This window comes from Thunnus maccoyii, chromosome 2, assembly GCF_910596095.1.
Source record: "Thunnus maccoyii chromosome 2, fThuMac1.1, whole genome shotgun sequence".
Taxonomy (NCBI): Eukaryota; Metazoa; Chordata; class Actinopteri; order Scombriformes; family Scombridae; genus Thunnus; species Thunnus maccoyii.
This window is the reverse complement of record NC_056534.1, coordinates 7,644,853-7,931,989: the sequence shown is the minus strand read 5'-3', so window position 1 is coordinate 7,931,989 and position 287,137 is coordinate 7,644,853. Positions and strand designations below refer to the sequence as shown.

The 287,137-nt window shown below is 39.9% G+C and overlaps 11 protein-coding genes, 2 long non-coding RNA genes and 4 other non-coding genes across 35 annotated transcripts; 8 read left to right on the top strand and 9 right to left on the bottom strand.

Annotated features, from left to right (window-relative positions):
- Positions 1-977: 977 nt before the first annotated feature.
- Positions 978-6,048, bottom strand: atf4a (activating transcription factor 4a). Of its 2 annotated transcripts, none has more exons than XM_042398179.1 (4): positions 5,873-6,048; positions 4,448-4,624; positions 3,716-4,036; positions 978-2,832 (listed from the first exon to the last, which is right to left on the bottom strand). In XM_042398179.1, exons 2-4 carry the CDS (start codon positions 4,491-4,493, stop codon positions 1,826-1,828), a joined length of 1,374 nt encoding a protein of 457 aa, XP_042254113.1. In that variant the 5' UTR covers positions 4,494-4,624; positions 5,873-6,048; the 3' UTR covers positions 978-1,825. The 2 variants fall into 2 exon arrangements, with proteins under 2 accessions (XP_042254113.1, XP_042254121.1); XM_042398187.1 differs by having other exon boundaries at positions 978-2,829.
- A 2,528-nt stretch (positions 6,049-8,576) lies between these two features.
- Positions 8,577-14,466, bottom strand: LOC121913369 (apolipoprotein L3-like). The gene is made up of 8 exons (XM_042436079.1): positions 13,974-14,466; positions 11,871-12,011; positions 11,218-11,325; positions 11,080-11,119; positions 10,946-10,997; positions 10,571-10,700; positions 10,240-10,428; positions 8,577-9,509 (listed from the first exon to the last, which is right to left on the bottom strand). Exons 1-8 carry the CDS (start codon positions 13,980-13,982, stop codon positions 9,084-9,086), a joined length of 1,095 nt encoding a protein of 364 aa, XP_042292013.1. The 5' UTR covers positions 13,983-14,466; the 3' UTR covers positions 8,577-9,083.
- Positions 14,467-14,564: 98 nt separating this feature from the next.
- rps19bp1 (ribosomal protein S19 binding protein 1) lies at positions 14,565-17,905 on the bottom strand. The gene is made up of 4 exons (XM_042436099.1): positions 17,711-17,905; positions 17,178-17,354; positions 15,804-15,901; positions 14,565-15,296 (listed from the first exon to the last, which is right to left on the bottom strand). Exons 1-4 carry the CDS (start codon positions 17,763-17,765, stop codon positions 15,147-15,149), a joined length of 480 nt encoding a protein of 159 aa, XP_042292033.1. The 5' UTR covers positions 17,766-17,905; the 3' UTR covers positions 14,565-15,146.
- A 757-nt stretch (positions 17,906-18,662) lies between these two features.
- LOC121913377 (3-mercaptopyruvate sulfurtransferase-like) lies at positions 18,663-26,749 on the top strand. Its single transcript, XM_042436090.1, has 2 exons — positions 18,663-19,621; positions 25,191-26,749. The coding sequence occupies exons 1-2, from the start codon at positions 19,042-19,044 to the stop codon at positions 25,487-25,489; spliced, it is 879 nt and encodes a 292-aa protein (XP_042292024.1). The 5' UTR covers positions 18,663-19,041; the 3' UTR covers positions 25,490-26,749.
- A 551-nt stretch (positions 26,750-27,300) lies between these two features.
- LOC121913355 (cytokine receptor common subunit beta-like) lies at positions 27,301-48,824 on the top strand. Of its 3 annotated transcripts, none has more exons than XM_042436070.1 (11): positions 27,301-27,377; positions 39,462-39,575; positions 41,696-41,892; positions 42,076-42,196; positions 42,329-42,416; positions 43,238-43,325; positions 43,428-43,558; positions 43,732-43,930; positions 44,778-44,874; positions 45,005-45,083; positions 47,634-48,824. In XM_042436070.1, the coding sequence occupies exons 3-11, from the start codon at positions 41,793-41,795 to the stop codon at positions 48,630-48,632; spliced, it is 1,902 nt and encodes a 633-aa protein (XP_042292004.1). In that variant the 5' UTR covers positions 27,301-27,377; positions 39,462-39,575; positions 41,696-41,792; the 3' UTR covers positions 48,633-48,824. The 3 variants fall into 3 exon arrangements, with proteins under 3 accessions (XP_042292004.1, XP_042291986.1, XP_042291994.1); XM_042436052.1 differs by having other exon boundaries at positions 42,323-42,416; XM_042436060.1 differs by lacking the exon at positions 27,301-27,377 and adding an exon at positions 30,292-31,621 and having other exon boundaries at positions 42,323-42,416.
- Positions 48,825-51,213: 2,389 nt separating this feature from the next.
- Positions 51,214-69,496, top strand: LOC121883467 (transmembrane protease serine 6). The gene is made up of 18 exons (XM_042391750.1): positions 51,214-51,288; positions 52,889-53,021; positions 53,108-53,250; positions 53,448-53,515; positions 55,414-55,601; positions 55,749-55,790; positions 56,469-56,673; positions 56,873-57,009; positions 59,345-59,457; positions 60,150-60,259; positions 62,439-62,581; positions 62,698-62,796; positions 63,991-64,104; positions 64,231-64,347; positions 64,671-64,839; positions 65,547-65,824; positions 67,832-67,968; positions 68,932-69,496. The coding sequence occupies exons 1-18, from the start codon at positions 51,214-51,216 to the stop codon at positions 69,094-69,096; spliced, it is 2,436 nt and encodes an 811-aa protein (XP_042247684.1). The 3' UTR covers positions 69,097-69,496.
- trnac-gca lies at positions 53,709-53,780 on the top strand. Its single transcript has one exon. It is a non-coding gene; the product is annotated as a tRNA-Cys (tRNA).
- On the top strand, positions 54,430-54,501 carry trnac-gca. Its single transcript has one exon. It is a non-coding gene; the product is annotated as a tRNA-Cys (tRNA).
- Positions 69,497-74,555: 5,059 nt separating the features above from the next.
- trnar-ccg lies at positions 74,556-74,628 on the bottom strand. The gene has a single exon. It is a non-coding gene; the product is annotated as a tRNA-Arg (tRNA).
- An 870-nt stretch (positions 74,629-75,498) lies between these two features.
- Positions 75,499-75,570, bottom strand: trnac-gca. The gene has a single exon. It is a non-coding gene; the product is annotated as a tRNA-Cys (tRNA).
- Positions 75,571-93,478: 17,908 nt separating this feature from the next.
- c1qtnf6b (C1q and TNF related 6b) lies at positions 93,479-112,888 on the top strand. 4 transcript variants are annotated; one of them, XM_042399110.1, is made up of 3 exons: positions 93,479-93,537; positions 100,862-101,054; positions 107,904-112,888. In XM_042399110.1, the coding sequence occupies exons 2-3, from the start codon at positions 100,874-100,876 to the stop codon at positions 108,449-108,451; spliced, it is 729 nt and encodes a 242-aa protein (XP_042255044.1). In that variant the 5' UTR covers positions 93,479-93,537; positions 100,862-100,873; the 3' UTR covers positions 108,452-112,888. The 4 variants fall into 4 exon arrangements, with proteins under 4 accessions (XP_042255044.1, XP_042255054.1, XP_042255036.1 ...); XM_042399120.1 differs by lacking the exon at positions 93,479-93,537 and adding an exon at positions 93,596-93,617; XM_042399102.1 differs by lacking the exon at positions 93,479-93,537 and adding an exon at positions 94,287-94,372.
- Positions 112,889-112,892: 4 nt separating this feature from the next.
- Positions 112,893-116,118, bottom strand: LOC121887946. Of its 2 annotated transcripts, none has more exons than XR_006093093.1 (3): positions 116,013-116,118; positions 113,378-113,485; positions 112,893-113,194 (listed from the first exon to the last, which is right to left on the bottom strand). It is a non-coding gene; the product is annotated as an uncharacterized LOC121887946 (long non-coding RNA). The 2 variants fall into 2 exon arrangements; XR_006093091.1 differs by lacking the exon at positions 116,013-116,118 and adding an exon at positions 115,681-115,891.
- Positions 116,119-132,779: 16,661 nt separating this feature from the next.
- On the top strand, positions 132,780-134,509 carry LOC121910092. Its single transcript, XR_006099587.1, has 2 exons — positions 132,780-133,176; positions 134,002-134,509. It is a non-coding gene; the product is annotated as an uncharacterized LOC121910092 (long non-coding RNA).
- Positions 134,510-138,631: 4,122 nt separating this feature from the next.
- mgat3b (beta-1,4-mannosyl-glycoprotein 4-beta-N-acetylglucosaminyltransferase b) lies at positions 138,632-207,882 on the bottom strand. 8 transcript variants are annotated; one of them, XM_042431078.1, is made up of 7 exons: positions 206,989-207,882; positions 193,005-193,181; positions 191,314-191,411; positions 146,736-147,189; positions 144,509-145,176; positions 143,102-143,384; positions 138,632-142,893 (listed from the first exon to the last, which is right to left on the bottom strand). In XM_042431078.1, the coding sequence occupies exons 4-7, from the start codon at positions 147,186-147,188 to the stop codon at positions 142,396-142,398; spliced, it is 1,902 nt and encodes a 633-aa protein (XP_042287012.1). In that variant the 5' UTR covers position 147,189; positions 191,314-191,411; positions 193,005-193,181; positions 206,989-207,882; the 3' UTR covers positions 138,632-142,395. The 8 variants fall into 8 exon arrangements, with proteins under 8 accessions (XP_042287012.1, XP_042286977.1, XP_042287002.1 ...); XM_042431043.1 differs by lacking the exon at positions 191,314-191,411 and adding an exon at positions 153,553-153,713; XM_042431068.1 differs by lacking the exons at positions 191,314-191,411; positions 193,005-193,181 and adding an exon at positions 199,097-199,183.
- A 16,126-nt stretch (positions 207,883-224,008) lies between these two features.
- Positions 224,009-242,557, bottom strand: tab1 (TGF-beta activated kinase 1/MAP3K7 binding protein 1). Of its 3 annotated transcripts, none has more exons than XM_042428745.1 (11): positions 242,462-242,557; positions 240,665-240,795; positions 240,256-240,409; positions 238,769-238,867; positions 237,833-237,980; positions 234,070-234,186; positions 232,429-232,540; positions 229,994-230,138; positions 229,377-229,590; positions 227,609-227,762; positions 224,009-224,763 (listed from the first exon to the last, which is right to left on the bottom strand). In XM_042428745.1, exons 1-11 carry the CDS (start codon positions 242,492-242,494, stop codon positions 224,538-224,540), a joined length of 1,533 nt encoding a protein of 510 aa, XP_042284679.1. In that variant the 5' UTR covers positions 242,495-242,557; the 3' UTR covers positions 224,009-224,537. The 3 variants fall into 3 exon arrangements, with proteins under 3 accessions (XP_042284679.1, XP_042284689.1, XP_042284698.1); XM_042428755.1 differs by having other exon boundaries at positions 224,009-224,760; XM_042428764.1 differs by having other exon boundaries at positions 237,833-237,944.
- A 1,548-nt stretch (positions 242,558-244,105) lies between these two features.
- On the bottom strand, positions 244,106-269,007 carry LOC121908604 (synaptogyrin-1-like). 3 transcript variants are annotated; one of them, XR_006099278.1, is made up of 5 exons: positions 268,380-269,006; positions 252,478-252,715; positions 248,994-249,139; positions 248,464-248,683; positions 245,928-246,015 (listed from the first exon to the last, which is right to left on the bottom strand). XR_006099278.1 is itself a non-coding variant. In XM_042428775.1 (4 exons), exons 1-4 carry the CDS (start codon positions 268,479-268,481, stop codon positions 245,800-245,802), a joined length of 702 nt encoding a protein of 233 aa, XP_042284709.1. In that variant the 5' UTR covers positions 268,482-269,007; the 3' UTR covers positions 244,106-245,799. The 3 variants fall into 3 exon arrangements, 2 of the variants coding, with proteins under 2 accessions (XP_042284709.1, XP_042284716.1); XM_042428775.1 differs by lacking the exon at positions 248,464-248,683 and having other exon boundaries at positions 244,106-246,015; positions 268,380-269,007; XM_042428782.1 differs by lacking the exon at positions 245,928-246,015 and having other exon boundaries at positions 248,005-248,683.
- Positions 269,008-270,010: 1,003 nt separating this feature from the next.
- On the top strand, positions 270,011-278,637 carry ift27 (intraflagellar transport 27 homolog (Chlamydomonas)). The gene is made up of 7 exons (XM_042428796.1): positions 270,011-270,200; positions 271,026-271,105; positions 275,827-275,886; positions 276,205-276,264; positions 276,501-276,618; positions 278,058-278,167; positions 278,302-278,637. Exons 1-7 carry the CDS (start codon positions 270,167-270,169, stop codon positions 278,404-278,406), a joined length of 567 nt encoding a protein of 188 aa, XP_042284730.1. The 5' UTR covers positions 270,011-270,166; the 3' UTR covers positions 278,407-278,637.
- The last annotated feature ends 8,500 nt before the right edge of the window (positions 278,638-287,137 follow it).

Sequence of the window (287,137 nt, the reverse complement as noted above, 5' to 3'; positions counted from 1 at the left end):
ATTTCAAATATTTTGCATTTACCAGCTTTGTTTTCTTTTTTCTTCTGAGTGTAATCCTCAACGTTCACACGCCTCTCCTGCCGCCAGCAAATTATATTTTACTTATTACTTTGAAATACCAGATGACGCCCTAGCAACAGGAACTTTATGACTCACACATGGAACATGTTAATATTTGTAAGGTACATGGAAACAGCACGGCATGATTTTCCCACATTTAGCTCATTAACATGTCATTTTTTAATCAATCAATCTTCAAACAATCTTTTTCCATAGCTGAGTCATAGATTAACAGATTGACTTTCAGATTAGATGTGAGCTGCTTTTTGTATTCCTTTGTTATTGTTTTGTTTATCTACTTTTGTCTTTAACTGAGCCGTGTCAAAATGTAATTTGTTATTATGTGACTGACAAAGGTTCTTGAATCTTGAATTACATTTGACAATATAGACCTGTTTAACAGGTGAGTGGGCAACTTTGTTGAAATTAACTTTTTATTGCCTTTTAGTATTGACATTATTTGTTGGGAGCTGAAACAATTTATTTTAATTTAAACAGGATATTAATCTGTAACTGTTTAGATAATTAGTCATAATAGTGATTTTTCAGTGGTTCTTGTGTTTAAATGTGAAGATCTGCAGCCTCTCTCTGGTTTATATTGTAGTAAACTGAATACTTTTGAGTTTTAGACATTTGAAGTCACCTTTGACTCATTAAAAAAAGTTTATCACTTGTCAAAGTAGGAAAAGAAAAAGTGTTTGACAAAGGTTGTGTTGTATGAGTGAGCCTGTACCAACACTAGAAAAATGATTAAACCATTATCAATCTCATTATTTACACCTGTGCTTTTCCTACTGACAATTATTAGCAGATTAATTGAATATAATTATTTTTACTTGTGGCTCTGATCGCTGCTCTTCTGGTGTTTTTCTAGAGAAGTTCTATTAAAATTAGAAAAAGCACATCACACACATCACTTGGAGTACTGACATATTTATTAGAAAAAGAGAAACAAAGCATTTGTACAGGCCAAAACAGCTGCGCTAAGAGACTCTGATCTAGTCAAGACATGGTCAGGTTTTTAAATCCAGCATTAAATAAAAGCCACGATCTGCAAGCAAAAAGACAAAACTATATACACACACGAAAAAGAAACATGTTGACAGTGTTACATCCAGGAATTGATAAATAGATTGAGGCCCCTTTCTGGACTTGAAGCTGTTTAGAGGAAGGTCTGAATGGGGGTGACACTGGGTTAAAAAGGAGTGGGTAACAAGGTAGAAGTGGTGTCTCACTTTACTGACATGGGAGTGATTTTATTGACGCGGAGCTGAGGTCTGGCTAATGACTGATGATGCTGGGAGTGTGGTCATACTCTGAGGGAATATCTCATCGAGGGTTAACAAGTCTACAACACTACCGGGAGCTACGGTGACTCATGTTTTGCATGCCTAGTCTACAAAGACAAATATACACCCTGCCTATTTGCACATCTACTAGTAAGGCAGAGAGTACACATGGGGATCTAACAGGGGACTGAGAGACAAGCATGTACAGATGCTTCACCTGACTACCTCCCAGCCCCCTGCTCTACACTAATCTCATCAACTTACAGAGGCTTTCCACTTCGCATCCAGCCATTCCCTCTTTTCTGTTCAGTGGCAAGTTTCATACATCCACCCTCACATGCCATTCGTTTTTAATCTCTTCAAAACATATTTCTTTATGCCAAAATTAATCTCTCTGTGATGGCATGTGAGTGTTGGAGTAGAAACGACCCTGTCCCTACACTGCAACAGCGGACTGTGCCGCATCACTCTGGTTTCTAAGCCACTGAGCTCGTCTTGCTGCGGCGGTGCTTACGAACTTCCTCCATCAGATCTTTAAGGTACTGGATCTCTCTGCTGATGGACTCCGCCTTCTCCACCAACTCCCGGTTCCTCTTCTCCAGCTCTGTGCACTCGTCGTTCAGGAGCTCCTGCTCGACCCTCTTCTTCTGTCGGTAGCGAGTGGCTGCTGTCTTGTTCTGCTCCATCTTCTTTAGTTTCTTCTCCACCACTTTGGGAGCGCCAGACACTGATTTGACCCTGGAGGCCTTGGCTGAGGGGGAGGGAGCGGAAGTGGGCTCCGATTTGGAGTAGGGTTTGGTCCTGGAGGAACCAGCTGCAGGAGAGGGGGTGGCAGGAGGAGAAGGGAGGTGAGGCGGTGAATCGGCAACGGACTCAATGCCGGAGTCGCTGTCACTATCGCTTGATGTAGAGGCTTTAATGGACTGGTCAGGGAGAGATACAACAGAGGACTCATCTTTGTTGGTGAGGACCACCACGAAGTGGGCAGAGGTGGGAAGGGAGAGCAGAATGGGGTTGGTGGTCTGAATGCTTCCAGTGGGATCTGGGATGATGGTAGCAGTGAGGGATGTGGCGGTTTTCTCGGCATCCAGGACATCAACTTCACTCCCCAGCTCCAATGTGTAAGCTGGAGAGGGGGGAGACTGAGAGGGAGCTGGGGATGGAGGCTCAGACTTCAGAACGACATCCTGATCGGGAGCCACCTCTGTCTTGGTCTCAGCTGCCGCGGGAAGAGGGAGCTCCAGAGGGACAAAGGGCATGCTGGGCAGCGACAGACTCAGCTCCAGGCTGTCATGCGGGGCGGGGACGGCTGCGTCGAATGAGTCGAGATCCAGATCCATGTGGGAGTCGAGAGATGCCAGGAGATCCTCGGGGGAGCTGGGAGACTCATCGGATGAGCAGGAGCCAATGAGGGAATCCAAATCAAATTCACTCAGGTCGATTTTCTCTGACATCCAGTCCATGCCCGCAAAAGCATCATCTGCTGACAGAGGATTTATTTATTAGTACTTAAATAATATTGGCTGAATAGAAACTAGGACACAAGCAAATAATTACTTCAGTCACTGCTCTTTAGTGATTGTATTTGACCTCATTCTCAAAATAATCTTTCCAGCTCCCGCCCTGTTTTATCATTTTATGACTAAACACCAGGAAACTCTCACTTCTAAAATGATGCCAAGAGTACAATGGCCTGATACCAGTAAATGAGGATCCTGCAACAAAGGGATACACATCATTGTGAAATAACAAAACTGGTTTGAGCCGGTCTCAACTACACACTTAAAGCCACACCTGCCAGTGAATGAATGTTTATTGTTGCCAACGACACCTACTCATTACGCTTTCTGCCTCTAATTTACAGTGTACAGTGTCATGCAAAGCACATTCACACTACATCCAGCACTGATCAACACATTAAGTCCTACATGTTTCAACAACTTTTAGTTAACCTCCACATTGTTTTCATGTTAGACTGTAGGATTATGGTATTAATGTGTCTTTGAAAGGAAAATGTCACTTAACACGTTGCCTGCAGGGTTTTTTACTCCAACAAAACCACCTACACAAAATAAACAGCTTGCCCATAGTCACATCTAACAATAGCGGTGGAAACATTTTCAGCTGTTAATTTTTTCCCTCCATGACATTGCGTGACTCAAGAAATGTTCTTTTCACTGTTCAAGCCTGTAATTTTCTTGTGTTCATCAGCTTATTTTTAGTTCTTGATTTTCTGGCCTTACATTTTCACGGGGCTTTTGTGATCACACCCAACTGAGCTTCCAATCTCTTGTTCCTCATTTAGACCGTTTTAAAGAATTACGTATTGAAACTCTTAACATATGGGAATTTTAAGTCACTCTCACCTTTGCCATCTTCTGCTCTCACGTGGGCTTCGAGCAGGTCAGTGGCAGCCAGCCAGGGGAGGGACAGCGAGTCCGCTCCGGCCTTGGTTCCCAGGAACGAGGAGGGATAGTTTGGAGGAGGAGGAGAGGGAGGAGGGGAGGTAGAGGAGAGCGGGGAGGACGACATAGTCTGATAGGGAGACAGAGAGGATGCATAGGAGGAGAAAGAGAGGGGGGGCGAAGCTGGCGCCTTCCCCTCTAGAGAGGAGGAGGGAGAAAGAGCTTCTTCTTCATCTTGGTCCAGAAGGGGCCCCATCGGGTCAGCCATCAGAAACGAGGGCCCTGTGAACAAGGACTTCCTCAATTAGTATCAAGTATCATTTTCTGCACTAATAAGTAACTTATTTTTATTATTTTTATTGATATTATCAATTGATAAGCAACTGATAAGCAAAAAACTAGCCAACTGAAACCACAATCAAACAATCCAGACACATAAAATCCTCAATCAGGCATTTATTTGGTGAACTTTAGGGTGACATCACAAAAATAAACAAACATAAATATCTATTTTACATGAACTACATGAACCCATACTTAAAATGTCCTTTTATTCTGGAAGTCAGGTAAACGCCCAGGAAACTTAACTCTGTAATTTGCCACCCTTATCACCTCCCTATCAAATAGTGTGTGCTGTAGTGATAGTAATGTTTGTGGTTGTGCTTTGGGAGCATTTGTTGTTACAATACCAACCTAAGTACAGGGCCTCCACGTCCTCCAAGGCAAGGGAGAGTGTCATGGCTGCTGCTGATCAGTGGTAGCCGTGAACGGGTGAATGAAAACACAGGGGAGTCTGGTGACGTTAACAAGTCGAGGGGTTCCGTACTGCTGTCGACGGCAGCAAAGCTGAGGGTGATTGCCGAGAGAGACCTGAGGAAAAAAGGAGATGCAAACATAGTCTTAAGTTTTGGTTTATTATGGTGATTATGGGCAAGACCACCAGACCATAAAACATTAAAAAGACCAAAAGAAAGAGCCATGTTTATTTGTAAGAAAAGGGCGCGAGGGGGTTGAGGGACGAATGCATTCAAATCATATGAACATGTGCTTGTGTGTATTATATTGAAGTTTTATCTCTTGACTCTATTTTTAGTTATTCTATATATTTTTTTATATTTGAATTAGTCTATTTAGTTATTGTATATCATTTACCCTTACAATGTATTTGTTTCTTTTACCTACCTCATTGTTTTCTGTATTTTGATTTTTTTTTTTTCTGTAACACTTTAATTTCTCTTTGGGATCAATCAAGTACTCTATTAAAATATTATGCCACGTGGCTGACGCTTGGGTGAACCTTATAACCATATCTGAAAAATTACCCATAGTGTCTGCACTTCCTGGAAACAACTTCACATTTCCCGATCAAAACAATCTTGAAGCAAGCATTACAACTTCACAACTTTCGTATTGGTTTGCACTCGGTCGCTCAGACCGCTAACGTCTGTCAGATGGGGGAGGGGAGGCTAATTTCGGCTAATCCGTTCCATTGAAGTGTCAAAGCGGCATTGATGGGTAAACACCCCGCCTTCAACCGGGGGATAACATTTCCTAATTTGGTCATGCTTTGGCCAGTAGTCCCGCCCTCCCCCTGTGAGTCACCGCGCGGAGATGTGGGAGGAGGGCAACCGCCATTTTCACAACAGAGACATCTGAGTGAAGGCTGAGTGCAAAAAGATAGTGCGCGCCATTTTGGACACGCCACGTTGTCAGTATCCAATATACACAAACACTGCCCACGTTGAAGTACACTTAAGAGCCGCTATTAAATTAATGAGACATTTCGATAAGGGGTTTAAAAAGTCTTCGCCGGCCACCGAAACAACCGTTAACACGCCTCAACGTAACACAAGCTGTCGCCAGCTGGAACTAAATTACCCCAACTGACAGTCTGTTATTTGACACTGACAACTTCCAATCAGGAAATGTAACGTTAAATCTTTAGGTAAATTTTCACTTATTTTTTTTAGTAATAAATGTTTTTCAGTGCGTATAGCCGTACTCAACTCAACAGGTCTGTTAACTTTATCAACATCGGTAACGTTAGGGTTGTCTTTGTGACGCCCCAAGCTAGAGACAATCAAGAGAAGGGGAAAATGTACATAAAAAAATACTTACGCCATTTTGCCAGAAATAGCCAGTGCACTTAGCCGTTGCACTGCCGAGTTGTTGCCGCTGCAAGATAGCCGCCGCACGCCTTCAAACTGCCATTTTAGCGCGGGAGAGCTTTCACCGAGGTATCAATATTGTGTTTGCTTGTTATGGGGGCGAAGAACGCGGTGTGTACCGTCACCGTAGTATATAAAGAGCCGAGGCACCGCTGACTGTGCTCCTCCGCTGTGTCACTCCCCGAGGGCGTTTGAATCATTCTCATTGGCAGCGCGGATGAGCGGAGTCTCTGTTTCAGGGAGTGGATTTACAAGCAATAACCTTCCAACGGGGCGTGATAATAACACAAACACGCATACCGCTTTGATTACTCCGCTCGCGTCTTGTTTGTGATTGGTTACATGCGATTATCTATACAGCTGACAGAATAGATCCATATGAAGCCTTCCGCTGTGCGTCAAATGTAGGTCAAATGCAAAACGTAAACATTGAAGAAGGAAACGCATTTGTGGGTCTTTTACAAATGTCAACGACTGATAAAGTAAAATACATGATTACCAGCATAGGCCACAACATAAATTACGTAATACATACTTCAAGATGTTTTGTCATTTGTTAAAAAAAAATATTATAACTTTAGGGTGACCACACATCCCGAAAAAGTCTTGACAGTCCCGAATTACGAGCAGTTGTCCCGAATCCCGAATCCTGTCCCGTTTGTTCCGAAAATCAACCGTTAAGATAATAACAATAATAGATAATGTGAACAAGATAAAAACGAGAGCTGTCTGTATGCTGCGAGACTCGACTTGACTTGAAACTTAAAAGCTAAAATGCTTCACTGAATATATTGTGTCTTTCAGAGCTCTGCCAAATTGTCATGAATAATTAATAACATAACGGAGATACACGCAACAAGCTGCTGCTTTCCCCTGACTAAGACATAGTAGACTCTACATTTAAATGAGAGAAGCCTTTCATTAAATTATCAATTAGGCTAGTCTACATGAATAGTAGCTTGGTTTTTTTTCTCTTTTTTTACTCCCTGAAACCGTGAAAATGTTCTGATCAAATCCCTATAATTATTGCTTTTAGTTATTAAAAAATCGTTTTTGTGAAATATGTCAGAGTATTATTTATGTGTTTTCACTTGCATTGATTAGGCTATCATAAATAACGGATTGTTGATGTCATTCGACGTGTTTTAAAGCAGATGATCGAGAGTGCAGTCCACTGTGGGAGGAATTTGTGATAAGAATAAGTAAAAAAAAAAAAAAAAAAAAAAAAAAAAGTGTTCGTAAACTCCTACAGCTTAATGGCAATCTCAGCTGCTAAAAAAGACGTTTAAAATGACTGTAACATACCTGTAACCTGTGCGTAATGGTTCATGCATCTTGTAAAGACAGCCAGGACACTGCGCTTCATATCACCCTCAGAGCCAATCTGACCAATCTATCTCTCTATTTTATCCATCTGTGCGAACTGATCTTCATAATATTAATAACAAATGATCAGAATTAGACCCTGATGTTACTCTACATTATTCTGTCCATTTCAATCCTTCTGATATTTAATATTAAGCCACCCTTTTGAGTCATTGGCTCAGTTGTTTCAATATAAATGATAAACATCGTGAGTTAACTGAATTCAGGAATAATAGATTTGTTTCCAGTGAGGTATTATTGAGCTTATATAGTGACTTTCTGAGGTAAAAAAATTACTATCGCTGCTTTGGAAACTATATGTAGTTATTTCTGGAATATATATGACTTGTAATCCTTTTTAAACATGAAACACAAGCTGCAGGCAGCTATGGAGTAGTGAATGAGTTTTGACTTTCACGTGTTTCACTGTCGGTCGAAGTGAATGTAATGTACTGGAGTTCACGCCCACTCTGACCACACCTACCCCGACTCCTCTGTCCTTAATTTCACCCACCCAACTGTAAACGTTTTATCAGACTATCATTGAATAAGTTCCACAGTCCGTGTATTTAGGCGTATCTTAAAATAAATATAATTAAAACCAATTGATTAAGCTCGTATTCACGTGTTACTGATAATGATCTTGCATCCAGTGCCCCGTTTAAAATGTTGTTTTTTATAACTATGTATCTCTTTTAAGCATGTTGTCGATGGCGCGATGATCTTAAACTCGTCATTTTAGGTTGTTTATAGCAGCATTATAATTAAGTCTTTATTAAAACACTTTTTTACACTGTGTGGAACTTTCCCAACTAACTTTAAGAGGAGGAAGAAACGTTCAGATCTGTTTATTCTACCGTTTGTCGGTTATATTTCCAGCCTCTGACTTTTTTATGGGCTCTAACTGCACCGAATATTGTATCCCTGTATTAGTTGTTGATATGTCTCGCATTAGAAACATACAGTCTAAGAATTCATTGCAGCTGGTGGTTAAACTTCATGAACTTGACTTGAGTTCACAAGGCTTCGGCTGGACTGCCCCCTAGTGGTTAAATGCACATCTTGAAAATTTATATATCTACAAGTTTACCACCCATTGAATTGAATGATAGTACAGATGATGAATAGAACATTTAGGCTAGTGTGTGGATTGAAAACACTTTATTTAGGTTAAATACTTCAATTCAAAACGCAGCTCAGCGAGAACATAAAAGTAACTAAGGACACCAAATAATTAAAAACAGAGAGGTAAGACCAGGAAAGGTTTATTTGTATTGGACGTTTCGTACACAAAGCCGATCCAAGGTGCTTTTACATAATGCATTAAAAACTTTAAAAAGAAATTCAGCTCCAAAGGAAGAAGACTCCAAAAAAAATATAGGATACAGGAACATGAAAAAGAGAACACAAACCCCCAAATTATATACAATATTATATACAGGCTAGTTCAACTTCAAGACCAGCTTCAGGGTCAGTCTGAAGCAGCACATCCTGAAGGTGCAACATACTGTAAGCCATGTCGTATGCTTTTTCCAAAAAGGAAAAAAAAGATTAGCAGAGAATCAGCTCTTTAATCCTTAAGCCTACATGTTTTCAACCTTGACTGATCAGCATATAGATGTATAGACCTGTAATCCCTCAAATCACTTGGGACTGGGAAGTTTTGTTTGAGTTTGTTCCCCATTTATTTAACTCAAAAATATCAAGTATAATACCATAACCTACATATATAGATGTGTAAATACAAAAGTATGTGGTAAAATCAGGTAGGAGAAGGTTCAGCAGATAAAAACCTTTCACTGCTCTGGAAAATGCTCACTGAACGAGTTCTTGATCTCCATGTGTTCCTCCAATCCATTATTCAGCTCTTCTGCTAGCGTGCGGATTTTCTTCGCGAACTTTGACTCAAGGCCCTTCTTCAGCTTCTGGCCATCCTTTCCTTGGGTGAAATAGAAATCCATACAGAGGCCGAAGCCTTGTATCAGCCCAGACGCCTTACTGTTCACCTCTATGACCCTGGCACTCTCCCCTCCCGTAGCAACCAGCTCTCTCACTACCCTCACCGAATCAATCCTGGATTCACCCATAATGGACAGATCGTGCTTCTTTAGCTGCCCCATACCCTCGTTGATGAATTTCAAGCAGGCCTGAATTTTCTCCATAAGTTCTTTATAGTCCCCGAGGGTCTTGTCGATTTTCTTTTGGTCCTGTGTGGTGTTCACCTGGAAGAACAGATTTTATTGGCTGTTAAACAACTTTAAAGATTTAGATCCAGAATAGTGCAACCAAGGAATACAAGTTAAAGCCACTTTGTGAAGAATTTTTTTGATATGATCATAGCATCTTTTTAATGTTTCTGATGGCATTACACAATTCTTATGGAAACGGGTATAGTGTACGTGTAGCTTTGAGCCTGTTCAACCTGTGTTTTGCTGTTTGCTACAGTGTGTTTTTGTGATACTACTACTTTGGGCTGCCAGAGTTGAAAAAAATTTAACTCTTTTTTTATGAAGGAAGGCTTAAGGTATATTTTTCTGAAATACTTAACATTTAAAAACCTTCAAGGGACACTAAATTTAGATTTTTTGTGTCTTTTATTCATTCTTTTGCTGCACCTGAAGGAAAGTGTCAGCTGAGAAAGATCCGTCGAATCTTGGTACCGTTACATTTTGTTGCTATGCAACTTAGGGCAAGGCAGTTCAATGTATATAGTGCCTTTCATTACAGGAAAACTCAATGTGCTTTACACTGACATCACTATAGCAACAAGTAACATGTGCATCAGAACACAATAAATAAAATACAGAAAATGCAATAGAAAAAAAGAGTAAAGAAAGAAAAACAAACCCAGAAAAGAAAACCCCACCTTCCAGATTCATAAACGCTGCATCCACACAAGGCACAAACAAAGACATACTTCAAATCAATAAAGTTTCTTTCATGTCTGGTCACCTTGTGGGCGATGGCAGCTGATGCACCAGTGACGCCGCCAGCAGCAGCAACGCCCACCCCAACTACAGTCAGGGCCAGCGAGGCGCCCAGAGTGAACGGAGATAGTATCACTCCGGCAGCTGCTGCCACTCCTCCCGCTACAGATGTCGCTCCTCCGGTTATGCCAGCAATCTTTGTCCCCTTAGAAAACTTAAGATTAAAGGGAATTGATTTGATTAGACAGGCGATGATCATATCCAGAGCAGGTTATGATGATGACAGAACTCACATATGTCAGCAAACTCATCTGTAAATGTCTTACATTTGGATTTAAATCATCATGTCTTGTTACCTTGTCTAAGTTGTCAGCGATGCAGAGCAGATCGTCAATGTGCTGCTTTAGGGTGCCGCTATTTTCAGACAGCAGGTTCATGTAATACTTGATAGCATTACAGAGATGTTGAGCTTTGACTTTGATGATCCTTGAATGTACAGTGTTATGAGAATATTTGATCAGATTATTAAAGTTCATCGATTTAATGATGTACACATCCTTAAGAAACGTCAGTAATAAGATGTATCGTCCATCAAGCTTCACCAATATCTTTTATGGTTGTGGTGTGCTAGTAAAATGGCCTTTCAGGTCTAAACGTTTGACATTATCTGTCTTATAATTTGAAGCACCAGCACACAGTTGATTAGGAAATAAACTCTACTATTTTCTTACTTTGTTTCTCTCTCACCCCTCAGACTGAGATCCTTGCAGAGACAACTCCAGGCTGTAAATCAATAAAACTGTAGTTCAGCAAACACATTAAGAACCTCAAACAGAAATCTTTTCAAGCTAGTTTTCTCACTCACGTGTCGCTACCTTCCACCAAACCTTCAGAGAGTTGTCATCCTGGTGGAAAATGAGAGGTTATTTACAGCTGAGCTCAAACACTACGATCGCTTCCCTTGTTTTTGTTATAGTAAAATGCTTTTCATGGTTGTAATTACCAGGATTTCATTTTCATTTTCGTCGTCAGACTTTTCCTTCCGAGGCTTGGCTGGCATCAGAGGAGGGTGTGCTTTACAGGCATCATTAGCGAATTGTTTGGCCAACATCTGAGAAAATAAGGGATAATCTATTCAGTGAATGTACAAATAACGAGTTAGATCTGAGTGTTTTTACAATCTCACATGGTGGTGATTTTAACCACAGAGGTAGTCTGATGGTTTATTTCCATTCGTATCAGTTGTCCGTGTCATCCTCTGACATGACACATTTAGTATCTGCTGCCCTCAGAATTTTTCAGGACTTTTTTTATACATATTGTACAAATCTATAGAATCTCGTTCAACCAGACATTTAAGGAATCAGCTGGTTTCCCTGTGAATCGATGCTGTTCTACCTACATGTTGTCATCTTTTACTAAATCTAAATACAGGATCTTTATTTTTTGATGAAATATTCCTTTGTGTGATTTGAGTTTGGTGATTTTTATTGGTTTGTATAATAGTGTTAATTCTTATACTTTAATGAGAAAACAATAATTCTCTCTTAATTCCAAAAAGAAACTTGTAAGTATTGGATTAACTTTAACTTCTTTTGCTATATGAGTAGATTTTGTTCCACATCATATTTGAAATAAAACATAAAACAACATCACCTTTACTGTTCCCAGTCTGACATTTCCAGTGTCGCTTCCTTCTGAACTCCTTCTAACATTCCACTTATTTGGTGGCTTGTCATCCACTGTATTGTCTGGATGGGAAAACTGTCTCCTTGGCTGAGGAACTGGAGGCTTTGGCTACAGAAAGAGAGGAAGCGTAATTCAACCGCTTGCATACATTTAAAGATTTAAGCTGCTCGGAGTATCTGATGAAACATTCTGTAACATATTGCAAGTTTAGCTAATCGCAGGAATTAATTAGAAACGTGTAGGAGAGAATCTACACACAATATTTTTGTGAGAATTTGAATTTTCTGAATTATTCATTTAACTGACCTTTATCCAATTATAAAACTGTATTTTACAACTTTACCACAAATGAATGAATCACTTAATACAGTATCTAATTAAACATGGTCCTAACTGAACCACGACCTAATTCTATCAGTGCAGTGATCTACCTATCCCTGCAGAAGAATTCACATCAGGAAAAAAGTTTCAATGTAATGACCATGTAGATTCTTATCCAATTCACTGTAAGTAAAGTGTAAATATGGTCAAGACAAAACATTGTTAATCTGCATTCCTAATCTGATGACCCATTTCTACGATTTATCAACGTAGAAACGGTCTGTTAAGGTTTAATTCAAGACAACTGAACTGTTCATTGTTCCCTTAAAACACGCCAAACGAGATCGATTACATCTTCGTTGGCACTTTTACTTTCGCTCTAAACAAGAATCTTGATTGTTGTTAAATTCTCTACTTTGGCAAACTGGATATGAGCTAAAATAATGTGATGATGATGTGCAAAGGGCCAAGTACAAATGTAAATCATTTAATCCATTTGTTCAAACAATAAAAGCAGTTACAATCGATATTTAAGCTCATAACAGTGTACAGTTGACTTAATTTAAGTAAAAAAGAAACAGACTAATTAAGTGTTATTTGCAATAATGAGAAGTTGGTTGGTGGTGGCTAGCCCCACTGGCTTGATAGGCAGTTTAATTTGAATGCCATCACTCACTCAGTAGTCCAGCTGCCATCCCCGCTTCTCTAGCTCCACTAGTCTTGCAAATAGCTACGAGTAATATTCGAGATTTCTCTGACCTAATGCACCGTCTTTGACCCTCGCCCAAGCAAAGAGCAAATACCGTTTAACTGGGCCTCTTTTCTACAGTATATATGTTTAGGCTGAGCTACAATTTGTTGCAGTGTCATCAGAATGCCGTTACAAGTCTAGGAACCATTCCTGTTTATGTAGTTCAACTAGTCTTAACAATAGCCAAACATTAGCAACCCTTCATGTAAGAGAAACATTTCCATGCATGAATCATGTCCCTTAACCAGGAAGATGGTTTCATTTTCATGTGTGTAAGAGTGCAGGTATGTCTACAGGTTACAACAGTGTGTCAACAGTATCATTGGCTTGTTGCTCCATTAATATATCTATGAGACAATGAATAGTTTCATTTAGGCTCTAAAGTTTGTTTTGCAAATATAATTGAAATGACAAATTTCACCACAAAAATATGCAAAAGACGTCTGTGACACCAACTGAGAAAAAGGCAACATGTCAACGTCTGTTACTCTTATAAACTAATTAGACATTTGATGCTCTGGAACTCAGAGAGATGAAGTTAAAAGATTTCTCGCCTATCTCTAGTGGTATCTAACCATGCAGATCATTCTGGTTTTATGCGCCATCATTTTGATAAATCCATATCTAAAACCTCTGCCGTCATGGACATAAATATCTATTTGTTTGTTGTGATCAAAGCATCTCAGAATTATATTTGAACAACTCAACAGTAACATTTATTTATTTACAGAAGTCTCTGTCTCTTGGGAAAAAAAAGCTCAGTTCAATTTTTAAATACCAGTTCATAAAGCATCACTGATTAAATTCACCTTCACTGTATTGGATCTGATGAAGCAGAAATATGAAAATACTATTTGTGATTTGGAAGAAATTAAGCTTTAAATCTGCATTGATGAAAATGAATCTGCTCAGCTATATTTGTGTAAACAATAATGTGGTTAAATACTTGTATATACTCTAAAAAAACAAAGTCAATCTCCAGTTATCTTATTTCTTACCTTTGACATTGTGCAACTGTTCCTGCTGTGTTTGAGTGGCTCTGCGATCCCTCTCCTTTGCTGCACTCACGCTGACTTTCACTATCAAGGACTGAATGATGATCACTGAATCTCAACCGGTTAAACTTGAAAATGATTGATATCTGAAGTGTTCATACACTTACACACCTGTTAAAGGATATCCTGCTTGAAAAATGAAAAATATTGACTGTGCTACAGATAAAGCTGGCAGCTACACAGCAAATATGCAAGATCTCATCCGTACATGATAATATGATGATCATTCACTATCGTCTAAATTGTTAAAGCTGCATTATGCAACTTTGCATTACTGCAACGCCAAACAGCAGGGAGGAGTAACTTAAGAATTTTAATGACACCCTAAAACTTCTTTGTCTTCATACACAGAACTGAATATTCATACGAGTTGATTTAACAGTTAAAGTTTCTGTTAAGAGTCTAATAAGCATAGATCATGGCTTAACTCATACAAAGTCATCCATTGTGAAAAGCTTTTTGCATGTTCACATATTTTTTTATTACAACCTAAATGAAAACATGAATAACAAAGTAAACTTGTGACTCTTGATATTGAAAACAAAAATATGTTTTAATTTCCGCTCAAACATAAAGTTTAATTCAATAACGTTCTACTAGTGAGTGGACTGTTTGGAATTGTGACGGGAGAGGTTCAACATATTCAATCACAACTTGTCTTGACAAATTTTCAATCTGCAACTTGTGAAAACAAAGTGACTGAAAAGAGGCGACATATATGACGCATATGAAAGGTTTCATTACAATATGAGGGTCCGTAACTTACATTTGCATAACTCATAAAATGACTACTGGTTGCATTTAACTGACAACTGTTATGAGTCAGTCTGTCGTACACGTTTTGGAATGATGTTAAAAATCCAACATCTGCATGTGATCCTGTTATGAGTCAGGCACAAAACAAAAACTCTGGTTCCTTGAATGTGACGATATGTGTATGCAGTCATAACACTGGTACAGATTCAGCTTGTCATTTCTCCTCAAAGTTTCATCTTCCACTGTTGAGCCAAATGAACACAGTCTGGTCCAGAAATCCACTTTCACTCTTCAGATCAACAAAGAGCAGCCCCGGTGTTTCCTTCTGAGACTGCAGTGTCTTTTTATTCGGGGTGACCTTTATTTCTTCTCCTCTACAGTCCTGCCAAAGTATTCCTTCTGGAACTGCTGGAACTCTTCCTCCGTGAACAGGGACTGCGGCTCCTTGGTCTTCTTGGCGGGTCTGTCGGGGCGGTTCCTGGACTGTCTCCCTGTATTGTGGTTCTGGATCTGATTTGAGACAGAGAGAGAAAATCAATACTGTAAAGGACGAACTCGAGTGAATATGTAGACGGTAGAGAGAAACAAGCAATGAGGCCCTGTAGGATGTTCAAGACAACAAACTGCACAAAATATCGAATCCTTTACTGAATCTATACCTGTTAATTTATTATCAATCAATCAAGAGTGTCAACAAACCACCTCAAACATAAAAATTACATATCTTTGTTTTTATATTCTGTACAAAAATATGAAGAAAATCCAAATGATACAAATATGGATCACAAATGATTTATTGTGTCTCTGTAGTTTAAGACTTTTAACTAACAGACAAGCATTTTAAAGATCCGTAAAGTACAAAAATCAGATTTATTTAAGAACTGGTGAAATCTGTCCTTATTTGTTTTATTTAATAACCTGATATAAAATGACACTGCTTTAATGGCAAAGTATTATAGTTGAACATAACGAAAAAGGTGACTGACAGCAGCTGAGTGGATCTGGAGCCTTTCTTACCTTCATGCTGTCAGAATCTGTTGCTTTGCAGCTGGTTTCCATGAAGTACTTCAGGTTAGTACTCATCTGGCTCTTCCCCTGCTTCTTCCTGAACTCCTCTATAATTAACACCAAAGAAGAAAAGGAAGATTGTAATATAAAAATAAACACCAGAGGGCCACTGCTACTTCAATCATGTTAACTATCACTATCAAGTTGTAAATTGTATGTTAAGTATGGCAATGTTTTCCTGTGCTCATTTATTGCAACACATAAGAAAGATTCTGATTGTGACAGAAGAGTTATTTAAATTGCAGATTTGGTTGTTATTCCAGTCTGCTGCTGAAAGGTTGTTCACTTTTTTATTGGATGTTTAAACATGTTGCATAGCTGATGGTCTGCATCTGTGTGTGCGTTCTCAAAGTTAGAAAAAAGCTTCTACTGCAGCCATCTACTGGTATTCACATGTGCCTACACTTAAAAGGACAGGTTGACAGTTTTTCCAAGTCTGTCTTAAAACAACAGTCAGGTGTCCATATGAACAGTGAAAGAAGTTTTCCTCGCTGTAATCATTCCTCCTGTTCATACCGGCTGTTAAAAGATCCCCTTCAAATGTGCTTTCAATGTAAGTGATGGGGGACAAAATCCACAGTGTGTCCACACAGTCATTTTGTTCAAAAATGCATTTAAAGTTTATGTGAAGCTTATATGAGGCTTCAGCAGTCTGAGTTAGTCATATCAAGTGGATATCTGCCACATTTACAGTCTTTTTAGCATCAAATTCCTTCTTTGTGTTTCCTCAGTGTTTCCCTGTTGAGCTGCAGTGGAAGTAAAGTAACAAAAAGAGGAACTTTGGCACTAAAAACACTGTAACATTGAAAGATGTCTACTTGATTTGACTCATTTGGATGACTGAAGCTTCATATTAGCTTCAGATAAACTTTTAAATACATTTTGCATAGAAGGAGTGCATTATGAAGGGATCTTCTAATGGTCAGTATGAACAGGAGGAATGATTGTGGCAAGAAAACCTATTTCAATGTTCATTTGGGCACCTGACTGTTGTTTTAAGACAGACTTGAAAAATTGTGAACTCATCCTTTAAAAATGACGGGGCAAGGACAAACAGGCAGCTCTTCTATTATGTTGTGCAGTATTCAGAATGATGCCTATGTTGTTTTGTACAGCTTGTGTTCCCCATTAGTTCTCCCACAGTATGGTCAATATCTGCAAATATATATGAGTTGATCTCACAATTCACAAATTTAAGTCACAGATTCAAACTGAGCTGCACAAAATCACCCAATTAACATATGTGACTTCTAATTTAGAGTGTGTTTTCTCCTGAATGATGGTTGTGGCTCTGATACTGTGCAGGACAACAGGCGGACTGACCCACGGCAGACTTGATCCTCTTGTCTTTGACAGTAGCTTTGCTCTTGCCGGGACCCAGACGACCCTGCAGCCTTTTGACCTGCTTGGTGACTCCCTGACGCTTCGTGCTCACAAGCTCCATCACGGTGGCCGAGCTGGGTGTCTGCTGCTGCTTCTTCTTCTTCACTTTACTCACATCTGGCAGGATGTACAGGACAAGGGGAGAAACATTAGATGAGAATGATGTGTCCATTGATTACCAAATGCACTGAAACTCTGAATTTGCCATTGCAGTTACACAAAACAACTATTTTTTATGGTGGTTTCAACGTCATATAACTTATGCTGAAGATAGTTTGCTTTTTTCTGTTTCATATCACTAATAATTGGGCTTCCTGGTGTCAGTAATGTGTATTTTTAAAATGACATAATGGAAAATAATAACTGCTGCCTTACAGTGCAGTAAAGTTATCACTGTCATTAGCAAACTGAAGCGTTGTACTGATGTCCAATGCTAACGTTAGCCGACTAGCGAGCTAAAAGGCTAAACTTACTTTTAATATCATCGCTCAGCAGCTCCAGTCCTCTCCTGATCAACGACGCCGACATCCTGGTTTATATTTCGATGTTTTGTTAAATAATCTACACGCTACATCGATAAGAATGTGCCTTCACTTTAACACATGTGAATCCATCAACATCCGGTGAGCTCCCCGTGAGCACCAATTAAAAGCAGCCGACTGGAAAACAAACCCGAGGACGTGCAAAGTTCCTAGTTCTTCTTTTTCTTTGGTAAACCCGATTATCAGCGCGTTACCGCCATCCACTATACTGGAAAAAACAAACAAAAATACATTTTCTCTATCATGTTACTTTTAGGTGATTAATTAGAAGATACCTGTTGCAATCTATCAGTACATGTTTTCAGTTTATTACAATGTGTATGTATCCAAAGTTCCTACCTGGCAACATCACGTTTGATGCAAACAAAAAGGGTCACTTGGCTACTGCTGTATATTGTAACTACAACTACTACTATCATCATCATCATCATCATCATCATCATCATCATCATCATCATCATTATTATTATTATTATTATCATCAGTATTATTATATTAAATTAGTGAGAGCTGTAAGTTGGTACTAACGTGTCCTGCAAAAAGACAGAAACAGAATGGGATGACACTAGTGTAGATTTCATTGCCTTCATATATATATATGTATAAATAACAACCTCCACACTAGAAAATGTGTAGTGAAAATGAAAAGTAAAAAAATGCAGTATTAAGAGGTGTGCAAATTATCAGCAGTTTTAGCATATAGGGCAGAAAAAGTGTTTTATGAGCCGTCAAAATTAGCCAAAGGCTACATAGGTCGACAGAGGGATATACTAAAGTCATGACGATCGCCTAATTAAATTGTCCAGAGAGGTGTCATACTAGTAATAATTACACTAAGTCCTAATAGTGTATTCTGAATGTGATTGTTACAGTGAATAGCCTACTTTTTCTATTTAATTGTTTTAATTTTTTCTTAATTTATCTTGTTTTTGTTGCCTTATGTAACACTTTGTAACGGTTGTCTTGTGCTATAGCCTATAAATACTTATTATTATTATTATTATTATTATTGTTATTATTATTATTATTATTACAGTTTCTCGTTACAAAGTAATCACAATACTGTCCAACTATGTCACCGCCTCCAGTCACTTCCAGCTGTTGCATGCTGAGCTGGGGGCGTGTTGTTTGTTGTGCGGTGTCTCTCTCCACGATTGATGTCTTTGCTCTCTCGACTACTCTCAACCTTTGGCACAGGATTAAGTCGATACAGTTAAACTACAGTAAAGTTTTGAAGCCTGTCTACCTCTTTAGAGCTGATCATGACGCTTCAAGCAAGAGCTCTGGTCACCTCTAAATGGCTTGCGGAGGCAATGAAGGTCCAGGGGAAAATGCGCATCTTGGACACTTCGTGGTATTTGCCCAAACTACGGCGCAGCGCCAAGAGTGAGTTCAAGAAGAGACACATCACGGGCGCAGCTTTCTTTGACATAGACCAATGTTGTGATAAAACCTCTCCTCTGGACCACATGTTGCCGTCAGAGAAATTTTTTGCAGACTATGTCGGGAATTTGGGAATAGAGAGCGACACGCACGTCGTTGTGTACGATACCAGCGACTTCGGTGCGTTCTCGGCGCCCCGTGTATGGTGGATGTTCCGGGTGTTCGGGCACAGCTCGGTCTCGTTGCTCAACGGGGGGCTCAGAAACTGGGAGCTGGAGGAGCGACCGGTAAGTGACCAATACGTCAGACCCACATCGACTGAGTTCAAGGCTTCCGTAAACCGCTCCTGGATCAAGACCTATCAGGATATCCTGGATAATTTGTACACCAAGAAGTTCCAGGTGGTGGATGCCAGACCAGCAGGCAGGTTCAGAGGACTGGACCCTGAACCCAGAGACAGTGAGTAGTCTGCAAGTCCTTAGGACAATGGTTCTCAAACTTTTTCACGTCAAACTGACACAAATTAGACCCCAATTTGTTAAGATTTTGTCCCAAGGTCTCCCATCTGATAAAAGTTTTTCTTTATTACAGAAAGTATGAAACCCATGACCAAAATAGTCAATAAAAATTCTGTCAATACTTACCTGTCCAACAACCCCTGGGGGTCCCTGGGCCCCACTTTGAGAACCACTGCCTTATAATGATACAAGTGTCTTGCAGCCTGGAGTTAATTAAACAATAATAACTAAATTGAAAGCCCCAGTGTTGCAGCTATAAACGACTGTAAGGGTGTGCATCTATTTGGTGATCAATTAGACTATAAGACATTCCTAATTACGTAAAAGTGGTGCAAGTCATCCCATCTTCAAAATCTGTCGATGAAAATCTTTTGGTTGGCACAGAAAATACTTTTAATCCTGCTGGTTCTACTTTATCATTTACTGTACGCTTTAGGAAATGGTATTTAAGGTAATTAGAAAAATGGTGTTTCCATCCTTAGAACTTAATCAAGTAAAAAAAAAAATGATAGAAGTCTAAGAACCAAAGAAATAATTTTATTCTTTTAAGTTAAAGGTCAGGCAGTGTGAGTCTTCTCTAGTCAATGGACATTTTCTTCTGTGTAACTGTCTCTAAACAGAAAAGGTCAGTGTGCAACAAAAATGTTTTTTGTCCGGACTTCATAATGATAAAAGGCTTAAACATAAATATTTGCTCACTGTATTAGCGGATGGGGCCCTCAGTGTGGGGACCTTGATGTACAAAGGCCCTGAGGATGATGAAGAGTAGGTCTTTTTTTCCATCAGTGTTGGGGAAGAGAGTGTGACACTGAAATCTGTCAAGGTTTGAGGTTTGTTTCATGCAGGTTTGGCACTTTAAAACTGTCAAAATATTGAGGATCGCAACCAAATCAGCCCATTTAGTTATGTGGTTATGTGATGATTTGAGCAAAAACATGCTGAGTTGAAATTTCCAAAAAGTACCTTGGTTGTCATACTGAGGACCAAGTTTCCACTGAGTTTCCTGTAATAACCACTTACATGGTAAATCTATTTAGAGAGATGATTATGTAAATTGTAATTATATGGAAGATACAGTAGTTTTTATGCCACATATTTTATAATCTTTACTTGCCTGTGTGTACCGATAGAAAACACACTCTAGTTATTTAGCGGTCGGCCAAAGTAGAATAATTGCATCAATCTATTAGGTTGGTTTAAGCCTCAATGTTCAAACACAGGCCTGCATATATTCACTGAGCCAGTCAGGAGAAGTGATATGAGAGCAGATATGCTGATGAGTCTCCGTCATTAGACAGTGGAAAAATCAACAGACACATTAGTCTGATGGCTTTTTGTTCCACACAAACACTACAGCAGCTGAATTCCTGATGCTGTTGATCAGTAAATCATGTTTGTCAAAGGACAAACATGATTGTAAGAGCTTGCCCACCTGGAAAATGGTTTAAATCAATATCATGACATTTAAGACTACAACTGAAGTTATTTTTTTGATTAATCATTTTGTCTAACATCAGCTTGTCAAAATTTTCTAAACTGTCTAAATTCCTCAAAATTGATGTCATCAAATGGCTCGTTTTGTCCAACATTCAAAAAACAGAAATATATTCAGTTCACTGTCACATAAGACAAAGATAAGCAGCACATCCGCACAGCTGACAAACTCTAATTAGGGGATGTTTGGCATTTTTGCTAGAAAAAAAGTGATTGATTATGGAAAATAGCAGCTGTCTTCTGTCCATCAACTTTCCCCTCTGGTGATATCTATAAGAATATATTCTCTAATATTGAGCTATACTGTATATGATATCATAATATTACAAATGTGTGTTAAATCTCATAAGATAATCAAATTGATCAATCGTCTCATTGTTGCATTACGTCACACAAAACCCCTCACAACAAAAACTTAAATAACACATTTTGTTCGTTTTTAATTGCTATTCGCTTCACATAATTTATTAAAAAGATAAAGTAACAAGAGATAATTATATCATCACAGTGAGTCCAATGAAAGTTGATAAAAATAGATTTGTCACCCAGCTGCGACACCAAACAAGACGTCTCCCACAAAGGAGTCATCATGTGGACATTTTAGACTGTTTATTCAAACATGAATTTGCAGAATAGGCGACAAGACTGGTTATTACAATTCATTCCGAAAATGAAAAGAGAATATTAAGTTGCATGATTTAAATTTTGAGTCAGATTCATTCAGTGGTGTCTGATATAACACACACGTGGAAGACTGATGGACTGTTTTGACAAACAAATAAATGGAACAATTGGACCCCATAAAAAAATCTAAAGAAAAACATGTCATTCTGTGACAGTATGGGCTCAGCGTGTCACAGGCATACAGTGGAAAAACCATGACGGTCCAATGAGTCCATGCATGACTTTCTTGTATGGAGGCGTTTCGCATAGTTGACTCTAGACAAACACAGGCAGTGAGCAGGCTTCATGGGCCTAAATGACTGAACAACTCAAACATAGAGGAAGAGCAAGCAGGAAGGTCATGCTCGCATAACCCTGGATTTTATCTCCAGTCAACCATGTACTCACTCTCTCTCTCTCTCTCTCTCTCTCAACCACACACACACACACACACACACACACACACACACACACACTGCAGAAGGACAGTAGCAGGTAGACTGAATAGACTAGAATTCATATATTGTCGATCTTTACAGATAACGGCCTGTATACAGTGACCAGGAACCTTTAGTATGTGCCTTATCTTATCCCATAGACTTCTCACACTCACACATGCACACACACACATACATACATACATATATACTGTACACACACAATAACGCACATAGAAAAAGTCTATGATGTGCTGTTACGGTGCCCGTTTACAGGTGAAGCTCCACTGGTGAAAACAGTTTCAGCAGTGCACTTTGACCTCAGGCAAATTGACTGTTGCCATGGAGAAGAGACGTTTTCATACAACATGCTGTTCAGGGATTGATGACAGGGACTAGTATCCCTCTTTTTCTCAACTCGAGCTAATTTTGGCTGAATTCTCTGTACTTGGTTATGAAGCATTTTTGAATAGAGCTGTTTATTTTTGTATCTTTTCCATAAGAAATAGGGAAATAAGTAGCCTGCTTGTTAAGAGTCATAGACTAACTGAAGCCAATTGAATTGTTGATTTGTTTATCACCTCTAGATAACATTCATATTTATATATTTACCTTACTTTGAGCTAGATATTATTATTATTATTATTAATGTGAAATCACACAAGAAATCACACAATTTTACAACATCGATATCTTCAAACGGCTCATTTTGTCAGACCAAAAATCAAAAAACAGAAAAAGTTAATTAGTATGGCATTCTGGCATTTTTGCTACTAAAAAATGACATCAAAAATAGTTGCCTTTTCATTTTCTGTCCATCTACTAATCAATTAATCAACTCATCCTTTCACCTCTAATGATATTTATTAATATTTTCTCTAATATCGAGCTATATATATTTATAATAATATGGCAAATGTATGTAAAATTACATAAGATAAACAAATTGATGTATAATCTTTGTCCTGCAGTTGCATTACATCCTGCAAAACTCCTCACATGTGTAAAACAAAAACATAAATAACTAAGTGTTGGTTTTTAATTGCTTTTAATAACTAGTTTTGGCAACAGAATTTCTTAAACAGATGCAGTAGTATGATATGATCATATCATGACAATGATCCCGATGAAAGTCGATAAGATGTGTCCGACAAATAAGTCATCATTCGGACTGTATTAGGCCGTATTTTGCTTAGATAAAGTTCTTGTATGGCTGCTGGTGTTAAGGCAACCTTACCAAAACCCACCCACTCTATTCATACGTATACATGTACAGTATATTCTCCGAGATGACAAAGTAATACATTAACAACTCATGTAAGATGTTCTGTCTCTCCCAATAAGTAAGTGTATCTCACTGGCCAACCTTTGAAACAGCCGTCCTGCTGATATAAGATTTTTTTGAGAAAGGTGGGGAAAGTAAAGTGTGTAAACTATTCTCTGTCTGCCTGGTTAAATGTTAAAAAGTTCTTCTTGCAGCTCAGAGATTACAAGCTCAACCTCCTCAACGGCTGACATGCTAACTGCTTAATGATCACAATGATGCTCTGCTCAACATTTATGCACTTCCTTTATCTTTCTCTTATGAGTAAAGTTGAGTACCCTTTTCTTTTGGTTAAATAAAGTTCAGTAGTTGACAGTAGGGTACAGCTGGAATGATGTAACGCTTCTTCTCTAGGGATCCTCTGGCCCCTCACTTCCTCTCATACATACAGTGCTCACAGCTGCAGATTGTTTTTGCCACGAGTCTGTTGCCAAATCAGAATATGTGAAGTGAGATAATAATCTACTCTAAGAGACACTTCTGGAAAGAAAATATGGTGGAAAAAAGCAAACCAGTCCCAATACACTGGCCATGTTGAGGGTCGGCTGCAACTATCTGAGATTTTTGTAACAGCAGGCATTTTGACTTGTAGTAGGGAAAAAAAGTGTTACTAATAACATTAATATAGTCAGGAAGAAGTTAGGTGGAGCTATGCTGGGAATTATGTGATGTCCGTATTAACTATATGAACTGATATGAATGATAAAGGTGTAAATTGTCCCACCCTAACCAGTGCAACAAATCAAACAGGAGAGTCAGGAAGATGTCAATTAAGCACAGATTATTTATACATAGTCCTGAGAAGAGGTCGAATCAGGCATTATAGGTGAAAACACCTGTGTGTGTGTGGGGGGGGTGGGGGGGTAGGGGTGAAACTTGTCAGCATATCAGAGATGACACCAGTGAGTTGATTAAACTTTAAAAAGTGAAAAAAATTTAATTTTTGCTGACTGAATTTTTTTTGCAACATTATTGCAAAAGGAAAAAAATTTTTCTTTTCTCACTTCCTTCTTTTTTCTGTTTTTTTAACGATAAATAAAAATCACAAAATGGATAGAAAAGAGGAACAGTGCACACAAATAATTAAATAATTAACTGAGATGACACTGACAACAGTTATTAGCTTAATGTTGCACTAATCAATAATTTTATATTGACAGTGGAAAAAAACGCCTTTGTGTCACCTGAAAGCGTTCGCTCGTAGTGACAAAACCACAGAGAACGATCAGTTCTCCTTCAGCTCTATGATGCATTTTAACATCTTTCAGCTCAAAAACTCTGATAAAACCACTGTACGCTACCTGCCCAGCACCAAATGCAAATGCAAGGTGTAACTGCTGACAAGTGGAGCGTTTAGCAGCTACAGAGCAAGATATTTCCCTCAGAAGTTGGTGGAGACCAAAACAGAGCTAAAAGGAGAGTGAAAGACGTTCATCAGGTGGGAACAAACACATCTCGAAATGAATGCTAATGTGGCTTTGTGTCTGTACGTTAAGAGCTTCTCCAAAATGCTATGTGGTGCAGGACTGTTAATCTGTAAGTTATTGAGAATTGTTAATAGTTGAACTCTTTTTTCTTTCTCTGATTGACAGACACAGAGCCAGGCCACATCCCCGGCTCCATCAGCATGCCCTTCCACTCCTTTCTGTCCGAGTCAGGTCACTTCCTGCCCAAGGAGGAACTCCAGGGTTTGTTCGCCCGGGCCGGGGTGGACCTCAGCCGCCCTATTTGTGTCTCGTGCGGTTCAGCCGTGACCGCGTGTCACGTGGCACTGGCAGCCCATGAATGCGGGCACCCGGGGGTGTCGGTGTACGACGGCGGGTGGTCGGAGTGGTTCACCCGTGCCGTGCCCGAGCATGTCATATCTGAAGGAAGAGGGAAACATTTGTGATTGGCTTAAAAGTAGCCTACAGGAGGTGTTTTTGATGGATCAGACTGGGACTTGGTGACAAGGAAAGAAGAATGATGTCCATTGCCTGTTTTTGAGGGAAAGTGTGCTAAGGTTTAAAGGTATAGGTTGACATTCTGGGAAATACACTTATTTGCTTCCTTGATGAAAGCTAGAGGAGACACTTTTGCTAAATAAAGCTACAGCCAGCAGCCAGTTAGCTTAGTTTAGCCTGGCTCTGTCCAAAGTTTAACAAACCCACCAACCAGCACCTCTACATTTTACTAATTAACAGGTTACATCCTGTTTGTTTAATCCGTGAAATGTGAAAACGACAACTACTATGAGGCTAGCTAATTGCCTGTTGGCTAGACTTATTATTCATATTCAGTGTACATACATGAGGGTCTTATCAATCTTCTTATCTAATTCTTGGTGGGAAAAAATGTCAAAATGTTCCTTTAACATTCAACAACAATAGATGAATAAGGGACATTTTTTTCATTCCAAACATTGATAGACATGAATAGATGACCAAAGCCTGCAATATGTGAACACTAAACCTGATTGTTTAATCAGTTTTGAAACTGGAAAATATTTGTTTACAGCTATAATATATATGTTGGAATAAAATAGAGCTGCACTTTCAATCACAACGAGCCGAGAGTTTTTCAAATCTCATGTGCATGTACTCCTCGAGTGAAGTGGACAGTAAACTGACCAGAGAGCAGGCTGGTAGAAAAGTGCACTTTGAGTTTGACTGTTGCACTTTTTTAACCTTTGAGCTCAGAATTCAAAATGCTGATTAGACAGTTACACACGCACACACACACGCAGACGCAGACGCAGACGCAGATGCAGACTGCCTTAGGAGTATCGATGCAGTAAAGTGTTCCCAATGTGTAACAACATTTTTTGTAGTTTTTAGATGACAACTTTTTACAGACTTCTCTTAAATATTAGACATTGAATACATTTCAAATACACATTTGATCCATCAAATAGTCATATAGCAATTAACTTGGACTATTCTGACAGCTCATTCTTTCTTTATCTCCCATTTGAAATGGTTAAAATGTTTAAATGGCTCCCGGGCAATGTCATTGGTCACAAATAATATTACTTTTTATATATAACAAATTAGTAACTCAACATGTTAGTATTCCACCTCTCATAATTCACTTTAGCTTCTTCTTAGTGAGGTTGCAGATTGCAACCAACTGAATACCCCTCCCCTTCCCTTTCCTCGTGTGTAGGAGAACCTACAGTGGCCGTGAAACTCACAAAAAACACAAAAGGCCCTCTCTATAACCAGTGTTTGGTTTGTCCGTTCTGGGCTACTGTAGAAACATGGCGGTGCAACATGGCGGCCTCCGTGGAAGAGGACCCACTCTTTATGTAGATATAAAGGGCTCATTCTAAGCTAACGAAAATACAGAGATTCTTAGTTTCAAGGGATTATACACTAATTAAAACATACTTATGAGTATTATATTACATTTCTACCAAGTCCGTTCCACTAGATGCCACTTGCTAGGACATTTTTTGACATATTAACACATAGGTACTCATACAGGTACATACATACAACTCTCTATTACTTAGAGTAAATAAGAGTAAATATGCTGCAGTAAATAACTCTAAGGTGTCAAGTTAAGTTAAAAAACTTCCAAAGCTGTTCCCAAATGCAAACATGGTAACCATGTGGCTTAAAATAAAGAAGAAATGAAACCCCTCGCCTTCCTCTTTTTGTTTCAAGTTGATATAAGGTTAAGGTCACCATTGTCTACTTATTCTCTCTTATTGATGTACCATGAAAAGGAGTCAACCGAGCTCTTCTACTCTGCTGTTCGAGCCTGAGGGAGTAGTCGTCTCGTCCTGGCCCTAACTGGTGAGTGTGTTGATCTGATAAGGAAACTACTACTTCTATCTTGCTGTAAACATGAGTTTCACTGGCACAGTGTTAGAGATAGATTGACCTACAGTGGAACTGCACTGCCAGTTTTATATATATATATATGTAATATATCCAGTTTTGGTGTTGACTCTTAAAATGTTATTTTCTTAAAGCAACTGTAAAAATATCAAAAATCTTTTTTTTTTATGCCAGTGAAGTCTGATTTCAAGATTGACATGATATGTTAGACAATTAGTAACATGTGTACTTTAATGACTTGAATGATTGAAGGCAGCAAAGCCTCATGAGATTTTACTTAAAGCACAGAGTACAACTGTAGTATGGAGTCAGATGACACAAAACTTCATGGTGTTATTGTTGTGCCTGTTTTGAAAAAGCATTTTAATTCAAATGGCATTCGGTTAGATAGAAAGCCATCCTCTGTTTGTTATTCTGGCTGTGTTCACTGGTGTCCTCCTCACTGATGAACAAATGTTTTGCTGAGTTTTTATATCAAGAAATAATGTTGAATCAAAGCAACTGTGAATATGAATCAGGGTGTTATGGAATATTTTAAACACCTGAAGGAGGAGGACCGCACACAGACTTGCTTGTTTCATCAACTTCTTCTTTATTCAGACAGACATTGTGCTGAATCAAAGCACAATGTTTCAGCTTTCGCCTTCATCACTGGCCAGACGGGACGGGGCTTTGATTCAGCACAATGCAGTTTGAATAAACAAGACGTTCATGAAACGAGAAAGTCTTTGTGCGGTTGTCTTCCTTTAAGAGTTTTTAGGCACCAGCATGAATTTGATGGGGTTGAGGTGCTTCTTCATTTGAATATTTAAACACAGAAATTAATGACTTTGGATGTGCTTACTCCATACACAACAAAGACAAATGTCCAGCTGCTAATTGCTTACCTGATGATGTGTGACATAATCAAATCTGGAAAACAAATTATCTATAAACATGGGTGTACAGTAGCTTAACAAGCTAATTTAGTGATCTTTATTTAAATAAATGACAGTTCATGGTGGTCAGTCTGGATAACAGCTAAATTACATTTTATTATTACACAAATTACAAATTATTAATACAGCTAAAAGTGTTTGTTTTGGTATTGGTATTTTTACTGTGGACTGATGCTGTGAAGGGTAACTGTTAATTTTGCAAAAGCAACTTGAACATTTTGTTTGGCACCATTAGCAGTGTTTGTTGCCGTCTGACACCGTGTCATTGACCACTAGGGAGCACCAAAGTCAAATAATTTCAAATTCAGCTGTGTCCCCCTTCTTCCAGTCTTTATGCTAGGCAACCGGCTTAATATTTACTGTACAAACATGAGAGTGGTATTGATCTTTTCATCTAACTCTCAGCAAGAAAGAGAAAAAAACATATTTCACAACATTTCAAACTATTTCTTTAAAGTAGACTCAAAAATCCTAATGTATCCTTTGAGTAAGGAGAAATGGAAGCATGAAATTAAGTGTCCTTGAGTTTGAAGGGTGTGTCTGGGGTATTTTAAAGTTCCTCTCCTGACGAGACATAAAATATTCTGTCTTGACCAATATTGTTCCTGATATGGTTTTTCCACAAAAAGTCCCATCACCTCATTATAAATCTGTGAAACGCCTCATTCTCTCATGTTGAAAAGCCCAGAATAAACAAATGCAAATGTTTTTCATTTCAAAAGTTTAACTGCTGGACACAAGATGTCTCCTGCTTTATTGAGAGGTCCATTCTCAGTGTTTGTATTCGGGAGGCCCCTCCTGTGTAAGTTGTGAACCGGACTGCAATTGGCTACAAACTAGTTGTGATGTCATAAATCCTGCCTGTAGGTACACCACTTGAACTCAGATTAAAGGTGAGTACAGAGACACTTTCCCCCTTCAGCAGATTAATGTGAAAACAAACTGACATTAATCATTCATTTAGACATCATTCTGCACAGTGAAGCTCAAACATCCAACTGAAGAAACAAGAAGAAAAACACATTTTTCGCTGGACCGGCCACTGACCAGCCCTATAACCCGGATGTCTGTCACTGACTGACTGATTCACTCACTGAGTGGTGAAGTTACACCATTGGTCGGGCAGTCCAGTGTTAAGAGTTTCCCCACTGCCTGTTGCTCTTTCAAAATGAATTGGTGTGAACAATTTCATTACATCTTCAGGGGGCATTTACAGTGGAGCCCCGAGGGCTGTCCCAAAATAAGACTGAAAAACACACATTTACCAACTGAAGCGTCTCACACAGAAGCTCTGACACTGACAGCACCAACCCCAAAGAGACAAGACCACTGACTGTATATAAATATGGATGACACGTCTTCACTTGCCTCACTTCACTTCCATGCAAAAGTGAGGCCAAAATATCTCCTTTTTGGGAGCTGCCACCTTGCTTGTGTGACGTTATTTGAGGCCAGAGTCTGGATAGAAGAGTGGGAAGCAGTGGGATGATAGCCTGCGGGACACGCCCTCTCAGCCATCCTGCCGCCTGATGAAGGTTTGAGAGTTGCTGTCACAGTCAAACCCTCTTTTTATATCATCAAATAACGAAGGTTATGATATTATAACCTCAGTTCTGTAAGCACAGGCGGAGCCCTCTACTGGACACTCTCTTCCTATCATATGCATGCAATCGCTCACTTAAATTTGCAGGTATGTAACCAGCCAGTCAGGATGCGCCTACCAATTACGTGTGTTTTGCACACTATATATGCAGCGTCTCACTGCTGCTCACTATCTGAAACCACTTCAGTGGACAGCGAAGGAGAAGCAGAGTCCATAGGTTGAAGGCTCCACCTGTGCTTATAGAACTAGGGTTACAATATCATAACCTTTGTTCTATCTCACACAGGCTCGGCCCTCTACTGGACTCTGAATGTTCGCCTGTCCACAACATGTCATCAACCTGCCTCACTGAGCCCAACCGGCTACAAGTTAGTTGCTGCGGCCCTCCCACTACTTTATAATCCCAGCCACTTAAGTGGAGTAGTAGGGGGCCCAACCCAGTCCAGTTAAAATGGACCTGAGCTGGGTGAAAACATGGCCCAACCTTGCAGGGGTCATAGGTCATACAGCAAACACCCTGCAGACCCCATTTTCCAAGTCATCTTGGATCAAAGGAGAATGCAGGCATATAATGATGTACCACAGACACTCACACCACCTGTGCACCTGTGAGTACAGACCTTCAAAGGATCATGTCCAAGAGTTAGAACCTTATGAACAGACAAGATGTAGACCAGGAAGCCACGATGCGTATGTCGTCGACACTCACCCCACTGAACAAGGCTGTAGATGCTGCCACGCCACATGTGGAATGCGCTTAGACCACAGTGGAGAGGTCCTTACCTGTCTGCCGGTAAGCTTGGGAAATGCACTCACAAAGCCAACTAGCTTGGTGCTCCCTCTCCATACCACACAAAAAGCTGTTCAGTGCACCGAAAGGGGGCTGTGCATTCAGGAACTGGGCACAAGAGGTGCAGTTTTGCCTCCCTGCCTCCCGCTCTCACTGGATAGTCTACATGACCCGTGTGGGCAGTCCAGCCCTCATCAGCCTATCCCTCTCCAAGGATCCAAGCCCGGAGAGGTTGGCCTAACGTGGGCAGGGTGCCTATCACCTATCGAGCCCGCCTCCTGGGATGGCGCACCAGGACTATGAAGGGATAACTGACAACCATTCTTGTCTCACTCTCTCCAGCAGCAGGGAATTGAGACAAAGAGGGGGAAAGGCGTAAAGCAGCCTTCTTGGCCATGGCGCATGTGCAAACACAGTATGAAGTAACATCTGTTATGCCATACTTGTTACTTAAATACATATATACAACAATTACATTTTAAACAACAACTAACTGAAACTCTGAAGTGAGAAAACAGAACAAGAAGAAGAACGGCAGCATGATGGAAACGGCAAGTGAAAAAAGCTGGCCAGTAAGAAAAAGAGGAAACTCTGAGGGGTATCTACCTCTTGTTTCATACTTCTCAAAAATGAATGCTTATCATGATTGTAAGGGAAACCACAGTTGCCACGAAGCTTTTTTTTTCTTTACCCGGAAACCTCTCACGTCACTATCCTGAGACAAGAGCTCCTGTGTTTGAAGCGACGCTTTAGAGCACAGTCTGAATGAGTCTACAGGCGTGGAAACAACTGATCAATCATTTTGAATTTTAGTTATAAGAAACAGTCACGAAAGGGGAAGGTTCCTCCACTGAACGACACAGGACAGGTAAGTTTTTATAGACATTTTTTTAATCAAGAGCCATTTTCTGATGTAGGTCAAACTTCTTTTTCAGAGTAATGAATGAATGAATGAATGGGAAATGATGCACAAAAAGTGAATAATGATGATGGAGAGGATGGTAGGGTCAAGTTTGGTTTGTTCAGGAGGCGCTTTGAGGCCAGATTAGAAATGGTTTTAGTTTGGATCTGTGTGTGAGTGACGATGATGATGATGATGATGATGATGATGATAATGACACAGCAAGTTGTTGTTGATAAAACTTGAATTTAAACATTTTTTATTTCAAAGCAAGAAAAGTCATTACAATGACGTGTGACAAAATAATCTGAATTCAAGGTCCATTTACTTGCTTATGGTCTTCTAATGAAACATGACAGTGACAGCAAATGTTTGGTGTTTGGATATGTAATAGAAGTCCCGAATTTAGTGAACAGTGTCCCTACACACAGATATATTATTGTGGAACATTTTAGCCCTATCATAATGAATAATATAATGAAAAATGATGAAAATCCTTTGCATGGTGTCTGTATCAAAGTAAGGAACTAGGCTTTGTAATACCCTCAGACAAACCATGACATCCTGACATATATACACACTAAGTATTCTTACAAGAAGACAGAGATGTTAGCAAGAATATAAAGAGAAACACAGATATGTGGGGGCAGAAAGAGTGTTTGAGAGCGAGAAATGGTGTATGTGTTGGATGGTGAGAGGAAGTGGAGGAAGTGAGAGACAGAGGGAAAATCAAACAGTGTGTGGGAGGTGTGGGAGGGAGGACAGAGAGAGAGAGAGAGAGAGAGAGAGAAGGGACCCAAGTAAATAGTAATAGTGATGGTGTATGAAAAAGGCCACATCAATAGTCTTACATCTATTTTTTAGCCTATTAAAGCATCTGTTCACCTAATTCAAACGGAAGTCTACAAGCTGCTCTGCGAGGCTGAACTTTGAATTATATTCTAGCAACATGCTTACAGTGACAACGCTGATGTCAAACAAAAAGTATTGACCTGACGATGGCGCTACACAACAGTTTAGGTTATCAGTAAAAGGACTGTAATCCATTCTGTTTCATGACAACATATCACATTATTTCATTAAAAAAAAAAAAAAATGTTGGCCTGCTGGTGGTTATGGAAAGAAAAAATCAGGGGATCACCAAGGTCTGCGGTTCTACACTCTGCTGATCAGTCATGCTGGTGCTGCTGTTTCAGATTATGCTTCTAACTCCTACATGCTACATGATGCTGCTGCGGGTCATGCTAATCTCTCTCTCCCACCATCATCCGGTTATAACTTTATTACAATTGTCCGTTATGTATATTCTATATTCAATTGAAGTAAATCATTACTATTATTAATATTGAGATTGTGCGGCGCCATCTAGCATTATGCACCATATTAAAGTGCAGTAACAATGGTCCGTAACCAACAATGGCTATCTCATTGATTTTTTTTTCATGAATCAGTTAAATGGAGCCAGTTTGCCACTGTCTACCTGTCTTATCTTATAGCAGGAGAGATGCAACATCAAGACAAGTTAATGTGTAATACCCATACTTCCTCTTCACAGTTGTTTACACACTGAAAAAAAAAAGGAAAAATATGTTTCTGTAAGCAACCACAGCCAACTCATTTTGCGACAGTTGAGTCAAAAATCCCCTACCAAACAAGGTAACACTTTAGTTTAATTCACCCGTTTGGCATTTACAATCAGTTCAGTCAATACATGGTTTATAGTAAACTATAATGTAGTTGTAAGCAGATATAAATGTTCATTAATAAATCTGTCAGCAATAAGCACTCCTCTTGTTGGCACCCATTAGTGGAGGTTGATGTATAAACCATTATAATGAATGATGATACAGTAAAATACAGTTGTAATGATATAAAATCTGTCTTCGTCAGAGAAGTTATAATTGCTGACAAATACTGTACATTAATGAACACTTAAAAATGCCCTGATATCTGCTTATAGCATGTTATCGACCATTCATTAAATGTTTATATACTGCTTATGAATGCTAAATAGGGTTGTTTAAGGTTAAGTGTTTCAAAAACAACAACTAAGGTTAATTTACTCTAATTGATACAAGCACTGCAACCTGCTACAGGCTGTATTTGACCATAGCAAGGCTTGAGTGACAAAAACATTGGACAATCCCTTATTTCAGCAGAGGTTCATTTGTAAAAGGATGAGTAATGACATCTTGTGCACAATAAACCCTGAATCATAATATTTCATCAAAAATGGAACATCCTGAATGGCCTTTATTTCCCACACTGTTGTACTACATGTTCTACTCTAAAGAAAGGAGTTGACTGAAATGTTCTCACCACATGAGAAACTAGCTACCTCAGCTAGCATGCTAACAAGACTGAGATAGGTTGTTTCATGCCTGCCTGTATGGCATCTCATAGAGGCTGTGACATTAGTAGTCTTTACACTAGTATCATGAAGAAAATTCTGTATGTGAGAGTGCAAGGAAGAAAGAACAGATGTGGTGGATACAAGTGACTTGATTTTCTTTTCTTAGTGGAAACAACAGTAGCTTGCTGGGAAAATAAGATGGTTAGGAAGTGGTTTGTGTGTGTTTTATGTACGTGTGTAGTTTGTGGGGGGTTTTCTGCACTTGTGTCTCTGTGAAACAAAGAAGAAAGACGAAAGAGAAAAAAAAAAGAGAGAGAAGAGTGTCAGCTGTTTCATTTCACTGTTGGAGCAGGTTAGGGGAAGTCCAAATGTCAAAAGAAGACCGATATAAGCAGAGCAATAAAAGTCCTTTAAGAAAGGGGTGAGAAGGAGGTTGACTGTCGAGCAGACGGCGGCTGATGAAGAGAGACTCGAAAAAGATCTTGATTTGTTCATGTGATTGTGACCAGTGCTGCTTCCCCAGACAGCTTCCCCAGCCACATCTCACACACAATGAACCACTGACAATGGCTCATTGTGAGATGTGGTTGACTGAACTGAGTCGCTTGAATTTCCCACGTTCATTTGGGAAATGCTGGATAAGTTCAGAGCATCAGTTGGGAGAGTTGGTGGACAGTACAGCAGCTGAGGACAGAGTTTCTATTGTCAGGGATTTTGGAATATCAAGTTATTAAATAAAGTTGAACTTTCTTACTTCAGGTCATATGACTGATCTCTTTGTCATTATCTAATGACTTCAGACATGATCTAATGACTTTAGCCTGGAAGACTTGACTTAAATACCAGTGAACTGCGGCTAGTATTGGAAATGAGTCATATACTGAGTCAGACTTAAAAGATTTGAAAAGCAGAAGATCAGATGCAGAAGTCAGCAGCGATTGCACACTACTAATTTTACACTGAACCAGTCTTGTCAGTCCAATAATGTTGAGCTTACGAGCCGTATCCACCTGCAAATTAGCATTCAAAATCAGAGCACAGAAAGTGTCCTCAAACAGGGATCTGCCACTTTAGAATAGACTGCATATAGCTAAAGATGGATGTAGCGAGGCATGACGTCACCCTTTGGTTTGCACTGGAACCGGTTTGAAGCCCAGAGTTGCTGTGTGCACTTGGGTTAACGTTAGCTGTTTTAGAGAAATTGTGCAATTCTGCACATAGGGACATACATGGCATAAAATAAACACAGTAAATACACATAGTGGGACACAATATAGTAAATATATAGTAATATAATATAGTAAAACTAAGAAAAATATCAACATATGTACAAACTTATTATTATTATTATTATTATTATTAAATATGAGGTAGTATATATATGAAGTATATGTATTAGATATGTGCAAATGGCATCATAAACATGGTAATAGTGCAAAAGTCATGTGCAGAAACGGGGGAGAGATAAGAGTGTGAATGTTGGTAGGTGAGAGAACAGGGAGGGGTGTGTATGTGTGTGTGTGTGTGTGTGTGTGTGTGTGTAGGGTTCGGGGGGCTCACCTTGGAGGGTAGTTTGATCTTTCTATTTTTACAGTTAATGCACCTACGTATTACATATAATTCAAGTTGTATAGATTATTCAAAGTAAAATCCCTGTTGCCCAAACTGAGGAGTAGTAGTGGATTACAATTATCAGGTTGGTGTAACACAAAGCAAATGTAAGTAGACTGTAGATACGTTTTTGTCATCAGATCAGTGTGATCTCATTACATTTATTATTAATGAGGTGGAGTTATGCAATCTACTTCGTCTCTTGTGACGACAATTTGGCGACAATGAGCCTCACTGTTCTTGGCAACATGTTGTGCCTCACCCCAAGTTAAAGGATAGCTTCACAGTTTTATAATTCTGTCCTAAAACAACAGTCAGGTGCCTAAATGTACATCTACACAAGATTTTCTTGCTGTAATCATTCCTCCTGTTCATACTGGCCATTAAAAGATCCCCTCATACTGCACTTACAATGTAAGTGATGGGGGACAAAATCCCCAACTCTCCTTACTTGAAGCTAATATGAGGCTTCAGTCATCCAAATTAGTCAAATGAAGTCAATATCTTTCAAAGTTACTGTCTTTTTAGAGCCACATTATCTTTTTGTTACTGTCCTTCCACTGCAGCTGAAAGGGAAAACACGCTTTAAATTGTAACTGTAACTGTGACTAACTCATAAGGCTGAAGCCTCATATTAGCTTCAGATAAACTTTCAAATACATTTTCTGCTCAAGATGATGGCTGTGGATTTTGTACCCTATCACTTACATTGTAAACACATTTGGAGGGGATCTACTAATGGTCAGTATGAGCAGGAGGAATGATTACAACAAGAAAAAAAAACCTGTTTCAGTGTTCATATGGGCACATGACTATTTAAGACAGACCTGTCATTTAAGTTCCTCTTGGCTAGATCATCTATCATAGTTCTACATCCGGTCATTTTTGGTCTCCCAGGTTTACTTTTGACTGGAAGAGTCTATCTTAAAGCAATCTTTGGGATGAAATCTTCCTCTATTTGAAGCTTCTGCCTTATTTTAGTGATGATGTTTTTGCTTATGTTTATTTCTGTACAATTTCAGGTTTGTGATCTTGTTAGGTCAGAAACCATATAACCTTCTCAGGCATCCATTGACAAATCTCTCAGTCCTTTTCATATGTGCTTTGATATCCTGAATCGTATGTTACAGAAACTACAAACAACAAAAATTTGTCACTGATACTACTATTCTACACTAGGTTTAAACCACAGAGCAGTATGAATGTGATACTTAAAATGGCATACTATGACTTTAAGAGGATCTTGCAGTTCAACCACCTTTTTCTCACCTTTTTTTCAACGAGTGAGAACTTGTTTTTTAGACATTCAGAAATAGTAGAGGTGTGAGTGATACATACAGTGCTGCTTGACAGTTTGTGAAACCTTTAGAATTATCTCTACTTCTGCATAAATATGACTTAAAACATGATTAGATTTCCATACAAGTCCTAAAACTAGATAAAGAGACATTAAATAACCAAATGAGACAAAAACCTTACACATGTTTATTTATTGAGAAAAATGACCCAATGTTACTCAAGTGTGAGTCTGGGAGGCACTGCCTTATTTAAAGAGAAATCTCTTCACTATCAAACTCAAACCATTTCTAAATAGTTTGGACTCCACCAGTCGACTGTCAGGCAGATCGTGTACAAATGGAGGACATCCAACACCACTGTTACCCTCCGCAGGAGTGGTTGACCAACAAAGATCACAACAAGATCAAGATGTGTAATAGTCTGGGAGGCCACAAGCGACTCCAGCGTAACATCTAGGAAACTAAAGGTCTCTCTTGCAGTGGCTACAGTCAATGTGCAAACCATCAGGAGAACACTGAACATCAGTGGTGTGCATGGCAGAGTTGCAAGGAAAAACTACTTCTCTCTTCCACTTATCTCCAAAAAGAACATTGCTGCTGTCTATGGTTTGCTCAAGACCACGTGGATAAGAAAGCAATTGGATGAGACCAAAATTGAACTTTTGAGCTTGAATGACAAGCGTTATGTTTGGCAATGAGCAAACATTGCATTCCAGCATAAGAACCTTATCCCATCTGTGAAACAAGGTAGTAGTATCATGGTTTGGGCTGCTTTGCTGCCTCTGAACCAGGACAGCTTGCAGTCATTGATGGAGCTACAAGTTCTGAGTTGAACCAGCAAATTCTACAGGAAAATGTCAAGGTATCCATCTGTGAACTGAAGCTCAACAGGAAATGGGTCATGCAGCAAGACAACGACCCTAAACAAACAGATCACTCTACCAAAGAATGGTTAGAGCAGAAGAAAGTTAATGTTTCGAAATGGCAGAGTCAAAGTGCACATGCTGTGGGAGGACCTGAAGTGGGCATTTCATGCGAAGAAGCCCACCAACATCCCCGAGTTGAGACCGTTCTGTAATAAGGAAAGGGCTAAAATTCCTCCAAGCCAATGTGCAGGGCTGATAAAACAGTTACTGAAAACGTCTGGTTGAAGTTATTGCTGCAAAAGGGGGTCACACCAGTTACTGAAAGCAAGGATTCATACTTTTGCCCCACACAAATATGTAAGATTGGATAATTTTCCTCAATAAATAAATAAAAAAGTTTAGTGTTTTTGTCTCATTTGTTTAATTAGGTTCCCTTTATCTAGTTTTAGGATGTGTGGGTCATATTATATTTAGGTCATATTTATGCAGAAATAGAGAAAATTCTAAAGGGTTCACAAACTTTCAAGCAGCACTGTATGTGTTCTTCCTGATTACTGCTATCATTAACTGTTTCTTATAAAGCACAGATGTGGGAACGACCACTACAGCTGTTTACGTCTTTTATGGTTAAGATGAGTAAAATGATCATCATTTCTGAGGTCATGAACTAAAATCTGATTAAAGTTGTTTTAAGAACAGGAGGTGTGCTTGACAGGAAGCGTACCTATCAGAATACTGGAACATTTCGTTCTTAGAAAAAACACCCTGACCTTTATTAAACCACGTAAACATTTGACCGGGGAGTCAGCAAGAACCTGTTCCTTCCCCTATTCATGGAAATGAAAAAATACATGATATATTTTGTTTGTTATGTGCATACTGCACATACTGCAAAAAAAGGGAAGCTTGCTTAAACAGACATTTTTTTATGAATATAAAATGTTTAAAAAAGTATAACAGTGTGAAAAAGAATATAGGACATTGCACTGTTGTTGTTGCTGTGCAGAGTAAAAGTTAGTTTCTGTATGTGGGGTTGTGGGTGTTTGGGTCGTCTGACAGTGGGATAACCATACCACAAATTCTACCTGAAACACAGGCTTAAAGAACATGCACACATTCATCTATTTTTCATCCTGTTTACACCAGAGTTTAAATGTCAATGTGGTTCACTTTTCAATATGTATCAAATGACGGTTTGCCACAAAAGGGCAAATGTGCAAAAAAAGAGAAGAGACATATCAAATTTATGATATAAAATGACAGGCTGTGGGGAGGTAAATGAAGATAAACAATTAACCTGTATGGGGGATAAAAACTATAGCATCAAGGTGAGTTAACTAGTATCCACATGCATTAGGACAGTGTTGTGTATTTTTTGCTTTAGTATTAGATTAATACTAATAGAAAAAGGTGCACCACAAGTATTGCTATTAGAATGAGCAGTTTTTTATTAGTCAAAGGAAGACAGAGGAAGAAACTGCTCTGAAGTGTTAAGCCACAAAAAAAAAGTGAAAATTACTTCAGTTTTCACACCTTGCAAGGTGTAGGGGTGGTGGTTAGGAGTTGGGGCGGATTAAAACCGAAAAGACACGAAAAGCTGATCTTGACTCGTGATCAAGTTTCTCAGTAGTGACCTTTATAGAAAGCAAACATTATCTACAATCTTCTCTCTTTGCAAGGTGACGGTTTCTCATTTCCTGAGAGGAAAAACTTTATGTCTGACGCTCTTTCACAAGATGGAAATGGACTGAAACCAGCGCTTTGAAGCAGATCCTGTGCAGCTTCACCAACAGGTAAGACACTAAAGCTAAGCCTATATTAAGTTGTTTTTTTTTTTTATGTTTATTTCCTATATTAGGTCTGTTGATGTCTAACTTATAAAAATTGGAATACATATCACTAAGTGTCATCAGGTGATTAAAAGAGGATGTCATACCTGACAGGCAAACAGCTGAAACAGCTTAAATGTTGGGGTATTATGAAAAGTTAGTAAAATGACTGACTGAACTATATATAAGCCAGATTATCAAAGATGTTTTACTGAAGGTTGTTCAGTTTCACCATAAATTATTTGGTTTGCAGAGCACAACACCCACATCTAATGAATCAGGTTGTTTGTGGTTTATTAACAGTGGGACTATTCATGTACCAACTGGCAGTACTGCTGTCAGTAACGCTTTTTTAGTAGTAGTTTATTTGACTACTATTTGACTAGTATTATTTGAGAAATAGGACATTAAATCACCAACAGCTACAAAGATGTCAAGATGTCACAATAAAGTCCAACACCAATACTGCATCATCAATACGATCCCTCTTACACTATCACTATTCTGATTCCTGGCACCACAGACCCTAAAGGAACAAGTATCCATGTTGGTTTAAAACATCGGCACGAGCACGAGTCAACAACACTGCAGTAGCTGGGCATGAGCAGGAAGACAAACCTGATTCTGACTTTGAATTAGAGAATTTAAATATTGAATGTCACTGTGACATAACAGTGAGACGTGGTTCAAAAGAAAAATTTAAATGAAGTTCCACTTTCGCAGGACTTAAATAGAATGTCAAGGGGGAAAGATTCGCCTCAAAACTTGACAATTCATGTTCATTTTAAAGGAACTTAGAGCTGGTGACACAGCTTTATGTCCCTCCGGCGATGGTATAACCCCCTAAAAACATTATGCCATCATCAATGTATGCCAAAAATCATGTAATTACATAAAAAAAATGTAAATATTCAGTAGCAAAATAATCTTAAAAGTTGACAAACTGGCTTTCAGAGCTTTCAGCCATATCTTGTGGTCTTTACAACTGCCCCAAATAATTAGGGGTCCGAGAAGCTCCAGTTTCACTACATCTTTAATAAAGGTTTAAGTTACCCCTAAATAATAATATAATGAATGAACTAAACTGGGTCCTCCTGTGGCCCTGTCTTGTGAAGGCGTCCTGTGTCAAAATCTAGATGGAAGAGTAATCCTATCACCAGACAAGAATGTAGATATCGGCCAATTCTGCAAAACCACCAAATTACATTCACTGACCACATTTTTAAAATTCTCGCTTCTTACAATATCTGTGCATGGAAGCTAAAGCAGGGAAAGATAATTGTTTTGGCAAAATGTTTAAGATTAGATGACTAAAACTCTTGGTTAAGGTTAGGAAAGAATTGTAGTTACAGTTAATAAAGATTTGATTGTTAATAGCAGGTCTGTGATGGGACACAAACTCCAGTGTCCTGCATAAAAGTCAGACCATGTGTCTGACTTTTACTTGTACATGCCAATACACCCTTACTTTCTGCCTTGCTGCATAAAGGGCACACTACTTCCTCAGTTGGTGTTGAATGTTGGCATTTGACATAAATAATGATGTGCAGAATCATCCAATATGGAGGTAACTGCTACTGATACTGGGCCGGTTGTTGAGCAGGACGCTAAATCCCATTGGGATAATTTAAATCAATCAATCAATCAGTTTGTTTTCTTTATTTCACATTTATAAAACAAAGATAAATTAGATAAAACACAAAAATTGAAGAGATAAAATTAAATGTGGGGCTGTTCATGACCTTTAAAACCTGAGTTAACAGGGAATTTCATTACAAAGTATCAAATTATTGCTGGTTGGGTATTTTTTACATTTTGCAAAAAAAAAAACCTGGTCAAACAGGTGTTTTGTCCAAACTGTGTAAGTGGAACCAGAATAGAATCTGAAACATTTGTATTTCTGTTTTTCGATCACCTGTTGATATCACAACTTTTTCTTGGTGTGTTTGTGGTCAGGTTTTTTTGGGTGTGTGCGTGTGTGTGACCCCATGCACAAATAAACTGCCAAATACCACAAAGTAGAGCATCATATGTGCCATAGGCCTCTGCCACTTGTCAGCAGCTGCATCTTTCCATCTGTGCAGGATGAGAAGAAGGAGGAAACAGTGAGTTACACCTTGAAGCAAGTATCACACCACATCTCCCAGTCTGACAGCTTTGAGAACCCTAATGACCCACTAAATGGAGAGAAATAAGAAAACCCTTCTGCCTCAAACTCTGCTGCTCACTCTGCATCTGGTCTGTGCCGTCAGAACGGAGGGCTGTCCCCGCCAACATGACAGTTAGTAACGTTTTGATAACTTGATTTATTATTGTAATTGTCTTTAATTTCACAATATTTTGTTACACAAGATTGAACACAAAATAACAACAACAAAAAACATTTCTTGAAAATGATAAAGTCACATACTGTCACAGTTCTCAGACGACACTCTTGGCTTCTCGTTTGCATTATTTCTCACAGATCTCACCTGCTACAATGACTACAATTGTACCATCACTTGTGTGTGGAACAGCACAGATGTGTCTGACCTCGCAGGCACCATGTGCACAATACACGCTGAAAGGGTGTTTAAAGGAATGGGGTAAGGACAGCAGTTACAAAGGAAAAAGTGGATAGTCATGTACTTACAGTAGAAGCAAATATATGTAACCAAATAAGATTAAGATCTTAAGTGCAGCAAAATTAAATTAGATGTATTCTCTCTAAGAAATAGATACAGCAGTTCCTGTGACCTGGAGCCCATTGACGTCTCCACACCAGCACTGAAGAAATGCTCCCTGGTCTTCGATAGAAAGAAGCGAGTAAGTCTGAGAAGCTCAGTAACCAAACATTATTATTACTACCGTAGCCCCCTTCCTAAAAATATTTTTAATATCGGTGCATATCAATTTAGAGAAGAATGAATCGCTGGATATTGAAGGAATAGTTCGACATTTTAGGAAATTTGCTTATTGGCTTTCTTTTCCAGTCTCATACATGTCCGTTAAATATGGAACTACAGCCAGCAAACAGTTAGCTTAGCTTAGCATAAAGACTGAAAACAGGAGAAAACAGCTAGCCTGGGTCTGTCCAAAGGTAACAAAATCCACCTCTTTAAAGTGTAACACATTATATCTTGTTTGTTTAATCTTTATAAAAAAACTTATGTGCTGGTTTTCCTCTCGGTCATGACAAGACTCTGACCAAGAAATAGTCTAACATAACCCCCCTGTTAAATTTTCACACTTAGGTTTTTGTACAGATTAAACAAATGAAATATAACCTGTTAATTGGTGACCTATAGAAGTGTTTGTAGTCTTATTTTTCTCCATATTTGGTCAGAACGAGGCTAGCTGTTTCCCCCAGTTTCCAGTCTTTATGCTAAGCTAGCTGACTGTAGCCTTAGGCAATATTTACCATGCAGACACAACAGTGATATCAATCTTCTCATCTAGCACAACAGCATTTACATAAATGGCTATCAGCTGGGGATCTTAAACAGAGCATCTTGAGTGCAACTGTCCAGCAGATTATCACCTTTACTACTGAATGTAAAACACTAATTTCAATCTTATTTTGTTTTGTATTGTTGTCTTATCAATTTGTTCTAAGAGCAATATTTTTTTTTTCAAAATGTTCTCAGTTTCAGTCCAACCATGTGTTGTCCTTTAATCTGAGGTGTAACCCTGTGGGGCCAGGTTTGAACATGTCCTACAAGCCATCTTGTCACAGTGAGTACAATGGATAATACAGTATATTGCCTCTTTGTGACCTTACCTTGTGAGCTATTCATGATGACTAGAAATATTCTCTGTGTGTTTGTGATATTGCAGTAAAGCTGAATCCTCCAGGAAAACCAGAAATAAACTTTACCACCATTTCCTGGTCACCCAATGCTATAAAGGGACATCTCCAATCTTTCGCTTCCCAACTGCAGTGGAAACGAGAGGATCAGCCATGGAGTGTGTGTATATATTTTGTGTTTGTGTCAGTATGTGAATGCATAAATGTTATTTGTCAGAGATGAGTGTTGGAGAGATTATTTTGAGAGTAAATTTGGAATGATTTGTAGAAATGATCCATGAGATCAGTGTGAATGAACATTTAACATCCATGTATTTGTTTTCACCCTATCAGGAGGCTATCACGCTGAAAAAGCAAAATGATTGGGACTTTGAGGCTGAGCTAGACGAAGACGAGCTGATCGAAGGGGAGACGTATGAGGCACGCGTTAGAGTGCATCCCGCTGTAGAAGGCCTTGAGTCAACCTGGAGTGACTGGAGCCCCACTGCATCATGGGTTTCACCCATAGGAAAACCCAAACCACAACCACCAGGTAAAGGTTACCACATTTAAACAAAGCTAATTGGTTTAGTTAAAAAATGTAAAAAAAAAAAATGTTTAAATGTAGTCAGAGACAAGCAACAGCTGCTATGTTCAACTGTAACCCTGCAGAGAGAAATGGTGCATATTTTTAATTTTTGCCCCTTGTGCTCAATGTAATAAGGTGGAAAGTAAAGGTGTGGAGGTCAGGAGCTGTTGGGTTTGTTGTACACCAGACTTACAAGAAAGATATCAGAGTGTATGTCTTGTGACAGACCTGCAATTAGCCTTTGCTTTTTATTTACTGTAACCTTACCTGTGTTTTAGTTGCCTAACAATGACCATAACTTATTTGCCATAGCCAATGGCAAATCCCTAACCTTACCCATACATTGTAGTTGCAATGTTGCAGATATTATTCGTTGAACATAATCCAAGGTTTTACAGAATCATCCAATATTGACATTCTTGTCTGCCAGTAGGGTTGTTCCCTTAGAGAGGCTGTGCCCATCATTACTTTAGATCAGAGGTTCACAACCTTGTTGGCTAGTGACCCCCTACAATGATGCAATGTTTTCCCTATGACTCATAATCACAGGTTATTACCTTGGTGTGGACATAATTGGTGGGCAGTTTAATGAGAGTGATTTTTCCTTCTCAGATTGTTTCATTTGAATGATATTTTAAGATTTAGCACATTATATACGTCTATATACGGATGACTAAATGCTCAAAATATCAAATGTGAAAAAGAGAGAATTGGGAGAATTGCATGAAAACATATTTGTTCTTCACACTGGGATAAATTCAGTATGCTTACCCCTTGGCTAACATGACATGCTCTAACTTGTCTTTGTCAGATGTTTTCTGGAATGGCTTGGGTGTGACTGTCATAGGTGCAGCAGCATTCACCATGTTTCTGGCCATCGTACTTTTTAAGACTGACAGAACCACCTGGTAAGAAACCACAAAGTCGTTTTCCAAGATATTCAGTTTTGATGCTAAACTGTGTTCAATTCTACCTTTCTGTGTTCAAGAGCAGTATATTGACAACTCTGTTTTAACATGATATTGTTTTGTCTTTTAGGATTTACATGGTAAAGAGGATCAGAGGTCCACCTGTACCGAACCCAGCAAAATCCTTCCTGCAGGATGTAAATTTCCAGGTAAGTTGAAATCTTTTTTGTTCTTAGGGTTTGTTGCATCTTGTTAAGGACAGAGAATTTACTTTACTTTCTGTTTTACAGTGGGGACTTTTTTCAGTTGTTTCAAGTTTTGCAATACAGTGGAAACTGCTTATAGTGATCATGTCTGTCTGGGTCAAATTGATCACTATAAGTGGATGATTATTATAACTGAATTTTTTTGTTTTTCTTTATTTTTTATGCAGATTACTATCTAATTGACATTTGTATATTTATTACATGAATATAAAGTGATGAAATGGGCGGCTTCGGTATTTACTGAATTTTATTGACTGTTTCAGAATACAGCACAGCTGTTTCAAAGGCTTGTTGTTTTGCTGCTGCATCTCATAGGATTGTTTTTGGCAGTTTGTCATAAGCTTCAATGAAACTATGTTTTTCATTGAGAGACTTTCTTTTCCCATCATGATTTCACTGCACACGCAACACCAGCCTCAGGTAGCCAGCTGGAAGCAGACGAGTTGTGCATTTAGGCTGCAGGGGTGGGGGTGGAGAAACGCAACTCGTGATGCTGTGGTGGCCAACCACAGCTGGTGATCAGACTGATTAGGGCTGCAAACTTGCCGTGAGGGAGGACAAAAACATTACTAAGAAGAGAGGATGACATTTCGTTTGATAATGTTAAAAGTAAAGTTAGGCTTTGATGTCGTCTTCCTGACTCATTTTAAAAAAGACAAGAGAAAGAGATAGAGAGAGAGAGAGATAAGCAGTGGTCGTGAGACACCCACATTTTTTCCTCATGTTTTCATGTATGAACAGACCAAAAATGAACACTGTAAGCAGACTACTTGATTACCATATGCAAATTATTTAAACAGCATTTGTATTGGAATGATTCTGTCCTGAGCTTTTCGATCAATATAAGCAGTTGATCACCGTAACTGTGATCACTTTGTTTCCGCTGTATTTACTTCCCTCTAAAATTGTTTATTGTGCACCATAAAAAGTGTTACAAGATTGCACAACATATTAAAGCTGCACTAAATACTTTTTGCCACTTGGGGCAGCAGAACAAGCTCTAAACACAGCATTGATGTTATTTTTATGGTGAATGTGTTAGCAGATAATTGTCTATCTACATGTTTGGCATGTATATGCAACAAGTCCTCCAAATTAAACGACCACATAGGTTGTTGGACCATGCACTCCAGAATAGCAACGTTTTCTAGTCTGGTGCCCCTATCAGCAGTAATCGCCAGGACAACATCATTTGTCTGTGCTTTCCAAAACCGTTACACATCACTGTTAAAATATAATGATGTTTTATGATGTGACAATTCTGTGATTAAAGTTTGGTGAGGTTTAGGCACAAAAACCACTTGGTTAGGTTTAGGGAAAGATCATGGTTTGGGTTAAAATGATCAATTGAAATGTGGTGTGTATTAAAGTTACTACTTACTTAAAGTTAGGAAACCTTCGTTGTTATGGCAACAGTAAACACCACGACAATCGTAGTTACATTTTTTTAAAAACTGTCCCGACTAGCAATTGGAAATGAGACACTTGCGTTAGGAAGCAGGAAGTGAACAGCGGTCTCCTGCAAAAAAGTCCACTCTTTGCAAGTTAGGATCTAACCAGCCTTCCAACTTGCCACCTCCAAATATAGAAATATGTCACCTTATACAGACATCACCTGAACTGCGTCTCTTCTCACGGTCATATTTACTGTGGCTGCTAGATGGCATCTGTCAGTAAAACATAACTATAGGTCATTTTTGGCGACTGACATTACGACCTATTGTGTTGTTTTTCTTAGAAGGACAGTCTCTGTATATGGGGTAGTGTTTCTGACCACCATATGCATTTAAGTCCAATATTCACTTTTCTTTTTGCTCTATTTTGGTGTCCACCAAGCTCAGAAAAAATATCTGTCTCTTTAAATACTGGATGTTTACCTTTGTTCACCAGCTAGTTGCAAACTTTGTCTGTCAGCTGTTTGGTGCTGGGAAGGTAGCTTACAGTGGGTTAATCAAAGCTTTTTTTTTTTTAAAATGAGAACAGTTGCTCGCTACCCTAAATTTGCCAGCCCACCAACCACAACAATGAGCTGAAAGATGCTGAAAAAGCTTAGAGGAACTGCAGAGTTGTATCATCATTTTCTGTGGCTTTGTCACTATCAGCAACCCCTTTCATATTACCTGTACTCATTTGATCCATTGTCAATATAATAATATTGATTAGTGCAGCTTTAAAGAAAGAAAGAACAACAACATGACATGAAACAGCAAGTTTACAGCCCACATAGGCTCTGAAACCAGACAGAAAAAATTACTCATCAGTCAAGTGACAGACATATTACTTTTCTGCTGACATATTACTTGATCCAAAAGGTTTCATCTGTGTCATTGTAGGAGTGATGGATGAAAACAAAAACACCATAAACACTCCGTATATGCCTATTTACAGAATGGAAGATCAACTCTAGTTCTAGTGCAGATTTCATTTATTCTGTATTTTCAACCTTTCCAATTCCTCCTCTCACTCCTCAACCTTTGACCCTCTATCCTCCAGAGCTGGCTGAGCCCTCACTTCACCAACGAATTTCAATCCTTCTTGAAACCAGTTGAATTCGTCTCAGTTGAGTTAACCTGCAATGTGGATGGTGTTGCACCCTACGGACCAGAGATGGCACTGCAAGAGAAGATGAAAAGCGAAAGCAGCCACGATTCAACCAATTCCAGCTTCTCCAACCCCAGTTACTCCCACCTGGATCCTCCTCCTCCCGTCACCTCGCTCACTGCAGGGAATCTGGAGCCCTGCCCTGCTGATACACCTTATGGGCCTGTTGGTAGTCAAGGTGAAGCTAAAACCACAGAACAGGATAGGAATGTAGAAGGAAGAGGGAAAGAAATGGAGATCCTGCAGTTGCTTTCCAAAGGCAGCAGCAACAGGGAGATGATGCAAGTCATTTTAGACTATAATAAGGTTGAGAAGCTCCAGGTTGAACGCGGCAGGCTCCAGAGTCTAGATTCAGGTGTGTGCAGCGGAGAAGAGGTCAGTCAAGAGAGCCTGGAGGCAGATAGCATCAATGTGACTGATAGTCATGATGAGGAGCCACAAGGCAAGGAGGAGAGGGAAGGTGAGAATGGAAAAGATGTAGATTTTCGGAAGTTATTTGGTAACATCAGCGGTGGAGGTATTTTTAGCAAAGGGTCCATCCAGATTTGTTCCGATTACGAACGTGTTCAGAAGCTGCAGACTGACAGCAATGAGCTCTTTAGCCTGGATTCAGGCGTTAGCAGCGGGGGTGAGGAGCAAGTGAGTCAAGAGGAGAGCTTGGAGGACATTGACAAGTCCACTGAATCTACAAGCTTCCTGTTTCCTCCTTCACTCTCTAGTGCTTTACCCTGCTCCCTGCCCTTTCTTGCACCACTGCCTTTTAGCTTCTCTGGGCCAGGTTTGAGTCCAGCTCAGCAACCATGTCACATGCTGGGGAGGATTGCTCAAATGTCCAGGTCAATGGAGCCCTCTGGAGATGGATATATGCCAGTGACACAGGAACAGAACTAAAAACAGACAGAAATCTAATTAAAGCTGCAAGCAGCTTTGAACGGGCCCTTTTTAGAAACATACAGACTTTTAACCCACATGACCTAGTCAAATATTGATTGTCACGAGACTTTCACCTACAAATCTTGAATTTACATGGTTTTTCTATCTTTTACTGTTTTTGAGATATCAGAGTGTGAGTTTTCAAGTATTTTCTTGCTCCTCCTGTGATTGTATAATGAGTGTGTATTGCAAAATGTGTCACAGCACTGAGGGAGTGACATAACGAGGAGCAGTTGGAGAGGAGGATTTTAGAGTACCTCATAAATCCCATTACTTTGGCCAAATCTTACATTAAAAATCATATTTTAGTAGGATATTCCGGCAAATCCATTGATACAGGTTTGGAAGTGGTCAGATGTCAGAAGCCTCTGTTTGACACAAAGTCCATGTCTCCCCCATTGTTTTACATTGTAAGGGGTACATTTGATGTGATGTGGCACTGAAACTTTCAGGGCTTATAAAATCCAAACCGTTCGAGTTATTACAAAGTTTTTAACAACTTTTTTTCAGCACAGTGTCATAAGTCATCTATTAAAGTTTGAAGTTACATGGGTGGCGCTAGAGAGCACATTTTGGCACTTTGAGGGTTAATTTTTACATTTTATTAAATTTTTCACCAGACCTGGTGTGCGTGCCAAATTTGCCGAGTTTTCAAGCATGTTTAGAGGGTCAAATTTAGGGCTCAAGTGGCGTAATAATAAAGAAACAAACAAACAAACACATGAAATACAATAGGGCCTTCGCTCCTTTAGGGCTCAGACCCTAAAAATTTTTGTGGCCACCGTAGGTTCTCCTACATGCTTGGAAGGGGAGGGGTATTCATTTGGTTGCAATCTGCAACCTCACCGCTAGATGCAACTAAATTCTACACACTGGTCCTTTAACTGAAATGTTGACTTCTGACAAATATCAACCTTGTCAGTGGCCAGTATAACCATTAGCTAATAGAAATAAAATGATTGTATCTGATGCTGAAACCTACACTGTATAATACGGAACCTAAAAACAAAATTTATTTAACATTTTTCTGTTTATTTGGTGTCATTTGTTCTTTTAGTTAAAGCCTCAGAGAGTAGACTTTTTAAATGTTTGATGCATTCTTATACTGAGTATTTTATGTTTTTACAATGGAGTTGTAAACAGTTTTCATTGTAACAGGTTTATTTATATTCAGCATTCCTCACTTAAAAAGACTGTGTTTGTCCTGAAAGCCTATTGAATGTATTTCCTACCTCATATAACATTTCCAAAGCTTTTATTTTTAACCTTCTTCTTTTCGTCTTTTTTTGCTTCATTGCCACTTTGCCTTTTATGTCAGTGTGTTTTATATATCCTGTGTTTGTAAAACATCCAAATATCACTCTAGAACATCACTAGTGGTCAAAACTCCACAGGATACATTCACTAGTATTGTCTGTCGTTTGTTGCTCAGTTCATCAGTATCAGTTCAGCATGATAATAATTTATATTTCTATGGCAGCTACATTAAAAATGATGCACAATGGAAACTATATTAAGACATATACCTTTTTTTCAATTGTATTTGCAAGTCACTTGCCATGTTACTCTTCTTTTCTTTATATACTGTATACATTGATGTAATATCTAAAATATATGCAGTTTTCTAATAAGTCATGAAATTTCCATGAAATACATTACAAAAATAAAGATTTATTATAAAGTTGTAGTTTTTCTTCCCATATTTTACATTTCATATTCTTTTCATTCATTTTTTTTTTTTTGGTTAATTCTTTTCAGAACATAATACTGAAAAGAGGCAACTTTGTTGATGTAACCTATATAATCTGTTGTTTTTTAAGAGAGACTGTGTTTTTGATAGACATGAAAATAAAATATAAACATGTTTATCAACCCCCTATTTGGAAAAAAGTTATTGAATCTACCAAATATTTCGCTTGCCTCATAAACTAAAATACACAATCCTGGTATTACACAAATGTCTGCTGGCACCTCAGACTTCCTCACTATGTGCTTACTTTACGGCCCATTGGGGTTTCTTGTTTGCATGGAAAGTGAAATGAGCTCTGGAGGAATGAGTTGAGTGCGTAAATAGTCTATGCTTCATTCCCATCAGATTTACCAGTGCAAGGGGAGGTAACTAGGAGCATCACTGTTGCTAGGTGAGGATTATTGACATCAGCATACTTGCTGCCTACCTACCTGACTCACTGCTGTGCTCTACAACCTGTGTGATCAGTTATGATTAAGCTACCAGTTAGGACTTTGTGAATGTTTTTTTGGTTTTATTCCACTGTCATCCAGAGCATTGATATACCTCAGCCTATCTCTAAGAAATGGGCAGATCCAAACGAGCTTTGGGAAATATTGATTGACATGTTTTTACCTTTGGACTTACAAACAGAGAGGGAGCCATTCTCTGTCTGCCGGAGCAACATGTCTGGTTATGTACTTACCAGAGATACTTAGTAAAAGCTGTTAAATTGGAAATTCAGACATCGACGAGCCTGCATAGACCGTGAGATGGTTTCTAAAGAAACAAGGGATGTGGAGTGATGCAATGGCGCTCGGACACGGGTCTAAGAAGTCAATTTCATGTGACCAGGGTGTCACACCTGCTTCTCTGAACAATGGGGTCAGTAATGCAAACGCTGAAATACATATATATGTAGTCTGAGGTTTATCAGTCAGTATGTTCAGATCAATTTGTCAAACCTGTGGAGTTGTTAGAGTAGACCATTAATTAACAAAATGCCAGATTTGATTGATTGTTTGGTTTTAGGCTTAGACAGAAATCTCCACAACATTTAGAAGTTGCATTCATATGTTCTTGGGTTCGTGACTCCTTCACACACTGAGTGGCAAATTAATCCAGACACAAAAACAAACCATACCTCAATAAACTTAAAGTTATTGTATCTAGACTGGATTCAAACTGAAGAACTTTAGCTCAAGGCTAAAAGCCACAAGTGAAAGATGTCTGGCTTCCTGCATTTAAAGGAATAGTTCAACATTTAGATGAGAGGATTAATACTACTCTCTTTCTGAGAACTCAGTGCTTATTTCTCAAAAATATTCCATTAAAATCTGTCCTTGTGAGTCCTTTAGTGGACAAGCCTCCCTTGGTTGAGTCTATTTCAGAACATCTCACCATAAGGATAGGGTTAAATATACAATTCTTAAACAAAGATTTGCTCCTTTACAGTAACTGTATGCATATTTTAATTGTAAAACATTTTAAATTTTCAGTGTTTTTAATTCATGATGGAACTATCTACAATAGATGTAGTATAGATATGATTACAGTTGCACATGTTGAATATATTACACCAGTTATTAGTATCTCTAATCATGATCATGTCTCAATAAAGCTAGAAAATATTAGATCACTGTGGGACACTAGCACTGTCCACTCAGACCAGGACAAATAAAAATGTTTTCAGGTTAGCATTTTGCACTATTCTACACTATTTGAAACTCTGGCATATATAAACTATTACTGAGAAATTAACAGAAATTTATTTAGCTTTAAAAATATGTTCTGGTTTTGACTTTTGACCATGATAAGTTGTTGCTTACATGCATGTAGAGGATGGTAAAGTCACCCACCTTTTCACACATCACTGCAAAGATACAATTCATCATCAATGTTCGTAGAAGACTATCATGGTTGTAATGAAAAGCTTAGTATAAAGAAAAATTAATTTTGTCCCCACATGTTGTTTTTTGCACATATAAAATGTAAATGATTACAGATTCAGTATAGCAGCAACAAATCAGGAGTAGATTTTACAGTGAATCATCATTAGTCATTAAAACTGCATATAAGAAGAAAAAAAAACTAGAAGAATATAACTCATGTGGATAAGAATACAACTGATTCACCAATTGCTAAATGTAAAGTTATTTTTATTTTCCTAAAATCTAAATGTAATGTTGGCTGCTTAGATCATGTTGTTTTTTAAGAGGACAGATTTCCCCTGAGGAGATGAAAGGAAAGTACCTAACAACCCAGTGGCTAAATATAATCCACTGGGAAACATCCCAGTGCTCAGTGTGTGCTCTGTTGTACAATCACTTTTCAGTTTTGTTTTTAACATTGCAGATTTTATATTTGTAACCATGAAGAAAGTCACAAATTAGTTTAACTAAAGCCCAGGTTCAGGAACTTAAATGTCTTGATTGAGGCATAAATTCCTTGTAGGCCACGGTGAGTTAGTGTCTTATCTACACAGGTAGTGGCTGGTGCACAAACTGTGGCTCCAACCATCAGGAAGACTCGCTTCTGCAAGTGTCTCCTGGTCTTTCTCATCATCCTCATCATCATCCTCATAGTTGCAGGAGCCAGTCTAGCCTGGTACTTCCTGGGTAAGCATTTTTTTTCTCTTTTTTTTTTGTATGTATTTACACATTTATTCATGCTGTATTGATCTTCACACCTTTCTCTCAAACAGAGTACAGGGTTTGGGTGTTGGAGCCTCGTGTCCAGCAGCAGTACACGGCATACCTGTCCATCCTTAACAGGAACTTCTCTGCTGATCTGTCCTCTCACAGAAGCCATGCATTCAAGAAAGAGGCCAAGGGAGTACAGAGCATGGTGAGCAGGGACCGTTAATTCCTGTGATACTGATGTACACCTGAATAACTTGGCTCACAACCCAAAGGAGCTCAGAGGTGCAGGTTTTCTAAGTAGTTTTGAAGTTAAACTACCTGTCAGAAAGGAAACTAGCAATATATAGATGTGGTTCAACACACTCATGTAAAAAGGTGATATTTTCTTTCTCTGTCTTTCAGGTAGAGAAGATAATGAGGAGCTCTTGCCTTTCTCGATACTTCAACTACACCACTGTGTTTGCTTTTGGGTACTTGGATCAAACTTTTTTACTTAGAAGTACTAAAATATTTGGGAAAATACTGACTAGATAGAATTGACAGAACTCACAGTAAATATGCTTTTTGCTCACAGGGAGACAAATAAGAAACACTTTCATTCATTCACTCATTCATCAGTATGCCTATAATCAACATTTTGAGTGTGCTAATCCTCTTACAAGAGGGGGTATAGCTCAGTGGTAGAGTATTTGACTGCAGATCAAGAGGTCCTCAGTTCAAATCTGAGTGCCCCCTACATGAATCTCTTTCTGATTATTATTCTCAGTTAACTTTTAATAAGCGTCAACTTTGATGTCAAAATTCAAGCATGGGCTTTGAACCAATTTGTATTATGTAATTCAAAAATGTGCGCTTGAAAATTGAGTTTTATAAGCTTTTATATTTAGCTCTGTGCTTGCAGGCTTAATTTTCGTGTCTACACAAATACAATGATCTCAACTTACTGTAATGGTGCTCCAAACAGACCGTAGGCATATACAGTACATGGACCATCAGTTAAAGTCAAATGGCAGGGTGAAAACAAAAGCCATTTTGTGGTACCAAATAGCATCAACAAGACACTTGAAAATGTGAGTGCTTGTACTCCTTCATGCAAATAGTAATGCAGTTTGCTAAGACTAAGAATCTATAAGAAACACAAAGGTTTTACCCAAAAGAGTGTTATACATGTAGGAGATGAACGCTGCCTTTTAATCCCCAAAATGCATCAAATAATTTGATATTATTTTGGTTATTAGTTATATCCAAATACACACTTGAAGTGAATATGCTTTTGCCCAGAGGGAGACGAACAAGAAACACTTTTTTTTTACTTTCATCCATTCGTTCAGTTCATCAACAGGCCTATAGTCAATATTTTGAGTGTGCTAATCCTCTTACAAGAGGGGGTATAGCTCAGTGGTAGAGCATTTGACTGCAGATCAAGAGGTCCTCAGTTCAAGTCTGGGTGCCCCCTGCTTTAGTGTTGTTTGCAGTTTTTCACTTTTAATAAGTGCTAGCTCTCAAAGCACCCAAAGTTCAAGCATGGATTTGAACTGATTTGTATGTAATATTATGTAATTCAAAAATGTGCACTTGAAAATTGAGTTTTGCACCACCTGTAAGCTCTCTCCAAACAGACCATAGGCATATACAGTACATGAAGGATTAATACCTTCATTTAAAGGATATTTCCAGTGTATTTCAACCGATGTATTTTCCATAAATGTGGCCACTGTGGCTCTATGGGTCATGCTAACTTTGCACTCACCAGCTCCAATATTGAGATCTGGGGAAACAAGAACTCGCTCAAAACAACATACATTAGGGCAAACTGTATGAACCTCCTACAGCTTTCCAAATGATTTTTACATGAATCATTTCAAACATTTATCTCTGAGACTGAACGAAAGTTAATATAGAAACTGCATAAGGATCAACATCCGGGGCAGCTTGCACAGAAAATAAGAATGAAGAGGTGTGTGGGGCAGGAAGGCATTTATCGATGTATGAAAGGAAGAGGAGTGTTTCAGGTATGGTACTGCTCCACAACCTCTGCAAATGTTATCTCCAGTTTCAGAGTGATACATAAGTATGAGGGAGAACCGCACTGACTTTTGATAGTCTAAATGCTTCAAATACCTGAAAAAAAGTATCAAACATACACTTGAATGTATGATGGGTTCGTGAACTCTGCACACCGTCTCCTTTACTGCTGGTTTATTTATTTAATACAGCATTTTGGGTTAAACGCCCTTCATCAGATGTATGATTGCCAAAATTGTTGTAATTTCCATAACAAAACAAACAGAGAGCAAGCCACATTCTAACTTAATGTTTTCATATCTCTTAACCACCACAAATTTTGCTCTCTGCTTTGTTTCTGCAGGGAGGGGAGTGTTGTGGCTCACTTCTGGATAGCGCTGTCCATCCCCAGCAGCCATGTTGGAATGGTCACACTGAGCAAGGTCACCAGGAGCCTGGAGGAGGGCCTGAGAGGGTCCTGGGGGTCAGAGGTGGAGGAGACGGCCAGCTTCGATGGATACCTCCTTCACCTCCCCTCGCTGTCCATCAGTGGTGAGAGAAAGAGAGGAGGGGAGGCGCAGAGAGAGAGAGAGAGAGAGACTGTGTGTATATGTAAAGATGAAGCAATGAGACACAGGGATGATAAGTACATTTTTTTCCTTTATTTTCTCGTCTGTCTTTTTGTTCTTTTCCCTACAGAAACCGACTCCAAAGTTATAGAACTTCTCAAAGCCTCATTTGGTATAATGATGCATTTTCATTTCCTTATTCATAATCGCAATTATGGTTTCATTCAATGCATTTTGATTGATCTGTGAGCATGCAGCACAACATTAATTTGCATGCACATGAATTTTATGCACGCAAACAACTGCAGTGTTATACATGGTTGTTCCCACATGTAACTCCAACACTGATAAAATTATTTAAGTTATTTAAGCTTTTAGTTTTATATTTAAATAAAACTAAAAAGCCACATTAGGCAGTCTTATCATTTACTATAATATGACACATTTAAAGCCTTTATCTTGACAAAATAGTAGTATTTTGTCATCAATTAGAGAAGAGCTTAATTTCAAATTGAAATATCTGTTATTGGTGTTTTTCCACCAAGAACATTAAGGATTTTATTAAAGTTAAGTCCATTGCAGTAGTTGACTAATCATTGAAGTTGGCATATTGAGATTTTTATGTTTTCGGGGGATGGATTCATCTATGATTTTGAAATATTGACCAAGGACTTCATAATGTTGGATAATAGATAAAACCATTTGTTAAGGATTAGGGTTGTTAATGTTGATGTTGTCATTCATCTCCTACAGTAACTACTGAAACACAAATCTTAGTCAAATTTACTCCCACACAAAGACAGTTTAGTTCTAACTCACCTTGTTTGTTTTTTTGTTTTCTTCTTTCAAGACTGTTACCGTTATCAAAAGTTGGAATCAAGCGGTCCTGTGGCTCTCCGTGGCCCCGACACGCAGCGTTCTTCCTGCATGTGGCACCTCCAGGCTGCCCCCAACTCCCAGCTGGAGCTCCACATGGAGTGGCTGCTGCCAGAGTGCCGGGACAGGCTGGTGGTGTACGACTCCCTCACCCCCACCGATATTCACCTCATCACCTCGTGAGTTTCATCCGCAAACAAGTGTACAATTAGACAGATATATATTAACCCTCTGTTGAACGCCTGATATCGGTCGGTCACTGTCTGTCAACACCTTCCAAAGTCGGTGCATAATTTGAGATTTTGATTTTTTCACTAACTTTCACTAATTATCTTTCCCTCCAACTCCCTCTGTCCATCTTTCTCTCTGTCCTTCCAGTGTTTATGGCTGCAGCAGACATGAACGTGTAGTCCGCGTCCTGTCGTCAGGCGAGTGGATGACGGTGGTTTGGAAACAGGGTCTGTACAACTACAAGGACCCCTTTTCTCTGTCTGCACAGGCCTGGGACCATCGGGGTAAGACCACCTAAATGTTCAGATCTTCTTTACTACAAATGTTACATACACAGACTGAAAGGAACAGGATGAATTCAAGTACACTGAAATATGAATGATTTGCTCTGCAATTCAGCCTCAGTGACATTACCATCAGTCTCAGCTGATTTTGCAAATATTTGGTCATAAACCAAAGTATGATCTGATGATGGCACTAGAGTAAAAGTGTTAAAAGCTCCACCATAAGTTGCCGAGACAAACTCCCCTCAAACCTACCTCTAACAAAATCTATCTATATCTATAATTGATGATAAATTGATAAAATTAGTACACAAAAACATGACTTATACTGTTTATGCTGAATCATGACTGGTCTGTCATGTAATATGCAAACAGTTACGTAGGAAATACGTGGTTTCCTGAAAATTGTTGCACCACATTCGTAAATAATATATCAGTTAACAGAGTTCCACGAATTGTGTTGTAACTGACAAACAAACTGTCATTGTTTTGTGTACTGTCAGGAAATATCAGTCAGCAACTTGTCGATGCCTTGGCGGATGAATGTATATGGGTGTTGGAATGTAAGAAGAGACAGATGTTTTAAAATAAAAGGGAAGGTGAGGACAGCCTTGGGGGCTTCTGTTGGTGTTCGGGGGGTTGTTTTGCCAGTTGGCCTTTTTGTCTTTTTGCTTCTAAGGCTTTTTTGACTTCTTTAAGTCCTAGAGAGGGTTTTTCTTCTTTTTAACTTTTACATTCAAGTTTTTGTATTTTACTTTTTATATTTTGTGATACTCATTTTTGTAAAAACTAAATAAAAATGGTTTGTATTTTTATACACTCCAAACAAAGCTCCTGACTTGTGCTCATCTCTGAGGTCTTCTGGTAGACCTAAGGTAAGCAAAAGACGTTAGGGCCAGGGCATTGAAGCCATCCTATAAAAGCAGGCGAGTGCCCTCAATTGACAGAGTGGGCCTCCTCCAGAGGTAGCCTGTTAAAGGGCCATCTTGGAGTACTTTCAAACCTCCAACACCTATTTGCACCCACACATTTTCATTGTGACTTGGCTGTCAGGCGTTCCTGACTAAATAGGCCTGTTTAGAGTGGTTCAATGACAGCTGGTGGTTATAGAAACCAGGCTGAATTTTGGTTTCCTAAGCAGGCTGAGATGGTCTCGTGTGTCGATTTTGAGAACCTGTTTGATACCTTGGTCAGAAGTAGAGAACAGCCATCTGCCGGTGCCTTATCCACATCAGCAGGGGGTATCGGTTTTCTAGGGCAGAAACCACCACAAAGGGATCACCAAAATATCCCAATGCTTCTTGAAAGAGACTTAATGGCAGTCTGTCCATTAGTTGAGAGGACTTTTAACTGAAAATCACAAAAATGTCAACCTCATGGTGGTTTTTGAGTAAAAATTAGGTGATTTTGATGGTTCTTGACAGACCTATTCTTTGACTTCCTCTTGCAAACACAGTATACCATTAAATGTTAATTCCTTTTTTTTGTCTGTTTACCTGCTGATCTTTTCTTATGTCAGTTGATTTGTTTGTTTGTTCTTGGTGGGCTATCTATGCTATATTGACTGGTTTGGTTCACTATACTACTATTGTGCAAGCACTTCCTATATACACTGTGGACATAAGTGCAATATTAATATGTATATGCTTTGCTGTCAGTGTTCAACTGGCTTATAAAATCATTTTAAAAAGATACATAATCTGGGAAACAAGAATATCCAAAGAACAGGAAAAAAACAAAGTTGTGGTTATTCTGCAGCTACACACCCACTTACATTTAGCTAGAATTATAAATGATGTTATTTCTGCCTCTAGGGAAAGTCCAAAAACACAGTGGAGTGAGTCATCACCAACTTAGCTAAATTATAACCAGTTTGGACCTGATTTGGCCAGGTTGTATCAAAACTTGCAGACAATGATGGAAATCTGAACCCAGAATGATAGGTGCCACAGAATTCAGGATTAACTTTTTATTATGCATTGGAATATTTCTTGGCTGTGGCTCAGGAGGTAGAGCAGGTCATCCATTAATCAGAAGGTTGGTGGTTCGATTCTCAGCTCCTCCAGTCTGCATGTCAATGTGTCCTTGGGCAAGACACTTAACCCCAAATTGCTCCTGATGGATGTGCCATCAGTGTGTGAATGTGTGTGAATGATTAGATTTCCTCTGATGGGCAGGTTTGGACCTTGCATGGTAGCTCCTGCAGCCATTCACTGTATGAATGTGGGTGAATGTGATTCATAGTGTAAAAGTGCTTTGAGTGGTTGGAAGACTAGACAGGTGCTATACAAGTACAGTCCATTTACCTTTCTCTCGCTGTCTGTCACTTTTTCAGACTGTAATTACACTATAGAGCTGAAGGCAGTATCAGGGATCCAGGGGGCGCTGAAGACACCCTTCTTTCCCAGCTACTACCCCCCCGACACCAACTGTACCTGGAGCTTTACTGTGAGATACCCATGTCTTTCGTTGATTTGTTCATTTATTCATCAATCTATTCTGTCATTCACTCAATTGCATACATCACTTAACCCTTACAGGTCAAATTTGACACATTTTGACATAGCAGAGGAATAAAAAGCCCCTTAAACACCATTCTTTTCGCCTGAAATTGTATGACTTTCCCCAAAGTGACCTAGAATATACAAAAATAGGACATATTTCAACTTTTTAAAAAAAAAATTGTGCAGCTGATATTTGACCAATATTTAATTTAAAAAAAAAAATCAAAAATCACCTCTCAAAAATGTTGTTGCATTCTTCACATTCAATAACATTCATTAAAACCATGATGGCTGTTATGTTACTCCTATTTATAGTGTGACCATGAATGTTTTTGCTCAATAAACAGATAGTGAAAAACCTAAAGAATACACTTTCTGCTCTCTGAGAGTTTCATTAACGATTAATGACCCATTTATTAATGAGTAATGAAAAATAGTGTTGTGGTTCAGAAATTTGGTGTAGAGACTAATTATGATGGTATACTGTTGAGGGTCAGAATATGGTAGTGTGTAGGGTACAATATGTGAGGGTTGAAGCTCTGAATCATCTCATATCACAATGTTATATACATTTTATAGGAGTTATATGTCTGCAATTGTGTTTTTGTATTTTTTTGTGTGTGTGTGTGTGTTCAGATGCCCAATGTAGGGATGGGCTTGTCTCTGGCATTTGAGGGCTATGAGCTAAGCAGAGCCAGCTACAACCAGGCCTGTACCCAGGGAGCGTGGATCATCCAGAACCGCAGGTAGTCCGTGCCACAGTGAGTCCAGCTCGCCTGTAGGAACCGAGGGTGACTCGGCCTCAATGGTCAGATTAACCTGCAGTATGAACTAGAAATACCGCCTCGCAGTCGTATGCCTCCGTCAACCAGTCAAGTTGCAGTTTACATCCATGTCTGTCCAGACTCATTTAATATTTGTAGCAAAGGAATTTAATACAATGTATTAAGTGTATTTTCCTTGTATGTGTTCACATGCTTGGCCAATAAAGCTGATTCTGATAGAACACAAAGTTGTAGTCATAACAGTAGGCGAAGCTTCAGATATGGATGTTGCTGCAGAGAAGCTACAAATTCTAAACGTGGATGATTCACACACATCTTCAACCGGGCAGCACAGAAGATCTATACAATCACCACAGTTTAAAGGTGGGAACCCAAGATTAGTGTCACCAATTCAGTATCTGACAAAATGTGAAATATGGTCACAGTCACCCCTTCTATTTTCTGAGTTATGGCGTCAAATAATGGCCAGAAAAGTGTTTTTGCAGAACATTTTGATGTCACAGTGAAGTTGACCTTTGACCTTTTGGATATAAAATGTCATCACTTCATCATTTGTGTGAAACATTGTCATAATTAGCACATGAATTCTTCAGTTAAGGCCAAAAAACAAAAAAAAAAACAAAATCTTATCAGTTCATCCTTGAGTCCAAGTGGACGTCTGTGCCAAATTTGAAAAAAAATCCCTCAAGGTGTTCCTGAGATATCGCGTCCATGAGAATGGAACGGACGTAATGCCTCTGGCTATGGCTGTTGCTGGCTCAGACGCATAAACATGCCCATCATAAGTTCTGAGAGCTCAGTGTCATCATTTTTTTGTTTTGTCTGACCAAAACTGTCCAAAACCCATAGATGTTCAATTTAGAATGATATAAAAAAGAAACAAAACAACAAATCATCACATTTAAGAAGCTGGAATCAATGAATATTTGGCAAATTTGGTTGATAAAACAGCTGAAACAATGAACCAATACAAATTCTGGCTGATTAATTTTCTGTCAATTGACTTTTATAACACGGTAGGATACGTGCCTAGATCAACCACCATAAATGTGAACTCTCCTAATAACTAATTATTACTAATTAGCGGTGTGACTCATGCTAGACGATTTCTCTTTTAATCTATGTAGCGCACAGGTGTTTGACCTTCAAATGAGAACAACTGGAAAGTCTGCACACCACAACTTACGTATATAAAAATTTTTAATACGCACAGGTTTTTCAGGTCGAGTCTTACGTTTTCTATAGCCTGCTTCTTCTCACACAAACCACATATAGGGGATAACAATAAAAGACATTATAAGTGCAGAGACATCATGTAAAACTGTGCATATTTCCAGCTAATTAGTCCATCTATTTTTAACTGTCACCTGTGTGTGGTTTGGTATTTGACATGAAGTTTCTGTGCATGTCAAAGTTTTCCATGCAAGTCGCGACGTGCAGACTATTCAGTTGTTTTCATTCATGATTTAAACAGTAAATGATAAAACCAATGCAAACTGCTTGTGTTAAATGGGCAGAATTATTACACTGTATAAATGTTCTATGTCATCATATTTTCCTGAACTGAACAACAGGGGGCGACAGTCTCCCATATGAGCTCAATATCCTATAGATATCAACATAACTTTTCATGTTGTTACACTTTTTACTTTAATTTAGAGGCGTTTTTGGACAAGATGAGAGTCAAATACCTTTCCTGAAGTTACTTTATAGTCATTTAAACACTCCTCAACCTGTAGTTTTCCACCACAATCTGCAGTGTATGTCTATTGTTTGCTGCAGGGAAACATAGTTGGCTTTCAAGTCAAGTCCAGTCAATTTTCATTTATATAGCCCAGTATCACAAATCACAAATTTAGCTCAGGGTTTGCTTTACAATCTGTGAAGGAATTCAACATCCTCAAGCCTTAGACCCTCAATTTGTATAAGACAAACCTCAGGAAGAGCAACAGAGGAGGGATCCACCCAATAGATGTTGTGTGTACAGAATAGACCAAGATAACAAAATATACAGTATATTACATAGCAACTTCCAGGTGCTGCCAAACAGATAGGACCTGAGGCATATGACCTCCTCTCACCATACTCCCTTTGAGTTCCTTTTGTTTTTAGCATCTCTGTCTTTTTTGTCTTTCCTCAGACTCTGTGGCACCAGGGGCCTGCAGCCATACAGCGAACGTCTCTTCCTGCTCTCTTTGACAGCCACTGTTGTCATGACATCAGAGGTGTCACTCACAGGTCCGGGCCTCCAGCTGCAATACAGTATCTTCAACCTATCAGATCGTAAGTTGTGAATGCAGGAGAGACAGGCAGTACATTTGGATAAAAGAATTGCTAATTAAAATGTTACTGTTTTTGAACAGATTTTATGTGTTTGCATGTGTTTGTGTGTTTTATAGCTTGCCCAGGTCAGTTTCTGTGCACTGTGAACGGCCTGTGTGTTCCTGCCTGTGATGGAATCAAGGACTGTCCCAGTGGGCTTGATGAGAGGAACTGTGGTATATGTTTGGTTTTTAATTTATGAATTCACACATCCTGTACAGTAGTTCCCGTCGAAACTGAAAATGTGTACAGAATTGAATGTTATGCCACTTTTGAAGATAAGAAGTTGCCAGTTTTGTATCATAAAAACTGCTAAGGGCAGGATTGCTCAAGCATCTCTAACATGAGCTTTGTGAGCTTGTTTCTCATGAAAGCAAGCCGACTTCAAAATCTGAGAGTGATGCTGATCTGATCTGATGGGCCTTCTTCTCTTTTCTGTCTCTGAATCTACTCGGATGGCAGACAGTATCTGGCAATGTGAAAACTTGTGAGATTTGGCAGCTTGTCATGCTACAACGTTATAATCAGTTTGACTTTTTGATAGAAGTTCGTGTGTCGTAGCAACACCATGCAACCAAGAGATCATAGACATGTAATAAGGCAATGTAAAGTGAAATTCAAGTTGCTGTGACTTCATCAAAATGATGATATTATGAGTACAAAACTGCCTATGCCGATCAGATAACTGCTTGTGCCTTCTGGTTTAAGTATTTACAATAATTACAGTATGTACAAAACAACCCCACAAGATAAATAGCTCAATAAAAGAACAATTTCCAAACTTACAAAACTGTGCACAAAAAAATGTAATTTGTGCAGATAAAAACAATGTAAAAGATAAATAAATATATAGATGCAGGAGTGCAATTTTTGTAAGTGGTGTTCAATAAGCAAGGTAATATAATTTATAGATAGTATATAAAATGCAAATGATGCAGATGGTGCAAAGATTGAATAGGGAGTAAAAGCATTTATCATGTGATATAAACACATTGGAAAGTATATTAATATATTAATATTTAAGTTTTGTTGTATGCTTTGCTAATTAGTTGTATGATATGATATGGAGAATTTCTGTTGCATAAAAGATGATCAAATGTGTCAACATGTGCATCAGTTGTCCATTTATGTACCCCAATATTCTTTAAAACAATGTGAATGAAGAGTATCAACACACAGCAGAATATCACCTTTGTTGCTTCATGTTAATGCTAAAGTGTTTCTGTTATAATGTCTTTCTGTTGTCATTCAGTGACCCAACGACTCACCATAGTTCATATGACAGCCTTTTACTGCATGTCTGCAGTCTGCTGCGTATACACACATGTGAGCTGATACATTACCTTGTGTGTGTGTGTGTGTTTTTTAAGTGTGTGTGGCACAGTACCAGTGCCCAGAGGACAGTCAGTGCGTGGACTACTACAAGGTGTGCGACGACCACCCAGACTGCCCCGAAGCCACAGATGAGATGAACTGTAGTGATGGTAACACAGTCAAATCTACACATGGACGCAGACATTCACACAACATTTCAAAGTGTTCCATGGCCTTTTGCAAAATGAAGTACCCTTAATTCTAATCTGTGTGAAATTGTGTGTGTGTGTGTCCAGGTGTGCATTGTACAGATATGACCTATGTGTGCGCTGATGGAACGTGTCTGAAGAAGCCAAACCCAGAGTGTGACTTCATCTCTGACTGCCCTGACGCCTCCGATGAGAAACAGTGTGGTGAGAAGCTTTTCTATTTTTATTTGACCTCAATTCAACTTCGATTGTATTTTTGTCCTGTGGGCACTGGGAAGATTTAAACTTACTGAGTGAAAACAACTTGCCAAATATGTATATATATATATATATATATATATATGTGTGTGTGTGTGTGTGTGTGTGTGTGTGTATATTATGCACAGACATTTCACAATGCACATTTTTAACAGTATCTTTCTTAAACAGGCATTTTCTCTCTTATAAAGACATCATGTCAAAGCTTTTTTCAACACAAACCATACATACATCTGTGTTCACATCTTTGTATTTCTGTGTGCACACAGACTGCGGTCTGAGGCAGTTTTCCAGCCGTATTGTGGGGGGGACCAATGCCACAGAGGGGGAGTGGCCATGGCAGGCGAGCTTGCAGGTGCGAGGTACCCACATCTGTGGGGGTGCGCTAATCTCCAACCAGTGGGTGGTGTCTGCCGCCCACTGTTTCTATGACGACCGGTAAGTGCAGGAAGAGAGCGGAGGGGAAGTGGTGTGTGGTTTGAGGTGTTAGAAAGTTCTTTTAAAACAAAAAGCAACCTGAAACACTTTGTTGAGTTAAAATTAAAAGCTTTTACTTATCTTCAGCAAAAGATATTTATGCACTTGAATGATGACTTTATGATGAAGCATTCTGTAACATTTTAGCACCTTTTTATGTTTTTTATGCACTTTCTAAGCTCTGTTTCCTCCAAACTTCCTTTATGTTCAGACATGCTGTTGTGTCTTTACTATACAAGGTTCAGTTGTGATGTCTGACACAGCCATGAGAATTTACTGTATGTATTTATTTTGTATGTATCTTTCAAAGCCAGCATCAGCTGGCTGGATCACAGCCAAAACTGTGGCTGCCTGCAACATCCTGTAAAGGATAATGCAGGCAAAGGATAAATCTCATAATGTTTCTTGTATGGTGATTAAAAGCTTGTGCAGCTTTCAGAGAGTTTTGAAATTTTAGTGGATGAGGAAGATTTTGTTCTCAAGTAGAAAGTAAGTTTTGAAAGACAGGAATAGTCTCTTAAGTATTTGTTGGCAACAGTCAACAACTGAAACTACTTATAAAATCATTGAGGTATGTTATTTTAACTTGTGCTATAGGGAGAAGAAAAAAATCTTACTTACTGCCCCTGTAATACATAACAACTCTTTCTTTCCTCCTCTTCCTCTAGTCTCTACTCCCCCTCGGTGTGGACGGTCTATCTGGGAAAACTCCTGCTCAGCCGCAGCAGCCCCACTGAAGAAGTGGCGCGAGTTCAACGGATCCACCTTCACCAATACTACGACGATGAGTCCCACGACTATGACCTGGCCCTGCTGAAGCTGGACCGGCCCGCCTCCATGCTGCTGGCTGGACACGCTCGCCCCGCCTGCCTGCCTCCACCCACGCACCAGCTGGAGCCGGGCCTGCTCTGCTGGGTCACCGGCTGGGGGGCGCTCCGTGAGGGAGGTGAGGAGGGGAAGAGGGAAATGGGATGGGTTTGGGATATAGAGAGAGGACAGAGGGTGAAAGGTTGGTCGTGGAAGTAGCGTGGTTGGTAAACGATGGGTTTAACTGGCAAAAACAGAGTATAGCAGTGGTTCCCAACTTTTTTTTGCTTGTGACCTCTCAAAAGGAAGCAACCCCTCATGAAAGGTTGCAGATTTACAACTTGTGGGAAGGCATAATGAGTTTATGTTAACCTAACCTATGCTATTTGGTAATTCAGTTATTGCTATCATGTTTTGTAATTTTAAGCATGTTGTGTTATTTTGTGAAACCATATTAAGCAGAACAATTTTTCTTTTTTCTTTCCTATCAGATGGGAAATCTTGCAGCTGCTCAGATTTATCTTCGGACCCCTTGAACGGGTCCCAGCCCCACATTGGTTCCCCCATTGCCCTTGAGTAACTGCAACAGTTAGTGCCCAGGACAGTTACTCCAAACAAGTTTGTTGAGTTCATTCACAATAATGAATTCAACAAATCCCCAAACTATTGGCAAGCCACTTGCATTGTTACAAAACTGCCATTCTTACAAAATATATCTCAGAACTGAAGTTAGAGGAATTAGTTTTCCTGCATCTTGCACAATAGGAAGTTCCATTGAACTCTTTGGTTTAAGATAACACAATATCATGACTCATAGAGAGTTTTAAATTAAACTATGTAGTTTCATAAGCATGAACCGTTTTATGATGCTCTTTTATTTGGTGCTTTAGACTTGAAGGTTTGTTTTATAAAGACAGGCGTCCAAGCACACTTTTTTGTTTTGTTGTAAATTTGTTTAGTTTCTGTTAGATGCTGACCACTAAACTTTTTCCACTGCCTTATGCAATGCAGTATTCTCACAGGAAGCGGTTTGATATGTCTTACGCGGTCTTCGAAAGCCCAATTCTTCTGGGGCACTTTGAAATGAGAGGAGAGAGATGTGGTGAGTGTTTGTGGTGACATGAAGGAAAGTGGGTCATGCTCTCATGACAGTAGAGGAAACATACACGTAGTAAGACTAAAGAGCAATGTAGCATTTAGATTAAAGAACTAGGAGCAGATAGAGTGTAGATAATAATAACCCGATGTATATAGAGCTTTTCAACATGTGCAAAGTGCTCCACGGAGACATAAAACCAAAAAATATCAGATCAAAGTGGAATAAAAATAATTAAATAAGATGGAAAATAACATATTACACAAAAACTTATTTGCACTAAAACAAAGGAAAAACAAAAAACAGCTCAACAGAATGCAATTCTAAAATAATGTGTTTTAAAGAAGGGTTTTAAACAAAGAAACAGTTTAATCTTTGAGTAATGTGGGTGGAAGTTTGTGGGTTGTGGTTTCTGGTATCACGATGAATTAAATGAGGGAGGTTCAGCCTGTTTGAACAGGAGATCTTCACACGCAGTTTCACAGAAATTCAAAGATTTACAGTGTTTTGCAACTTGTGAGAGAAAAAGCTTAGCTAGATTTCTAGACATTAAAGTGCGGTTACACCACTATATTTCCAGTGAAGTGGTTTCTTTTCACTGTTAAGATCAAAAATTTAGTAGATCTTATGCTGGTGAGTAACTGAACACATAAAAAAGTACAACTACAGCCATGTAAGACATTTTCAGACTGGTTATTGTAGAGCGTTAAACACAAATACGTTTAATGATTGATTTTACAAGCTGAGTTCTGCTGAAGCTGAGGGATCTGTGTGACTGCAGTTTGTGACCTATTTCACTGTGGGTTTGTGTGGTTTGTAGTTTGCTCATATAAAGTGATCTGCAGCCTCTATAATTCACCTCCCACGGTGAAAATCTTAGTTTCAGTTCTCTGCAGACACGCTATTAGGAGGAGGGGGAGATTAATGCAGACTTTTGGATTTATTATGAGAGTTTATGCATTGTCTCAAGTGTATAAACAGGAAAAGGATGAAAAGAGGATTCATTTTTTGGCCTTCACTGGCTGACCTTTGCCCGCTGACCTCTTCCAGGCAGTGCCAGTAATGTGCTACAGAAGGTGGATGTTCGCCTCGTCAGTGAGGAGGCCTGTGTTCGCACCTACGGCCACCTGGTGACTCCCAGAATGCTTTGTGCTGGTTATCGCAGTGGAGAGAAAGATGCCTGTCAGGTACACAGAAACACATACATAGATATAACTATTCCCACTTAATTACATGATCCAGTTTGAATTTAAAGCTGCTCTAATCAATATTTTTATGGATGAAATGAAACTTTGTATTTCCTCCCGGATCTTTGCAGTTCTTTAGCATCTTTAAATCCTTTATTTTGTTTTTACAGCCCACAACTTTACTATTTGGTTCACTTTCATCAGTCTGATTAACCTTGTTTTTAGCTGCAGCAGGCAGCTAGTTTCAGTGAAAAAACTCTGATAAACCCACTGAAAAGAAAAAGTTAGCGACTAGTTGGTTAACATAGTGGACCGTTTAGCAGATGTGTTCCTCAGGAGTTGATGGAGAGTAAAAAAGAGGTAAAAAGAGAGTGAATATTGGACTTAAAAGTAGTCAAATCAATGATAATGTTGCCGGATGTGCAAAAGGACAACTGTTAGCACATTTGCCACATCGTTATAAAGCAGATTTTTAGAGTCTTTATAATTGGCACTACATATAGTTTTCTTATATCCAGTAATGTTTCTGTAATATTTTATAATTTTATACACTGAAATGTAAATTTTGGTATGTATGAATTGGGTCATGGTATATTTAGTCTCTCTCTTTCTCTGTTTGGATTTATATCTGCCAGAGGGCAAAGAAGTGGAACTGATTTAATGAAAAAATAAAAATTGCATGTCCTCCAAACAAACCCTGCTAGCTATTGCAGCTCAGTGTAAATACAGATAGGCCTATGTCGGGTGCAACTTGAAAATCCCCTGAGAAAATATCCCCCAGCCCCCATAAATTGGCCATAAAATGGGTCTTAAAAGCTGGACATGCATGCAATGAGTGATGTCATAGTTGAGTCACTGGTATTGATCATCAGCGCTGAGCTGTCAATTATTATGGTCATTTTTTTGTTGTAGAGCCATTCAAATCTTACACCCTGCCCCTTTAACATTGCCTGTCTCTGTCAGGGAGACTCTGGCGGTCCCTTGGTTTGCCAGGAGCCGTCAGGTCGCTGGTTCCTGGCCGGGGTGGTGAGCTGGGGCAAAGGCTGCGGGCGTCCAGACTACTACGGCGTCTACACTCGCATCACCAGGCTCAACGACTGGATCAAGCAGGTCATCAGCAACTTCTGAGTCATTGGGGACCTTCATCATTTTTACATCAATATCCTCATCAGGTGAAGCTAGGTGAAAATTAAAACATTAAACCCATGAGCTCAAAAAAGTGTCAGATTATTTGAGATTTCTTCACTGCCAAAAAGCAAAGTGGTGAAGTTTGAGAAGGCTTTATTCTAAAATCAGGAAGAAATAAAGCTAAAAATATTCATGTGGCACATTTCAGAAGAGATGTGTGACCAACCAACCAGCACACAGGAAAATGAGTCACGCCAAAAAATAGCAACAACAGCAAGGGGAAATGAGTATGAATGAAAAGCAGTTTTCAGAAGTGATAGTGTACAGAGGAAGTACTTTCTAAAGATGTTTGATCATGTACCCTCTTACAGACTGACTCCATGTCAACATGTTGAACATGTTCCCCGTAATAAAACATATTTCAGTTTTGTAATCAAGTTTGCAAGTACTGATTTACTGTGTGTGTTTGCATGAACGAATGCGATTCTACAGCCATGCTAGCAGCAATGTGAGCTAAATGCTAATGTGAGCATGCTAACAACGACAATGCTAACATGCTGATGTTCAGCAGGCAGTTTACTGTGTTTACCATCTTAGTTTAGCATATTAGCACGCTAACATTTGCTACTGCATTGTAAACCAAAGTACTGTACAAATTATAATTTTGAAATGATGTAAAGTCACAGGGTCACCAAGGTCCTTACAATCCATCCTGAGGGGACGTTAATTTCATGGTAACCCATTCAATGGTTAAGAATTTTCACTTAAAACCACATATGTCAGCCTCATGGTGGCTCTAGTGGAAAGGGCAGGGGATCACCAAAATCAGCAGGTTACATAATCTGGGCACTGTGGATATCTGCACCAAAATTCATATTTCAAGATACATGGAAACTTCGATCTGCTGGTAGTCAGGGAATCCAATAATTGTTGAGATATTTGAGTGTGGACCAAAGTGGTGAACAGACTGACAGACCAACTTTTCCATCCTCAGAGCCAGTGTATGATTATGTGACTGATACCTCCCTCTTTTGGAAATACATGGAACTGCAGCCGAGGTAATACTTAATCCTATGACATCTGAATTCACACGATACAGCATGCAGGTGTAAGGTTTAATGTTTCTCTCACAAGCTGCTTTTCACAGTGCAAGTGGTTATTTTCGGGGTCTATGAATCACTGCATCCGAAGAGAGGCAATTTTTTTTTTTTTATCTTTTCAGCTGATTTTATTTTCAACAACAATATTCTCAAAGGGATTGGGAGCAGGTGCCAGAGCTTGCCTTCGCTCCCTGTGGCTGGATGCTTATGAGTCACTGTGGTTTGTAAACAAAATTGGGGCAAAGAGCGTTTGTCCTCAGAAGTCTGATTGGATTCTGGTGAATGACAGAAAAAGAATATCGTCAGGAGACAGAGAAACACACCAATCTGTCTATTTATCTATCTATCTATAGTCTTCTTCTTCTTTTTCACCCAATACCTTTCTAATATTCCTCCCTCTCTCCTCGTACGTCTCCTCTGTGTCTCATTAACCTCTCCCCTCTTTCGCACATCTTTTTTTCCACTCTGGAAATGAGCCCTAATCCTTGGGGGATATTTCAATATTTGGAAGTTCCCATTTTCAGTGTAATTGGTATTTTATTAGGCTGTAAACCATAATGACAGTTCTGCTCTATGAAGCATAACTACAGTGCTCAAACTGGCCTCTGGGGGCCACAGAAACCATCTATCATGGCAGTTGCCTTTACAGTAATGGTCAGTGCTTATAAATGACCTTCATCATTTGCTATGAAGCATGATTTTCACTGACATTTACACCTAAAATAGAAGATATGTTTCTTAAACCTTCAAAGGATTTTTTTTTTTCAATGTTATTTGTTAATGACATCAGGATTTCTGGGTCATGAAGTTCAAAAAGTTTTCAAGCTCTTGCCTCTGGCCACCATTAGAGGACGCCATTGAACAAAATTCCCTCATGTGCATTACAGTTTTTTTATTTGAAACACTGATGCAGTTCTCAAAACATCAAGAGTGTTCCCAACAACAATCTATTCATCCAGCAAACATTTAAGTCATGTATCAAAGGTCAATAAATTCATCAACGAGTGCGTCACTGCCAATAAACCAAGTCCCTTCATCCATGCTCCATCAAATGTCTCAGTAACTGTGTCAGCATGACAGAGTTTCTTTATGTAAAATAATGTCAAATGAGTGAATGAGCTCATGTCATACATACACCAGTCTCAAGAGTCTATACACATCTCTCTCACTATAAATGTTCACCTTTCCGGTCTGGCCTCCTGAAAAACCAACAATTTAAATCAGTCTATCTGACCGCAGCATTCGGTGTGACATTTTCCCTTAAATGTGCACATATCTCTGTTATAATGTCCTCACAGGCAGCGTGTAAACTCTGTCCTCTGTGTCTCCTCCTCGGGGGCCATCTCTCTCTCTCTTTCTCTCTCTCTCTCTCTCTCTCTCTCTCTGACCGAGCACATCACATACTGTGTATACTTTCCTGTTGACACTCTGTGATGTCTGCCTGGTCCAAAAACTCAGGTTCTCCTGTGTTGTGCAAATGATAGCTGAGGAGTTGTGCTTGTAAACTACGTTTGACAACATCTGATAAACTGTGAAGCAGAGTGCTGACTGTAGCCACAGTCACCGGCTGAGAACACAGCACTAGTGAGCAGTCCTTTTGCTGTGGTTATGACTAAAAGCGCAAAACACAGTATAATGTAATTGACGAAAAATTGTTTAGTTGGCTTGTTGTTTTGTCTTCTGAATTTTATGGCAATTGGTGAATTTTGTTGATGTAAACTACAGATGCTATTGTCTAAAGCAATCACAACTTTTCCAAAACACATAGATTGGATAAATCTTAGGTTGTTCAACATCTTGTCAAGGACAATTTACCACACAGACTGTTCAAGCCTTAGACTGACCTACTGCAGGGGGCACCCAGAACTGAACTCTGACCTCTTGATTTGCAGTCAAATGCTCTAAAACTGCACTATACCCCCTTGTTCTCTGAACACAAGGCCCACTATTTTTGTACATTTGGTGAAATGTGAGCTACTGTGGCTGGACATGATTTAAGCTGTCTGCTTCAGACCCTGAGAGCTGTGTAGCATGCTTGTTTGAATGTGTAACCGTGTTCAGTATGAATTATAGCAAAACCTCTCATAATGACCCCTTCCTCTAAAGAAACAGTCCTGGGTTGAGATTGTATGAAAAGGCCCTAAAACAGTATTAAAGTATTCCACAATTCCTATGGCTAATGGCTATTGGTGTAGCTAAATGATTATTGCTGTGGCTGTAATGTTAGCTATAGCTGCAATTGTGACTGGCTGGCTACTCTTTACAGCATCTAAGACATCAGCCAGCAATACAGTGTGCAATAGTAAAGCCAGAAACTCTGGAAACCTGGTCGTGTTACACATACACCACTAAGAGTTCAGGAATAGCTCCACCTCAACAATCAACCAACTCAAACTAAGCAATGCAGTAAAATCTGAGAATAAATGTGTTACTACTGCAATTGAATTACTCCGTTATCATTCTTTTTATGACATTTCCAGATTACAGAAACATTTGAATCATTTTATGTTTGAAGAGTTATATCAGTTGTAATATTTGGCATGTGAGGATTTACACAATGAACATTTTGAGTAATATAAACCATCAGAAAGGCCCGATGTATTTGAGGATATTTGTACCTATACGATTTCTGTGTAAAAAACAACAAAAAACTGCATATACTGTTGTGAGAGAGTGAATTACAGTATGGTTTTGAGAATTGCACATATTGTTTTGAGTAATTTGAAATTAAGCTGAAAAGCAATGGATAAATTGTAAGATAGCACTTGGTTACATAACAGGGATTTTTCTATTCACAAGGTGACTTTTTGTCATCAACAGATATCATATGATACCACATGACCCAGTGGGGGAACTTGAACCTACAATCCCCAGCCACAGAGGCCGATGCCTGATCCATTAGGCCAAAGAAAACATAATGTAGAACTAGGAAACAGATACGGAGAGGCTGACAGACGGGAAATTGCCACAGGACAAAATAAAACTGTTTTAAGTGGTTTTTAACTGTGATTCAATTTCAGTTGTTGGTGCTAGTTTAGAGAAGTCTTCCAAACTGGGCCACTGAGCTGAAGTTGTAACAAACAAACACAAAAAAAAACACCTCCAAACTTCCTTTCTGAGCCTTCCAGATAACATCACACACATATCCCCAGAGGTCTCAAAAACACGGTTCTGGTGTGTGTTTACCCTCTAAAAATATGATGCGTGTCTTAAAATATGTGTCATTATAAGCAATGCAAGATCATAATTGTTATTTCCCTGGGAGGTAAAAGGAAACTGCAGTTTTTTGCATAATGAGTTGTTTCCCACTCAGACACTGCAGAGTTTAGGCTTTTCAGGTCATTGATTGACAGCATGTAACGGTGCACAGGAGGTGATGATTGAGGTGAAAGAGGTGTCCTGAAGCTCCTTTGAACTCATGTATTCAGACAACTGAGCAATTCATCCATATATACAGATCAACCAAACAATCAGTATGGTTATCAGGAAGGCCTAAGCATATAAATGAATGCAGCCCAAAGTAGAAGAGTGGTTACAAAACTTGTGCAGAGGAGAGAGCCAGAAGGAGGAGGCCAGCAGACTTGGCGTGGGATGTTGATTAAATTATGGACATCAGCCATCTTGCTGCTCTTATGTTTTGCTTTGACTATGACAACAGTTAAGAAGACAGATGGAGCTGATTTGATTCCAACCAACAGGACAGCATAATGTATATTGCTTTTCAAATTTTTACTAGACAGTGACCACAATATTTACATTTACAGGCTGTATGAACAAACAAAGATGCGAGATTCATGACACGTGTAATAGAAAAGCCATATTTCCCCAAAGTTTTATGTGTTTTATAATGGCTATGATACTGTTACAGTCACAAATCAAGAAGCAATAATCAAGCAGAAAATCCCAAAAATGGACAGAATGATTGTTTTTGAGATGTTTATTTCTGTAATCTTTTTTTTTTTTTTTTTTTTTAAGTAGAGGCAACCTTGGAAGCTTTTGAATGGCTGGAAACAACTTCTCTTCCATTTTAAGCTGGCAGAACTTTTGTTTTTGAAAGAAAGAAATTCATATTGGGAAGGAAATAAGGGAAAGCAGAGATGATTATGAGGAAAAACAACAAGCTGCGGCCAACCCTGTTGACTGTCGACACGTTCCTCTGGTCACTCAGCTGTTTGTGAAATAAATAGATATCCGGTGACTCTATGGTGTCAGCTTGAATTTGGTGTAAACGATATGTTCTTTCTTCTGAAAGGATATTTATTTTACATTTGAAACTGGAAATCACTGTGACAAATTCAATTTACAATTCCACATTTCCTTCAAATGTGGAATTATTCCTTAAGACATATTTCCACTTGACGACCCAGGTGGGACTTGAACCCACAATCCCCAGCTCCGGAGGCTGATGCCTTATCCATTAGGCCACTGGGCCACTGACAACTAGAAATAAAATAGGAAAATAGACAAATAGGGATTGACAGACGGTATCAGTTGATGATGATGTTGCTTTTCCAACAGCTTTCTGGCGTCAGTATCGAGGATCTGTGTCCCACAATTTCTGCAACATTCCGAAAGTGACAATCCAACATTCACACCCACTTGGACAAAACTAAGCAAGATTTAGTTTTTATTCATTCATTACGTAACTATTTCTGTCACTTCTTATTTAAAGACTATAGCAGAAATGCCTTGCAGGAGAGATTGCCGAAAAGTGTGCACCGTTATCACCATATTTAAACTGTTATCCCGTCTACCCCCTCTTTCAACGTGGTCGGACAACACATCTTACGTACTAGGTCTTTTCTAACATAACTTGGCTCTAATTCAAACTTTGTGTTCAACAAGCATCTAAGGATGTCAACACGATCAGCAGCGGTATCAGTTTTTGCATGAGTCATTGTTTTTCCAAAAGGAAGAAAGCGAAGACGCTGAACCGTGTGTAACTATAGATGTTGCTTGAATTTTATGCCTCACTAATGTGTTGAGTAAGTTAAGTCATTTTCACAATTGAGCTTTTTTGTCTTTTGCCTTTCAATGTACAACCAAAGACATCTGTCTGTGACATAACCTGTTCCAGGTTAAACTGCAGAATACTGTATACAGTAATTGACAAAAGTTGTTAACAAGGATTATTGTTTTGTCTTTTGAATTTTCTGGCAACTGGCAAATGCTGTTGATGTAAACCAACACTGCAGATGCTATTGTGTTAAGCAATTAAATGTAACACACAGATTATTCAATGTCTTGTTGAGGACAATTTTGAACTATTCATGCCTTGGACTGAACCACAACACCCTAACAAAGGGGGCACCCAGAATTGAACTGGGGACCTCTTGATCTGCAGTCAAATGCTCTACCACTGAGCTATACCCCCTTGTTCTCCAAAATCCACTATTTTGCTACATTTGGTGACACATGAAAGCTGTCACTGAATTTGGTCGCTGTCCAGAAAAAAAGGGGTCTTATTTTTATCTAAAAATGCTTGATTTAATTCAAGCTGTCCTCTTCAGACCCCGAGAACTGTATAACGTGCTTGTGTAACCATATTCTGTGTGATTCATAGCAGCCAGGAAGGGGATGACTGAATATTAACTTCAGTTCAGAATAAGAACAAACCTATTATAATGACCCTTTATTCCAAAGAAATAGTCATGGGTTGAGATTCAAGTATCTAGGTCAAATATGAAAACGCCCTTAGACAGTATTAAAGTATTCCGCAACTCCAAACAGCCTCTCTGACCTCAAAAAATCGACCAAGTAGGTCTCACTCGCTGAGACATATTTTACATTGCACAACTAAACAGCCATATTAAACTTTGAACAGCTGGTTTAAGTACACAAAAACACTGCGTTGCGGTAGGGGATTCAGATCAACCGATAATCTATTTAATTGAACATTCACACAAAATATTCACCCTTGCTCTGTGATATTGCATGCATGAACAGAGTGCTGACTTTTACTGGATCAATAAATGAGCATGTGTGGAGGTTTTTATATCTTGCAACCTTGGACATGTTCAGAAACTTATACTGTTAGACGTTAACACATCTCATACATCTTCATAAACGTGGCCAAACCACAAAATAAATCCTGCTCAATGATGCTGTTGCTATAGTCAAAACTTGTGTGAGTGTTTGTGAGTGTGTGTGTGGTAATAACTTTGTCCACAGCAACATGAAATCCACTTAATCAACATTCAGTAGTTTACTTGCTGTTTTCAGGGCTACTAGATTAAAACATCTTCACTGCACTCACTGAACCATGAATACTGGCCTTGCAGTAGTGTCCTCGCACACAATAGGATCAACAAACCAATTTTTCACTGTTACGGAACAACTGAGTACATACCATGGATGCAGGCTAAGATGCAGTGTATCTATCATCATAACTAAAAGAAAAACACAGAAGGATGAAGGGAAGCTGCTGTTTTCTTGACAAGGACTACAGACTAGGGAGAAAGTGGCTGCATTCACTGCTAAATTATTCAGGGGATCTTGTCTTTACAAGTAACTTATGACCTTTACTGACCTCTGTCAGCAACAAATAGAAACTACAACAGCATGATCCTGGGTGTAAAGTGTTTAGGCCAAATGTGGCTTCACACAAAAATTTAAGTTAATTTCTTAAAGATTTTCTTAGAAACAAAAGAATAGAAACACAGCAGAGACATAACTGAAAAGACACAGCATACAGTTACCAATTATTCAGGAACCCACAAACAATTTAATACAATCCAATACAACAGCAGTGCAATAAATCTCATCTTTGCCAATTTTATAATGCCCAGCTTTTGCTGACACTATCAATAAGGAGATTTTCAAATACTAAACTTAGTTATCTACGGAGCCCCCAAAGTCCTGAAAGGTGATGTTTTTTTTTTTTTGTTGCCTTGTCTGCACAAGTTATTATCTTGTGGGAACAAGTCATTATCTTGTTTGCGCAAGACAATAACTTGTTCACACAAGATATAGATCTAAAAAAAATCACCTTTCGGGACTTTAGGGGCTCTGTAGGCATCCCACCATCAAAACCCCAATTAATTTCAACTAACACGCTCAACTGATGCTCTGTGGACATGAATTGGAAATTTCCCCATAGGTGTTTGTGAATGGTTTTGTCTATCCATTTAGCCGTGTAATAGACTGGTAAACTGTCCGTGTTTTTTTTCCGGCCCTGTTGGAAAAAAGGATCACCAATGCATTAGGATACACTCTCTGGGTAGAATGTGTTAAACAAATTTCATGGCAATCCATGCTTGCGATGATTTAATACTCAGGACAAAAGAGTTCGACAAACATGGACAGACTGACATTGCCAACAGATGGATTGGATAAAAACAGCCTGCACACTTAATTTTCTGTGGACTGATGAAGGTTAATAGCCCTCTCCAAAGCTGACAGCTGTGACTCTCCAGTGGAGGGATATTATTCTGCCTTATTCTGGTTTTTAGGGTGTTTTTTTTTAATAAAATCCAACAACTCAGTCAGCTCTGACAAATGAAAACATTGTTCAAGATCGATACTGTACACAAGCAATTCAATTCATGGAACAAAAGCAACCTAATGGGTCACCTTTGACGGCAGTGGAAAGATAAACACCAGCACGCAAGGACTGACCTGGTCGGCCTTTTATTTCAAAATATCAAGTTAATATGAAGTGTATTTTATCGTACTAATTAAAAGGTCCAAATGAAATCATTGTATTGTATTATAAATAATTTTTATTACTGTGTTTGATTGACAGCAGGTAGCAGGCTGAGCTCAACTAGAGACAAAGTAAACAAACTTGCGCTGTAGCTTACAAGTCATGGGCAGACAGTGTGTTGTTAGTAGTGGTATAATGGCGACAGCATCTAAACAGACCAAAGTGACATTTCCAGGTGTGTTTACAGATGTTTAGTGTGCTGCAGCTAAGTGGATAATTAGCTATCGAGCCTAACTGATGTTAACGGTGTGCTTTTGCCTGCTGAATGTTTGTTTGGTTGCTTGTTCAAGGAGCTGAAGTGGAGGATAAGACATGTTTATAAGTTAGAGAAGAAGAAGATTTAAGCAGGAAAGCTAATGTGAGTTGTTGTTCAAAGTCTGTGACTCTTGTGTTGTGTAGCAGGATGCTATCAGGCATTTAGCCAGCGTGACTTTCTGCCTGTGATACTGAACAGTGACTGCTTTAACTGCTTTATGGAAATATGGTTTCAAAGTGCATTGATTGGCTGTGTGGGAACAAATTCTCTTTCTAAGCAGGGGGTGTCATCATGAAACTGAAAAATATAAAATATAAATGTATCCCTTTTGGTTTCTGTTTTGTGAAAAAAACAGAAACTAACATGAAGTTTATTTAGAGTAAGACAGAAAGTGATGAATGTTTTTAATTTACAATAATTTTGAATCAAACTTTTACCAGCTGTAACCTTCGTGTCACATGATGGTTTAAAGTTGTTGTTGACCAACCTGGCTTTTGACTCACAGCTATGGTGTGAGTCAAAAGCCAGTTGTTGTTGTGCTGCCATGATGACAAAGCCAGCCAAGTAACTTTTTTCTATAGTTCAAAGAATACTTCTCTGCTTCATTTTTTTCATCCTTCTCCACCTTCTCCATTGCTCCCCTGGGCTCCTCTCCCTCTCGCTCTTTGCAACGATGGGTTAAACAGCTGAAGGCTGTGTGTGTTTTCATTGTGGTTGAGATTTATCTTGGGAGCAGTGGTTAGACTGGGAGCGAGGGAGCATGTGGGAGGAGGGTGTTGGGAGTATGCAGAGGTCCAGCAGGAAATGTTCAGGGAGAAGGAGGGACAAAAGAACAGATGGATACAGACACAATGTAAATTTTCATGTAGGCACTATTTGAAAAAAAAAAAGATATCCCAAATCTGAAACTCTAATTTCTTGCCTTAAAGTCTCAAAACTGAATTTTGCTGAATTAATAACAGTGATAAAATAAAAACTAATTCATTTGAGAGTCTGGCTTAGATCCTGATTGCAGCAGGTTGATGCAGTCAGTCCCAAGGCATCCTCAGTAAGATGGGTGGAACAAGAACACGTCTGGTCATCTGGACAGTTCTTATGGTGAGTTCAAGACAACTCTGAACTTTAAAATTCTTGACCTCATATTCAAGCTACAACTGGGAAATTAAGGCCCAATTTCATGCGCAAAACCCATGACCATGGAGGTTAACACTGTGAATGGTAAGTTCTCAACTTAAGGCCATATAATCATTTCCCCTGCCTAGAACTTGCACCTCTTTCAGTTGTGTCCTACCAAATTTGAACAAGGCAGTAATTTAGAGAAGCCTTTAGGATGGGACAACCCTGTCAAGACACATTCAGCCTTGAAATGGAGACTCTGAAGGAGGTAGCTTAGCCTCTGAAATGGGACACAGCTTGCGTATATTCGTCCAGGTTAATGGGGATCAGGTGTGTCTCATTTTCCAGCTGGAGTGTTCATGGTTCTCTCTGCTTACTGACTGGAACTGGATCCCTATTTCTTGGATTTTTTTTTTTTTTTTTTTAAAGAAAAAGGGACAAAAAGGGGAAAAACCAGAGCATAGCAGTACCAACTTTAATAACATAGCATGTGTGTCATGATAATGTATACATACCACATCAAAAGTGAAAAAGGAAAGCAGGCTTGCTGAAAAAAAAAAAAAACAGGAAGGAATGGATGCTTTACTTGAGCGTCTTGAAGTGCTTGTGTGGGTTTTTGCCCTGAGCAAAAGCAAAACACAGACACGCACTCGAAATCAAATACATAACCAAAACATGTGAGTGGAAAATCTCATGCACATGGGTGAGTCACCAGAAAGAGAATACTGTACATTTGTTTGTGTGCAGTCGTGAAAGATATACAAAAAACATGTTTTATACTGTTTTTATTTAGGGAAGCAATACGAAAGCAATGAAATGATGATAAGAGAGAAAGAGTGAGAGATAATAGGAGACAGGCAGAGATAGAGAAACCTCATTATACTGTATTTTCTGGCTTTCTGGTTGAATGCATTAAAGTGATGAGTCTGACCCACGTCCAATCCCTTTGGTACTGAAATAGGGCTGCAGCTTACAGCAGCTTGCCACAGTTTACCACTGACAAGAAGAGGTTAGCTGCAGAGGAGGAGCGGGACTCAGAATCTTAATTAGAAAATGTTGTTTACATGACAGACATTTTCCATTCAATGTAGTATTTTCAAGTTGTTTTCTATCCAAGCACTTAAAGGCAGACAAAAATAGAATGAGACAGATTAAACAGGACAATAAAAGTTACAATGCAGTGAAAGATGAATAAATGGTCGACTAGTGTTTGCTGGTTAAAGATTCTTAGAAATGGATCCCTTCACAATCAGACACACTGACATGGCAACCAAACAGAATTAACTCTTATAATGAGCTACAATGTAAAACATGAACAAAAACATAATTCATACTGGGCTTTTAAATACACAGTTCATTCATACTGGAATAGAGATACTGTTACAATAAGTGTACTGAAAGTTGTCTGTATGTGCACACTAAATTAGCTTGATAGATTTTTTTACGTGTAGCGTGGAAGGATGCTGTTTTCCCACAATCCAATCCACAACGAAAAAGAGAAAAACTGCTGGAAATGATCAAAAATCAGTTGTGGACCACAGGCAGTGCTGGGTTGGGGCTAGATGGGGCCCCACCAAGAAATTACTAAATGTTTGATAAATAAACTCTTGCCTGATTTGCTTTTTTGGCTGCTTTTTTCTTATATTCAAGTTACCATAGCAACCTCCTCTGTACAGAAATCACATGCTTCAGTTAGTTGCTCACGTCACGCAACATGTATTCGGTGAAGTAACACTAAACTGTTTAGTTTGCTTTGGTACGCTGGCAGCGTGATGGAAATATGTTGTTTCATCATGAAACAACCTTGTCAGAGGAACCAGAAACTAGTGAAAATGACAAAGTGGAGGCAGGCAGAGAGAAAGCATTAAAACAGCCGGGTGACACCACCATTGACAGGTAGTAGTTCCTCCGGTGCTGCAGCCTGAGGGACCCTGTCACCCAGCCTTGATGATGTACCCCCCCAAAAAAAAACTCCAAAACCAGAAGCAGAGTGTTATTGATAGCTGGTAGGAGCAAGACTCCTGACTAGAATATTCTGTCACTTCAGATGTAGCTATCTGTTGGCATTTTCTGCACTTTTTGTTTGTTGCTTTTTCCCCTTTCTAAATGTGAGCTGTTATTCTGGCTGTACTTTTTCAGGCAGTTTCCTGAGTTTACAACAGTATTCGGACATCTGCTCGCCTTCTGTCTGCACGTGCCTCTTAAAGTTCTGAACATTGTTATTATCATCTTAAAGAGAAAGCTGTAATTGTTATTGTGTGTAGTATGTTTAAAAGCATATGATTCATGAAATTAACTTTCAAATGCTACAAGTTTGCCTTGTGTATTCACATAAACATTACAAACTCCACAGCTCCACCAGTGAATGACACAGCCCCCAACTAAACCCAGCAACCAAAAACCTCTGGCACCACCATGTTGTGGACAATGGTGAGATAGCTAAAGCCATGTTTCCACCACAAGGGACTAAGAACCTTTGGAGGAACTCAGTTCTTTTACCCGCATTTCCACTGGAGGAACCAGGGTCTAAATGAAATTTCAGGGAGATTGTTTTACCGTCCAAGGGAGAGAGGGGTTAATAATACTTTCCGAAAGTACAGGAACTTTGGGGGTGGAGAGTGTAGGGCTGACCATCGCTGATTGGTCAAACACAGATACTGCAGCTGCTTCAACTTGTGTGCTGCTTGATTCAAAGTAAAGTTAGGCTTTTGTTATAAGACTTAAAACTTAGCTGCACTAGTGGCTCATTAACATGCATACAGTTAGCTATTAGCATGCTAACATTTGGCATGTTAGCATGCACAGTTAGTATGGTGTGTTGGTCCTGGCAATAGTTGTTGAGTTATTTCACTCTGGACCAAAGTGTCGACCAACATACAGATGGACTGACCAGCTGACATCTCTATAGCCATCCAACTAGCCAGGCAAATAATATAAAGTATGGCTTCTTTTTAAAACATTTTAAAAAATAAATTACAAATTTTACTTTGAAAAATCAAATAGTTTTTAACTTTCCAAATTATACATTAGCAGAAGGTATTGAAACTCACACTTTGACAGTTTGGAGGTATTTTTTTGCATATAAATGCTAAAAGAATATACTATGAAAATGAGTATAATAGTGAAATACTTTTGGTATCAGTATAGTATGGAATTGGGTCACGAAAGAATATAAGTGCAGGCAAAGTACAGAAAGAGGGTCGTATAGGAGCTGAAGGAACAGTAATATGAGTCGGAAAAAGACATTTAAGATGAGGAGGTGACAGCACAGCAAACGGGGGAAAGTAGATAGGGAGGCAAAAAAAAAAAAAAAAAAGAGGAAAAGGAAGAAAATCCGAAAGAAAGAGGAGAAAGAGGGTGAGCAAGAGGAAAAGGCATCAAAGCTCCTTTGAAAAAAAAAAAAAAAAGATGAGAAATGAGGAATATCGGAGGAGGACATGGGAATGAAACAGACAGTCAGAGAAAATGACCCAAAGCCACAGGATGGGGAAAACTCCATAAAGGCGAGCTCCAATCAAATAGACAGCGTGACCGGCAGATGAAAAGAACTAAACGATGTGAGGGAGCGAGCGGGACAGGAGATGACAGAAGGAAGGAAGAGGAGAAAATTGGATTGAGAGAGTGAGAGAGATGTTAGAGTGAAAAAGAGATGGAAGAAGGAAAATTGGTGGGCGGAAAATTAAAAAAAAGAGAGATGGAGAGAAAGAGAGAGAAACCGAATAAGAGGGTGTTACACACTGCAGTGTTCAGTGAAATCTCAAACTAGTCAGATACAAGAAAAAAGTCTGTTTTATTTTGCAACATGTCTTATTTCCATATTTTCGGCCATTATTCTTGTCAGTTAGGATACTGATTTCATGTTTACCCTGCTGTTTATACTATCCGAAATTACTTCTAGCCTGTAGTCGCTCCGTGCTACTTATACCGTACTTCAAAAATGAGAATTGTTCAGGGTGCATCTTCTTTTTTCTATTACTGTTACATCATGCGATTAAGTAGGAAAGACTGACTAGGTATATCATTATTCAGGTCACATCATCTTTCCACTTTGATTTGTACACATCTATGCAGACGTCAGTGACTCGTCTAATGTTCCATTAGTCTTTTTTGTTCTTAAAAAGAGCGAATGTTTCTATTCTTTGAAGCCATCCTTTTTGTGAACAAGGCATTACTAGATAATTTGTTTAAAGGAAATATTTCTTTGATTTCAGTGGTGCCCAGGTGCCCAAATGAAAACTGACACGTTTTTCTTGCTGTAATCGTTCCTTCCTGCGGGTTAATTAAAATTAAAGTGAAAAGGTAAAATTGTGACACAGTGTATCAGACTTTTAAGTTTGTGTGTATCCAAATTTGGCTTGATATAATTGATATAAAGTTTTAGCAGAGCAGTGAGTTTTATGTGTCTGACTCGTAAACGCAGTTATTTGAGACAGGGGTGCAACAAAACATTTCCCTTTACTCAGAGCATGTTACAGTAAATGAAATAGAGACTATTGTTGTGCAAAAATAGTAATACAAAGGAAATGGCCAGACGTACGTCAACACATATTCTTGGAAAACCAGTGAGAGAGAAAATGGAAGCCAGAAATGAATGTAAATACACTTATTTTCGAGCTACAATTCATGAAAAAAACTTTCAAGGTTCAAGCTTCGAGGTTTATTTTAATTGCTCTTATACAATGCAGGCTTGTACAATGAAGTTCAGTTTCAGCCCCCTCCACGCTACACACACAATGTATTAACAAATATTAAAACATTTTAAATTAGAATAGATTGCAATGTTATATACCCACAACTGTTTATAATGTGTGCATAATAAATGTAATATGCAAGTTATGGTGCAAAGAAAGCTTGAAGTAGTGGTGGGAATGCGGGTAGTGCAAAGGTAATGGTATGTGGTTTGTTTAAAGCATGATGAACACATTTCTGCCTTCACAAATTATGAATGAAGGCCAAAGAAAATGCGTAACAAAAAAAATCATGAATATTTCAAGTAGATTTCGTCTTTATTTCATGCTCTGATCCAATGCAACAGTTAGTTTTCATGCAGTTCTATCAGACTTATACAGTACATGTACACAGAGATCAGCAGGTTTGGCATATCTGGTCATGGTGGACAGATTTCATCCTGGCCAAAACCATTTTTCTTGGTTTATAATCTGTAAAACAAATGCATTTGTTTATGAGTTTTGTTGAAACACTAGCAGAAAGCTACATGTATGCAAGCCTGTAAAGAAGATGAATGGACATAAACAGACAGTACTCAAATTGGAATTCAGAGTCAGAGACGAGTAAACTAAACAAAAGTGCACAGAAAGAAAACTCAGTGTATACACTGAGGGCCAGAGCAGTAAATCAGTCTTATTCAGTCTCATGGTCAGTGACTGAAGCTCTGCTGTGGTTATGAAACTATGTGTTCAAGGGACAATTTCAGGGACAAAGGAAGACACGAAAATTCGAAGGGCTGCAGCCTTACCTTATGCAACCCTATTACCACACATAACTTTGACATTGGATGGTTCTGCAGAAGCCGGTTTACGCTCGGCGAAAATGCTTTTGAACATTCAGAAGAGATGACGAGAGGAAAGAAATAGAGGGAGAGGTATATAAACAGAAGAGAGGAGACAGAAAGAGAATAAAAAGAAATGCATAACGACTATAAAGCAAGAAACTGAATAAGAGCATGTACTGTAGATGGGTGGGTGTTATCCATTACTGATCCTCTAAATCTTCTGGCTTTATGTGTTATGTGTCATATTAAAACATTGCTCATGAAACCGTTCAGTTCACTTCTATAGAAAGCTCAAGCTTAGAAGCTCGAGAAGAATCTATATTCTACTAAATGTAACACAAACATAGATATACCATTTTACAGCGAATCGGTCTGACGTTAAGTGGAAAACAAAAGAAGTGTGTGTTTGTATGCGTCTATGGATATACGTGTGTTAGATCTATAACTTCACTCTAACATGTGCTGCTCATCTGTAAGAAGCCTTCCAGTTCATAGATCTTAGCTTTTAAATAATTTACTACTCTCAATCATGCACATATTCTCTCTCCCCCACACATACACCCACACACACACACACACACTGTATACACAAACACATGCAAACATACAAGAAACTTTAAAAAGATACAGTAAGATAGAGAGAGACAGCTGCAGGGCTCCTGCTAAATTACATTCATCCCACACAGGCACACATACAAACACCGTTAACTCCCCCAGTCTCTCCCACCATCTGTCTCATCTTCTTCCATGTTGAGTTTCCACAGATTCCAAAGGTGTCACGCAGAGCCAGGAGATGATACGACTCCTTGATTAAAAAAGAAAAGCTGGTAAGGATGTCGAGAGACAAAGAGGAGCAGAGAGACATAAACAAAACAAAAGACAATGTGACAGAGAGACAGGCGCTATTATAAAGGTTTACAGTAAAGTACCAGATGGATCGGGAATACTTTTGACATGTGGAGTTGCTTGGAGGAACACGGATTCAGCCGCGCTTATATTGCTCTATAATATTTCTCCATAAAGATTTTTACTATCGTCAGCTGACCGCTGATTTAGACAAGACATAAAAGGAAAAATACAGGTTTTTATCAACCAAAATTGGTGGATTTCAATTCATATTAACGTTAAACCTATTATTACCTACTATTTTGTTGCATCAAATCTTTCAAAACTAAACTGGATGCATATTAAACCTTTTTTTCTCATCTCATTTCTTCAGTACAGTACAGGGTTAAAAAATAGTTATATTTTTTATGTACAGGAGCTGAAGCAGTATAATTGAGGTCCCGAAAGACAAGTAATGAAAGAAAACCCAATTAAATTTTATGATTCAGAGTTTTAAAAGTCAGAATAAATGTAAACTGATGAATGGAAGATTTGGAAGCAGCACATAGGAGCTATAAACACAACACTGACAAAATATCACCATATAAAGTTATGTCTGCCTTGTTAGCAATCAGTGCTAATTTATACATCCAGCAGATATGGAGAAATGTTAGAATTTATTGGAGTTGTGTCACTGGACACCTGATGAATGTAAGTTTAGTATCTGCACTCCCTTTAGCTCTGGTTTGCTCTTCACCAACTTTAGATGAACTTTAGATGCTAAATGATTCATTATGTTCACCAGCTAATCACTAACAGTGTCTGTGTGCTGTTGCTAGGCAGGGGGTGTCCAAAGGATTTTTAGAGCTTTCTCACTGAAAACCAATAAGTCCTCCAAACTAAGCGACAAAATACGTCATTGGTCCTTGCGCTCAGTATGACACACAAGCATTGATCTGATGTCCCTATCAGCTTGGTTAGGTTTAGGAGAAGACAATGATAAGGTTAGAGAAACATCATGGTTTGGGTTAATATGACTATTTCCTCAAGGTTAGGCAACCTCCATCGTCATGGTACAACAATAACTACATGGTTAAGGGTAGGGAAGGGTGGTGGTCATGGTTTTAAAAAAACAATGTTGACTCACAGCTGGAAACAGAAAATGAACACCGGTCTCTTGTGTTAAAGTCTGAAGTTTCCATTGAAGTCCAATGTTTTGTTGACCCATTTATCCACACTGACCTCCTCCCTACAGACTTTATCGCTACATAATAACATAATCTGATTTCCTCCTTTGCTCCCGTCATAACTACACGGCTGCTAGAGGGCCTCTGTCACTTGTGAATAAATATATGTTGTTTTGGGACACTTGCATAAATGACTGATCCTGTCATTTTTCTTGGGAGGACAGTCTCCTGACAACAGCTGCCTGTTGTGGCTGGAGATGACGCTGATGAGAGCGGTGAGACTGAACCTAAACAGTAAAGCTGCTAGCTGTGAAACCAAAACAATGAGCTGAAAGATACATAAATGCTCTGTAAGGCTGTGGGAAACCGCAGACTTGGATGATATCTCTACGAGCAATCCCAGATACATATAGTTATTTTATCTATTACCAATATAAAAATGTTGATTATAGCACCTTTAAGTCCTTGTTGATGCAGCACATCATGAATAATCCGGCTCCAATTGTGAATATCTGTTGTATCCATTATATCTACTAGATTGACCAGACGAAACTCTGGTGTCATTATGTAGACTTCCCCATCCACAAGAAGTGACAAATCCCAACTTGACAGACCCTCAGATTTACTCCCCTCTCTGCTTTGTAATGAATTGATAAGCCCAACAAACTCTGGCTGCAGATGAACAAAGACGTCACATCTGCAGTCAAGTCATGCAACACATTGATCCTGCTTGGCCTGCTGTTAATGATAAATATGCATACATACACAGTATGGCTGGAAGCCCATAAGTGGAGGGGGAACTGGGAGGAAGTGTATGCTAACTTAGAACATATGGAGGCCAAAAGCAGTAAAGACCAATGACTGCACACTTAGATGAAATGAAGAGCATTTCGTGCCAAACAGGAATCTTCTGTTTGGAAAATGTAATACCTGCTTTGAAGTTTGCAAGATTGCAGGTTTGAGTCCCCAGCCCGCTAGCTAAATCAGGGCTGGAGTGAATAAGTGATACCTCTCTTCCCTTGACAATCAGCAGTGAGTTGCTTTTAAGCAATGCATTAAACAGTGTGTTCTCATTTTTCATTCTTTTTAGTATGTCTTGTCATTTTGAATCATCCTCAATAGAGTCATAGCACACAATAAAGCCTCTGAAGTTCACAGAGTATGGAAACTTTTGAATCGCTGTCAGAGCTGAAAAGCCTTCTTTGCGTTAAGAATTTTTAGAGGTTTTTTCCATTTTTCTTCCATTCTTCATCCCTAAACTCATTTTTTAGCCACAGTAGCAACGTGATTCTATGGCTTTGCCAGTCTGACGGTCGGCCCACCACTTTGATCCAGACTGAAATACCTCAACAACTGTGTTTAGATGTTTATGTTCCCCAGAGGATGAATCCTAATGACTTTGGTGGTCTCCTGACTTCCCCCGTAGCTCCACCAAGAGGTTGACATTTTTGGCGTTTACGAAGATATCTCAACGCATGGATTACTCTAAAATTTGGTACAGATATCCAAGGTTCTAAGAGGATATATCCTAACAAATTTGGTGATCCTCTGACTTCTCCCTCTAGTGCTACCAGCTGGTCAAAGTCTTCACTAGTCACACCTGTGAAATATCTCAATATATGAATTGGCTCAAAGTTTTGTACAGTTATACTGACTTTGATGAGCCCCTGACTTCTCCTTTAGTGCCCACATGAGGTTCACATGTGTGGTTTAGAGTGAAATGCCTCCACAACTATTAGATTGCTGTGAAAGTTGGTACAGATATTCATGCCCTTCCCAGGAGTATTATAAAAACTTTTTATCTAGCACCATCATAAGGTCAAATTTGTATTTCGTCCAGTACCTAAACTAATAACATTCCTATCATCCTGAACTGCATTTCACTTTGTATTTAGTGCTATTAGCAAATGTTAGCATGCAAACACTCTAAAATGTATATATGAAGTGTTAACATCTGCTTAACATCAGCATCTTAACATTGTCATTGTGAACATGTTAGCGTTATGACATTAGCATTCAGCTCAAAGCATCACTGTGACTAAGTGCATCCTCACAGAGCTGCTAGCACTGGCAGACTGTTTGTCCCCCATAAACCATTCATCAGAGTTTCCTCTTTTGTTCTTTTAATAACAGAAGATGAAAATTACTTGCTAATAGATCCATTGAGGATGCTATAAACCTGGCTCTTCTCTTCACTCTGCAACACCTGGAATCAACCAACACCTACGTATGCATCCTGTTCATAGATTTTAGCTCGGCTTTCAACACAATTAATCCTCTCGCACTCTTCACCAGGCTTCAAGACATGAACATCAACACAGCTCTGTGTTACTGGATACTGGACTTTCTTAGAAACAAAATTCAATCTGTCAAGGTTAACAACGCCCTCCCTCCATCTACACTAACAATCTTAGATCTCACCACAGCTCAGTCAAAATATTCAAGTACTCAGACGACACCACTATCATTGGACTTATCAGTAACAATGACGAGACTCAACGGGAACAACAACTTTGCTCAAATACCTCAATAATACCTCAAAAACAATGGAAACAGCTGTAGACTTCAGGAGGAGGTCAAACATCAAAGCCCTGGTTCATGGGTTCAACCCATAACATTGACAGACTCCTTCAGATTCCTTGGCACCTATATCAGTAACGCCGACTGTACTTCCTCAGACAACTGAATAAGTATCATGTTAAAAAACACCTGTTGGTTCACTTCCATAAAGCCATCATAGAGAGCATCCTCACATCATCTCTTACTGTCCAGCATGGGAGTTCAGACAGTCAGACCAAGAGTGTATTGTCATTAAAGCCTCCAACAATAATTGGTTGTGACCTTCCCCCAGTCAACTCACTGTGTATAAAGCACACCTTCAACCGGGCAGCTAAAATAACCAGCGACCCCTCCCACCCAGCCCACCATGTCTTCCAGCTTCTCCCCTCTGGAAGGTGGTACAAGTCCATATTAACCAATACCACTCAATTCAAAAACAGCTTCTTTCCTACAGCAGTCAGAATGCTTAACACCTCTTGCTAGTCCCCCCTTGCTATAAGATCCCATATAATGACCTGAATGCTCTGTATGCATCGGATTGAACTCAGACTAGAGTTGGTGCACTGGTACATCAATCATTGTTCTTTTTGACTGTTGGGCTACTTGATATTCTGGGGAACTGAACTGTACATATCATATATATTCACTGTACATACTCTCACATTCATGTGTCTCCTTTTTGTGTGTGTTGTTGTAATGGTTTATGGTCCCTGTTGGCTTGTTTTGTTCTTTCTTTTGCACTGGAACTGAGCTACCATGCTGCACCAAACAATTACCACCAACACTGTTGCATGGAAATAATAAAGTATCTATCTAAATTCAAAATATTCATCATCTGTTTGCCAGCGGGGCTGAGGATCACCCAGAGTACTAAATTATACTGTCTGTCAATACATGGTCCACCATAATGAATTTCTTTTCTCTGTCAAACCCTGATGCTGTGAATGCTGCAGAGCCCCAAAGTACAGCAGTACAGCTGCTCAGAGCAGCAGCTGAAGACTGTGGTTATAAAGTGTGAATGTAACTATGAAGATGAATCAGCCCTGACAAAGAGAGTGTTTATATGTAAAGAAGTACTGCCAAAGTCCAGATTGTCTCCTCATTCACCTCTTGTAGGGAAAAGCTGAGTCATTCCCTTCACATCTCAGGTTTGGGCAACCACAAGCTAAAACAAATAGCACAGAAATCACATTTCCAAGTGCTGCAAATCTGCTCAGCAGTGACAGAAAGACCCTCCACCTCATGGTCAGGTGTTTTTGATTGGTTTTCTGCACTTGACGTTGCTGGTTTGATGTATCTAAATGCATTTATTTATTGTGATTGATTTTAAGATTTTCTTAATATGAATATGCTTTAGGTTTTATGCCTTTCTGCGCCCAAGTTTCCAGTCTGGCACATAAAATAAAAAGAATTTAAACTTTTGAACTGTGCTCAGCAAAGCAGACAAAATAAATATGTCTAAATAAAGATGAATACTTTTCCAATGGAATTCAACTGACATTCCAACAACTGCTTTACATGCAGTCGGTGCTTGTGTGAAATTTTGCAAATTGATGTCAAATTGATAATTATATTATGTTTTATATTTCATGTAAGAAAATAAGTTAGTCTGTTAATGACTTCAGTGATCTGATTACTTTATAGCACCCCTGGCACTTATTAAACAATTTGACACCAATTGATGGATTGGTGCAAAATTTGGTACAGAACTTCATGGTACCCTGATGATGAATCCTTCATCCAGCATGATGACAAGTCCAAAACTGAAATGACTTGCCAAGTGAAAAAACATAATTTGCCAGTTCCTTAGATAAACTAACCTGAGCAAACAAACTGCCAAATATGATTAATGAATCAAAACCCCACCTATTAAAGCTTCACAGCGTCAAAAGAAATATGAGCCAGAGCAAAAAGCCATTGTGTCAGCTCAAATTGTGTTTGGGAAAACGATCCGGCTCCTCCCTGCATCAGTATGTTAGGCACGTACTGTAATAATACATATCGCTCAAAACTCTAATTATACAGTGTCACTTTAAAAAGGCTGCACAAATGTAGGCCCTTAAATCTAAAGGGTTCATAATAGCATAGTTAATACATTGGCTTATATCATAGTTTATTTGATTCTGCTGCATTAATATAATAAGTAATTTATAGGAATTGTAAATAAGGGCTCTAGGCCATCAAGGACTCTGGATGGTTATGGCGCCTCAGGGCAGTTTCTCCTACATTAATCCTTAAAAGCAGTGAGGAACAGTAAGACAAATAGGTTTTCCCCATCTGTCAAGCTTTGTTAGGACATTCTGTCTTCACAAGGATAGAAATACATGCAGCTCCTACATCACACATAGAGATTTCCTTCTTCTTCTTCTTCTTCTTCGTCATGTGCTTGCTCTACTTTGTCTTTTCACCCCTGTGGCATCTGGTTGACTGACTGCTCTCCAAGTTGAGCAGGCCGGCCGACAGGAAACAGAACAAGCAGAACACAGCCAAGACCCTGAGTGAAAGGAGGAAAGTCTGGGTGATGGATAGCAGAGGCAGAGGAGAGGGAGGGCTGTGAAAGTAGGGTAAAGATAGATCATGGGAAATTGCAGAGATGAAATATGAATAGACGCACACTAAGATAAGATTAACCAAAAATATATTGGTGTGAAGAAAATGTTATTGTTTTCTTCCTGTCATTTCTAGACTGGACCAGAATAGAAATCTCAACAGTGTCAACAGCACAGTCCCTCTTCATACACTGAGAGCACAGTACAGAAATTCACTAAGGCAGCGAGTCAGAAAAAAGTACAGTTGGTACCAAATGATCTTTACGAGGCAGCACAGGGTGTACTTGCTGTATAATTAACTGTTTTTACCATCACAGTAATCCTTCCATGTGGGTCTCAAGCAATGAGAGCTCTAAATGCAAGTGGGCTCCAGGCCAAGGCCACTAAAAAGGAGCGAGTGACTTTGTTCCAGTTTGACTTAGATCACAGCAGTCTGTTTATCAAACGGAATTTCCCCCCTCAGTTGATCTTACTGTACACTATAATATATCATCAGGAGATATTTATGATGGCAGTGGTGGTGGGTTTTCTTACTGCATTTTCCAGATTGCCTTTCAGCAAACCTCAGAGATTGTCAAAGGAAGCTATTCCCTTCATCTGAATCTTTTTGTATATGTTCACGTTATACGGGATTGATGGGAGAGATTGGTTGTGTGAGAATAGAAATATTGTCCATCAACATTTAAGTCTGATTATACTGAATAATGATCATAAGCTGATGTGAGGCATCCATATTTGTTTTGTTTCCAGTCAGACATATCAGAGCTTTCAGAAAACTCGGAGTTTCCAAGTCATATTTGCAACTTGAATGCTGACAAAAACACTTTTTACAGGTCAGAAACCTGTAATTACAATAACTCATTTCAATTCAATTAGTCCAGTGAAAGTTTCTCAGTAGGTGCATACACATAAAAAGTTTTTGAGGCTTTTGTAGACCAATTGAGCATGCAGGCTAGATGCTTCTTCTGGCAGCACTAGTTCACTTTGCGGCTATAATGCTAGCAGAGAAACAGCCAGTCTCTTCCTGTGTTTAATCCCAAAGGGCCATAAACATGCAGTTTGTTACAGGAAGTGCATGCTTCATGACCCTCCTCTTTGTATGGCCCTGTTAATCAATCAGTTAAACACAGCTGTCATTTTATCAAAGTTTTGTTTTCATTTTAGTACGCCAATAAAAACATACATGCTGAGTGTGCTCTGTGCTGCTGGTTTTATATTTCACAGCAACTGCATTTTACCAAGTAATGATTATTTTCTCTGTGCACATGCGAGGTCCACGTCTGACGGATACAGTGCAAGTATTTCATTGCAAGTTACAGTAAGTGAAACTTTTGATTCAGAAATTCTGTGTGAGAGAAACCAAAGTAAGTTTTGTGATCTGGGTGTGATAAATTGTATCTTTGTTGCTCTACAAGCACATTATTCTTATGCTTTAGTAAAGCCAACTTTATCTATAGAGCAGCCAATCACAACAGAAGTTATCTCAGAGCACTTTTCACATAAAGCAGGTCTAGACTGTACTCTTTAATTTACAGAGACCCAACATTCCCCCCATGAGCGAGCACTTGGCGACAGCAACAAGGAAAAACTCCACTTTAACGGGAAGAAGTCTCGAGCAGAACCGGATTCTAGGTGGGCGGCCATATGAGTTGACCGGTTGGGCTGAAAGAGAGAAAGAAGGAGTGGGAGAGAGGAGAGAGAAACACAGAGAAGTATAACAATAATAACAACAATATCAAATAATCATGACATAACAACGGAGTCTTTCACCCACAGAGAGATAACGAATCAGCTGAGAGTGGAGAAAAGAGGACAGGTCTAATGATAGAGAAGAAGCTCCTACAGCGTGATTTAAGTACAACAGTGGGAGTTTATAAGAGGTGACATAATGAAGTTATTTTTGGCATGCAGAATAGGAAAGCACAGGACAAATGAAAGGAAAAGGCATTATTGCTATCCAGGATCTGAGTCATGGACACTGTAAAGTAAAATTCAGACAGAGAAGAGACAAAGGGAGACTCGACCTACATTCCTGTTTGGGTGGTGACAGTTCCTTTCGTGCCACATTTGGCTCTCTGTTTTGAAACTTGTGGATAAAGGTAGAGCGGTCTTGACTCCCTTAAGTAAGAATGATGGATGTGGAGTATGTGGAGGGGGGGAGAACAGGAGGTGATCACAGGAGATGAGGGGACATAATTGGGGTACGAGGGAGAAAGACTTACTTTTGATGTTCTTTGATGAGGGAAGGTGGGTGTAAAGGTGTGTGTGTCCTGTGTGTGTGTGTGTGTGTGTGTGTAGAGAGAGAGAGAGAGAGAGAGAGGGAGGGAGAGAGAGTGTGTGTATGGGAGAGAGAGAGAGAGAGAGAGAGAGAGAGTGAATGAGAGAGCTTGCTCCTCAGTAGTTCCTCCTCTCACTCTTGACACCAGCACTCCGTTTTTCCTCCTCTGCTGTAGTGAAACTTCACCAGGTAAGAAAAGCAACCAGACACTCAGACATGATGTGACAACGACTTTATGACAGTCTGTCTCACGACTCTGCAAAATAATCCTCCGGAGTTTTAAAAAAAAAAGAAGACGAAGAAGAAATACCCGGCGGCGCGTTTGCGTGCGTGCAGAGACGTGCAGGATTGAAGAAGTTACTCACAAGTCGCCAACTCAGCAGCAGTGTTTTTTTTTTTTTTTTTTAAGAAGTTACCTCGGCGTGCACGTTCTCACACGCGGCACGCGGTGTGTGTGTGCGTGCGTGTGTATGTGTGTGTGTATGTGTGTGTGTGATTTATCCGGAGTGCAGTTGCATGCCAAACTGATGCTCTGGCGTTGTAGACGTGGCTTCCTAAATGATTTCATTATGGCTGTTGCATATGTGTTGTGGTTGGGCTAATGTCAGCAGTGTGTGTTCAGATCATTAGTGGTGTGTAACTGGGTGCAAACTGTGCACACATCTCTGAGGGGGTGCCCAGTGGTCTCTGGGGGGGGAGGAGAGAGGAGGTGAAATCAGGCTATGATGTAATGGATTTAATTAGACTAACTTAGTTTCTGTCATACAAATACGTGAGGAAATTTCCTGAAACTGCAAGTTATTAAGCCGCTCATGAAAATGTGTCAAATGTTTTAAGCTTTTCTGTTTTTGTGCTTGCACAATTTATAGGATGTTTGTTTATTTCATTGGTATTCAAATCAGTAGCTTTCTTTTTTTTTCTTCTTCTTCTTTCTTGCACAAGTAGCCATGCATCCAGCAAATGCATTTAATCAGAGAGCATGTGCATGGACAATGATGGTGTGGGAAGTACAGTACCAGCACTGTATATACAGACAGGTGACAAATTAAAGGAAAACCGATACAAATCTGAATGCTAGACCCCCACAGTGAGGGGATCTGGTGGGGGGTATTTTGCTGGCATGGTTTCGGTCCACTTGTCCCCTTAGAGGGAAGGGTCACTGCAAATCAATACAAAGTTGTTCTGAGTCATCACTTTTATCCTATGATGAAACTTTTCTATCCTGATGGGAGTGGCCTCCTCCAGAATGACAATGCCCCAATTCACAGGACACAAGGGGTCACTGAATGGTTTGCTGAGTATGAAAATGATGTGAATCATATGCCATGGCCTTTGCAGTCACCAGATCTCAACCAAATTGAACAGCTATGGGAGATTTTGGGCTGACGTGTTAGACAGCGCTCTCCACCACCATCATCAAAACACCAAATGAGGGAATATCTTTGGGGCATTGTCATTCTGGAGGAGACCACTCCCATCAGGATAGAAATGTTTCATCATAGGATAAAGCTGATGACTCAGAACAACTTTGTATTGATTTGCAGTAACCCTTCCCTCTAGGGGTCAAGCATTCAGGCCTGTACCAGTTTTTTTTTTTTTTAATTTGTTACCTGTCTGTATATTAACCAGTAGTTTAATGGATTATATTATTGCACATCCATATTATTTAGCATCAAGCACTGCGAACAGGTCCAACAGAGTGGACAGATGTCAAGAAATCAATGTTGTGGCAGCACTTTGAAGTATACATCGATATGGGGAAAAAAAAACCTCAGCGCAAAATATTTCTGAGGATCATGGCTTCAAGGCATGAAACATAAATATGCAGAATCTTTTTGCAGGTTTTGCAAAAATCCCCTGCACTCCTATGCTATATTTTTAACAATAACTATTAACTAGTGTTATTTATATAATGGTAATTTCAGCAAATTGGTGCCTTTTCTGTCTCCAGGACATAACATGCGTATATATGCATGAAAAGTATCTGTATAATACATTATATTATCAAGCAAACCGTCCTGTACATTGTCCTAATTGCAATTTGAATGTATATAATGTAAAACCTTAATAAAAACTGTCTAGAACACTGAAAAAATAACATTTTAGCCCATCCCCACTCCCTAACACTACACTTCACCATGAAATATAATGATCAGAATCCTTCAGAAATCTTTTTATTTTTAATGATTTTGTGATTGTATTTCCCATTTAGACATAAAATACATTTTCTCATCAGAAAATTCATAATATGTTAGTTAAAATACACATTTTTAGTCGTATCCCCAGGTTTTCCCTCAGTCCTGTTACCGTGACACATTCCCCCCTCTAAAAATTGCGGACACTCCACAAGTCACATGATCAATAGAAAGCAGCATCATTTGAGTCTCCTGAAGGCCATGGGAAGAACAAAAGTAAGTTCTCTCACTCTGTTTTCTGTATTTTTGATCATATTGTAAGTATGACTGAAAATGTCATTCTCAACATTCAGTCCTGTTACCTAAATTATTTCTCAATGTTATGTTGTTTTTTTTAAATATAGTTTTGATAAACCACTTGAAGTTGTTAAGGGTCCTCATGCTATTAGCATTGATGCAATGTAACTACATTTCATGTATTTGCTAATGCTATGCTAAAAAGTCAGTCCTGTTACTTTCAGTCCTGTTACTCATATGAAGTATTTGTCATTTAGAAACCTTGTAAAAATAAATAAAATGGCCTGAGATTGACCATTACACATTTTGAATATTTAAACATTACACAAGACGCGTGTTATCAGATACAGTGCTAAAAAAAGATGAAGAAGTTGCAAATGGCACCAATTCGGCAGAATGACTCATAACCTACCTGCTGCTACCTGCTCATTTTGCACTACTGTATATTGTATATTTTGTATGTTTTTACTTGTGTGTAGCGCTATGCATAGTGTATGTATTTTGCTGTACTTTGGGAGCAGTCCAAGACAAATTTCCATCGAGGTGGACAATAAAGTCAATCAATCAATCAATGAATCAAAAAAAAGAAAGAAAAAAAAAGGAAAAGACAGAAAAAGCCATGATGTAGGACCCTCATGCTACATATTACTGCAGTCCCAGATGGGGAGTTGAGTGAAGCATATCATTTCTGCCATTTAATGCTCATGTTCATACCAACACACCAGATGGAGGTGCAGCAGTTGAAGAGATTTCATACATAGAGTATATGAGGTGTAAACACAACCTACACCAATGGAGTGTGATTTACACGTAAGTCAATAAAAATCTAATTTCTTTCATTTCACCCATTGTTGGCCACTGGGGGCCAAAAATATAGAAGCAGTCTTCCCTCCTACATCATTATTGTTGTAATACAACTTTGTTCAACAAAAGTGGTTGATGTTGATTGGTTTCTGATTTTTGCTGACAGCAGTTTACCTTTTCCACCTTACAATGTTGAGCTTTTCTCAGTAACAAGTAGCGTAATGGATTAAAATTTAAAATTCAGTAATTACATCATGGTTACTAATCCCAGTAATGATCTCTTAATTAAACATTTTGTGGGTCGACTTGTTTGCAGTCTTGCAGGGAGTTTGATGGAGGGCTATTAACAGTAACTACTGTAATTACTTTTACTGCTGAGCAATGAATAAAGTAATGCAATTACATTTCAATGAGTAATATGTAACAAGTAATTGATTACCTTTTTCAACTAACTTTCCCAACATGGTTTAGTCATCTGTGAATCCCTGTTTACATCCTCTCACCTCAGTGCACCCATCAAAACCCATATGTTGCATTCAAGTGATGTAGGATTTACTGTAAAAATAAACCCCCACAGGGGAAAACAGAGGCAACTAGAAGTAGTCAGGTTTTGTTTTGATGATTTAAAGCTTACAATATCTCCTCCCTATAGTTTCAAATACTGTTGACAGCTGTCCAAAATGATAAAAATATGTTATACTTATCCACACCAGTGCAAGAAACTCTCCTTGTTTTAACAACAAGATGCCATATTATCCTTCTTCCTACATGATATCAATGTCCTATTAGCTCTTGTTATTTTGATGGTTTGTAATGTTGACACCAAAGGAATTTGAGTTATCATTGCAAACCTGAAAAAAAAGAGTTTTACACATTCGGAAATGTATCCTCTGACATCTGACTGGCTGAGATAGTGAAGCGTATTCTGATAATAGCTGTTCAGATCATATTTTATAATCAGACACATAAAAATATTGAGGCAGAGTTCCAGTCATTTCATTTTTTTCACAGTCATGCTCCATCCATCATCTCAAATCCTGTTAAAATTCACCCATCACTGTAAAAAAAAAAAAAACCTCTGGGAATATCTCTGTTATCTCTCTCATGCGCCTCTTCTCGTTTTATTTTTTCACTCTCATCTTTCTCATATTTTTGTTTTCTCCTCTCCGTCTTACTTTTCAGAGGATTACTGCTACGGTTGTGAACTTCAGAGGCTTATGATGAAGATGGATGACAAAATATAGAGGGGTACAGAGAGAAATCAGGAATAGATAGAAAGAAGGAAAGTGAGATGTACTGTAGACGGAGAAAGACAGACAGTAGAAAGATGCAATAGAAAAAGAAGGAGAGGACAGGATCGACAAGTCACACGACTGTTAATTTATCTGGTGATTGTTTTAGTTCAGTGTTTTGGTCGTCCTCAAACTCCACTCTCATCAACCTTGTTTCCCACAACAACCCGCAGCTGTTTTTCAGGAAATAAGCTCCGATAAATCCACTGTATGCTACCTGCCCAGCACCAAACAGCAGACGCACAAAGTTAGAGAATAGCTGGCAAACATAGTGAAACATCTGGCAGCTGAAGACCTCGGTATTTTTCTCAGGAGTTGGTGAAAACCAGAATAGAGATAAAAGGAAAGAATACTGGATTTATATTTGTCAGGTGACCAGAAATTTGAAGTAATGCCAACAGGATCTTTAAATAGGCAACTGTTTCCTAATATGTTATTCTTAAAAACTTTATAATAGAGAAATATGTCAGAACTGTTGTCTGTCATCTTCTTGGAGTTCCTCTGCCCCCATGTGGACAAAAGAAATCATATAAAGCAGCTTTAATGATTTGATTTGGATGTTGTCCATTGTTTGTTATTGTATTAAAAGAACTGTCAGTCAATTTGGGAGAGATAAAAAAGTTTTGTAGTGGAGTTTTAGTTTGCATTTGGCTCAAAATACTGTATACAGTTATTATATACATTAAAATTGCACATGTAACTTCTTACATGGCAAATTATATACATTTAGTATCGGATGTATGCTTAAAGAAATACTAAGACATATTTAATTATTTTTTAACCAGCTGGGTTTAATGCCACATCATGGTCTTGTGTGATCCAGAGCTGGGAGTTCCATCCCCCTCCTGGATTATACATCCTAGAAACATGTGCACTCAGTTTACCATAAGGCTCTCTGGATCAGAGCATCAACTGAGCACCATATGTTTTGTGTTATGTAATGTTATGCTATGTGACACAGAAGGACGGACTAAAAAGCTTTCTGTAACTATGGATTTTCACTCGACCGAGTTTCATTATCGCTAAATACAATTAAAAGCTCTCAGGGTAGTCAAATGACTACATTAAAAGTAAAAAAAAAGATATTTTGTACTTCTATATGCAATGTTATTTAAGAAATTTTATTCAGAGGGAACAACAAGACACAATTAGTGTGTGTGCGTGCTGCACAGAAGAAGTGTGCCAAGAGTAACAGGTTCAGCAGCACATGTTGCCCTTGGAAATGTGTGTGTGAAAGTGTTTCTTGCTCTGAGCTCATGCAGAGAATATCAAAAGCTGCTGATGTTTTCATATCAAGTCAAGTCTATGTGTGTGTGTGTGTGTGTGTGTGTGTGTGTGTTGATGAGGAGCCACATACTTTTAAACCAACAGTTTTTTCTCCAGGGCTTATATTTCTTAATCCAAAACCTCTGGATCCTATATGAAAAATGAAGTTGTCTTCAAGATGCTGTATTTTCAGAAAGTTACTCGACATTGAAGTGTTGTAATTTCTTTCCTTTTCCCCCTTTTGCTTGTTTGATGTATCCCATTTTTTATTTTTTCTTGTGGAAACCTTTCAAAAAACGTCACATAATTGTTGTGAGGATGAGCACATTGATCCCTAGGTAACTACTTCACTGAGACATTTCCATGACTTCCACTGCACTCGTTATTCAAACCACAATATATCTTGGCTGCATTGCATTATGGTCTATTAAGCCAACTGTCATTTGAGAAATTGGTATGTCTACTACTTTTTTTTACAATGGATTTTTCTTTCTATGTTTTTCCCGTTGCACACAAAATAATGAGTCTATAGAGAAAACCAACGACAACCAACAAAAAAGAGGATTATTGTCACTGTTTTCAACCTTTGAGAATTATTTTACCATCAAAATAGCATAGAAATATTTTGAATTGCTGTCATGTCATCTATGATTGAACTTGAAATACACCACCAAACAACTAAATTGGCCCAAACTGTTTCAGTTTTTTCAGGACTTTTTTCTGGAGAAACTTAAAACTTGTATTTAATGTGTGTTAAAATGGATTTTAGAGTCACATAGAGCCAATGAAATCATGATTCTGCCCTTGCTTTATTTGAACAAACATTTAACTTCACCCCTATAACTTTTTAACTCCTCTTACTTTTTCTCCCATTCCACTCGTAGGTTGTGACAGCCATGTTGGCAGTGTGTTTGAGGCTGCTTTTGCTCCTCCCCCTGGTTTGCTGTGTCCCCCCCCTCTCCAGACCTCCTTCCAGACTCTGCAGACGTTGCTGCGATCACTCTGAGCCTTCAGCAGCTGCGGCCCAATACCAGATGCCAGAGGTCCGCACTGTCATCAACATGACCATCCTCAAAGGTACCAGAGCCTTGATTAGCTTCTGTCAGCTACTGAGTACTGCTCACTTCAACCTGTGTGCAGTTTAAGAAGCACCACTTTAAGTTAAGCTGTACATCCTGTCTGTTTGGCAAGTCGTCAGTTTTTCGGTTTCCACGTTCTTCCTCTGTTTCTTGCAGAATACAGTAGAATATGGAAAGTCAGCCTTTATCATTGATTTGTATGTCTGCATTTAGCAAAGAATACAGTCTTTGTTGAAAAGGTTGCATGTTCATTCACCAAAAACAATACATCCTAGAGTATTTGCGTCACTGTCTCCCAGTTACATTCCCTTAATCGTGTCACCGCTTCCGCTTTTCCAGATGGTTGTGTGTCTGGCAAGGCTACTGTTAAATCAGAAGAGTAATCAAGCTGTATATGTTATAATGGAAAAGTGTTGCTGAAGTGTTACCATGCGTTGATGGTTAAGTAGGAATGAGACAAAGTATAAAAGCGAGACTCCTTTGAAAAGGAAATTAGACACTCCACCGAAAGAAAAAACCTGGAACCACTTTAAAAATCAACCTCTATTCAACAGACAGAAACAGACTGCCAAGTATGAACAACTTTTACAGATTATGACAGCGTCTGTCATAGAAAATGCATATCAACATCTGAATTTTTGTAAGCCATGCAGTGAAGAAATTTAACTAGTCATGGAGAATAGCTTTCATTTTATTTGGCAAATTCTAGAAAACACATCCCTTCTATCTTAATGCATACAGCGGAAACTGAGTACAAAAAATAAACCACCTTCACCTTCAATTCATTTGTTTGTAGTCTGTCGAATATCATCTGCATATCCCCATGCCTGTATCAACACAACAAAGATAAAGGGAAGTAGCAGAATGGGTAGTAGAGGTAGATGTAGAGGTCTTCAAGGGTCCACATTTTTGGATCTGATCCGAAATGGACCTAAAGAGTTTCCTGAACCCAACGTATATGAATTCATTTTTTAAAAAAGGGATCCAATCACCCAAACCCAGTCCAAAAAAGAAGATATGATGAGTAAAAACTACCAAATACCAAATACAGAAAGAACACCAACATTGGCAGCACCATGATGCATCAGGACAATGGCTGGATTAGCAATCCAACCCATGTGTGGTTACTGTTAGTTTATTATCAATAACTTAGTGGTAATGTGATTAACTGTGAATTTGTTTTGTAATAACATTATATACAATATAAACTCGGATTTAAAGAGCCTTAAGGTGGCCGCGACCTAATCTTGAGGCTCTATGTTAAAGGTGACATATCATGCTTTATGTGATTGTATGTTATTTTTATATTGTTATGATGTCGGATGTCTATGTTATATATGGTCAAAGGTCCAAAACTTGAGGTGAACGTATTTAAAAATTTTCCCTGCAAGTCAAAAGTCAGGGCTTCAGCCTGCCCTGAATGCTCCGTTTGAAATGTCGCCTCTACTTCCTCCTCGTGATGACATCAGATTGTTCGTGTGTGCCCACAAACGGTCGTCTGTTGGTAGCCTTTGTTGCTATGGTTGTTCCACAATGTCCTCTCGCATATTTTTGGATTGAATTCTGGCAACAATCCTACTATTACTGTTTGTTTAGCCAAGGGGCAGCTTCTGAGAGCTAACCAATTAAAACAGAGTGGGCTCATCGGGAGGGGCGCCTTAAAGAGACAGGAGCTAAAATAGCCTGTGTCAGAAAGAGGCTGAACTGAGGGACTGCATAAAGAACCAGTATAAGATAAATAAGGAGTTTTTTAAACTGTAAATCATGTAAAGATATTCCAATAGAGCCCCAGAATATAAATATAGACCTGGAAATGTGCATGATCTTAAATATTTCGTGATGTTATGCTCAGCTGGTGTGTATTTCTAAATAAATTTGTGTTAAATCAAATAATCACAAACAACAGCAAACCCAGAGCTGGATGTTCAGGCGTAGGAATACTGGCTGGTTTGTAGTAAAACATCTGATTTTTTCTCAAACTTTTGGTTTTGCCTGAAACAACAAATTTTTTTCCTGTGGTTATTTTTACTCACTTCATGATCAGAGTTGATCCAAGTTGATACTCAATCAGGTATCAAACCTATTAACACACTCTGAGCCAAGACACACAGTCAAGTTTTTGACAGCTTATATGAATTAGTGTTTTGTAAATCAGTGAGGAAGTCCAATTGGGAAAACAATTGTGTCTAGTTGAGTGTGTGTGTGTGTGTGTGTGTGTGTGTGTCTGTGTGACTTTATTTGTTTGTGCAAGTGTGTGTTTAAACAGAGAAATAGTGATAGAAAAATGTGATGAAAGAAAGAGATTAAGAATACAAGGATTTTATATCCAGGAGTCACGCCATCACAGCTGGAGAGGGTTTCGTGAGAACATACAATAATTAATACCGAAGTCTTAGTGGCCAACTTGAAAAGAGTGGTCCAAACAATGTGTCATCACTCTGTTGTTTTATGTGCCGGTCCTTTGATAGCTGGACATTCCAGGTCTGTTCTGACCCACGATCAACCCCCAAACCAGTCCAACCGCTGAACCAAGAAAAGGAAAAAAATCTCATTTTTCTCTCTCACTCTCTCTCACACAGGCATGCAAACACAATGCATGCACGCACATATTTTTAGGTAATTAAGGCCCTTTACTGCAGAACTCAGGAACTTTTCCATGGAAGGGACCAAAGTCCAATTTTGAGTTCTTGGACACAAATCAAAAGCCAAAAAGTCTCTGCGGCTGAAGTAGAACTTTCCACATGGCCATAAACTAACTGGACTCTGCAGTATCAAAAAAAATGATGGGTGATGATGGTGATTGACACAATTTAGACACACATATGGACCAAGATGTATGCAGCCCTAAGAGCCTGCACACCAAAACTCAGTTTAAACCTTTACTGAAAATTGAATGATTAAATTCATGGTTTGTCAAAATGATATTATTTGACACTCGGAAGCCAGTGAGAGATCAAGCAAACGCAAAATATACTCTAGGAACTATTGCAGTTATTTATTTTTTTCAAGGTCCTTGATTACTTCAAAGGAAAAGGGTCTTTGTTTCAGAAGAAATAGGATAAAACCGATCTGTTTCTGAGAGCTGTCAACCCCTGAGGCTGCATTTTGTCCCACATTGTTGATTCAAATGAAGCAATAAAACAGAAGTGTTGCTGAATCGCAGCTGTGCAATGATGGAGGTCTCGAAAGGCGCTCATGTAAGATGTCAGTGTGAAGTCAAAGTTTTATATGTTGTGTCAACTCCTTCTCTTATCATCTCTTATCTTATCTTATCCATGGCTTATGGTGCAGACACACAGACTCCGACGATGACGGATCTGGATGCACCGGTCCACTGAACTCTGTGGCCAGTGGGTGATGTGGTGGGTGACGTATTGCGAGTTCGGCAGTGTTTGCTTTTTGCTCTGCCATTGTCAATATGGTGGCTGCATTACAAACGATGTCATTTTACAGCTAAATAGTAATTTAAAGTATGTTTCTGAAACATTTGAGGCAAGAAACAGGCAATGCAGTAATATATTGATTCATAATTGATCAGCATGGCCTAGCATGACAGTTTGATCTGAGTTTCATGAGCCGGCCACGTTGCGCTGGACGGACCTCATTTGCATAAAGTTGAGGTCGAGTTGTGACTATGCAAATTCAGATATAGTTGTTGGTCCGTCAACATGCTGTGCAGTATCCATCATGCACCATCATACACAGCCAGATCTCCTGCTCTCCATAGAAAATGACTGGGATCCGTTGACTTGACATCCATCAATGGATTCGGTGTGTCTGCACCTTTAGGGGTCATCCCAAGATCTGAGTGTGGAACTTCAGTGACGTGATGCCAAATGGTCACGTATGGTGGGGTGATGGTTACCTCTGTCTACATTCAAAGATGGTTTTAATCTTTCTCTGAACTTGCTTTGACTCCTGATCAATGACGAGGCAATGTCTGTTTTTAGTGTGTTGATCACAGACAGCTGATGTTGCCTGTTTCTGGTCCAGAGTCCGTGCTGTTTCACAGATGTAGGTTCAGTCTTAAGGGTATACCAGTAGAGTTTGTATGCTGTATGTACAATTTTGTTCATTTTTTTAATAATCAGAATAGACTGATATATTTTTAGAGGCTTTTGGCAAAACAGTTTGTTGGTTATATTACTGTGATACATGAGTTTACAAACAGCTTCAATCATCATCATGATGCTTTGTCTTTTTAAAAAGTGAGATCCAAAATAGCGCCAGATCTTGGATTTAAACTTGACAGATGTTTCTTGTGTTCCTGCTTTTTCCGTTTTTTTCCATCTGTACACAAGTGTGAGATGTTTTAGTCCAGAACCTTTAGCACTTTGACACTTCAACTAACTATTGGCAACGTAACTTCCATATCTGGAACCATTTTGTTGTTTTACAGCATATTTGTCTTGTCCTTTCAATGCAAATAACAGATCCAATAAAGACAACGTGATGTCACATTTAAATTAAACAGAATGTCAGGTTTTAATCCAAAGAGCCAGCGCTTTTCTCTAGCCTTTTTTTGTTTCACTCATGCAGAGTGGAATCAATGATGGATGAAATAGATATGCAATTTTCACTGTCTCAACATGTACATTTGCAGTGTAGCCATGGGGCATATTGGGTATTTTGAATAATATTGTGAATAACCAGCCCAGTTAGAAGAAATGAGGCATGTTGATGGTAAGGGACTGAACCAGAAAATAAGCATTAGTTGTTTCAAATGTGCTCCAGGAATTTATTGGACATCACAAAGTGGTATCTAACACTGTATGAAGGTGGTTATTGCTCTTGTAAACACTAAGAAATAAAAAAGAAAATGCAGAATGTAAAGTTGACACATCAGTCCCATATATGGTCATCAAGCGTAGAGGTGGTGCTAAGCTGTTGTTTGTGGAAACTACTATAACTGTCCTCTTTCTGTGGACACTGGTCACAGCTGGACAGATCGTTGTGGATCTGTAGAGAGGGATCACTGGTGTTTACCTCAGGTCTGCAGGAAGTGTTGGTCACGCTGTGGAGCAGACAGCGAGGGCAATGCTGTGGCTTCTTCCTCTGTGGTTTAACCAACCAAGAAGTGTTTAACTCATGACCACATTAGGACCTGCCTGAAGGGATCTAAGTAAAACAACATCCCGGAGACAACATAGCAAGACTTTTTGAAGTCAAGTCTGTTGGCTGCGTCGCTTCTGTTTGAATTTACCCAGATGATTCGGGTTAAAGATGTTATGTTATGCCTCAACTGCAAATCACTAAAACTGTCTTACTTTTAATACAACACTTTCAAAAGGCTGTTTTACTTCTTAGTTTATTTGCTTCTGTTTATTATTAAGGGGATGTTTGCTTAGCTCCCAGGCCTTTTTTGTACAGCTGCTTCATAGTGATATGGATAATGAAGTTTATAAAAGCCTGTAAGCATTGTCACTGGATTTCATAGCACAGCACTGGCAACAACAGCAACACTCCAAACATTCACTTAAACAGAGATGTTTCACTTAGGAGTGGTAAGAGAGGCTTATTAATCATTTTTAGAGCTTGCCGTCAAGTCTCTTATAATTTTAAAATCCGGAGATGTTAGGTTGTTGTGGCGGAAAACTGCCACATGTCACAGAAGCAGGATATAAACTGTAAACATGAGCTGAAAAAAGGAATAGTTCAGCATTTTGGGAAATGCAGTTATTCACTGTGTGTTAGATGAGAAGATTCATATCACTCTATGGAGCTAGAGCTGGGAGTTGATCATCTTAGCTTAGCATAAAGACTAGAAGCAGAGGGAAACAGCTATCTCTGTCCAAAGTATAGCATATGTGAGGTAGACTGTAGAAAGTAAATGAATGGAAATGCCTGAGTAAATAAGCAGAGAGACGTTATGAATGCAGATGCTTCTGTACGGGGCATGCAGGGTCACTGAATGGTGAGATGAGGATGAAAATAGTGGTGCTTATCTTGATTACATGTGCTACAGTGTTCCAATCTGTTGAACTCAGAGTTTATCATCTGTATGAAATTGCTGTTTTGACGCTTAAAGTGTATAATTTTGAAACCAGACTATAATTCTCCCGTATGAGATTTGTTTTTGTTTTTCAGCCAAGTGCTTTCAGCCAGGAGATTTCTAACTTTCAAAACTCACCTTTTATCCTTTTCTCTCTCTCTCTCTCTCTCTCTTTTTCTCTCTCCACATTTTGGCATTACATAATCTTTCCTGAAGACTTTAGAAGAATTAAATTACATCACTGTTATTGCGGTTCCTAGTGCTCCACAGTTGAGCTCAATAAAGGTCACAGATTATTTAAATGATTCAGCATTTAAAATTCCTAGCACTTGAATACAACTCACATTTTTCAGCAGACCCTCCTTACAAACTTCTTTTAGAACATCTTGTGTTACAGTCCAAGAGAGGCTTAAAATTAAGATAAATACAAGTTTAGATTTATAAGCAGGATTTAGAGTTTCAGATGTGAAGGTCTTGCAGCATGTTGTTGCCAATTCTGGATTTGAAACCATCATAAAAGAAAAAAGCTTAATGGTATTGTGTGACAAAACGATCTGTCCTGCACTAAAAGCCCGGATAAAGGCTTTGACCTGTTTTCTTTGTAAGAGCTGCACTCGACTAAATGGCAAGATCACCTCTGTAAATCTGCAGTGTTCTTCATGTTCTTAGAAATTTGAAGTTACAGCCGCTCTGGCCAATCATGTAGTCTGGACCATTCTTGAAAAAAAAGACATATTAAGTGCTGAAATATTTAAATTTCCTTTATACACCCAAGTTAAATAAGATAAAATAAATCCAGATTAAGTGGATGTTTCCGCCTGCGCTGCTAACCTGGCTTTCCTCTCATCCCTGCAGGTGATAAAGGGGACAAAGGGGATAAAGGTACACCCGGAAAACCAGGTCTGGAGGGACCCCACGGGCACCGGGGACCCATGGGCCCTAAAGGCAGCAAAGGCCAGGCAGGAGCCCCGGGAGACGCCTGCAAGATACCTCACTCTTCCTTCTCAGTGGGACGTCGCAAGTCCCTGCACAGCGTGGACTACTACCAGGCTCTGGTGTTCGACACGGTGTTCGTCAACCTCCACGAGCACTTCAACATGTTCAAGGGCAAGTTCTACTGCTACGTGCCGGGGATCTACTTCTTCAACGTCAACATCCATACCTGGAACTTTAAGGAGACCTACCTCCATCTGATGCACAACGATAAGGAGCAGGTGATCCTGTACGCTCAGCCCAGCGAGAGGTCCATCATGCAGAGTCAAAGCGTCATGCTGGATCTGGCTCTTAATGACGAGGTCTGGGTCCGACTCTACAAGAGGGAGAGGGAGAACGCCGTTTACAGCGATGACGTGGATGTTTACATCACCTTCAACGGGTACCTGGTGGCACCTAGCGTCCAGTGAAAATGGACGGGATGAGGGATGAGTGGAGTGGCAAAATCTCTGTGTCGGATTATTTCGTCTTTTTTGCCGTGGATACTGCTTTATGCCAAGAGAGGAGAACTAATACATGACATTACAAGTTTGGTGCTTATTAAATATTCATTCCATCCGGGAGAGGAACATGCTGTGTTTTCTTAAATGAGGACTTCCCTTAAAAAATCTTAAAACTAAAAGGAACCATAATATAGTGAAAGGTAGCACAGCACATAATTAGGAAAGAAAGTCATTACTTCCTTTGCACTAGAAAAAACTGTTGTACAAAGTAAATCATTTTTCCTACTCCTGTGCTGTGCTAGTTTTCCCTCTTGGATTACTCCTTTCAGGGACTTTGTGTAAAAACACAAGTTAAATCATTTATCAGGAATCATAAATCTGTGTAATTACTTTATATATCTGTACTATGACGGTTCTAAACGTGCATAGAGTTTCTGTCAGATTAAAATGTGTTCAGACAGATTGCTGTCTTTAACAAATGTTTCCTTTGTGCCTCTCAGAAGAACACTTAGCTTTAAAGGGTTTGTTCCCCTAAATTGCAAAAACACATTCTCCCACTAACCCCTAATGGTGCAGATAGTTTCAGTTTTATTTGCTGAAGCGTTGCTGAAATTTTTCCCACCACCTTGATATAATAGTGCCACACAGCGAAACATTAAAATACTGCAGGAAATTTGAAACCATGCCCAAAACCTCAGAGCACGGCCCTGCATGTTTCAAGTTTGATGTGAGGATGTTCCTATTGGTCCCACATGAGTGTAGGAGTAAGGATGTTGTCTTATCCTGTTTCGCTGACCTGGAGGAAGTGGTTTCACTCACCGTCCGTCAAACGCCCAGCAATAGTGACTGTTTCAGGAAGGCCTCTTCTGGCATAGGCCTGCTTTTCTCTGGAGCTTCTCTTCTCAGTTCAGGTTTTGTTTTATGGTTCAAGACATAGATGGTAAAACATTAAACTGATACATAGTCTAAAACATTTAATCAAACACTTCATTCTCTCTGTATTATCTCAACATTGCACACCTCAACATCTCTACCGTTGCTGATGTCTTCGAGGTGTGTGGTGGCTAATTACAAGTCAGACCCTTCTTTTCATGTGCAGCGTTAATTCCAACTTTTGAATCTCTTCCTACACACACCCTAATCTACTAAACTAAAGGACTCAATTATAGAGATGAAACGAAATTTTGTTTGGGGTGCTGAAAAAAAAAAGCTAATCTCTTTCCGTGATGTGGTTACTCTGGAAAATCTGCACCGTCAACAGTTTTTATTGGAACTATTTTCCACTGAAGAAATAGTCTCAATGAAAACTGTGTTGAATCTCTAAACACCAAAAATATCTGCATAGGTAGGTTTAGGTGGAAAACATAACACTTTTTTGTGATTTGGGTGAACTGATTCTTTAAACATGAACATTTCCCAACATATTACAATGAAATTTTAAGGTGCTTTATGACAAAATGCAGGAATGCATTAGGATTTAAAGATTTCATATTATGTAGTCTTACAGAGACTCCAAACTGCAGAGCAGTTTATGTAAATAGCTGTATAATAACTGTCTTTATAGCTTAAATCTGTGCTTCCGCTCATGCTGTTGGGACTGGACTATACTGTATATGTTTGTGTGTGTTTGTATATGTTAACAATATTCCCTCCTTTAAAGCATTGCTAACCAAATCTGTCTTTGTTCTGTTTGTTCTGTAACCTAAAAGTTTTCATATATTTCACAAAATCATGAGCCTTTACAAAAAGGTCACTTGTTTAGCCACAAAGCACTTGCACATTGTCATTTCTGCAGGAGAATTTTCTCTACCCTTCTAATTCTTTACAAATTACACCATGCAGCATAGGACTTGGCTCACAAATAAACCGCTCAGTCCTATGAGGACATGGTATTTGAGATTTAACCCCCAAAATTGGCTAACTCTCTAAAACAAACAAACAAACTAGAAAACAAAAAACCCAGCTCAAACTGTCAGAGACAGAGATGGGTCTGCAGCATGCCAGCTCCATCTGTTTGGCCATATCTCTCCCATTAGCTGTAATACCGTCCCCAGGGAGGTTTTGCTAGAGGAAAAGCAGACTGCAGTGTTGTAAATACTTTAAGCCTTGAGTGGAGTTCTGAAAAGCTCTATTGGGAAACAAAGCAGGACATCTGAAGAGTTTCCTGAATTGCCAGCCCAGACTGGTGGAGGCTGTTCCAGCATGGACAGTAGACAAGCTCTTAGTTTGAATAAGAACTGGTTGAACCAGCATTTCACTTGACCTAGTTTAGGTTTGTCTTAGTTTTATCATTAAAAACTTGACAAGTGAAGTGAGCAAACATGAATCAACAGATTTGTGCAGGTGATAAAAAACCACTCCACCTCAAAAACAATGAAATGCAACATTAGAGTGCAAAGTGGTAGAAAACAACGACAAAAAATGCATCAAGGGAACCAAATGAATTGAAACCAAACATGACAAAAATCAACCCTTAAAAATAAAATAATAATAATAAATCATTGTAAAACAAGTGTATGTCCAAATCTTTTAAACATATTTGTGCTCTCTTTGTTGCTCATTGAAAATAACAAGTGCACTTTCACAGTCAGCTTCGACGATCAGCCTAATTAACTCAACTTTTACAAGACTGCTGAAAACAACCAGCCAGGTTCAGGCTGTTTCACTTGTTCTTATTAAACAATAAACAAGTGGCAAGTGCTAAATTCACTTTCAATTATCCCTGCTGGGTGTAAAACACTGGCTAACAAAGAGAATAGAAGGATTATTGGTACAGTCGTTGTCTCCCATCAACGCTCAGCCTGTGCACAGGGATGCACAGATATTAAAGGATGGGTTCACAAGTCTATCTTAAAACAATAGACAGGTGTCCGTAGGAACATTGATACAGGTTTTTCTTGCTGTAATCATTCCTCCTGCTCACACTGACCATCAAAAGATAACTTCCTAATGTACCTTCGATGTATGTGATGACAAAATTCAGTCTTCGTTTTGTGCAAAAATGTATTCTGAAGTTTTTCTGAGGCTAATATGAAGCTTCATCCATCTGGATTAGTAAAATCAAGGGGATATCTTCCAAAGTTACAGTCTTTAAATACCAATCTCCCTTTTTGTTACTATCCCGTCACTGCCACTTAACAGGAAACACTGTCCAAAGAAACCCAAATGGGGAATTCTATACCAAAAACTTTGGAAGATTTGCATTTGATTTGACTAATTTGGGTGACTGAAGCAGATCTGTAAAAATCAGATTTTGGCAGATGCTATTACCCAAAGCAACTTAACATAAGAACTTTCAAACTTAACATGAACAAGAGCTATTGCAAGAGGTATCGCAGCTCTCCCAAACACTACACTTCAGCACATGTTGTTTGTTAGAAATGAGAAGTACTTGTCTTGTAAATGAAAATGACAGTATTAATCCTATTTTAACTATGAGTTTCCTGCCAACTGCCTGTCCTTGGAGAAACATACTAGAAATCTGACAACTGCGGGGCCAGTGCTCTTTACTTTTCTTGTCTTTTGATGCCTTTGAGCAAAGCAATCCCTGTTCACAACCCTTAGTTAAACTGGTAAATGATATTCTTCTCTGAGGTCACATAGAATGAATTATCCAATTAGGCTTCGATCAACTTTACAATACTACAAGTTATATTACATGTTTGTAGCAGTATTATGTTTATTTTCCTGTCAGGTTAATCACTTTCTCAGCTGCCCAAAATGATTCTCAGAACACCTTGAGGGTCTTTCCAAACCTCTTCCTGGGTGTCCTCTCACTCCCACATTCACCAGTGAGCAATTTTGATGAAGGATCTTTGTGTTTGGACAGGTTGTAGGCAATGCCAGAGGCTTCAACTGCATCTGTGCTGTGGTCTCATGGTTAAACACACAGTTAAACACATCATACTTTTACACTGCTTTGGTATTATGTCATTTTGATGGCGACTAAATGGGTACTGTTAACTGGAAAATAATGAAATTACCATTTTTACCAACAAGGGAAAATGCAATGCAATAAAATAAAAACTTACAACAAATGAATTGTTAAAAATGTAGTTCTTCAACTAAAAGTTTAAAAGAAGTGGGCCTTAAATCACTGTAATTAAATCCACATTCATTTTGCACATGTTCATGATATAAAATGTGGAGATTAAAGGAATAGTTGGACAATTTGTAAAACATGCTTTTTCACTTTCTTGCCTATAGACTTAGATAAGAAGATCAATTCAGACTATTCTGACTATTGCCTAGACAATTTTTTGGCACTTAAGCCCATGAAACACCATAACTTCAGATTTAATATGTATTAATGAGTTTAAGAGGTGCTGGAAGGCAGATTTTGTTACCGTTTCCCCCTGTTTCCAGTCTTTTTGCTAAGCTAAGTTAGCTGACTGCTGGTGGTAGTTTCATATTTAATATGAGCAATCTTTTCATTCTTGGCAAGAAAGCAAATAAGCATATTTCCTAAAATGTCAAACTTCTCCTTAAAGGAAGCATAAAATTCAGATTGGAAGCTAAACTATGACCGTCTCTTCTTAGCCACAAAACTTGAACCGACGACCCTGTTCCCTCTTATCAATAAATACTCTTCTCCTGACTTGTTGATCACAGGACTGAAGTGAAGCCCGCTTTATACTGCCTGACTCACTGGAAAGGAAGACTGAAGGCTGGAGAATTTCCCAAAGAATAAACCTGGATAACAAGAGCCACCTGTAAAGGAAAGTAAAGCAACTTCAAAACAGACCAGAAGATATTGGACATGGCAAAAAAAGGAAAATCTGGATTATAACCTATGATCCTGTCTAATGATCCAAACTAACACATTCCTCTGTAAAAAAAAAAAAAAAAAAAAAATAATGGATCTGATCTCAAGATTTACAACTCAGTAGATACCTTGCTGATAAACGCAGTATCATTGCTGTGAGGCCTCTGGCATTCCAGCGTCTCTCTAGTTCTGCAGTTATGTAAGTGATCAAGTGGAGGGAAAATTGGAGGGTGGACCTGGAGTAGTGTGGGGAAGGTTGTGATAAATGTTATGAGACTATGAAGACAGGTTAAAGACAGTTTTATTTAGGTTGGGGAGTTTGAAGGCTGAGCCCCGAGGATAACAGCTGTTTTCAGGGATGACTGAACCGAAGCCCGTTTTCTCATACATCAGAAACAGGAAGCAGGGCAGAGTGCCGAGGCAGCGCTCTCCTAATTACAACCACATGACCTCTGACCACACTCATCTGTCAGAGGGAGACAGGATTGAGGTGTAGATGGAGAAAAAAAAAGAGGAAGGGGGGGGGGGGTAATGGAGAGAAAAACAGGTAGGAGCAAATGAGCGGCTGGGAGGTTTATGGAAAGAAAAAATAATGAAATTGGAAGTTGAATGAAAATGCTGCATGTTTGGCAAATCAAAGGTCGCAACTTGAAACACTTGAAATCACAAATTACAACTCTTTAAAACAGAACACCCCAAGATATATGATATAAATCTCCAAAATCTACAGTTACTACTCAATCTACCACCGCTATATAAATAGAGCAGACAGGAAGGCCTGCTGAGGGAGAGATCCAAAGTAAGCAACATAATTTCTGAGGGTTGGAGAGTTATACTCCTTTCAGATGAAGTGGACTTGCTGCAGTGCGTATGTGTGTTAGCTAATGGAGACTGAGACATTGAGGTCATTTGGCTACTTTCTTTGCTACACTGTTGAAGGTGAGTGACGTTTTCTTGGCATGTTTGATGGCAGTCGAGGATTTTCTCTACAATCAGTTAGCAAATGTAGAAATAGAGAAAGTGTCACAAGCACTGTATATTTAAATGGGTGCATGAAAATAAAGCGCAAAAATATGTGTGTGTGTGTTCAGGGCAGAATGTTAAAAATGATTAAAGTTAAATTAAATGGAGACATTGATTAATGGACAAATTTGGATCATCAACGTTGTTACAAATCATCCTCTTGGTAAATGTCTGGACCGAATTTCATGGCAATCCATCCAATAGTTGTTGAGAGATTTCCTTAAAACCACAAATGTCAAACTCAACTCAACTTTTTAATCTTCAAATTTCATGGCGATCCATCCAACAGTTGTTGAGATTTCTGCCTGGACCAAAGTGGTGGAGCGACCTGCCAGCTGACAACATCGCTATTAATAAAGTCATGCTGCTAGTGTGACTAAAAGGTTATAGCTGACATATTGCTAATTACTTGTTAAATGTGGAAATATTGCATTATTTGGAAACTTTTTCTATGTATTCCATATGTATCATGTGTTATACAGTGTATACCCACATAACACATTATAAAAGTTGCTGTAAGTCATCATAATGCATCAACAGTCACATAAGTATGATTATGACACTTAACAAGGACAAGCACACGCTCTCTGGTTAACCATCTTGTTATTCAAAGCCATAATGACTTCAAGTCAGAGTGTATTGGTATCACAGTGTCATAGTGAGACAGAGGAAGAACATAACAGACATAACAGACATAGCATATGCTGATCGTAACGCCAGAGTCCACATTCAGAGCCTTAACCCATTAAACGACACTGTCTCACCCATGGGACATTTTAGCCTCTGTAACTTTGGTTCAGGATCGTTTATACACATTCTGACCTTTTGGTTGTAAAATTTAAAGAGTTGCCTTTCAAATGAGACCACAGTTATGAACCGTAACCTTTTTTATTTTGGGTACATTATTTTCGGGCTTCTGCAGAAAAATGGGGTTGCATAATAAGAGGTTAAAAGATCAGAGCACTGAAAGTGGAACCTTGGCAGCTCAAGCATCACAATGTTTAAAACACCTTATAACCTCTTATGTAAAATAAATTTAAAAAACGATGTGATACCTGAGCTTAGAGTTTCCGAATATCTTCAGTGTATTATATATGTTTTATAATATATGCATAATACAATCTAATTATCTATCAGTATAGATTACTACATGACTAATGACTATATGATTGACTATTGAATACGTCTGGCTTTGTCCATCTAAAACACAGTTATAAGTGGAAGAAACAACTGAAATGTAATCCATCATAGAAACAGAAACTAAGATTGAAAATGAATTTTCATAAAATCACAGTAATTAAGGTGCTTTTCATCCTTTAAAACGAGACCCTAAATAGTTCAGGATCCAACTACTGTACCTATCTTTTTTCACATTTTCCATCTTAGTGTCTCTTTGTTTAGCACTCACCCCTCTCTGTTTCTCCTGTAAAAGCTTCACTACCTAATAATTGGGTAATGGCTCCTAGGAGAGAATTGCCAGAGTGCTGCCGGATGAGTCAGATACGAGGGAGAGTGGGAGGTATGTGGCACTGCCAGACACTGCTCCACGCTCTGTTGGCTTTATTTTATCTTGCAGTGAAGGTCATAAGTTGAGTCAAGAGAAGCAGATTCAGGTCTGTGCAAATGAGGTAAAAATCTTGTCTAGAGCCAACGGAGCGGGCCGGTCAGTGGAGGACAGAGGCAATGACTTGTTCAGAGCATGATTTACACTTTTAACGACAAAATCTAGCATCTACTTACGGTCAGTTTGACTGCTGCAAAGTTGAAGTTTTTTGGTCCATGTTTTAGAGATGTAGATATCTTATTTCTGAGGAACGCAGTGTTGGCATCTCTAGATTTAAATAGGTCCAACCAATCAATCAGTCAGTCAGCAAGTCAGTCAATCAATCAGGTTCTCTCTTCTTCTTAGGATTTTCTGTTGATGACATCAGGGTTTCTGTAAATTTCCATATTCTGAGATACGAAGGGTCCCATCAGGAAACTACAGTACAAGGGCTTAATAGGATATGTACTCGGTATCTCATAGGAATTATATCCATATTGGATGATTTACATCTAATACCAATGTCAGTGCCAGTGCAGGAAGTAGTGTACATGCTCTTTTTGTGGCGAGGCGGAAATTTATGGAGCGTTCACACATATGGCTACAAAGTAAGAGGCAATCTCTGGCCTCTCTTGAATCTGTTGCCCTGTGGTTATGTTGCGTTGAGTAATTTACATATTCTGCTGCAAATGGTACCAACAACACCAATAAACAACAACAATAATTTGTTTCCACGTGCTGTTGTTCTTTTTTAATTCCCATTGAGCTTTTCTTAACTCTCTCTTGTAGTAACTGGGCACCTTGTAAGTCTATAGGGTGGCAGGCTGCAATGCAAGGTCCCAGTCATAGTTTTTGAGTTCATATATGCGAATAGTGCAGTGGTTTATATAAGTGTTTAGTTGTCTAACCCCACCAAATCTTAACCATAATTCATTTGCTTTGCACAGATATGGTAGAAAGCAGGAATTTTCAAAAACATTAGCATTGGATGTAAAACAATGTTGTTACTGAATGGTGCAGTTTTGCAGAATCATCCAATAGTGGCATTCTTGTCTGGCGATAGTGTTGATACTTGAAATGTCGACTTATACAGGCATTAGACTGCATGTTGTCTGCACAAAATGGCACAATCTAACTCACAAGTGGCATAAGGAATGTAAATAACAACACAGAAATAGTTGTTTTCTTCCGTGTAGTGTGTCATAGTGAGAGACAGTCGACTCTGTGTCCTGAGGCCCAGATAGGAGGACTTGCATGTCAGAATGTTTTTACTTTATCTTGCAGAGTCTGACTACATCTACAAAATTATTCTATGGTTGTTAACATTCCTGATCCCAGAAAATTGGCCCTTCCTCTGCAATCACATAAGCATGTCATGCAGTTTTTGAAACGCCGCAAGCAAATTCTCCGTCAGGGTCGCATCAGGACCATCACCGTATCTGACATAGTGACCATCTGAAAAGACATAAATGTCGTGTAGTCTGATCCTGCCATTGGTGTACCATGATTAAATCATAACTGATTGACCTGTTGCATCTACCACACAACATCGCACTGCCAGTATTTCTGTAAAATCCCTTTTTAAACTGCAGTGAAAGCAAGGCCAAGGTTTTCTGGAGGACATACATTGGCAGATGTACAGCCAGAAAAAAACGCTTATCTCTCTATCTGAGGCTAATTCAGTCGTTTAGTTTTCTGAGCCAGAGGAGGCAGCTGACAGGGCAATCCTCGAGGAGACGGATAAGGTTTCTCTTCTGATCCAGGCCCTGATCTGCCCCGATGCTCTCTGTGGGCTGAAGAACAAATGCCGACTCCTAAAACACACGCCCCAGGTCAGAGCTCTTATCAGCTCCCTGCACAGTGTGCGGTGTCGAGCTGGGAAGGAGTAAGCTGATTCTCTGGTCGATACTTGAAGACATTTTGTATATCGGAGTCTGCATGCTGGGGTGTATGTGTGAGCTGCCAAAGTGCTACAGTATATGCAGATAATATGAGTGTAATTTATGCGTGAACAAACTAGAGTCTCATTTGTCAAACTCCAAAAGACTATTTTGCTCAGGATGTTCTTACACAGTGTCCTGTGATTTGAATTACTTGAAAAACTCATTTTTGCTTTTAATCTTGTGTGAATCTGGTGTCTCTGTAACCTGTAAAATGAAAGTTCCACAGCAAATTACCTACCTGAAGTACTCTGTTGAGGGTCCTGATTTCTTCTTAAAATTTCAGATCGAGCATAATAGTAGCTGCAGTGGAAATTCACAAGGCTCATCCAGGCACACGGCATGAAAACACATCCATTTTCCATCACCTATCCAGCTCTGGGTCACGGTGCCAACATGCTAAACTTGGTAACCCAGAAGCCCTTCTCCACAATCATATCTTTTTATTCGTCCTGGGGCATCCCAGGCCAGATGGGATATATAACCCCTCCAGCATGCTCTGAGTCTGCCTCAGGTCTCCTCTCAGTTGAACGTGACCTGATTACCTCCACATGGAGGCATCCAGGGGGCATTATGATCAAATGAGTGAAACACCACAACAGGCTCCTTTCAGCAGGAGGAAGCAGCAGTTATACTTGTGGAGCTCTTCACTCTAGCTTAAATCAATGAATTAGTACACATATGCTTTTGTTTGTCCCACAAATGTGATGTATAAATCACAGCTGTGTAGGGTAAATTCTTAAATCATGTCAAGTCCTCATGTAAAAGTCAACCGCAAACAAGGCTTATAATAAACTACTCAGAAAGTAGACAATTCAACCAGAAGTTGCGAACGCTGTATTTAAAATACAGGCCAATCGGGTCACGTCCATTCTTGACCTTAGAAACAGTTGTTGAGAAAACATTATCACCACAAGGTCCGTTTAGTAGCGTGGATGTCTGGATGGAGGATGGGCAAGTAGAGCATCAGATTTTCATACAGGAGACCAGAGTTTGAGTCCTGACCTGTGATTATAACCAACGTTTTATCAACCGTCATTGTCATATGATTATCAGTCAATGTTCAAATTTCTATTTAATGAATGCATTAATCCACTAAGTGTATGTGAAAGGATAAAAAGTTCACATACAGCTACGGTATGCAGCTTTTCTCCCCCCAGGCAGCTCAATGAGCTTTATCTGGTGAAAAGCCATCCAGGTCTTGGGGCTATGACTCCCCTTCATTTGGATGAAGTCAAACTTTGCTAGATGTCTCTCATGGCAAGGCAATCTACAACCATGACAGAAACTATCACCCTGTGCTATTGCTGAAGGGTTAAAAAGTGGTAATGAATACAACAACACACAGCTTGGAATGAATATTTTATTTTGAAAGTGCCGGGAGGCAAAGCAATTTTCTCTCAGAAGGCCCAGAGTTTGTTGCTGTTTATAAGCATGTAGACTCATGTAGTTTTGTATCCCAGGTCCTGCAACTGGGTTAATAAGAGACAGTTTAAGTCTGTGTCACACTTGCATAGTTTTGTTCTGGTCAATTACAGGAGCAGAACCAAACATTATACAGTATATATGCAATAAAAAGTTAAAACCTTGGTGGCTACAATGTAATTAGATGTGCTAGTTTTAAGGTCTTGGTATTGTGGATGCTGGCTCCCTGCCATGGCTTACTGGAACACTTAATTTGAATGAGGTCATCTTTAATGCTATTAGTAACAGCTATGCTTGTGTGAGCAAAGTAAAGAATACATTTTACACAAAGTTAAGTGGTTTTATCCTTCAAATTATTGTATAAGCACAACAAAATCTCACTGTGCAAGTTACCACATTTGGAAATTTTGTAGTGACTGATTGAAAAACAGCAATTTTGATGTGATTTGAACTTTTGACCATTTCAGTTACTTGCTGCTACAGAGTTCAACAGCCTGCAGAGTTACAGGTTTCAGTTTTAAATCACTGCTGTATCATCAGGATTTTGTCTTGTTGGGAGTTTGGAGATGGTTCCTGCTGGTGTGTGTCTCAAAGCGCCTCAATGGATCCTAACTATTAAATATCTTTGGAATTCTGAATGAATCAGCAACATTTTCCTGCAAACTGAAGTAAAAACTAAAAAAACAAGGGACTGGATCAACCTTGTCGAAAGGGATTGAATTTTGGCAAGTGTTTATTTGCTGTAAGCTGCTATCTCTGCTTTGTCATGACACCTGAGGAGAGCGCAAACAATCCCTCAGACGAAACCATCTCCGTGGCACAGGTGCATGAACTGCTACATCAACAAAAGTATTTGTATAAGACACCGCTGCATCAGCAGGAGTGAAACTTTAAATCTTGTGTTGAAATCTTTGTTGATTCCTCCTTCAAGAAGATGGATGAGTTGTTAAAGGAAGAACGTGATCTCAGAGTGAGTGTGGAGTTCACCCAGAGGAAATTTGATGATTCAAAGCTGATACCAGTAAAAATATCAAGAACGATGATGAAACAAGCTGCAAACGTTTTTTCTCTTCGCTCAGTGACAAAATGGAATATCCCGACGGCCAGACAAGACAATGGGAACACTGATGGCATTCAGGAATTTGTCAGCGAAAAGTGGTTTGATACAGAAGACAAAGTGAGAAAGCAGCTGTCCGAGAAGCTACGAACTGACTCCCGGAAAACTGAGCTGGAGATGGATGCCAAGCCCCGGTCTATTAATGTCAAGTTTCTTCGTAACAAAGATAACTGGACATACGACTAACAGTAATAAAACCAAATTCCTGAAAGGCTCACGTGTTTTCATCAGTGAGTACTAACCAGAGTGTGTCCGCCAAAAGTGAAAGGAATTTTTACCAACTATCATCATCCAGCTACAAGGACTACAATAGACTTGAGGCCACAGTGCCCTCAGTTGCAATGTAACTTTGTATTTAAATTTTGGTTCTCATAAGGGAGTCATGAACTTATCCAGACCAACTTTGCATCAACAACCCTCGGTCAGTCTGTCTGACTTCCGGTCTCTCCTCCATCTCTTGGGCAGCAGCAGCTCCGTCTGCTCTGTTTGTGGTGTAGACAGCCAACTACAGCTACGCTTTGCTGCCCAAATGTCCTGCTAATAGTTACAGAAGCTGAATCACTCACAACAATGTTTGTATCTGCAATAAACAACAACACACAGGTCAAAATACACGCATATACCCACTCACATACACTGCAGGCACTCATTTGGTCATGCACACACGCACACACGTGCATACAAAATGATGTGCTGTCTGGCTTCGTTTTTGTGGTTGCAAATTACAGAGTGGCTCACCCTGGTTAGCCTGACCCGGGCTTTACTGAGAAGAAGCTTGACTCAAATACACACACACACACATACACACACACATATGCACACACACAGCAACGTGCAATACAGGAGCAATACCCATCTATTCAGCCCGAGGCCTTCTGTAATCTCTGCCATCCAGCTCTGCCGCAGCTATCCAGAGTTTTCCATCTGCAGTAGGTTTATATGAGTTATTGTCATTAACATTGGCACAGGCCTCTGGCTCTCCCCAACCTGATTTCTCTTTCATTTTTGTGTCATTTCTACTCAGTTTGATAGGAAACTGTGAAGAGTGGCAGGAATGTACTGTAGGAAAGAGGAAACTTAATCATTTTAATCATTTAGAAACCTAATAGACAGTTAGTGTACGCTGTGTGGAATGTGTTCAAAGTTTGCCTTTATTCATTTTCTGAGGGACGAAAGTGTTTTGCTTCTCAAGGGATTGTGGAATAGCAGGCAGAGTGAGATTCACCAGCACTGCAAGAAAAATGAGAGGTCAAAGGTTGACGAGTGAAATTTGACTTGAAGCTTGTAGTAGTTTGGCACAAAGTTGCCTTCTCAGCTCTCCTTAACATCAGGTTAAAAATTTCCAGTGTGAAGAATAAATGCTTGAATGAAGCATTCGCTTGTGTGAGATATATTCCATTTCCAAATAACAACAATATTCAATAATAGTCAATATTTTTTATAATAACAATGTATCAAATAACAATGTGTAATGTCAGAGGCATTGCTCATAGTGATGAACCTGCAGAGAATTATCACCCGATTCTTCAGATCATTTTTCAGAGTTTTAGTTCATTGTTCAGCTGTCTGGCTGCAACTTTACTGTTTTGGTTCACTCTCAGCACTCTCATAGCATTGTTTTCGGCTGCAGCAGCATTTTCAGAGAAAAATCTCTAAAAACCCACAGTACACTACCTGCTCAGCACCCGACCCAGTGGGTTGGAAAGGAATGGGCCCCCCCCCAAAAAAAGTTTAAGAGTGGGCTTAAAACTTTCCTTTATGATAAAGCTTGTAGTTAGGGCCGGCCAGGCTCACCTTGGACCAGCCTTTAGTTATGATGCTATAGGCCTAGACTGCCAGGGGACCTCCCATGATGCACTGAGCTCCTCTCTACTCCTCCCCCTCTCCATCTGTATGCATTCATGTACAATTAATGCATTTTACTAACTTGGCTTCTTCCCTGGAGTTTTTGTGCTTTCTTGTTTCACAGGAAAATCAAGAGTTCAAGTTGTGGGCCTTGGCTGCGGGGGTGATGGCTATTATTGCTATTAGTATTATAAGTCATATCTCTATTATTATTATCGTTGTTATCATTATTATTGTTGTTATTATGCTTCTCTGTGTCTCTCTCCCCCCTCCCCCTCTCCCTCCTTCTTTCTCTCTCAACCCAACCTGTCAAGGCAGATGGCCGCCCACCTAGAGCCGGGTTCTACTCGAGGTTTCTTCCCGTTAAAGGGGAGTTTTTCCTTGCTGCTGTTGCCAAGTGCTTGCTCATGAGGGAATTGTCGGGTCTCTGTAAATTAAAGAGTACGGTCTAGACGTGCTGTATGTGAAAAGTGCCCTGAGATAACTTTTGTTATGCTATATAGATAAAATTGAATTGAATTGGAGGCAGCTCACAATTTTAGAGCCATTATTGTGAAACTAACACGTTTTGTACTGTGGACCAATGTAGCTATTACACATTTTGATGTGTGTGACTGGGTTGCAGTACCAAATGGCAAACAGATCAAGTCAGAGACTAGTTGGTGAACACTGTGGAGCATTTAGCAGCCAAAGGGTCACACTAAGCTAGCTAAAGGAGACTGAACATTGGACAGACACATGACTCCAAATGAATAATCATGTTGCACCGTAGCTGCTGGATGTGGAAATAAGCTTTTTGCTAACAAGCTCAACTTATCAAAAGGTGATGATATGTCAGTGTTGTGTTCACTACTTGTTTCTGCTGCTCCCGATGGGCCCAAAAAAAAAAAAGAAATCAGTTACTGCAGGTTTAAATTTATTTCTTGGAACAATCATAGAAGAACTCCAAATGGAAACATATGACAGCTTTTCCATGTTGTTGCCTGGTATATTCCCTCCTGACTACGATGCTTCCAAATGCAGCTCATGTTTCCATCATATTAAAGGGGCCGTATTATACCCCTTTTCCACAAGTTAACGCAGTTCCCTTGGGTCTATAATAAAGTGTCTCTGACATGCTTTGGTCAAAATACCACAAGGATCAAACACCACAGCAGCCTTCTCATCCTGTCTGAACAGCCCCGTTCAGAACGGCCGGTTTGGGTGTAAATAAACTTAGATTGTGCTGTGATTTAAATCAATAAACAGATCAAAAGGATGCCGAAATAACTACATCATGATGTCGATTTGTAAAAAGTCTGAACTCATCCTTTGCCAGGTCTGTCCGCCAGACGACAAGAAAACAACTTTTAAAATGCTTGTTTTCTTAATAGAGTTCCAATTGATCAGAGCTATGCTAACACTGTAGCTGCTCCAGCCACGCTCAGAATAACGTCATCTAAAGGCATGAATATGGCAGCGATGTTATTGTTTATACACATAGATATCTACATACTGTGTAACTTTATATATATATATATATATTAACTATAGTAAAACTTTATATTGAAACTGTGTATTGTGTAAAACTCACCGGCATTTAAGATGTTTTTTATTGATGACAGTAGCTGAGGTAGAGTGTGACTCCGGTGTTAGCTCCAGCTAGATTGAGAAGTGAGATTAAAGATAAATCCACTTAATCCCGAAAGTTTAAAATACAAACTCCTCCTGCTGGTAAACTGCTCCAGATCAGAACAGAATCGGGTGTTTATTCCTCCAGAAGACAAGACAGCAGCAGCGACGCACAACTCTTCGGCTCTGCTTCTCAGCCGGTTCTCTCCTGTGGAGCTTGCCGGCGCTCAGCAGCTGTTTATCGGCAAGCAGCAGCTCTGTCCTCCGTTCCAGCCCCGCGATGCGTGCAAATTATTTGCCCTTAGCGTAATTTAGCTCAAATCTGAATGGCTTGTTGAATCACAAGAGTAAAGAGCAAGTCATCCCACACCAAATGGACTGGGTGGTCTTATTTCACAGTTTGTGTGTTAGTAGGCACATCAGTGCACAAGCACTGAAAAAGTGAGTTTTCCTCAATATGGCTACTTTAAGAAACCGGGTGACAGATTTTTTAATGCTACAAAAAGTAAAATTGACTTTTCCAATGGAAGAAGCATCTGATTTCACATATGCTTGTTAACTGTATGTTGCATGTAGTTTGTGCCTAAAGTACAACAAATATAAAGTTCATTCATCCCTCAACAATTGTGTCTCATATATATGAATGAAGTTGGACAAAACACCTGCACTGTTAACTGCATTCTTACGTCTTCCTCTTACTTTCAAGACAGTATCAATGTTCTCTTAGATATTATCTTTACATTACATTATATTATACAGTATTAACCATAAACGGTGTAACAGGAACATTGTATACTGTACCTCTCTGATCTACCAGACAGCCCATCATCTTCCTGCAGGGATAAATTATGTGTCTGTTTCTTTGCCAGTCATTTCCTTCCTCAAAATCAATTTTGCCAATGTAGTACATTTAATTTTCTGTTCTGTTCCCAACACATCACTTGTAATTTTGGAGAAAAGTTTTTAATTGAATGATCATTAGCTGCAGAGATAGTGGTGTAAATCATCAGCAATTAGGAGAATCACAAAGAGGATATTGCAAGTTGATGAGATTACCTTTATTGATTGATGCTGATTCAAAAGTGATGGCATTAGGCCAACAAAGAATACAGATGTTAACTGCTTAATAAAGACGTAGGAGAATGAAAGGATAGTATTGGGATATACCTGAAAGAAAGTATTAATTATGTTGATGTATAGTGAGGAAAATGTTCTTTATACCTAACGAAAATGGATTTTTTTTATGGTACAATTCATAGTCCAAACTAAAAAGCATCAGGCTGTACCAATTTCCATCAAAAGATACATTTTTATTTGATGTTATGGAGAAGAAACAATATGGACAAGGTATAAAAATATGCCTTGACTGTCAGTTCTGTCCTGTAACAATCTGTGAATTATGACTCAAATATCAGCTTTAATAATACGCTGCTGTTGCTGTCTGCAATTATTCAAATGCTACCAGTGAAGGAACTTCCTGCCAAAGTTATTCCCTGAAAGGAAACGCTAAGTCTCAACAAACTAGGCAACCCTGCTGACTGCTGCATGTTGGATTATAGCATTGGACTGATGAGGATGTCTGTCTGTCAGCAGTGTGTTTGATTGAGCTCTGATGGAGCTTTTCAAACAGAACAGGGCTCCTGAGAGGTAGAGAAAGTAATGCGATGTTTGATTTATACAGTACAACTCATGACACGTTGTACAAACAGGTATCTGTTAAGAGGTGTGTAAGTAAAGGGAGAACTTGACAGTGGTGCTGCTGTTTTAGTTGAAAACACTGGAAACTGGCTGCAGCAGGAGGTGAGATCATACAGTATGTCTGCTGATTTGACTGGTTATAACTCTGATCATGTAACTATAACAAACCTTTAATCAAGGGGATTGTGGGTCACATTCAGCACTGAACATGAAACATTAATTTTATTCATCTACAGCAAGGTAAATTATTTACTTGTAGACTTAGTAGCTAAGTCCACTATATCCACTCAATATATAAAGACAAGAGAAGAAAAATGAGTAGAAAAAAAATATAGGCTACTTGATTACACTGTATATATTTTTTAACACTTCAAGGGGGCTAACATGCTTTTTGAGATTAATTTATTCATTTATTTACTATTATGTTGTTGGATGTCTATGTTAAACAAGGTCAAAGTTCAGACACTTAAGGTGAACTTATGTAAAAATGCTCCCTGAAAGTCAAACACTAGGCCTCAGCCTCTTCAAAACACTCCATTTGCACAGTTACCTCTGCTGAACTGACGTCAGGCTGTTTGTGCATACCCACAAACGGCCATCCGTTACGTAGCCTTTGTCACTCAAGTTGTTGCTAAAGTTGTTCCATGTGTTGTTCGAGTTGTCCACTCGCATATCGGATTCAGGCTCCAACACGTATGGATGTATTTGAGAAGTTGACGTGATGCAACTGTTTGTTTCCGAAAACTGGCCAATCAGAACAGAGTGGGCTTATCAGGGGGAGGGCCTTAAAGAGACAGGAGCCTGTTTCAGACAGAGGCTGTAAGTAATGCAAAGATGTTCCAGTAGAGAACATAAATATAGATCTTGAAATGTGCGTGATACGTCCCCTTTAAACAAAAAATAAATGTTTGATTCTAATGCTTTACGATGGGGAAACATTACTATGCCGAGTAGTGACCAGAAACAAGTCTTTTAAAGGGAAATACTGACATCATAATAATCTTGGGGGTCACCAAAATTATTGGAGAGTATCCTCTGGCAACCACAAACATAATGATAATATGGCCAGTAGTTAATTTTTAGAAATTTAATTTCTTTTGCATTGTGTTTAATACCATCCAGTGTTAATACATTTGCTTCTGTCTTTGTGCATATTCATGCATCTTGCTGCCTGTCTGCCTTTATGCATATTTTATATCTGTATTGTGCGTGCACTCTACGTGTGAGTGTCTTCAGGTATTTTAAGGCCATTGTTCAAGGGTCACTGCCCACCTCAGACTCAGAAAAACAACAGCAGTACATTCCTGTGTGTGTGTGGCTGGGACGGGTGCTGTTACACCCTTGTCCGTTGTGGCCGATCTGGCACTTCAACTGGACATTAACTGGATGTTTAGACTCACAGTCGTTCCTTCTTCCCAGCTGAATGTCACCGTGGTGTCATGGCCTCAAATTACCCTTTTGTTGTCCCTTGTGTATCCCAAACATGGACCGCTGCTGTTGAATTTGTAGATATTTTAGGATGTTTTATATTTAGTTTGTTTTTCACAGTGCACGTGTTGTATTTTTGTATGACGTCTATATAGGCACAGTTATTGCCTCCTGTTTTTAGCGCAGTGTTTTGTTGTGTCAGTAATTTGGTGGTGAAGTTATCAGTAATCTTGCAGATGAGTGCCTTGATGTATGATAATTATAATAGTTCAACAATCATTTTGCCCTCTGTATGATGTATGATCAATAATGCTAAAAGGTCCAATAATGTACAATAATTTGATCATTTTGTGACAGTATCATGCATCTCTTCTCACATGATGTCTTTCCAGCCAATCTGGACACTTGCAGATTTTGGAGCAGCCTGTTTGAAGATTGCACAGCGGTGGGCTTCAGCTGATCAGGTGAGCGTGTAGATGCTACAACTTGTTTTGTTAGAGTTTACTATTATAGCCTTTAGTTTATTGAACAGCTGTGCTTTTGCTTCAATGTTGACATTTTTATTTGAGTGAAAGATTACGCCCTTCCACCTATCATATAACTACGTCAGCAATTTTTTATTTATTCTTTTTAAACAATGTGACTGGATCTGTAGGTGGTTCATCTCAGTAAATACCAGTTTTCTGAAATGACACATTTAAGCTTATTTATTCTCTTGGCTATGACTTGCGTACGATAATTTTCCTCAAAATCAGATAATTGTAAGTCTCTGGTACGACAATTTGGTAATAAGTATCAATCTTGAGATCAGTTTTACAGTCACCTTAGCTGACTTTTTTAATTTCAGTGATTAGAAGCATGGCTGGATTACTAATTAAGGGTGGGAAACAGGTACCCAAGACCCCCAGAAAGCCCAGATTCACCTCATGCTACTTGGTTTTGGTAATTTAATCAACTCCAAATTTGTAAGGGAATTTGCACCACTTAAAAGAATAGTTCAACATTTTGGGAAATGTGCTTGTTTGCTTTGTTGCTGAGAGTTAGATGAGAAGATTGATACCGATCTCCAAAAACAAAATGTCAAACTATTGTTTTAAGTACAATATCTGTACTGCACTATTACTTAAATTTGAGGTCCAACTTGTGGAAGGGCACTGTGTCAAAATCTAGTTTTAAGACCTTATTCACTAGCTGAGACCATGCCAAGAACATTAGATTTCAAATAGTTTAATAGAGATAATAAAGAGAGCTGATATGTTGATGGATGGGTTGGAGAACCTGATGAAGGATTAGGGACAGAGGGATGAAGTGATGGGGGGAGGAAAGGGGTGAGGTGTGAGAGTTGAGGAACACAGAATGGAGAGTTGAGGGTCGATGATGGATGTACGGTATGTCGACTGGACGACGACTGCCGACGGTGGAAAGGTAGGAGGGAGACGGTTGAGACTCTGAGTGGGGAAACTGTCTCTCCAGTCCATCGCCTGGATAGAGCCCCCTGTTCCCGTGTTAAAACGGTTGATGAAAAGAGAGGGGTTAGGGTGGGAGGGACTTGCAACTGAGACGAGGGGAGAAGAACTGATGGGGTATGCCTAAATACTCCGTTGTGCGGAAGTGGGATGTGTACTTGACGTGGTCTCTGTTCCTGAACTTTGTTTATAAATCTATAAACTTCAGTTATAGTTTACATTTTGCTCACGTGGTGCATATTATTAAAAAGAAGTCGTTTAATCAAATTGCATTGCAACTAATTGACACTCTATGACCAATTAGTTTTATTGTAGCATATGAGGAACTTAGAGATGACAGGGTACGGTACATACACAAAGAGTGGGAGGGGGGTCAATAGGGGCCTAACCTGTAATAGTTTAATCCAACCATGATTAGAACTTGTGTTTCTAGCCTGGTCAAAATGACTGACAGTTTACCAATGTTGAATTTGTGATCAGTTTCCAGGTATTAAGAGCATGTTGAGTTTGTAATTTAGAGGTATGTTTTGTTTTTTTGTAATTAAGCACAGGATGTATAATTTAGTGTAACAAAAGACTCCTGGACATTAAAAGTCTGCTGTTAAAATGAATCCAAAGCAATACAAAGTGTGCATAGTGATGCATCCTAATGAGCTGTAACAATGTGTGCTGCAGTGCTGCCCTCTAGTGAGACGACGGCTGGATGATGCAAATCACAGCAATCTAGCAAAACTGCATCTGCACACACACACACACACACACACACACACACACACACACACACACACACACACAGAGTTCAGCATCCAAACCTCAACAAAAGCCTGGAAGTCAGAAACAAACAAGACAGCGTTGTTAAAATTTTAAAATTAATTTATTATATGTCTTTGTCATAGAACTCATTACTTTTTGTTCATGGTTAACATACAGCCATTCATATAGAGAACAAATGAGCTTTTTTTTTTTATTCATCATTTTCAATTAACTTAAGAAATTTACACTCTTCTTTGAGACCCCGCAGAGGAGAAAAATATCCTTTTTTCAAAAGTATCTTTTCTCATTTGTGTTTTTTTTCCCCCTGAGGGAAAAAGGCCCTCTGCCTCCTCCTTCTCCTCCTCCTCTTCCTCCTCCCGTTCTCTCTCTCTCTTTCTCTTCCATTTGGATGAACGGATGTAGAGGCAAGGGAACACCTGAACACACTGGCACAATGATGAACACAGGCAAAGGGCTGATGCGCATCGGGAGCCCAACACCGAGCCACTGAACGACACACCCGATCCCGCTTTCTTTTACTCTCTCTCTCACACACATTCAGTAAGCTACAGTACGTACACACTCTCCCGCACACACCGATTACAGAGCGACAGACCCATCGATCCAATTCATAATAACAGCACAAAATTAATCAAACAATCCCAGAAACAAAACGAAGCCCCAATAATGATATAAAAAATAAAACTATGCGACCATATACAATCATTATCAGTGCATGGGGACAGAGGGAGGCAGGGCGTACAGGTTATGTTGATGTACAATGTCACAATATGTAATAGGGTATGCTCATATGTAGCTGTTGATAGAAAAAAAAAAAAAGTGATTTCTTTGCTTTGTCCTCTGCTGATAGCAAACGTTGCTTCATATTCTTGAGAAGCTCCTGGTTTTCGAGTTTTAACACGTGGACGTGGTTGTAAGCTGCTCAGGTAGGAGTGTCTGTGTACGTTGGGCTTTTGTATTGTTGGACAAAGATAAACAAGAATTACAGGCTTCACCAGTTTTCTAGTGATCTCTCCAGTTTCATGTAGGTCAACTAAAAAAGTGCAGACAAAGCGCTGCAACACGCTCGCTTAAACCAGGATTTTATCCAATAAAAAAAAAAAAACACCCAAACCGAGTCATCTAACCTACTTTCATTATCCCTCTCTAATTGTAAACCCCTTTTTTTTTTTTTTTTTTTAAACACAATAAAGTCTGTTTAAAAAAGTAGAGGGGTAAAATCTGGCAACCTGGCAGGAGGGTGGAGAGGATTAGATGGATATGGACCTGGCAACCGGCCCTATTGGTTAATTGGCTGCAGACAGCACTCTGCCCCGGGGACATGAGACCGGGTGGCAGCGCCATGCCTGCTGCCAGTCATCTGCCAAGACCGTATTGTTGATGTGTGTGTGTGTGTGTGCGTGTGTGTGAAAATCTGTATGAATCAAAACAATGTGGTGTCTTTTTTCAGCTTGTCCTTTTTCCAAGGACAAGATGGACGGAAGGAAATGTGAAACGTGTGTGTATGTGTGTGATATGTGAGAGGACGAGCAGGACGCCTCCTAGTGGTCACTGTATGAGGACAGGCCAGTGTGTGTTTGTTTGTGTGTGTGTGTGTGTGTGTGTGTGTGTGTGTGTGTGTGTGTGGGCAAGGCTCCACTAAGCAGCAGCAGTTAGCCAGGCAGTTACACTTGTCTTTATCACAGAATCATTCTGTCTGTACCAACAAAGAAAACCTGTTTATGCTGCATGTGTGTAGAGAGGATTTAAGTTCATGATCAGCTCTCTGCCAGGGTGTTTGTTATTATATTACTCACTATGAGGCATCTTGGATTAACACAATATTAAGTTCTAAGGTAACACATATCTCATTTTGGATTACATTTGTATATTATGACTCGATTCGAACCTTAGTTTTGAGGTGTGTGTTACCTTAAAGTCTAGTTTTATGAAGATCTTTACTAGTGTCTCCATTTTTTGGATATGTGTTGGACTTTTTTTTGCATGCTCACCAGCCTCTGGCTTATTTTCTGATGCTGCTTAATGAAGCTGTCCCAAAACAAACACCAGTGACTGCATCAATTAAAATGAAACCTTGCATTAATAAGCATTAAAAAAATAAAACCCGGTTTAAGATACATCGCCTGACAAGCTAACAGTTATGTCTTTTATCAAAATTTAAAACAAATAAACAATATACATATATATATATATATATATATATATATATATATATATATATATATATTTGTGTATGCATTAAAAAAAATAAACAAAATCAAAACCACATCCCTCCAATAAGGTGCAATTCATAGATTTATAGGCAGAAGTACTATCTGCTTTTCAGCATGCAACTCAAATAAAAAAAGCTTTTTTCCAAATGAGATCATCATCTCTTTGTTTTTGTTTTTTTTTTCTGTTTTTTTGACATCGTTGTCTATTTGGAGGGGAAAAAACACACAGAGGATATCAGTGATAAAAAAGAGGAAAAATAAAGTAGAACACAAAAAGCATCAAACCAACATCACACTGCTGTGTGACAAACATAGAACATTAAACAAAAAGCTGAGGACAAAAATGGCAGAGTTCTTTTTTTTTTTTTCTGTATCCTGGGTTCTTCTTGTGTCGGGACTCCGGCCCAAACCGGTTCTGAGTGGCTGAGCGACGACAAAAATGGTTTTTTGGTCACACAATGGCGAGCCTTCATAGCGATCACATAACAGCGAGGGCATAAACAGAGCGGCTACAGTAGTCTGACTGTTTGACCAAGCAGTGGACACGGCCACAATCAGAGCACAGTAAAAAAAAAACAGAGGCTGTATTATGTGTGTGTGTGTATGTATATATATATATATATATGTGTGTGTGTGTGTGTGTGCTGTGTTTGAATCTGTATATATGCTGCCATGTGTGAATAAGAAGGAAAGTTAATTGAATAAAACCATAAAAGAAGAACAACATAAAAAAAAACATAAAAAAAACACCATAAATCAAGTGGTTATGTGATGCTGTTAAGGTCACAAAGAAAACATGATGTCATCAAAACAACTGGCGACAAAAAAAAAAAAAAAGTCACAGAAAGCAAGATGGCCGCCACAGTATATGACGCCCCTTTTAGCGGCATCGAAGGAGGTAAAAGATCAGTGAGGTGGAGTAGAAGTCTATACTAGCAGTAGGCTGAGACAGTGCATATGAGCTTACACACACAATCACACACACACACACACACACACATACACACACACACACACACACACATCGCCTTAAAAAGACATTAAATATCAAGCTGCCAAGTGGATGAAGTTACAAAAAAAAAAAAAAAACGTACAAAAACAAAGTTAAATAGAAAAACAGAAGGCCGGAGACACACTTAGCCCCTCCCTGTCTGTTTCCCAGGAGTTCCACCAAAAACAATATTAAAACAATACCCCCAGAAAGAAAGACACATCGATTGACTTCACACAAAAGTGCAAAAACAAAACCAAAAGTAAAAAAAAAAAAACGGGGGGGAAACTCTAAATGTGGAAAGTCTGTGATTGTAAGGAATCGGTCACTCCCTCTTTTCCGTCTGTTTCTGATTGCGGGGAATTCAAACCCCCTCTGGAGGCTCGCTCTCGCCCTCTTTCCCCTCGCTCTCCCCCCCCTCTCCCCCATTCTCTTCTCTACTCTTCATTTGCCTTTCTGTAACCCCCCGTCACCCTCTCCCTCTCTCCCTCTCTCACCCCTCTCTGTCTGTCTCGGTTCAGGCCGGGGCTGCTGAGGGAGAGCGACTTTCTGAGAATTGCAGGTAGGCTCGAGTTACACACACACACACACACACACACACACAAAGGCATAAACACATACTGTACATGTCCAAAAGACACCTGAATGAAAGACCTGTGTGTGTGTGATTGTTGTAAATGTCATTCTAACAATGGGCATTGATATGAAACTATTACAGCCTCCATTCTTCTGGAAAGGCTTTATGCAATATTTTGGAACCTGGCTGCAGGAATTTGCTCCCGTTGGCCCCTGATGTTGAGTGATAAAGCCTGGCTCGCAATCAGCATTCCCAAAGGTGCTGGATGAGGTCGAGGTCAGTTAACTTCTTCCACATCAAACTGGCAAAACTCTTTATTGGCTTGGCTACGGGCACTCAGGCATTGTCATGTTCAAACAGGAAAGAGCCTGTTAACACAAAGTCAGAAGCGGTTTAAAATATCTCTGCTGCATTAAAGGCCTTGAAAACTATTTTTTACCCTAATCAGCTTCTTCCTATGAGTGACGGAATGCTGCGTGAACACACTGTTTTCAGTCAAAGGTAGAGCAGTTTTCTCTGTGCTCCTCTCAGTTAGAAAAAAAGGTGATGTCATGTACATCTGTGTACCGATGAGGGTTTATCAGAATCTAATGTGGGTTGTTTAGTTACTGCCCATTAAATCTGATCAAACCACATCCACACGGGCCTGATAAAGCAGATAAACTTCAGTCGAAATCCTTTAAAAAACTGACCCGAGGATGTTGTTTTCTAACTTTGATAGAATACCGATTACTCACTGTAAGAGTAATTACATTACTTTTGATACTCAGCTGCCAGCTTCGTCCAAGTCGCCTTTAAACAACTCAAAATCGTGGAACACTAAACTGTGAAAAACACTCCCGGACCACAACAGCATAAAAGTGGGTTGGAAGGGGTGTCCAAATACTTTCGGCCATATAGAGTAGCCTCACACACACACACAAAAAAAAGAGAGAGAGAGATCCCTTCCCTCCAGTTTCTGATGGCATTTGAAACGCAGCCAAGCGTCGGCCCTGTCTGCGCGCCTGACTTTTTTTTTTTTTTTTTGCGCACGTCGTATGTGTCATTGCGTCCATCTGTCTCTGCAGCGTTACTCTGACTTTCATCTTTTTTGATCTGCAGTGTCACAACATATGGACTCCCGGACCAGACTCGTCCCACACCCGCCCCGCAGCCAACAATCTGCCCTGGAACACATTCAGACGTGTTATGAGCCCTGACTTACCAACATATGCTCTCGCACACCTCTCCTGTTTTGCTGTCATGCATACCAGACGCATTCATCAGTTCGAAATGTGAAATGGAGGAGGAGTTTCCCGCTCATCATTATAAATTTTCCATTATTTCATTTCGACACTGCTTCGAAACTGCTGCTTGATTTGATGCCTTTTTTTTTTTTTTTTGCTGAACTGAAGCACAGTTCAATGTGTGATAGAGGAAATTATACACCAGTGCTTTTCTGTACAGAACTGGACCCGATTGATTTACTCATTAAAAAGAGCCATAAACAATAAGAGGCTTCTAGCTCTCAGTGGGAGAATACAACATTTTGAGGCTTGTTGTTAAATTACCAACACTTCTTAATGCTTTAAATGGTCTGTTTACCCAAATAAAATTAAACTTTTCTAAGGCTCCCGAGTTCATTCTCGACTGTGGAAACATCAGCTGAGAAAAAAACACCACAAGGTCTATTTAGCACCTGTTCTGATCTCTCAGACGCGTAGGGGTTAAAATTTCCCCTTTTTCTCTGAACTCTTCAAGAACTCGAGGTACTTCTCTGCCATGTTAAAAGCTGAAAATAACATTTTTACTCAGCTCTAGAGATTTGTATCTATCTATGCAGATACTTGTGGTTTTATTTGCCCTCTCTGATTTCTGCCTCCGCTCCAACAGTAACAGTAACAGAATGGAATTTTGTTTGTGGTGCTCAAAGCGTTGCAACTTGAAACTTGTATGACAAAAATTGAACAGCTTCTCCCTGTTACTACGCATAATCAGCAGAACACCCAGTCGACAGCTTTCAGACTTGACTATTTCCTGGGTAGAAGGGAGTTCAAATGAGAGAGCTGTAAACACATTCACCTCCATTACCAGAAAGGAATTTTTAGGTTTTTGGATATTGCAAAATCTGGACAGATGAAACCAAAACTATTTGAATGGCTGGATACTGTGGAATTACAAGGAAGTGGAAAAATATGTCTCTTTTTTGTGTAATTTGGGTGACCTACCCTTGAATACCATTTGTAGGTTATCAGGAATCGGTCTAATACGAACAAATCTAACCCTGACGTCCAACTGAGCACAGAAAAGTAGGTTGAAGACTTGCACTTATGGGGCGATGCTTGTGTGTAGTAGGGCCGACCGCTTTCCAATCAGTGGTGACACATCGCTGCAGCTGTCAGAGTTAATGTGATCGCTCAGCTCGGGGAATGTGAATGCTTTCCGTTGCTTAAGTGAAGAGAATAACAACATTTTTATTGCCAACAAACGGCAGCAGTGTTCTGTTTCTGCGGCTTGATGGAAGGCGTGTGCTGGTTTCCATTTCGAAATCCCATTTTACAGAACTTAATTTCTTTGATTTGATTTGAAGTATGATTTACAGTAGTGGTAGCGATGTTACATTAATGAGGACTGTTCTTCAGAGCTATAAACATCAGGCGTTTTGAGATGACGGGTTGAAATCAAGGGAAAAAAAGTAGTCTTTAACGTAGCAGCATGCTACATTAGCACTTTTTCATAAAGAGTTTGGTCATTTAAAGAGTTTAGAAACTCTACCAAAAGTACCAGTCTTTTTCCACACTTTCCAGACCTGCACTGAAACCCTGCAGACAGAAAGAAAAAGGAACGACAACAAAGTCAAAAAGGGACCCTAGTAAAATGACCCTCTATTCTCTGCACCCCCACACCCTCCTCCTTGATTTCCTGCCTGCCTGCCGCTAATGTTTCTTGGAAAAGATCAATCGGTGGAAGCCACAGAGCTGGCGGGGGGCCAGAGCCGTGAAGGCATGTAAGCCCCTGTAGACAAGCAGCCAGTCAGCCGCTTTGCAAGCACAACAACAGATGGGTGGTGATGGCGGCGGTGGGGCAACACAGCCCTGCGGACACACATCTGTATGGGATACGCGCACACACGTGCTGAACGCTGCAAACATGTGTTGATGGTTAGTGTGTGTGGTGAGAAGAGGGCCGGACCAGTACTGGTGTTTTTGAAAGCTGATACTGATTATTTCAGACTGACAGTGATTTTTTTGTGATGACATTCTGTATCTTCAAAGTTGTCTTTAGGATATATAAGAGGTGCAATCCACTGATTTTACACCAAATATCAGTTCACTAGTCATGGCTAGTTCTACCAAGCCTTTAAAAACAATTGTATGTCTTCTGTGTCTCTGAAGTAGAGGACTTCAGTGAGATTAAATCATGCTGGAGAGGATGGTTTTAACTCTGCTGTGGGCGGACAAAAAATAAACTGCGGGTCCCAGGATTTAGCTAGCGCTAACCAGAAGGATGAAGTCAACAAATGAAGTTGAAAAGAAGATCAAAGCAGGTCACTATGACACAAAAGCAAAGCAAGGCAAGTCTGACATTTGGACAAATTTCTCAGTTGTTAAAGACAAAGGTGGAAATAAACAAATGTGCAAAAGTATTGATCTAAAATGGGCACAAATCTGGCACCTCTGGGCTGAGGTGACATACCTGCTCTGTTCTCCTGGGTCAAAGTAAGGTCTCCTTCAGAGATAAAGCACTTCTTCCTGCACATATTAAACAAGATACTGTTGATATGTGTTGATAAAATAATAAGTAAAAAAAATAAATGCAATGTGATTTTACCCTAGATTAGGTGTACTTATTGCACTAGAATAACTGTAATTATTGCACTAGTATGAACTAGAACGTAATCTCGCTACGTTGTTACCGACAAGTATGCATCTCTTTATTAATACTAACACAGTAAAATAATGTGTTTTCCCTGCAGGATGGAAGAATACACAAAATCCATGGAGCTCTATTATGTGGGTGTGAATGGAGCGGACACACACATTGCGGAAAGAGGTGGTAATGGTCAGAAATCAAGCAAGAGAGGCCGGGAGAGGGATTAAGAAAACAGTCCCGTGCAGGGTTCTACTCTGGAGGATTTGCTTTGTCAAGTCTGGGAAAAAAACTCCCAGATGATGTCATAGTGATGCCATCAGGGTTGGAGACAAACTTCAAATTCAAAACAGAAAGCCTGCGTTATAAGGCGGTGACATAAGACTTTGTAAGATGTGAACATTTCATCAGATAGGAAAGGCCCTAATGAAAAGATGCTACCAAGTTGCATTATGGGAAATGTAGGATCCAGTGTTTTAAACTGATCATCTAAATATTAGGATATCTCAGCCTCTGATGCACCAATCCAATTTTTATCACTGTTTTAAGCCCCTTTAAGCTTTTAGGTACATAAATTACATGCAAAAACATTTCTACTCAACTAAATTGATACTTTAGGCAAAGAAAATATGTTGTGTGGTTTATAAACTATTTAAACCAGAGAGGAACTGACTGATTCTGAACAGTTACCAAACAAAAGACACTAGTCTGTTGGATACAGGCCTGCAGTAATATGCCAAAGTATACAGCAGCAAAGCTCCACATACGGAACAATGTCAATATGTCTTTCTCTGACAGCGCTTACATCCTCACTTTAAACCACAAACATTAACCTTCCAAATGGGTCCCAGTTTATCTCCTATTGCTAATATCAATAACTGTAAGGAAATACAGACGGCGCAGAGCTGTTTCCTAGCAACGCAAGTCCAAAACCCCCCCCCCATCTGCAGTTGTATCACTGCGTCTCATTTACAGTTTTGCATTTTACACTTAATTTATTCCCTCAGTTCCAATCACCTGAAGCAAGCAGCCATGTTTATTGCAGATTAGTTGTTGGTGGAGAGAGAAGACAACCTGATCAAACTAATAGTCAGAGCTTGTATCTTCGGTTGGTGTTTGTAAAAATGTTGAAAATGCTGCGAATAAGCTATAACACCCTCAAGGTCAGGCTGTGTTGTGGTTACTGGCTGCAGCTCTTTTCTATCCCATATGTTATTATTTTGTTGACTTTATGATTGTCACGATTGGACGTGACAAAAGTGGCAGCAGGCGTTGAGCCAGAGCAGCGATTAGACAGACTGTCCGCTGACGCAAATGTCACAGGTTTTGTTTAAGCGTTTATAACAGGCCACAATCTGCTGAAGTGTCCTTGAGCAAGATGCACTCCTCCCCCCCTTTCCCCCACCACCACCACTACCTACCCCCACAATTTGGATAACACTTTGAATCCATTACACGCCCATTCAGGCGGCACAAACACCGCTCAAATCTTTCAACATCACAGCCTCGTTTCCACTTTAACTGTCACTAGTTTATAGATTTCCTTTTACAGGGATGATGAGCTGCTCCCTTCATTTGGACGCTTTTCATTTCATCGCCGCGATGACTTTCTCTCATCAAAGTGAAAAATCAAAGCTGTTCGGTCAAGCTTATTACCTCCCTCCTCTCCCCGTGTCATAATCACGCTTCATCCAATAAGACTGTCACTGGGAACGGCGGCGGAAGGATTATTTCTCAAATGTCTCTTTTTTGGATTTGAGTCTCCATTCATCATGGCTTGGCTTTGTTTGCAACAGGACACACTCTCTCTCTCTCTCTCTCTCTCTCTCTTTGCTCGGTCCAAAAAAAAAAAAAAAAAATCACATTCATGTTTTATTCCTGGCTTATGATAAATAAAAAAAAAAAACGTGTTTATGCTATCTACCTTTTCTGTTCCTCATGCAAATCATCTACTTTCTGTGATGAGTCAGTCAAATCAATGCAGAACACAAACAAATTGGAGGGTGTGTGCTGGTTAATTGTGTACACAGCATGTATCTGTTACTATTCTCAGCTCTGCAGTGCTGTGACATTTATTGAAAGCAACGGAGCGATGAAAGATTTTGCATTTTTTACTGTTTTATAAGCGTGCGTAGCCGAATGGGATCGATAGCAGTTTTAGGATTTCTCAAATCATCTCCCCGCTGCTCTCCCTCACCTCTTATTCTACTGGGCCGCTATCTCGTTGATGACCTCAGGCAGTTAGGGATCTCAGGAATTCATCAAGAGGATCGTTGCTATGGTGATAACAGGGCAACAGGCCGAGCGAAGTAACCCTGGCTTCCTTTTCAGCCAGGCCAGACACCCTTATCTAGCATGACTCACTCTAGTCTTTCACACACAAATGATATTAAAAGTGCACAGCATACTTACAGATATCCAAACAAGTGCACGCACAGTTCACCAGATGTGCAGCCTGATGGCAGCACACTCAGAGTTGGGAGTTAACTCTGGTTAAACGCCTCTTGGCAAGAGCTTAAATACAAACACACACCCCAACCCACAATGGGATTGAACTGACACCCCTGCGGTCACATTTCTGAGATGATGTTAAGCCATAAAGTGCAAACGTCTTGTTTTTGCATGTTTGTTTGCATCTAAAAGATCCACTATGTTAAATTCCCAGGACTCAAGTTACCTAATTTCCTTTCAAGCCTATCATCAGCCTCAATCATTGTGAGGAAACACCCTTAGTTTCCTCACTTTGATAAGGCAGAAAATCTAATTTGGTAACAAAAAAGCTTCGGTATTGTTGTAGATTCTTGTGTCGTCTAATGTCAAATCCTATTTAAAGCTTGTTTCTCTCCGCAGCCCCTCTGGGGTTGGATGGGAGGTTTGGCTCTCAACACCAACACCAAACCCCGAACAGCTGCCACCGCAGACCACGCTGCCATCGAGGCAGCAGCACAGACCCAACACAACTGTCAGCAGCTAATCTGCTTTTCCCACCAGGAGCTCACAGCCATGAAGGGCCTGAGTGGTGGTGGACATCGGGACGGAAATGTTTAACCGGTTTTGCTAAATCACTGTTCATCCGCTGATCCAATAAATGGACCGAGGCTTTTTATATCAAACCCGGAGCATTTTTTTAGATTTCAATATATGCCTTAGGGTTTTACTGTGGCTGGTAATATTGTACAAAGGAATATATGATGAGTGAGGAGGTTCAAACTCTTACTCAGGACAGTTGAATCTAAAATCAGAAAAAGTATGAGGTGAAGCTGAGCTGGAAATCAAGGCCTTCTATATTGAGATGATAATTAAGGCTACAATATGGAACGTTTGCCTTCTCCTTCCCAAAACTTGTTATTCTTTTTGAGGAGCTGTTCACCTGGAAACAGCTTCTATCCTGAAGCTCAGGTATCTGTAAAACCCAGACAGGCGTTGAAGAAGCAGATGCTGGATGCAGTCGATCTGCAATTAAAAGAAAAATCAATCTCTTTTCTGATCGGTACTTGTCTGCTGCATGTTTAGCTTCCTTAGCTGCAATCTAGCATTGTAAATATTGCTGCTATCATTTCCTCGTCCTTGACAAGAGCGCTAGCAACCTGCTACCCTCAGCCCACATCATGCACACCCGCAGGGAAAAATATGCGTGCCAAATCTTCCACAATGTCACCGGAGTTCAGCCAAACAAACAATGTTTTTGGGGGGTGGGGCAAAAGGCAAAAGACAAAAATGAGCACTCATGCCTAAATGTTCAGATGACAGTGATCTGTGGGCAGAGGGAAGGCATCGCCATGGTGATGGCTGCCCTGTCCTATAGGGACACGGGGAGAGAAATGAGGCACAGAGAAGATAAATACACCATTTACCCCATTATTGAAATTGGGCGTTTTTGTGAGGATTAAAAGGAAATAGACGCACACCCAAAATGGAGTGTGTGTGTGGGCGGGAGAGGGAGAGTTAGACAAAGAGTTGGAGACACTTCAGAATGTTTGACAGAGAGGGAAATGTGTAGAGAAAGAGAGAATAATAATGGAGTCGAGGAGAGGAAAAAATATGCTTTGTTAATGAGGATTAAGAGGAAACAAGTACCAAAGACAGAAAAAGACACTTAGCAGCGTAAAAAAGAGAAAGAAAGAAGACAGGAGAAAGACAGAAATGCTTCCAAGAGTAAGTGGGCGATTGACAGCTGAGAAGAAAGAGGAATATTTAACCCGTGGGACCTACAGTCAGCGTTGACCTCGTCTGAACGCTGCAGCTCCTCGCCTGATGTGAACCCACCCACTCATCTTAACAACACCCATCCCGTCTCCTCTTTCACATACTTTTGTTTCCAAGGAAACAAAGTCATCTCAGCTGTTGGATAGACAGAGAGATGACTGATGAGCGATCTCTCCCCAACTGGTCTCCATTGTTCTCATTGGACAAACAATAACGGCGAGTTTCGTCCGTCTCTGATGCCATTGACAGGACATGATTTATTCAGAGCTGTCTGTAAGCTCTGGGGGACACACACACGTTCACACATGCAGTTTCTGCACACTCATCCCTGCAACTCTCGTGCGTCAGCAGACGCTGTGGGGAAGGGAGCGTCGAGAGAGCCTCCTTTTTTTTTTTCTCCTTTTCATCACCGCTCTCTTCCTCCCTCATTATCCTCCTTTCTTTCCTGCCTTCTGTCTCGTTCGTGCTGTTTTCCCATCTCGCTGTCTCTCTTCACATTCCTTCCGTTGTGCTCCCTCACCCCCCCCCCGATGTTTCTTTCTGGCCTTCTGTTTCCTCTCGCTGATCTTGTCCCCCTTTCACAGCCCAACACTCCACTTCAATATGCTGCAAAGACAGGCCACACACACACATACGCACACACGCACACACACAAACACAAACACACAGACATAAAAAGGTCTAAGGTGCGTGTGGGATGAGTGTGAGTACATGAATGAGCTGAAACATCTCCGCTGAGTCGTTCCTTTTAATTTCGTGGTGGGTACTCCAGCGGGGTTTAAATAGGATTTAGAATTTTCCACTGACACCCAAGAAAAGCGTAATATATGAATGTGTGTTGTGGCTGCATTTCAGGAAAGAGGTCACCAAATATGACAGGAAGACATTTGATGGTGGAGGGGTGGATCAGGAACATCAGCCGGTTCGTAAACTTTAGTAAACACAGACAGAAACAAAAAAAAAAACGAAACAATCCTTCATTTCCAAGTTTTCTCATCCCCACAGGTTTCACACGCCTGCGAAATATCCCTCGCTTTGCTTCGAAGCGGCTGCCCTCTCTCGGATAGCATGTCGAATCGGGTCGGGTGAAGAAAAGGGAGGACAGGGGCGGGCTGACGAATGGAGAGATAGCTTGGCACCTCCCCCAAAAAGGGAGGAATGAGGAAATCAATGACTTTGTTTATCCAGTGGTTGTGTCCTCTCAACGCGTTCTCCGTAAATCCATGGTGGATGTGATTCAGTGTTCCCTTTGAACCCCAAAAGAATGATTTTTAAGAGATTTTAAATCCCTGCAACATCAGTGCTGCCTGGTGGAGATACATTTAGTATCGCTCCAATGAGAGATGTAGTTCGTCAGTACCATACTGCCCCCCCAAAACTCTGCTGAGGCCTCACTTGGGCCTTGTTAGTTAGTTCACGTATTTATTCCCCGCTGTACTCTTAGCCGTCACTTTGTCTGGACACTTTGCTATAAGGGTTCTCCAGGAGGTAGTGGTACCTGTTGAAGTGCTCCAGCATGTACTTGGGGGCGTACATGTGCTCTTTGGGGTCCACAGGGGGATATTCCTGCAAGGAGCCATCGAACCAACCCCCCGTCCGGATCAGATCGCGGATGTAGTTGAGGTCTCGCTTGTCCTCGTAGTCGCCCCAGCGTGGGAAGTCTCCGTTCTGCGCTGACACCAGCTTCAAGTAGATTCCCTCTGGCGTGAAACACCAGGAGCAGTGCCAGCCAGCGAAGTGGAAGGGGCTTCCCACCGACCACTGCACCAGGATGTGGCCTGTGTCGTTCTCGTACTTGCGGAAACCTGGCATGGTGTAGTATTCGCGACGACGCAGTTTGATACCGTCACCATCGTAGACATCGCGGAGCATCCCCACCGTGCAGCCCGATACCACCTCGAGAGAGCCAAACTGCTTCCAGAAAAATCCATACAGTGACTGGATATGGAGAGATACAGTAACAGAAAAAATTTAATTATAAACAGCACAGAATGCAGTTCATTAGTTGTTGTCCACATAATCTTAATGGATTTGTAGACAAGTGATTCAAATGGAGATCAACTTCATGCATAACACACCCATCTGCAGTTCGACTGACCACACATTCATATTCATAAACACAAACAAGCTAACATATCGCTGCTACCTTGCGCATGTGGATGGCGAAGGGCTCTGTCCAGCCATCAAACAACTTGAGGAATAGGAGGCCCTCATGCGCTGGGATTTCATCAGCGTCGTTGATGACGAAGACGTCGTCTGACCTGATGCCTACCACCCTGGACATGCCGTTGCGTGTCAGGAAGGTACGCAAGTAGTCATCAGCGATCCAGCCGTCCTGCCGACCGCCGTCTGGGAAGTGGTCGAGGAACACGTACAGGATCTTGTGACGTATGTAGTCATATGTACCATTAAGGAGGAGCTGCAGGAAACTGAGGAGGAGATTGCAGACGTTATAAATGTTGTTTCGTTGATTCTTTAATTGAAGTGCAAAGAGATTGTGCTATATAGGATTGTTATAAAGACCATGACAGTGGTTTTGCAGGTTTTTGCTGATTTACTACAAATCACCTTACATTGTAGCTAATCCTCATAAAAACACTGCTGTTGTGTTTTAGATATATAGATGCATTTTTCCTACCATTAGTTGGAAAAATGGTTCCTACCATTTGGACTGAAAATCAATTAGCAATGAATGAGCATCAAGTCTGCATTATTTTTGTCGTAAAAGACAAAAATGTGAAGTACACAATGAAGACCAACAGGTGATAAAGGTCCATGTTTGATAAATGATGCCTTTTAGCAGAGAAAATCCGCTGTCAGTACAGCAAACTCACTGAAAGAACAAGTCAATTAACCTGTTGATATGCATAGCGAAAGACACTGTTCACTGAATGTAGCCACTTTCATGCAGTGTCACATCCCATGATTGAACACACCAATCTCTCCCTCCAAGGCCGCGTGTAGAGTCAATCATGTCGCTCTTGTCATAATCTGCTGTAAAATTGCTCCCAAGGCATTTCATGTTGTTGCCAAAGGAACTTCACTGTAATTGTTATTCAGCACACTGATACTCAAGAAGCACGAAGGTTGGCTGCAAACAAAGACTGTAAGATGCAAACAGCAATGCAATGCACCATCAAAGTATCACAGTTTGGCCAAAATTTGCAATTGTTAGGATTTTGTGTGTTTGAATTCTACACTGATGAATATTACAAAAACCAGAGCATAAATTAGGTGTCTCCAGTGTACAGTAGGACCTCGACTGAACTCTTTTATCTATATTAAGACATGAGTATGACATGACCCTAGTTTTATAAAATATATACTACTCTCATGACTGGACTGCAATAAAAGTCCTTTACCTTTTTTAAATCCATCTTAAAGTTTGCTGAGCATGCATGCCATACAATGCAATGCTCAGGCACAAAGAGTCATCTACTGTTGGCTACAAAGCAGCTCAGTTGAGGATTACACATTTTGCTTAAATACACATTGACCTCAAGGGCATGGCTCTTCATATCTCCACATGGTAATCCAGAAGACAGTGTCTCACCTCAGAGTCCGTTTCTCTCCATAGGCAGTAAAGTTGGATTCACAAACGAGGAACAGATCAACGGCTTGGGAGAGCTCATGAAAGCGTACGTGCAGCAGGTCAAACTCGTGGTTAACATTGATGGCGTTGATCACCCTCCTCGGAGTCTCTCTTGGCGTCAGCCGCTCCTTGGTGGGCAGATTAGAGTGGTACACCATGGTGGGAACTCCACAGTAAGGTCCGTGCCATCCCGGCCGACACACACACTTGACTAGTCGCTTCCCGTTGCCCCTAGCCCTCGCCTTGGCCTTTGGAGGGATGGAGGGCTGCTGCTGGACCTCCAGAGGTTTCCGTTGCCCAACAGCCCCTGCCCGACCACCTTCCCCAGCTCCATTGGCTGCAGCTCCCCCTGATTTCCCAGAGTACTCCTTTGGGGTCGCCACCTCGGTCCCCTGCCTGAAACAGAGGGCTCCAGCTTTGGTTCGGACAAAGTAAGGTGTTTTGTCATCTTGAAGCTGGTGAGTGCGGGTGTGGAGGTCTCCCATGGATTCTATAGAGTCTAGTACTTGATCCTTGACCACCCGGTGCTCTTTTCCCACTAATGGGACCTCCGGGAGGTCTGGTCCAGCAGGTTGGGCTGGATGGCTGGGGTTCCGAGGTTTCAGGTGGTCAGGAGGTTCAGCTCTCTCCTGAAAAGGACGATGAAGAAGAGAAAAGAGGGCAAAGGCAACTTTCATTTAAAAGAAATACCCAACATCTGTACATCTCATTGTCATTAATTTAACAAATCGCACACAAAGAAACAGCTTGAAGTTTAGGTCGATAAGAAGTGCACACCTGAGAGATATTGATACAAAAGGAGGGATGTGGTGACAATTTTGAAACCTAATTACATCTGAATGAATATACATGATAAAACATAATATTATAATATAAAATGTAATAATGTAACAGAAGTTTACATGAAGCTTGCAAACAATTTGAAAGATGAGTGAATGATGATAGTACACAATGAATGACACACTTCAAGTTTCTGACTTATACCAGTTTTGCCCATTTTTAAAACTTAAGGAGATCTGAAGTTGGTGGTTTGTCAGGTCGTAACCCAACTACTTCTCTCTGTGGATTTTTTCGCTCAATAACAACGTCACAATACTTCTTCCTTTGCTCCAGAGGGACAAAACTAATAATTACTGCAGCCGCTAGAAGGCTTTGTCACATGAATGTAAACATATGCTTTTTTTGGACATTTGTTTAGACATCTGAAGCTATTGTTTATTGTGGGAGGACAGTCTCAGAGAAACATGTGTGCACAATTCTTGAAATGTATGAAGAACACAGGTTTATTTGAACAGCAAAGACAGTCAATAGCTAAAGGCCGTCAGGTCAGCTATTTAAAATACACTGGTTCTCAACATTGGAGCTTTGAGAAGCTGGTGAGGACATTTGTTATACTTTATCTTTGAAAGAGCCACAACTACATATGTGTTCACCTCACTGTGGAGCATTGACAGGTTACTAGGCAACCTTGTCAGTGACATTAAACAAACTAAAATGGGATTGAATGAAATGAGGGCAGTTAATGTTTACATAAAATCAATAATGCGTGAGGTAACATACAATTACCTCAAGAGGGTTAAGAAAATATCTCTACTCAAAGGGAACACCATTGTTAATTTCTATTCCTTACTTACATTATCTCCTTTAATTTGAAAATGTGTACTGTATGAAACTATATTGTTGTTGTGTTTATCAGCCTCACTCAGCCTCCTGTATTAGGTTAATGCTAATGCAATCCAAATGCTGCTTGTTCACATTTAAATTTTGAGGCTGATACCAACACGTAATGACATATCTGCTTCTTGTCATTTATCAGATGACACACAGTATAAACAGATAAGATATATCTGCAATAAGCTAATATTGGCCTTTTTATCATGACAGCGATCATTCATAAAAAACGCATCTACAAAACAAGACATCTGTCATTTTTTGCAGGCTGTGTGTCTTGGACCTGTAGTGTTAAATTGTACTTGTTGTTAAACCAGTAATGTCAGTCGTCGCCAAATCAGTTAGGACCAAAATCTTAGTCAACGCGGATATAACTGAAGTCGGTCTCAACAAACACTGAACATTTTGAGAAAGGTGGCAGGGTTGTTGTATTGCACTGTATTACACGGTACAGGTGTTTCTATTTTTCTGATCACTCTGAGTATATAGGGTGATAGTAAATGTTTAATCATCTTACCTCATTTGGAGCGTCTCCCCGCTGGTTCTCCTCTGGTTTCTCCCAAGGGTGAGGAGGCGCTGGCTCCTCCCTGAGCCTCATCTCTAGCCCTGCACTCCCAATGATTCCGGCACCACCAACCACAACACCCCCAATCCCCAAATCCATCCCTCCGCCCCCTCCTCCTCCTCCTCCCGCAGCACCCGCCACACCTCTAGCTTTGGTGTCCGATGGGCGGAGAACAGGTAGGGGAGGTGCCTCTTCAGGGGAGGCGGGGCTGAGCGGGGTCGCGGCCGCACCCTTCTCCCTCCAGAAGAAGCCGGTGACCATGATGAAGGACTTGATGTTGGGGTACGGGGCTGAGAGCTCACGCAGCAGGGAGACGTAGTGGAGGGCCTTGTAGTAGTGGAGGAAGGAGATGACACACAGGCCCACCGTGCACAGCAAGAACACCCTGTGCCGCCGCATTTTCATCCTGGAAAGAGAAGGAGGGAGGGGGCGGGTGGGGAAGGAGAGAAATGAAGAAACATGAGTCCGACTAATAACATCAAAAAACAATTTCCGTTTCCAAATAATCTCTTTATTCCTATCTGTACTATTTACCTCTGTGGGTGAAACACAATTAACTTAAGAGTAATTTCCTCAAGGGTTGTTAAAAAAAAGACACACAAAAAAAAAAATCAATCACCACCCTTTGGATTTGGTAAAAGCACAGTCCAACTAACAGAAGGAAGGTGATAGCCTCAAGCGCTAACCAATTAGATAAAAAATGTTCACTATTTCTCCACTCAGACTGATGTTTTCTCCCCTGGTTACAGGAAAGTAGCTAAACTGGGGTAAAAAACTTGTTGAAATGAAAAGCAGGCTGGAATTATGAAACTTTTAACTGATTTTTACATGCAAGGCCCCTCATGGCTAATTGTTCTTTAATGTGGACAACTGACTGAGCTTGATTTGATTGTGTATCATGAATGAGCCATGAGCCTGAATTTTTCAGCTTTACAGATGGATCTCTGTTGACAAACAGAGAAACAAGTAGAAGTGCTGATTTATTCACAATTTTGTTCCAAAACAAACTCTAATCTAAAACACTGAAAAATGAATTGTTATTATGTATGAGTTGTGTAGAGATATACAGAGAAAAGAAGAAACAGTGAAAAGAGTAAGAGTAAACTAAATGCTAGCATGCTTATGCTAAAGAGGTATAATGTTTACCACATGCACCATCTTAGTTAAGCGTAATAGCATGCAATGTCATTAGTTGTTTTGCAGGTATTGATGACCAAAGTATGTGACAAACAGAAACTCCTGATGATGGTGGTAGAGGCAGAGTTAAGGGATCACCAAAGTGATTACAATTCACCCTGAGGAGGACAGGAACGTCTGAACCCAATTTTGCTTAGATGACAATCTATCTGATAGTTGTTGAGGCATTTCATTGAAAACCTCTTACGTCAACCTCACAATGGTGCTAGAGGAGAAGTGAGGGAATAACTGAAGTCAGTAGGATTCACCCTCTTGGTACAATGATTGTCTGTACAATATTGAGTGGTAATTCAGTGGTAGACAACCACTTTGGTCCAGATTGAGATATTTCAGCCTGGACCAAAGTGGTGGTCTGACTATTCGATAGACCCACATTGCCATCCATAGAGCAATGCCGCTCACATGGCTAATGAATAACACAGTGTTCAATATCACAAGGTGACACTGATCAACCACAGATCATCCTAATTTAATCCTGTGCATTCACCTCACATTTCCTCTCTGTTACAGTAAAAAGGGATTGAAATAGAGCACAAAAGTGGACTCGAGGCATCTGAAAAGGAACGCCTGTCTTGACTTTTGAGTGGGATTTCCTTTCTCGCCAGGCACAGGCAGTACGGTCAAGGAACGGGGACACTCAGTGCTTACGCAGCAAGATTTATTCTGGTACTCTAATCCATCTTCAAAAAATGTCGGACATCTGAACACATTAAGCATACAATGTGCAGGGGAATAAAAAAAACAAAACACTAAGGTAAAGAAAAGTGCCAGTGACCTCCCAGCGATGCATTGCATGAATCTGAAGTAGCTTGTTCAGCACAGCCCCCCCGCCCTCGAGGGTCTCAACTACTGGATATGAAGAGAAAGGTGTAGAGAGAAGATGTGTGTAAAGAAGGGCAGGGGAAGAGAGATGTCTGGCTGAAGATGGGGGAGGAGAAAGAGGAGAGAGGAGGTGGTTGCGAGGAAGCATGGAGAGATGTGGTCCAGTGGAGGGAGGAGAGGAATGAATGAGGCATGAGCGGGAACCGAGAGGAGTGAACATGAAGGGAGCAGAGATGAAAAGAGAGAGAGAGGGGGAGAGTCCTCTGTGAGAATACAACATTTCACAAGAATGTGCAGTGTTAACAAGACAACCACAAGTTCAAAAAGGTTACCAGCTTAAAAAAATCAGATCTGGAACTGTGAACACTGATTTCAAGCAAAACTATCATTATCATACTGGTGTCAGTTCATACCTAATTTTTTATACTGATACCAAAAAGATTTGTAATTTTTGCTTCCTCACTTTGTGGAATAACATTTACAAAACAAACAAAAGTTCGCAAACATAGCACACAACTTTGGCTCAATAAAACACTATAAACTGACAAGGTTATGACTGAAAAGTAGCTATAATCAATATTTCAATATTGACAATGGATCTCATTTCAACTGGTATGTAGAAGGGGTTGCTTGTAGTGACAAACACAATGATCGTCTAACTCTGCAGTTTCCCACAGTTCTGCTTCACTGTTTCGGTTTACTCTCACCGCTTGCATAGCAAAATTTACCGCTACAGTAGAGGTGTCAAAGCTCTAAAAAACCCCCACTGTATACTACGTGCCGAAAACACCAAGCAGCATACAGGTGAATAGCAGGTGAGCATAGTGGAGCATTTAGCAGCTAAAGAACCAGATATTTCTCTCAGGTGGGGGAGGGTCCGAAAACAGAGCTAAAGGTGGCTAGAAACTCAAAATGAATGCTAATGTTGCTACTTATCTGCTGTATGAGTAACTGTCAGCTGAAATGGTTACAGTAATGTCAGCTTGTTTCTGCTGTCCCCAAGTTCACATCAGGAAATATGTGATCTTAGAGAAAGTGAACAAGACCTGACAAAGAATTATAGGCTAATTTTCATGTAATTCTCTCTCACGCACTCAGAGCTAACTAATAAGCTAACTAATAGCTTGTAATTGCAGAAGTTTATGAACAACAACAATCCGCACCTGGACCTCAATATGAACTAAAAGCGAATCACTTGTTCCTTGACCTATATGATAGGAGGTTGTTGAGACATCAACACAGACAAACCAGAAATTGATTGACAGAGGTGAGGTAATAATTCATAGCTGACAAATCTTATCAAATGGAGATTTAATACAAATGTCGCCAGAAGTGATGGACCTTTACATGAAAGGTTTGGGAAGTTTAGGTTAAAATTCATCTTTAAAACACATTACTCCATCAACCAAAGAGGTTGCCACTTTTTTATTTTTTTATTTTTACCTACACCGTATTTTTTGGGGAAAAAAAAAAAAAGACATAAGCATCCCTAAAGGAGATAGTGATGCTATTTTCAATTTGTGGGAAGAATTCCCATGCTTCCTTTGTTTTCAGTCAGACAGAAATGAACAACCGTATACTGATAGAGATATGTGTTGTTGTATAACTGCTGCATCTCCTAACGGAAAGAGTATATTGCCTTTTTAAAGTATTCATTAAACATAGTCAATTCCTCTGTTGCTAGGAACACAATCATACATTAAAGGGAAGAAAGGAGAAATTGAAGGATTTAGAGGAGGTGGTGTTAACAGGAGGGAGGGAAGAAGTCAAAGGAAATGAGAAGAGGTGGAAGCTGGTGGTGTTTGGTGTATTAGTGAAGCACAGCGCCACCTCATCTCGCACTGCCACATCCTCTCTTCAAGTCTCTCAATTCCCCACTATTATCTGTCATCTCCAATTCCCCTTCACTCGCTCCCTTATTCACTCCACTCTCCTCTGTCTCCCACACAGCTTGCCATAAAAGGACAAAGAGGAAGTGAGGGGTGAATAAAAGACTCATCTCTTTTTACCCCCTCCCCTAATATGCAGAGAAATCACAAGAAACAGTGACAGTGACGCAATGATACTCATGCCTGTTCACAGACACTAAATATTTTCTTACAAGTGGTGGGAAACAGCAATGTTCAATGTTCATTTGCGCACCTAACTATTGTTTTAAGACAGACTTGAACCCATCTTTTAAAGAAATTGTTCTATTTATAGCTTACTTGCTGATAGTTGGATGAGAAGATTGACATCACTCTTATGTCTGTATGCTAAATGTGAATCAAGAGCCTGGATACACTTAGCTTAGCTTAGCAAAAAGACTGGAGGCAAGTGGAAACAGTTAGCTCTATCTAATAAAGATATTTTTAGATTTTGGTTTTTGTATGGATAACACAAACAAGACATACTGTGTTAATTTGTGAGCTTTAGGGGTGCTGGTAGGTGGCATTTTTTTTTACCTGTGGACAAAACCAGGCTGGGGAGAGCAGCAGGTGAGCTAACTGTCAATCACAGCTGTCAATCAACACCCACAAGGCAGACATCAACGCTACAAGTCAAATCTTATTAACGGAGCAAAAATTCTCAAAATGACCACCAGTACACTTATTAGAGGGCCCAAATTTAGTGATTAAGACCATAATGACCATAATGGGTATTTCTAGAGAGAGGTTGATGCTTTTTGAATGGGAGTCAGTTGGAGCCAGGGATTTCTTGGAGCCAGCTGGCCATTGGTGACATTACACTTTGACCTACTTCCACATTGGCTTCAGGCTCAAGTTATCTCTAGTTGTCGCTTGGTATTTACTGAAATGTCATACTAGTCCTTTAAGGAAATAAAACACAGTGTATCTTGCTCTCCAGTTCATTGTAAATGTAGCAACAGAACTGTGTTGTCTTTTATGTCTAAATCTCTAGCACCCCGGGAAAGGGTTAACTTGCATCACAATAATGTTATTTCAATGAAGAAAACTTTCAGTTTGGCTTGTTGCTAATACTTTAGTATTGTTGATAGTAGATACAGGGTAGCATCTGAACATCCACCTTTTTTTGGAATTTCCACCCATTTGGCATACACAAGTGGAAAGGTTATAACAGAGGAACTAAAAGGCCAAAATGTATGTATTAGGTTTAATTTGAAAAGTAATAGTTTGTAGTTTGGCTCAAAAAAGTGTTTTGGTTCTTGTTTATAATGAGTCATATTTAAATAACAATGCTTAAAATAAGCAGAAGTTACCAATATCGGTCACTTGTATTAATGGAGTTATCACTACAATTAAATTTCATCCTCAAAAAAAGTTTTGGCCATTTGGCATAACCTTTTTATAACGTTGTGATCTTGGTGATGTTAATACATCCAGCAAAAACATTAGCTTTTATTTCAGCCTGTCCCCACAAGAAAAACGACAGTATAGGTCTAAAATTAAGGCCAACAAAAACGACCTATAGTTATGTTATGCAATCATTGAGTGAACTGGGGTTATTGATGATTGTAGAGGCGTAGTAAACATTTGCCTTCTGCTCATGTGTCTGAACTATTTTGTTTTACTGGCAGCTCAAAAGAAATACTCAGTAACTAAGGTGGGTAGCCATTAAAAGCTGGTCTTGGACTATACTTAATAGCTACATATTTTTATACTTTGTTATGCAAGTGGTTTTCCAATGGGGGTGTGGAAGCACTAGGGCTTCACTGATCTGACATTTAGTGAAAGGTTACTTGGTGTAAAGCAGTACCTTCAACAGCTTAAGGACTCTTTCATGGTGAAAAACACCTTTTTTTCTTTTTTTCCTGCCAGGGAATCTTGCACAGCGGACAGTTTATCCAACCTGAATTGAAGTTGATCATTGTAAATATTATTCAGAACTGATACAAAGGATCATTAGAGAGTCCAACTGTCTTTTCTTTAAACGTACTGTATGTTGTCTGACTGAGAAAATGTCAATGTAAAATAATTTTGGCACTTTTATTTTTATTTTGTTGGCAACAAAGGCTGATTAATGTGCAATGTCTTATCTGTTAATGCACTTGACTCATTATGTTACAAACACTGCAAGCAATTTCATGGAGAACATTTTAATAAAAAGTTGCTGTGTATAAAATGTCTGTTATGTGATGTGTACTATCCCTAAATTAGACAGTTTTGTTGACAAAAAAAGTAAATTATTAATACTGCACAAATTAAGAACCGGTGCTGTGAAAGGAAGTTTGAATAATATGCAATGTTACCCAAATGATGCAAAAAATAGAAATTAGGTCCAGCCAGTTAAAAGCTTTGAAACACAACAACAAGTATTTTTTTTAAAGTAATTTGTGGTAAATGCAATGGTAGTCTGAATAAAATTTACTGGTGAAGAATGAGTAAAATTTACTTATGGAAACAGAAATTTTGCTAGTAAACTTTACAAGTATTTCTTGGTTAAACTTAATGCTTATTGGTATGTAGACTTTGCTGAGAATACCTTCTGTTAAATTTACTAGGAACTTCTGTGTGGAAATCTTTGCCAAGGTTTTTCTACGTAAATCTTACTCCACAATTTTTTTTTCAGTGTAAAATACTAACAACTAACTACCTTAAAAAATACATAAAAGGTTAGTATTTTTGACAAACCTTTTCATTTACTGCTGAAAAGGTTTTGAATATAAGAGAGGAATCACAGAAAGGGCAATAACTTATCCCCATAAGTTACTACAAAATTTACTTAAAAAACGACTAAGCCCATCACCATTTTATACAGCCCATCACCATCCATATTCAAAAGCACTTACAAACAGAGTATCTGCAGGCATCGTGTGGGTTTTTTCTGTTGATTCAGGGATGCCCAGGTACCTCTAAGCCAAGACATCACTGTAGAAATTATTCCAATGTGCTCATGTCACCAGTCGTTGTAAGTGTATTGCTGCAAACCTCCTCTCCCCTGCGATGCTGCCTGTCAGATAATGCACAGGGTGGAGTTGTCAAAGTCACAAATAGCTGACAATGTCGGCATACCTGTTGCTCAGACAAATTAAAATGGGTGGAGCAAAATATTGTTGACAGTAACTTTTGTTTGCTCTGGTTTTCATAGGCTGACATATGACAAAGATTATATGCAAATGTCAATTTGATGCAAGAGTGATTTGTTGAAGCACCTTCCTGGTTTCCACAGTGTTGTCACACCTGTACTGTACTGTATATATTGACCTCCTGTCACTAGTTTATTTCCAGGCCTTATGAAATGCACTCACTCAATTTGCAAATCTGAACCAACCAATCTGAACCTCAAGCAATATCATTCATAAATGTTATAACTATCCTTCAGTTTCCACTGTACTTACATCTTATAACACAGGTAACATGCAATGTTAATACTGTAGAGCGACACTGACAGAAAAAGACGACAACAATTATTAACCTATTTCTACAAAGAGAAAAAATAAATAAAACAAAATAAAAAGGGTGGTACTTTTCCACTGGTGCCCATGTTTCAGTGTATTCTCTCTTATTATTTTGCGGTCTTAAAGCTTCCTTTTCTGACTTAATCATTTCTATTGCTTCAGTGATACATTCACTCCCGGTTGTACAGTATGTTTCCTGTAATACAAATGAGCTCAAGCTGATAATCATCAGAGTATGTCAGACTTTAGAAACCTCCTTCAGAGGCACAGGAAACACTATAGAGCTGGTTTAACCGGCTGAGTAGCACCTGCACTGAAATGTTTTCAGTCCTAGTAGGACTCCCAGTAGGACTGAGTATGCCTCACTGGGAGGGTGCAGGTCTAGATCGGTCCCTGTCACAGGTGGTGTTTTGCATGGATCAGTTCTCGGCCTCCTCCTGTTTACCCTCTATGTAGCCCCCTTTGGACACGTCAACAGCAGACATAGGATGTCTTTTCATTGCTATGATGATGATACCCAGCTGTACATCAAAACTCACCAAACCCCTCTGCAGCCATGTCATACCTCAGCCAGATTCAGTCATCCCTTATACCTCATCTCACCTTTGACAGCCAAGATATCCCCATTTCCTTCTCAGTCACTAGGTTTGACCCTCAGCTGACTTTTGATGACCACATAAAATATCCAGTGTTTCCCCTATAATAGTACAGGCCTCCAGGGCCCCCAGGCCAAGGAGAACCCCCACCAGGCCAAAAAAATATTTCTTTTACTGCCAAAAATAACGCCAAATACCCATTAATTCCGCAATCAATAGCTTTTGGGAGTCTGTGCAGCGCTGTACAGAAACGTGAGTTAACCTCTGTACCGTTGCCTGGGAAACTCCTGGTAGCGTAGCTTCTTCAAGGAATGGGGAAGTGCGTAATGTGTGTGTATAGCGAGTGAGTGGTTGAGTGAGTGAGCGGGTGGAATGCCAGCAGAGCAGAGGAAAAGGTTAGCAGTAAGTTGGTCAACCTGACAGTAAATGTACAGTACAGACTACAGCGTTTCAGTTAATAAATGCTGCAGCTTCTCAAGACCAAGAAAAGTCACATCTGTTGTTTCCCCAACTGCTGGAAAAGTGAAGGGGGTTAGCTCCAAAGGGTTAGCCTAACCTGATGATGCTAAACAGAGAAATGGAGTAAAGTATGGCTGCTGAGCTCCCCCCGCCCCGCCAGGACAAAACAGTCAACGTAGTGGAAACACTGATATCTATGCAAAACCTCTTAGCGCCATCACAAAAACATCTCTAAACTCTGCCTCTCTCTCACCCAGTCAGATGGAGAGAAACTTGCCCATGCCTTTATCAACTCAAGACTGGACTACTGCAATAATGTGCTCTTCACAGGGAACCCCTGGCAGGAACACCCAGAAGCTCCAGCACATTCAGAACCAGCGCTGCCAGGATCCTGATGAGAGTGTGAAAACACAAACATACAACACCAATTCTGTTTTTATTGCACTGGCTCCCTGTCTCCTTCAGGACTGACTACAAAGCTCTGCTAAAACTTGGATTTTTTTTTCTCCTGTGTTGTAATTGTTTTAACATTGACTTCTTTGTTGAATGATCTACTGCAACAACAAAGCATCAAACCCCAATATAACACATTCCTTCATGTTATTACTCCTGTGTAGAGCTGCGGTTATTTTTATTATTGAGTAATCTGATAGTTTTCTTGATTAATCCGTTGGTCCATAAAATAGTAGAAAATAGTAAAAAAATGAATAAATAAATAAAAATCACAATTTCCCTGAGCCTAAGATAACATATTCATATTGCAAACCCAAAGATATTGAGTTCAATATCATAGAAAACTAAGAAAATCTTCCTGATTCATTTCCAGGCAATAAACTAATCAATCAATCACCCAATCATTTCAGCTCTACTCCTACATGTATTGTTTTTAATTTCTTATATAGTTTAACTTCTATGTTTTGCATGTCTTATCATGATTTCAGTTTATTTCTTTGTGTCATAGTTCTATATGTAGTTTTACAGAGCTTTATCTATAACTGTGGTTTTGACAGGTACTAAACTATCATTACACACTATTATCACACTTGGACACTTGGACAGAATTGAGCACACACACACACACACACACACACACACACACACACACACACACACACACACACTGAAGCTATGGCCTCATCATAACACCTTTTTCTTTCGTAATCTTTGTTTTTAATCTAAATTTACATTCCTGTCCGTGGTTAAAAAAGCACTTTTGGACAAACCTATCTAGTGAAAGCACTTTAAAATCCTGCCAACCAATGGGCAACACCCAGCAGCTATCTCTACGTTGATAAGCCAGCCAATCAAAACTGGGCATGTGTTCAGGACTGGAATGCACTGAATTGAGGGAAGAGGGTATTTTCAGAAAACTGCTTTTTGTGTTATTAATTCCGGCTGGGTTGAGTTCCTGTGTTTATACAACTGAAAGCTCTTATTTGTGATATCAGAGGAGGCAGGGAGTGGAGAAATGGCTGATCTTCTCCTACAACACTGTTAGTTTATCTTGTCAAACAGGTCTTACTTGTAGATTTCACACCTAAACCTTACCTACCTTATCTCCAAAACAAAACTCATTTTGCTCTCAGCTCTGCCTCTGTGGGAATTTTTTTGAAAACTTGTGGGAGTGCACTTGTACCCCTGGAGAGTTTAGAAAAGCCCCAACCACACAGCCCAAACATTTGGTTTGGAGAGGCGGATGCCGATTCAAGTGATAAACAATCACAGAGAGAAAGAGAAAGAGAGTACGTGCCGAGAGGAGGAGTTCTCCCAGTTAACTGCTCCTAATTTCATCAGTCTGGCTGTGTGGGTGTGTGTGTGTGTGTGTTGTGTGTTGTGTGTTGTGTGTTGTGTGTGTGTGTGTGTGTGTGCACTGCTACAGCTGACCTGTTGAACCAGTTTCACATTGAACTTTGTCTGTCTTAGATTTTGGGGCTGGCGGGCAGAGGCGGGGGTGGGGGCGGAGGGGGGGATCTGTCTGTTGTCATGGCTGCAGTGGGAGGAGGTGGGAGGTGCATTAGGAGGTGCTGAACAAATGAACAAGAGGGGAAACTGCATTGTTATTTATAATTTTCAGCTTGTATTCTCAATAAACAACATATCTGTGAATTTATCTTTATTTAAAATTGTAAAGCAAACTCTCAGTAGTCGCTTTATTCTGGATTTCTTTTTTCTTTTTTTTACTTTCTTAAGAGGAAATCTGGTGTAGGGCAGGGTGATATGGCAAAAAATATGATCACAATAATTTTTTCCATATTGATCAATATCAATATTTATCATGATATATATACATTTGATAATGCTGCCATTATATCCTGATAATGACTGAAGCAACCAGAGGGTTCATTAGTTAAACTTTACAGTAGTTTATTAACATTAAAAAATAGAATAACATAATGTAAACATTTAACTGTGCAAACATGCTTCATCTGCCGTAACAAAACAATACAAGTTAGCTTGCCTTGTAACTTATTGAAATAATGTAAATAAAACTAAAATCTGTGATTACTATCACGTCAGATTCCTTTGGCAGACATCTCAAATGTTTGCAGAGATACAACCATGACAAATAAAGTAAACAAGTGGATCACAAAGACCCTGGCACATTCATACACTCAACTGTAAGATACAATAGTAGTAGTAGTTTTAAATTTCTCAAATGTTTTAGAGGTAGAAATCTGAATAAAAAGTGCAAAATTGTAATCCAGTCATTATGCTACATCTTTTATATATATATACAGTATATATTCTGCTGTAACCTCTTCATTTATCTTACTGACTACATTATTTTCTGTGCTTAGTTCACATATCATTAGAGTCACTAGTTTTCTTTATGAAACAACACTAGTGTTGGTGGCTAACTAGCATTTCATTGCTACTCTGTTTACTAGCTTTGAGCTTAGCCTAGCTTAGCAGTTAGCTTTTGGCATTCACAGTCAAAGCAGCCTCGTTAAAACGATGGCATGTGATGACTGTTGCAGACTCTACTAGAGAAACCTGTCTGTGAATTAGAGCAGCATTTTTCCGCTTACGTTACTTCAGACGTGACGAGCACAGAGAGTCATAGCCCTACTAATCATAGCACTAGCGTAGCCTCGTCAGCTGCAGTAGGAAACGGGCGTGTACTTTGACGTGCAGGCCAAAAACTGCAGACTGACTGGCTGTTGTCACATTTATTTCTGCTGTGTGACAGGCTGTTAGATCAAGTAAAAATGTCCAAAGTTTATCATGGTTATCGACATACATTTTACTGCAACCCTGTATCGAGATCGTTTTATCAACCAGCCCTAATCTGGTGCATAATCATTTGCATTTTACTTCACGTTTCACTCTTCACTTTACAAAACCAAAAGCATGTTTTGAGCCGTCAATGTCAAAAGAGGATCTCATTTCCTGTAAATTACCATGATCAGTCTCCTCTTGAAACAGGAAATGTTTTGGGACGTGAGTGCATAAAATCAGGGTGATAATAGGTTAGGACCAAACAGCTCTTTTTAAAAAAAAATATGGGTATTTTCAGTTAAAATTTGTAAAAAACAGACAATGAGCTTTACGTACAGTCAACACAACAACTTAACATTTTCTCAAGGACGCTTCCCCTGTACACGCATATGAAAAAGCGTTTGTTTATTTTTTCCATTCATCAAAATAAGCCAAACTTTTCATGAGAATTGGCATTTAATGTTGTCTTAAAACAGTGTTACAAAACCTTTATCCAAATAAAATGAAGTATAAAATTGTCATTGTCAAAGTCATTCAATATCCGATCGAAGAATAAATCAACATTTAATGTCAACTTTAGGTTCTGAATAGTTTTCAATACTTGGGTATTAAATGTCTAAAATGTGTCAGTACAGGAATATTCAACCCTGCACTACAGTTATGCAACCGGAATATGTGCATATGTGTAAACCTTTACGCACACACAGGGTGACAGGCTTCAACACATACACAACCTCACACTTGGTGGTTTGTAGCTTTAAAAATTTTTGCCTCATCAGCAAAACAGCTTCATAGGTGGAATGATAAATGATGCACTGCCTCTCCAAAGTGCTTAAAGGCCTTTGTTTTATAAGGACTCAGGGCAGTAAAGCTCTGCTCAGTGTGTGTTTGTGTGTGTGTGTGTGTGGATGCTCTATGAGAAGAGAGCCGCCACATCTAAATCCCCTTTTCTTCTTTTTCAGCACAAAGTAAACTCACAAACATCTTTCCACATGGGAGAGGCTTTGGTATCGTCTCATCTGAACTACAAAGTGTCTTTTGGCTCATTCGGTACCACCCACAGTCTCTGACCAGTCTGTTGACCTCACCTAACAAGCACCCAGGGGGGATATCGAAACAAAACAAAGCACCTTGGGTGCAGCAGTTAGTGAGACCAACTTCCAACCAGACGCTCACAAGCTCTGCCCAATCAGAGTGTCCTTATTTAAGGCCGTGAACTCCTCTCCGGCAGACAAAAGAAATAAACTCTTAATTGCGCCGTGTGCAAAAAGACGACTGACCTTATCAAACTTCAAATGAGTCACAAACTTGAGTCACCATACTTTAACTGCTATAACCAGGCCACCTATTGTTCATGCTAACAAATCATGTTAACTAATTCTAAAATACAGGACAGCGTGGGGATTCCCCATCTACTGTATATTTTAAGCAAAAATCCATTGTCTTACTGTCAAAAAAGAGAATAGAGAAGTATCAGTATCGGGCATGGGTTGACTTGGACACAAAAGGGCCGTAAACATTCACAACCACAGCTCGTAATCTCATATCCCTTTACATGCTGAAGGTCAGAAACAGAATAGCACGGTCTGTAATGGAAAACCGACAGTATATAAAGGTGTCGGGTTGAAGCAGATGGGGCCACGGTTTAACACATGGAGTCCATCTCCTCCACCTGATCCTCAGGACAAAACACAGATGAAATCCATTAAAAAAAAATGTTGAAAAGTAAAAGTGTCCATTTTGGAAGCATCTACTTTTGAGAAATACTTTTGTTTGTCACTGAAGCACCAGTGATCCTCAGCTTTGTAACCAGACCATTAGCGAGAACTGAAAAGACTGAAAAAAAGTCAGTTTTCCAAACACATGGAGGCAATTGACTGGAAATAAATCAATGGTATTTTATCAAAAAAACAAAATAAACTGTGCCGATTTGATTTCCTTTCCTTTTTTTTGTCTTATCCCTTTCTTCATCTCATTGTGAAGTTATTATATTTGGATTTTTGACTATTGGTCAGTCAAAATGCATTTGCAGCCATCATGGTGGACTCTAGGACCCTGTGTTGGGCATGTTAAATTACTTAAATAAAGAAATAATGGAATAAACCAACCTAAATACTCCTAATTTTCTGATGTAAATTAACTAAATTAAACCTAAAATCCCATTAACACGCAACTCCTAATCTGATAAACAAGCACTGGCATGAAATTGAAACTTACCGAATATGAAAAAAACATACTTTTTTATCTAAAATCTTGAACATAAGGCGACAACTTCTTCTCAAGATGGATGTGTTTCAGAATGAAATGCTTCAGCCATAAAGTTTTATGAGCCTGATCCTTCCACTGCCAGAGTATAAAAGTAAATCTCTCACCATGCATCACTGACCGCAGTTTCCCCTCTTGTTACTGATTTTAATGCCTGCCCAGCTCCCTTTCTTATGCTGTAGGTGGTTCCTCCTTTAGCGTGTTTCAACAAACAGACTGTGAGAAGATGACTCTTCACCAAGGCAGTCACCAACACCTCACCAGCCTTTTCTGACTGAATTTCCTGCTCTCCCTCATTTAAAAATCCCCATTCCTTCCCCAAACGTGTCAAATGCAAATGCGGCCACATACTTTGCCAAGCCTTTGACGAAACTCATCTTAAGTTTCCATTCATGCTGTGTGTGTCACTCTACAGTCATATCTACATCTAGCAACAAAAGCCTCCACTGTACACTTGCTGGCTTTTCTGCTTATTCTTGTCCCTTTAGAATGCATGACTGTAAAAAAAAAGTCATATTTTCCTGTCACTGAACCACCTTTTTCCTCTTCTGCCCTTCCATTAAAAGTTAAGCTAAAGTTAGCAGCACAAGCTAACAAACAGCCACAATGGGTGTGTTTCCAGAGCGTGAAAAGCAACACCTCCCACTCCTTATTTGGAAGACTACAAACTGAAAAGTTGGCGTCCACCATAAGCTGCGACTCTGGGGTTCAAACCAGCTCCAAACCAATGGGTGACGTCACACCTAGCTACGTCCATCTTATACCAAAAACTACATTTTAGTGCTTGGTGTATGAGTTTTGGAGTTTTTAAGAATATTTTCAATTGAAGCTGTGACCAGCATGTGTGTATTAATCACCGCATCAAAACATGGCGGCCCATTCATGCCAATGAAAGCTAGAGCATGTGGTCAACATCGTTGTCTTGCTTCAATACCCATAATGCCAGTGCATTAATGTCTGGTCTCCACTGGTCCAACTGCCATACTTGATTGGTGGCTTTTAAGTTATATTGGGCCTACAGTATCAGTTCAAGTTGTGATGAGTTTTTTTGCAATGTATTTGACATTTTGAGCTGTTATTTTTGCCTTTCTGGTTTATATTTCCAGACTTGGTAGTTCCTTCTTTTGCCTTGTCGCTGTGGTACTCGAAATACAGTCAGAATAAATAGATTCTGAGTGGACTTCTCCCATTTCACCAGTAACAGTATCATAAGCAGCAGTTCTCTCCCTTGTTTCCTTCCAGCTGCGCTATCAAAGAATGGCTCTTCCTTTCTTGTCCATCTCTAACAGTAGCACATCAGAGAGCAGAACTTCTTCTCTCATCTCTTTTGCAGCAGAATCAGAAAATTCAGCTCTTCTTCTCCGAGCTTACGGTCACTGGTTCGGTGAGTCAGATGTCAGGAGAAAGCCAGCGTGCTAAGTGAGTTTCAATAATGCAGGAACGTTGAGGGCCTCCGAAAGTGTATGTGTGAGTGTGAAACGGTGTGTATTTTGAGATAGAACCAGGGTTTAGGTGTACATGAATATTGGGAAGTGAAAGGCTGGAACCGCAGTGAGAATGTGCGCTGACTCTGAGAGACTTGGTGCGTGCAAGGAATATTGTTTGGGTGTAGTAGGCATGATTCGGTGTGTCTGTATGTGTGTGTGTGTGTGTGTGTGTGTGTGTGTGTAGATTGAGGTGGGAGGATGGGAAAAGCCGGCAGAGTGCCTCCATTCCTCCGACCTCATCTATAATTCAGCTCGGTAGCGGTCCGTGAGGTCTCCCTCTCGTTCCCCCCGTTTGCTCTCTGCACTGAAGGTGGAGACAAGTGTTGCACGGTACATTTCACGGTCTCTCCCCATCTATCCATCCCCATCTACCGCTACCTCTCCAGAGGCGGAGCAGCTGTGAACAGCAGCTCAGTGAACTCTAGTGAATGAAGAAGTTTTGAATGTATAGAACAAATGGATGATATAAGACTTGGCCTGACTTTGACTACCTTTGAAACCAGGTTAAAAACATATGTTCTCTGACCCTTATGAGGTTCTACTGTGAAGTTAACTACCTGCTACTTATTTGTTTTAATGTCCTATGTTGTATTTTCATTTTAATATTGCATATGAAATCTGTTACGTAACTTGCCTTGACGACTATGGTTTGATTCTTTGGTCAAAAATCATTGCATAGGTTTGTAATGAAAGCAAATAAAGCACATTACCACTTTGCTCTGGCATCATTGAAAATGATAATGTCTGGCCCACAGGGGGTGCCACAATTACAGGCCAATACAGTTGGATTTTTTGATATTGCCTCGTCCACAGGGACCTGTAACTATTACCTTTACACTGTTTTGTTTTTTGTTTTTTAAATTCCAATTAGTTGTAATCAGGATAAAGCAACAAAACTCTCCTTGTAGTTAATATGAATATATACACTCAGAATAAGAAATGTGTTAAAAGGATACTTCAGGGGTTTAGTATTGCACTTCCATAAAGTTGGAGTCAAATCGATCAATAGCAAAGCAAGAGATATCCTGAATCTTAGACCTTTATATGGATGAAGCTCCAAAAACCCTGGATCCTACACTTCCCATAATGCAACTCTATCATCTTTTGTTAAGTTGCTGCTTGATAAAAGCCCATATCTTGAAAGCACATTGTCCCTAATTTATAATGTATGCTTTCTGTTAAAAGCTTGTAGCCCCCCCCATCCCAAATTACTGAAGTGGTGTCACTCGAGTAATTTTACAGGTTTGACACAGTTCCTCCAGAGTTACAGAAGATATTATACAACTGTTTTCACAGGATGAGTATTAGCCATGACTGGTGAAGTGACTTTGACATGTAAAATTTGTGGACTTTACCTTTATCAGCAACAATCTCCACCTATTTGGACAATATTGTGAGTCCCTTTATCGGCAATGGCCTCCACCTATTTAGACAATATTGTGACTACATCAAACACAGTCTTATCTTTAATAGTAGTAATAATAGAAGCAGCAGCGACTGTGCTAATGGGTTGAATTGTAGCTTTAGCAGAACACATATTTCAACGGTTATAATTTTGCATCTGTGTTTTGGTTTTATGCACTTGTATATTTTTGTTGTGTGTAACTGTGAAAGCTGCACAGTCATTGTACCTCGGGGACAATAAAGCCTCGCTCAACTGAACGCTCTCTTTTCCTCTATCGCAGCTGATTCAGCCATTCTCTCCCTATTCATTTTCTTCCTTCCTTCCTTTCAATTCCAACTTTCTCTCGTTCCAACACCAGCGGTTCACAGAGGAAACGAAGACGTGTTCAGATCCTGAGCTTCCTGACACCATTTTCTCTGTTATTAGTTTTTTGCTCCGCAGTGTGTCGGAGGTGGCTTTTTAATGGCGCACGGCCCTCTCTTCCCTTCCATCACTCCGCTTCCACTTAAATGTCACACGTTCCTGAAGATTGCTATGATTTCCCTTCTGCTGAACCCTTCGTGCGCTGTTCAAAAAAGCTGTCGAGTGTGATTGCTATGATTTATTATTAAGCTTTCTATTTTAGTGGCAGTGAGAGCAGTTACTGGGGTGGTACTTCAGGCAGAGGAGATGTTTTGTCGTCCAGGTGATGGTGTTACTGGTTTGAGTGTACGGGTCCATTTGGTGCATTTTTAAAGATCCCTTGATCTTGAGCTTGACAGTTCCTTCTTGATCTGACAAAACAATTTCCACTCAAGGTCCACTTAACTTCCTGAAGCTCAACTTTAAGTCAGCTTTGATGAGTGCTCAGAATCATGCTAAGTTTGAACATCTGCAGTTCCATGACAACCAAGTCAAAGACTGTGATATAGGGGAAATCTGGAAAGCAGACCTTGAGCTGAGGTCATTTTGTCAACTGCTTCACTCTAAAATTTCATTCTGCCACATAAAATCAATATCGCACAAATACAAAAAGGATCACAGACTAACCAATGTGAGAAAACTGTGTGTGATGATGTCTGACTGGTTTGTAGAGAAGTAGAGCATTTTGTTCAGTCCTAATTCATATGGTACTCGTAGATATAGAAACAGGCAGGTTTACTGCTCTCCCTGAAGAGAAGAGACTGTTCGTTGCGTCATATAGGTGAGACTGAAGAGGAAGTCCACTTTATGTTTTATCGTTGATGATTTAAGGGCGCCATATATTTAAATATCCATAGTTTCTGATGACTGACTCTAAAAAGACTGAGCTGTGTTACAGGAAGGGAACCTTTTGTGTGGCTGATTTTATTTGTAGAGCTTGGTAGAGAAGACAGAGTTCTTTGTTTGTCATGTAATGCGAGATGTTTTATTCTAGTCTACGTTTGACATGGTGTCACCGCTGCAACTGTATTTTGATGTCTTTTAAGTCCATATGTGCTGCGCACTTTTATGTGGATGACACAATGACTAACAAAGTAAGTAAGTAAAGGAGTCAATCATAAGACCTGCAAATCATTCTCACAATTCAAAAGTGAACAATTTGAATTTTTTTTTGACCATATAAATGACAAGTTTATTTACACCTGTACAGTAAACTGAAAAGTTCAACCTCACTTACGCTGTATATGTTTTTAACCTGCTCATAATTGAAAATTTTGATGTAAACAAACCTTTAACAGCCTTAACTTTGAATGCTTTAATAAACTTTCTCTTTAACTGAGAAAACTCCATTCGCTGCTCTGGAAAACTCTAGTTTAAACCCTTTGTGTTTGGATTATTTTGTCAAACTACTAATTCCAGAGTCAAGAATGAATTTTCATCCTCTAACTTTTAACTGTATGTATGTAGACAATCTAAATCTGAGTCTTATCTAGTCTAGTCAGATCAGGCTTCATACGTGTGCTCTGAATCTGAAATACAGTGTAACACTAAATAACACTTCCCATAATTGACAGTCTTATCAGCCATGATGTTACATAAGATATGTTACATATTTGATGAAGTCGGTCATGATTGAAAAGCCGAGCAATGAAGTCTTATTTTTCAGGGATAAAGAACGTCAGCAAAAGGCCTCATGAGTCCAGATTTTTTGTGATAAAGACTGAATTGCGCTGTGCAGTGAAATTCCTCCCTGATTGCCGACCTTCATCATCCATGTTCCACTGGAGGAATCTTTTTCCCGATCTGGGTTCCCTCCCCTTAAAGCCTCCAGAATATTCTTTGTCCTGAAAAGTCAATTAAAACTCCCCGTAGCTCGCTGATCTCGGCCAGTTCAAGCCTTCTTGACTGAAAACCAAATTAAAAAGGTAAGCCAATATTACATCTGTGGCCTACGGGAAAACTTCCCTCCACTAGAACGGCTTAAAGTGATCTTTCCAATTTCCTACAATCTCCCCACGCCGTGCATCACTGTGCAGCTCTGATAATGAACACGGCTCTCTTAAAAAGCAATTTTATACCGCGGTGATTCACTCCTTTAGTCATCCGCTGCATCCATCCTCCCGTTTTTTGCCACGCCCACTCACTACTCTATCACAAGCTAAGAGGCTACTCGTCCGCTACCGTTAGCTCGTTACCACGCCGCATCGTGATTGCACGGCGGACCGCGGCGATGAGCGTTTGCATAACATCGGTAGTGATGACAGGGCTCGGCGGATCATCTCGACTGTAAACAAAGATGCTCTCCTCTTTGCAATCCCTTCCCCAGGTGTGTCATTATTTTCAAGACAGGATGAAAATACCAATTCTGTTTTTTCTATTCCTCTCCCACCTTCCTGTCCTCCCTCTCTTCCTCCCGGATGCCTGCTGAAGTGAGAATTGTTTGCTGCGAGGACTACTGCTTCTATTTGTGCCTGAAGTATTGAAGTCATTAGTTTTGTTTGTGTGTGTGTGTGTGTGTGTGTGTGTGTGTGTGTGAGAGAGAGAGAGAGAGGGAGAGGGAGAGTATGAGAGAGAGTTAGCAGGGGTGACAATGGTCTCTCCAGTGGATCTGTGTGGGTATGAGCTCTACCTACTGAAACTACAGGCCCCACTGTGTTTATCTATGAGGGGGGAAAAAAATGAAATGGCAGCAGACCCGAGTGGGTTTACCCGTGATTTTCTGTGCGTGTTTGTTTACCCATCCCCAGTACGAGCCAGCCTTTGTGGAAAAGGGGGAACCTGCTTGTACTTGCCTCATCCTTTCATCCTGTTTTTTCGCTGCCCTCTTCAATCCGTAGCCGTTCTGTCAAGTTGAAAGCTGTCACGACATCAGACAACCGGTCAAATCGGTGAGGTTCACACTCCAATCAACATAGCTTACTTATAAAAATGAGCCCAATCACACAAAATACACACACATGCCTGGGATTAGCTAAAGTAGGTCAACCCCCCAAAAAACACTACATGTAACAACAGGCTGAAGGATTTGCAGACACACTATTGTCTGTGTGGCCACTTTATCCATTGTTATTACGGGAACAGGAAGATGGAAGCCATTAGAAAGGTTCCATTTTGGCTCTGGTTAAGCCTCATGGTCTTTGCATTAGTCTACGGTCCAGGCAGTAATTACTTGATGCACAGAATCAGGCCTGACGGACTCAGAGAATGGCGCCATTGTGTCCAGTATTGTTGCTATGCTGTCAATAACAGGATGCTGAGAAGTGGCAGTGTTGGTTAAAAAAGTAGCCCACAGTCATGACATTGACAATCATAGATTAAATTCGTGCAGCGGTTGCTCAGTTTAACCCTCTCATCCGACAAATAGGCGTTTTGATGCTGCTAATGTAAAGCGTTCTGCAGCAGCTTGCAACTCAGCTCCATGCTGAGGGACAGGAGAGCAGGACAGGAGTCAGGCGTTACACCTGAAGGCAGCTCGATCAGCCCGGGCAACTGTTTTTAATTACAGGTCGATGGAGGCACTCGAGGAGAAAGAGCGATCAGAGCGAGAAGGGAGCGAAGCGGTGGTGATCAGAGAGGCGAGCGAAGAGAGCTAAATCAAAAACGAAACGGCTCGGGGGAGGAAGAGAGGGGAAAAGGACAGCTTTTAAAAGGGGAGGCACGAGTGTGAGAAAAGAAGGGGAAGGTTAGCGGCGGTGGCGCAGCAGCGAGATGTGTGGTTGTAGATGTGAGTGAGAGAGGGAACAAGGGAGGGAGGGAAAGAAATAGAAACACAGAGAGAGAGAGAGAGAGAGAAGTGGGGGAGGGATGTGGTTGAAGAGCTGAATAAAGAAAGAGCCAGAAGCTGTGTGTGTGTGTGTGTGATCGAGGCTGTAGACGAGATCACAGATCGGAGGAGAGCAGAATGGCGGGGGGGGAGGGAGGGAGGGGTGTACGAAAGCAAGTTCAACAGAAAGATGAAGCATTTGCTATGTTTACATGTACACAAACAACTTCCCCACTGTGGATACACAGATTAAGTGTAATAGTTGGATTGAGGCAACAACAGGATTTGCAGCCTCATGACACCAATAATAAAGCCTGAGTGATAATGGACTTTTGGAGGCCGACATTGATACATCCACCGATATCTGTTGTCGAACATAAACACAATGTTTAAGATAAGGATTCATTTAATTTGGATGGATATGTACCTAGTGGGATGTTTAACGGTTAAAATGTATTCCTATCAACATAAAGGCACCTTTAGACTGTGCAACAGCAACGATGGTGTAAATTTATTGCATGTTACGTTGTGCAAGATGCCCGTTGTAAAATCTTGGCCACAGTCTGTGTCAGACAAAATCAGTTTGAGGCGTGTAATTGAAAGCAGGATGACTCATCACACAAACTTTTAGTTTTTGTGTGCGATGAACATATGAAGGAAAACAAGTGTGTTTATACACTTAACCTTTATTCAAAAACACCAGCCAGTGTATTCTATGTTGTTTCATGTCATATTCTGATTGGTTCGTTTGCAGACGTCGGTCGTAGCAGCGGTTACGTTGAGAGAATTTGGTCCAAAATTTCTAACGCTGTCTGAATTTTGCCTTTGGGCTGTCTTTGGTTGCCAAAGCTCCAAATCAGTCATCGGTTGACACGTCTAACAGAAGATTTCACCATGTTTCTCTCACGATTGTCAACTTTCGTCTCAGACAGCCCAGAATCACACAGTGTAAAAGGAACTTTTAAACAACACAAATACAACAAGTATTTAAGTTGAGACAAGAAAAGTAAGACTCATACATAAATAAATGCAGGTATGATGGTAAATGGACTGTACTTGAATAGCGTCTTGCTAGTCTTCCAACCACTCAAAGCGCTTTTTACACTACAAATCACACTCACCCATTCACACACATTCATACGCTGAATGGGTACAGGAGCTACCATGCAAGATCCCAACCTGCCCATCAGAGGAAACTAACCATTCACACACATTCATACACTGATGGCACATCCATCAGGAGCAATTGGGGGTTAAGTATCTTGCCCAAGGACACATCGGCATGCGGACTGGAGGAGCCGGGAATCGAACCGCCATTCTTCCGATTAGTGGACGACCCGCTCCTGACCCTACTTCCTGAGCCACAGCCGCCCACTGATCAACTATACTAATCTATAATAAACATTAAGTAGAGTTTGGAGGTTAAACAATTTCCTCATTATTAAAATAAGCCATCACTAGACCTGAAACGATGATTGGTGCTTCTTTTACCAGCTCACTTACTTACAGTGTTAATTCTAACATGAAAGTCATTGTGCTGTCACCCCCCCAACACCCCCAACCCCTCTAAAAAAAGGGCTATTTCTGAGCCATAGCTGGTAGCAATGACATTTTTTTTTCCTTCAGAAAAGGAAATCACTAAGCTGTATAGGTGCCAAGAAGAATTTGAGTAATCCAGCTCCGTTAATCGAGTTCTGCCTCTGTGATTACAAGCTTAATGCGAGTAAGATAACTCAAAAAGGGGGTTTATCTGACAGTTGCAATATCGCCCTACCGGCTCTAATAAAATTATTAAAGTGCACGTAAACACAGTGAGTGACAGAAAAAAAAAAAAAGATGCAGGGTGAACGAGAAGCGCAGTCGGAAAGAGAGACCCCCGCAAAGCGAGATGAAAGAAGAGAATCAGGTGATTTCTGTCAGCTGCGTGATCTTGAGAAAGCAGCGAGCAGTCCCCGGTCTTCCTCGTTCTGCTGTCATCTGGTCTTCACTTACTGAAAGGCGACCAGTGAAGAAGAGCCTGGAAGCACTTGGCACACAACTAGCAGTCCCTCCCCTTCCCTTTGGATGTGCTCTCCACACAAGAAGTTCCTCTTTCATAGAGGAGAGGGCATATGAGAGAGAGGCCAAATGAATGGTTGTTCAATGTAACATTTTGCTCTAAAATAAATGCCTCTTTAGCTACTTTCTCTCTCTGTAACAGTTTGGATTTTCACCTTATCTCCGGTCAGTTTCTGTTATGCCTTTCTGGATGCACAATAGTGGTTCGGTTTGTTGGGAATAAACAGAAGAAGCATGACCGGCAACAACAGCCATCACGGGATGAACAAGTCGACCTTGTCAACAGGAATTCATGTCTAAACATGTAGACGTGATATGTACAGCTGATATGATTCTAACTACATCTACTGTATCTAGACCGTATCACATATCATGCTTTTAGGTAAGGCGGTCTTTTAAAAATGATTTTAAACAGTACATTACAGACGGCGAGGCCTGTGTAGGCGTATAAATATTGAAGCATATCTGGCGGTTTCAGTTCTGCAGAAAAGGAAGTGTGACAAAAGTGCAGCTGTGTGTGTGAACTGAGGGAAACTGAGTTTATCTGACGAAAGCGAAATACGTGAGACGTTGCGGTGCGCGGTGTCATTTGACTCGGTTGCCAGGTGTCTCTCTGTTTATTTGCATTTGTATGGTCTAGCACATGCTATTTTAGTTATGCAGGCTCCATGCTTATCTAGTTACATGTAGATGTAGCGACACATTATTGCACAAAAGGTGCAAGATGTGTTATGGTGAGAGCAGTGTTTTGAAATGCTTCGTCTGAAATGTGTAAAGACACTGGACCTGCAGTTCGTTGCTGTATAAAGAAATAACAGGAAACCACCTCTGCACCGCGTGCAGTGACGTATTACACCGTAACCAGAGGGCAATGAAAACCTGGGAGTCTGAACTTGTTTTAAACGGGAGTATTATGTTGGCATACAGCTAAATTATGAGGCTCCACACGGTCCAGTAAAGCAGCTTTATATTGCTTGATTGCTGACCTGGCAGACCAATAATCAGAGCTAATAGTGACCATAATATGGCTGCACAAACCGATACAGGTCTATCAGAGTGTTTAACAGTTGGTAACGGTTGAGGACGTCTTTCCTTTACTGTAGTGAATATTCTATATCTTTGCATGTGGTTTTGAATAGCAGTTCAGCTTAGTTGTTGTTGCCACAAGGGGTTCAAAATTTGGCCTTTTTCAGCCACCTTTTACAGTGCATTAATAACTTATTTTCACTTTTTGGCTCAACTACAGTATATGCACCTGTAATTTGGGCACTGCTTCCTTTTTATTTGCTGTCTGCTGCTATGAAAACTCACATAAAAGTGTTTCTTAACCAACCACTTCAAAAAGTTGACACATGCTGCTAATTAACATCCATTTACATAATCTTAATAACTTTCCGGTGAAACCGCCTTCTGTAATCGTGATTTAAGTCCTGTGATGTTTCTGTTCAGTTGTCGTCTCACATGAGACTCAAGTTCAGCTGAGATATAAGTGAACAAATGTGAGCTGTGAGCCTGCATTCATACTGTGCAAGGCTGTAAAGGGCCAGCTGACTCCAAGACCCATTTGTTGACTCATACCGAAACCACGTAGCTCACCCCATATAACCCCCGAAAAAACACGTTGAGACTTGCATTACTGACACATGCACGTACACACACACACACACACACACACCCTCACAAAAACTTCCTCTGTTTCCTGCCCCTCACGCTCCCTGTAGCTCTTTTCCTGTACGAGGGAGAGTTTTCAAGCCGTGTGACAGATTGATCAGCGGTTGCCGCCACACGTGTGAGAGCCACCGCGTCCGATCCGAGTCTGGCGGATCTCTGCAGCCGTGGCGCGGTCCAGACTTATAACCGGTCTGATGCAAAAATGCGATCACAAGGCCTGTCTGCTGCTGCTGCGCTCCACAGCTCACTTATCTGTTACACGGAGAATTCAGGAGGCTTCGTACACGTCGGGAAGCAGAAAATATCACACGAGTGAATACATGTCTGTTACAAGTAACTGTGTGGCTGTGTGTGTGTGTGTTATCACCATAACACTGCAAGCTTTCACACTACATCCCCTCTCTCTGTCTCTCTCACGTTCAGACTTGACATGTAGGAAGTTAATTTTAGCATCAGAGCAGAGCGGAACAGAACAGGGAAGCAAAGCAAATGGAAAAGCGCATAAAGTTATACAGCCCCAGAATAAAAACGCCAGGAAATATAACTTCTTCAAACTGTTTCACTCCCTTTTCATGATCCACGTCTCCCTGCGGCTTAAATATCCCTCTTTAACCTCTCTATGACCCTTCTGAGAATAAAAAGGAAGTGTCATGCGAAAGACATCTGTTTGGGGAACTAGCCTTGGGGCCACATAAATTTGTGTTACTTCCAACAGCAACACGACACACCATGAGGCGCCTGCTCTGTTCTTAATTTTGGAACGGCAACAGTTGATCTAAAAGGTTTTGGCAGGGTCTGAATACACACTGACCGCTGACCTATTTTAAGTCAAATAAACTTCTTGAATGTTTTTAATCAGCCTATGGTACCTTCAGATGTCAGCTACGAAACGCCGAGATGTAGAGGTGGAGGAACTGAATCCAAAAACAGCCTTTAAATGCTGTATTTCTAATCACATTAAAAGAGTAAGAGTGACTGTGAAGATAAATCTAAGCGTCTGAGAGTGGGGGGGGGGAAGAAAAAAAAAAAAATAGTGAAGAGGAGTTTGTGAAACAAAGATCTTGCAACATTACTCACGGAGCTGGTGCGATTCCAGTGATACTTATGATGACGCCTCAGATCTGCATCCTGCCATGTTTCCATAGAAGCCTCACATTCATGGCAGCAGCGCATGACTTTACTTTCTATTTTAGTAGATTTGGGCTTAAAAGCTTTCAATTGGTTTCACCTGTTGGAGATCAGGCGCTCCTTGTGCAGCTCTCGCTGACCAGGGAACAGCTGGGTGTTGTACGGTTTTCGATGGATGCCGGACACTCCCTAGTTTCTTATTTGATAGTTAATTCAATAGTCTTGGACTGTGGGGTCAATCAAAACAGGCAATATGAGGAAATCACCTAGAATTGATGTTTTGGGTGGACGAATAATGGAGAATATGTTCATAAGGTTGATCAATAATGACAATAATCATTAGTTGCAGCCTAAATGCATTAAAAACAGTCCAGTTAGTAAAATGGGAATGAAGAAAGAGAGCAAAACATGTGAGACAGACAAGGGAATGAAATGTGTATGCAGGGATAAACAAAAAAATGAAGGTGGGGCTGAAGGAGAGTAGAATAGAAAAAGAGAATAATAGAATAATTGGTATAATAGAAAAGAGAAAGTCTATTATTCTGTTGGCTGACAGAGAGGTCAATGTGACGGCTGCAGTCTGTCGCTTCAGCACCGGCTACTGTCAGAATCAGAGCTCCTTTAGTCTGAGATAGAGGCATTACAGCGATAAGACCGCTGAATGAGAGCGGAAGAGACAGACAGACTGACTGACTGGCTGATAGACTTTTTTTTTTTTAAGGCTTTCAGCTTCCAGCTCAGAGACTGCAGTCTGAAAATGCTTCAATTAGAGTATCAGGGAGACTTCCTCTATCGCTGACCCTCCGCCGTGTCTTACGTCAAAGGGCCGGTTCACGCAAATGACAAAAAAAACAGTCAAAACCTGGTGTACGGAGCGCTAGAGGGCTTTTAATTTGTTGTAACATTGCGGCATTTTTAACCGCACGGTTCCTCTTCTCATGTAAATGTCACATGGAACAATAATCAGCCAATGAGTCATTGTTGGGTGTTCACATTTTTTTCTTTTTTTTCTGCTGTACCGAAATCGTACCGAACCGTGACCCCAAAACCAAGGTCCATACCGAACCATGAATTTTGTGCTCCATTATATCCCTATCAAATATATATAAATAAGTGATTGAATCATGAAGATGTTTATGTCCATGTATGTCTGGATGATTTGACACTGTCAAACATTTCTACATTCACCTTGTTGGTGTCCACCTTCCCAACTAACTGACCAGCATCTCAAGTGCTCTTATCTCCGCCGACCCTTCTTCTTCCCTTTCAACAGCAGTCTTATCTGCGCTTGGCGCACTGACTGCAAAGGTCAGGAATGTAGAGGAAAAAGAAAAAAGGGGGAGGGGAAAAAAAAAAAATGAAAAGGAAAATGTCAGGCACCCGGAGTTGCTTGTCAGCAGGACGTGTGTTAGTGAAAGGAAGCGATGTGCTAGTGTGTCCGATCCCTCAGAGAGCTGAGTAAATAACCCCGGGTTGTTTGCTGTGCTCCATCTCCTGCTAGCGCTCATGCTAATCTTCACACAAGAAGACGTGCCGATTCCAATGCCCGCAAACAAACAACACCGATTGTCACTTTTTTTTTCCAATCTTCCCTTAGCTGACACCTCATTGTCATTCTCTTTCTCTCCCCTCACGCTCTCCCCTTTGTGTTGTTCTCTCAATCTCCATCTTCCTCTCTGCTTCAAGCCTTTTAAAAAGCAGAAAATAAGATTGCATCCCTTTTTTGTTTTTTGGGGTTTTTTTTTTTTTTTTTTTTACCTCCCTTGTCATCTTTGGCCTACAAAGAAAGAAAAGTTTGCTGACATTTTAAAAGCTCCCACTGCTGCGAGGTTGTACCCTGCACAACACTGAGCTCTTTTTTTGCACAGCCAAAAGCTGAGGAGCTCCTGGCAATGCATTACAGCAATTCAACATGACATATTTTTCATTATTATTAATACAAATCACCAGAAGCGGCAACATGATGAGGAACTACAAATGGCTTCAGGCTGTAAAGCACAATAGGTATCCATTTAGGCAGGTAGGAGTAGCTCAGAGGTTTGATTACCGCTGGAGCACAATGTTTTTACAGTGATGTAAGATAATGATTAAATAAGGGAAGGAAATTAGATTCGTAGGGTTCGTTAATGAAGTTGACACCGAGTGGCAGATCATTCTGTTCTGTCAAATGAACATGTAGCTGCAGATTCATAAATCAATCCATGCAGAGATCCATTTGTTACATTTCCACTTTTAGTCTAAGTTCACCTCTACGTGAACTTGGAAAACTCAATACAGACGAGTCATCAGTAGCGGGAAAACTCTTGTCAAGTCTTAACGTGTAAGTAAGATAATAGAAGTACAGTTATAATATTAAAAAAATACAGTAAGTAAATCCTGTGTTATTATAGAGAATCTCTGCATCAACTGTTGAGTTCAGGAGGTGGAAAAAACAGTCATGCAGCCTCGGGGCACCTGTTCCTTAGGCTAAAAAAAAATGTTTTTATATTTATGTAATTAAAAATATTATAAAGCCTGTTGTTTGTGTTAGATAAAGCTTTTCTGTCCACTTGGGGCTCAAAATTCTCTAGTTCGTTGTCGGCGGAATCACGGAGAAACTCAGCAGCTGAAGTTTGTTGTAACGTCGCTTCCCCCTCCACACTCTGTTGTGTCCGATTCCACAGTGAGATTTGTGGCCTCGTATCATGAAAGTAGTTTCATTCCAGATATGCTGATATTTTAAAGTATTTAGCAGCATGATATTTTAATGTCTGCTTTTCCCTATTGCTAGCGCAACATGGTAGAGGGAGTGTTTCGAGAGATCCGCCTTTGACTGTCCCTGAAGGCACCATGACAGAAAATCAGAGGTGGAGACTAGAAATCCAAGCTGAAATAGCCGTAGTTCTTCTTTGCCCCCCAAACTACGTCACTGTACACATCAAATAACGGCGCCGGTGCCAGAAGAACAACAGATTTTGCAGCTGCGCCCCAGATATACAGAGAATATGAACAACAACTGTTGTTTTTCACACTATATCCCTAATTTGGATAGCTAAAGATATGTAATGAAGTGATTGGAAGAGCAGAGAGGAAGGTTTGTCTAAATAAACATGATGAATCTTTGGATGAAACTTCAGACATTTGGGGCCCTATTTTAACGATCTAAGCGCACGGTCTGAAGCGCAAGTGCATTTAAGGTGTGTTCAAATCCACTTTTGCTAGTATAACAGCGGAAAAAACAGTCGCAGAGCCAGGAGCATGGTTAAAAGGGGTTGTACTTAGTCTCTTAATTAATCATGGGTATATTTTGGGTGTAACATGCAGTAAACCAATCAAGAGTGTCATCTCCCATTCCCTTTAAAAGCCAGGTGCACTTGCAGCTTGGTGGATTGCTATTATAATGGCGCATTTGTAGTAAGAAGGAGGCTTCTCTGCAGAGGAAATGGATCTGTTAGTGTGCGAAGTGAAAGCGCATGATCCATAACGAGCACACTGGCCTCTGCTGCTCCTGGACCTTCCCGTGGTCCCAGACCACCAGTTTAAGATCCTGTTCATTAATTTGTAGCAAATTTCTTTTAGTTTGTTTTTTGAAAAGGTTTATTTTTTTTAATTACAGCTTTGGTTTCTTTAAAAATCGTTTTGTTCAGTCATGGAGTAATAAGTCAAATCAGCAGGGTTTCAATTGCTGAAAGTATGGAAACCTGATCTTTGTAATCTCAAAAATGTCAAAGAATATTTGTTAAATATTGTTCAGAAATTAAATCATTCTATCATCATCATTTTAATCATGTAAAAAAAATCATCATACAAAGTTATCAGGACTTGATCAGCTCTCCAAGGTGCTGATCCTGCTGCTGGCAGGAGCTAGGAGCTGTCCAGATTTATTTCCTTCTTTAGTTTAATCGTTGTTTTCACCTCATTCATTTCCCCACGTGTTCCTCATGTCCTCATATATTTATGCAGCAGAAAAGTCGATCTGCTCTATTTAAATAGCTAAATGTACTGCAACGATTCAGTCAAAGACTATTTCATCCGTCATTACTGCGATTAGTTCAATTCTCATAAATATAAGGACTAACCTTTATGACATGTATTTTTTAAAATATGTTGATGTACACAATAATAATCTTTCACATTGTAATCTTTCTGTGTTAACTGCTGCATGTCCGTGTGTGTAAGAAGCAGGGTGGACATTGTGCAGGGGCATATTACTATCTTGATAATGCACCCTTAAAATAACATAGGAACGTTGCGCCATTGACGTCAGTCCAGGTTTTTGTTGGTCAACAGCGCAATCGCTCTCTGCTGCCTCAAGATAGCAATGCACCAATAACACGCCTGACCACGCCTCACTTTAAGACCAACACGCCAACGGCGCTGGACGGGAAAATGACAACTGCGTCTGTCTTAAACTAGATAAAGGCACTTGCGTTGCGCTTGGTGCCGCTTTGCGCCGGACATAAGATAGGGCCCTTGATGTCTTCTCTAAACTTCCCCGTACTGCTGCAAAGAAAGCAGCTGCAGGAACATACCAAATTAATCTCCTCTCGGGGGAAACATAAATATTAGGAGTGAGAAAAGACAAATTAATATCCACAAATTGAATCTTGCCACTAATTACATTGTATGACTCTTTCCTATTGTATTTCCTGTTATTCAATCTTGTGACTATGTGACATGTTAATTTGCAGGTTTTCATTACACCCGCACAGGGAGAAGGAGTGAAATGAAACCCTGCACCCTTATGCCACAGCACCACATGATTAAAACCACTGTAGTTTGCCTATCAGTGCGAGGGCATAAATGTGCTCCAACTGTCATCTGTGCCAAAAAAAAGCAAGTTTATCTCCACCAGACGTTAACTTTGCATGAGCAGCATGTAAAAGCAACACTGCAGGGAAATGCTGCTGATACAGGTCCAGCACGGCACGCAAATGCTTCATTGTTAGTCTGTTGTTTCATACGCAAATGGTGCAGAAACACAGACTCAACATCTCTCCAACTGGCTCTGGTCACAACGGGGGTGTCAAGAAACAATACCTACATTTCCTGCACTAAGAGCCAGCGTCTGTGAGCAATTGTTCTCACTCAACTGGATCTTTTAAATGTTTATTATCAGTAATTTTACCTCTACTTAAGTAAACATTCAAACTATTTTTAAAATAACATTGTTAAAATTATTTTAATTACTATTTCATCCAAAAAATGGTGTTGAAAAGGTAATATAGCCATTCGTGAAACCTTTCAAAGAAGTTTCTGAGCTGCATATTAATGTATGTACATAAAGGCTTGGTCACGCCAGCATTAAAACAGCCACAGTTTCTGGCTAAATCAGCTAATTCCAGTGGAATCTATGTAATCAGTGGATTTTCCTGCAGGGATATAGTGAATCCATGCACGAGTTTTTGCGGAGTTCAACTATGGTGATATTTGACATGCAAATTCACGCTGTAAACTGATAGCAAACCATCTTGACAGCGCTGACCTTTTGAGGAAACAGAGAGCCAAAGAATACAAAATGGTTGAAGCTATGGTAGCTAATTAGCTGCGTTGCACCATCCGCTTAAATTTAGCTCTTCTCTATCGGAGTATAAACTACTCCACAAGAGCAATGGTTTTTCCCCTCTTCATTTACCATTTATTAAATGAAATGATGTACAATCATGAGAACAAAAATGCCAGAGGGAGCAAACAACACAGAAAACGACAGAGCAAACAAGCTAAACGAGCTAGCGTGACAGTTGTTTACCCACTAGCCCTGCGAGTAGTCAGTAAGTCACAAAGACAGTATTCTAACATCTAACAAGATGTAACTGTAAAAAAAAATGTGAAAAAAAACAACCAAATGTGACAGGACTTTCAGAAAAAACAAAATTCAATCAAGAGCCTTGTACTAAAATATATGATACAAAATATTAATAGTTAGCAGCAGTAGCAGTATGTAATAACAGGTTCCCTATGGCAGAAAGGGGGGGGGGGGGGTAAGGCAGCATCTCCGACGAAGAGGCGGCAGACCACCGCTGCCCTGTATGATGCTATGCGATGCACAGTAGCTGAGAAGCAAAATAGAGGAACTCCGCACCGATGCCAGGGTATGTTTTGAGTACCAGGAATCGAGCATGATTGTGTTTACAGAGGCTTGGCTCCATCGGGATATTCAAAACTCTCTGATCGAGCTGGAGGGTTTCTCTATCATCCAGGCGGACAGAACCGAAATGTCAGGGAAGAGTCGAGGAGGGGGGCATCTGTCTGTTTGTCAGCGACAGCTGGTGCAGACATTATACCGTGAGAGAGACTGTATGCAACACTGACATTGAACTGCTGTGCCTGTCCCTGAGACCTTTTTGTCTTCCAACAGAGTTCAGGAACATTATAATTTCTGTGGTGTATGTTCTTCCTAATGGAAACGTGACGAGAGCCGCGCAGACTGTGTTGACCAGCGACTGCAACGTGTACCTGGAGCCCCTAAACCAAAGCCCCCTTTGTCAAATTCCACTTAATTCCATCCTACAAGACGGTGTTAAACCATAGACCAAGACAGTGACTGTATGGTTGAGAGATAGTATAGAGACACTCAAGAGATCTTTCCTTTGCACAAACTGGGACCTTTTTCATGATTTGGAAACTGATGAGGCCACTGAAACAGTAGCAGACTAGATATAAGTTTGTGTCGATAGCACGGTTACCAAAAAGGAGATTACAGTGTATCCCAACAATAAGCCATATATAAATCAAGATAGCTTGGCTTTGAAAATAGTGCAAAAGGAAAATAACCAATGTTGAGGGATGCAAGGAGGCAACACAAGAGAGATTATAAAGCAGAATTTTATCTCAATGGACTGTATGAAAGTTATAACCAATATGAACACAAACAGGAAGTGCCTCATCACGAATAATGATCTGCAAAAAGCCAATGAACTGAATGATTTTTATCTTAGGTTCAAAACACAGGACTTTTCTTTGCAATGTATTAATGTGCTGGAGACCACCACTGATTCGAGCTTCAGGCTGTTGGTTGACACACACAACATTCAGTCACTTTATAGACATGTATGCACAAACAAATCCACAGATGGACTCTTTGCTGTTCTCATAGAGACCTGTGCAGAAGAATTCACCCCAGCATGGTGCCCTGTTTTCCAGCGGTCTGTGAACTCACACGCTGTCCCTGCCCTCTGGAAAAATCCATCATTATTCCAGTTTAAAAAAAAAAAAACCTTGTCCAATTGAAAATAATGATTATAGACCTGTGGCTCTGACTTTGATTGTGATGAAATGCTTTGAAAAATACATGGTGTCTGTACTCAAAGGAGAGGTCAATTCTGTACCAGATCCATTCCAATTTGCTTACGGGCAAGGGCGGGGCACAGATGATGCCATTCACAGTATCACCATTTGACTATTAACCACTTGGATGACCCGAAGGCCTATGCACGCCTGCTATTTGTTGATTTTAGTTCTGCTTTTAATCCCATCTGCTAATCCTGAAACTGAAACGGATGAGTGTCAATCCTTTTATAATTAAGTGTTTTTTTTTCCTTTTTGACCAGTCAAATCCAGCATGTTAGGGTCAAGAGTTCCCTTTCAGAACCAAGATCAATCAGCATAGGTGGCCCACAGGGTCGTGTCATCTCACCACTTCTTTTTCACGTTATTCACAAATGAGTCTACAAGCAGCCACCCTAAGATCCACATTCTAAAATTTCCAGATGACACTGCTATCCTCAGCCTCCTGCACAAAGACATAAGTCCTTCAGTCTGTTTCACTGAAATAGAGAGATTTGTGCAGCGGTGTGATGCCAACCATCTCATTTTAAATGTGAGAAGAACTGAGGTGATGGTACTAGACCCTAGGTCAGTAGGGGATCATAATCCAGTAGTCATACATGATGAACCAATCCATCAGGTCTGCTCCTACAAGTACCTTGGCGTTCACTTGGACCTTGGAAGGCCCGTGTTGAGACTTTGTGTTCTCCTTTACAGCAGAGTTTTACACAGACTCAGGGTGTATGAGGTGGATCAGAGGATTATGTTTTTATTCTAACAGGCTGTATTAGAAAGTATAGTCAGGTATGGGATGGCAATCTCTCTGTACTAGGAATGGGCTATGGCAAAAAATATGATTACTATAATTGATCAATATCAATATTTATTATTTGATAATGCTGCCATTATATCCTGATAATGACTTTAAAATAGTTAATAAGCATAAAAAATAGAATAACATAATGTAAACATTACAAACATTTGCAAACGTGCTTTATCTGCTGTAACAAAACAATACAAGTTAGCTTGCCTTGTTACTTCGTGAAATAATGTAAATAAAACTAAAAGCTGTGATTACTATCAGCTCAAATTCCTTTGGCAAACATCTCAGATGATTGTAGAGGTACAACCATGACAAATAAAGTAAACAAGTGGATCACAAAGGCCCTGGCACATTCATACACTCAACTATATGATAAAACACATTTAAAAGATATTAATTATGTTGTAGTTTTACATTTCTCAAATGTTTTAGAGGTAGAAATCTGAATAAAAAGTGCAAAACTGTAATCCAGTCATTATGCTACATCTTTTATATATATATACAGTATATATTCCGCTGTAACCTCTTCATTTATCTTACTGACTACATTATTTTCTGTGCTTAGTTCACATATCATTAGATTCACTAGTTTCCTTTATGAAACAACACTAGTGTTGGTGGCTAACTAGCATTTCATTGCTACTCTGTTTACTAGCTTTGAACTTAGCCTAGCTTAGCGGTTAGCTTTGTGCATTCACAGTCAAAGCAGCCTCGTTAATAACAATGGTGTGTGATGACTGTTCCGCAATTGCAGACAGGATGTCGGGGTGATGATAGCACTAGCGTAGCCTCGCTGGCTGCGGTAGGAAAAGGGCGTGTACTTTGACGTGCGAGCCAAAAAACTGCAGATTGAGTTCACTGAGTTACATCTATCCATATCTCGTCCAAAGTTTATTATCTTATCTACATACATTTTATTGCGATCCCATATCAAAATCTTTTATCGCCCAGCCCTACTCTTTACAGTTAAAATCTAAGCTTGCTCGTCTGATAAAGACTGCCATGAAGGTTGTGGGCAGGAATGAACACCAGTCCCTCCAGTCAATATATGAACAGTCTGTTCTCAGGCAAGCACAGAGAATATTGTCTGATCCATCTCGTACTCTCCACGCCTTGTTACTGAGTTACCCTCTGATTAACCCTCTGATTTACCCTCTGGCTGACAATATAGAGTCCCCCAATGTAAACTCAACTCTTTTAAAAACTCATTTGTGCCTACCTCAGTTAAAATTTCAAATAATGTTGCTTGGGGGCTGCAGGGTTGTGCAGTAGCTTCATGGTATGATGGGTGGAGTCGTGTGATATGTTAAGTGTCCTTCTCACTGCTTGTGTGCAATGTGTGTAATTTGTGGTTGACGCGCTACAGGGTGTGTTGGTTTGTTTATATGTTGTTTTTATAATTTCCACTACGGCAGCGGCTATATGATAAGACAATATCTCACATGTCACATTTGCAAGATTTGAGTCTGGGAACAATAAAAGCATAACATATTGTAAAAACATTTTTTCTATAAGTCTTTGCACCTCACAGGTCTTCACAGAACTGTCATAAATTCAATTTCAAGCCACACAACCCACTGCAGAGCTGCCAGGAGGAAATAATGACTTGTCTCTAATAAATACCTGCCACCTTTTTGTTGAGGTAAATAAAGGCCCCTGGCTGATACATGTGGGCGGGCACATGGACACTAACCTGACTGACACGAGACAAATGAGGGATGTTTTTTTTTTTTTTCCCACAAATCAAAAAAAAATTAGCAAATGAGCACCTGTCCCGTCAGGCTACTCCCTGTCTCGGGAGGGAAATGTGAGAGGAGGGTGAGGCAACTGGCAGCTCATTAAACCCAGGAAAGGCAACCTGTTAATGATGCAAGCAGCAGGCTAGCACAACACTGAGCTAATACTTTACCCTCGCTATTAGGCAGTACAGAATGACAGAGGATGGACACAAACACAGGCAAATAAGTGAAGCCAATTCAAACATGGCAGAAGAGAAACACATACCTCTATGGCTTCTTCAGATTATATAAAAATCTTCATACACATGCATTTACATTCAGGCAAACACATACCCAAGACTTCATAATCCCCATAAAGCAATGAGTTCTAATTGAGTTCCTGGTAATTCAGCAACATCTGTCCACTCCTCCTCATCTTGACTCCTCAGCTTTCAATCAGTCACACACACACACACACACAAGCTAGCACACACACACACACCACAATTATAGAGAGCCTATTAGTGATGTTAAGCCTTCCTTCTCGTGATGGCAGGACTAATGGCTGCTGTTGATTTGCCTTCCTCTTTCAGTGCTGTTTTGCATGCGGACAAGCAGCTGGGAGTGGATCTTGAAGAATCGCATTGTACTCAATGAAATGAGAAGTTGTGGTAACTGTTTTGGTTTTTTTTTGTATGATGAATTTAAATGAGACGGATCAGATTTACAGATTTGTTTTTATATTCTGGGGCTCTACTGGAATATTTTCGCATAATTTACAGTGCATACATTAATTTAATCATAATTTACATTTGCAGGACTAAATCCTGAGAATGAAGCAGTGTAGCTATATAAAAAAAACTACAAGAGCAGTAGTTCCCAACCTGGGGAAGCCCATCCAAGGGGTCAAAAGGTAATCTGTGATTATGAGATTATGAGTGGTTGTGAGATATACATGAAAGGAATACATAGATCTTAATTAAAAATATTAAAATGAGACAATATGAGAAGAGGAAATATCTCCTTTTGCTGATCTACTCTCAGCTGGAAGACCAAAACTTCTAACAGGGGGTCACAAACCCCCCCCAAAAAAGGCTGTGAACCGAGGCTCTAAACCGCACAAACTCTCCACACTGACACCACACTCGCTGCAAAGTTTCACCACTAAAATATTCCAGCAGCCTTCCACTTCACCGCTCATTCAATTTCCTGCTCTTTGCATTGCTTACATTTTACATTTTTTGGCATCAGGAGCAGAGTAAGCTTCATTTCCTGGATCACTTCTGTTTCAATCAGCCGACTGTAAGAAGAGCAGGAGAGAGAGCCGCCGCTTCCCGGCAACAGAGGAGAAAAACAAAATTCCTCTGACCTTAAAGAGATCATGACAGAAGGAAGGACTTCGAAGTAAAAACAAGCGAGGAGAGAGGAATACAGTGGATGCCTTTAATGAGAGCAATTAGCGCCAGCGGAGGAGGACAATGTAAGAGACAGGAAGATTCATTTGGGTGAGGTTATTCTTAACGTGATGAGTTTTCAGGCTGCTCTGACAAAAGGTGAGAGGGCCATCCCACCTCCATTGTTAATTTTTAATGCGTCGTCCCATCCGTGTATATTTTGTTGTGCGAGCGTGTATTGTCTTCTTTGATTCCCCGCAAATGAAGTTTCACTTTTAGGACAAAGAAAGTCTTGAACCGAGACAGAACAACACATTCTCAAATTAAAGTGACAATGGCGAGGCGGTCCCTCTGGTTAAACTGTGGTGCAATTTGAACACAAAAACGCAGCTGAATACTCAAATAGATAAATTGGATCATTTAGACGCACAAACAGACTCTCTCTCTCTCTCTCTTTCTTTCTGATAAAATGCCACATTATGTCCCCTGGAACAGTGAGGGGTATAGAACAGATGGGGGCTCTTTGTGCCTCGTTAATGAGTTAAGAGCAAATTATGGACGTGCAGAAGTGCACATAGATCAGTATGAAGACACACACACACACACACAAATAGTTCCTGCTTTATATAAAGTCTTCATAGCAACAGCTGTCTGTGAATCCAAAATGCAGCTAAGCAGCAGCTTTTCATGGCCAAAAAAAAAAAAAAAGCTCCAAAACAGTTTTAAACATGAGCAGCATGAAGATGTAAATCTTTGTATTATTGTTGACAGGATTCCAACAGCAAATAGCTTAGCGGAGGTGGTGAGCCACAAAGATCATTGGTCCCATGATCAATCTAGTTAGTAGATGATGGCCTAAACAGGAGCCACATCCATTCAATATATGCTATCTGTGGAAAATCCCCTCCCACTCTAACCTTCCTCTACCTGGTTTAACTGTTTCCTGTACGGTTGGAGCCACAGAAAAAATATACAGGCAGCCAGCTCACCAGTGTCAAAATGCATTGATAGCTTTAGTAGCTTATGATTCCTTATTTGCTGTAGTGGTTAAGTTATTATTTCATTAGCATATTTAGACAGTAATTCCATTCGAAGCTGAACTATCTTAGCTGGCCTATCAATTTATTCCAATGAGGAATCATCAGGTCTAGATTAATCTGTTATCCTTTTCTTCTTGTTGTCTGTCCAGTTTAAACAATCCCTCATTAAAGAACTGGACTGGAATCCTTTGGCCTTTGCCAGATGAGCCATTGAGTTGCTTAATATTCCTGGAGCCAGACTATCCTCTAGGATATATTCAGTATAAATAAATCTAGGCGAATCTGCTGTGTGATGTAGCACCTCTTTTTTATTTGGGGGTTAATGTTTTATTTCTTAGAGGTGTATAGATTTCTTATGGTGTTAGCAGGGGTGGTCTTTATTCTGGGCGAGGTGGACCGCCATCACTATATGACACTACAGGAAACCCTGGCTGCTACAATGAGAAATGAAGCTCTCAAGTTGAAACAGATGTTTAGTGTACAGCAGGCTCTCAAAATCTACATGAAATAAAGTGACAAAGATATCAAAAAATCTCACAGAAAAATTGGTGCAGTTTACATAAAAAGAAAAGGTTTGTAGCATCATTAGCGGTCTCTTGAGGGTGTAATATTCACTATATTACATTAAGACACACCAATCATCACCAGCCTTGGAGCTACTAATGTAAAGTTTTTCGGGAGGGTTCAGCTTGAAGTAAAAAGTTCTTTCTCGCTGAAGACATGTCAGCATGAGTGTGCTCTGTAAATTTCAAGGCAGTCGACCTGTTAGATTACGAGACTTCTTACAAGCTAAACTGACATTTCTGCCTCAGGGTGGCACGAGAGAAAAGTTCACAGAGCGTTTTCAAATGAAACTGAGGTGTGTGAATTTGCTTTGTAAATTTTATGTTAATCAGCCTGCTAGATTTAATGGAAACGTTGGACTTGACAGGCACTACAGCAAAGGTCAAAAGTATTAGCATTCCTCCTCTGCAGATCATAAATATAATAAGCTAACTATATGTAATACCCTCGTTCAGTTGACACAGCACACTACAATCTCTACATGTCCATCACTCAGTTATATATATATAGTCTTGATGAGATCTATTTATAACTTATATGGCATGCTGCAAAGGCACTCACGATTCATTAAAAACTTCTAAGTTAATTCTACAGTAAAATCCACTTGTACAATAATAGAATTTTCTTTCAACGGCCTTCCTTCACAGTCCGACACTGCGATGAAAAGCACCGTGATGGCAGATTGGCAGTAATGGCAGGAGACCTGCAGAGAGGCAGTGTGACACTCTGCCACAGTCGGTCTGAAAGAAGGAGGAGGCAAGAGACAAAAATAGGAAGAGAGAGGTGTGGGGGGAGGAGGGGGGGGACATGAAATGACAATGAAAAGAGAAGAAACTGTGTTTGTGTGTTATAATCGACGGCTTGACGCTGAAACTTAAAAGTGCAATACCACTGACAACTGCTACATGCTGGCCTCTAAAAGATCCCAGGCTCAGATTGACTTCCTTATTTATTTCTCTACAAATCAGAAGTCAATCATTTTTTTCAACAAGTCATTATGGACTCAAATTGCTAAATTCAGGCCCTCTAATAAATGTGTTGGTGGTCTTTTTATAAATTATTAAAGATGTTAAAGTTTAATAAGATTTGAAGACTTACAGTAGCTTTGATGTCTGCCATATGGCTGTTGATTGACAGCTGTGATTGACAGTTCAGGACTCGCATTGAGTCGGACTATTGTCGCAATATTCCGGTTTATTATTACTTTATTAGATAGCTGCCCTGCTAGCACAATTCAGTTAAAGTAGCTAACTTTAGCCCAAGTGCTCCAAACAGAAAAGTCGACCATAAGCTGCAACTCCGGGCTTCAAACAGGTGATGTCACACCTCGCTACATCCATCTTTATTCACAGTTTATGGTTACAATAAAACAATAGAGTAAAGCTCACACAGGTGACCTTGATATGATAAGCACAATCTTGAAAACCGTGAGTGTACTGAGATTCTTTCTTGGTAATTAGTCTGGTTGGTCCTAAGCAAGGCGTTCTAACAACCCCAGTAAAACGGCTCAGTGCCCTCCAGTAGAGGATTGTGGTCATGCTGGGAAGCTCTCATGTGAGAAGCTGCATTAAAATGAAAACACGGTGTCAGTCTTTCGCATGCAGTCCCGAATAAGAGGGAGATGTTTAAAGTTTAAACAGCCAACGTCTGTGATCTCCTTTTAGGGCAACATGTTTGGTGCTAAGGGCTCGTTGCTGTGGTGTTTTTTGGAAATATAACACGGTAATTGCTTGTCAATCAAACGGCGCGGGCAGTGCTGAGACACACTTTTCTTTAGACTCTTGTTTTTCAGCCAAAAAAAGCTAAAGAAACCGGATCAAGGTTGAATCCCTTAATTCATATAAACACACAAAAGAGTTGTAAAAAAAAAAGATTTTTATATGAAAGTAAAAATGGAAATTACCAACCTGGCTGACATGATCAGACCAAGAAGGCCAAAGGCTGTTTCTTTCACTCTAAATGTGTCATTTCCAGTGAGGAGTAGATTTCCCACCAGTCTTTAACCATTTTTGCCCTTGCAGCTCCTTTTTGTACATGAGTGCATTTTTACATATACAGAATCACTCTTGCTTAGCAATGCGAAGGAGGCTGGTGTGTTGAAAGATGTAAGGGAAGGAAGGGTGAAGGTTGCTAAAGAAGATAATTTAAGAAAATGTTATTATGAAAAAAAGGAAAGGAGGTGCCTGATCAGCAGAAAGTGTTGCAAGTCAACAGGCTGTGAGGCTTTAAATAAAGAGGAAGCGGCAGCGTGTACAGCACACTTAAAAGCTAATGCCACATAGACGCAGGCTTTTTCTACTTGAACTGTGTGAGGGATGATTATTTGTGTTGATGCGGTCAGCGTGAACACTTCTAAATGTCTGCAGGGTTTTCTATCTCATATACAATCTAGTGCAAATGTGCATTTTTGCTGAGCTCAAGCACTTTGAGATGTCGACCACAGAGTTTTGTGGCACATCTACGGTGATTAACTCTCCTGTGGCTTTCGTTATTGTTTTTTGTCTTATCTGAATCTGCTTGAATGTCACATTAGTCTGTTTTAAACAGCTACAGGTACAAAAAAAAAACCCTACTCTGTCCCAATTTGTTAAGCTTGTTTGGTTTAGCTCCTTTTAGAGGCATAATGTTCCCTGCCTTTAGTTGGAATCATGTCGACACATCAGTTTCATTGCCCTTTGTCCACTGTTGCCTAAATTTATACGTTGGGTTGACCTGACTCATATGGTCGTCATTGCCAAATTTCATGGAAACCATAAAATACCTGTCAAGATATTTTACTCCCGCTGGTGGAGCTAAAGGAAAAGTCAGTAGATCACCAATAATTTAAGGTGTTGGTACAAAATGTCATGAACAGTTGTTGAGATATTTCTGGACCAAAGCGGCTGTCTGACTGACCAACATTACCATTGCGTGTCTAATAAAAATAACAGGATTAAAATCTCTCATCCTTCCTGTGCAATCAATTTGAACTAGAAAATAAAAAAAAGTAGGCTACGCCGCTCTCAGACTGTCACGGCAACTTGCGCGCATGACCCGAAAACGAAGCCGCAATCAGTCATCGCATCACAGGACTCATCATCATCTGCCTCCGTTAGTTGGCATGTGATTTTATAGCGTTGTATAGGCCAAAAAGGTGAACTGCGGCACATAAAAAATCAGTGAGCTGGCTCTACTGAGATTGCTCTGTGTAATTGCTGCCGATTTCCTCCTGTGTTCATGAGGATTCTGGGGCCTAAAACTGGGGTCAGAAAAGGTTAAGAACCCCGTGCTATGGTGCGTGTAACACTTTCAGACTGCAAAACACACAGCTGTTTCTTGTTGCTTGCTTCCTTGTTGCCCTCTTCCTGGTGAATCAAAAGAAACCAAAGCTTGTTCTTTACTCAGGAAAACAACAAAATTAAAGAATGAGCCACCTTGACGCAACTATTCATTACAGACTGACATGGTAAACATCCCTCTACTGTAAAAAACAATATTTAGAAACCGCATTTCCAATAAGGCTGCAACAAAAGGCAGAATGACTGGATTTGACTCCATCGTGTGTTTAGAAGTGTCAGATGTACGTGGAGGTTTAGAGACAAGCGGAGGCTAATGTAGACAAACAGTGTTAATGTGCAGCGCTTATTAGAGAACAAGACTGCTGTTGATTCCAGTACAGTGCCTCTCATTATGGGTGTGTGAGTGTGTGTGTGAGAGAGAGAGAGAGAGAGAGAAAATGAGAGAGAGCATTGTGGGGTCAAGCATGAGCCTGGGCACTGAATACTGTATATGTGTCAATGTGTGTGTGTGTGTGTGTGCGCGCATTGGCTCGACACTCTGTCTCCAAGATAGTGCTGTTGAAACACAATGAGGTCTATTCAACTCTGCACCCACCTCCTGTCTCTAGAATAGTGCTGTATCACAGCTCCTGATGGTATGTGTGTGTGTGTGTGTGTGTGCATGAGTCAAACACACACACACACACACACACACACTCACATAATCCTCAACAAAGCCATCTTCGAATTGTAATTACATTGATGTAATACCATGAGCAAATGTGACGACGGGATGGTGCGTCAGCCTGTGAATTATAATAACCGCAGACCTTTATCATGTAATGTCACCGCACCGAGACGAGCTTTTACGAGAGCTGTTCATCATGTCGCATGTTAAACTCACACGGAAACGGCCCTTAAAGCTCATCAGCGATACGTAAATACCCATTTTCACATATTAAAAACACAATAAAGATATGAAAACGCGTCTATCTCAAGTGCGAGAGCTGTAATCCCCTGTGACAGCGTGATGTATGGCTGTATTATTTCCTCTGAGTATGATATTATATGCTGGAAGGTAAGTTGAGTCAAGCACATAGAAGACTTAGACGAGGAAAAGGTTTAAGTCAATACTACTCGACACTTGGCTGATAAGTATGAAAGAGCAAGGCTGCAATCCAAAAGTCAACATATCCATTTAAAGAGCGAGGGGGAGACTAAAATTAATCTAATCTCAGAAGCATTCAGTATCTCTAAATCATTTCCAGTATGTTTCCAGTAACATCTTCAGATCATTTATGGTAAAAGTAGGAGCCAATAAAGCGCTTTTCTTTCACAGCTGCAGTCATTTTGGGAGAGTATAGTTTGGGCGTTTCTCATATGCAGAATTTATTTTGGCAGCCCACACAAACAGATTTGCTGCCACCCACTTCGATTGCTTTGTATTATTGTATTTATTTCTGCCTTTCATAAAGTGGATGCGGAAGTGCAGATGAAAGTGCATGGCTGATTGAGAAGTCTGCGGGGGTGGTGATGCGTTTGCAGGCGATGCTTTTTTGGAGTTTAGATTACCACAAACAGAGGTGGGAAGTACTACGTTTATACAGATTCTGTGCTTGATTACATTTTTAAGTTACTTCTACTCTACTTCACTTGAGTATTTACATATTATGTTACTTTATACTTCTACTCCACCACCTACTTCTCTTGCTTTATAATATATTTATGTGGAATCTCGTTACTTGGTATTATTAAATGTTCCTCTATATGAGCATATTATATAACAAGGGTACATTTTACAATTACATAACATACCTAACATTATGTAAAATATAATGCACTTTAATCAATTACATCATAATGTAATGATTATGATAAATATGACAATAAAAATAATCAGATGGTATAATAAAAAATAATATTTACTAAATATAAGGAAAATGTTATTTTATGGGTCCATAACATTGAAGTGAATGGGAAAGGTGAGTCCAGACCTTTGACTGGTGCCGTATGTGCTTTGATATTAATTATAGGAGACAGTGTTCAGTTGGTACATTTACATTTAACTCAAATTTATTGCTAGCATGACTAAGAGTCATTTAGTCAGTGCACAGCAGGTCAGCTGAACATGCAACAATGTGAAATGTATTTACAGGTATGCATACAATTAAGCACATACAGAGAATAAAGTTTCCAATAATCATTGAATAATGTATTAATGTTTACTTGGGTTTACGGTAAATGGAGGTTTTCTTTCATTCTTTGATTTGTACTAAATTACATAGTTCTCTCACGTGAAAAACTTGGTATGTTTTGGTCACATCAGTGATCCACTGACACAAATATTATCTGACATTTGCAGACAAAAAGTGTAAAATGAGACGTTCTACCTGATACGACCGGCGTTTTGTTTGGCGCCTTAAATGTTTGTCAGTGAAGTAAGACGGACTGACTATAGTAGCCTGCGGCGGTGTCTTTAACTCAAACATACAATCTGAAACGTACACATTGTTTGAACAGTCACGGATCTTAAACTTCGTCTCCGATTACTGGCAAGGTGCGTAAGACTGACCTCTCACCTCACACCGCTGTTAAATGTGAGCTGGCTCCTGTTTGTAGTGTGTGACCTAAATGCTACAGAAGTGCACAAACACACACCTGATCTCTCACATGACCTTTCTGCACAATCCGTTCCTGCCAGATAATAGCCGTGACCCATTCACCATTGTCTTCCAGGTATCCACCACAGAGTTACACTGTCAAAGAGAGAGGTGTCTGTTTACACAACCTTTACAGAACATACCAGTGAAGCAAAAACGTCAAGAAAAAAACTCTTTGTGTTTTGTATTTGACTATGAGGCAGGGAGGACAGGAAGCTGAGCTGCTCTTATACGGGCTTATTGTTATGCTGGCAACACACAGGAAGACTTAAAGTCCTAAACAAGCGAGAAAAGATATTTACTGACTGATAATCGCAGATTAGCAAACTACAGAATTTATCCAAATTCCAGTAATATGTTTGGGATACAACAAAATCAGGCTTTAGGCCATGCAGTGTGTTCCTGGCTTATTGGAAAATGTTGAGCATGTGCTTCTAATTTAACATGTCAGTTTGAATCAATACATTTTGTGTCAAAGATCACTACTGGGGGTCTAAACATTTTACTGACTATGAATTCCTTACTCGCTTCTTTTTACATTTCTTAAGAAAAAAAAAAAAGGAATAATATGAGAAAGCATTCACGGAGGGTGCCGGGGTAGAGTTCATGTCACACTTGTCCTGCAAGGGTCGGAGGTTTTATCACCAGAGGATCAACCAGCGGTTAAACAGGAACGAAGAGGAAGAGTCTACGGCCATGCTAGCAGCTCTGTGAGGCTGTACTCGTGCTGTCATGTTATCATAATTATGAGTTTTTCCTTGCAAATAGTTGACCTGCCGACCCTAGACAAAGTACCACTTCAGCATACGTACGCATAACACCACATCATTTGCATACACGCAGCAGTCATATAGATAAACAAAAAGTGAAGGATGATATGAAAATTCTTGATACTATCAACAGATTGTTTACAAAAATATCTGCAGATGCCAGTACTGTAAGTTCATGAAATGTGCCTGTTTGTCCATTTGTCTTTCACCTGCCTATTCATAGCTTACCAAGGAACACAATTTCACTAACTTACCACTACTGCTGCATTTATACAGCTTCTATAGTTTACACCACCAGAATAATCAAACTTTAAGCCAATTTGATTTTTCAAAATATGATTTTCAGCTAATTTGAAAGGATGATGACAATGTAGCTGTAAAACTCGGCCTATACAGACTATTTTGTGACTATGGTGAAATAAATATTTTAGAGCTGGTCAATACAGCTGTTCTAATTATAGGAAAGCTGTTACTTAATGGTATGATGACCTAATAATAATAATACAGGCTGAATATGAACATGGCTGTTGAAACTCTAGAAGTCATCACATCCCTCCCTACATATTGTACTCAGTTTCCTTTCCTTGAAATTTTCCTAGAGTAGTCAAAGTTATAGACTACAGTGCCAAGACACACACACACACACGCAGGATTAAGTTTTAGCTTCTGAACACACTCAAGTATATTATCATATTGATCCCAAAAACATTGAGTCATATTGATCTTCTCCAACATTGTAAAGCCTAAAATATTTGTTAAATCAATATTCACATTTAAAATGTTTTAGGTTTATGTTTTAGTTACGATCTCCCCATGAGAAGACCAGCTAAATGTTATTATATTTCAATCTCCATTTTTAGACAGTGAGATTTTAGAATGTGTGTCTTTTTTTATACATCGCTCATAGATGCGGCTATACCTGTTTCAGCAGAGGTCAGAGGTCACAGAGAGTCAGGAGCTTTGGTTTTAGTGCCTTGATTGGAAACCACTTCTCTGTAGTGGGGATAATCTTATCAGCGACGGTGGGAAGTGAAGCTGTGATCTTATGGGATGGTGTGTCAAACCATCAGACCACCCAGCTGCTCTACACCCAGATCTGTAATTCATTTAACAAAAGACACACGACAGCAGTATTACACACCACACACACATACACACACATCCAACTAATGATATGCAACTATGTTGTTAACAAGATGATGCCATGAGGAGACAGCGAGGTGTGATATGATGAATATTCCCACATCCCACCATCCTCATTAAAATGCATCATCCATTGACTCCCTCTCTTTCACATACATACATACACACACACACACACACACACAGCTCCTCCATACTTGGCTTATAGACTAAATGAAATCCAAGCCTCAGGTGATTACAACAAGCCGGAGGAAGGAAAGTAGAATTTTACACTTTCGCAAGCTGTGGCGATAATCTGAAAGTGAAATATCACAAAGTCAATACACGGTTTTAAGCAAAACCTCACGGATCAAGTATTAAATTAAATTCTACACCTTCAGAAATGGTTTTCATTTTAATATGAAGAACAAATAGAAAAAAAAAAACACATCATAATCTTTCATCCACTGCAGGGTTTCAACTATAACAGTGATAATGGACCGTGTAGAAGAAAGCAGCCAATACGGATCATGATAAAAAAAAGAACTAAATCACATTGTTATCACTACAAAGTCTTTAATGGAGCAAGAATAAGTCTAAATAAAAGTCAGTCCTACAGTTCCATCCTGGTCTCACGCTGCTTTGAAGACAACATTTGACCCCTTCCCAGCATGCCACATAGAAAAAGTGTTAATTTGTTAAGTTAGCTACCAGTCATTCTGCATGTCAAAGTGGTTTTAAGTGAAGACAGCTGAATATGACATCGAAACCCAACCTGAACACAAACACAAAACAGATTTTGAAATTTGGTTCAATGTCAACTGACTCATTTTACAGGAAGCGTCATGTGGTCAACGACAACTCATACTGTCGGCTGTAAGAAAACCAGAACCTCAGTATGTTTTAATCTTTACTGCTGGCCGCATGTGTGTCAGCAATGAAAGAATTTAAGATTAACCTACTATCCTACAGCTACTGTAGGTCGCTCCAAATAAGAGCGTTAGTATGTGGAAAAGAGTGTGAATCTCTGCCTACACGCAGCTCTTTTACTGGCACTCAAGAGTTAATCCAACAATGAAAACTCCTCATGAATAGTGTTGTTAAAAATGAAAGTAAAACTACAGCTGATACATTCTTTCCTGGTAATCATTACTGATTACCAGGAAAGATGAACCAATACACAACCACTGATCAGACCTGAATTCTTCATGGAAAAAAAAAAATCCAGAACCTATGAATAGTTTAAAAAAGTTGTAAACTGCTGAAGATGTCTCTTACCTCACCGTTAAGTCAATTGTTGTGATGTCACAAATCACGCTTGTAGGACACTTTCCACTTTCAGCAGATGAATGTGAAAACAGGCCGGTGCCAAACTCTGCACACATACATCATCCTGCGCAGTAAAATCTAAACGTCTAAGTGAAGGAACAATAAGCTTTCTGGATGAAGGAGGACTTTCAATTTCCCCAATGGCACCTCACTACTCACTACTCATTTAAGAGGGTGATGCGTGCCCTGACAGGACGTTACCGAAAGTAGCAGTGAACATAAGGCGCTAGCGTTAGCAACTAATGCTACTTCTAACAGCCCCAGTCACTGAAGGCATGCACTCTTATTTACAGGATGTTTTTATATCACATCATCATGTACGTTTAGAATGCTGATTACCTCTCCAACGTCTGATGATAATTAGATAATAATAATATAGTTGTATAGATAATCATTGAGTGGGTGTGTGAGTACAGGTGCTATAAATAGCGGCTGTGTCTAACAGTCATGTGTGAGGACAGTTTCTTTGCTGTCCTTGTCATAAAGAATCATGGTTGTGAGGGAGGCATTTATATGCCTTTATGTGGCTTTATGCATCTGATGATAAGAGTACATAAGCATATTAATGGGTTGTAAACCTGCATCGATTGATCTATTGGTTGTTTGTCACCTATTTTCATAATCAACTAATTGTTTTAGCCATTTGCTTTGTGTCATACATAAAAATAAACCTTTGGATTTCGGACTGTTGATCCAACAAAACAAGACATTTTTCATTATTTTCTGACATTTTGTGGACATAACAATTAATTGATTAATCAAAAAAAAGAGTAATAATGAAACTAATCGTTAGTTGCAGCCCTAAAGGGTCGCAACTGATGATTCATCTGTCGCTTATTTTTGGAATAATTGTTTAATGGCCAATAAATGTCAGAAAATGGGGCATCATAAGTGCTGGAAGTAAGTGGAAAGATATTGACCCAATGTAGTTAGAGTGTCCTCTCTTCTCTCTCCCGTCAATTTATGTCTGCGATAGAGGCAAAAAACGTCCCTCAAAATACATAAAAAAGTCAGATTAATTATCTTGTTTTATCTGACTGACAGTCCAGACCCCGAAGTTATTTCATTTCAGTGACATGAAACATTAAAAAAGCAGCAAATCCTCATGTTTAGAGGCTGGAACAAGTGAGTGTTTGGCATTTATGATTAATAAATGAGGTAAATGGAGAATCAATTATCAGATTTGTTGTCTAATCGTTCTGGCGCTACACAGTTCTACGTCTGTGAATGTATTGTTTTGGTCTTTCATCTGCACAGAGTCTTGTGCATCTGGCCTGAAGTCCACATGTGTAGCTAACTACAGTCATGGAATATAAAACACCACAATGCTATCAAAGTTTTCCTCCTAGCTGCAGCTTGATGTCGGGTGGGCAGGATTTTTGGGGACGCACAGCGAATAAACAGTGTAATCAAGTAGGAGGAACTCCACTGAGATTCAACAGGGAAGAACAGACGGATAGACCACACACATACACACACACACACACGCTCAGAAATTCACAGAATGATATATTAAGATCCAAGAGCAGAGTCTTTCTGGAGGGACCACAGTGTAACAAGCAGCCCAAAAGAGGGGCTTTCCTGGGCAAACTGAGGTGAAGCAGAGATTTTCCTGTTTTTGCAGCCTCCTGAGGCTGTGTGTGTGCATGTGTGTGCGTGTGTGTGTGTTTGAGTGTTCAGTAAGCACTGGGCCACTTTCCCAGATGAGATTCTCTGCTGCAGGATAATCCTGATGAAAATATCTTTCCTCTTACCCTCGTTCTCTCCATCCATCCATCCATCCATCCACAGACGAGCCGCTCGTCCTTGCTTTTGTTCAAGTCTCACCTCCCTCGCGCTAACCATTGACAGACTCCTCATTGACGTAGGTATCTCTTAACAGCCAAAATGAAAAGTACACGCGATGACTGCACCGTACGTCATTGTCATTCTTACTGTATGAAACATGCTGAATGGAGAGCTGCTTTTGTTGTTGTTAAAAAATGAATCATAAGTCCACCCCCAACCCCCTCTTCTCTCTCTGCTCTGTAGCTTTATTGGCCTTGATCTTAATATATTCTTCTCTATTTCTTGTTTTCTTCCTTTTCACTTGAGTGTATGCTAGAAAAGATTTCATGCTGGTAAAATGACACGAATATTTCTCACATTCCCTCCACCTCTCTCACGAAACCTCACTCTGTCCAGCACTCATCCTAGAAAAAAAAAAAAAGCTTTATTGTTCTTAACACCTATCTGGATTTGACAAGTTAAAAACAGTGTATGTCTTCATCTTTCGGGCTCAGGGAAACAGCGTAAGCATCGTCTGCTGTTTTTCAGAGTAATTTTAGGATAACGCTGCGGGCTCGCAGTAGGCGATAAACCAAGTGTGTCAAATGTGAGTGTCTGTGGCATGGGAGACGACCTTCAAGCTAACAATGATTGCACATTTTAAAAAAAAAGTAACACAAATGGAAATGACCTTCACTGTGGTTAGTGGTATCTTCTACAAGGTCACACTGAACTCTCACCCACTGCCACCCGCCTCTCTAAATTTACTTAGAAGTATCACGGGATGTGGCTTCAACAGCATTTGCAAATAATTCTCAGTATTTGCTCAAACTCCCTTGAAGTAAGAGGACGGTATAGTGTTACCAAGGTTGTCATCACATCCAGTAAACATCTGCAGTAAGCGTCTAGCTTTTATAGACATCTACATTATATGGACTTTATGTAATTTTTCTGATGGTATATCCAAACTGCACATCACACAGTAAATGCAGCTAACAATTATTTTCATTATCAATTAATCTATTGATTATTTTCTCAATTAAACAATTATTTGCTTGGTCTATAAAATGAAAAATGTCAATAACCATGTCCCAAAACCCAAAGATGCAACTTAAAATGTCTTGTTTTGTCCCGACCAACAGTCCGCTACCAAAAGATATTCAGTTTACTATCATAGAGGACTAAAGAAACCAGAAATGGTTAATCAATTTTAATAGACTTATCGATTAATCATTGCAGCTCTAATCCGTTTATCCATATAGGAATAGATAGAGGAGAATATCAGAGGCAATACAAACCATTTTGACAGGACATTCTAGTCGTAAGGTGTGTTCAGACGGAAAGCTAAGCAGCAGGATTGCATATAAAGTCATTCAGAAGATGTAGCCTAAGTGGATGTTCAGAGATGAAAATTTGAACTGACAAATGACACATTCACAGAAACATTCACACAACTTAACAATATTTCAACCTGGGAGAAAAAAATTCACTTATCTTTGAGGTTATTATCTATTATTATTATCTGTGAGTTTTGAGTTCAGTCAGAGGTTGAGCTGATACAAAACCAGACAAGGGCTCGTTATATCTGTTGCTAGCTAGCTTACAGCTAGCGTCTGTACAGTTGGTATACTGGCTGTTTAGGAATGAATAAACACAGACTGGACAAATGGTTGAGCGCCCAAATTTGAACATTTAAGATGGGGTGAAAATCTGCTTCACTTTCTGTCTGAGCAAATATTTAGTTTAATCTTTGTCATGAAAAGCTACACTGCATTAGCTGTAGTTTTCCAACACAACCACTGTTGTGCAGGCAAATTAATTAATTTTGATACTAAAAGACAAACTTTGGTGATTATGTGGTAATATTTGATGTTATTAAGAGTACCTTTAACATGATTTCTACTGAGATTTGTGCACATTTATTCTTGTTGGACGTCACAAATACGGTTATCACTGAAAACAGAAAATGACAGTGACTCCAGTGGTGTATGTGTATGATGTGTACATTATGATTTGTATGTTCTGGGGTTGTGAGGGTTCAAAAAAGTCACTAAAATGCTGTTGAAACAATGGTTATATGTAAAATTGACTGACTTTTCAGCCAAATGTAGCACAGTTAGATGCATAGATGTCTTTTGACCCGATCAAAACTGTCCTTAGCGGGGCAAAGAATTACACTCAATATTTCATCATTTTAACTTTCTCTTCAGAAAACGTTTTCTCCTGCATAATACAACAACCATCTGGTACACACACACAGACTAAACACACAAAGAAATATCTGCATATTCATCTTTGACCCAGGCCTAATTTGTGCTAGATTTCCAACCGGCACCCCCTATAAATTGTTCAGCAGTGGTACGTTCCGGCACTGTAGCCTCGATAAACACACATGCTGGGTCGAGCACAGGTCAGGACCATTTTTCCTCCCTGTGAGGTGAGTCTCCTGTGGGAGCGCGGTGGGACATGGCTGTAAGGTGACACTGAGGTGACCAAGCAGGGGGGGAAAAGATGAGAGCGGGTGAGATAGGAAGCGGGGCGCTGAGTGAAAGAGAGAGAGAGAGAGAGTGAGACATACTCAAGGACAGACAACTTCTATTTTGGCCTGGTGGTAAACTCAGCTTGGCGGTCTGACAGGAGACACAGTGGCAGTGTGTGGAGGAGGGGGGGGGGGGGGGTTGAGGACATGGAGGGAGAGACTGCCTTATTTAGAAAAGGGGAGCTCCCTCTGAACAGCAAAGGAGAGAGGGGGGGGGGGGGGGAGTTAAGGAAGGAAAAAGTTGCAATGCTGACCGTCAGTCAGGTCCTTGACAAACAGCAGCGGTGTGTGGAGTGCTCTTCATCCACCCCCGCATAAAGCCCAGGCACACTCAGTTTGACCTGCAAGAGCAGAAATCCATACTTCATCATCACAACAGCTGCCCCCTCAAGACCCCACCTGAGACAGAGTGTGTTTGTGTCTGTGTGAGACAGAGAGAGCATGTGGAGGGCTTATTAAGTGGGACTAACACTGCATTGTAAGTCCGTGCTTTAAACAGACCACGGTAGCCGCTGATGCGACATTGTTTGTCTCAAGCATTATTAGCAAAAGCCCACCATCTTTATGTCAGGCCAGCAGATATGATGTGGGCACCTGCAGGATCCTTGTTAAACTGTTTTTTGTCTGATGGTAATCTTTACAGGCCAGCCGATGGCACTTAGGCAAGGTCACAGTTAAGGAACAGGATGCTAAATGCTGTTCTAAACACAGAGCACATAGAGCGAAGTGCACACACTGTGACGGTGATCGATCTGGTCCTCAGTGTGTACGGTAAACAACTCCAGACTGACAGAAACAGCAGATACTGTACATCCAAAAATAAATCACTTCATAATAATGGAAGCCTTATTACGATTATAATATGGGTGCAAGGATAGAGGGTTTTGCATACTGTACAGACTGTAACATCCACTGAGTCAAAGTTGTGATTTGGGGTTATAAAAATACATCTACACTTCGCAAATGTGATTCAGCACAAAGGGAAACCACAAGTGACAACCATATCGAATCAGCTCAGCTTAACATGAGCAGCTGTTGTAGCATTATTATGATGATGACTGATAATAATGACTGATACATGCAAATCAGGGGCTGCATAAGACAATATACCAATATATGAGCACGAAGGTTCATTCCTGACCTCAGAAATAGCAGTTTGACATGCGTGAGACTGAGATGTTGTTAGCGTGAGTAAAAGCTAGTGCATGGCCCTTGAGTTCAGATTGTTTATTCAAACTATAAATAGCTTGTAGATTATAATCAAAGTTTCCAAGATTAAATATACTCATGTATCTGTTAACTATGACAAAACAAGCTTCACTTACTAAAGTAAGACAGTGAGATGTGGTTGAAAGCTCTGGAAAAAAGGTAGTAAAGTAGACCTTGAGTTAAGATTGTTTTGTCAAACTATATCTACTTATAAAAATTTTCCAATATTGAATGTAGTACACATCAGCGCATCTATTAAAGTATGTGTCAATTAACTCAAGGTCCACTTACTAAAGGAAGGCTGCAACATGTGGTTGAAAGCAATGACTGAGAAGATTGTTCGATTATCACAATGGTTGACGTACAATTTCCTGTTGCTTAACTTATCAGTTCATCAATTAACTGAGAAACTGTTGCATTTCTAAGCATTTACACTTCATATACAGAACCAGACAAAAGTTTGGACACACTTTCTCACTCAAAGGAATGGGATGGTGTGTCCAAACTTCTGACTGGATCTGAAACAATTAATTGATTAATTGATAAGTCGATCATCAGAAAATTAACCTGCAACTATTTTTCCAGCAAAAATGTGACTATTTGATGCTTTTGTTTGTGTATTTTTGGGTTCTGGACTTCTGGTTCTGGACTTCTGGTCGAATGGCTTGAATGTGTTAACTTTCACTTTTTTCTGACATTAAATAGACTAAACATTTAATTGATTAATCGAGAGACTAATCGGCTGATTAATCAATAATGAAAACATTGTTAGGTGTAGCCCTAGTATGATGTTCCTCACATTGGATTGCATGATAACAGGAAGTTGTACCATGGATGTTGCTTTTTATTGTTAATTTAGACATCAGTGTCTATCAAGATGAAAATAAATAAATAAATCAAAAATTATTACAACAGTAGACGACTTCCTATAAATATCGATACAACGCCCGGCTCTTACACAGCTGCAGAGGCTCGCTGTGTCATCACGCATCAAAATCTCTTTTTATCAGCTCAGCCTGCCGTCATGTCATCACCCCAGAGAGAAATTAATGATTGAAGTTTCCTGCTTCAAAATCCGGTCAGTCTAAATAACAATCGCTGCCAAACGACTGGAGGTGTTGCCCTGAAACAAAACACTGACACGTCTGGCACCTGTTACATTATCCTCGTATTAAATCCCCTGCGCACGGGCACACCTTGCATAAAAAAATATCCTCTACTTGTGCACCTAAAAACACCAGCTTCACAGTCTGCAGTAACGTCTGAGCTTTTCAGAGTCAAAGTAGAACACCAGGGCGCTGCTACCTTTCATGTGCTGAGCTGCGCAATGATATTTTTATCTCTGCAGCTTGTCGGGTGACTGCAGGTTAGTGACGGGGGAAACTTTGAGCTCTTCCTGCATCGAGCCATCAGACGCCATCTGACTGCTTAATGAGAGCTCTTGAGGTGAGGGGGGGGGGGGGAAACCAGGAAATAAGACGTTTTCTGAGATCTCTTTCCTCCCTTTTTTTCCTCTCCATCCTCCTCTTTTCTCTCTTCAAACACAACACTGGGATCTACAGCACGTGTGTGGGCAGAGGGGTGATGCGGGATATGTAGTGCATCTAATTTGTGTATGTGAGGTGTGTGGGCAGACAGAGAGAGAGAGAGATTGAGAACTTCACTGCAGGACTGATAAGTCAAGTGAAATTATAACAACACTGCACGACAAAAAGCGCAGAAATAGATGTCAAAAAAGGATGTATTTTGTGTGCGTTTCTCTCTCCAGGAATAGCGTAAGCACAGCCAGGAACCCGGTAGTGTGTGTGTGTGTGTCCGAGAGTGTGTATGTGTGTCTACAGATGCCAGATCAGAGGTGGAACACAGCTTAATTCCCCTAGCAGCAGCAGCAGCAGCAGCAGCCGCAGCAGCTTCAGTCTGTGCTCAGCCGTACGTAACCTGTCGGTGGGGTTAGCTCGGTGCTGTTTAGACATCCTGGAGCCTGGCACGACCCCGCCTGCGCCGCAGAGATTACACCCACAGCGGTAATGATGCACACAGAGAGCGACTCTACTGTATGATCCCAGTCAAAGACAGAAAACAACAGGCAACGAGGTGCACACGCGCAGGAAGAAGAAACCTGAAGAGAAAACGCTCACAAACTGATTCTTTTTCAGCATCTCTCCTGTTGCTGCATGTTTCTTTTCACCCCCTCCCCTCTTTCTTTTCACTCTCCGCTGAGCTATGTCTTGTAATTACTTTAGCACTCACCAGGATTTTTTGCCTCTGTCTCTCAGCACTGAAAACATCCCTTTGTCCTACTGACTTCCAGCGGAATAAAGAACATATTTATCCCAAAGACCGCCCCAGGCAGGAAGTAACACTAGCTGCTGGGACAAATATGGCCTCCCGCATCATTCAGTTTCACTCAACCTTTGCTCTAATTTCTCAACCCAGAACTTCTCACAGTGAGGAGAGACAGGTAATCTACAATCGCAGCGACTGCGAGTCACACATCCTTCTGCATTTACTCGAAGATTTCTCTGCCGCTTCTCCGTTCTCGTCTAGTGTAGTCAGCAGCTTCATCTAAACAAGTGAATATAACCACAATCCCTTTCTGTGCTCATGTGAAGCTGCTTCCGGAGGCCACAATCTTTCAACGTCAGGAGTCTCCAGGAAGTGAGTTACCGGTCCAATTTGCATCTTGAGAGCAGACTAGTTTCAGTTTCTGACAGGAGATTACAGACACACAAAAGACAAAGTAGAAAGCAACCTTCCAGTCACAGACAGGAACCACTCCCCTGCACCAGTTTCCACATCTCACTGCTGGGATTTGATGCCAAAATCTTTACGTTTCATTTCTGTATAAAGCTGCGAGGATTACTCGATTAAGTGATTAGTTGATCCACACGAAATGAACACTGACTGTTTTGATAATCAAATAATCACTTTATTCTTTTTTTTAAAAGGAAAAATACCCCAAAAATAGCTGGTCTCAGCCTCTCAAATGTGACAATTTCATGCTTTTTATTTGGCTTATATGACGGTAAACTGAACATCTTCGGGTTTAGGTTGTTATTCGGACAAAACAAGACATTTGAAGACAGTATCTTTGTCATTTTTCATTATTTTCTGATAAAATAGTTACAACAATTAATCTATTAATGTTTTTCAAGCACAATTTTCTTTAAAATCTTTTGTTTCAGTGTTCTTTTCTCTGTAATACTGTGCAAATAATTCAACGTTCAAGGTTGTAAAATATCCCTAAATCATGTCTTTTCTGATCCTACCGTGGTGGAAAGGTTTATTTTGGTTGTGGCTTTTGCATTTGGCTTGGATTTAAATCCACTCTGCCCCATTTACTAGTAAAATAACGATCCCAGACAAAAGTCATCGATTCACAGGTTGCGTCCTTAATTTGATCAAGAAATTTACTTTGGCTATGCAAAACTTTGTCTTTGCTGCGCTTTGCTGGTGTTCCCACATTGCGAGATGTCAGATGTCCGTCCATCTGCTTACACCAACAAGCCTGGCTGTGTGGTCTTTTCCTGCAGACTTACATTCTCAAGAAAAAAAGAAAAAGAAGTTGGGAAAAGACTGAGGCCTAAATTTGGATTATAAACTGAAGAAACTCTCCGGTCAATGAATTAAAAGTCATCTGATTGTGGCCTAAAAAGTATATTTTTGACTACTGAGTGACTCAGAGCAAAAATCTTATTTCCTAGAAGAACTGCGGTCGTCTTTTTAGAGAGAAAGCCTGCAAAACAGGATGCTGTGGAGGGGGGGGGGGGGGGGAAGAGGCTGCTGATCTCTGCATACCCAGATCACCTCTGGCAATATTAACCGACAGCCTCTCTGTGTGCCAGCAAAGCCATTTGTTTCGGCCTTGCAACTTGAGTCGCGGGCGGTAAAAAAAAACTGTGGGAGCAACATAATGAAAGAGCTGTGTGAGAGGGAAAAAAAAGGAAGAATAGAAGAGTGGGAAAAGGTTGCACGGTGATACAACAACTGACAGTCTGTTAAAAAAGATTGCAGAAGGTACCGATTTGAAAAAAACGATTTTATATACATTTCTCTTAATTTACTTTTTATCCAGTATTTGCCGACTCACTGTTTTTGACAAGGTGAGAGAGAAACTGTAACCACTGCTACCAAGACATCAAATTTTCCTCTGCACCTGTCAAAAATATAAAAAAATATTAGCGTTTAATATGACAAAAGTCTGGAAAAAGTGACAGTTTTCCAGATATTATGACCCTGCTAGATGATGAAAAGCTCCCTTTTCTGTTAGGGGCAGAACACTGCACTATAGATGACAAATGACCTGTCAACTAGGACTGCAACTAACAATTATTTTCATTATCAATTAATCTGTCGATTATTTTCTTGATTAATGGACTGGTTGTTTAGTCTATAGAATGTCAGAAAATGATGAAAAATGTCGATCCCAAAGTCCAAAATGCAACATAACCCAAAGATATTCAGTTTACTATCACAGAAGACTAAAGAAAACTGAAAATACTCACATTTAAGAAGCTGGAACCAGAAAATGTTGACGTTTCCTTCTTCAAAAAAATGATTTCATAAATCGCTTACCAAAACAGTTGCACGCTAATTTTCTGATGATCGACTATTGCAGCTCTAAGCCAACTGTCATCTGACTTCCTCTTTCAGCCACTGTTTCCCTTCTTGCTTTGGCAACATAGATGTATTTACATGGCAAGACAATACAGCAACCAGAAAGGGAAATTGAGTGTATATGTGTGAGAGAGAGAGAGAGAGAGAGAGAGAGAAATCATAAATAGTGTGTTCTTAATGTAATCTGGCACAAGACGTGAACTTCAGCTGTGGGGCTCAGGTGGATCACTGGAGTCCAAACACTGTCAGACAGACGACCGGATGACATCCCTTCCCTCCCTCCTCTCCTTTCCTTTCCTTTCCTCCAGCAGACCCAGATCCTTATCTATACACCCATCCATTCTTTCCATTTTACCCTGCTTTGACCTCTCACTTCACATACTATTCAATCTGTCTCTCTATAATGAACACAACATACATATCCAGGTGTGACAGCTGTGTACCCTTCCCAGCTGTGGCATCCAAAACTCCCCCCCAAAAAAACATTTTCTATTTATTTCTCTTCTCCTCTTTCGGCAACCCCCCCCCCCGCCCCACCTTCCTCACACACACACACATCCGCCCACTGCCCTGTCTCACAGAATCAGCATCACTACGGAGTGAAAAGGCCAGCATCCCCATGAGATGTGGTCTTTGTTGATGTTGTTATTTTGAAATGTGGGGATCTAGGATGTTGGTTGGGGCATCCACCGACCATTTAAAGCCACGGTGAGAGCCACCACAGAGTACCGGAGCAGAAACAGGAGCAGTTTTAGGCCTTTGCTTCTGTTCATGCTGCTGCAAACACAGTGAAGCATATATTTCCTGCTTTCTTCCAGCTCAAATTCTTTCCTACTCTGCTCTCTTTATTGCCTGGTAAGGTACAGATCCAAGGCTAATTTGCTGTCCAAACAAGTAAAAAAACATATACATCACGCTGCCATCTGGCTTCGACTGGACCAAATCAAGAGCAGCATCTCTCAAATGTCTTCTACACAAAGCGCATGTGAACCGATCTCTCTCGGAGCAACCTTAGATTCTCAAATAATTACCTCTACCCGGCATGCATCTTTAAAAAGCTGGATTCATCCTGAGGGAACTGACTGAGCATGCTCATCAGCGATGCCCTGCTTCACACATTCACACCTGGGAGCTGCCAGGTACAGCTACAGTCTGCTACTGTTGCACCGCTGAGCTGCTCTAATGGAGTTATTGCTGATTAATTGCCTTGCTCGAGGGCAACTTGTCAGTAGTTATCAAGGGGAATGAGGGATCCACAGACTGTTTCTACACAGTCAGTCACAACCTTCATCTGCTTCTCTACAACACCCACCACCGCCTCCTCATTCATTTGTACTAAATTTGCACTTAACTGCCTATCAGAGGCCTGCTTACACAAACCCTCTTATTCTCGATCCCATCTGGGCCCCCCCCCTTGGATCAATACCTGACCCCTGAGCACCACCTTGGGAGCCCAGCCTGCTCTCATGGGAAATTAGAAATGGAGGCGATGTTGTGGTGGGGTTTTGGTTTAAGTAGACGGGAGATGAAAATGTTTTTTTTGTCAGCAGGGCTCGCAATTGCCGCATACAGAAGACAACCCGCCCGAGGGGCAGGGTGATTCAGACGCGGCGAGGTGACGCTTAACAGGGCTTTCCTCTGGATTGCTAGATGTAGAGGTGACAAGGCTGAACGGCTGCCATCGGCTCAGGTGTTTGGGAAGGGGGGGGGGGGGGGGGGGGGGGACTGTGGAGGGTGAGGATGGAGCCTGTGGAACAACATTAGTAGACACTTTCACCTCATAATGTGGCTTCATCAGTTTAAAATAGGAATCAAATGCTGAATGCTGCCACTCAAGATATGTCAATAATTTAGAAAGTGAAGGACTAAACTGTATTGAATATAGGTTATAAGCTTGGTTTTAAGTGCTGAGATGTCCAGGCATTTCTTTTATAGAAAAAAACTAAACCTCACACAAGCAGGAGGATCCAAAAACCTGACAGCACAGAATAGAAATAGAACAGACTAGAATCCACTGGGATGCATATATATGGGCTATATCCATGCTGACCAGCAGCAGAGGGCCATCTGTTCGTTTACTCCCTAATTTCGTGAGAGGCAACTTCATCCAACATCACACACGCACAGACACGGATACACCCCCCCTTTTACATTGCAGTCTTAAAACAGTAAGTGCAATGGCAGGGGTCCTCACGTCACAAGCCTCCCTGCTTCACCTCCAACACCCTCCTCCCCAGCCTCCATATCCCGGAATTATTAAAAAAAAACAAAAAAACAAAAACAAAAACAAAAGAAAACACAGCAGAGCATCTCTTCTTACCCATCTGTGCTTGTGTCGGATGTCTTTCAGAGGTTCATGGTGGATGAGAGCTCTGCTGATCTGAGTCTGGTAGTTTTGCTGCAGAAACCGCTATGCCATCGCATTGGTGATGCTGGAGACTCGGTGATAACCGGGGGCCGGGGTATCTCTCTCTCTCTTTCCTTTTTTCTTTCTGCTTCAGCCGGGGTTTACTCTACAGTCATCTCGCAGTGTTCTCGCCCCGTCTCTCCGGTTTTTATCCGCCGGATCCGATGCGCCGATGATCGTCCCGAGCAGGACCTACACTGTGGATCCTTTCGGTCGCGGCGGTGATGGCTCAGCCTCCCTTTCTTCCCTCCTCTTTGCTCTAGTATTTATTCTACGAAACACCGAGTTGGATTATTAAAAATTTTTTTAAAAAAGAAGGAGCTGCTTTGGTTCGCGCAGGGATGAGCCAAACGGTGCAGAAAGGATGGAGATGGAGTGATGAGGAGGGACACGGGGGTGGCGGTGGGGGGTGTCTGCCGTCCTATTCGCCGTTTTCTGTCGTGTTTACGAGCCGCTGTCGCCTCCTCCCACCGTCTTCTCTCTCCTCTCTCTCTCTCTCTCGCTCTCTGTGTGATCCCTGTCTTCCGTCCTCCGTCCTGCGCTCTGCACCCGGTGTGTGACGCCTTTTCCGCTCGTAAGAACATAAGACCCCCCACCCCACCACCAGCTCTCCTCTCTTTTACTCCTTTTTCATCATCTTTCCCCCCCTCTTCCCTCTCGATCGGGCAGGCTGGTGGTAGAAGGAGGAGGAGGAGGAGGTGGATACAATGAGTGTGTATGTGTGTGTGTTTGGGGCAAGTGAAAGAAAACGGAGGGAGTGGAAGGAGGAGCCCCGCGAGAAGAGAGCTCCTCCCCGCTATGATGCTCCTCAGCGGCGGAACGAGGAGGGCGCCTGTCATGTATGGAGGATGGAGATGTAAAGCAGGGGGTATAGATGAGTGGCACTGAACTTGTGACTACCATTGTTATTGTTGCCATCCCTACTGTGACAAGCTGAGAGGTCTCCCCTAAATTTATCCACCGATGTTAATTGGAAAGTGAAAAACAAGACTAAAAGTCTGTGGCCACACAGAGCCCCCACCAGGCCGCAATGCTCATTACATACCAGAAATAAAACATGTTGAATGGATGAAATATGAAGAGACAACAGTGTGAGGCTATTTGTAGATTTGTATCACTAGTGGGGCAAAGAAGGTGAAGTTTGGGGGGCATGGGGAGGTCAGATTAAGAAGTTACCTAAAAGTCCTCCTCCCACTCAAACATTGTTGTTTTTCTTCTTGGTTTTCTTCTTCTTCCTATATTGGATGTTTGAGCTTCATTGTGCAGAATGATGTATGTGTGCAGAGTTTGAGGCTTGAAGGCTGATTTCACTTTTATCTGTTGAGAGTGGAAAGTTTCTCTGTGCTCATTGAAAATTCAGTTTTAAGGGGGTGGGCCTACGTTTGTGACATCACAAATAGTTTGGAAACCAATCCCGGTCCAGTATTCAACTGACACAAGTGTGACGTGGACACTTGAAGACTCAAACACTGATAATGGACTCTACAATGAAGTAGGTATCTTGTGTCCAGCAATTAAAACTTCTGAAATGAACAATATTTGGATATTTATAGATTCTGGATTTTTTAATGAGGGAGAATAAGTAGAGGCTATTTTAAGGATTTTAACAAGATAATTTCACTTTTTTTTTTGAAAAACCATATTAGACCCCAATTGTTATTCAGAGTAGAGTATTTTAAATACATATTAAAACATGTCTGGAGGGGATCTTTAAAAGAGCTTAAAGCAGTTTAGCATTTTGGGAAATGTGCCTACTGTGTTCACTTTCTTGTAGAGAGTTAGACAAATATCAATGTGTCCACTCAATATGAAGTTGAAGCCAACCGGTTAGCTTAGCTTAACCTATTAACAAGTTAGAATGTCTAGTTTGTTTCATGCATACAAACACTTAAAGCTTAAGCTTTTTGTACCAATTAAACAAATAAGATAATAAGTTAGTGATGGGAGGTGGATTTTTTTCCTGTTTCCCTCTGCTTACAGTTTTTATGCTAAGCTAATAAGCTAACTGGTTGTAGCTAGCTGTAGCAGGGGACTGCCCATTGGTCCAGAGGCCCATTATTCCAAAACCTAGTAGTTAGGAAAATGTCCCGTTGGACCAAAAGCCCATTAGTCTGACAGCCCTTTACCATGAAAACAAACTCCCATTGCTCCAAAGGCCCATTGGATTCACTGCCATTATTTGTGGTTAGGCGATCCAATTAGGCTACCCCTCTGTCATCATTAAGGTTAAGGTTAGTATGCATTAAATGCACTAAAAAGCAAGCATTTTGTAAATGGTATGTTCGCTTGTCAAAATACACTAAGATATTAAGGGCAGAAACAACAGGCCTTGGAGCAGTGGGCTTTCGTTTTTGGGATAACAGGCCGTCGGACTAATGGGCTTTTGGTCTAATGGGAAGTTTTTTGAAGTATTGGGGTTTCTGAATAATGGGCCGTTGGACTAATGGCATGGCATCCTGTAGCACAGATAACGTACAATTATTACAGTGGTATCTGTCTAAATTCCTTTAAATCAAAAGGGTCTAAACCGTGTTCACATCATATGGGACGGATGGTAGAGATCGGAAATATTCCCATTTTACAACTTGCAAGAGCTAACATCACTGGACAACTTGCTGTATGATGGCAGAGTAAGTTGTGTTAGGGTTAAAATAAGTGTACTGTTCATGGTCATATGGCATTAAATTTGGGGTTTGACATCCATGGTTGTTGGCTTTTCAGACACTATTAAGTACCAAATGGGATATATCGGAGCTGTACAAAAAATATGAGTTTCACAGTTGTAATACAACATGGATGTTTGAAATTAACATGAACTATTTACAAGTCAGAAACTGGTAAATATGGTAACTCTCATATGACATAAATGCATCATTAACCCACATACGATTGAGCATGTTTTCATGCACTAATCTCCCAGTTGGGATCAGGTCCTTGAATATCAGTTGTATTTTTGTGCATGTTACATATCCTTATCTAAAAATCCTAGAATTAAGGCATTGCAGTTTTAAGAAACCTTAATCTGTAGTACTCTGATAGAAACCATGATACTGTGACATGAAACAACTTATTTAGGTTTCTGATTATTATGTAGTAGTTAGTCAGTAGAAAAAAAAAAAAAACACTGGTAATTCTAAGGATAATTTAACCCTTTTCTTTCACTAACTGATGTCTGTGTCAAAAATTGTCCAGAATCGAAAGTTGCCTTTGACTGTCTGTTAAAATTACTTTTTTTTTTGAATAGACACTTCCTAATTATCTAATAGTTCCTGTACAGCTGCTTGTGTTTTTTATAAAAATGAACATTTGAGAACTTTGGTCTTTATTATTACATAAAAAAGTGGTTTTGGAGAAAAACATGTTAACAGAAATCGAAAAAAATATAATTTTGGTATTGCTATTGAAACCCTGGCATGGTATTGGCACAAGCACTATTACAATAGTTAAGTTTTACTTGGATTGCAGTTAAAATTATCTTAATGTACACAAGAAAAAAATCCATTTGCTACTTAAAAACAGCACACAGCAAGTAGAGCAAGGCAAGTTTATTTATATAACACATTTCAGCAACAAGGCCATTTAAAGTTCTTTACATAAAACATTAAAAGGCATCAAGACAAAGTGCAAAAGAAACTCACCATAAAAGTACTACACAGTCATTAAAGAGCGAAGAGAATGGAAGACAAATATAAGCTACAATAGAATAAGACAGGTATGAAATACAAGAATAATAGTTACAGTGCAGTGTAAGAAATGAATAATTATTTGGTTTAATAAAAGGCAACAGCAAAAAGAAAAGTCTTTAACCTTGATTTAAATAAACTAAGAGCTGCAGCAGACCTGCAGTTTTCTTCCAGATATTTGGTGCATAAAAACTGAACTCTGCTTCTCTATGTTTAGCTTTGACTCTGGTGATAGAAAGCAGACCAGTCCTGGACGACCCATTAGGACTGGATGGTTCATAATAAAATCATAAAAGCAGAAGATCAGAAATGTATTTTGGCCCTAAACCATTCAGTGCTTTATAAACCAACAGTAGTGTTTGGAAATCAATTCTTTGACAGGCAGGAATCCAATGTAAAGATCTGAGAACTGGAGTGATATGATCCACTTTCTTGATGCAGCTGCAGCTGTCTGATCGAGCAAATACATTACAGGCCCCGGTGGACAGAAGTTCAGAGCCTACTGACACAGGAGGGTTTGTTAGCTTGTCGACAGTATCAAATAAAGCACGTGCATTATTACTGTTTTTGGCGATGATGTCAGAGAAGAAGGACCGCCTTGCATTTCTCAGCTCCAAATTATAAATGCAAAGTCTGTCTTTACAGATGTGATAGTGAAACTGGAGATTTGTGTCTCGCCACCTGGATTCAGCTTTGTGATACTCCCCCCCCCCCCCCCCATTCTGACCAGCGTGACATTTCTCCATGGAGATCTTTTATTACCAGAGACCACCTTCAATTTAGTGGGTGCAATGGCATCAGTAACATTTGTAATTTTAGAATTGAAATGATCTACAAGCTGACTGATTGAGACCCAAGAGAGGATGAGTGTGGAAGAGGAAGCCTGAATTAATATATCACTAGTGTTAAATGTAAACGTACTAACTTCTGCAATAAGTCACTTATGATTATTGAACACATGGTCTTACCTGACAAAAGCAAGTTCTCTCAAAAGCAGATAGCTTGTTTTTACTGGCATTCCTTGTAAATAGTGTGACCTGTGTATTTCTGCGTTCCTGGTTTCCATGTGCAGAGTAGTTGAGCTAAATGTTGACATGACTCCAATGCTAACATGCTGATGTTTATCAGGTAATGTTTACCGCGTTCACCATAGCTTAGTCTGCCAACATTTGCTAATAGCACTAAACACAAAAGTACAGTTACACAGCAATGCAGCTGATGGAAATGTCTTTGGTTTTGCAGGTACTTGGTCATATAACAAAGTATTGACAAGTACTGATGTTATAATTCATCCATAGGGGATCATGAATGTGTGTAACAAATAGTTGTATAATTGTTCACTCAACCAAAAGTCAACCACATAGTGATGCTAGATAAAAAAAGTCAGAGGGTCACCACAGTCAATAGGATTCATCCTCTATGTATCATGGATATCTGGACCAAAATCAATCAATGCATATAATAGTTGGTGAGATATTTCAGCCTGGACCAACCATAGAGCCATGCCACTATCACTGAAACAATCAGAACTAATAGAAACCTAAAAGCAGCCAATCACACTGAATATGTTCAATTAGCTTACCGCTGTGTCTGCAAGCTGGATAATTTCAAGACACTTCACAAATTCAGGTCTGGGAAGTCTTCCAGCTTTTGACAGTTTGTGGAGACATACTTGTGTTTGCTAATGTTTTGCAGAGCTCTGTTTGTTATCCTTTGTACCGGATTTATATAGCCTACTAAATATACTATATAGCTGTAACAGCCACCTCTCATTTGGAAGGTCTTTTGAGGCTGGGTCACACTGACTAAGCAAGGTGCAAATAGACTTAAGCCTTTTCATGTTGACCAACTCTTATCTTCCGTCAGGGTGATGAATCATAAGGAGATTAGCATGTCGACTTATTGCGCCACGCAATATTGTGTCTGTAAAGTCAAATCACACGTGTAAAAAGATCTGACAAAATAACCTTTAACACAAATTATTGTGTGATTGTGATTTTGTTTCAGATATTTTTTGTTATTCTAACTTTTTTAGACTTAGTTTCTATGAACGCAGCCTGGAGGGAAGCTGTTCACTCACATGAACAAGAAGTCCAGGTGCTCATTATTTGGCAGCGGCGATACTGTTCAGACTTAGCATGGCCTATGACTCAGACTACTTTTTAACAAGTGTTTGTTCAGTAAATCACTGAAGTTGGCAACGCCTCAGCATGTTAGTTATACAGTAAATATAGCTGGATGTTAGGCCTTCAGGAATGTAACATCCCTGATATCAACCAGAGATCTTCAACCTCACAGCCTTCATTTTTTTCTCCCTCTGAGCAGTCAGTTGTTGTCGGAGGGGAGGCTTATAGACCCTGCACCTCAGGTTGTTTCTGCCTTTTTAGCCTGTCAGCATCATACAGTATGACAGCTTTTTGTTCACGACAACAGGGGGACTGTCTTATAAAAGCAGGATTATGACGTTAGTTTGTGAAATACCTGGAGCCTGATCAAATCTGTGACATGAACCAATGAACTCCTCCAGGCTTTACTCTGCAGTCACTGCCCTTAAAATGTAAACACAGTGTGTATTTGTATGCAGACTGATTCCAGCATTTTTTTTTTTTTTGCTTTAGTTAAATTTGGCACCTTTTAGTCAAACAAATAAATACATAAATAGAAGGCTAGGGCTGGGTATTATCAGTGCATATAAGATACCTTAATTTGAGTAAAATATGTTTTGACCATTGTTTTTCATGGTTTTTACATGGTTTCAATGTTAAATATAGAACTTTAACTTAATTTAAGGACGAATTTACACAAAGGAAATGGATATTGTAGTGTGCAATTCAGGCTCACAGTTTTGTTTAATTTTTTTTATATAACCTTTTCCTGTCTCATGAAATGGATTATTGTGTTTTATGTTAGAAATATTGAATGCTTGGTCAGATTTAGGCTTGTTTGCTCAAATCAAATATTTCCTGATTAAACTCAGGAAACCTTCTGACTTAAAAGACACAGAATTGTTTTTTTTAGGGATTTCGCTTATAAATGTTTTCCATTTACACCCACTTCACACAATGATTGGCCAGATGTGGCACTTTGTGTGTACAGTCGAGTACAAGACTATGAATTCCTTTTAGGAGAGATTGTCTGAAAGAGTGCACTGTTTGTCCCCATATTTAAACAATATCGCATCTGGCTTCTCTCTATGATGGCTGGCTTTTCACAGTGCTTTTGAGTGAGAGAACAGCTGAAATGTTGTTGACGTAATTGGACAATACATCAAACAAACTAGCATAACCTGGCCCTTATGCTTCAAAAAAAAAGGACAAATTAAAAATAATTATTATTGACATATAAACTGCTCAAAATGGAAAATTCTGCTGATTTTCCACATGGATCTCATTTTCATGGATGTATACTGTAAGTGTGCACATACACACACACACACACCTCCAAATTCAGAATGTAATATATTCAGCTAAAGAGCCTACTCAGATGACACTAGAGATATGAGGGTTATGGAGGACTTTGATCCAAGTCCAGAGAAAGTGAACTGTTCATCTTGGCTACAGGCTTTACAGGCTCCACCACCACCAAACTTCCTTCAGATAAAATTCCAAAGTGACAGACAGAAATCTAGAGTTGGAGACGGATTATCAGACTGTCTGACCTGAACTCAAAGCAACATGGAGGTGTGTTTGTGCAGAGAGGGCTGATTAACTTTAGTTTTCTAAGACAAAAGTGAAAGAAAGCTAAAGGATGGCCACGGTGTTGTATCTGGTGTTGTGTCCATACTATAAACAAAACAAAAAAAAGGTGGTGTTTACCCAAAAACATCTGCATTAAGCAAGCTTAATGACTTGCATAAACATATTTGCTTTCTTACTGAGAGTTGGATAAGAAGGTCAATACCACTCTCATGTCTGCACGGTAAGCTAGAGCCAGGAAATGCTTAGCTTAGCTTAGCATAAAGACTTCAAACATGGGGAAACAACTAGCCTAGTTCTGTCCAAAGTAAAAACAAACAAACAAACAAAAAGGATGCAATTAATGGACAATTCATGGAAAGGAGCATTAATGTTATTATTTACAACTGTGCTTTTCCTGCTTTGACAAGTCAACGTGTCTGCAGTGAAAAGGTTCTATAGTCTGGCACGTTATCCCCTTGTAAACAAAAACTTTCACACAGTTTTTTAACATGTTTATAATGTGAGCTTTACACTTGATTTATACTTGACATGGAGTTCCTCTTTAGATAACAACAGCTTGGGTCTTGATTTATATATGTATGTACATGTGATCAAGCTGTCACCTCTACTTCCTCCTTTGTTGCTAACGTTGTTGCTAAGGTTGTCCACTCGCATATTTCGGATCAGATTCAGGCTGGAAGATGTATTTGAGAGGTTTCCATTTTGAGTAAAGGACGAGAAAAATAACTGACATCTGATTAGTATTGTTTCTTTAGCCTCCCGAGCCACCGGAAAACTGCTGAGTGGGAATTTTCCAGAAGCTAACCAATCAAAACAAAGTGGGCTCAACGGAAAGGGGGGCTTTAGAGAGACAGGAGCTAAAACGGCCTGTTTCAGACAGAGGCTGAACCGAGGGGCTGTGTAAGATAAATACAAGGTTTTTTGAACTGTAAATCATACGAAAATATTCCAGTAGGGCCCAAGAATATCAATATAGACCTGCAAATGTGCATGAAACATCCCCTTTAATGAACAGGAGACTATTTTGTGTAGTCACCATATGTTTCGTTCACTGTGGCAGAGAGCGGGTGTCGTGGTGAGCAGAGAGAGTGTGTCGAGGAGATGTCTCAGCTCATGTGCATCTTTTTTCCTTTTCACATCACATGGTGTATTCACTCTGAACAATGACTACTGGTATCAGAGACTAAGGAGCAAACACAACCAGCTGACCAATCACAGTTTGTGCGGTCGCCATGTGGTCGGATGTCGAATTATTCCCTGTATAAAATGCAACAATAAGTTTAAAGACATTCTCTGGAGAGTCCTATGATTTATACAAGTTTCTGTGGTGTATTGAAGAGTTAAATATTATAGCTGACATGTATTTATAACTTCCTGTTTTTTGCAAGCTGTAACTGTAAGATGTCAGTGAATTTTGTTCTCAAGCCTTTCTCAGAGTACTTGTCAGGAGCCAATGTTGCTAGCAAACAAATGTATGAACCAAAAAGACAAAAAAAATAAGAACGCATTTCCCAGCTTTCAGACATGTTTTTTTCTGTCCATCACTGCCTTTAAACCAACTCACAAATACCATGGCAGTTCCTATCATGCAAGCTGTATGTAAAAAAAAAACTTTAACTTCAGCAGTGGTGCTACTCCCAGAGACAAAGTGACAGACTTCATTACACTCACAGCTGGAATTTACAGACACTTGACAAAATAAAGATCATAGCTTTTCTCCCTGACAACCAGAATAGTGGAAGACATGCTGACACGCCTGCATCTGTTTACTTACTTACTTAGACACACACACACACACACACACACTCAGAGCTCTCTTCATCTTCCGTACAGTTATTTCAGTTTGTGAGCATAATTAATCAAGTCTTGTGTATTTACCTCTCAAATTTTCTTGTTTTCCTTTGCAGCACAATATGCAGTCTTACAGCCAGAGTTAACAGTTCAGTTCCAGGTAAATCTCTGTCTGTCTCTTGTGTTCCTGGTTGAACTCCTGCTTCCAGGTGACACTAATGAGCTCTGCCATTAAAGGTGAAAAGAAGGTGTGTGTGGCTTGCACAAACATAGCAATTGGTTGTGTTTGCACCCTAAAAACACCCACAGTGGCAGGTCCATTCTGTTGCTGGAAACATTTTTAACTCCTCCCCAATGGATAATATTTAAAAAAAAAACAGGGCAGAGTGTAATGAGAGTGACTGAGAGTGACATCAACTGCCTGTCTTGTTCCCTTTTTTACATTTTTGTGTCTGCTGAATCTGCAAAAAGAGCAGGATCAGAACTGCATTTGATGTCTTGCACAATGTTTAATATCGCCTGGGTGTTTTTGGCGTGATCGTGAATGAGACGTAAGCTTCAGGTTACAGGTTGGATCTCTTGTCAGTATGGTCAGTGACAGTTCTGGAAATCTGGCTCCACATTGCCATCTGATGGACTGGTTGAAACACACATCAAAATGAGTGGCAGCAAGTGGGGGCTCAATTTATAGGTTATTTTGTGAGAGGAATTATGTTTGACAGAGGACTCCTATTGGATTAAAAGTCATGTTCAAAGGCATAGCAGCCCCATCAAAGCTTTATTTGAGGGACAAACTGTGGAGGAATCCTTTTTCTCTTAGCGTGTTAAACCATGTTCATGTGAGGCTCTCTCAAGATTTGATGTTTGCGGGTGATGAAAATAAGTGTAACCGAATTTCAAGTGTTTTAGTCCTCCCATCTGTGCTGCAAGTCTGACTGTCAAGCGCATGTTTCAGGGGACTAAACTTTCTAGCAGTAAAACTGGAAAAGGCAGGAATATTTGTCTTCTTAGTACAAAATTCCCTCTTTGTGCTTCGGCAGACAACGAGCACAAAAAGGAACTTTTGAAGTAAAAAAAGACAAATTTTGCAACGTGCCCACTTGACTGCTGAAGCTAACTTTTCCTGAACTTTGCTTGAACTTTAAATCTACCTGAAATCACGTTTAATCATCCCTCTTTGCAAAAGTAAAGTCAACATGTTTTTTTAAATGTACTGTTAATAGTTTTATGTTATTAGAATGAAGAAAAAGGTCAATGAAAGATATTTTTCTCAGCCGGCTGGAGGGGCATGTAGGCGACTTGTTTGATTGACGTTTGCTAGCATGCTACTGATGTTACATACGGAACTGAAACAAAGTAAACAAACTGCTGTAGCTACAAATCACGGACAGACAATGTGTCGCTAACAGGGACTTTGAAGGCCAACAGCCAAACCAGTATCTAACAGTCTGAAATTGCATTTGCAGGTGTGTTTACATGCTGCAATACGCTACAGCTAAGCAGCTAATTAGCTACCTTGTTTGCTGGTGTTAGCATCACATTGATGAGTGTTTGTATGGCGGCTCATTCAACAAGCTAACGTGCAGGTTGCTGTATTGAAATAAGGACTCTAGTTTATGTAAGCAGATGATGAAACAGTATTTAATTGAAATAATGCAAAACTAGGGGGCACAATCATGAAATTTAAGAGTTTAAAATATACATTCTCCCCTCTGGTTTCAGATTTTTTCTTAAAGAACACAGAACAAGTGATGTACAGAACTGATATGTATTCTGTAATAGAACAAAAAAGAAAAAAGGCTATTTAATTTCAGTTGGGGGAATTTGGAATTTGTCCCTCATCACTTACATAAAAAATGCTTTAAGAATGGATTTCTTTGTGCCTTTATGGAAAGAAGGAACAATTACAGCATACTAAAAGTATTTTAATATACAGATGGGAACATGAGGATTGTTTTAAGGCGTGAAAACAATGTGAACATATCCTTTTAAGTGTAACTTTGCATAACGCTTGGCTGTTTTAGACAAAAGTTCTGTTCTTGAAGTAAAAAAGAAAAAGTGTCTGGAACACAGCCCGGGGTTTGTCATCACCCAAGCCCACCTCGCTTACATTGAGCTCACCCTGAAACCATCCATCACAACTTGTTCTACGCTATGGTTTTTCAGAATACATTTCACTTTTGCAAGGCACTATATCTGGTAGCGTGCAGCAGATTAAAATCATACAGCATGAAAATCAAACAAAAGTCACACAAGGAAAACACAGAATGCTAGATATATTATTTCCATTAAAGCCAGATGGGTTACATTTTACTGTGTCTATGTAGCAGCTCAGCTTAACCTCCCATCATTCACCTTGCACTTTTAACATCCCTTCATTTCCTACAAGGAACAATCAAGTTAATTAAACCCACTTTTGGAAAATTGTGTTGAGGCCTGAGTGGAGAGAAAACACCAATTACCCCTAAAATGAGCAATTAGTAACATGCCATGTGTCTACTTTGATACTAAACAACACTCTGTAACACTAAAGCTCCAACTTGTGATTTGAGGGTTTAATGTGAATTTACTAATCTCCCGTTTATTACCTTTTTGTGTGTTTCTAATCACTTCCCTGATTAAGCCAATTAGGGTATCATAACAGTGTCAAGTTAATTTAGGGGAATGAGATTAACTCCTGACTTCCAATGGAAGAAGTTCTGGTGGTAATAAGGGTCTTAAAAAAAGTTTTAATCAAACATATTTTTATTCCCACAGATGCATACACTAGCCAAAAGCAGACAATGCAATATCACGTTGAGATATTTCCAAGTGTAGGTGAGATTTTTCCAGCTATATTTGATGTCATTTCAGACGTCACCTCTTACAGTTTACAGTTACCTGAATACATCTGTCATTGGTAGTGTGTGAAATGCTTTTTTCTCATCTCTTCCTGCCTGAAAGTAATTCTGGAAAACAGGAAAACATTATCAGTATGAGGCTTGTGAAGGGAAACTACTAAATTGAAAAGTTCCATCACAAAATGCCATTATCCTGTATCCTGAAATACAATGAATATCAAAAACTGATATCCAAAAGTTTAAGATAAATCAGTCAATTGGTTTTATTTAAAGTGCAGAATCACCATGCAGCATGGTCCCAATACACTTTACAAATAAAAGAATACATAGGGCAAAACATTCAGCAAGCAAATGAAATAATAAAATCAAAATAAAACAGCCACATTAAAAACTTCAATGTTAAAAGGATGTTAAAAGGCGATGGACTCAACTAAGTTCTAGGGTAGGTTGTAATTAAGTGAATAAAAGTAGGTTTTCAGCTGAATGTGCTTCTTTAACATGTAATGGAAGACCATTCCAGAGATAAGGGGCATGGTAGGAAAATGCTTTGAAGCCAATTCATTTTTTGCTAACTGAAGGAATGACCAGGCGAGCAGCATCGAGAGAGCAAACAGGGCATGCTGGTGTACATGGTATACTGAGCTCTAATAGATAAGGTGGTGCAAGTCCATGCAAAGCCTTATATGTTAAAAAGAAGAACCTTAAAAATCAGCTCTAGCTTGCACTGGTAACCAGTGAAGAGAGGACAGAATGGGTGTTATATGGTCACTTTTTCTAGTTTTTGTCAGGATTCTACCTGTAGTATTCTGAACAAGCTGAGGACTTCTAGTAGCTCAACTAGGAAGACCAGAGAAAAGGACATTACAATAATCAGCTCTGAAAGATACAATTGCATGGATTACAGTTTCAGCATGACACAACTGGATTTTAGCTATATTAATAAGATGAATGCTGTCTTGGTAATAGCCTTGATATGAGACTGGAATGTCAGACAAGAATCAAAAATCACTCAGAGGTTTTGATGGTCAAGCTTTCAGAAATAACACAGCCATCCATGTTAACACTCAAATTCTCATAAAAATGCCCATATTTGGCTGGTCTAACAACTAATAACTCAGTATTTAACAACAAGAAGTTCATATCCATCCATTTCTTTTAAATTTTCTGATAGATATTCCTCTAAATTTGGGAGTTGGGAAGGGTCATTTGGCTTTACAGGTACATAAAGCTATGTATCGTCAGTGTAGCAGTGGAAATAAATACCACATTTTTAAATTATGTCACCAAAGGGAAGCATGTAAATATAAAAAAGCATAGGGCCAAGGACTGATCCCTGGAGTACACCGAACTTCTCCGAGCAGCTTAGAAGTACGCTATGGTCCATGGTGTCGAAAGCTGTACTCAAGTTGAGAAACAGAAACAGAACAATGATGTTAAGTGAGAATCAACAGTAATTAGTAGATCATTGACTACTCTGGTCAAGACAGTTTCAGTAGAATGACGGGACCGAGAGCCAGATTGAAATTTCTCAGAAAGATTGTTGTTGGATACGATTACTGCCTGGAAGTCAGAAACAGCCCTCTCAAGTAATTTCGACATAACAGGAAGATTGGAAATTGGTCTAATAATTGTTCAGAATTCACAGATTAATGTTAAGGTTGCTCAGTAGCAGTTTAATAATGGCAGTTTTAAAGGCAGAGGGCACAGAGTTCATGGAAAGTGACTTATTGAAAATTTTGACAGTCTAGGTTCTAATATGCAGGTTGTAGGTTTGGAAGCATTTACCAAAGTAAAGGCCTCGGGGGAAATTATTTCAAACTGTGAAAGACTGCAGTTGGTCCGAGTCACAGTGTCTGCATCCATCAAAGTTTATAGCCATCATTCTGAGGGGAGTGTGGTCCAGTGACTTTATCTCTAATTGAGTCAATCTTATTTGTGAACAATTTCAGAAAAGCATTGAGTGAAGTGCTATAGGCAGATGTATTCTGTATGAGTTTAGCAACAGTATTAAACAGAAACCATAGATTATTTTTTTTATTACTGTTCCAATTGAGAGAAATGTGCTGTCCTAGCACTGGAAATAAATGTTTATACTTCCCAGGCAAGGTGAAAAATCTCGTTTTGTCATACGCCACCTGAGCCCAAGCTTTCTACCAATCTGTTTGAGTGTCATCTGAAAACCATGGCACTGATTTCATCCAAGTGTATTTTCTGGTTGTAAGAGTCGAGCGTTTTGAGCAAGGCACTATTCAGATTGTCTGTGAGATTATTAAGGGAAACAGAATTTGCACTACAGGAGTCGAGTATAACAGGTAAACACTCAGCTAGTATAGATCTAGCAGTGGTGTCTATATAAGTATACGTATCAGGCTCTGAACACTTGGAGTACATAGAGAAACGCTGAAAAAGAATGATGAAACTGGAACCTGTGAAATAGATGAAACATCAACATCAATACCCTTTGTAAAAACTAGGTCCAGTGTATTTCCACGGTTGTGAGTGGCATTCTTCACATGTTGGACTGGTAACAAAGTCCATAAATTTCACTGCTCTAGATTCTGAACAGTCGTTTACATGCAAGTTGAAATCACCCAGTTGAATTTCTCTATGCATGTATTTGACAAGAGCGATCGACAATGATTCAGAAAACTCAGACAGAAAGTTCAGATTGCGCTTTGGGGGTCTATTAACGGTTAATGCAAGAATATGTTGTTGAGTTCTAATAACCATGGCTAAATATTCAAAGGATGAGAGATCTCCAAAGGTGCATTCAGTGCAGGTGAACAAGTAAGAAAAGATGATTGCTATTCCATCCCCCTTTCTTGACTTGTCTAGCAGAAAATAAGAAGCTATAGTCTGGGGGAGAAACCTCTATAAGAGTTGCTGAGGCGGGTGGACGAAAGCCAACATTCAGCAAGAAATAGAAAGTATAGACCATATTGACAAATAAAAACACTAATATAAAAACTCTTACTAGAGAGTGATGTAATGTTCAATAATGCAAACTGCAAATCATCTGAGGAGGACATGGAAGATGCAGAATCAAGCTGATTCGCACTAAGTTTTTTTTGTCCTAGAACTTCTTCTTTGATATACTGCGTAGACACCAGCTTGATTTATATTACATAGGACAGGTAGGTTGTGGTGGAGGTCACTGTGTGTAAACTGGGATGGGCCATGCTGAGGTAAATATGACAGTGATCTGGTAGGAAGCACAATTAACCAGAGATGAGGTTACCTGTTTTTTTTTGTTTAGAGTTTCATGTTTGCTACTGAGTACTAACTTGGTTATTGCTACGGTGATTCTAAAAATCCAGGCAGGGTTACGGGATAGAAAAATCAAAGAGTGATGACTGTTTGAAATTGATGGATGGCTCCATTTGCTCCAACAATCACTGGGCTCCTCCTGTAGAACCCTGCCCCCCCCCCCACCCATCACATGATAGGCGATTACATTTTTTTTACTTCACTGCGTAAGAACAGTCTGCTGCCGCTCAAGTCTCCACGCTCCCCATCCATCAATGCCATGGTGCTGAGGTGTCAGAGAGGTCCTCTTCCTTGTCATGTTGAATGAGCAGACCACGCTTCATAGCCAAAGAGTCAACATTGCTGTTATGGTAAACCTGAGGTCTTTAACTTGAAGTTTCATATTTCATGAGACTGGAGCTCTGATACTGTAAATTTTTTTAAAAAATACATCGACAGCATGAGCAGACTTTGTTTTTGGAAGATTAACTTTTTACTCAACTCAAGCATCAAATTAAATTCCCAAGGTCTCAGGCATACTCAAGCATCAAATTAAATTCCCAAGGTCTCTTCAAATACTTTTCAAGTATTAATCCTTCAGATTATTATTTAAAATACCATATTTGATGATGGGATATATTTTTTTTTATTGCAGTAGCCATTCAGTGTATTTGTATTCTGTAAGTGTTGGTGAGTCTGCTGTTTCCAGCTGAAGAAAATTGATGCATTCACTCAAAGGAATTTATGCATGTTGAATGTCAAAGAGGTGAGCTGGTGGCTGCTTGTGGCTAACAAAGTGAAGTTGACATATATTTAAGAAAGAGAGATGAGCTGCTCTCATTTCCTCAGAATTATCATAATGTTCAATTATTTTCTAAATAAGAGTTTAACCATGCTGTATTTATCTTTCTATCTATGGAAGGTAATGTTGGTCTGTCGGTCGGTCCACCGCTTTAGTCCAGATTGAAATATCTCAACAACATTTTGTACAGACATTCATGGTCCCCAGACGATATATCTTACAGACTTTGATGATCCTCTGACTTTTCCTCTGGTGCCACCAGCTGGTAAAATCTTTAACTTATCAAGTGAAACACCCCAACACCTACATGCTGGACTGGCTCAAAATTTTGTAGAGACAGTCATGGTTCCCAGACGATGGATCCTACCGACTTTGGTGATGCCCTGACCTTTCATGCTGGGCCAACAGCAGGTTGACATTTATAGTTTTGTGTAAACTTAATTGTTGCCATGCTAGCATTAGCTGCTAGCTTGGCTGTAGACTCTGCAGACTACGGAGTGCTTTGCTGCCCCCCAACTGTCCTTAACACTGATGAAAGTCTGGGTTATGTCATGTGTAAGGAAAATACATCTGATGTCCTTATCAGTCACCAAAGATGCTGCTGCAATCTTCAGGGATTACACTTGAAGATCTTGCTTGTAGAAATAAAAACAAAATTAAACTGGCATGTTTTGAACAATGAAGCATGGGGCAAACGATTCGACCATGTCCCCCTTGGTTCATGGTTCTAATTGTGTGATCGCAGCTCCCATGATTCATGAATTTGTGAACTAAGGAAATTATAGTGACATAATTCATTTTAAAGCACAGTATCTATAGCATAGTCAATTGTGATCAGGTGTGTTAGGATCAAGAGGAGCCAGAGCCTATTGATTACTTTGGGTGATATAATTTCATTACAAATAAAAAAGTACTTACAAGCCCATCCATTCGTATTCAAAAAACTTTTAAGGCCTTATGCATTCTCTCTTGACTCCACAGACTCTCAGGGTCTGTGAGAATCCTATGTGCAGATACATGTTTTTACATCTGGCAAAAGTGGCTACAATCTGGATTACATATATATTCACAATCATATAGTAGACCAGCCTCTATTACAGAAGAGGAAACGTCATGGTGTGTAGTGGTGACACTACTTTGTATCTCTGTAAGGGATTATTCTTCAGCCCAATTGCATCACCGGCCTTTTGATAGCAAGACCTTGAAAACCCCAGTCCTTCCTCGATGCGTACCCATGCACCTTTAGGTCACCTATTTTTTTAGCTATGGTACATTAACAGTTCTTTCATTCATCCAAACTGCCCGTTAAATCTTTGTCCCTTCACAATCCATGTGCCTCATTGCCACCAGAAAACCTGGTCCATCCTGTTCCGACTGGCAGCAGGCACCTTCCTCGTCCCCTTCACTGGGGTCCCAGCCCTCCCTGGGTGCTCTGGCCGTCACTGTGGTCAGTCCCCCACAGACGGTAAAACTGACTGAAGTCCACGTAGGGTGGGACCCTGCCCGTCTCATCAGGCTGCGCCGCCTGGCTTCCCCGCTGGCGGAACAGGCTTCCGTCTCCTGAGCTGGAGCTGGAGCTCTGCGTCTGGGTGTTGGTGGACTGGAGGGTTGCTGTAGGGCTCTGACTGCTGGGGAGAGTGGAGGAGTAAAAGGAGGAGGAGAGAGGGGGTTGGTCAGGGAGGGTTGAAGAAGAGGAGGAGGAGGAGGAGACAGGTATGAGGGTGGGAACGTAGGAAGAAGAAGAAGGGTTGTCAGAGGAGAAGAAGGGGTCCATGTTGTGGGAGGAGAGACAAAAGAGAGAGGTGGAGAAAGGGAGAGGACGGGGAGGAGGAGGGGTGGTGGAAAGAGAGAAGAGGGAGGTAGAGAGAGGGAGATGGGGAAGAGGAGGGAGAGGGGAAAGGGGGAGGAGGGGGGAAAGAGGGAGTTCAATTATGGGCTGCAGGATGTCGACGGAAGTTTGGCAGGTAGCGGGGTGAAACGTGCTAAAGGAGTGGAAAAAAAGGAGAAGGCAAGGACAGAGTGTAGGACGAAGGACGGATATTGGAAAGCCGGGGCCCATGAGGAAGAGAAATATAGACCGTGAGTCAAACAGTGAGTGACAGACAGGAACAGAGCGGAAGTGCAGGTAATAAAAGAAGAGAAGATAGAGAAGCGTTCCGTGTGAACGTCCGAGTAAAGAGCAACAAAAGAGAAGTGCAGCATATGCAGCAACCCCAAAGCTGCAGGCACATTCAAAATGCATAGTTGTACACAGAGTGCTACATGTTTAATCATATTACACTACAGGTAGCTCCAGCTAGGATTGACTACAGACAAATTCGAGGAGCTGATGATGCTGATAAAGAAAGGGAAAGGCTTTGTTTGACATGAATGAGGTATGAAAGAAGATGTTTGTCTTGTAAACACTGACGCCTTTAGGGTATGGGTTACTGTGATTATGACTATCAATTATTCCTGATGGCACTTTGCTTTTGTACGTGTGATCGACCTGTTAGTCCCCACTACCACATAAAAAAAAGAAAGAACTGAACTAACTCTAATTAACCTTCATACCCAATTTCACTGCAGTTCATTCCCTGCAAGTGAAAAATACTATGAATTGATTTTTTTTAGCTATTTCATATATTTATCTTCAAACCCTTCGTTGTAGAATGTTTATGATGATTGTAATGGAATAAGGTTTTGTTTGCAGAGAAATGAGACGATCCTGGTGAAAATTGGTGAAGTGTACGTGTTGTTTTTAACTCGTTTCATTCTCATTCAGTGAGAGACTCTTTCTTAATTAGGGCTGCAACGAATGATTATGTTCATAATCGATTAATCCGCTGATTATTTTCTTTCAATTAATCATTTTGTCAGTGAAATGATAAAAAAAAAAATTGTGAAAAATGACACTTGCAGTTTCTCGGAAGCCACAGTGATTTATTCGCTTTGCTTGTTTTGTCTGAATAACAGTCCAAACCAAAAGATATTCAATTAAGTGTTATATAAAATACAGAAAAATAGATAATCCTCATATTTGAGAGGCTGGAAGCAGAGAATTTGTGGCATTTGTGCTTAAAACTAGACTGATTTTCTTTCGATCGACTAATTGATTAATCAACTAATCATTGCAGCTCTATATTTTATGTTACTTCTAGAAGTAACAAGTTAGGCTATTCAGAAATGCCATCATTTTGCATGTGGGTACTGCTATACATGCTCTAGGAGACTTTTTGTGAAGTAAAAAAAAAAAACAACTAAAAATATCAATTTAAATGTTGTAAATATACATATATGGGTGTAAAGAGGAGATCGTCAGGGTTCCTGGTATATAAGAACCATGCTGATGGGACTTTCTGAGCCTTAGTAATGTAAAAAATGTATTGACAGTGCTAAATGAATAAAATACAGATTTATTTGTTATTTATTTATTTTATCACTCTTATTGTTTTACTGATTTTAATATGTATCAGTATTGCTTGATTGTGTGTTATCTTGTCTTTCTCGCATGTGGATGGATACTGTTGCTGTATTACTGTACTAATGTTTTGCTGTTTGCTATTGCTATGCATGGCTCATGCTGTCTTGAGTATGTTTATTTTGTTGCTATTGTCTTTATGGCATCTTGTCTTCCAAACCAAAATCTCAAGTTATAAAAATATGTCTTTTCTATGATTTCTAAGTTGATTTACTGAAGCTTATCCTTCATAGCGGAGTAACAGTCAGGATTGTGAAGTGCAGGTTCTGATGTCTGTGCGCTCTGGTTTCACAGAGTTATTATTTTAAAGATAAAGTGGAATGAATTTTGAAGCAAATTGCATCTCTCAGGCATTTCAGTGAAAACATTTACATATTCCTGTGTAATTTGTCACTGCACAGCACTGAAATCACAATAAAAAATGACCCCTAAGAGCATTACTGATTTAATTATATGTCAATGCATATACTAATGTTGATGAAAAGTTCAGTATTAAATTGCTTTTCCAGGTGCACTTGATCAGCGTTCCCTCTCTAGTCTGTGAAGGGCACCGCGGCAAGATACACAGGACACGGAGTGGAGGAGCGATGGGGAAGTGGAAACCATGCTTACACATTAATAAGCATAGCAGCGGAGGGACACAGGGGAGTGAAAATCCGGCTTACCCAAAGTAAATATAGAAAGGGAAGGACGAGGGAGTTGAAAATAGTGCTTATCTAAAATACATCCAAAATAAACTCGGCGGTGGGGAGTCGGGAGTGAAGCTCACTCGATAATACAACAGCAGTGGGACGTGGAAGAGAAAAGCTTATCCAGAACGTTCACAGCAGGAAGTGGGAAGAGGGAGTGAAAATGAAGTTTATCCAACAAAAACACAGCAGCAGTGGGACAAAAAAGCAAAAAATAAAACTAAAGCTCATTCCGAGTATTCACAGCAGGAAAAAAATGAAGCTTACCCAGACCGAACATAGCAGTAGGAAGAGACACACGAGTATAAAAAAATCAAGCCTTACCCTGGTGTGGGGGTCCCTTCCTCCAGGGTGGAGGCGGTGTTTGTTCCGTTGGTGAGTGTGCTTTGGGAGGGCATGACCAGTGAGAGGGTGACGCTGGTTTTACTGGTGCTCTGGCTGTTAGAGTAGGGAACTGACACCGGGTAGATACGACCACCTGAGAGAAGAGAAAACAAAACAATAAATAAATAAATAAAAGAACAAAAGTTCAGCGAGCGAAAAAGGCAAAAGGCTGCTGTTGAGTTGTTTTAAATGAAAAAGTCTGAAGTAGACCAATCTTGTTTTTCTTTTGTACTTTTCACAAGTGGTATTATCTAGAAAGAAAAAAAAAAAACTATGAAATTGTTGTGCAGCTTCAGCATAAGTGGGCACCCTGGGAACCTCAAATAAATTGGATTTTTTTTTTCTGCTTTGACTTTTATTATATGTTATTTTGGCTCTGTGTGGTATTCTTAGCTACGCCTCTCAAAAATCTTTGATTTCTCTTTCCCTGGGCTGGCTGCTCAGCGAGGATAAACCTAGTATTATGAGTTGTTATTATTTTTTGTTTGTTTTTTTTTTTTGTTTTTTTTGAAGTGTAGCTCTCCACTGTTGTTTTCAGTCCAGGACTATGCTCAATCCAAATCTGATCAGAGTAACCCTTAAAGGACCACGTGTGTAGGATTTAGTGACATCTAGCGGTGAAGTTGTAGATTGCGACCAACTACCCCTCCCCATGTGGGAGACGCTACGGTAGCCGAAAAACTTGCGAAAAACCCTCCCGGTGTTTGGTTTGTCCTTTCTGGGCTACTGTAGAAACATGGCAGTGCAACATGGCGATCTCCGTGGAAGAGGATCTGCTCTCTATGTAGCTATAAAGGGCTCATTCTAAGGTAATGAAAACACGACGATTCTTATTCTCAGGCGATTATACACTAATTAAAACATACTCATTAATATATTATTCCAGTTCTACCAATAGATCCCCCTAAATCTTGCACACTGGTCCTTTAAAAGTACAACGCAATTAAAATCCAACCTGATTTGGAATTTTTCAATTTCAATAGGAGATAAGCAAGTAAGTTTGTTTATGTATATACTGTGGTAACTTTCAAAATAAGACATCACAAAGTGCTTCATTATAAAAGATAATAAAAAGAGCAATAATGCTACAAACATAAAAAGGTTTGAAATTAAATAAGATACTAAAAACTAAATAAAATAATTGTAAAATCTAACAAACTAAAAAGTTTCTATTTGTCAAAATATATGAAGTGTTAAAATTTACAAAGTTCTCTATAATTCGTGATGGATAAAACTGGCAATATTCTATTTCTGTTTCTCAATAGTTTCTGACTTTCTAATTCAGTCCTATTGAACATGTAAATCTCACAAATACAGTTTATACTTTCATATTTAAAAAAGGCTCAGTAATTTCCTAAAACAGCTGGGAATTGTAGTTTTTAATGAACATTACAATAACAGGAGTAATTGGTGCATTCGCTGCAGACTATTTTCAGCTGCAGATTAATACATATTTGGTGTTATAGATAAAAGATATATCAGATAACACTTGTTAGGATCAATTCATTATTAGTTTTGGTCTTTCTATGGGATTTGTTGACAACAAGAAAAACGCCAGTCTTATCCTTTAAAACATTTTCCTCTTCCTTCTATCATTCCAAAGGTTTTCTATGAGGAACGTTAGCCTTGGTGTGGCCAGTGCGGAGGTCTGTTCCCTGAGCAGTTTTTCCATGAAACACCCAACAAACCCCCGAATCCCCTTTCCTACCCTGCGTGGGCGTGAGCGCTCCGTCGGCCAGCGGGTAGTTGAGCGTGCGGATGAGCAGGGTCATGTCCTCGTGCCGAGAACAGTAGGTCGCCCTTTGACGGCCGGACACGTAGACGTCGTGGTGCAGCCGTTTGACGCGCTCCACTACCGACTGAGCCACTGCCTCCAGGCTGGTCTGCTGGGCCAGCTCTGCTGCTACCATGGCAACAATTTCCTATGATGGACAGGAGAGGAGAGGAGAGGAGTGAGAGAAAGAGAGACTGATTGTTAGAGTAGAAGAACTGAGGAAGATAAGCAGGGGCGAGGCCTGGAGAAAAAGGGAGAGGAAAGGAGGAGGAGGAGGAGAAGAGAGGAGGAAGAGAAGTCAGTCAAAAGGTAGGAAGGGAAAACGAGCGAGAGAAAGGAAAAGAGCCAACTCAAATAAAAATGCTCCAAGACACAGGTTATAAACTGTAAGGAGGGGAAAGAAATAAAAAAACTGTGAGAAAACATGACATAGAAGCATGTAGAGTCAAGAGATGAACCAGGTGTTTACAAAAGAAGAAAAGACACAATACATGAATCCGAAGGACAGAAGAGAAAAAGTGTGAAGAAATCGTCAGGATGAATCTACTAACCTGATTGGCCTGTTCGGGGCCGTGGGCGGACTCGAGTGCATTGATGAGACCTTCCGACATCAGCAACAAGAAGCCTGTCACACTGTCCAAAGACAGGCTGCCATGAATCTCTGGCTCTGCGATGACCGGCTTCGACTTGGCCGCGCTGATGTTGGGAGGAGGACGGGAGACGATAGATACGTGAACAGGGAGCGGAGTTGAACAGAAGTACAGAGAAACAAAGGCAGAGACAGAAGACGGAGGAGGAGAGAGAAATTTACATAAAAAGGACAGAGTAAAAGGTCAAGATTAGAGGAGAGACCGTTTAGAAAGAGAAACTGAGACAAAGGGGAGACATAAGTGCGCTTGACCTTAACATAAACCTTTAGTTAATCTCACATATCCAAAGAATTGCCTATATACTATGTCCATATTAAATTCCCTGCACTCTCTTTGATGGCAATAAAGAGGAAATTCTATAAAGATTCTAGTGTGTGCTTTATTGAGGATCATAATTGGAATGAATCTTAGATATTTGAGCCTGATTAGCTTGACCTGGACTGCAGACAGGAACAGGAAATGAGAAGTGTGAGAGAGGGAGGGGGGGGGGGGGGGGGGGGGGCACGGATTATGGAATTTCAAGAGGCTTAGCTGTGGTCAAAGAGAGGGCTGGAACAGAGTCAGATCTGATAATAAAGAGCAAAATATGGAGACAGAGCCTCCACTGTCCAGGTATTGCTGAGATAGTTATACTAAGTTAAAAAAAAATGGGATTCTACTTTAAAAAGGGGACCTACTTTTATTCTGTGACTCCACTTAAGTAGCTTTGCAAGATTCATAGTTCAAAAAGAATCTTATTTATCTTATACTGGCTCTCAGTTCAGGCTATTTTAGCTCTCGTCTCCCAGTGAGCCCACTCCGTTCTGACTGATTAGCCGCCAGAAGCTACGTCACAGCCGACATCCGGCCACTCGGGAGGCTACGTAAACAAACCGTGAAACAAGCTAGAGTAGTAGGATTTCACATCTTTTTCTTGTTCTTTACTCAAAATGTCAACTTCTCAGATACATCAGTACATGTTTGAGACAGAATCCGATCTGAAATATGCAATTGAACAACGCAAATAACACGTGGAAAAACCTTAGCAACAACCTTAGCAACCGAGGCTACAGGATGGGTGGTTGTTTATGGGTGTGACGTGTTCGGAGCAGGTTGAAGCCCTGGCTTTTGACTCGCAGCGAGCATTTCTACATACGTTATCCTCAAGTTTTAGAATTTTGACCATGTTTAACATAGATATCCGACATCATAACAGTATATAAATAACAGAAAACCACAATAAGTCTCCTTTAAAGTCAAAGAAATCAGAGCATCTTTAACTTCAATAATATGACGGATATCCTAATGACACTTAATATGTAGGCGGGGTTTAGTTATGAGAGGGATTTAAATCAAATCCTTGACATTCGATTGGATCTTTCAAAGTGGGCGTGGCTTCATGAATACAGCAGGACGAGGACCCGCAGAGAAACGTGGAGGAATTAGAGGAATTAAAGGAACAATTAAAGCAATTCTTTTTAACTGTGTTTTACTTTACAATGTTTCATTAGATGCCACAGTTCCCAGTGAAGCACATTTCTTTAAAAATTGACACTAGAAGGCTGTTTTCACTTTCAAGTACAGAACATACTTCAGTGTGATGAGGAAACTTGAAGCGTTCAGTACACATACACTTAGAATAGATCTTTAGTGAAGTAGGAGACGTCTTATGTGTTAAATTTAAATTATTATTCAAAGCAGAGTATTTTTATATGTCTTATAAACATGTGTGGGGGGATCTTTATCTCATTTTTGATAGATGTCCTGATTCAAAAACAACCTGACATTATTTGAGCTTATTGATTTATCAAAAAAAAAAACAGAATTGGATATCTGAAGAAACATGGTACGTATGCATTTCATTATGTTATTTATTATTGCTGAATGTTCACTGTCTTTTGTCTTGCTACCTCTGAATGATTGTTTCATGCCAGACAAGGAGAACCAGGCAATACAATACAGCTACGTCTACGTTAAGCCAGCTAAACGCCGTTTTCCAGCAAAAACGTCCACGTCTACGTGGCGGCGTTTCGTTTCTTGCGAGCGTATTACAACGATTTCAGAGAGGAAAAAGGTGGTAGATAGTTATGTTTAACTCTAAACAAGCTATCAAAAGTAGACAGTAAACAACACTGTTTGTCTTGCAATGAAATGCCAATGAAAAACAATGACATAGCTACTGCTAACGTTTCTACAAAGCTCCATTTTCAAGGGAGAAAAATGCTTGTTTAGTCTGGACGGAGGGTCAAAACGGAGACAAAAAGATTCATTTACGAATTTAGCTGGCTCAGTGTGGACACGGTCTACGACAGAGTAGGCGAGCTGGATATACTTGGTTTTAGTATTCTGTATTTCACCTTAGCAAGTCGATTTCATTGTAGTTGTTTTTAACCCTGTGGTCTCCGAGCCTCCTGGTGCTGCTCTGGCCGCCGATCTGCCCCGCCTGCCTTATACGAGCTGAATCCAATCCTGTGAAGAGAATATAAAGAAAATAATAAAAAAAAAAGGAGAAGAGAAGAACATTAGGGACAGGGAGGGGCAGAAAGTGAGGACAAATAGGGGAGATGACTTTGAGGATGAGTATATGATGACGGGAAGAGGAGGGGGGAGCGAGAGATTTTGTATGGGGAAGAAGAGCGTAGAGCAATAAGTCGAAGCGGGAGGTGGGGGTTGGGGGGGATGGGGGGGGGGGTGGGGAGGACGTGTATTTGGGGGCGGATGAAAATATGAGGGGAGAGGTCACCTTCAGCTGGGTTAATGAAATGACTGCCATTTCATTTAAATCATTCAGAGAAGAGCCTGAACAACAGAATAATTATGTGACTCCCAACTGGCAGAGAGTGAGTGAGAGAGAGAGAGAGAGAGAGAAGAGAGAGACGGAGAGAGCTCTGCCTCCTCCTCGTCTAATGATGTGATGTGAAACGCTGGGGAACAATGCAGCTAATTTACCATTATATTCATTACAGGTGCCAGACTGCACCCAACGCTTCTTTTTGCAAAAAGCTAATCACAATATATGTATTTCCTGCTACATACACGACCCTCATTACTGGACCATTAGCTCGGCCGTCCACCGTGGATATACGGCTCCCAGTGTATTTCTATGTCACTAATGGCTGTGTCTGTGTCGGCCTGTATGTCCTGTATGAAATGTAACAAATGTAATATGAGGAAATGTGTGTCTGAATGTGCTGATGCTACTTTTCTAATATGATACTCAACACCGATGCAACCAGGATACATTTGTTTGTTTATTTGTTTGATTATTAATGTTAAAAACTGAAAATCGACTGCGCTGATGTTTTTTTTTCTGGGAATCAAGAAGAAACAGCATATTCTGTTTTAATCATCTGTGAGGTGCAAGAGGAGGCGCAGTACTGTTACGCATGTACAGTATATTTGCTGAAATGGGCACGTCTACCTGATTATGTGAAATACTTGTGTCAATGTGTATCGGTGAATGCTACGAAAAATTCTAAATGCTAAATCTCCCCAAACTGAGCTTTAAATAAAAAAAAGTTAGTTTTGGTGAAAGTGAAATCAATGTCAAAAATAAAGTAGAGATACGGTCAATAGTCATGAAAAATAAACTTGAAACTGGGGCTGCAACTAACGATTATTTTCATTATTGATTATTTTATTGATGAATAATGAATCGTGTAGTCAGAAAATGTCAGAAAATGGTGAAAAATGTTGATAAGCGTTTCCAAAAGCTGAAAATGCAACTTAAAATGTCTTGTTTTGTCTGACCAACAGTCCACAACGCAGAGATATTCTGTTTACTATCCTACAGGACTAAAGGAACCAGAAAACCAGAGAGTTTCAGCATGTTTTTTTCAAAATAAAAGATTAGTCAATTATCAAAATAGTTGATGATTAATTTTCTGTCAATCAACTAATTGTTGCAGCTCTAATTGAAACTACACTAAAAACAAAAAAATGTGGTCTTTGGTGAGATAGTTTATGTATCTGCTTGTCAGTCTATCTGTTCATCTCACCCAGTGCAGCCAGTCTCTGCAGCTCGTCCTCGTTGTCGGTGCTGTGTGGTCGTCCGATCTGGAGAACCTGGTTCTGGCCGTCGCTGCTAGACTTACACAGCAGTGCCCGGTTGGTACCTGGAATACCAGACGAACATACGAACATTTACAACACAGAAACACAGACTAATGAACTGATATTATGGTATTTATCAGTTTTACACAACTGATAAAAAGAATCAATGACTACAACAACAACAGCAGCAGTGATATTAAGTAAGTTAAGGTTATATATCGTTGTGGTGATGAACTGGACCACATTACATTGAAAACCGTTCTCAATACTTGACTTCTTCTTCTTCTTCTTTAACACATATTTATATCCATTAGACATTTTCCACACATTGATGATGCAGTGACAGTGATGCACTGACGTCGCTCGCCGAGGTGACTCACAGACCCAAAACCAGACCTCCACCGATGAATCACTTAAGATATTTTAGTGCTTTTAAAAAGGCTAAATATTAATCATAGCCGTGAAGCCACTGGCTGACACATAAGCTGGCCAGGGATAAATGAATGATTAATTGACTTTTATTTGAACATTTTTGGGCCACTGAGCATGAGCCTCATAACACCGACCTTCCAATTTTAAGTTCTGGTAATGCCTGGGACAGTGTGTGCAGCAGGCCGTCCCTTTCAGACACATACTGAAATCTCAGAGAGGGGCCCCCATGTGTCTCTCTGTCCTCTCTCTGGAGCCCAGTGCTTTAGCCGCTCTGCAACCCTGAACGTTAATGCTGACAGGACAATGATTTTGTAGCGTCTCAAACTGATTCAACCGCTCTCTTTACCGACTTGGTGAGCTCGGTTAGAATAATCATGTTCATATATGAGCAAAAATAAAGTTGTTATTGCTACGGATCTTCAAATAGTATGTTCATATACCCTTGAATCCCCCCCCCCCCCCACACACACACACACACTCCCAGTATATCAAATTATGGGTCATACGACCTTCACTGTCAAATATATTTCACATCAACACACAGCTGGAAGTGCTTTTTTAGAGCGCACTTACTCTTATGTTTAAAGCTCGCTGGGATTCATGTTCTGTCAACTTTGAACTCTTGACCCTCACGGAACGGGACGGTGGGGAGAACCTGCTCTCTTTCTACCCGCTACTAATTGCTACTCCCCTCCTTCACCCCCCCAAATGTTCTGCTCTCTGCCACGTCCTTGAGGACAAAAGAAAATGAAATCCAAGAGTGAGGGTGAGGGGCTCTTTTTCCTTTACCTTCCACAGAATCTACAGTCATATGTGAGCAAAAAACACAGAAATATATAAAAAAACTGATTTATTTTTGAATGAACTCTACAAAAACATTCATACACATGTTTACTGTTCAGATCAACCGCGTGTAAGAAGACGCACAGAGTTCAGTTACATGAAACAAACCTGGTATACAGCAGCTGGTGCTTTGTGATCGACTTTGAGGATTCTTAAAGAGAAATACTTCTAAGGAATGACTCAGGGGTGGTGCGTGTGTGTGTGTGTGTGTGTGTGTGTGTGTGTGTGTGTGTGTGTGTGTGTGTGTGTGTGTGTGTGTGTGAGAACGTCTGTCTCCCGCAGTCTCAGTTAAATTTCCTCAGATAAGGATCTGAAATGGCCTGCAGGTTTGTATAGTAAAATATTAATGACAGACGCTCCTCTTCGGTTCTGTGGTTAAAGGTGTCAGGAGGGGGATCTGCGCACACACACACACACACACATATTGATGTTTACACACACACACCCAGACACTCGGAACAAGCTATGATGCTACTGCCTCCGCAGCTGTTGTCTGCAGGAGTCTGATTTGACAGCAGGGATTCAATAGCAACGACCGACATTCTAGGTATGTTTTGAGTAAAGAGAGTCAGTATGATTCCAACATCTGTCTGAAGGCCACAGAAAAACAGAACTTGTGGGAACTCGGCGCAGTATGTAAAGCAGGTGTTTGTCATCGGGGCGGTTCATGTTTTTAGAGCCGCCTTTCACACATGCAGTCTATCCCTGACATGTTCAGGAACATTTCCTGCACGGGGTCGTGTGTGAATGGGAGCAGGGATCGCCAATTTCAGGGAAAAATGCCAGTACGCCTGCGTACAGCTAACGTTAAACCGCTAACCTCATACTCTCTGCTCCGGTTCGGCAGCTAACGTCACACACTTGCTATCTTTTTCTCTCAACCACACTCACTACACACACAAGGCGCAACAAGGAAATGTTCCTGAATGTAGCTGCATGTGTGAATAGTGAAAATCAGGAACTATGTGTGAAGGAAGCTAACGTGAGACCTACTGATTTTGGTTTAGCAGAACCTCAGAAAATCAGACAATCAGGTCATATCTAGCAAAATAATCTGGATTATTATATTAGAAAGACAGTGAAACCCTACCTGTGAGTGAAAATGTGTTTCTATGTGTGTGTAAGTGAGAACACAAGACAAAAATATATTAAGATGAGTATTTTGTAACACCTATTGTTAGATACTGTAGCTTGAGCTTTTGTGCTGCTCCTTATTGGCTGTAACGTGGCCAGTCAAGGAATTTAGAAACTTTTAACTCTGCATAAATTGTGTGTTTAAAAGTTGTTTTTAAATTGCTACAAAAAAATCTTGTCCTTTCTAACAAAACCAAACTACCTCTAAAAATATGTTGTGCAGATGCTTTTGACCTTGTCCTTTAGTGGCTCTGTATCATGTAATTTTACATGACCGCTAACTATAACTGTAGATCTTTAATACCAAACAGACAGTTATGGAATCAAAGCGACAAAAAAAAAGTGATACTTGATTGCATCAGAAAATTAAAAAAATCCAAGCAGCATACCTGCCCGACCTCGAATCCAGCCCCCCTGCATGAAGCTGATTCCGAGCATCCAGCATTAACTTAAACGGTTGCTAAAAATAGTGTCTGTTTCCTCTCTGTAGAGAGGCAAAATGAGCAGTGATGGAGGGTGTTGTAAATTGGTTATTCCTGGCTTTAAATGTGTGTTTGGCAGCCGTTTCTGTTTCGAGAGCCAAATAACGTCATGCACTAGTTTCGAGATATCTGCAACTATCAGGAGATAAAAATCTAAGGGTTGGAATTGTAAGATCTTTTCGGTGCCAGTTAGAATTACATTTCTTGCTCTGAAGCGTCTGGCCTAGAGTTATTTGAGCGTGTCCTTCACTTAAATGCCTGCTGAGTGCTTCTACGTCTACTTTTATCTGTTTTAGTAAATAGCTGCGATTAAATAATTAAGAAAGCTACATCGGTCTGGCCTGTCTGCCTGTTTCTGTTTGTTTTTTTTTGTTTGCAGTACTAGACACACAAGGAAATCTCTACAGCAGGAATATGAGATTGTTGCAAAATGCAGTGGAATAAAAATACAGTAGTTTCTCAACAGTAAAGAAGTAAGAAATTAGATACATTTTACACTTCACACACCTCATCCCTCTGAGCCGACTTCTAGGTGTGGTTGAGATGACACGGACTGCATTTCAATACTGAAAGTGGTCTCTGATTTTTGGATTTTCAAAGAGTAACTGAACTCCAAAGCCAAATCTGTGTGAAGCCTGACATCTACTGGTGTAGAGCAGATCCTGAGGTGGTTGTCTGCTATTGGTTGGTGTCAGTTATTATTGTCCAGCAATACTACAAAGATGAAAATGAGTAGTATTACGTTTTAAGATATAAATGGCAGGATTTGGGGGTCTGAAGACAACTGTAGCCTGTGGAAATGTGTGTGTGTCCGTACCGACATTGGCGATATACAGCTTGTTGTTGAGGATCAGTGCCACCACGGCCGTAGCTCCTCCTGACACCTCCTGCTCCAGCTGCTTCAGACGCTCCAGACGCTCCTGAGGATTCTGATTCAGAGAAGAAAGATGGTGGAACGACATATTCTGACCAGCCGGGCGGGGAGACGAGGATGACAGAGAGGAGGAAGGGGGGAGGGTGGGGGGAGTAGTGAGGAAGATAAGTAACGAAAAATGTAGTGAGCGGGAGGAAAAAGGGAGGCAAAGAAGGAGAAGGGGGAGGAAGAGAAAGAAAAGAGAAGCAGTAGGATGATTGAAGAGGAAGAAGATGGAGGAGAAGAGAGGGAATGAGACAAATGATTAAAAGAGGAGGTGAGTAATAAAGAAGCATCGAGGCGAGATGAAAGACAAATGGAAGAGGAGAGGGAGGAGTGGTGAGGGAGGGGAGGAGGGGGGGGGACCAGGCAAGGAGGTGAGATGAAAAAGGATAAGAGATGAGTAAGAAACACGAACACAGAGAGATAGTAAGCATGACACAGTCAGATAGGGAAACAAGACACAAGTGTGACAACAGACAGACTAAATGTTCTTTAATGAAACATCTTACAGCGACAAAAAGTGACTGACATCATCTTTAAAGACATAATATCAGAACTGGATATAATAGGGAGGGGGGAGGGAGGGGGAGGGGGGCAGAAAGCAAGGAGAGCTGAATCCAGAGAAGGGAAAACTGAGACCGGCTTATCTAATGAAACAGGCTGATGAGACCAATTAGGACATAACAAGCTCATTCTCCGATGTCTGAGCATTAGCTCACTCTAATGCCCAAATGTCTGGTTGCTATGGAAACCAAAAGAGAGAATTTCTCTTCCTCAATTTTCATCTTAATCTGCCAATATGCTTTGCAGTATATGTGCGTGTGTGTGTGTATATACCTCAATTTGTGATGGTGAGTCGAAGTTGGACAGCTCAGCTTTCATAGCCAGAGCGTCGCCTATTGTCGCGAAGTAGCTCTTCTCCACCACATCGAAGGCCTGCAACGACAAGAACATGTATCTGGATGACACGATGTTGGCAGTTATTCCACAGTTTCACGATCGATGCCGAGCACAGCCTCTGAACACTGTAGAAATATGTGTGAATGGGAGTGCTGCTTATTGAGAGTTAATAACTACAGACTTACAACACAACAGTTGATACTTCCTGTAAATGGAGCTACACTGTGTATAGTATGGGGTGCACAGTCTTTATTGGACGATATGGCCGGCAATTTTCTACATTCTGACATATATTATTCCTCCGTGCTGCAGACCTCCGTTGTTGTGCTACATATAGAAACGTACAATGCGGTGCAAAGTCAAAGAGGTTGTGATATGTAGCACGACGAGCTGACGTGTTCCTGTGCGTACGTGCGGTGGCCTCTGCCTCGTATGGAACTTCTCACCCTGAGACTGAAAATGTGCTCGCTATTATTAGTCTCCGGAGCGGTTTCTAAACAGATGAACGTGACCGCGGTCTTTGTGGTGAAGGAACGTGTCACCCGCTGCAACGGTGTGACTCACTGATGTGTTTTTTAATAGCTCTCGGACAACGACTGAGGTCTACAGCACAGCGCGATAAGATACACACATACAAACAATACTTGACAACATTCAAACTGTAGTAAACTACCTTCTTTCCCCAGAAATGAGCTTGTGAATGGAATTCCAACACAAACAAATTCAATCTGTAGGAAACACTGAATGATTATAGATCTTTTTTTTTTATTGTGAGCACTTTCAGCTGTTTTTTTGTACAAGACATAATGATCCTGGAGTTGTGGATGTTTAGGTTTGGTCAAGTTTGCATTTGTATTACATTTAGAGTGGCAGACGTAGGATGTTCAGACCAGTTATCTATCTATAGCCTACTTTTAGCTTCAACCTCTCTGCTTGCACGCTAACTAGTTTCACAAAGTAGGTGTATATGACTCAGATGGTGGGAGACCTGTGCTGTCAGCTCATTACAGCTGGTAGTTTATGAGTTATTGTGGGAAAAAAAGTAGCCTCACGATCCAATCTATCGGTTTAGATCATCTGTCGTATTGGAAACAGAACGTGGCTCCGTGTTGTTGGAGCTACAAGGCCTGAAAACAGACATCGTATCAGATCAGCGAGCGTGGTGAGACCTTACGTTCTTTATGAGGTGTGATCATTTCAACTGACTGCAGCAGAAACAGCTTTAGCTTGTTTTTTTTTCGTAACTCTTTAAAGTAATTCCCTTCTGCAATCTTCTTTCTGTTTAACAATAATAAATACTTGCTATCAGTCTCTTTTGTATTTCCCCACCCTGCATGGTTGTTTTTTCTATTTCTCTTTCTAACTTTTAATACAAATAAAAACACATCATCATGCTTGTTCGGTGATCGTGAACAGACACAGACCTGCGTGAGCATCCTGCGGACGTCGTTGTCTGTGTGACTGGAGTTGAGCTGTCCTAGTAGCAGTTCAGCTGACAAACACTGCGAGGCAACACTGGTCACTCTGCAGCCGTCGTAACCGTTAAAAACCCCGTAGAGAAAACAGCCATTCTCGGTTCTGATCGGTGGAGAAAAAAACAAAATGTACGTAAGGCTTCTGCTTCAGATGAGATGTAACAGATATTATTCACAACACACAGTACCAGTAAAAAGTTTGGACAGAAACACTGAAAGCGTCAAGTTGGGATTGAGCGAGAATGACAATATCTTTGCTGTTTTTTCATGATTTCATTTTGTTTGTATTTTGCCCTTTTTTTTTTAACTTCATCCTCTGTTCTTATTGAGGGGAAAAAGTGTCCCCGGTTTATCTTACTTGAGCCTGAGGTATCCGTCCTCGTTGGGGTGGCTCTCGGTGCCTTTACCATCTGGGCCGTACACACAGTTGGGTGCTGTGCCAACCCCACACATCTTACACAGCGGCAGGTCATCTGTCCAGCTCTGATGCTGTCAAGGGGGGAAAAAAAATACATATAAACATATCAAAAAGGTCCTTACTCTGAGTGATTATCTGTTGCAGGTCAACTAGTATATGAAAACAAAACCACACTGTAAAGGTTTAAAGGTGTACTATGCAGGATTTTCCTAAAAAACAATAAGTAATCCCTCTCAATCATCACTTATGACCCACTAGAAGTGTGTAGCAGTGTATTTATCTGCAGAGACTCTGCCCTTGGTTTGTATTTTCTTTTTATTTTGCTGTATTGGCTTCTGGGCACGCTTCTGGGTAATCTGCATTTATCTGCATACAAATAATGCCAAAATGTCATTGTTTTGTTTGCATGATATGGAATCCTCTCAATATACAAAATCATTTCCACCTAAAAAGGATTTTTCTTAAACTGAAAATTTTCCTAGGGGTTCTCTGTTGTCTTTGGTGGGCTGGTCGTCTTTTTATATTCTTTCTTAATCTTATTTTTTTTTAAATGTCGGGTACGTTATTGATGATATTTCTTCAGGATGTGTTCTTCTTGCTGTATGCATTTTATTGTAAAGCACATGGAGTTTAATTGTAATGGAAAGTGCTATATAAATGGTAGTGATAATGCTTTTAAGCCAGCCTTGCCTAACCATTACCACTGCTGTTTGTTGCTGTAACAGTCTGACACAACTGGGCTGAAGAGGAAGCACAAGAGAAACTGAGTCATATGGGTTATTGTGTAATAACCTGTGTCAGCATGTAATCACTGAAAGTCCTTAAAAATTAATAAAACAACCATAGTGATGTTAAGATTATCTCCCCATGCCTACAGTAGAAACCAACACCGTCTCCTCAGAGGTTCATTGGAACTAGTCTGATACGAAATGACACTAATGTGTGTTAATAACAACAACAATAATATACTTTATTTATAAAAGCACAATCCATGCATAAAATACAACAAAGTGCTTAACTTAAAACCAGAGAATCATAGCACAATAAAAGCAAGGATGAATAATACTGGATAAAATTAAATTAAAACGACAGGATTTGTCTTAAAAGTATTTGTGTTTAAAGGTGTCAACAGATTTAGAGTCCCTTAAACCCTCAGACAGATTGTTCCAGAGTTATGATAATATATAATAATCATAATAATAGTATGAGTATAACTATACGAGAACAGATATCATAAACCACTACCGACAAATAAATAAAGTCTCTTTAAAATCCTATAAACGAAACAAACTGCAAACCAACTGACAATTTTAAAAAGTAAAGCCAAGTCATAATGTTTGTTTACAAAGCATCTAACGTTAGTTAACCGATTGTGACTCTCTGCTAATTCACACAAGGTTTCTGACAGACAAACCGGGCAGTAGATTGTTGGTACCGGCTACACAGTTACCTCCTCCACTGTACTTTTACTTATATTAACTGTCTTTAGAGATTAGCCTCTAATACATCGCATTATTTTGACATTACGTTTAGGATAGCTGGCTAACCTCTAAGAGAGATTAACTATTTTAGCTAGCACTAGCATCACGAAGCGACACAGAACAACACTAAACGAAACAAAAAACAAGAATGACGACCACCGAGAGGGACAAATAAGATCATAAGCACACTACAAGAATGTTTAAACCGTAACACAACAAGTTGAAAAGGGTCTTAAAAGGTTGAGTTTTGACTTACGCTCTGCATCAAATTCCTTGGCTGGGCCGCCATGTTGGACGGGGCTGGATGCGTTTAAGGACTCATCGCGGCGTGCAAATTCTGAGCTTCGACGTTCCAAACACGACCGGTCACTGCATTTAATGTCAAATAATAAAAGCTATGTATATATTTTTTTAATTATCAAACGATATTTACATATTTCCCTAGCTGCTCTGACAATTCATCATTACCAAGGTGAATACTAAAAAATATGACACGTGAATTAATACTGAGAAATAAATTATATTTTACGGATTGTTGACGCAATCTTTGCTGATCAGCTGTATTTTATGCACTATTCTAAACGTGTCCCCAATTCCCGTGGTGTTCTCTAGTCAGATCTACCAGTTTTGTCAATCTTGTTCTAAATTTGGGTAATTTCCGACAGCACTTTAAGGCAACACGTGTATCAACTCGTCACGTGGGATACTTTTATTTTTTTTCACAGCAAAATTATGTAGATTATCTGCACGGCTGGTTTTCTTTCTTCCCCCTTGCACATATCCTTTTATTCGTTTTAATTAGTTCACTTATAAAACAATTAAGAAGCTAACAAATAGCACTTCCTGTTTGTTGCTACGGTCATTGCCTTGACAATAGCGCCACCGCATGGCTTTATTATGAACTACAACAATTTATTGCAACCAGATGTTTCTGGCGCATGTCTTGTAATTGCATAATTTCTGTCATTTTGTCTCTTTCACATTTGAAGTTTCCTGTAGATAAAAATAGGTCAACTTAGAGAAGTTTTACTTACTCCACCCACCAGTTACGCCTAATAATAATTTGGGTTTAACTTTGCACTGTTGCAATACATTCTGGATATTGATTTTCCATAATTTATTTCTGGTAGTGTGCAAATGCCAACATTTTTTTAAAATCCAATGTCAATTAATACCTTATTGAAAAGCCTCACTCACTTTTGCACTCCAACCTTTTGAAAGGTTTTTGAATCACAATATTTGAAAACTCTGGCAGTGGAGTTAGCATACGCAATCAGAAGGGATTTACAAACATGTCATATTATAAAAAATACCAACTTTCTTATAAGGCGGAGAAAAAAACCTTTTCTTATTATATATACAATACTATTATAATATATGAGTGTAGGGACATGTCTTGCCAGTGGAGGGAGACATGCACCACATTTCTATATTTTACTGCAGCCTGTTTAGTATCACTACTGGACTTCAAACACATGAGTCTGTATCTGCAGTATTTTTGTTCCTTGACACTTTTTTGTATGTATAGGACACATATATAGGATCCTGTTTAAAAAATTCAGTTTTACTGATGCAAAAATAAACTACATACATATTTCTTTAATAAGAAAATACATGAGGCATTTTCGGTTTATGGCATGACACTGACATAAAGGCCAACCACTGCTCATGCCCGGCTGTTGGCTGCTGTTGTTTGATTATGTAAGGTGGTATGGCAGATACATTACCTCCCACACACCAGTGTAAACTAAGAAGCCAAAAGTTGATCATAAATTTCTAAATTTTTCAGCACCTCTATGGAATATTGGTAGTTTTTTTTTTTTTTTTTTTAAATCATAAAAACAGAAGGCAGTGAGAATGTGACAATAAAATACAAAAAATCCCAGACCACACATTCATATCTTTATCAGTATTTTCTTTATTTTTATTGGTTAAAATCGAACACATCAAAAACATAGATTTGTACACAATCTTTTTCTTAAATCTTACTTTGCTTTTTGAACGGATTTCACAGAGGAACATCACACGTTTCTACGTCTACACGGATAATACAGTATAAAGTATATATGTGCATATATACTTTGATAATTTGGTCACATTTTTGTTGCTGTATTTGTTTATAATTAGTATTATTATCCCAAAATAAAAGCATCTCCTTACCCTGAAAGCAACATAAAGGATGAGGCATGGTGATGACCTCACCATATATCTTATCACAATAACACTCAACAGACCATAGATCTTTCTTTTGTCTTTTCTTTTTTATACAGAACTAGCATAATGCCCTAAAATAAAGCATAATCTTTTTTTTCAAACACTCTAATATACTGAATTATAGATTTACATATATTTATAGAGAGATAGATATACTTTATTCTTTCAGAAAATGAAGCAATGCATGTACATAAATCCTCAGGATGTTCATGGTTGCCTCATCTATAGATTTGTTGAAAACAAGTGAAAAACACAATAGATAAATAACCTGCAGTTCTTCAGTGAAGTGAGTTCTCTGTCTGTAGGCCTGCCGACTTGAAACTGAAACTTTTGTGTAATTTGGGTTGCTCAACGATGATGACAAATGCTTGGTTTTGTTCGGAGTTTTTACGTGTTTAAAGACAAAAACAAAACAATTAGCCATACTTTTGTCCAAAAGATGCCGAAAGAGAACTGTGATACTGTGCGTATTGGATATATGTTGCCCTGTGTTCATTGGATTTTGCTTGGCAGTCAGCACTAAGGCAACAATCGAGGGAAGAAAAAGCGGGTTCTTCTGGAAAACAAGAAAACACACACCGCCCCACACCCACACATAAAAAAACCCCAAAGGAGACCTTTCAACACACACAAACACACAAACGGTTGAGGGGATTAGTTGCCAGTTATAGCACTGTTGCTTGTTTGTCTGCGCTGATATCCTGTAATGCACCTCTAAGGAGATTCGTCAGCAGAAACTCGTGTTGTATCTGTTTGAAATCGATATGCTGTGAATGTGTGCTTACATGTGTGTGTTTGTAGTGTGTGTGTGTGTGTTTGAGGGTGTTTCAACTAACACTGATCGCAGTCATTTTGCTGACTGACAGCAGACCTCAGAAGATGAAGGCAAAGTGGTCACGAGCACTGATCTGCTACATGGTGACCTTTTCTGCAAACTCTTGACCTCCCGATTCTTCCCGCCCAGTTTGCTCCTTAAACCCTCCCTGACACCTCCAACCAGACCCGAAGTCTGGGGTCTCTGTATCCCAAAACCCCTTCCCGTCAATCTCCAAAGCCCCCTTCTATTGTTCTAGTAGCAAGCTCATACCTTGGTGACATCTTGTCTCACTCCTAGCTGTTACCTGTCTTTCCCCAAATCTGGAAAGTTGCCCAAATTTCTGACCTAGAGATTAATTTTACCTTCATAAACAGATGACAATCAGTCCAATAACTGAAATGTCACGGGTATAAAATCTCCTATGATGACTGAAATTCTATAGGTCACATTGGCTTAAGATTACCAGCTAAATGTTGAGTGTAAATAATGATAGAAACAATTCAAACCCCACTCTAAATTAGAAACTATGGGCAACTTCACCCAGATCCTCTACCCCCAATATCTCAGTAGTCCTGGCGCTGGTAGCCTCCGGTGCCGTCGAAGGCCCCATCGCTGTTAGCCTGGCCCCCTCCTCCCCCTGGGCTCTCCAGGTCGTCCCCACCGAAGGAGGTGTAGGGGGCTCCGGCTGCGTCCTGGCTGGGGTCCGTGTATTCCTGGGAGAAGAGGGCTGAGTCGGCCCCCAGCTTGTACCTCTGGAAACCCAGGAAGGACTGGCCCGCCTTGGGGATGGAGAGGATAGATCATCGGGGATGTGGGGGGACAGGAAGAGGATGCATAGATGGATGAATGGCGTGAAGATAGATGTTGAAGCAGAGATGTAATAGTGTTACAGCAGAGGTTTTGGGAGAAGAGAGAGAAGGAAACATTGATTAGTTTGCTGGAAAGCTTGTGAAGCTTATTAGATAGTTTGAGGGAGTCATTTAGTTAGTCAGAGCAAGTTAGTTCCAAGGCGGTAGTATAAAAAAAGGCAATTTCATCCATTGTTTGGCTCCATAAAGAGAAACACCACCTCAGCATCACTGGGACAGGTACAGTGCAATGAAACAGAGTCTGTGTGCATTATTAAACAGCTGAGGCTTTCACTTTTGTTAATTAGAGATGTTTCAAGACAACAGGGGATAAAAGCCAGCTATACCACGGGTAGACGGAGCAAACACAGACACTCACACACAGTACAGAGAGAAAACCACAAACAGAGTTGGGGATGATTTAAGCTCTGAGTGCTGAAAGGTTTCAGGAGGAGGTTTTATTTACTGTTGTGTCTCAGCTCGATCAGATGTTGCAGACACATCGACTTTAGTTGAACACTTTTGATTCTCTCAGTCTGGTACAACACTCTTCTGTCTTGTCAGTATGTCTCTACAGTCTACATTGGAAATGGACAGTTTAAGTCCATCTAATTTTCATTCAAGTTGAAGGATTGCATAAAATAAAAACAAGTCAAACTTTTTGAAAAAATTCAATTATTGTCCTTATTTGATCTTATGGACTGAACCATTTGAACTTAAATGATGCATGTTAGGTAATGAGTTTTGTCAATATGGATATGGAAGTACTCATGTAATAAAACTTATTTATGACTCAATAACGTGCACAGTTACAGGCCATAAAAATCTGATGAATGTGCAATAAAACAGTTTGATACTTCAATTAAATTATTTTAAAACTGCCTGCCTAAACTAAGCCAATGTCAAAAAGCTATAAAAACACCAAATCTACCAACTAAACTTAATAAGATAATAGAAAAAGTGAAAGCACGACTATACACAAAACTGGAAAAAATAATCTATGGTGTCAAGTGAGAGAAGATAAGGCTTTGAATGTAGTTTCATCAAAAGACAGAAATACAAAACCTTTACAACCAAATTTTAAGCAATGCACTTTGACAAATGTAGAAAAATTCATTACAAAGACTCAGAGTTTTACATTTTAAACAAAAACTGTTTGAAAACTCTCCCCTTGACAATTATGCCCTCTACAGCAAAAAGACAGTACCAATCATTCTGTAAACCTTCACGCTAATGATGAGAGAAAGGAGTAGTAGCCTATCCTCTAAACTGAGACAAACTTGTATAAGGGCACCAGATTTGATGATGAAGCCACAGCCGGGCAGAATGTGCACCTGTCCTACACCTGGTTATCTCAGTAGCAAATTGCCGACATGTCTGATCTTAATATGAAGTAAAAAACTGGCCAAATATCCAAACAGAAAACCACATGGTAGATGGAGAACACAGAAGGTTCTGTGAGTAAACATCTTAGAATTTAAAGGATTTTCTATATTTTTCTTACTGTCAACAAATCTCATGTGCTGAGCTGAACTAACAATGACTTGATCCTACTTACAGTATGAGTATTGTGTGCATCCAAAGCCTGATATATCTTATTCCTCTATGTCAATGAACCACACTGCTGCACTGGGAGACAAGTTCCTTCACCACAAAAAATATGATCACATTCATTTGTTTAGAAAAGGCTCCAAAGATTAACAACAGAGATCATGTTTTAAGTCTCTGGAGAGTAGTTCCCTGTGAAGGCAGACAATACTGTACAATGTACAGTCAAGAGGTTGTGATATGAAGCACAACAAGTGCAGTGGTGTGGCTCATTGATGTGTTTTTAATAGTTTTTGGACAACAGCAGAGGTCTACGGCAAAGAGGAATCAGATATATCAGGATTTGGATACATATACTTGTAAGTAGATCAATTCATTGTTGGTTTGGCTCTGCACATGAGATTTGTTGATAATGAGATGAATACAGAAAGTCAACAGTCTCATCCTTTAATAACCAAATACCAAATCTTTAGCTTTTGACCTCTGTTTTTATCAAAATTTAATAAGACATCCACATAAATATGTAACATTAGTTTCTGGTTAGAAGCATTTTAAAATTCCAGTGGGCAGTAAGCTTTCATTCCAACATGGATTACAGGTATTCAAATATGTGTTTAAGGCCAGAGATCTCAGCATTTGGCAATGTAATTGTTGAGTCATAGATATTGATTCAGCCATTGAATAAACCCACCTGCACATACATTATCATAATCTGCTTGGATCATGAAATAAGTTATTTAACTACAGCAGGCAAAAACATTGAGCTACATCTTACTGGCAACATTGATGGTACAACTGTTATTCTTACTGCTGCCTTACAAATACACTCACTTCAAGCAATATCGATGTTAAGGGTGCCCTTAAACAAGTGCAGTCACAGTCACGTAACAGGAGTATGATGAACCAATTGCAGAGGGTTAATGCAGAAGGGGCATGAGAAAGAGAAGAGTCAGACAAGAGGTTGATGAGGCTGAGGGGGGAACAGCTTGGTGTATTCCTCTTCAAACGACACATTCTTTAACTTCTCCATAGAAAAAAGAGTCTGGGCGCCCTGTTGGAACAATATCCATACACTCATGAGTTCACATGTACACAAATAAAAATGAAAATGTTCACACGCAACCACACACTAACCAAAAGGAAGATGGGGGAAGGGAAGGTAGTCAAGGAATACACGTTTATATAGCTCATTGGCTATATTGGCAAGTAAAGGAGGAAATAGAACATGATCCACAATTTTGGAGTGTTTTGTACCTCATCCATAGCACCATACCAACTTTTAAATGAACACATCCACCTTATGGACGGTGTTACATGATGTTTTATTTTAGTGTGGACCAATGAGTAGTGGATGCCCTTACCCAGGTGAAGATGGAGAAGAAGGAGAAGGTGATAGCTGCTCGGGCAGCGTCTCCTCCCTCCCTTAGTGGGTTGTCGTCATGCTTGGTCACCTGCCACTGGTTGGCCAAGAAACAGAAACCCACAAACCACATGAAGGACCAGAATGCTGGAGAGAGACACAGTGGGAAAATAATTAAAATTATATATTATTATTATTATTATTATTATTATTATTATTATTATTATTAGTAGTAGTAGTAGTAGTAGTAGTAGTAGTAGTAGTAGTAATAATAATAATAATAATAATAATAATAATCACTGCATTATAGAGGACCATGTTTGTACTGAATGAAACAAACAACAAAGTAAGAATCAATTAACACAGATTTGAAGCCACCAGTTTCAAATTGGATTACATGTGCCCATGTTTGCACTGACAATAATTAGCAGCCAAATTGCTAATTCTGTTTAGTACAATTGCCTGTACTAAACAGGAGAAAGCTATTGCACAACCAGTATTGGGTTTTAGAGGTTTTTTTCTGAATTCATCTGAATCACATATATTGTAAAGCTCTCTGAGAAAAGTTTGATTTTGGGCTACATATAGAGACGGGTGACAAATTAATGGAAAAACTAACATAAAGTGTCTTAGTAAGGTGTTGAGCCACCATGTGCCACCAGAGCAGCTTCAATGTGCCTTGGCATTGATTCTGCAGGCCTCTGGAACTCTACTGGGGGGATGAACACCTTTCTTCAAAAAGATATTCCCTCATTTGGTGTTTTGATGATGGTGTTGGAGAGCTCTGTCTAACACGTTGGTCCAAAATCTCCAATAGGTGTTCAATTGGGTTGAAATCTGGTGACTGCGAAGGCCATAGCATATGATTCACATCATTTTCATACACAAAACCATTCAGTGACCCCTTGTGTCCTGTGAATTGGGGCATTGTCATTCTGGAGGAGACCACTCCCATCAGGATAGAAATGTTTCATCATAGGATAAAGGTGATCACTCAGAACAACTTTGTATTGATTTGCAGTGACCCTTCCCTCTAAGTGGACAAGTGGACCCAAACCATGCCAGCAAAATGCCCCCCACAGCATAACAGAGCCACCAGATCCCCTCACTGTAGGGGTCAAGCATTCAGACCTGTACCGGATTTTCCTTTAATTTGTCACCTGTCTGTATATAATATTGCTTGACACTAACAATAGGAAAGACAGGGCAGGAAAGCTAAACTGCTATAGTTTGAGGTCTAGAGTGGGAAATAAAATTGTATATCATCAAAATAACAATGAAGAATATTGTAGAGACTATCAAATGAAAACATCAGGGGGCCTAGGCTTGACCCCTGTGGAACGCCATATGTATAATGAGTAGACAATCACCAGGAAATACCCACAAAACCTCCTGCTAGCTGGTTGCAACCAGTGGAATACATATCATATTAAGGGAACTCAAACATCATCCCATCACATGTACTGCAGTTGGAACTGTGGCAGAGAGAGAGACTGAAGATAAGGTTAAATCAGAAACATCCAGGTGTACCAGTCGTTTCCTCGCTTCAGTATGGAACAGAGCATCTCATATTACAATATAGATATGGTGGTATAAAGAGAAAGAGACAGAGTGTGTGAGTAATAAAAACAGGGAAGGAGAATATTTGTCTGTGACAGGAATGGCCTCATTAACCAACTCAACACTTGACTATGTTGTCATCACGTCCAAGTTCACTGCAGAAGCAGTGCAGCTGAGAAGGAAGCCATTGTCAGAGGCACCAAAGCACAATGTTCCTGAGGCTTGTTAGTGGCACAGGAGTACTCCTTCCCCCTGTTATTCGTCTCTAACACCTCCTCTTCTTTAGTTGAGTTTATAACCAAACTACAATTCTCCGAAATGTCATGTTTTTTACAGTTTGAAAAGACTGCTCATATTTTCTACGAGAGTGGGGTATTGATTAGCTGTAAAAATTTGTACATAAAAAAGAAAATAAAAAATGCTCTCCAATTCTTATAACCTACAGTAGAATAACTTCCAAAATACTGCAGCTTAAACTTGAAAATCACGACGATAATGGAGTAGACAGCATTTGGGCTTCATCTTGTTCTACATGTAACAAGTTAAAACTGATGGACACAATGCTCAGTAGTCAGTATATTTATACAACATTGCAGTTCTGAATTCCTTACAAAGACACTAAAAGAAAGAAAAAAATGAAATGAGTAAGGTCAGTACTTAATATTAATCTACTACTGGTGGGTGAAACTCTTTTAGCACACTGATCGTGCTTCTCTCTTTTCGCCTTTCCATCTTTCTGATTGATACAGCAGGGAGTGATTGCTACCAGTTTTTGATTAGGTCATGTTACGGCCTCCTACCGAGTCTCAGATTTTGTCGGGAACAGGAAAGCCCACTGTACCTGCAGCTGCTGTAATATAATCCCCAAATGGTGTTTTATCACAGGAAATGTGTATAGTTATCTGTATGTAATTCAAAGCATAATGGCTGAGATATTACCTTGTCCAGGCCTCATGGTCATTCTGAGGCCTGAGTTCAAACATGACCGATAAAGCCCAAGAAAGAAAATGAATAAATTCAATAATTTATTCTTATGTAATCATATTTTTAAATCATCCATATTTAATTTCAGTTGAATGGATTCATTCATCTGGACTCTATGGAGCGTTGCCGTCTTGTGAGTCCTACAGTCCATCTCTATAGACAAGCTATAGCGCTAAATAGAGATCTCTCAAAACCTTATGAACAAATTTCCATGAAATGAGTCAGGCCTTGGGCTACTGACTGACTGATGAGATTTGGTTGGCGTGCTAATCTTGGGGGCACATTTGCATGGGCAAGAAATCTATTTCTGTAACTCGTCTGTAACATAGCAATGAGTGTTACAGCAATCTGGAAACTCCATTGGTATGACATGTGCTCTCTGATTGCCTTGTAGTAATTAACTTTATTAGCCTTAAGTGTTATTGACCTACAAGCTGTTCAGCACTTTGTAATTCTGTTTTCAAAGGGCTATAGAACTTGAAAACGTATTTCTCCCCGCTCACTTGTATCAATCCCCAGCTCACTCTTTAATCTGCTGTTCATGGTTCCATCGCTCTGCTCATGCTGTCTAGTCAATATTTCTCCTTACTTTAGGTTACTTAAAGTGTCCAGGGAGGTGATTTAGGAAGAAAAGATTACTGCATTGCTTGGTTGTGCACAAAAAAAGTAAAGAAATGGTAAAATAAAAAGAAATATGTCTGATTAAAATGAGATAATAGAATTAATGTTTACCTGCATCCTCAAAATATGATAGCGTCTCCTTTATTGTGTTACTTGGCTGGTGTTCACATGATTATTATAACATGTAACACAATTCGTTCAGTGTTAAATGTTTAAAAGTGAATCTTAGTGATCTTAAAAACAAGAGAAAACAATATGCTTTGAAAAAACTATCCACTATGTTGTGAGATAGTTAAAGTAAGTGAAGATAATGTGTTTACCTGACACCCCGATATCAGCCAGCACAGCCTTCTTGCGGTCTTTGACGCTGCTAATCTGGGGGAAATAGACATCCAGAGCCAGGAAGGCGATGCAGCAGAGGAAGGCCATGGAGCCCATAAAGACGCCATAATTACAGGCGTTCTGGTTGCGGTTGAAGATGCAGTACTCCTCTACTTCATTGGGGCGGTTGATGTAGCCCTCATTGGCGATGCAACCAAAGATCACAATGGAGAAGAGCTGCAGAGGAGAAGAGAGGAAGGGATAAGTGGAAGATGGAAAAAGCAGCGATGTGTAGCTCATGGTAGTCCTACAATCAGACCTAGACCCTTTGATAAAATAGTCCATTAAAGGAATACTTCGACATTTTGAGAAATACATGTTATTCGCTTTCTTGCTGAGAGTTATGAGAAGACTGCTACCGCTCTTTTATCTGTCTGTTAAATATGGAGCTACAGCCCGCAGCCGGTTAGCTTAGCATAACAACTGGAAACAGCTAGCCTGGCTCCAACCAAAAGCAACAAAATCCACCTACCAGGACCTGTAAAGCTCACTAATTAACACGTTTTATGTTGTTTGTGTTATTCCTAAACTGAAATGTAAAAAGGACAAATTGTGGTTTCATGGGGATGTTAGGTGCAGGATTATTTCTTGGCCAGGTACAGTGATGTTCTAAAATGTCATTGTCTTAATATCCACATCACTGTGGACGCTAGCTCTTTCCCACTGTTTCCAGTCTTTATGCTAAGCTAAAATAAGCAGCTGCTGGCTTCATACTGATCAGACAGATATGACAGTGGTATTCATCTTCTCATCCAATACTCAGCAAGAAAGCAAACTGAAACTGAACCAAAATGATAAACTATTCCTCTAATAAACAGGATATGTTTTAAGGACAGAAGGGATCTATCTTCCTTCATTTTTACTGTTACGAGCAACACACAACAGTGACGTATAACATGCGTCACATAAGAACTGCATCTATTGTTTTCTATGTAAGCCCACACACTGGCAGCATCTTGATGCACGTCAGGATAAGCAACCGTTATACTTCCCAGCTTCCAAGCTTCAGCATTTTCATCTCATTCACTCCTTGGATCAGCACAAGCCAGCCAACGTATTTACTTGCTTTTGTCGTGTGTTAAGGATATCAGTTCACAGATGTCAAATGACACAATAAAGTGTACATTTCCAAACAATGTATGCTAATGTCTACCAAAAATCAAATGTCTTCATTTCAAAACATGCTACAGGACTTGCATGCATACTTGCTGGATAGTATTTTTAATATTTGAAGTAAATACTGGTGTTATTTTAATTTTTGTCTTTACAAAGACTGTGTTTGTCTGCCATTGTCCATAAATATGTGGATGGAAAGTATTTTTTTCACTAATCTGAACCCCCTGCTCAGGTTTGTGTTTTTGCACCACCACTTCACCCTGTTCTCTACTTGCATCTTTTGTACAGTAACTCATAAAAGCTCTTTACAGCCCAAAAGAATACAACCTGCCACAGCCAGATGGTATATTTAGACTGGCTGGGTAATTTTATGAATAAGAAAACACTTCAGCGTAACGCTCTCAGCCCATAATGTCACGACAACCCTGCAGGGGAGTTTTATGAATAATCCCTCATGTCAACAGTTTTGCTTAACGTGCCTCCGGGTTTTCTCTTAAAGTGTGGAGTTTGACTGTAGAAAAATGATCCTTTCTCTGCTATTCTGCCATTTAGTGTGACAGCTACTGAACACACACAGACGTGAATTAGACATATTTACTGCAAACATTGTTGCCACTTGTGTGAATATGGACATATATATGTTTTGGAAATGTATTCAGTACATCAACTGTAATTTAAAGCATCATTTCAACTGAGGATTTTACTGCACCTAAACATCTGTAAAATTACTATTCATTACATTTTACTGTGATATGATGTTGTCCTGAGCTTATTGGTTGTATTTTCTGCCCAGAGACTACAGATACAAATTATCTTGAAGCTAACCCTAGTGCAAATAACAATAGGAGTCCTTAACCTTTTTCACACTGTGGACACAACTGGCATAGGACCACATACTGATAACCTCGTCAATATTTTTTATAGCATCACATAATGTTCTTAACAGTAGGAGCTTTGCATACCAGCACTATACTGTATATCTAATTAAGCTCTGATTTATACATTACATGGGTGTTTCTTCTCTATGTCACCAGACTCTTTCAATATTTTTGAAGATTTTGTCATTTATTTTCTTAAATCTTGCATCTAATGCCTGGTTCTTATGATTTCTGTTTAAGGCAGTGCACTCCAAAGTTAAGCAAAAGCTAATACACATGAAAAAAATTGTGAACCTATCCTTTAAAGCCCTTCCGTGTAGGATTTGAACATTTCTGATATTGCTGATACTAAGTGGTAGTATTAAAAAAAGACACTGTTGGAGCCTTCATCCAATCCAACCTAGGAAATCTGAGAGTAAAGGAGCTGAAAGCAACACATAGTCTGCACCAGTTTTCACCAGGATTGTCTCATATTTCTAGAAACAAAACCTTTTTATATACATTAACCTGGTCATGCTGCGTCTGCCTATATTAACAGAGTATGTGATACTAATGTATCACCACATGTAGAGCTTCAATGATTAGCGAGAAAATGAATCGACAACTACTCTCATAATCCAATAATCTTCAATAATCAGTCCAGTAATCTCTAATAAAAGTCTTTTTTTTTTGGAGAAAATGCCAACATTTGCTGGTTGCAGCTTCTCAAATGTGAAGAATTAAACTTTTATGTCATACATGATAGTAAACTGAATATATTTCGTTTTGGATAAAAGAAGATACAGTATTTGAAGATGCCACCTTGGGCTCTAAGATGTAATAACGGACATTTTTCACATTTTATAGACAAAACAAGCAATTAATTGAGAAAATAATTGTCAAAATAATTGACAATGAAAGTAACAGTTAGTTGCAGCCCTAGCCACATGTGTACTGTATAACACTCTGCAGTCTGCATGTTTTAGACTTAATTTATACATCATGTAGAGTCAAACCAGTGTTAAGTGCTGATGTGCTTTACATGTAAACAGACTGTTTTATACTTTGATAGTTTCTGACATTTCTCTGCTGGATTTGTGCGGATGAATAATAAAACTTTGAACTGTTCTATAATTATATTTTCACTATTTATCACTAAATATTTGTTTGAAGACTTTGTTAAATGGACTAAATGATGACTTAGACTTATAGCTGAGTTTGTTAAAGAAAGGAGACCATTGTTTTTGACACAATAACTATGGCTGTAGCTGCTCCTGCTTTTAATTCATCAGGTGTCATTACACCGTCCTCTCAGCCATATGAAATCCTTCTCAAAGCAAGTCTTTAATTTAAAAAATGCGTGGCGGCGAGTTGAAATTTAACGCTGATTTTCTTAATTGCTGGAACGTGCCGGAGAGGACGAGAAGAGAGAGAAGACGACAGCGACAAAATGGAGTCAATCGGAAGAGCAGGTTACTATGACGAGCATCTGATCCCTCGCTCCTCTACGTCCCTCCGCATTTCTCTGCTTTCCTGCGCCCTTTCATCCTCTCTCTCTCTCTCCTTTCTCCTTTCGTTCTACTCTCCTCTCTGTCTGCCTTCGCCTGGAGGACTGGAGATACAAAAGGCTACAAAATGGAGTCAATAACAGGAGTAGGTTACTAAGATACCATCTAATCCTCCTCTCTCCTCTCCTCTCCGAACAGGGGTGAGCATCCAATAAGAAACACCCCTTTCCGAGGCCAGAAATATGAGACCACACACGCACGCATGCAAACACCCACAGTGTTAGTATTCTACCCTGCAGTGCAGTGTAGCAGTCTACTTTGTACTTCAGTTGATAACAGAGGATCAGACAACTCCATCCAACTGACAAACCCTCAGACCAAACCTCCAGGGAGCTGGTTCAGTCTGGATAAGACAGAGGCTGAGTGTGTTTATGTTTGTCTGCAGTATGTGTGTGTGTGTGTGTGTTGATTTTGCGGCGGTGGTGAGTGATGGATTCTGAATGTGTGTGTGTGTGTGATTGAGAAAGAGAAAGCTGAAGTGAACCTTGGGTTGGTGGATAGTTTACCCAGCTGTTGTGTCTGTGTTTGTGTGATAAATGACAGCGATACAAAAGGAGAGCACACAACAGACTGCACTTTCACTGACAAGCCCTGACCATGGATGCCAACAACCGGGGCGGAAGGAGACAGCAGGGATGTCAGTCATGATGAGGATTACAGCACAGTTTTTTTTTTTTTTTTTTTTTTTTTTTACACTTCAACTCTTCTTTCTTTATCTGCTTTCAAGCCAGTCATCGTCTTTCCGCTGTCTGCTTCACGCTCGGGGGAAACTACATTTTTCACTGCCAACACACGATGCTCAAAAATCTGAAGCGCCAGCCGAAACGGAATATAAGTCTGTTAAATTTACTTGAGACAGAGTTCATTATTTGGAGACTGAGGTTACTGAGATACACTCCGTTTGGCCGTGTGTGAGGGGGAAAAGTTGCGTAGTCACCTTGCTTTGATATTGTATCATTCTTTGAGGGAACTCCCCACTGTCCATGTCCTGTTTTATCCCAGTGCTGTCCCAGTTTACAGCTGTTTGTTCCTGTATTCCTACCATTAAGCTTTTTTTGAGAAAAGGTAGATCTTATAAGCCTGTAACGTGATGAACCAATCAAAAGAAATGTTAACAGTTAGCTTTTAATCATATCTTGTGGTCTTCATTTAACATTTAAGTTCCAAACTTTGATCGCATGATGACCACTGAGCGATCTCTATGACAACTGAGCAAACTACGTCTGCAGAGGAAGTCCATGAGATGCAGTTGAAAGCTCTGAATGTGCTGGAGAGGCTGAGAAGAGAGACGGCGACAAAATAAGAAGCGTGGGAAGCACTGTTTTGCACCAAACTTAATTTAAGTTCTCTACTTGACTTACTTGTCTTTTGGATAATGACTTCAAATGTGCTTATGCCGAGCAAACTTTCCACTCTGTTGAGGGAAATAATTGACCTTCACATCAAGTCATTGACTTGATGTATTAAAAATGCAAAACGGTGATTAAAAAATACTTTTTGTCAGTTTTGTCGTTCACGTCTGCTTAGCCTTCAGCAATGTCTCTCTAAATGCAGGGCGGGAGCAGTGACGGTGAGGTTTGACAGCTGGAAATCTTACTACCTGATGAAGTAATCCTTAAGTCACACAACCAGCGATAGTACAAGTGACTCAGTATACCATGACGCAATATATTATGGTCATTTTGTGCTACAAGGCTGTAAAAACATTGCTTCATTTCCATTTCGAAGGTAGATTAAATGGAGCTCTTTAGCATTCTACAGCACGTAGAGAGGAAACATGAGCTGGCATTTGGCGTCTGTGTCTCGATGGCGAACTGGAGCAGTTTGTTAGCGAGCATGCCCTCCCTCCATCCCCTCTCTGCCTCTCTGCTCCCTGGACCGTCTTTAGCCTCATGCACACCTCTCTCCATGGAACGAAGGATGTGTTGTGATGCGGGGAGGAGGTTAGGAATACCTAACCCCCCCCCCCCCCCCCCCCCCCCCCCCCCCCCCCCCCCACCCCACCTTCAAACCTGCAACCTTTTTCATTACGGAGAGAGAGATGATGAAGGAGGGAGGAAGAGATGGAGGGATTGTGGAGGGAAGCGTTGGGGGCAGAAGGGGTATGGAGGCGGTGCTATTTTTAGACCAGCTGCATCATCGCTCCCTCCCTTCCTTCCTCCCTCCCCCCCTCCCTCCCCCCTCATCTTCTCTCATCTCTCCTTGTTACTGGCCCTGCCTCTGCCCACGAGCATTCTTGAGCACACTTCAACACACACACACATTTAACCATATAGCTCAAACACACACGCACTTTGTCCACTGCTTTACATGCATGGCTTCCTTTAAGATTCAGGTCAGAAAACATAAAGTCACACACACACATACACACACACAGTCAATCACATGATGTTGGATGTTAGAATGGTATACATGAACAGAAAAGTCACATAATAAAGAAAAACCTATGCTAAAAACATACAGAGAAGAACAGTAGTCTGAGTTTTTATTTGCCTCTTTAGAAACTATTTCTTGCTTTCAGCTTGTGCTTCCTCACTTACAACAAACAGTCATTTCCTCACAGCTGGTGAGGAATTATTCTGTCTTATACATATTAGTACACTGGTGGAAGTTGCTCAGGATATAAGATTATAAAGATATACATCACAAAAGCACTGTAAAATATTGAGGTGTGCTTAAGTAACCAGGGTAATCTAATCGTAACAGGGGGGTTGTGTATATGTAATAAAGATTTTTAAGAATTTCTTAAGGTTTTAGATTTATAATGATGTTCTGTGTCCTAAAACAGATGTCCCAAACTCATTTTACAGATACCTGAAAACCCAGAAATGAGTCTCAAACCCTACAGAGTCAACCAGACAACACAAAAAACTCTCTGTATCCCTCTTGTTTTTCTCTCATTGTACAAATAAGCACACTAATGCACTTTCACTTACGCACACCCGCACGTCCACTGTCCGTGATTACATTTCGTGCATTACAGCAAATTTAAAACTTATATTTATGTCCCGTGTAATTGAATGGATCTTGTTATTTTTAGTAATGGGAGGATCAAGTTGTCAAACTAACTCAATTCAGTTGATTCTTTTGACAGCGGCAACCTGCTTCACAGCGATTGATTTGATTCCTTTGATTGGCTATTAGAAATGCGCCGCACAGAGAACGCAACCTTCATTTAACCCGACAGACGTGATAGATCCAATAACTGAATGAAAGTAGTTTAACTAAAAACAGCACAAAATATATCACTGTGTGCCTTCTTTTAATGTCAATATTAATAATGATGATAATAATGCTGATCCAGCATGTTTGGTTAACAGATTAAAAAGATTAAAAAAAGCATATATTATTGACCCATTAAAAATTTTTACATTTTTTATTATTAGCAGACAATCACTAACTAAACAATAAATATCTTGTCATTATCTGAAGATGCTAATGCTAACTTGCAGTGGTTCTTTATAGTTTGCTTTAGAGCTAGACCAATAAATAAGCAAAGCTGTTATATTGATACCAACTTGTTGCAGTTATACTGGTATTGTTGTATATTTCAGCCAATAAGTAGATGATAAGTAGACAAGAAACTGCAGTATAGAAATGCTTAAAATATATTTGGAATCATTTAAAAACTGTGTCGCAGGCAAATAGTTTATCCACCAGAGAGTACTGTTGTTTATTTTCTAACTGTAAAATGTATTAGTACATATCTTGAAATCTTTAAAAAAAAATATCCAGTATCAGTCAATTTGGTATCATACTGTGAACTACATACTGTAGTCAACAGCCACTGCTGAACACGGAGGTCTGTTTATCTCACTGTTTTTGATTTGGATACAGTAGCGAGTCAGTCACTTTCTCTAACAAGGACAACAGGACCTGCAGGGCCACTAGACTTTAGTGGTGTAACAGTTTTTTTTTTCTGATGCTCCCCTGAGAAACTCCACTGGGAAATAAACTCACCACTAGGGAGTTTTTTTTTTTTCTGTGTGCCTCTATTTCCCACAGCCTTACTTATTCTCTGTCTGTTGCAGTGACACATACAAACACCAGACACACACACACACACACTCCCACACACACACACACAAATGTTCTTACTTGAAATAAGGATTGGTTTTGGCATGACCTAATTTGCTGGATTTGAAAACGCACACCGTCTTCAGGGTCACAATTATATTTACTGTCACATGGAAGGGAGCAGATTGAATTACTGAGCTTTTTCTCCGGCTGCCAGCAGAAATTCAGCTGGGTTTGCGACGGCTGAAGCTGAAGCGTGTCCTTCACATGCACATCAAATACAATATCGCTAGAAGATACGGCTTTTTTTTTTTTTTTTTAACATTGCATTGCCTTTTTGGGATATAAACGAGCACTTTAACGACAGGGTTAGAGGTCAGGGGCAGGAAAATGATGCCTTAAGCCAGATAACTTTTGGTTCTTAAAAGTATGCAAAACCTTTGACTTTTGCACAAATTGGACATTTTTGGAATACTCATGAATGTTTCTCTCCTACTTTTCACAGTTTTCATTTTGTGCAGATAAAAACATCCATAATTATGCACCATTAACTGACTTTTAGTAGTGATAAATGTGCAGCAAATGTAACACATTGAACCCAGTGCACCTAAACATTCTTAACTTGCTGCTAAGCTGCCATGAAAAGTGGAGCATGTGATATGGTTGCATATATGACTCTCCTTCATTAGGTGTGTGTGTGTGTGTGTGTGTGCGTGGGGAGGTTCCCTCGCCCCTCTGATCCGTAGACAGATCACAAGGCTCCTGGCGGTGATGAAAGCAAGCACTGTGAGGGACACCACGTGGGTTTCTGATCTTGTGACCATCAGAGGGTCACTTACAAATTGCACATTAAGGATACTGATTGCCAGAAGTGTGTATGTGTGTGCACACTTGTGAAACTGTGTGCATGCATGCATGATTACATGTGCTTCCTCCAGAATGTCTCTTTCTCTCCGCTACTCTTTCTCTTTTTCTACCTTAGTTACTCCATATCTGCTTCTAAATTCAAATATGAAATTCTGGCTTTTGGGTGATTGCAACATGCAACACACACATACTGCAATCAGCCGTCTCGGCCACTGAGTCGGCCTAAATCATATCAGTCCAGTCTGGCTGGTTGTGAATGATTTAAAGCTGCTGTTGTGCCGGCTGAAAGGTCTTTCGGATCGTTTGTAAAGACCAGACAATTGAGCCGGCCTCATGTCACCCTGGTATTCACACACTGTACCTCACACCAAATCCAGCATTAGAAATAACCACACACACACACACACACACATAGAGGGACACGGCAGACCATGGCACTAGCACAGCATTTTGTCCAGATCTTTGTGGCTGCAGACTTCATCAGAGTGTGTTCACAATCTAACAATAAACCATCCTCATAAAAAATATTGAAAAGATGAGTTAAAACTACCAAGTGAAATGAATTTCACCTTCAGTTATGAAGCAAACTGACAAATTTTCAGTGACACTCTAAGTCCATTACGCTTCAGTATGTGGACAGAAAAAAGCAGATTGCTGCACTAATATTGAGAAAATACATGTTGTTATAGGAAAAAAACATGTTTTTTGCTTGTGGCAAAAAGCAAAATAACCTGAAAACATTGGCAGATTCTTCACTTTACTTTAAAAAAGTAAGGAAGATTCAGATCTTGCAGTGTAACTTTAGTGCACATATGTAATCTTAAGATTGAGTCCAGAAAAGTAAGTTTTATGTTCAGGCTGAGCGATGAAAAATATTTGGTTAAAGGTACACACCCTGGCTGTATCTGACACGCATCAGTCGACATGCTAGCAAACACCAGACACATCATGCAGACAGAAGTAGAAGTCAGGCTACAGTAACCAAGTTGGTCCAATTCAGTGAGCAAACGTGTTAAATTTGTAACTTTTTCTACATTTGTGTCATGTGTCAACCTTGGGAAATAGGACAGTAGTACATGCACCATCCAAACTGCTAACATTCTTTCTTAAGAAATTTCAAATGTTCTAATGTCAAGCCACACTACAACTAAAACAACAATATGGAATACGATAAGAAAATTTGTGAATTGTGCTGTTTTGTTTTCTTTTTCACTTGTGGTCCTGATCTACAGTAATTGCTTCCTTGTGGATTTGAAGCTTATGTTGCACTCACTGTAAGTAACTCTAGATATTAGCATCAGCTAAATGCAAAAATGCTAAATGGTGAAATAAAAACGATGTCAGAAGGAAATACCAACTCCACAAAGTGTTATGATACAATAAATGCCAGGAGACTGTAGATAACAGACGAGTCCAGCCATATTGGAACACTAGATATTTGTATTTGAGCTGCAAAACAACAGAGAACAACTGCAGTGAATGATTAGTGAAACCGGATAGACGTGATAAAGCGATGTGACGTTCACTACAAGTCAACATTGAGTTGGCTGGACTCTCGAATAACACAGGATCACTGCTGGAGGATATAATATACTGTGTGTATGTGTGTGAGGGGGCGTGTGTGTGTGTGTGGGTTTATTGTCTGCAGCAATGTATTGGTCTGGACTGGGGATACCTGATTGCTGCTATCACCATGGCAGCAGCTGCTCATGTAATACGAGAGAGAAGGAAGAGAGAGAGAGAGAGAGAGAGGAGACCTTGTCAAAGTACAATTCAAGGAGAGACACTGCAGTAGCAAGGGTACACAATGAGACAGACAGACACAATCACAAGTCCGGGACACACTAAGATCCACACTCTGTTCTACACACTCACTCATTCACACAAACTCTGCTCTCCCTTTTATCTCTGACCTTTACCGTTCGAATCTGGATGGCAATCAGTGAGAACGTGATCAGATGAGTCCAGAAAACAAGGTTGTGTTGCTGTAAGGAAACAGATGGTTCCTCAATCTTGTAAAGCCGAGCATAACAGAATCAAGTATGGGTGGAACTGCAATCTGGACTAAGTTACAACTCCATGTGTTTTATGACAGGTCCAACATGCCAACCCCCTCTTCCTTTACGTCCTAGTTTCCTGTTTGTCTCTACGGTAAACTGTCAAATGAAAGCAAAAACAAAAATCACACAATGACAGCAATTTTAGTTCAGTTCACATCTTTAGTGTTTAGTTTACTGAGTTTAGTTTGGTTAAAAGTGCAGGTAGTATACACACACAATGCAATAAAAGAAAGAAAACAGCAACAATAAGAACAGGGATAAGATAAAGTTCAAGCTGTATTAGAATTAGGAGCGCTTATTGCCCATAGGATAAATGATAACGTGAACATGTTGCATCAAATGTTTGGAAACCTGTATCTCTGATCAGAAGAAAGAATGTCAAATTACACAATAATTGTCACTTTGTGTTAATAATTATGGATGTTCCATCAATCCTAGCAGACCAAAGCAGCGGTTGTGCATTTTCAAGCCCAAGTCAAATATTTTTACATCACATCTGCAGCCTACACTGCTGTGTTTTAGGAATCTGAATGTATTATTCACACTGTTCCAGGTGTGCAAAGTTTTTTGTATTTATTTCTGTGTGGTACAAAACAATACACTACCATAATACCCTTAAACTGCACTTTGACATTGACAGACAATGATGGAGACTTGAGTGATGTTCAAGCAAGTTTCAAGAGGCTGCAAATAGATTTACATATGAAAATCATATCAAACTGGTTTACTTGGAATGGTAGGAAAACCAGTAAGCATATATTTGAAGAAGGTCAGTTAGGGAGGTCAAATAGTTAAAAGGGAAATTTCACCACGTTTTATGTGAATGTCCAACCAGTGTCGATGGTAAATGTAGTCAGTTCCTCAGTGTGTGCTATATTGACCAAGAAAGCTGAGCAGTGCCTACATGTACCAGGATGCATTGCGTGCAAGCTTCTGGCGCCCAACCTCTGTAAAACACTGTAAAACGTATCCTCGTCCATAAGATCCACTGCATTCATATTTTGGGATGCCATTTTCGCTGTTGGAAATGTAGCTAATTAGCAATACAAGCGAAGAGAGCGATGAAGTTTTGTTTTGGAGCAGAGCATGCCCCCAGGCTACCCAGAGGCTAGAGACTAGAAATCCAAGCTGAAATAGCCTGTAGTTCTTCCTCGCCCCCAACTACATCACTGTACACGTCAAATGAGAGACATCGGCAATAACTGCAGGTGTTTTTCACACTATATCCCTTATTCGGATTGCTAGAGATAAGGTTGAAAATTGGTGAAATGGTCCTTTAAGGAGCTAAAACTTGTAAACACACCAGCACAGTAATTCAAATGTCGCCTGTATTTACAAGAAGAGAAAGATGTGGTGGTGGCGGTGAGCTCTGAAGGTCTCTGAGTGTCTCTTTCCAACGCTTTTCATGCTCACCGATCGGCACCTGCACCCACCAGTCCCTCAATCCGCTGCACCCGCCAACCTGTGCTGCCAGCATCTGCTGTGAGAGCTGCAGGCCTCTACTCATCCAGGCCGTGGCTAGCTGAGGTGGGACTTTTCTATGTCAGATTTACACGAGTCCAAATTAGTATACAAGCCTTGTAAACTAGAATTACAGGTTTATATGCTTCTAATCAAGCAGTGCAAACCTTAATGAGCAAAAGCACAGATGTTCAACAAACTGAACATTACCACCGTCCTTATGCCAGAACAACAAGCTCAGTAGATGTGATCACATACTTTGCTTTATACTGTACTTAAGAGTATCTGTCTGGGCGAGGTTTACCACACAAGACAATAAAATCTATCCCTACCGCAGTATGTCGACCAATCAGTGAAGAGTTTAGGGAGTTACTAACACTTACCAGACGAATACCAAAATGTATCAGCAACCCTGACTGACAGAAAGTTGGTTTTTACTCTAGATTCATTTGTAAATGTTTAATGCAAAAATACAGAACACGACTACTGCAAGCACACAAAGCAACTTGCATCTAAGTTTCAAACCCTGTGTCTGAATTCTGACATGTAGACGCTAACAAACTATTTGCGTGTGTGTCTTCCTGTTTTACACGGAGCCGACAGAATGTGCTGCATTGCAGTGTTGCTAATATCAGACGGTTACTCACCAATTACAGAACTTCCTGACCTCTGAAATGCTAAACACCATAGCAACTAAATATAAAATGTTAACCCACGTTACTTATGTACGAACGTTCAGAAGAGCAGTTCCTAAATACGCATTTGACTTTATAAGCTTGCAGGTGATCAGTCTGTGAGTCATATTTCTTATTGTCTGTTATGAAATATCACTAGTGTTCCTAAAAGTCAAGAATTTCCTGGGTGAGAGAGAATCCTTAGATGAACTATGTACATGCAGGAGAATCCGTTTATCACTATCTATGTGCACAGAGGTGGCTGCTGCAGACACATGCATACTGAAAGTGAGTGGATATTTGCTTTAACCTTCTTACTCTATCAAAGAGAACAAAAACACACATACACAGAAAATATCACTTTCTTTTCTTGGAGTGCAGCGGTGAACTTTGATCTTCACATTCACCCAGCGGGCCGACAGAAACGCTGCTTTTGGCACGCTGACTTCTGAAAGTAAAGACGCTTCTTTACCGGAAGAAAGCAGATCTAAACATGTAGCATGTTTAGCTGCATGATCATGATTTGATAAATGAAGATGTTGTCCCGGTGATAACTCTAATCCTTGAGTAGCAGCATAAATTAAGAAAGCTTCAAAAGTAATGCTCTTTTAAAAGCAGAGACAAAGTTGAACTATGGGGGAAAAGATGTCATCTCAACTTTGCACATCTGGTGACTCTGTTTAATTTGATTAAAAATGAATTAATAATAATAACAATGAATGAAAATAAATTCTATCATTATTATTATGAAGTCCTGCAGAAAATTCTCACACACAAACTCTTCTTCTCTCCTCCATGCATCATCAGAGACATACTGGACTGACTCCCTGAGGATGAATCACACACACACACGCATGCACGCACGCACACACACACACACACACACACACACACACACACTCATTATCACCTCCACATACAGCCCTTGTAAGAAGTGAAGAAGTGAGAGATACAGAGAGAGAACAGAGAACCCTCAACCACCATTCATAAACTGCTTTATCTATACTTTCCAAATATGGTCATGCAACACACACACACACACACATTTGACACCCCCCCCCCCCCCCCCCCCCCTCCCTCCCTCACCAAATGTTTTAAGTGCTGATAGTTTCCACCCACACAGTCCACTGCCGTCTGGGTATTAGCACCATCACACAAAACATCACAACTCATGGCTGTTACTATGGAGACATGCTGTTGTTCTGATGACACCTAAGGGGGGTGGGACATCAGACAAAGGCCCACAAAGTCACTCCATACCTGTGTGAGCGTGCAGACTCGTCTTTTTTCTTCAGTTTACTGTATTTCTGTTGAAGCACTAAAACTTTAATGCTCAACACCCTACAGACTATGTAGTTAAAGGAGGGGAGCAATAACAGTTAGTCTATGAATCACTCAGGTAACCACTTTGATCATCAATGAATCCTTTAATTCTTTTATCAAGCCTCAGTATGCTAATATGTTGTGATATGTAGCATTTCACAGAATGACAGCCATTCACTAAACACTATTCATGTGACATATACAGTATATTACACAACAAAAAGTTTATGTCAAATGAGAGACAACATTGTTGCCTTGCATGTAGCTGTCAATCACATCATTATAATACAATATGATATATAATATTATATAACTTATAACAATAAAACACAACCGCACAGCTCTGAGAAACCTTCATCTGATGCTTATGTAAAGTATGAAGACGTTCATGGTGCATCGAACGGCCACATGACTCTTCCTCACGACCTCTTCGGGGCACACACACAAGCTATTTTCACACTTCTTTCACATGGTTTATATTTGAATGATACAGTTCATGTTTTATGTGAACGTTATGTTTACTATCAGTCATGCTTTAGTCACAAGGGTAAGAAATTGGAACATAGTATTACAATATTAGACAGTAAACTATAACTAAAAATTAAACTTTTTTGTCCTGTTGTCAACTGGGCAACATACAGTTAACTAAGGCTTTAGTTTGGTCTATTTTTTAAAACATTTTCCACCAAAAAGCTTCCTTTACTGTTCATTATTGACTTGGGACACCATTTGAAAGTATAAATTTTTAATCTTACTGTTTTACTGCTATCATGCCAGCAAGACCATCCACATGAAACCTGCCTCTGTATCCTTTCAGCATACCTGAGGAAGTGTTATTTAAGGACATGCAGCCACAGACACAGTCCTATAAATAAGAAATAATCCCAACAGTGCAACTTCCTACTGTAGAGCAGTGAGATTGGTACCAGTGGCCTTCCTGTAACATGCTACCCGATGTAAACACTGACTTTACACATTACTCCAGAAGAAGTTTAAACGTGAAAAGGTGAAATTGGACACAATAAACACCCAGCAAATAAAGTTCCTGCAGATGAACCAATTTTTCCAAATATAAATGTTCTGAGTTGTGAATCATCATGAAGTACTTCTGCAACTAGTGCGCTACAGGCCCAAAGGTTATAAACTCACTTTATGCCACTGTTAGTGGCATATAATGTGGTGTATATCCTTCTCCTATCCTTTTTAAATCACTTCTATGTCCTAAATGAAGATGATATTAGATACCAAAATGCAAGTGTAGGTTATAAGATACCCAATCAAGACATTCAGTCATAAGTTCATTGTATTCATGGTCCATTAAATGCCACATCGGAGTGAAGTGGCCACTTGGAGTTTTGGTGACTTTTGGGACTTTTGTTGCCACTTGTTTACAATCCTTCCAGGAAGTGGTGGCCTACTGTTGCTATTCCTTCTCATTAGTGCTCCTCCTCCATGGAGAAGGGAGGGTGGCCAGTTATTATGACATGGTTTTGTTATGAAATCATTACTTGGTAATGAATATGTTATCAAAAGAAAAAAAAAAATCAGTGATTAGAACCCATTCTGGGCCTACATTAGCTCAATATAAACTCAGCATACAACATCAAACACAAATCAACACAAAACAGGAAGATTTAAAAGTGGCATATTTGAGATGCAAGAAGGGATGAAGTCACATTATGATGCTGATGATATCGGAATTTGTATAATTTCTAACTTGGATGGGCTATCATACTTCACAACGATTAACTTACAACGAACATTATCCAAATCATTTCACATACGCACAAGTAAATTGTGGATATTCAGAGGTGGCCTATGCAGCTACTATTTAATCTACTACAGTACCAACAAACTTATGTTTTATTTTTCTGTCTCTCACCGGAGCAGTCACTCACCCAAGACACTATGCGGAGAATGGTCTGAGGCTGCTGGAAGAAGGTGACGGGGTCGAAGGCTCCTCCGGCTTTCCCGGCTCCGTATGCCTGCATCCCCTCCATGGTCCTCCGCCTCTCTGCGCCTCCTCTCTGGTCCTCCTCACCTCCCCGCTGCTGGCTCAAAGGCACAGGGTGTGTGGACGCACCGGGCAACCGATAAGGAAAATCCTGCTCCTGTTACTACTACTGCTGCTGCTGCTGCTGCTGCTGCGAGGATGGATGCACGTCTCTCCTGCGCTCCTTTGCGCGCACCCTGTCCGCTCCTGTTGTTGTTTCTAATTTAACCTCTAAATTCCCTGCCGTCCTCTCTCGATATCCCAGCAGAGGAAGCTGCGTGCCAGTGTTTTGGTGATGCTCTCTCAGCGCCGCACAGGAGCCGGTGGCGAATACGTGAACGCGCCTCCGTTGTCACGCCTCGGCCGGAGCGCGCCTCATCTAAACACCATTTGTACAACAACCACACAACGAGCACGCGCACGCGTTTATAAAGGGCGCGCGTTTGTTCTCACAGGATTGCCACAAGGAGTCACGCGCTTTCCCGCTTGTCTGAAGGGCTCTTTATCCAAACGGACAGCAGCCAGGGCAAGGAGGCGAAGAAAACAACGTGATACAACCACGACTTGATATTTAATACGTTTAAATAACGTTTAAAATGAGTTTAAAGAACGTTTAAATTATTATTAATAATAATAAATTTAATTTGTACTGCACTTTTCATTCGCAGAGAACCTCAAAGTGCTAGTGTTGAAAACATGTAACATAAAGAAAATAACAAGAAAAAGCCTTCCTGAATTAAAAAAAAAATCTGTTTTAAAAGATGAATTAACCCAATTAATTAATAATTAATTAAATAGCCATCTGAGGGCAGCACAGACCCTAGACTCTTTTAAAATGGCCTAAAATCCTTTTTATTCAGGAAGGCTTTTTCATCTTAACTCTTATTATATTCTTTATGTTGTGTGCTATGTTATTAACACTGCAGCACTTTGAGTTTCACTATTAATAAAAAAGTGCGATACAAATTAGATGTATTATTATTATTATTATTATTATTGTTATTATTATTATTATTATTATTATTATTATTATTATTATTATTATTATTATTATCATTATTATCATCATCATTAAATTTTATCTGCGTGTTCAGGAAAGATTCTAATTATGACCCAAAACATATATCTATTTAACAATAGCAATAACAATCTGATTATAAATTTGAATAACGTTAAAACAGCAAAGAAATCTCGAGGCATGCTGAGAGCAGTGATTTGTGATGCTGAGGCAGAAATAGCGCTCTCTAGTGGTTTTACCAGGCTCTGCTTTGATAGTTACAGGTTTTCTTCGCCTTTCGGGTATGCTTATTCCCAGCTTGTGTACTATAAGATAAGATAAGATAAAAGTTATAGTTGGAGGGTTTTTCGAAAGCCAATTTTACCACAGGTGCTGTTTGATGGAGACATGCCTGTCAGACAATGCTCAGGACAAAAATACCTTAACTCCCATCCTTTCTATGTCCTCACAGCCAGCCAATGACAGCACAGCTACGCGCCGTACGTGCTCGCTGGCTGGACCAATGAAACCCCTCTGTGGCTGGTTGCTAAGAGACGCGTTGTGTCCATGTTGCCGAGGCACACGGAAGAAGGTATTCAAGCATAGACGGTTAAAAACATTTTTTTAGAAGCTTATTTGACAACATTAAGGAAACAAAGGAGTTTACCGGCTGTACTGGGAAGTCGTCTTCTGTAATGGTGAAGTTGAGGGCGAGATGTCTGCTTGTCGGTAGGTGAAGGTTTTGTAAGTTTAGTCCATCTTACACCAGCGCTAAAGCTAACCAGTTTGCCAGTAAAGCTAACCAGTCTGTACTCAGTTCAACACTGGAGATAAATGAATCCTCCTCAATCCGTTCATTTTCTAAACGTACAAACATTATGTTTACATATGTGTCATGAGGGTTCGCTAGATACAATGTGCAAATCACAACCGTGTGTCGATTCTCTTCTCTTCAGTGCACTTACCATATCTAAGATGTTGTGCACAAACATTTCACTGAACAATTCATAAAATCTGGCTGTGTTTGTTTACTTTACCGGATAATTTTGCAATATCAACTCCTAAACTCTTCCCGACACAGTAGTGAAGGTGAATGTGGATTTCAATTGACAAAGTAGTCAGTTAAACACCAACTATACATTAACTAACATGCTCACCAAAGCAGAGCACATAGCCTTAAGATTATGAAACTCTCTTTTAATGAGAGATGTTTATAGAAGTCAGGTCAGTCACTTTTTTTATGGGACAGATTAATAATGAAATCTGTCATGACATTGTTACTTTAGCTGTCCTCGTTATTATATTTTATTTTTTGTAAACTGTGAAGATGTTTTCTTGGATTTCTTGATTGTATAGCTTGTTTTTTATGTTGTATGTTTTGCACTTCTTTATGTTTGTCTTTTAACATCTTGGGACCATTTTGGAAATATGTGTTCTCACTTTAACATGTTAAAGTCATCCGTTGGATTATTGATTTTTGTGTCTGATAATCCACAAATAAAATCAGCCAATCAATCAATCAATTAATCAATCAATCAATCTCTTTGTGTGCAGGAGATGCTGCAGTGGGGAAAAGTGCCCTCTGTCATATGTTCCACAGTGATGGTACTCTCTTCCAGAAGAACTACAGCATGGTAAGCGCATCATCACATAGTTAATAAAAAGTTGCTGGTTTGATGTCTGTCACATGACCCTCAGGAAGGGCCTGCAATCCCATATGTGTCATGTATGTGGAGCAGCCAGTAAAACACTGTAAAGACTCCTGGTAACAATAAGGATGCACACTATTATATTCACACCATGCAATAATAACAGAGAAAACGGTTTGTAGAACAACTGGTTGTGGGATTTAGGGATTTGGCCATGCTCTGAGGCAGACTAGCCACAGGCGAGTATTTTACATTCAGGTAGGGTAACTGAGGTTTTGAATTGGGGTTTGAAGGAGCAACTCATGAAGTTTAATTCTGACTCATTGCCAGCCCAGAATAGATCCATCTGCAATGAAGTGCAAAGGTATTTATTTGTATTCAGTTGTTCAGTTCAGCATGCCTGAGAGTACAGCAGCTAATCAGGGAGTTAATTAGAATCTGCTTATTTAGTCAGCACACTTTTGCCTGTTTCTTGTTCAGGGTTACTTCACAGGAGATCCCGAGAGTACTCATAACAGTTGAGATCTTAGCAGGCTTCATCTATGCTTATATATATATATATATATATATATATAAATAAAGAGCAGTTAAGCAGTATAAAAGTACTTGTGGGACAAGGCTGCACAATTGATTATGAATAAACACATATTTCACTAATTCAGAATTGGGGGGATTACATCTAATGTAATAATTTAATTATTGGTTTAGTTTGCCTTCTGTGGCAAAGACATTTCCTGTACCCAAGATGCAATTATGCATCAATTGCAGATCATCAAGACTAATAATGATAATATACATATACACACATACACATATCTTTAATCAGATTTCTTGCAAGCTTCTCAAGGACCTGCAGAGGTTTCTATAATCTACTGCACAAATCACTGAAGTGCAAAACAGCATAATGTACCAATTAATGCTGATGCAGTGAATGCTAATCTGCATTATTTATGTAAATCTACACGAGGGAGGGAACCATGTCATTAACCTGACTCTGTGATATATAGGGTCATGGCTGCTCAGTGATTCTCTCTGTCAATGTTTCAAGGGCTTCTGACTAACTGCGTGTTTATGTATGATGCATGTGCAGCGCATGCATTCACTTGTCAACATGAATATATGCACCAGTGCATCTCCCGCACACATGCGCTCGTTCACAACACACACACACACACACACATGAACTCAGTTGACTATAAAACCCTGCAGCTGGTTAGTGTACAGAACAGGTTGGTGAGTAAAATATTGGACAAGAGCCAATTGTGTGTTTGTACGCTTGTGTGTGTGTGTGTGTTCAGCTCTTGCTGTGTCAGCAGTATTGGAGGTTTTGAGGTGACAGGAACGTCGATAATTAATACAGCAGGATTCTGGAAAGCCACCAGAACAGGTATTTAACAAGTGCGCGCATGCACACACACACATAACGTACACTGTACAACAACAGTGTTGATTTCTCCTCGTGGCAAAGGCCTATATGCACTTGTTTGTGATGCTTTGTCTGTTCATGTTGGACTAGTAGAGTATTAGCAGAGTAGAAAACCTCTGCAATAGTGCAGCATTTTTCATTTGCACTGGACTATGTGTGTTTGCTGAAGAAGATGCTGTACTCCAAGCCTGAACACATCTGTACTCTTGCACAATATGAAAGCTATACAGCATGAAAATATGTAAAAAATATTTGGAAATCCCTGCAAGATGCAAAAAATAAGAAAATGTGAAGTGATGTTTCACTAAAAGTAAGCAGGGAGACATGCAGGATAACCTGGAGAAACATTGCTCTGTGTCCACCAGTTTTAACTGGATGCACCGAAAGAAATGTTGATGGGAAAGTGCTGGACACAGTCTCTGCTGTTGCTATGCAACTGTTAAAACACCTATTTGAAGCCAGACGCACTCTTGATATTAGATTAAATATTTTTAACTTCTGGCTCACTCGGTGCGATCCAGGAGTTATTATGTACTGTTTATAAAGTGTTTCCTTTCCACAGTGGTAATAATAGTAGCAATGGCAAAAGCAAGAATGTTTTTCCAGCTAAAAACAGTCATCCTCAATGTAAAATTGCAACATGAGAGACATTTAGAAAGTGTTAAAAAGCCTTACAAATATCAAGATAGCTACTGACAGCATTATGAAATTTGGCATATTTGTAGTCCCCAGAGATTAATGTCTAATGATATTAGTGACTGTCGTGTACCCCTGTTACAATGACACCATCAGGTTCAAATTTCACAAGCACTCTTCTCCATGACAAGTCTATGTATCATAAAATCTAATGGCTGGATTTCTATAAAATTTACTTTGTACATTGATGATCCCCAGGGGATGAATCCTATGTTTTATGACCCCCCTGACCCTCTGTTGATTGCCACCATCAGGCCAAAATTTCCACAAGTATCCAAGAAATATTAAACGCTAATTGGGCAGATATACTGTATATGAAATGTAATCATCACATTCATGCTCCCAAGAGGCTGAACCCTTTCTATTTTTTTACTTTTCCTTTAGCTTATCTCTTGTCCCATCTTCACACTAAAATAAAAGGAGAAGTCATTATCTAATCAGAAGATTACCATAAACTTTGCTGAACATGTTCATGCTCCCAAGGAGGTAAACCGTTTTGATTTGGACTCCATGGCCTTTATTCTACTGCTCTCACAGGACCAGCTTCATATTTTTTAGCCCCACATCTGATAAGGCTCTAAGAACAGTAAAATTGTCTTTATTTTGTTGCATCATTTTATACAAACTCTTATTGCTATCACTATGAACACATCACCTGTGAGTACATCACTGGTACCAGTTTAAGCAAGTGTTAAATGCAGGATGGATTTCACTGCAAATGGAAACAGGGAACAGCGTGTCCTTCCCGTTGTGTCTAACGTGGAAGAGAAAGCAACGCTGTGAAGAGTTCTGCCTGGTGCAGATACCTAAGTCATCCCTCATGTTCTTCAACTTTTGATTTTGAAGGGTAGCGGAGGCTGTCGGCCATTCTTCTCACGTCCTCCTTTGAAAATGTCAGATGGCCCGTTAGCAATATTCCAAGCTTATTTGTTACTAATAGGCCCTCATTGACATTCCAGCGAGAGGCTTCCTATGCATCACACCAGCTCATTAGCCTGCTGCGAAGTGGGACCGCTGCAGTGTCAATGTGTGTGTGTGTGTGTGTTTGTGTGTGTGTGTGTACCATTGCATCCTTGTTATGAACTGTATGAATCAGGTAAATGTTTGTGTGTGTGTGTGTCTGTGTGTGCATTTGTGTGTGCGTGTTTTCTCGATTTTAGTCTCTGGCATTTGACACGCTCAGTTAAGTGTGAGCTCGGGAGATCAGATCAATTTAGAGTTTGGTGCTGATGTGAAGAAACCTCGACTCGCTTCTTCAAGGTCACCACTGATCTCACATCGGCGGATACACGGTGGAGAAAAGCAGCCGCCTGCAACCATCCAGTCCACTTAGGACTTCTTTAGATCTCGCGGCTTGTGAAGAAAGGTGAATCTGTTTTAAATAAGTTCAGACCAGATTTATCACATCCTCCTCATCCTTTACTGTCTGCACCCCATCACCTTCTATATCTACCTCCTCTATATGCCATGTCATAATTTCTGAAAGTTCTCAACTACTTACACCAAGACACTTTGACCATCAAATACTGCTTCTCCAACGGCCACGTCTGCCAGAAGGAAACACAAATGACGAGAAACTTGCAAGCATCAGTCTACTGGGAGTGTCTTACGTTAGCTGCAGGCTATCAAACCTTGATATTTTGTTTCTACTGAGTGAAATTAGTCTGTAGCACTGAGTAAGAACTTGCAAAAGTTGGCGTGATCAGCCATAATTTTGTTTCATTATACTTTAATCAGATAGTTCCAAATTTAAATTAAAAATTTGCAAATTTTAGACAGTTTTATTTAGGTTAAGTCATTTTAGGGTTGCTAAAATAACTTAACCTAAGTTTGAGAGCTACTGCTTTTGGTATTGGTACCAAAACTCAGGTAACACATCTCCTAGTACTACCAATACTTCTACTAAAAATGATCAACTACTTATCAGTTGCCAATTTATGTAGTTTTGACTTTGACCAAAGCTAAAACCATTATTCTTTTTCAACCAGCCTCCACTGTTTCAACAGTCAAAATTACAGAAGGAAAAACAGCCAAACTACCAGCTTGTGGTACCAGTCAACCCTGTATAAATATAAACCTCCACCATTAGATTCTCATGAACCATTAAGACACATAGTATGTCTTAACCGTGGCCACTGATGGGCCCAAAAGGGGTGTGCATTGTTCTCAGCTGTAAACAGAGCTGAATCTTGTTTTTTTTTTCTTTATGGTGACAAATAATAACATGATTCAGTGTAATATAGAGACAGGAGATAAAGCTTGGTCTGGATTTGTACATCAGGCCGGTGAAGCTGCTTTCGAGCCAGCCGAGCTGCTAATTAGTGATGCTTCTGTTGAGACGTTAACAATAAATCAGACAGTTTGTTGTGTTACTGTGTTCTCTTCTCTTCTCTTCTTCATAAAAGCCAAAGTAGAAAGACCTGTGAAATGTAGCTATATTAAAAAGAAGTCGCAAATATTTTTTTATTCTCTCATGTTGACAGCTTATTGTTTATTACAGAGAAAAGACATGACCTTCATACTTTTAGCTTTACATTACATAAACTGCATTATAATTAACACCGTGGTTGTGTTTGTTCGGCAGACAACAGGAGTGGAGCTGCTGATGAAATGTGTCAACATCCCCGAGACCAATGACAGTGTGGTGAGTCTAGTTGTTGTCTCTTCTTCATCCCGTCTATAACTTTACCAGCAGCCTAACGAAGTACAGGTTGTATTATGTAGACTGTAGCTGCTAGTTTTGTCAGATACTTAATCATCTAAACAACAATGGTTAAGGCTTCTGTTTTATTCTAAACGTCTCTAAATCAGTGAAGGTGGCAATGGGCTCTAAGCAGCATTATAGGAAGAACATGAATGCCCTTGCCAAAGAAAATAGGAAGTTTGAAACCATGTAATTTGACTAAATCTCTGTGCATAATACCTCTCCCCTTCCCCTTTTTTTTACTCCTTTCCCCTCCAGGAGCTCTACATCATAGACTCTGCAGGGAAGGAGACATTAGTGGAAGCCTGTGAGAAAATGGTGAGACTTCTTCCTTTGAGTTATTCCATTTGCATAAAAGCAGTGAGATTCACCAACCAGGGCGCCGCATCTTGACATGCTGCACAAACGCGGGGGAGCTACTGAACTATTATTTATCACCATATGACACAGAAGCAGAAAGAACTAAACAGATCTAATGTGAACAACTCATCTTCCTTCACACAAACCCTCCTCCGCTGCTCCTACCTCCATTTCCATTACTTTACTTTCTGTAGTGGGGCACGCCGTCACTGCTGTGCCTGGTTTTTGACCTGACCAGCGAGCAGTCTTTTGCGAGCTGCAGCCATTGGATGGAGAGAGTCCGTTCCCACTGCCAGGGCCTGCATGTTCCAGGTAACGTCCCTTAAAGGTCACATAATCAAAAAAAATGTTATTTTATTTCTATATGAACATTGAAGTCATCAGCTTTCTTTTTTCCCCTATCACCTTTATTTCCTCATGTTGAAATCAAACACATGCACATGACATTAAAAAACAATACGAATACACATTCTTGCAGTTTAAGTGAAAATATTCTCATCATAGAGTCTAAATTCTAAATATACAAATAAGAACATGTCAAAACATGTCTGGAAGAAAAAAAACAACGGAAGTACAAACACGTAAGAGCCATAGAATATAAAAAAATAATTGACGTAGCCACAGTGACGTCACCCAAATGCCTTGAGTTTGCATTTGACCGTCGCCTTCTTGGATTTTTGGAGCCAGAAGTTGACGAGAGGTTGGAGCTAACCCTAACTCGGTTAGCATGGTGCTAACAGTCTATGGTTAACTGTTATAATGCTAATGCTAATGCTAATTTTCGCTATCGAAAAACAGGCTTAAAACCATTTAAACAAAATGTACTTACCAGAAAAAACATCTGACTCCTTAGAAGGTCTTTTAGCACAACCGAACGCTGAACAAGACTTTTTTAGGTGACCAAAATGATACAATTAACTTTCATGAACTGAAAAACGTACTGAGATAGCAGCAGCTACGCCTATACTCTGTGAATCTGACATTACGCCATGGTTACATTAACTAACCAATGTTGTTGCCGTGGTAGCAACTTGTCTGTGATGGCACCCACCTGCCACTCAAAGCAGCCATGCCTTTAATTATGCATAACTTTAAGCCTTAATAAAATTTAAATGGGTGAGTTATATTTAAATTCACCCCCTGTGCAGTTGTCATGAAAGGGGAAATTAGCTATAGAGACCAAAACCATTTTTTGTACCAGGCTGTAAACATGTTTATTTCTGCTGTAAAGTTGGGCATTTTAACACGGGGGTCTATGGGGCTTGACTTACTTTTGAAGCCAACCTCAAAAGTGAGCCATTGAAGGAACTGCAGTTTTTAGCACTTCCTGTTGGCTTCATTTTTCAGGCCTGGAGGTTGCTGCTCGGTAAGAGCATAACACAAAAACCTCCTGAAATAGCTCCCGTGCAACACTACAAAACAAACAATACAAAATTTTTTTCTTCTTTTTTCGTCCTCCCCCTTTTCCTCTCCGTTCTCTTTCCTGCCTTCTTCCAACATAGACAATTGATTGCGATTATAATCTTGTATACAGTATTGGAGCGACCAGAGCAGACAGCAAAACAAGTAAAGAAAATTCAAAATTTAAAAAAATAAAGAAAATAAATAATTTCTTACGTACATTTTTAAAGCTCAGTAAAAGTCAAGGAAGTTCTGGAGTAGTTACTATATAATATTCTATACCATTATATAGACAATCACTGAATAGTCCAGGTCTTTTTCAGGTAGATGTGTTTGTGTCTGTGCCTCAGGTGTCCTTGTGGGTAACAAGTCAGACCTGTCCGCTCGGAGGGAGGTGCAGGGATCCGCGGCCCAGGAATGGGCCGAGAGCCAGGGGTTGGAGTACCATGAAACATCTGCTGTGAGTGCATGTCAACTGCTGTGCCTGGTTTTTGACCTGACTGACATTATATGGTGTTGTTGTTTGACTCAGTGGGTAGAGGGGATATTACACAGCATCAACCATCAATGTGTGTTCATGTTGGTCTGTTGCAGAAGGAGATGGAGAACTGTGATGCACCGCTCCTCTCTTTAGCCCGGGCCTTTCACTCTCTCTACCAAGAACAGCGTGAGACCATCCAAAACCTGAGTCTAGGCTAGACCTTCCCCAGTCTCACACACACACACACCTGTACATTTCACCAGTAGGAGAGCAGACTGTGGGCTTTCATTCAGAGAATTTAAAAAAGCTTAGGACTATAAAAGCTTTATGGATAATACATGCGAGGATGTGACATGTATTTTCTTTTGTAGCGGCGAGGCCAGCAGGGAAAGGCTTGTTCAGAATGATATTTTCATATGACTGTGAATAAAATGGTTTTTCTATGATAATCAGCGGTAAGCCATTTTGTCTCATTTTATCTGCTCGTTCGCTCTCTGTGTGCTAATAGTGGGGTTATACTTTCACACATGATCGAGTCATTACCGAAACCACAAAGAGACTCCCTCTCCTCCCCTCTCCTCTCCTCTCTTCTCCTCTCCTTTCCTCTCTTCTCCTCTCCTTTCCTCCCCTCTTCTTTCCTCTTCTCCTCTCCTCTCTTCTCCTTTCCTCTCCTCTCCTTTCCTCTTCTCCTCTCCTTTCCTCTCCTTTCCTCTCCTTTCCTCTTCTCCTCTCCTTTCCTCTCCTCTCCTTTCTACTCTCCTCCCCTCTCCTCTCTTCTCCTCTCCTCTCCTCTCCACTCCTCTTTTCTCCTCTCCTTTTCTCCCCTATCCTCTCTTCTCCTCTTTTCTCCTCTCCTCTACTCTCCTCTACTCTCCCCTCTCCTCTCCTCCCCTCTCCTGTCCTCTCCTCTCCTCTCCTCTCCTCTCCTCTTTTCTCCTCTCCTCCTCTCTCCTCTCCTCCTCTGATTTTAGGCAGGACTAATATTCAAGTTCACCCTTATTTATTGCCTCATCCCCTCCCGCTTTTTTTATGTTTTCTTTGTATCTCAATGTCACTTTGTTCTCGGCCTCATCTTTCTCTTGTCTGCATTTTTTTTTCTCTCTCTCATCTTTCTCCATCTCTTTCTAACTCGCCCTGTCCTTTTTCTCTTTGTCTCACTGTTTCTCTCTCTCTCTCTCTCTCTCTCTCTTATCAGTTTCTCCCCCGGTTTGATCATTCTTTAAAACTCGTCCCTCCCGCCCGCTTTCTCCTCTCTTCGCGATTCGCTCTCTCTCTAGCTGTCCGTCTAGCTCTCCCTCTCTCTCTTGTTTTTTTTTTTTTTTTTTTAACTCCCCCAGCTGCATCCCGCTCACATCATTTCAGTTATGTCCCCGGTGCGGCGCTAACAACCAGTAATCACCGTTCTAATTAGCAGTCTCCCATTCAAACCAGGTCAGAGCTGTGTCCTTCTTCTCTCCCTACCTCTCAGACCAGCTGCCACCATTCAAACGAGGGCACGCCGGTTCACGCCAGACACAATGCTTTTTATCTCATTATGTGCCACGTTGAAAGTGACTGCAGCTCGTGATAACGACGAGACCGTCTCCGTCCTGTTTAGAGTTATTTTTCTTCTTCACCAGCTGTCTCATCACATTTCAAAAACCACAACTGTCTTTATTCACCAACACAAGATTAAAACATAAAAGAACTTATTGGGCAACTTTTTTTTTCTGTAATATTGAAAACTGATTTGTAATGAGGTTCTTTAATGAATCTGAATTTAACAGCGTGTAATTGTTATTTCAGCACAATGTTTTTGTACTTCTCGAGTGGGTGATCATAATTATAGCAATTAGGATCTTTCTCTGTCTCTCTGCTTCTTCTTTCTGTCCTCATTGTTTGCATGTCTATATCATGTGCGCATGTATGAGAGAATTTCCTGTTTTGTCTGAGTGTTTTTATTCTTTTTCCATGCTGTTGGCACAAAATCCAAATAATAGCAATATTGCCTGTCATATCAGTGTGTTTTCTGCACCGGCATGTAGTTTATACATCTGCTCCCTTTATTTGTGCACAAGTAAATATGCGTATGTGTGCATGGTGTTGCCAACTTACTGTGGTTTCCTTCACATGCTGACTTAAAGCTAAACCTATAATGCTCTTGCACACACACACACAAGTTCTTGACCATCCTGGAAAATCACCGAGCATTTCAACAGCATCCCGCAGTCTTCTATTCATTGGAAAATAGAGCATCATGTCTTGGGAATATCACGTAATAACATGACAGGGTAGAGCGTGGGCTGTCGCTTATTGCTCTGGGAGAGACTTCTTCATTTCTACAGATATTGAATCGGGTGGTCGGAGATCACAGAAAAGTCAAGCCAAGTCTGTTTTGGTGTGATTTCCAGTACGCTCAGTCATCTGTCCCTATTAAACACAGTCATTCGCTCTCAATAATTAGTATTCCAAACATGTTTGCTCCCTTGGCGCAGACCTATAGCACAGCAGGAACAACTGCTGTTCACCTTTTAACCACAAGAGAGGGCAAATGTGGTCAACGCCACTCCCCTGTAAAGCTGTGCGTTCTGCAGAGGGTGATAGAGGTCGACTTTGTGATCGTTCCTGACAGCAGAACTGGTCTTCGCTTATTGTCTGGACAATGTTTCATAAGCTTATTAATGCAAACCACAACCACAGTTTGTCTCCACAGTTCAGTTTCATAATGTAGATTGATTTATGTTACTCACCATATTGAAATAAATGATGTACGGTAATTAATGCAGGGTCTTTTTGCGGTATTCAGCAGACCACAAAAGCATATTTTAGAACTGTTAATGCCCTACACATTCATGTTGTTACATATATTTAAAGGTATGCATGCATTTTATCCCCAGTGGGTTCAAGTGAATTAAATAGGGAATCACATCTCACAAAAATACACTTGTACACATCATCAGTAGTAGTCACCATGTGGGGTTGTATCATAGAAGAGCATTGTTAACCTGCAAACTGAAAGGCTGTTAATTAATATGTTCCATCAAACCGTCTTCTTCCACGGTCTAAACAGCACATTGTTTACTGATGTCATGTTATGTAAATTGTGGGTAATGGCGCATGCATGTGGGTAATAATTTTAAACTTTTACCCATGTCTATGTGATATAAGATTGTCAAATCGTGACATTGCATATCACAGATTTGAAGAAAATGAATGCCCCTGTCAGGATAATCTTGATTTGTAGGAATTTGCAGCTCTCTTACCTTGAAAACATCGGGTTCGCTTTGTAGGCTTGGCAGGTTTTAATGCAGCCATACTGCAGGGAGATACAGCAGCTTGCATGGATATGCTTTGATCGTTACCATGGGATACCTGGGGTTGTTGAGTAATGCTGTTTCTCTAACGTGAGGTTGATGTACATAATGTCATGCGTGTACCTCAACCTCATATAAACAGATCAGACAGATTTTTCTATTTGTGTTGCATTTTGCTCTATGCATGATACTTGTAGTGTAATCTCATTGTCCTAAACAAATTACAAAAACATGGAGTGAAGTGCATGATGCAGGTCCAACAAGGTGAGAGTCCAACAATTCAATCTACTAAAGAGTCTTTGATGGTTAAGCAATGACATAAAAGCAGCAGACCACACATTGGGTCCTCCGTTGTGCATCCTGTCTCACTGTCACACTGTCTTGACATACTGGGACACTTGAATAGAACAGAGTCATTGTTAATGCTGTTAGTAACACCTATGCTTCACCTATTAAGACAAGTCAAAATATGTACAGCAAAAAAAAGCATATATCCTTTATAGGCTTTTATGATTGCCAGCATTGTTACGTCTGAGTTGGTGGTACCATACAATGTCAGCCTGCTTCATCTATACCTCTACGTCAGCACAAATAAACAGGAAACATGCAAAAGAATATTCGGAGCAGTTAAAGCAGACCTTGCAGGGCATCCGCAGACACTTCCAGCACAGCTTTGAACCATAAATTATCATTTATCTGGTATCGACAGGTCAATTCTTATGAGTTTAGAATCCCACAGCCTATTATCACCAATTAAAACTGGTTTAATATATTGGACTCAAAGCAGAGCCAGAGCCGCCGCATTGAAAAATTTGTCATGTGCAACCGTGGCAATAGTCGAGTAAACACTTCAAGCGCTAATTGCTATGTTTCGATAAAGCTAATTTATTTGCACTTGGATTAGCTAAAAGTGTCATGCAGCCATATATTCAAATTTTACAAATTATGCCCGCTGCACTCTTTTTTTTACATCATATAAAAATGCAAAGAGCATGTTTGGTGATCAGCCAACGGCACCATTAGAAAATCGACAACGACACCTTTACACCTCTACACATCATATCTGCGCAAGGTCTGCTTTGGGACATCAGGGCTTTATTTCAGCTGTATTTCACCGCAGTGCTCCTCACCCAAACAAACACGCAGTTTTGTATTCATGACACAGCCTGAGCAGAGGGCGAAGAGTTCCAGCTCATATCGTACACCTATATACTCGCTGTTTTTCTGTTTCTCACACGCTTTTCTCTCAGCTCGGCTCTCTGTCTTGTAACTCTTTCTCTCTTATTTTCTCAGGTTCCTATTCTTAACTCCTTAACTCTGCATGCTTTCCCTGTGTTCCTCTGCAGTTTATATCGGTCTTACCCCAGAGCGATAAGACCAAGCAGTGACGTAAAGTCTGGCTACGCTAATATTAAACAATCTATCAATCACACACCAAATTATACCATTATACCTTAATTGTAAATTATGCTAATACATATTAATGTCATAATTTGATTGAATTTGAAGTAAATTGACCTCAACCTAGGTCTGTCTCTCTCTCTCTTGCTGTGTGTGTGTGTGTGTAAGCATTGGCTTGTTCCGTAGCCCCTAACTGTCCATGACCTAAAAAGCTTGCTAATTGCAGGTGAGGGAGGACATAGCAGCTGTTCCCCCTTCTCTGCTACCCTCCTGTTTCAACTGCAGCATGACAAAATTCAGCCACATTGCCTCCTGCACCAGCATGAACACAAACATGTTTTATTATATTATTAGTTATCTATTCTTTCAGAGCTATGATGCCCTTTCTCGTGAAATATGTCTGATATGCCCCCCCAAAAAAGTCACATTTTAAATGAAATTTGGTTACTTACATGTTTAGACATCCAAATATTTGATAGAATTTGAAGATATATGAACAGGAAGTGTTTCGGTTTTGTATGCAGTAAATAACGGTGCTTTTTTTCTGTTTTGTGCTATAAAGCAACCCAGAAAATTTGTGAAGTCTGACCTAGTGGTAAAAGTAACTCGCCAAAGATAGACTGTACATTGTAAGAAACAGCGCTCTCAAGCCCTTAAGTAACAAAAAGGTCAGACAGTCGATTAAATCAATAGTTCCCAATGTTCAACGAAAGACTGGTTTTCTTTTATTAAACTATTTAATTCCAATATTTTTTAGATACTTGAAGAAAAATGCAAAGATGAGAGAAACATCTTTCTCTTTTTTGACATGTGAAAATGCATCTATACTTCTACAAAAATGTAATATAAAGTAATAGGTTTGACACACTGATGGAGTGTGCATCTGGAATAATTGTGTTTACCTACAAACAATGAATAAATTGATATATTTTTACAAAGTAATTATAAGTTGATTTCTTATGTGTGTATTTAAATAGTTTTTTTAATAAAGTCAGTAGAAAAAAATAAAAGGATCATTTAATTTGCCATTTAATAATCACGTTTTCTTATTCTGTCTTTAAATGAATGAATTTTAATATAGAATGACAAACTTTATTAAAAAAAATGTTTTTAATTTTTTACTTTTACTTATTTCCTCTAATATTAAATCTCAGAATACATTTTTTCCTACTTTAACAGGTAGTTTCCATTTCCTGGTTGCTTTAATTGAAAGATGGCTCTTTTAATTTAAAGATGTGTAACGCTGCATTCACACCAAATCCGGCAATCTGGCACTACTACGCAGGGGGCTGCAATGGACAATGAAATACGATCCAGGAAGTCGAGTTGGAGTTACAGATTAATGCATTTAAGGATGAATCAGAGGACAAAACACTGCACAGCGGTTTGTAAAACAGCATTTTACAACTCTGGAAAGTTTCACAGCGGCCACTGTTTTATCTTTTGTTGCGATAATCACGAGGTAAACAGCCAAAGTAATCCACCAAGAATGTTCACTTGCATGTATTTTTTTGACCACCGCAGTGTGATGTCAGGTTGAGTTTTGGCAAAAGTTGAGTCCTGCTCAACTTCTTGCCAGACAGCCGCTGCAGTTTTTTTTGCTGAACCCTCTGCAGTCCCCACTCCCACAGCGTAAACACACTGCCGCCATTTAAATGAATGTGAGGACTGCCGTTTTTCACGCGTTGCCAGATTTGGTGTGAATGCAGCCGAAGCAGTGTGCCATCTGACAATTAAAAGAAGAAGTACAAACAGAACAGCGTTGGCGGGAGTCATATACGGAATCATCTAATGGAAATTGAGAAAAAAAAAAGTTTTAAAAAAGTAGCTTTTTTAAAAAAAAAATTTATTAACTGATTATAATCAAATACTGTGATTATGTAAAAGAAGAGAGAAAGACACTATATTCTGTTGTTGAAGATTTATGTATGATGCCGTTTGGCGAGGTCACTGAGTTCCAACACCGCTTTTCGAAAACCATAATGAACCTCCACTCCATAGGGGGGCAGTGTGGTGCTGTTTGAGTCAGGCCGTCCAACTGCACTCCACTCCCTTCTCTCTCTCTCTCTCTTCCCTCTCTCCTCTCTTCTCCTCCCTCGCCTCTCTTCAGTGATCACAGCAGTACTGCAGAGAGACATGCCAGCCACTTTGATCATCGCACCGGGGGAGAGAGAGAGAGAAAGAGAGAGAGAGAGAGAGAGGGAGGGATGGAGAGATGAGGGGGGAAAAAAGAGGGAGAGAGAGCACAAACAGACAGAGTATCATGCAGCAGGACATTGAGGCTGATGTTGAAGAATTTGACATTTGTTCCACAGCTGATGGAACGGCAGCCAGATAACGGAGAGCTAACAGAGAGCGAGAAAGGGAGTGAATGACCGAACGAGTGAACGCATGACAGAAACAGAGAGAGAGATTAGGCTGAGGAAGGTAACAGGGGTGTGAGTGAGTGACTGAGTTAGCCAGCCAAGGAGTGAGAGTGTGAGAATAAGCGAACGAGGATGTAAACGTGAGGGAGTGACTTACTACGAGAATGTGTGGTGAATGATAGAGAGTGACAGAGTGAACAAGGATATAAACGAGTGAATAAATGGTTGACTGAGTAATTTAAGAGAGAAAAAAGTACAGGGAGGACAGTTTGTTGTATACATTTACCAACAGATTAAAAACAGTATTATAAGAGTATAAAACTAGCCATACCAATATGTTACAGTGCTGTTTGCAACCCGAGAAAGTCCTAATTGTGCTGCGATGTAGTGCTGCATTTTAATTTTTCTGTGAGAAAATGTTGCGTAGTATGAGATGTATGTTATCATATGTTATGGCAGCTATTCCGCTGAAATGTTGATGAAATCTCACAAAAGTCACAAGGGAGTGGATTCGGACACACGGCCTTTGACTCGTCATAGCAGGAAAAATGTTCCAGAAAGCTGTGACAGTGTGACATTGAACCAGCCGTCATAATCCCAGGACCCTGAAACCAAAGCAGATAATGTCATTCAGCCATTGTTAATTTCACTTTTTTTTTTTCCATCTGTGCCTTTCCTACTGTGACTGTCAAAATGTCCTCTGTGAAAAAGATTTATTTTGCAGATAGTTGCTCCACTCTTGGATCTGCACTCAACACTCTTGCTCCTTTTTGCCTGCAAGAGTGTTTATGTTGGAGTGTCAGCTGATCTGTCAGCGGCACGAAACACAATGTAAACTAATACACGCTGTTACAGTAACCGTAGTTCACAAGCTAAGGACAGGCGGTGTTTTGTTAATAGTGGTACTGAAGAATAACAGACTGATCATCCATTTTTTAGAATAACAATGTATCCAATGACTGTGTAATGTGAGAGTCGTTGCTCATAGAGACGAACCTACAGAGAATTATTGGTGACTCTGCAGCTCCCCTTGGCATTATAGCTCATTGCTTAGCTGGCCGGCTGTTTTCGTTCACTCTCAGCGCTTTCATAGTGTTGTTTTCAGCTGAAGCAGGCTATTTTCAGAGAAAAGCTCTAAAAACCTACTGTACACTACCTGCTCAGCACCAAACACACAGTTAGCGACTAGCTAGTGAACATAGTGGAGCATTTAGCAGCTAAAAACCAGATATTTCCTTCAGGAGTTGGTAGAGACCAAAACAGAGCTAAAAGAGAGTGAATATTGGACTTACATTCAACAGGTGGACACAAACACAACTCCAAATGAATGATAATGTTTCTCTGTAACTGCTAGATGTGTAAATAAGGAACTGTTTGCTAACAAGTTCAACCTATCAACTTAAAAGGTGAGGTTTGGTCAGTGTGTTCACAACTTGTTTCTGCTGCCCCCAAGTGGCCAAAAAGTAATTGCATACAGATTTAAGTAAGCAGCACACTTAAGCAAGGAAGTGAATGTGGTCTGGACTCACTGGAAGTAAACTAATCTCTACGGGCAGCTCAAAGCATGCAAGCTAGCGAGTAGCTTGCTAGTTAGCAAACATTGTGCAAATGAGCAGCCTGTGACTTTCTCCAATAACTCATGTGACTTTGTGCCAATTAAGCAGCACTTTTTGTTAGTTTTTTTTTTATTTGTATCTGTAAATGTAGAGTCAATGGACTTAAATATAAAAGAGGGATCCCAGAAACTACTCCACAGACATTTATCTACACCTGGTAAAGTCTAAACTTTGGTTCCCAAAACTGCATCATTCTATTTTTTTCTTCAGGTTCACTACAGATCATCCAGGCAAATTTTGTCTCCATGTGCATCAAGTAGACATTTTTCAACT

Bases quoted from the DNA above. Each gene is read 5' to 3' on its own strand.
- atf4a (XM_042398179.1), bottom strand. From the start codon at position 4,493: ATGACACTCTCCCTTGCCTTGGAGGACGTGGAGGCCCTGTACTTAG. The intron at 4,037-4,447 runs GTTGGTATTGTA...CCTTGTTCACAG, and splicing joins CGTGGAGGCCCTGTACTTAG to GGCCCTCGTTTCTGATGGCT. The intron at 2,833-3,715 runs GTGAGAGTGACT...ATCCTCTGTCAG, and splicing joins GAGAGCAGAAGATGGCAAAG to CAGATGATGCTTTTGCGGGC.
- LOC121913369 (XM_042436079.1), bottom strand. The intron at 11,120-11,217 runs GTAATTACAACC...ATTTTCCACCAG, and splicing joins AAAATGAAAATGAAATCCTG to GATGACAACTCTCTGAAGGT. The intron at 10,429-10,570 runs GTAACAAGACAT...TTTAATCTTAAG, and splicing joins TCGCTGACAACTTAGACAAG to TTTTCTAAGGGGACAAAGAT.
- rps19bp1 (XM_042436099.1), bottom strand. From the start codon at position 17,765: ATGTCGGCGTCGTTGATCAGGAGAGGACTGGAGCTGCTGAGCGATGAT. The intron at 15,902-17,177 runs GTCAGTCCGCCT...TGTTAATTATAG, and splicing joins GAGGATCAAGTCTGCCGTGG to AGGAGTTCAGGAAGAAGCAG. The intron at 15,297-15,803 runs GTAAGAAAGGCT...GTCTCAAATCAG, and splicing joins CAGATTCTGACAGCATGAAG to ATCCAGAACCACAATACAGG.
- LOC121913377 (XM_042436090.1), top strand. From the start codon at position 19,042: ATGACGCTTCAAGCAAGAGCTCTGGTCACCTCTAAATGGCTTGCGGAG. The intron at 19,622-25,190 runs GTGAGTAGTCTG...TCTGATTGACAG, and splicing joins GGACCCTGAACCCAGAGACA to ACACAGAGCCAGGCCACATC.
- LOC121913355 (XM_042436052.1), top strand. From the start codon at position 41,793: ATGGAGAGAAATAAGAAAACCCTTCTGCCTCAAACTCTGCTGCTCACT. The intron at 43,931-44,777 runs GTAAAGGTTACC...TGTCTTTGTCAG, and splicing joins ACCCAAACCACAACCACCAG to ATGTTTTCTGGAATGGCTTG. The intron at 44,875-45,004 runs GTAAGAAACCAC...TTTGTCTTTTAG, and splicing joins AAGACTGACAGAACCACCTG to GATTTACATGGTAAAGAGGA.
- LOC121883467 (XM_042391750.1), top strand. From the start codon at position 51,214: ATGGCGCTCGGACACGGGTCTAAGAAGTCAATTTCATGTGACCAGGGT. The intron at 55,602-55,748 runs GTGAGAGAAAGA...TTTTCCCTACAG, and splicing joins CCCCTCGCTGTCCATCAGTG to AAACCGACTCCAAAGTTATA. The intron at 62,797-63,990 runs GTATATGTTTGG...GTGTTTTTTAAG, and splicing joins GCTTGATGAGAGGAACTGTG to TGTGTGTGGCACAGTACCAG.
- c1qtnf6b (XM_042399094.1), top strand. From the start codon at position 96,538: ATGATCAATAGAAAGCAGCATCATTTGAGTCTCCTGAAGGCCATGGGA. The intron at 96,595-100,861 runs GTAAGTTCTCTC...TTCCACTCGTAG, and splicing joins AGGCCATGGGAAGAACAAAA to GTTGTGACAGCCATGTTGGC. The intron at 101,055-107,903 runs GTACCAGAGCCT...TCATCCCTGCAG, and splicing joins CAACATGACCATCCTCAAAG to GTGATAAAGGGGACAAAGGG.
- mgat3b (XM_042431043.1), bottom strand. From the start codon at position 153,629: ATGTCTTGGCTTAGAGGTACCTGGGCATCCCTGAATCAACAGAAAAAA. The intron at 143,385-144,508 runs GTGAGACACTGT...TCTCCTCCTCAG, and splicing joins GGAGAGAAACGGACTCTGAG to TTTCCTGCAGCTCCTCCTTA. The intron at 142,894-143,101 runs GTAGCAGCGATA...CTCCATATCCAG, and splicing joins TCGCCATCCACATGCGCAAG to TCACTGTATGGATTTTTCTG.
- tab1 (XM_042428745.1), bottom strand. From the start codon at position 242,494: ATGGCGGCCCAGCCAAGGAATTTGATGCAGAGC. The intron at 237,981-238,768 runs GTATATACACAC...CCGGCTGGTCAG, and splicing joins ACTCACCATCACAAATTGAG to AATATGTCGTTCCACCATCT. The intron at 230,139-232,428 runs GTGAAATACAGA...TCCCAACATCAG, and splicing joins AATGAAATCGACTTGCTAAG to CGCGGCCAAGTCGAAGCCGG.
- LOC121908604 (XM_042428775.1), bottom strand. From the start codon at position 268,481: ATGGAGGGGATGCAGGCATACGGAGCCGGGAAAGCCGGAGGAGCCTTC. The intron at 252,716-268,379 runs GTGAGTGACTGC...TCTCCTCTGCAG, and splicing joins TTCTCCGCATAGTGTCTTGG to CTCTTCTCCATTGTGATCTT. The intron at 249,140-252,477 runs GTAAACACATTA...GTCTCTCTCCAG, and splicing joins GGCTGATATCGGGGTGTCAG to CATTCTGGTCCTTCATGTGG.
- ift27 (XM_042428796.1), top strand. From the start codon at position 270,167: ATGGTGAAGTTGAGGGCGAGATGTCTGCTTGTCG. The intron at 275,887-276,204 runs GTGAGTCTAGTT...TTTCCCCTCCAG, and splicing joins CCGAGACCAATGACAGTGTG to GAGCTCTACATCATAGACTC. The intron at 278,168-278,301 runs GTGAGTGCATGT...GGTCTGTTGCAG, and splicing joins AGTACCATGAAACATCTGCT to AAGGAGATGGAGAACTGTGA.